The sequence below is a fragment of the Equus caballus genome, chromosome 13, assembly GCF_041296265.1.
Source record: "Equus caballus isolate H_3958 breed thoroughbred chromosome 13, TB-T2T, whole genome shotgun sequence".
In the NCBI taxonomy this organism is placed as follows: Eukaryota; Metazoa; Chordata; class Mammalia; order Perissodactyla; family Equidae; genus Equus; species Equus caballus.
The window spans coordinates 51,424,643-51,672,724 of NC_091696.1; the positions used below are offsets into that span (position 1 = coordinate 51,424,643).

Here is a 248,082-nt window from a genome sequence, read left to right on the forward strand (position 1 = left end):
CGTGCAGGCTAGAATGTCTTCACAGGGACCAGAGAGCCAGGGTCATATAGAGTTACAATACTGCTTCCTTTCCCTATGATGGCTTCCCTCATGATAACTTAAGATCTAGCTGTTACAGGGTTTGTTGTCACGGCCAAAGCTGACTAATGCCCCAGGTAACAGACACGTGTGCCAGGGAGCCTCAGGGAACAGGGGCCTGGGATTCCTGCCTCCCTCAATTGGACAACTGGGTAAAGCTCATTTTATTTTCAGCACTTGCACTAAGGGAATTTTAATGACATAACAGATTAGAACCAAACGTGTGGTTGGTTCTTCTGGTTTTCTGATAAAAGTAATCCATTTCTCTGTGGAAGAGTGGAGAAAAAGTGCTTAGCTTAGTGTGTGGTGTCCGTAAGAATCTGAATCAGTGAGAGAGTAAATGGGGGTGGGGGAGGAGTTAAGAGTTTCCAAAATGCAAAGTTGAATTGCCCCTCAACATGGGCCTCCTGGCCTGGCAGCAGCCACTCAAGGGCGAGCCCGGGCACACAGGCCAGCTGTGGGCTTCACTTGGGTCAGGACAGAAATGCCCCTGCCCTTCAGATCATGCCCCTTCCCCACCCAGCAGGTTCTTTTCTCTGACTCCTGGGCCCGAGGGATCAGATGAGGCCAGATGGAGGAGCCAGCTCCCCGACTTAGCCCTGGAGTCTCAGCCAGGCCAGACCTGCCCCAAGACCCGAGCCAGGGACTCAGGTTCCAGCCTCCAAGCAAGGCTGGGGCTTTTCCCAGAGGGCTGCAGGGAGACCATGGCCAGCAGTGAGTGGGCTGGTGATGGAGGCCCTCTTGTGTGCTGTGCCTCAGCCTACAGAGCACAGAGAGGTCTCCCCAAGTCCCATACCGAGAGAGCAGGGAGACCAGTGGTGCTAGCACAGGCCCCAACTCTGATGCGAGGAGAAGGCCCCATGGTTCCCCTCCTGGCAGAGTGAGGTCTGGGGCATGCCTACAGAGGGAATTATGGCCTTGTAAATGCTCAGTATATCCCCTTGTGGGGAGCCACGGTCCTGAGGGACAAAGGGCCTGTGTTGAGTGTCCTGAGGAGGCTCAGGACCAGCACTGGGCCAGGGTACATGAGGGGGCAGGGCTTCCCCAGGATTGGGGCCTCCCATGCAGGTGCGCATGAGTATATGCATGTTGCAGGGGGTGTGTGTGCAAGTTTCTGTGTGTAGGGATAGCTGTGCAGGTGTCTGTGTCTCAGGGTGCACACGTGTGTGAGCATTTGGTACACATGAGCATTTCCAGCACCCATGTGTGCATGTGCATCCGTTGTCACCATGCGTGTTCATTTTATGAAAATGTTCCTCGTGTGTGCCATGAGGCACATCCCCTAGGTCACAGACGTCTCCAAGTGACACATCATGGACGGCCAGTGCCTGGGGTGTCTTTCCCTAGTGGTGCCAGGCACACAGACTGGATTGCCCACTCTGGCTCTCTGAGGGTCAGTGGGGAGCTTGGACGGGCTCCTGAAAGTGGGACACTAGGCTCTTCCCAGGCCTGAATAAGTTCCTGAACCAAGTTCTGCACAAGGCAGGAGCCCGGAGGCCTGCAGAGCTTCTGTGGGCATCTGACCTACAGCCCTCCCATGGGGTTGACCTGCCCCGCCGAGCTGGGAAGGGCTCTCAGCAAACCTCCCCAACCTCTGAGATCAAGATCTAGTCCAGGTGCTGAGGAGAGAAAGCCAGAGGTGACAGTAAAATGCCTGTCACTGTCCCGTCTTGTTTGTGTAGGCCACAGGGCCAAGACAACAAACACAGCACGTCCGGGAGACTTCCCCAGCATGGCTCAGGGCATTCTCCCAGGAAGAGACTCCATTTCCAGCTCCTTTCTGTGCCCCTGGTGGCCTCTTACTCTTTCCTTCTGGATGGGGGCCCACAGGGCCAGGGAGGGTATAAAGGGCCGGGCAGAGGATGCCCAGGCACAACCAGACTGCCCAGTGACAGGACTGGGCAATAAGACTCTTCTGTCCAGGTAAGATGGGGCTCCCCTCTCTCACATGGGTCTGGGGAGGTCAGGTGGGGTCCCTCTCTGAGAGTTGGGTGGGCTGTCCTCCTCTCTGCAGGAGCCTTGGGACCCTCCGGCCAGAAGCCATGCTGCTGTGGCTGACCCTCGCCCTCCTGTGGAGCACCACCTGCTGGGCAGAGCGTAAGTCCAGCTGGGTCAGCCCCCTCCAGCCCATCCATCTGGTGGCCACCCTCCCCTCTCTGCATCCTGGAGACCCAGGGTCTGGGCCCTGCCCTGGTCAGACTAACTCCAGTCTCAGGACTGTCCCATCTGGTGGAGGGGTTGCATCCAGAGAGGGGCATAGATAGCCTGGATGTCACCATGTGGTTTATTTTCTCTCCCTCACCTGCTTCTTTCATCATCTAGAGATTCATGGGGACGGAGGAGGCCAGAAATTCAGTACATCTCCAGACAATTACGACGACATCACTGGGATTCGCGTGTCTACAGGTGGTTGGGGTGTGATTAAGAGGTAAGAGCTGGTCCATGAGTTCTATGGCTTATCCCACTCATGCCAAGTCTCAGGGTCGTGGGGAGGGGGCTTAGCACCTCTTCTCCCAACACCCCGATGGGTCCTGATGACTCTTTGAGGCCAGTTGGGTCCTTGGAGTCGTGGAGCCAACAGCCATCACCTTTCCCTTTGTCCCTTTTCCTCAGCCGCCTCCTCTCCTGCACACCAGAACTATCAGTCCAGGTTAGGTCAGAGAGGAAAGGAAGTGAGGGTCAGAGTGGACCACTGACTGAACACAAGTCGCCAGAAGTGTGTAGAGGCACAAAGCCCAAGGCTGCTCCCCTAATGTTTGGGTGGTGTCTTTGCTCAAGGCCTGGGGCAGATCTTGGCTCTGCGCTGATGGGGTCCCGGGGACCTGTGAGAGGGAATAGGACAGAGCAGCCAGCACCAAAGGGAACAGAGTGCGTACCGGGTGAGGTGAGGAGGGGAGGCCATGGGAGAGGCACAAAAGTGGGGCAAGGTCACAGTGAAGGCCAGATGGGTGGAGCTAGTGGGACTCCCAAGGTGAGTGTGGGAAGTCATCTGCTTCTCAGAACTGTGACCTGGGCAACCTGACTTGGGCTCAGAAAGCTCAAGCTGGGCCCGAGGACAGCTCCCAGCTCTGAGCGATGACAGAGTCACCTCCTGAGGGTCAGCATGACTGGGCACTGATCCAAGCTCTCCTTTCGGATGATCCTGAGTGTTCCAACGGTTACTTCCACTTGGCAAATGAAGAAACTGAGGCCCAGAGAGGCTGGATAACAAGCCCAAGATCACAGAGCCCGAAGGTGGCAGAGCAGGGGTTTGAGCCCAGCATGTCTGTATCAGCACCCAGATTCATGTGCTCAGTGACTCATGCTGCAGTGACAGCCCTGCTCTCTGGGTTCCATTGAGGGGTGGCTCAGCGACAGAGGTGTGGGGAGTGGTGAGTCACCTGGGTCCTAGCCATTCAAAGCTCCCCCTTTCTCCCAGCATCCAGCTGAGATATGGATCCTCCTGGAGAGAAAGATTTGGTCCCAAAGGTGGGAAGATGGAGGAATTCCTCCTGCAGCCAGGCGAACAAATTCTAATGGTCACCGGCTGGCATACACTTTATCTCCGGAAGCTGGTCATATACACAAACCGTGGGCGCATGGCCTCATTTGGGAAGGAAGAGGGCAAAAAATTCCATGAAGTCTGCAGCTGGGAGTGGAAGGTGCTCACGGGAATCTTTGGGACATATAAGCGCTATGGCATCACGGGCATCGGCTTTCGGTGGGGTTATCCTCGAGTGGATCTGACCACTGTACAAAACAATACCCACTGATACCCAGAGAAGTGAGTGCTCCTGGGTCCCCAGGGATGGGGCACAGGTCACCCTGCTGAGGCCCTCTGGCTGGTGGTGGGCTGATGGCACTGGGGTGTCTAAGTCAGGTCTTGAATAAGAATCCACCAATAAATGAAGTTCTGTGGGAACAGTGCATCCAGGCGTGGTCCTTGGGTCTGGAGTACAACCCAAAGCTTCTGAGCGTGTAGAGGATGAGGCTCCAGGGCTGAGCTCAGAGATCTGAGCCGTGGGTGAGGCAGGAGGTGGGTCTGACACCTCAGGCCTCCAGGATTCCACCAAGGATGCAGGACCTGCCCGTGCAGATCCTGGGCTGATCTCAGTCTTTGAGGATTCCAGGGTCAGGGATGTCCTGCCCCAAACTCCTCACTCCAAGCCCATCCAGCTGGCCTCTGCTGGCCCAGGCTCAGGTCCCATCTCAGGTTCCTTCAAGTATACATGTGACCTGGTATACCCCATCAGCAGTGCTTGCAACCTTGTCATATCAATTACACTTCAGTTGTTCCAGACACCCTGAAATCTACACTCATCACTCCTTCAAAATTGTGAGTATTTTAAGACCCGCCTGTTCACGAGCCGATAACAAGAACACAGGTGTTTGGAGAGCGCGGGCAGGTAGAAACACTTGACCAGCCATCTGAGGCTGCTTTGCAGGGGGCTCCTTTCTCCCTGTGTGGGGCTGAAGCCACGGGTGGGCAGGGGCCTCTCATCCCAGCTTGGCAGCTGCTCTGGGAAGCCCAGGGCCAGGTCTGGTGCATAATTCCTTTCCTGCCCCTGGCCTCCTAAAAGGGAATCTGTTTTAAGTACTAGTGATTCTTGACCCCTTTCTCAGTCACCCACCTTTCTTGGGGCTGGCAGCTGCCAGGGGCGACCCTGCCTCCCAATGCCTCCTGGGGTGGAAACAAGCAGGGTCAGAAATGGGACAACGTTGACTTGAAGAGTGACAGCATGATCCCCACAGCAGTCACTGCCTTGTCAGTGGATCAGATAGGACGAGAGGAGGGGGAGGGGGTAGGAGGGAAGAAGGAGGGGGAGGAGGAGGAGTAGCATGGCTCCAGCTCAGGCGCTCTTGTGCAGACTAACGGCAAAGCAGTCTGTCGCCCAGCGGATCCTTCCTTGTGACACAGTTCTTGGGATTTCCTTCATGGCTTCCACGCAAACCCTGAGGGCATCCTCCCTATGGAGCCCTGCTGGGGACCCTGGAAACAGGCGGTGGTGGAGACGCTGCACCTGTTCTCTGTACCCCGGGACTGTCGATGCAATCCTCGCCTAGTGCACTCCACGGGCCAGAACTGTTACAGGGGCGGGGGAGCGGGGCATAGGGGAGCTGGTGCGCCCGGCCCAGTACCCTCGGTGACAAAGACCACGCGGACTCACGTGTGTGCAGAACCTTTATTCAATACGGTAGGCATTCAGGGTCGCTCTGGCCTTGGCGGTTGGTACCAGCACAGGGTCACCTGATGTCACGAGCGCACCGGGCTGGAGGAGGCCGCCCCCCCCGGCACCCAGGACCCGGTCAGAACCGCGCAGGGTCCGCCCCAGGCGCCACAGGCGACCCTGCTGAGACCTTCTCCGCACGGGTCGTCGGTTGTGCGGTCACCATGACGGGTCCCTGGGTGGACAGCTGCTCCTGGGCAAGTCCCACTTGAAGCCGATGCGCGAGAGGCACAAGAGCCAGTGCTGGCGGTTGGCGAACAAGAGTTGCTGCCCGGCGGCCGGAGTCTGCGCCCTGAACCGCCGGCCCGCGGGGCGCCCGAACCTCGCCTCCCGCCCCCTGCTGGGGGTCCAGCGCAGGGGCTGGATGCAGCCGCGCGCGCTGCCGGCCACCGCGGTGATGCGCTCGCCCGTCCACAGCAGGAATTTCAGGGCGTGGCCGCTGCCGGGGGCTCCGCACTGCAGGCTCCAGTGCGCCCCCACCTCAGCTGGAGGCTGGGAGGGCGGCAGATTCAGCCGGCAGGACCCAGCCTCCCCGACGTCTCTGCTCCATCCTGCCTCCCAGCTCTGCTGGCCCTGGGCTAGGAAGTCCTTCCTCTACCCAGTGTCTGGGCTGGACTGGCAGCCCGCTTAACCCTCGGGAGTGGCCAGGTCTTTCCCTTATGTGTCAACTCTCTGGCCCTGGGGCTGCCCCACTGGGGCTTCTTCTGATTCCTAAGGTGCACTTCTGTCTCCCAGACAGGAGCTTTGTCATCTGTCCTCACAGCCACTCCCTCCGTCCCCAAAGACTCTGGCTCCAGGTGTGGTCAGATTATGGGTCCCCCGGCTGCTTGTGACTCTATCCTGAGTGTTCTAGTGGCCAGGGTGGAGAGCTGTGAGCTGGCTGGGGCAGAAGCTGCAGCCAAGGGTGCTCTGGACAGTGACCTTCTGCTGCACCAGTGGGAAAACATTCTGTAAGACAGTGGGGCAGCTTCCCCACTGTGGCCCTCCTGCTGGGACTTTATCGTCCCCAGGGTCTGCCCAGCTCACACTGTCCCCTTTCTGGGCCCCTCCTCTATATTTTTACAAGATTTTTACACATACCTTTTTACAAAAGATAGCCAAAGACTAACTGATTTTCAAAATAGGTCTAGCTTCAATAAAACTTAGTCTAATCATTTACAGAATACAGCAAGAATAGCAATTGATTATGTAGGCAGTTTTAACTCTGCTTTGCTGCAACTTTTTATCAGGAATCTCAGATTGAACTTTAAAGACCTCTCGAGGCCAGCAAAGCCAAGCCAAGGATTTGTCATTAGACATCACCTGCAATACTTACAGATTTGGGTGAATTTCTCTCTTCTCATGGTCCCCAAAATATTTCAAGTTTCCTTGCACCTGCCAGAGAAGTGACCTCCTTTACTAAGCTGATAAGGTTGGTGGGAACCCTGTAATAAGGTACTAGGCCAATATTTCCAAGCGGCTTTATTTGATAAAGTCCAATCTTTGTCTGTTAAAACCCAGTCATATATGAGCCTATGAATATTTCTCTCAAATATGACATTCCAGTCAAAGCCTTGATAATAGAACCACTATTTGAAATTGTGTCCTGTTCTAAGGAAAACAGATTGTTATTGAACTTATGCAAATAACTATATTGTTACAAAAATCACAATACTCGCTCACTAAGAGTTTCCAAATTCTGGAGGGATCAGGTAGGGAGGAAAAGATGAATGTTCAATTCTGCTCACAAAGGTATAATTTACCAAATTTCTGTAAGACATAGCTTGAGAGAAAAGAGAAAAATATTTCCTTAAATCTGAAAAAAACAAAACATTTCAAAAATCAGCAATCAGGCCATCCTTGTGGCATAGTGCTTAAGTCTAGCATGCTCCTCTTCAGCGGTCCTGGTTCATGGGTTTGGATCTCAAGTGCAAACCTACACCACTCATCAAGCCATGCTGTGGTGGCAACCCACAAACAAAATATAGGAAAGTTGGCAACAGATGTTAGCTCAGAGCGAAACTGCCTCACCAAAAAACAAGGAATATTTCAAATAAAAAGTCATAAGAATTATAATCATCCTCATCAGTTCACTTAGTCTCATGTAATCAACTCTTGATCTTGACCTTCTGTTAGCAGTTTCATGAAGTCATGTTTCTCTGTTAAAGTTCTGTGATTTCTTACCCAGTTAAGTTTTGTACTCTTAAGGTTTATCAGAAAGCTGCGTTCTAGAGCAAGTGCCAGAGTCCTTTCCATGAATTTCTCTGAAGATGAAATGTAATTTGCAAAAGCATCATAGGAAAACAATAACTGTCTGTAAATGACAAAGCACTTCAAAATTGCAATTGACAAAGTAATTTGGTTAATTTTGTGACATACAACACTTTGAAATAATAGCTAGTTTTATGGCTGACAACCAGGACAGATCATAATTTTAGGAATGTTATATAATTTTTAAAATATTTATGTCAATAAAATTTACCCACCTAATACCACCCAAACAGGTTTATCATCAGTTATTTTACAGTGTTTCCCATGTAATTTAACATGCCAAATAAGCCTAACTAGTTTAGTATCTTCTTTATAGTAAGAGAGAGAACAAATTTCTTTGAGTAGTCCCAGGGTCAATTGGAAATTCTCAAAGTTTCCTTTTTTTTAAGTCAAAAGAAAGACTAATTTTGGGGGAAGCTCTTCAAAAATATCAAAAAGTTTTAAAACGCTTCATCAAATAGGAAACAATATTTAGTTATCCATTTAATCAAACTGACAACAGAAAGAATTTTTTAAAAGACCTTAATAGAACTCACAGTCTTTTTGAACATAGGAAATTATTCTAACAAAACATAGTTTTTCTGTCTTTTAGGTAGACTTACTCAAAAATAAAGAAAAACTTGTTATAACCTCTTTATCAAGAGCACACGAAAAGTTCAAGAAATTTATCCTCTAGGAGAGAGAAGACCAAATTCTAGTTTTTCACCAGCTTACTTTTGACGTTAAAACTCATTTACTTAATTGGACTTACTTTTAGTCTTAGCCAACTTGACTGTGCATAGAACTCCTCAGGGTTTTACTTTCACAAACTTTCTGTCACTTACTTTTTTACATTCAGAATTTGTACCAAGTTTTTTTCCCTTTTTATTTCCTAGTACTTTAGGGGAAAGTTATCTTTCTTAATAAACCACACTAAAATATCTCTATTCTTTACACCTTTTTTACTAGAAATGTACATCTTACTTTCCTTGTATACAAACTTTCTACAAATTTATACTTTCTCATTAAAAAAATCCCTCATCAAGTACAAGCCATATTTATCAACAAACCCAAGCCTTTTTTTTAGTTTTAGATAAGAAATCAAAAGCAAACAAATCTATGCTTAATTAGTAACTTCTAATATTTTCTCCTATGTGAAAATGATAAGATACTCAACACATTTTTATCACTTAATTTAATTTAGCAAAACTCTAAAGTTTTAAGTTACCAAAACCCATTTGGAAGCTGTTTTTTCAAGTATATAGACCATAAAATATAATCATTGTACCCCAAAACTCTTACCCATTTTCATCTATCTAAATCATTTGAAGAGAAAGTCAGAGTGATGTGATGAGAGAAAGACATGACCCACCATTGGGGCCTTTGAAGATGTTGGAAGGGCCAAAACCCAAGGAGTGCAGGCGGCCTCTAGAAACTGGACAAGGAGGATAGTGGGTCTTACTCTCAAGCCTCCAGGAGGAAGGCAGCCCTGTGGCACCTCGACTCTAGCTCAGTGAGATGCTCTTCAGTATTCTAGCCTACAACCTGCAAGACAATAACCTCATGTTCGTTTAGGCCACTCCATCTGTGGTCATCGGTACAGCAGCAAGCGATAGCTGGTGCATTACTTAAGCCCACATTCCTGCTAGTCCAGGGTGAAAACCAGGAAAAGGAAGGGGGAGAATAGGAAAAAAGGTCGCACCAATCCACGGGACATGAAAAGAGATTTAAGATGACAGTGGGGCAGGACCAGAGAGCAATCTGTCACCACTGACGCAGTGGGCTTCAGGCTGTGAACTGAAATGGATGTGAACAAGAGAATAAACAAGAAATTGCAAGATGGTAGAAATGAGGGGTAGGAGTCATGTTTTTATTCCCAGCAAGAAAAGAAAGAAGACAATCAGAACTCTAGGGTGATGAGTTAGCACAGGGCAGTAAACTCCAGGTCCAGAATTCAACAGTGTGGCATCCTCTTCTTGCCAGGAACCTGCCAGGCTGTCCCAGCCCTGCCAGGGAGAGTGAGGCCCACCAGATCCAACAGCACCAGGGACCCACATAAGGTTTCAGTTGGGGGAGGATTTGGGGTTCAGGGGGGATCTGAGCACAGGAGGAGCCCCCAGTGGCATCTCCCCACAAGTGCACAGCTCCAAGGATGTAAGAAGAAGAATCTGATGAGAGCCCATGTCTTGGGTGACTACGTCTCAGCCCCAGCTGGCTGGAGGGGCTTCTGTTACAGACATTCAATGTTGTCCTAGGTAGAAAGGGAAGCTCCTTGTGAGGCCAGAATCAGCCCCAGGAGCCAAGGAGCAGGAGGGAGAAGGAAGGCCCTTGGAGGTGGACAGCATGGCCCGCTCATGTCACCAGCCCTGTTTTCCTAGGCCCAGACCTTGGGAACACTGTGTGTCCAGGAGGGGATGAGAGATGCCCAGTGATCCCTTCCTGGGCCTGGCTTGAGGCCTGTAGGGCCAGCAGGGCCCAGCCCAGGAGCACCTGAGTCAACAGCAGAAAGACGAACAGTCCCAGCCCTGTGTCCACGCTGGGAGAGGGTGCCCAGGACACGGTGGGGGGAAGAGAACAGGACAGCTGACCGGGCCCAGCCAGAGCCTGAAAGGACATGGGACCCAAGCTGAGGACCCCCAGGCCCAACATGGGCCCTACTGAGGGGTGAGGGTGGGTGTGAGAAGTGCAATCTGCTCTTCCTGGAGCTGATGACCCATAAGTGAGCAAGACAGACCTGAGTCACCCTCAGGAAGGCCACTCTTATTGGAGGAGAGTCCAGTCAATAAATGAATGAACAAAACCCAAGAAATACTCAGGCCTGGCCTCTTTCCAGGTTCCGGGGCAGGCTGGCTCAAGCCAGGCTGCATGAGGGGGGATGACCTGGGTGGGTGAGTCTTCCGGGCCTCCAGCTGAGCAGGGCTGGGGGCTGATTCCTGGGGTGCCCCCTGGACAAAGTCCAGGATGGCCTCTGAGGGCCTCATCTCCCCCTGACCCTCACTTTCAAGGAGGTCTCACACACCTGGACTACTGCATCCCTCCCAGGCCTCTCTACAGTTTGGGACCATACCTGGCCCTGGAGGAAGTCCTCATGTCACCCCTGGCTGGTACCTGGGGACAGAGCTAGAAAAGGAGAATCGCCATCCTGTGCAAACAGAATGGAGGATGGCGCTGCCCTCAGCCTGGCTGCTTCCTCCATGGGTAGGACACCCTGGACCCTGCCACTGTGCCCCTAACCCCCAGCAGGGGAAGTGGGCTGAGCCAGCCGTCCTTCATTCCCACCCTGCCCTGCCCCTCCCTCCCTCGCACCTGCCCCCCACTCAGTGTGCCCCTGGGAAACCTCAACTGAGAATGGAGGTCCACCCTTCTTCCTCTAGGTAGACCCTCTCTTATCTGAGAAACAGCCCCCTCAGGCCATCAGGAGACCCTGTGGGTGGCCCTTTGTGTATTATTTAGATTCAAACATGTCCCAAACCATGCAGTGGCCAGGGAGAGTGAAATACATAAAGTGCTGAGAACCATACCCGGCATAGAGGAAGCACTGTGCCTGTGCTAGTTACTGTCATCATCTGTCGCCATCATCATCATCACCATCATAATCTGAGCCCAGCCGACAGGAGGGTGAGAGGAAGAGAGGTCGCAGCTCCTGAGGCCCCAGCGTGAGAACTGCGCCGAGAAGACCTTCGTCCCCCTCCTGCTGCAGACGGGTCCTGGGACAGCCCCGCCCTCCTCCTCACCCCGGGTCCCCTTCAGCAGTGGTTCCCAGTGTGTGTTCCGTGGAGTGTTATTTCCAAGGGCTGCTAATGGACTTTGTTTGTGAAAGGATTCTAGGTCGCAGACTTTTGGGAAAGCTAACTTGGTTTCTGTGTGGCAGGGCTCTTCACTGACTCCGAGAGGCTCCAATGCATCAGGAATCTGTACGAGGGCATTTCCTGGGTGACATTCCCCAAACTCACGGGACCCTGGACCCCTTGTTTTGGAGAATTGCACAAGGGACTTGTGACATGCTGCCCCACGGTTTCTAGGGCCACCCTGCATCCTGGCAGTTCTCTTGGGCCCTCCCTCTTGTGGGATCCCCCGAGCTGACATCCTCCATCTTCTCAGGTGGATTTTTCTCCAGTAAAGTCTCTCCTTTCATCACCTGTCCCTGCCATGTGCCCCAATGGACATGAGGAGGCGGTGGTGAGCTGAGACTTCACTGCCCAAGTTGTCCAGGTGTTCACCTAAGGTGAGGAAGTGACGTGGAGTCCTTGATTCCTCATTGGATGTTTGCCAGATAAGGCAAGTACGTGAAAATGCAGGTAACTTAGGGTGCCTGAAACAATGCTTATTTCCAGGCACTTATTTCTATGTCCTGCCAACACCCCTGCCCCACTCCCCGACCAGCTGCCATCACCTCCGTTCTCAGTCTCTGGGCTGAGCAGCCTCTCTGTGTAGAGTCCGTCTTCACTGGGCCTCCAGTTCTCTCCGCCCCCAGGAGGTCTCTGCTTACCGAGCCCTATAGACAGGTGCAAAGCCGCCATCCAGATCACCTGCCCACAAAGGAGGCTTGTTTTTCCTTTTAATGTGAGAGTTGGATCATGGCTGGAGAAGTTACACATGCCCTGTTTGGGCTGCTCATTCTCAGGCTGATCACACCACTGCCCTGGGCTGCTGTCTAAGACAACAAGAGAAATGGTTCCACACTCGCAGAGCCAGACTTCTCTGTAAGGTGAAAATGCCTTTACAATGATTATAAAAGTAATGCATTCTTGTTAGAAAATGAAAGTCAAGAAGAGGAGCCTAAAGAAGAAACTTAGAAATCATCAGAACCCCACTTTTACTGGACATTTGGGTTGTTGACAAATGTCATTAAAAATGATACCGTCATTTAAATACTTATTTACAAACCTTGGCAGACTTTCCTAATAATTTCTTGGGATAAATTTTCTATGAGAGCAGTGCTTTAGTCAAACGGGCTTTTTGTTTTAAGGGTTTTAACCATGAGAAGCTCCCCAGCACACTCCCCCAGAAATTTAAGAACCCATTTCCCATGCTGCTCCTGACACTGAAGACTGAACTCTTATGTCCTTTGAGAATTCAAAGGTTAAAAAATACATAACATTTTTATAAAGATTAATCACTTTGTTTTTGGAAAATTTGTACAATCTTACAAAAAAAAATTGAAGTAATACAGAAAAGAACAGAGAAGAAAAGAGAAAAATGTCCTAAATCCCACCAACTGGAAATAGCTGTGGTTTTGTTTGAATGTCCTTCCAGAAATCCATCTGGAAAGGCATGTTCATGGACAGGAAGCTGGAAGGAAAGATAGGGTGTGGGTCGGGATGGAGGCCTGACACACAAGCCTACTTCTCCTAGGCTCCTGCAAACTCTAGAGATCAATGAGGAGATGTTGACAAAGAGAACAGTTCTCTGAGGGTGCTGCCCCCAGCGATGCGCTGGAGCTTTTCGAAGGAGAGGGGCTGATGGGCTTCAGTTGATCGGGGCAGGGGCCACCATGGGGTGGGAGGTGGGGCTCAGGGGACTTACAGGTGGGATCTGGTCCATCTGGGGTCCAGGAGAGGCTCCCAGGCAAACGTCAGGCTGACACTTGGGTGACTCGCGCAGTGGGTTGAATTGTGGCCCCCAAAAGATACGTCCATTTGGAACCTCAGAAGGTGACTTTCTTGGAAACAAGTCTCTTTGCAGATGTAATTAAGGTAGAGATCTTGAGATTATCCTAGATGGAATGGGACATAAATCCAGTGACAGGTGTCGTTAGAAGAGACAGAAAAAGAGAAGACACAGAGGTACAGGGAGGAGGCCGTGTGCAGATGGAGGCAGAAACAGGAGGGATGTGTCCACAAGCCAAGGAATGCCAAGGATGCTGGCGGCCACCAGAACCTGGAGGAGGCAAGGAAATGTTCTCCTTTAGAGACCTACTGGGGAACATGGCCCTGCCTACAGCTTCATTTCAGATTTCTGGGCTCCAGAGCTGGGGGAGAATACATTTCTGTTGTTTGAAGCCAGGTTTGTGGTCATTTCTTGCAGCAGCCCTGGGAAATGAATATTCTCCCCTCCCAATTTTGGTGAGTTACATAATTGTTTGGATGTGGGTAATTTTTATAACTGTTCTATTCTACTCTGTAACCAGGATTCCCACAGATATTTATTTGTTCCGTATTTAAACAAATTAAATCGGCCACAAAAGCTCTTTATGTTGACTCGTCTCTGAGTCCAATTAATTTGATTATCCATTTTCTTCCTAAAATGGCATACAGTCGCAGTTCTCCCTACGTTTTCCTATGGTTAAGAATGTCTGCTGTGAGCAGCAGCTGCCTAGAAGCGGGAGGGACGAGGTTACCTGGGAGGGAGCAGGAGAGGGCTTTCTAGGGGGAGTATTGTGCTCTGTATCTGGAAAGAAGACTGGGTTCCACAGGCATGAGTGTCTGTCAAACCCTGTGAGGATGCACTTCCAGATTTGAGATTGCATTGTACGCAAAGTGTACTTCCAAATGGAAAAATCTAACTATAAACCCATCTACTCAATGATACACAAGCTACAGAGTCTGAGGGGCAGTATGCTGAAGATGTCTGCACTTTACATTGAAATGCATCAAGAAGTGAGATGGGTTGATGGATGCGTGGTTGGTTAGATGGACAGATACCCAATGACATAGACACAATGCAATATCAAGACTTGGAAAGACGGTGAGTAGATGAGTGTTAGCTGTAAACATCTTTCCCCTTTGCAATAAGTTTGAAAAGTTTTATAGTGAAATGTTAGGAGGAATGTCTGTTGAGTTTGTATTTGAAATATAACTCACCCAGGTGTGTACTCATCTTCTGCCATCTTGGTCCATCTGGACCCTCTGCCTTTGCTGTGGAGCCATGGTCTGGAATGTTCTGAGTGCTCAGCATGGGCACAGTGCAGTTGGCGTTGGCTTGCTGTGGGGACTGAAGTCAGGAGTGGGTCCCCACTCCAGTGTCATCCTCACAGGACTCCTACCCTCTCCAGCCTACATAAGTAGGGCTTGACCATTCCTAGGAAGGAGATGAGCACCTTATTGAAAAGTGGATTGATGTGGGCCCAGCTTTGAAACCATTTAAAGCCTGGCTCTGAAAAGGAGGGTGAGGGCTGTCTGGCCCAGTCCTCAATAATAAGGAACCCTCCTCCCAAAAAGTTTGCTAATAACCTGCACAGAATCTCAATTCTCCCTCACCATAACCTCACCCAGTGGGGTCTGTTGGGGATACATTTACAGGGGAAGAACCTGAGGCTCAGAGCAGTAAGTGATGTGCATTGAAGGACAGGGTCAGAATCTGTGTGACGGATCAGACCCTCAGGTCAATAATAACGTAGGGGGCAGGCAGAGTGCTGAGCCATGACATTTATTACTTCATCCAGCAGAGGATGGTCCCAAGCAAGGAAGTGGGAGCTTGCCAGCAGAAGCAGTGTGGAGTTTCCCCCAGTCACAGGCAGTTCCCCAGGCCCCAGGAGCGGAGGTCAGGGTGGTGAGAGGACCTGAGGTGCCACATAGGAACCAGCCCCAGGGGTGGCTCTGGAGGGTGCTTTCTAGTGTAATGGACAGAATGTCTGCAACCCCCCAACACTCATACACTGAAGCCCTAACCCCCAGTGTGATGGGATTTGGAGGTGGAGCCTTTGGGGGTGATTAGATTTAGATGACATCATAGAATGAGCCCTCGTAGTGTGATTAGTGCCCTTCTAAGAAGAGAAGGAGACCAGAGCTCTCTGCCATGTGAGAGCACTGTGAGAAGTCACCATCTGTGACTAGGAAGAGAGCCCTCACCAAAACCACCTCTGTTGGCACCTTGATCTTGGACTTCCCAGCCACTGGAATTGTGAGAAATAAATCTCTGTTGTGTAAGCCCCTAGTCTGTGGCATCATTACCGAACACAAACACAGGTTTGTTTACCCACTGCACAGTAGGGCCAATAAAGAAAAAAACTGAAACACTATACTTGTGGCAAAGAGAGATTTACTATTTTTGAAAGGCAGCCAGCTGAGGAGATAGGATTTAGAACTCATTTTCACCATCTCGAAAGGAAAAAGGAGTTTTTATCTGGGGTTTTAGGTAGGGGAGGGAGAGCATGTGGCCATGCTCATTGGCCCCTTCCCACCAGCCTGTGTTTGGCCTTGAAGACTGAGTTTCTTTTCCCTTGACTGCCTGGACTTCTCTGGTTGGTTTTCACCTTCAGCTTGCATTTGGCCTTGTGAGGCTGAATCTTGATGTCTGGACCTTGACTTCCTGGGAAAGACAGCTCACTCATATACTAAGGAGGGACAGAAAGACCTGGTTAGTTTTAAGCAACAGTTGATTATGGTGAATATGCACAGCTGCAGTTATCAAAGCTCATCTCAAAGTTTTTGTTCTCTTCTTCTGGCCCAGGGAAGATTATTATCTTCTTTGTGCTTGGTTTCAATCCCCACTTTCTTATGATAATTCCTCAATCTTGGGAAATGGGGGCAAAGACCATTTGAGCTACTTCCTGCTGTGAAAGGACCATGAGCAAGATCAGAGGAACAAAACAGTTTTACCTTTATTTTAAAATATTTTTGGGTATGAGGTGGGAAGAGAACGATATGCTTTGCGTGACTAATATTTTAGTATTTTGATCAATGACTTTGGAATAACATTTAAGTTTGCATTTTATAATTATATAGGTGACCACACAGATTAGCAAAGTAGACAGCCCAAATTTAGTATCCCTTCCATAACTGACCCCAGTCCGTGGGGAATCTGGGAGAAGAGGTCTGTAAACCAATCAAGGTTCATGCCTGGAATCTCAGGTGAAATCTGATGTAGCCAATTAACCTGTGACTAACAGTCCAACAAGTAAGGTAAGAACCTGGGAGCCATTTATTACTTATCTTTAGGAAACTACCTTTTGAGCAGCAAATTGCAGTCTGTCATGGATTCACTTGACTATTCGGAGAAGTCCATGTCTAGAGCATGAAGTCACCCAGGGTTTGGGTGATCCCACTTGTGATGTACTTCTATGGCATGCTTCATGTTCCCTGTGGTATTCCTTATATGGTCCCATCCAGCAGGGATGAAGTCCAGGGTTTCAATAGAACCCAGTCTATATGACAAAGACGGTGCAGAGAAACATCTGACAACGTTTAGCTCCTTAATTTGAGTTCCTCCCAGGTCTTTTGGATCATCTCTAGAACATAGAAAGGGTCTCCCAAAGTTAGGCCTAATTGTGTAAGCAAGTAGTCAGGTATTTAATCACAAGCATTTCTAAAGAAACAAAAAGAAAAACAGAGTTAATGGTGGGAGCAAGTTATAACCAATTTCTGAGCACAGGGTCAGTCAGTCAAAAAGATCTCTGGAAGTCAGGGTTGATGGATCACCCGCAACTTAAAATGTCTCCAATGATGTTATCAAGGATTCAAGTAAACCTTTTGAGGGGCTTACACAGAAATAGGCATGAAGGTGTTACCGAACCTGAAGTGAGTTCACTCACCCGTTGCACAGCAAGCCAATCTCTGACACCAGGTGTGGTGGAAGAAAGTAGGAATTTTATTTTTGCACAGTGCTGAGCAAGGAGAGAGGGCAGCTAACACTGAAATCCCAAACTCCCTGAAAAGCTAAAAGGAAGGGTTTTCATTTGGGGTTTTAGGTAGGGGAGGGAGAGCATATGGCCTTGCTGGTTGGAGCTTTCCCACCAGCCTGTCTTTGACCTTGAGACTACTTGCAGAGAGGAGGAAGCCTGTGACCTTGCTGGTCAGCAGCTTTCCCACCAGCCTGTATCTCTTTGCGGGGAGGAGATAATCCAGGTGCTGTCTTTGACAGTGTCTGTCTCCATGGAGCATAGTGGATTCTGGAGCCAGGAAGCCAGAGAGTAAGCAGGGAATGAGTGTTTCGGTTTTAACCCCATATATGCTGGGTTTAATGTGGGGAAACTGATATCAGGGTCGGAATCAAAGGTTGTCCAAACATTGGGTATCATGGTGCTGTCTCTTAGGTTTATATCAAGTTGTCCAGCTTCAGTTTGCAGGGCTTCAGAGAAAAGGGTGGTTTTAGTTCTCAATGATTCCCAGTGAAAATGACAGAAAAAATTGAAAACATTAACTTGGAGACCTGTACTACATACTTGAGGAAACTAGAAGAATTCAGGACCCAATCCAGTTCACAAACAGAAAACAAAAACCTTGAAGACAATTAACAGAACCAGAATCCAACATCCACAAATGTGCATTATACTCTCTATTGAAATATACTTTTCTACTCTAAAATCACCCTCATTTTTACCAAAGATAACCAAATGAAGACTATTGGTTTTCAAAATAAGTCTAGTTTCAATAAATGTGGCCCAATTATTTACATAAGTACAGCAAGAATAGCAATTGACATTATAGGCTCTTTTAAATCTGCTCTGTGGAACTTTTCCAAGGAATCTCAGATTGAACTTTAAAGGCCTCTCAAGGCCCAGAAAGCCAAGCCGAGGACTTGTCTTTAGACTCTGCCTGCAATACCTACAAATTTGGATGAATTCCTCTCTTGTGGAGGTCCCCAAAAATTTCCTCAATTTCTCTGCACCTGCCAGAGAAGTGACCTTCCTTATTCACCTGGTAAGATCACAGGGAACCCTGGAAGCAAGGTCCCAAGTGGCTTTATTTGACAGAGTCCAATTTTGGTTCCTCAAAAGCTGTCTGGTCATATCTGAGTTGCATGTTTCTCTCAAATTTGACATTCCAATCAAAGCCTTGGTAATATAACCTGTGTTTCCAATTGTGTCCTGCTATGAGGAGAACAGATTCTTATTGAACTTTTGCAAATAACTATATTGCCATGAACATAATAATACTTACTCATTAAGAGTTTTCAAATTCTGGAGTGATCAGATAGGGAGAAAAAGATAAATGATTCAATTTTGCTTACAAATGGTTAAAGTCATAGTTCCTTAAGAGAAAGAGAAAAAGCTTTCCTTAAACCTAAAAAACCAAAACATTAAAAAATCAACAATCTTTCAAACAAAAAGTCACAAAAATTATAATCATTCTCATCAATTCATTCAGTCCCGTATCAACTCTTGATCTTATGTTAGCAGTTTCACGAGGCCATGAGTTTTTCAGTTGCAGTTCTGTCATTTCTTACCCAAATCAGTTTCATAATGTGAAAGTTTAGCAGAAACTCATATTTTAGAGCAAGAATCAGATTCCTTTCCATGAATCTCTCTGAAGATGAAATATATTTGCAAAAACATCAGAGTAAAACAACAACTGACTGCAAATGACAAAACATTCAAAATTGGCTATTGACAAAGACACTTGGCTATTTATGTAACATAGAACTCTTTGAGATAATATCTAGAATTATAATTGACAACCAGGACAGATAAGAATTTTTGGAATGTTATAAAAACAATTTTAAGAATACTTATATTAGTAACATTTATACAAACAATTTAACTTAGGAAGGCTTATTATAATTTATTTGGTAATTTAACATACCAAACAAGTCTAATTAGTTTAATATCATCCTCTTTATAGAAAGAAAGAAAAAATTCTGAGAGAGAAGTGTCAGGCCTGGTTGGAAATTCTCAAAGGTTCCTTTTTAGGTCAAAAGAAAGATTTTAATTTTGGGAGAAGTTTGTCAAAAATATCAAAAAGTTTTAAAACATTTGGTCAAACAGGAAACAATGTTAATTATCCATTAATCAAGGTGACAACCAAAGATGTCAAAGGCAGAGGGTTCACACAGTCAAAAAAACCTTAATAGAGAGATCTCAGTCTTTTACACATAGGAAATTATTTTAGGAAAACATAGATGTTCTGTCTTTTAGGTAGACTTACTGAAAAATAAAGAAAAAGCTTTTATAACTTCTTTGTCAAAAACAGACCAAAGTTCAAGAAAATTATCTTTTTAAGAGAGAGAAAGCCAAATTCTAATTTTCACTAGCTTACTTTTGATATTGAAACTCATTCAGCCAACTTGCCCATGCACAAAACTCCTCAGGATTTTACTTCCACAAACCTCCTGTCACTTACTTTTTACATCCAGAATTTGTCCCATGCCTTCTTTCTTTCCATCTTTCCTAGTACTTTAGGACAAATTGATCTTTCTTAACAAAACAAACAAAAAAAATCTGTATTCTTTATACCTTCTTAACTGAAAACATACATTTTACTTTCCTTGTACACAGACTTTCTAGGAATATGTGCTTTCTCGTAGAAAATTTCACAGCATGAACACAACATGTTGATCAACAAACTTCAGCATCTTTCAGTTTCTTTGAGATAAGAAAGCAAAAGCAGACAAATCTCTACTTAGTAATCAACTTTTAACATTTTATCTTGTGTGGACATGACCTATATATTCAATAAATTTTAATCAATTAACTTAATTTAGCAAATCTCTGAAGTTTCAAGATAAAAATATTTTAGAAGCTGTTTTTCAAGCGTATATACCATAAAACAACTACACACAAATACCCTTAGTAATTTTTATGTATCTGAATTATTTGTTTCCAGGAATTATGTTTATATTGCTCTCAAAAACTTCATCTGACAATAAGGAGTGAGTCATCATCTTGTTTTATGTACGTACACCATAACACATAATTATCATTTAAAAATTCCTCCAAGAACTTTTATCTTTTTCACGTTTATTCACTCTACTTGTTCCCTACTAATTATATTTAGATTATCTACAAAACCCTCATCAGACAGAATCAGTTATTACTCTAACTTATTATTTTTTCCTGGACAAATTTTATAACAGAGATAATATATTTGCATCATATCTAATGTTAATAACTCCAAAAACATATTTATTTTAATTCAACCAACAAACTTAAACAAGCTCTTCATTTATCAAAGATCGTTTTGTATCACTTTAACTTGAAAGACATCTGGGCTAGTTTCTATTACATTTAGAAATAACTTGTAAAAGTGTTTACTCTAAGCCAATTTAATGGAGCTCCTTGGAAGAAGACAAATATGTACAGAGACAGATAGGCACAGACAGAGATCTTTAAAGTTTTAACTAGGTCTCAGGTACAAAACTCAGAAGAATAGTTGAGTCCAAACTATTTTTTCAGGCAGATGGACCTACTCAGATGGTCAAAAATATTTACTAAAGATTCTTTTTGTTGTTGTTGTAAGGATCCTTTCTACAGCTGTTTCTGAAAGAACTTTGTCTTTTAGAAGTTTCTGTCTATTAAGCAAAGATAGCATCTCATCGTGAGAGGTTTTGAATGCTCTCTTATAAGGGTGACCCCTTAAGGTGGCCTCGTCTAAAACAGAGGTTGCCCAGAACAATCATTATAATTCCCAATTATCACAAAAGTTACTTATTTTCACTTGATTAACTGTAGATCAGGAATTTCGGGGGAGTTGAAGTGGAGAAGCTCCGTGAGAGAGCAGCTTTGGTTTCGTTTCACTGGCAGGGCCACTGACACCCTCCATTCTGGCATGTTTAATTATGTAATTATTTTCTTTTAAAGAGGCAGTAACGTATTCCTGATTTCATTTAGAAACCTCAAAAAATTAAAATAGGCTTCCCATTGGTTGTTTAATTTTATAGCTCCCTTTCTCCAATTGCAAATGCAAATACAACAGTTTGAGTAAACTGAAATTGCCCCATTTTGGCAATTCTCTCTGGAGTGTAAAGAATATTGTGGCCATGTGGTGTAACAAAAGAAAACTATCTTTTTCTTAGGCATGGGCTCATAGGTGAAGTCAGCCCATTAGCCAAGAGGCAGCCCAGAGGGCTTTACTTGAGGACAGATGGAGTTCCCCCTATTTCAGCATTACAAACATGCAGACACTCACAGACAGGATCCCAAACAGAACTGATATTCAGACAGGATCCCACACAGAACAGACAGGTGCACCCAACAGATTCCGGGTAGTCCTACACCATGTCTCTCGTTAGTCAGCACCCAGAATCACACAGGACTGTCCCTCCAGGATTTCCCCTTCAAGACACAGGGAGTTCATGGCAGGCCTGGCTGAGGTGACTTACCCTACTCCAGATTGAGCCCATCAACTCAGCAGAAGCAAAAACAAACAAACAAAGCTAGAGCCTGTTTCATTTCTCCAGCCACTGGGGAAGGATCGAAGGCAGTCAACAATTGGGAGAACTCAGGGGACAGTCCCCGGGAGAGAGATCGTCCTGGCAGCCACTGGGAGAGTCCCAAGATTTCTCCTCGAGTAGACTAGCCACCAGCAGAGGTAGGTACCATCTGGGCTCAAGAAATTTGTAACGGAGCTAAAAGGGGCTCAGTCTTCTCACCTCAATCCCGTGTCAGTCAGTTTCGAACAAGTCAGTGGTTGAGAAAGTCTAGTTGATAGGATTAGCTGGCATAAACAGAAGACGGCGGACTAGCGCCCTGAAGAACCGTCTTAAAATCATACAGAATCTTGAGGCAGTTATATAGGGGAAATGGACAGGGAAGGAGGGGGTTTAGGGATATCAAGAATCAGGTGTGATCAACTTCAAGGCACCATATTATCTCTTTCTTTTATTATTCATGATGGATACCAATGCAGAATTTTTCTTTCTGGAGGTTGTTGTGTTCCTGGGGAAATCAGAGAATAAAGTTATTGCCTTATCACAACTGGGAGATACATGTAAAGAGTCAGAGACCTAGAAGATCATGTATTTTGCAAAATGAGAGGTGCTTAGTCATCTAGGCTACGTGCAGGCTAGAATGCATTCACAGAGACTAGAGAGCCAGGATCATATAGAGTTACAATACTGCTTCCTTTCCCTGTGATGGCTTCCCTCACGATAACTTAAGATCTAGCTGTTACAGGGTTTGTTGTCAGGGCCAAAGCAGAGATAACAGATACGTGTGCCAGGGAGCCTCAGGGAACTGGTTCATGGGCTTCCTGCCTTCCTCAGTCAGGCGCCTGGGTAAAGTTCATTTTATTTTCAACACTTGCACTAAGGGAATTTTAATGACGTAACAGATTAGACAAAACGTGTGGTTGGTTGCTCTAGTTTTCCAACAAAAGTATTGAGTTTCTCTGAGGAAGAGCGGAGAAAAAATTCTTAGCTTAGAGTGTGTCACCAGGAAGAATCCAAATGAAGGAGAAAGTAAATGGGGGCAGGGGAGAAGAGAGTTTCCACAATGCAAAGCCGAATTGTCCCTCAAGGTGGACCTCCTGGCCTGGCTGTAGCCACTCAAGGGTGAGCATGGGCACAAAGGCCAACTGTGGGCTTCACTTGGGTCAGAACAGAAATGCTTCTTTCCTCTTGATCATCCCCTCCCTCACCCAGCAGGATCTTCCTTCTGACTCCTGGACCCAAGGGATCAGATGAGGCCACGCGGAGGAGCCAGCTCTCCCACTTGGCCCCATGGGTCTCAGCCAGGGCAGACCAACCACAGGACCTGATCCAGGCACACAGGTTCCAGCCCCAAACGAGGTTGGGACTCCTCCCAGAGGGTTTCAGGGAAACCCTGGCCAGCAGCAAGTGGGCTGGGGATGGAGGCCTTCTTCTGTGCTGTGCCTCAGCCTGAAGAGTTCAGCAGGGTAGCCCTGAGCCCTACATCTAGAAAGCGGGGATACCAGGGGTGCCAGCCCAGCCAGCCAGCCCAGGGCCCACCTCTTCTGGGAGGACAAGACCCCGTTATTCCCCTCCAGGCAAAGTGAGGTCTGGTGCACACCTGAGGAAGGGATTATGGCCTTGTAAACGCTCAGTACATCCCCTTGTGGGGAACCCTGATACCAAGGGACAAATGGCCTGTGTTCAGTGTCCTGAGCAGGTTCAGGGCCACCACTAGGCCAGAGTGGATGAGGAGGCAGGGCTTCCCCAGGATCGGGGACTCTATGCAGGGGTGCATGAGTGTTTGCGTGTTGCAGGGGAGCTTGTGCAAGCGGCTGTGTGTAGGGATAGCTGGGCATGTGTGTGTGTGTCTGAGGGTGCACACATGTTTGAGCATGTGGTGCACATGTGCATTGCCAGCACATGTCACCACCTCCCTTGTCACCATCCTCATGCACTCTATGACGATGTGCCTCCTGTGTGCCATTGGGCACGTCCCCTCCTCCCCCCGTCCAGGCTGGCAACTGTCTTATCCTCCAACTCCCACCCAGGATGTGCTTCCTGGAGTGCTGGCACGGAGATCCTCCTTCTGGGTGCCAAACCCTGCTAGCCTGGAGCTGCAGAGAAGGCACCTGAATTGGCAGCAGTAGCCACATTCGTGCCCAGAGGCTGGTCTGGGACAGGACCACAACCATCTTTGTGTGGCCAGTCCGCTTCCTCAAGAGCTGTGCTTGTGAGCTCTGGGCCTCTCGGCCTCCTCCCCACAGGAGGGTCCTGGGGCCTCAGGAGTGGAGCTGCCGCCCCTCTGCAGGCCACCAGCTGCTGTGCCTCCCTGGCCCAGCTTCTGCTGCATTTGGGGACCTGAAGGCTGCTGGGGAGGTGAGGGGCATCGGGAGGAAAATGGGGGCCCTCACCTTTGCAACAAGAGGCAGTGGAGTCCTGGGCCCTAAGGAGCCTCTACAGGGAGGCCAGTGCAGGGCCAGGAGGAAGGGCATGGTAGTCAGGACCAAGCACCTCTCTGCTCTGGTCTCCCAGAACGGCCAGTTTCTCATCCCACCCACAAGGCCAGCACCATGGACAGGGCTGCGTCTGTGCCAGGGAAAGGAACAGGCACCCAACAGGGAGCAGCTGGAGGGCCCGAGAGCACACATTTTAGGTTTCCTGGGCCATAGAGTCTGTCACAACTACTCAGCTCTGCCCTTGTAGCATGGGAGCAGCCCCAGAAGACATGGGTGTAGCTGCACCCAGAACACTTATTTATGGGCGATGGCACTGGATTCCATAGAATCCTCCTGTGTCACGAAATGTTATTCTTCCTTGAAGTTTTCCTAACCATTGAAAAATGTAACAAGTGTTCTTAGCCCCTAGGTTGAGCACAAACAGACGGAGGGCACAATTTGGCCTGCGGGCAGTACTTTGCTGGGCCTTGGCCTAGGTACCTGGTGCAGATAATGGAGGTACCAGCTAGAAAGGGCTTCCACCCAACCCCCAGTACTCCCAGCACTGCCATCCTGATTATACCAGTGTCCCCAGTTCCTAGTGAGCCAGCACTTCCGGGGTGAGTCTGCACACACACAGCCTTCCTGTGCACCCCTTTTCTCTTGTAACCAAATGGGGGCATTCTAAACCCTCCAGTCCACATCAGGCCTGTCTCCTTGGGCAACGTATCAGAACAGCAGGTTGTGGCATCCCTTCTTCACGCCTGTGTAGTATTCCACAGTAGTGATGACTGTCATTTATGTAATGGGTCCCCTTTAGAGGGATAATCTGTTCTTTCTAAGCTTCTGCGATTTTAAAGGATGCTGCAAGTAATAGCCTTGCACACCTGCCCATAGGGCACGAAGTCTTAGGTGTCCAGGCCCTTAGATGGAGAAGGATTGCACCTAATTCCCATAACACCCCAGGACTAGGTTCTATCGTTACCCCATATATTGGATGAAACAATCAAAGTGCACAGAGGTGACAGGCTCCCCAGATCTCTTGCCTCATCAGTAGGAAAGACACAATTTGGGCCACAATCTGGCTCCAGTGCCAACAATCACCCCCTATTGTGATGACTGTGACCCTGTGCTTCTTCCCAAACGTCCATGGGACCTGCAGACAGCCTTGGTTGCAGCCCAACAAGGAATCCTGGACATGCCCCACCAGCAGGGCCAGCAGGACCGAGCCTCTGAGAAGCAGCCTGTCACCTCCCAGATAAAGTCTGACCTCGGCCTGGCCCCGGGCGCTCTAGGAAGGACTGGCCTGGAGATCTCCCTCTTCCTATCCTCTGTGCCTCCTGTCTCAGCACTATGGCTGTCCCGTCATCCCACACCCCCGAGCTGGTCATCTCCAGCTATGCCCAGACTCGTCACAGAGGGAAAGTCACTGACATCTCCAAGTGACAGACCACGGAAGGCCAGTACCTGGAGTGTCTTTCCTACCTGGTGCCAGGCACATAGGACTGGATTGCCCAATCTGGTTCTCTGAGGGTCAGTGGGGAACTAGCCTTGGCTCCTCAAAGCCCATGGGACACAAGGCTCTGCCTAGGCCTCAGTGAGGTCCTGACCCCGCTTCTGTATAAAGCAGGAACCCTGGGTCCCACAGAGCTTCCATGGGCATCTGATCTACAGCCCCCTCCCCCCATGGCATTGACCTGTCTGGCCAAGCTGGGAAGGGCTCTCAGCAAACCCCTCCTCCTCTGAGACAAAGATCTAGTCCAGGTGCTGAGGAGAGAGACCCACAGGTGACAGTGAAATGTCTGCCAATGTCCCATCTTGTTTGTGCAGGCCACGGGGCCAAGAAAACAAACACAGCAGGTCCAGGAGCCTCTCCCAGGATGGCTCTGGAGATTCCCCAGGAAGAGTCCTCACCTCCCAGCCCCTTCCTGTCCCTTGGTGCCCCTTGCTCCTTCCTTATGGATGGGGGCCCACAGAGTGTGGGAGGGTATAAAGGGCTGGGTGGAGGGCGCTCAGGCACAACCAGACTGCCCAGCGCCAGGACTGTCCTGTCCAGGTAAGATGGGGCTCCTTCTCCATGGATGGGCCTGGTGAGATCGGGCGGAATCCCTCTCTGAGAGTCAGGTGGGCTGTCCTCCTCTCGGCAGGAGCCTTGGGACCCTCCAGCCAGAAGCCATGCTGCTGTGGCTGACCCTCGCCCTCCTGTGGAGCACCACCTGCTGGGCAGAGCGTAAGTCCGGCTGGGTCAGCCCCCTCCAGCCCATCCCTCTGGTGGCCACCCTCCCCTCTCTGCATCCCAGAGATCCAAGGTCTGGGCCCTGCCCTGGCCACATACTAACTCCAGTCTCAGGACTGTCCCACTTGCCTGGAGGGGCTGCATCCAATTCTGGGCAGAGATAGCCTGCATGTCACCATGTGGTTTATTTTCTCTCCCTGCCTGCTTCTTTCATCATCTAGAGAATTATGAGCTTGGAGAAGACCTGTATTTCAGTAGCACTCCAGACTATGAAAACGACATCACTGGGATTCGGGTGTCTATAGGTGATTCAGATGTGATTAAGAGGTGAGTAGGAGCCGGGCCATGAGCTCTACGGCTGTGCCCCACTCATGACAAATCTCGGGAAGGTGGGGAGGGGGCTTAGCGCATCTTCTCCCAACATCCACACTGGGTCCTGATGACTCTTTGAGGCCTGTTGTGTCCTTGGAGTCATGGAGCCACCAGCCATCACATTTCCCTTTGTCCCTTTTCCTCAGCCGCCTCCTTTCCAGCAAACCATTCATATCAGAACAGGTTAGGGTCAGAGAGGAAAGGAAGTGAGGTTCCGAGTGGACTGCTGGCTGAACACAAGTCGGCAGAAGTGTGTAGAGGCACAAAGCCCAGGGAAGCTCCCCAAATGTTGGGGTGCTGTCCTTGCTCAAGGCCTGGGGCAGGTCTTGGCTCTGCACTGACGGGGTCCCGGGGACCTGGGAGAGGGAATGGGCCAGAGCAGCCAGCACCAAAGGGGACAGAGTGTGGGTGGAGTGAGGTGAGGACAGGTAGGTCACAGGAGAGGCACCAAAGTGGGGCAAGGACACAGAGAAGGCCAGATGGGCAGAGCTAGTGGGACTCCCAAGGTGAGTGTGGGAAGTCACCTGCTTCTCAGGCCTTTGACCTAGGCAGCCTGACTCGGGCTCAGGAAGTCCAAGCTGGGCCCAGGGACAGCTCCCCGCAATGACAGAGACTGGCACCCCCTGAGGGTCACGGAGACTGGGCACTGGGTCCAGCTCTTCTTACGGATGATCCATTAATGTTCCAATAATCACTCCCACTTGGAAGATGAGGAAACTGAGGCCCAGAGAGGCTGGGTAACAAACCCAAGATCACAGAGCCCAAAGGCAGCAGAGCAGGGTTTCGAGACCAGCATGTCTGTGTCAGCACCCAGATTCATGTGCTCAGGGACTCATGCTGCAGTGACAGCCCTGAGCTCTGGTGGCCAGGGAGGGGTGGCTTGGGGTCAGAGGACGCAGGGAGCAGTGAGTCTCCTGGGTCCCAGGTGTCCAAAGCTCCCCCTTTCTCCCAGCATCCAGCTGAGATATGGATCCTCCTGGAGAGGAAGTCATGGCGTCCGAGGTGGGAAGACCCAGGAATTCCTGCTTCGGCCAAGGGAACACATTATAGGTGTCTTTGGTGCTCAGAAGCGTTATCTCCGGCACCTGGTCATATACACCAACCAAGGGCGCTTGGCCGAGTTTGGGCAGGCAGTGGGCAGCAGATTCTCTGCCCTCCCAGGCCAGACTGAGATGGTGCTCGTGGGAATCTTTGGCCTCTATAATCCCCTCGGCATCACGAGCATCGGCTTTCAGTGGGAGGTTCCTCGAGTGGAGTAGGCCACTGCAAAACAAGTACCACCTGATAGCCGGAGAAATGAGTGCTCCTGGGTTCCCAGGGATGGGGCACAGGTCACCCTGCTGAGGCCCTCTGGCACGTGGTGGGCTGACAGCACTGGAGTATCTGAGTGGGGACCCTGAATCAGAATCCACCAATAAACGAAGTTTTTGCAGGAACAGTGCGTCCAGGCATGGTCCTTGGGTCTGGGGTACAACCCAAACCTTCTGAGCCTGTGGAGGGTGAGGCTCTGGGGCTGAGCTCAGTGATCTGAGCTGTGGGATGAGGCAGGAGGTGGGTCTGACACCACAGGCCTCTGTGATTCTGCTGAGGATGCGGGACCTGCCCATGCAGACCCTGGGCCGGTCCAACAAACTTTGAGGATTCCGGGCTCCAAGGATGCCCTGTCCCCATTCCCCACCCCAAGCCCATCCAGCTGGCTTCTGCCGGCCCAGACTCAGGTCCAGGCTTCCTGGAGTGTGCAAGGGGCCCCAGGGAAGCCACTCATTCATTCATTCAGTCAGTCAGTCAGTCCCTCACTCACTCAGCACACAGTTGCCAAGGCCTCACCCACACCAGGCTCTCCTGGGCACTGAGGGTGTAAAGAAGAAGACGCTGGGCGTCCAGCTGAAGGGCACCCCAGGGGACAGAAGCAGAAGCAGACGGAGACTGTTGGTTGTGGCGTCTGCACTGATGGGGACACAGGCAGGGCGTTGTGCAGAGGCACCTGCCCAGAGGTGGGGAGGTGGGGTGTGCCTCAGGGAAGCCTTCCTGGAGGAGGCAACATCTGGCCAAGTCCTAAAGGCTGAGTGAGAAGTGGCCAGGTGGAGACAGGGGAGGAGGGCATCCCAGGGGAGGGGTCAACATGGGCCAAGGCCAGAGCCAGAGATAGCCACGGACTGGGCCACTCCATGTGCGTGAATTTGTTATGGAAGCATTGGGAAACAAATGTAGCCCCAGACCTTGCGCATTCTGTGTACCCCATCCCACACCTGGATGCCCACGGCAGCAGTCACCGAGGCCTGAGTCCCCGACTCCTCCAGGGACCAGGCTCCAAACATTGGACCACAACCCACAGGAGAAACACACCGTACACTGCGACACGAGCACGCACCCGTCCAGAGAACTGCGACAGCCAAACTCTCAGGGATCCTGCCACGTGCAGCCTGTCCCCTGAAACCCTACTCACAGCAGCCCCATGAGGACAGGGCTGCCAGTATCCCCGTTTGCAAAAGGAGGAAACTGAGGCACAGGGAGCACAGTGGCTTGGACTAGGTCACGTAGCAGGAAGTGGCAGAGTTGGTGTTCAGCATGACATGGTCTGGCTGCAAAGTCCGGGCTCGGAACCCCAGATGGAGGCAAAGATTTCCCCACCGATGCTCGCCTTTCTGCCTTTTTCTCCTCTCTGTTTTACTTTTAATTTGAAAGGCTGGTTGAGAGCTATTTATAGTTCTTCACGTGGAGTCTGTGGGAAAATTTCAGGAAGCCATGAACTTGGATGGGGAAAAATTACCTCTTCATTTTCATTGTCTGCTATCAGAAATTTCCTATTTCCCTCAAGTATACATGTGACCTCATACACCCCATCGACAGCACTGCAACCTTGTCACTTCACTACAGTTCTGTTGTCCCAGACATCCTGAAATCTACACTCATCACTCCTTCAAAATTTGGGTGTTCTCAGACCTGCCTGTTCACAAGCTGATAACAAGAACACAGGTGTTTGTAGAGCTCACGCAGGTGGAAACACTTGACCAGCCATCTGAGGCTGCTTTGCAGGGGGCTCCTTTCTCCCCGTGTGGGGCTGAAGCCACGGGTGGGCAGGGGCCTCTCATCCCAGCTTGGCAGCTGCTCTGGGAAGCCCAGGGCCTGGTCTGGTGCATAATTCCTTTCCTGCCCCTGGCCTCCTAAAAGGGAATCTGTTTGCAGCACTAGTGATTCTTGACCCCTTTCTCAGGCGCCTACCTTTCTCGGGGCTGACAGCTGCCAGGGGGGACCTGCCTCCTGGGGTGACAACAAGGAGGATCAGAAAGGGGACAATGTTAACTTGAAGAGTGATAGCACTGATCCCCACAGCAGTCACTGCCTTGTGATGGGATCAGATAGGATGAGAGCAGGAGGGAGAGGAGAGTGAGAAGAGGAGGGGAAGGGGGCGTGGGAAGAGGAGGAGGGGCAGCACGGTGCCAGCTCAGGGGCTGTTGTGCAGACTAACCGGGAAACGCAGTCCGCAGCCCAGTGGATCCTTCCTTGTGACAACGTTCTCGGGATTTCCTTCAGGGCTCCCAGGCAAACCTTCAGCTAATTCTCGCTGTGGAGCCCTGCCAGGGATCCCTTGAAAGAGACAGTGGTGGAAACGCTGCACCTGTTGGCAAGACCTTAGGCCCCCATGACGTAATCGTCGCCTAGTGCACGGCCCGGGGGCCACATCGGCGCAGAGGCGGGGAGGGGGGCGGCGGGCAGGGGAGCTGGGGCCCCAAGGCTCAGTCCCCTCGGTGACAAGGACCACGCGGGTCCACATGTGTGCAGAACCTATATTCAACAAGGTAGGGCATTCAGGGTCACTCTGGCCTGACCGGCTGGTGTCAACCCAAAGTCACCTGGTCTCCGGTCCCGCCGCTGAGCGAGCGCGCCTGGCTGGAGGAGGCCGGGCGCCGGCACCCAGGACCTGCTCAGAACCCCGCAGGGCCCGCCCCGGACGCCGCAGGCGACTCCGACTCCGCTGAGACCTCCTTCCCCGCGTGGGCCTTCGGCTGCGCGGTCACCGCGGCGGGCCCCTGGGTGGACCGCTGCTCCGGGGCAAGTCCCTACTTGAAGCCGATGCCCGAGAGGCACAAGAGCCCGCGCTGGCCATTGGCGGACACGAGCTGCTGCCCTGGGGCGGGAGGCTGCGCGCTGAACCGCCGGCTCGCGGGGCGCCCGAACCTGGCCTCGCGCCCCCTGCTGGGGGTCCAGCGCAGGGGCCGGATGCAGGCCTGTCAATTTTATTTATCTTTTCAAAAAACCAGCTCAGAGTTTCATTGGTATTTTTCTATTGTTTTTTAAGTTTCTGTTTCATTTATTTCTGCTCTGATTATTATTATTTCCTTCCTTCTACTGATTTGAGGCTTTGTTTGTTCTTCTTTTTACAATCCCTTTAGGTGCACTGTTAGATTGTTTAGTTGAGATTTTTCTTGTTTGTTGAAGTAGGCCTGTGTTGCTATGAACTTCCCTCTTAGAACCAGTTTTGCTGTATCCTGTAAATTTTGGCGTGTCGTATTTTCATTTTCATTTGTCTCCAGGTAATTTTTTATTTCTCCTTTGATTTCTTCATTGACCCAATCGTTGTTTAGTAGAATTTTGTTTAATCTCCACCTATTTGTGGCTTTTCCAATTGCCTTCCTGTAGTTGCTTTCTAGTTTATACTATTGTGGTCAGAAAAGATGCTTGGTTTTATTTCAATCTTTGTAAATTTACTGAGACTTGTCCTGTGGCCTAATATGTGATTATGCTGGAGAATGTTCTTTGTGCATTTGAAAAGAATGTGTATTCTGTGGTTTGGGAATGGAATATTCTATATATATCTACTAAGTCCAGTTGTTCTAATGTGTCATTTAATGCTAACGTTTCCTTATTGATCTTCTGTTTGCATGATCTATCCATTGGTGTAAGTGGAGTATTAAAGTTCCCTACTATTATTGTGTGGTTATCTATTTCTCCTTTTATCTCTATTAATAATTGCTTTATATATTTAGGTGCTCCTATGTTGGGTGCATAGATATTTACATTTGTTATATCCTATTATTAGATTGTTCCCTTTATCATTATGTAGTGCCCTTCTTTGTCTCTTGTTACGGTTCTTGTTTTAAAGTCTATTTTGGGGGCCAGCCCCGTGGCCGAGTGGTTAAGTTCGCGTGCTCCGCTGCAGCGGCCCAGGGTTCAGATCCTGGCGCGGACATGACACCACTCGTCAGGCCACGTTGAGGCAGCGTCCCGTATGCCACAACTAGAAGGACCTGCAACTAAGATATACAACTATGTACCAGGGGGGATTTGGGGAGATAAAGCAGAAAAAAAAAATTAAAAAAAATAAGGTCTATTTTGTCTGAGATAAGTATACCTTTCCAGCTTTCTTTTCATCGCCATTTGCATGGAGTATCTTTTTCCATCCCTTCACTTTCAGTTTCTGAGTGTTTTTAGGTCTGAAGAGTGTCTGTTGTACGCAGCAAAATATGGGTCTTGTTGTTTTTATCCAATCAGGCACCTTATGCCTTTTAATTGGAGCATTTAGTCCACTGACATTTAAACTAGCTCGTAATAAGACGGTACTTATTGCTCCTTTGTTACTTTTTTCCGGGTGTTTTAGTGGTTCTTCTCTGTTCCTTTCTTCTTCTCTTGCTCTCTTCCCTTGTGGTTTGATGGCTTTCTTTAGTATTATGTTTGGGTTCCTTTCTCTTAATTTTTTTGTGTTTATTATACATTTCTGGTTTGTGATTACCATGAGGTTCACATATAATGACTTACATATGTAGAAATCTATATTAAGTTGATGGTCACTTTAGTTTGACCTCTTGCTACAAACTCTACTCTTTCACTCTCCTCCTCACACATTTTAAGTTTTTGATATCAAATCTAACCTCTTTTTTGTGCATGTGCATCCATTACCCTCTTATCACGGATATAGACAATTTTAGTACTTTGTCTTTTGACCTTCATATTAGCTTCATAGGTGGTTGATCTGCTACCTTTGTTGTGTATTTGCCTTTACCAGTAACTTTATTGCTTTTTTTAAAATAATTTTCTTATTCCTATTTGTGGTCTTCTCTTTTCCACTTAAATAAATCCCTTTAGCATTTCTTCTAAGGATAGTTTCTTGGTGGTAAACTCTTTTAGTTCTTGCCTGTCTCAGAAACTCTTTCTCTGTCCTTTCATCCTGAATGATAACCTTGCCAGGTAGAGTATTCTTGACTATAGGTTTTTTCCTTTCCACACTTTAAATATATCATGCTACTCCCTTCTGGCCTGTAAGGCTTCTGCTGAGAAGTCAGCTGATAGCATTATGGGGTTTCCTTTGCATGCCACTTGTTGCCTTTCTCTTGCGACTTTTAAGATTCTCTCTTTATCTCTAATTTTTGACATTTTAATTTTAGCGTGTCTTGGTGAGTGCCCCTTTGGGTTCATCTTGTTTGGTGCTCTCTGTGCTTCCTCTGCCTGGATGTCTGTTTCATTCCTTAGATTGGGAAAGTTTTCAGCCATTATTTCTTCAAATAGATTCTCTGCCCCTTTGTCTGTCTCTAGTCCTCCTGGGACACGTGTAACACTGATGTTAGTGCACTTGATGTTGTCCCAGAGGTACCTTAGATTGTCCTTGTTCTTTTTAATTATTTTTTATTTTATCTGTTCAGCTTGGATGATTTCCTCTAGTCTCTCATCCAGCTCGCTGCTCCATTCTTCTGTATCATCTTCTCTACTGTGGAGTCCCTCTAGTGAATTTTTCATTTCCAGTATGGTATTCTTCATTTCTGATTGGTTCTTTTTTACATTTTCCAGTTCTTTGTTGAAGTTCTCACTGAGTTCATCCATTTTTATCCTAAGATCCGTGAACATCCTTATGACTCTCTGTTTCGTTTAGTTCTTTCTCTGGGGTTTTGTCCTGTTATTTTATTTGCAACGTATTCCTTTGTCTCCTCATTTTGCCTCTTTCTCTGTGCTTATATCTATGTATTGTATAGGTCAGCTACGTCTCCCAATCTTGGAGAGATGACCTTATATAAGAGATGCCTTATGAGGCCCGGCAATGTGCTTCCCTCCTGTCTCTAGTTCAAATGTCCCAGGAGCTACCCCGTGCGGGCTGCTTGTGTCCATCTGTTATGGCATGGTTGCTTTTGCTGCAGGTGCCTGGGGAGTCTAGGCTGTCCCCCTTGCCAACTGGCTGTAATGCTCAGCTGTGTGTGGCTGCTATGGTCCTTTCAGTCACTTTATCAGGGTTGGGGAGCTACAGTACAGTTGGCTGAAAGGTCTAATAGCACATATCTGGTGCAGTTTTTCTGTAAAGTGAGTAGACACCAGTGAGACCAAATACTAGGCTCAGGGGCATACAACTGCTGCAGGCCTCCAGCCAGCAAGGCTGTTGTCAGCTCTCTCAGGGCTTCAGCTGAGTGTGGCCAGCCCCAGGCAAGGGAGCACCCAAATGTTTCAGGCTTTGGAAGGTGGGGCCAATCCTCTGTGTGGCTATTTGAGAAGCACAAGTCTGCTGCAGCTGACAAGCCCCACTGCCCACAGGGCTACTCACCCCACCAACACAGCCCTGCCCCGTGCACATGCACAAACCCACTGAAGCAGACGCAACCGCCCTGCTGCCGAGGCCCCACACACTCCACGACCACAGGCCCACTCCTCGTGCACTCCCTACCCTGCAGAGGGCAACCCACTTGCCCAGCTGCAGAGGCTTCCAGGCACCCCATGTAAGCTGGCCCAGAAGTTGCCAGAGGGCTTGCTGGTGGGTGGAGCCAAACCCCAGGGGTTAGCTGGATTAAGTCGGTGCTCTAGTGGGTGGGGCAGGCCTCTGCAATAATGGGCCAGAAGAAGAACTCCAATGTTATCTGCCAGCATCTGTGTCAGCACACCTGTACTGGGTCACAATAAAGGCTACTGCAAATGTCTCAGTCCCTGGAGAGGTCTCACCTCTCACCAAGATGCACCCAGAGCCTATCAGATGAGTCTCTTCTCCCCAATGGACTATGCGTCTTTCTTTCTGGCTCTTTTAGGTGGCTTATCAAAACAGGTGAATTTCTGCATAGGCCCTTTAACAGCCTGCTCTATTTTCCCTTATGTCAATAGCTTTTCTGGGGGGTATTCCCTTTTGTAGTTAATAGCAAGCAAAGCCAGATATTATGACACTTGTCTCAGTTGTGCTGAATCCAAAACCTACTTATTTTGGTAACACTCCCCCACTCAGATCACCCACTCCTTCAGGGAAGGCTTCAAACCTTAGGGTTGCTCCTGGCCAGCCATGAAGCACTGTGGCTAAAAGGTGGCTTTCTACTCTCCAGATAGGAATTTCTGCCCCTTCTATCTGTTAGTGCTGTCCCTTGTTGTATATGTTCTTTATATCCAGATTTCAGTTCTCTGTTATGGGTAATTATTCTTAGAGTAGTTGTAAGTTCATTTTGTCCATGGGAGGAGGGGAGCTCAGAGTCTGCCTACACCACCATCTTACACCGTTCTCTGTTGCTTTTTTTTTTTTTTTTTGGTTTTTATTTTTTTTTTATTTTTTTTATTTTTTATTAATGTTATGATAGATTACAACCTTGTGAGATTTCAGTTGTACATTTTTGTTAGTCATGTTGTGGGTACCCCACTTCCCCCTCCGTACCCTCCCCCCACCCCCCCTTTTCCCTGGTAACCACCGATCAGATCTCCTTCTCAATATACTAATTTCCACCTATGAGTGGAGTCATATAGAGTTCATCTTTCTCTGACTGACTTATTTCGCTTAACATAATGCCCTCGAGGTCCATCCACGTTGTTGTGAATGGGCCAATTTCGTCTTTTTTTATGGCTGAGTAGTATTCCATTGTGTATATATACCACATCTTCTTTATCCAATCATCAGTTTCTGGGCATGTAGGCTGGTTCCACGTCTTGGCTATTGTAAATAATGCTGCGATGAACATAGGGGTGCAGCGGACTCTTGAGATATCTGATATCAGGTTCTTAGGATAGATACCCAGTAATGGGATGGCTGGGTCATAGGGTATTTCTATTTTTAACTTTTTGAGAAATCTCCATACTGTTTTCCATAGTGGCTGTACCAGTTTGCATTCCCACCAACAGTGTATGAGGGTTCCTCTTTCTCCACAACCTCTCCAACATTTGTCGTTCTTGGTTTTGGATGTTTTTGCCAATCTAACGGGGGTAAGGTGATATCTTAGTGTAGTTTTGATTTGCATTTCCCTGATGATTAGCGATGATGAACATCTTTTCATGTGTCTATTGGCCATATTCATATCTTCTTTTGAGAAATGTCTGTTCATGTCCTCTGCCCATTTTTTGATCGGGTTGTTTGTTTTTTTGTTGTTAAGCAGTGTGAGTTCTTTGTATATTATGGAGATTAACCCTTTGTCGGATAAGTGGCTTTTTTCCCAATTAGTGAGCTGTTTTTTTGTTTCAATCCTGTTTTCCCTTGCCTTGAAGAAGCTCTTTAGTCTGATTAAGTCCCATTTGTTTATTCCTTCTGTTGTTTCCCTCAACTGAGGAGTTACAGTGTCCGAAAAGATTCTTTTGAAACTGATGTCAAAGAGTGTACTGCCTATATTCTCTTCCAAAAGACTTATTGTCTCAGGCCTAATCTTTAGGTCTTTGATCCATTTTGAGTTTATTTTGGTGTGTGGTGAAAAAGAATGGTCAATTTTCAATCTTTTGCATGTGGCTGTCCAGTTTTCCCAGCACCATTTGTTGAAGAGACTTTCTTTTCTCCATTGTAGGCCCTCTGCTCCTTTGTCGAAGATTAGCTGTCCATAGATGTGTGGTTTTATCTCTGGGCTTTCAATTCTGTTCCATTGATCTGTGGACCTGTTTTTGTACCAGTACCATGCTGTTTTGATCACTGTAGCTTTGTAGTATGTTTTGAAATCGGGGATTGTGATTCCGCCGGCTTTGTTTTTCTTGCTCAGGATTGCTTTAGCAATTCGCGGTCTTTTGTTCCCCCATATGAATTTTAGGATTGTTTGTTCAATTTCTGTGAAGAATGTTCTTGGGATTCTGATTGGGATAGCATTGAATCTGTATATTGCTTTAGGTAGTATGGACATTTTAACTATGTTTATTCTTCCAATCCATGTGCAAGGAATGTTTTTCCATCTCTTTATGTCATCGCCTATTTCTTTCAAGAAAGTCTTGTAGTTTTCATTGTATAGATCCTTCACTTCCTTGGTTAAGTTTATCCCAAGGTATTTTATTCTTTTCGTTGCGATTGTGAATGGGATAGAGTTCTTGAGTTCTTTTTCTGTTAGTTTATTGTTAGTGTATAGAAGTGCATAAATCAGTAGCATTTCTATACACTAACAATAAACTAACAGAAAAAGAACTCAAGAACTCTATCCCGTTCTCTGTTGCTTTGATGCAGGACTTTTCAATAACTCTAAGAGGCTCAAATGCATCAGGAATCTGTACAAGGAAACTTACTGAGTGACATTCCCTGAAATCACTGGACCCTGGACCCCTTGTTTTTGGAGAATTGCACAAGGGACTTGTGACATGCTGCCCCACGGTTTCTAGGGCCACCCTGGATCCTGACGGTTCTCTTGGTCCCTCCCTCTCGTAGGATCCCCTGAGCTGACATCCTCCATCTTCTCAGGTGGATTCTTCTCCAGTAAAATCTCCTTTCCTTTCAGCACCTGTCCCTGCCATGTGCCCCATCCGACACAAGGAGGCGGTGGTGAGCTGAGACCTCACTGCCCAAGCTGTCCAGGTGTTCATCTAAGGTGAGGAAGTGACCGGAGGCCCTGGTTTCTCATTGGATATTTACCAGATAAAGCAGGTACGTGACAATGCAGGTAACTTAAGATGCAAAGCCACCATCCAGATCGCATGCCTACTAAGGAGACTTGTTTTTCCTTTTAATGTGAAAGCTGGATTGAGGCTGAAGAAGAACTTACAAGCACCCCGTCTGGGCTGCTCATTCGCATCCTGGTCACCTGCTGCCCTGGTCTAAGACAACAGGAGAAATGGTGCCGTACTCACAGAGTCAGACTTCTCTGCAAAGTGAAAATACCTTTATGATGATTATAAAAGTAATGCATTCTCGTTAAAAAAGGAAAGTCAACAAAAGGAGCCTAAAGAAGAAACTTTTAGAAATCACCAGAACCCCACTTTGAGCCAATCTCTAGCACTGGACATTTGGGTTGTTGACAAATGTCATTAAAAATGATACCTTCATGTAAATGCTTATTTATAAACCTTGGCTGACCGTCCTAATCATTTCTCAGGATAAATTTTCTGTGAGAGCAACAAATTAGTCAAACAGGCTCCATATTTGAAGGGTTTTAAACCATGAGAAGGTCCCCAGCAGACTCCTCCAGCAAAGTCAGAGGGACCCATTTCCCACACTGCTCCTGACACTGACAACTCCACTCTTACACCCTTTGAGAACTTATAGGTTAAAAAATACACAATATTTTTATAAAGAATAATCAGTTTGTTTTTGTAAAATTGGTACAATCTTACAAAAAACGTTGAAGGAATACAGAAAAGAGAAGGAATGAGAAAAATGTCCTAAATTCCATAATCTTGGAATAACCATGTTTCATTTGAATGTCTTTCTTGAAATCTGTTTAAAACTCAGGTTCTAGGACAGGAAGCTGGAAGGGCGGATAGGGTGTGGGTCAGGATGGAGGCCTGACACAGGAGTCTGCTTCTCCCAGGCTCCTGCAAACTCTAGAGAACAACGAGGAGACATTGACAAAGAGAACAATTCTCTGAGGGTGCTGACCCCAGCAATGTGCTGGAGCCTCTCAAAGGAGGGAGGCAGGTGGGCTTGAGTTGATCGGGGCAGGGGCCACCATGGGGCAGGAGGTGGGGCTCAAGGCACTTACAGGTGAGATCCGGTGGATCTGGGGTCCAGGAGAGGCTCCCAGGCAAACGTCAGGCTGACACTTGGGTGACTGACTGCAGTGGGTTGAATTGTCGCCCCCAAAACATATGTCCACCCAGAACTTCTGAAGGTGGCATTATTTGGAATACGGGTCTTTGCAGATGTAATTAAGGTAGACATCTTGAGATTATCCCAGATAGAATGGGCTATAAATCCAGTGACAAGTGTCCTTAGAAGAGACAGAAAAAGAGAAGACACACAGATACAGGGAGGAGGCCGTGTGCAGACGGAGGCAGAGACTGGAGACGTGTCCACAAGCCAAGGGACGCCAAGGATGCTGGCGGCCACCAGAACCTGGAGGAAGCAAGGAAAGGTTCTCCTTTAGAGACCTCTTGGGAACATGGCCATGCCTACAGCTTCATTTCAGATTTCTGGGCTTCAGAGCTGGGGGAGAATACCTTTCTGTTGTTTGAAGCCAAGTTTGTGGTCATTTCTTACAGCAGCCCTGGGAAATGCCCTCCCAATTTAGGTGAGTTACATAATTGTTTGGATGTGGTTAATTTTTCTAATTGTTCTATTCTACTCTGTAACCAGGATTCCCACAGACATTTATTTGTTCCATATTTAAGTAAATGAAATCAACCACATAAGCTCTTTACTTTGACTCGTCTCTTGGTCGGATTAATTCAATTATCCATATTCTTCCTAAAATGTCTGACAGTGGCTATGCTCCCTACTTTGTCCTGTGGTTAAGAATGTCTGCTGTGAGCAGTGGCTGCCTGGAGCTGGAGGGTGTGATACCAGCCCTGATATCGGTTTCCCTACATTAAAGCCAGCATATGTGGAGCTAAAACCGAAACACTCATTCCCTGCTTACTCCCTGGCTTCCTGGATCCAGAATCCACTATCCTCCATGGAGACAGACACCATCAAGGACAGCCACCTGGATTCACTATCTCCTCCCCACAAGGAGATACAGGCCGGTGTGAAAGCTGGTGACCAGCAAGGTCACGGGCTCCCTCCTCTCTGCAAGTAGTCTCAAGGCCAAATACAGGCTGATGGAAAAGCTCCAACAAGCAAGGCCATATGCTCCCCCTCCCCTACCTAAAACCCCAAATAAAAACCCTCCTTTTAGCTTTTGGCAGAGTTTTAGATTTCAGCGTTAGCTGCCCTTTCTCCTTGCTCAGCGCTGGGCAATAAGAAAGTCCTACTTTCTACCACTACACCCAGTGTCAAAGATTGGCTAGCTGTGCAACAGATGAGCAAACTCATTTCAGGTTTGATATCAGGTGCAGATTACCGGTGGGGGGAGCAGGAGAGACATTTCTGGGGCAGGGTCATGCTCTGTATCAGGAAAGGAGTCTGGATTACACAGGCATGTGTGTCTGTCAAACCCCATGAGGATGCACTTCCAGATTTGAGAGTGCATTGTATGCAAATTGTTCTTCAAATTGGAAAAGAAACTACGAACCCATCTACTCAGTGATCCACAAGTTGCAGTGTCTGAGGGGCAGTGTGCTGATGCCTGCACCTTACATTGAAATGCATCAAGAAGGGGATAGGTTGCTGGATGGATGGATGGTTAGATGGATAGATACCCAATGACATAGACACAATGCAGCGCCAAGACTTGGAGAGGCAGTGAGTATATGAGTCTTTGCCGTAAACATCTTTCACCTTTGCAATAAGTTTGAAAATTTTTATAGTGAAATGTTGGGAGAAATGTCTGTTGACTTTGAATTTGAAAGATAACTCGCCTGAGTCTGTACTCAGCTTCTGCCATCTTGGTCCATCTGGACCCTGTGCCTTTAGCGTGGAGCCGTGGTCTGGAAAGCTCTGAGCCCTCAGCACAGGTGCAGTGCAGGCGGTTTTGGTTCGCTGTGGGGGCCACAGTCAGGAGTTGGCCTCCAGTCCAGCATCACCCCCAAAGGGCTCCTGTTCTCTGCAGTCCACACAGGTAGGTCTTGACCATTCCTGGGAAGGAGATGAGCATCTTATTGAAAAGCAGTTTGATGTGGTCCCAGCACCAAGAACATTTAGAGCCTGCCGCTGAAAAGGAGGGGGAGGTCCGTCTGGGCCAGTCCTCAATACGGAACCCTCCTCCCAAAAAGATTGCTAATGACCTGCACAGAGTCCCAATCCTCCCTCACCAACCTCATGCAGTGGGGTCTGTTAGGGGTCCATTTACAGGGGAAGAAACCGAGGCTCAGAGCAGTAAGGGATGTGCGTTGAAGGGCAGAGTCAGAATGTCTGTAATGGATCAGACCCTCAGGTCAATAATAACGAGTGTACGGGGGCAGGCAGGGTGCTAGCCGTGACACGCATTACTTCATCCAGCAGGGGATGGTCCCAAGCAAGGAAGTGTGAGCTTGCCAGAAGAAGCAGTGTGGGGTCTGCCCCAAAGACAGGCAGTTCCCTGGGCCCTAGGAGTGGAGATCAGGAGAGGTGGGAGGGGCTGAGGTGCCAGACAGGAACCAGCCCCAGGGGTGGCTCGGGAGGGTGCTGACTAGTGTAACGGACAGACTGCCTGCGTAGCCCCAACATTCGTACACTGAAGCCCTAACCCCAAGTGTGATGGGATTTGGAGGTGGGGCGTTTGGGGGTGACTACTTTTAAAGGAAATCACAGAATGAGCCCTAATCAGGAGATTGGTGTCCTTCTAAGGAAGCTCTCTGCCATGTGAGGACACTGAGAAGATGCCTTCTGTGAGAAGGAAGAGAATCTTCACCAAAATCATATCTATTGGCACCTTGATCTTGGAATTCTTAGCTTCCAGAATTGTGAGAAATAAAACTCACAATGTATAAGCCCCGAGTCTGTGGGGTTTGTTGTCACAGCCAAAGCTGACTAATGCCGCATGTAACAGACACATGTGCCAGGGAACCTCAGGGGACAGGGGCCTGGGATTCCTGCCTCCATCAATCAGGCACCTGCGTATAGTTCATTTTATTTTCAACATCTGCACTAAGGGAATTTCGATGACATAAGAGATTAGACAAAATGTGTGGTTGGTTGTCCCAGTTTTCCAATAAAAGTATTGAGTTTCTCTGGGGAAGAATGTTGAAAAATTGCTTAGCTTAGAGTGTGGCACCAGGAAGAATCTGAATGAGCGACAGAGTAAATGGGGCACAGGACTGGAGAGTTTCTGAAATGCAAAGCCAAATTGTCCCTCAATGTGGGCCTCCCGGCCTGGCTGCAGCCACTCGAGGGCGAGCCCGGGCACACAGGCCTGCTCTGGGCTTCACTTGGGTCAGGAGAGAAATGCCCCTGCCCTTCTGATCATGCCCCTCCCCCACCCAGCAGGATCTTCCCTCTGATTCCTGGGCTAGAGGGATCAGATAACGTCACGCGGAGGAGCCAGCTCCCCCACTTAGCCCTGGAGTCTCAGCCAGGCCAGACCTGCCCCAAGACTCCAGCCAGGGACACAGTTTTCAGCCTCCAAGCCAGGCTGGGGCTTCTCCCAGAGGGCTGCAGGGTCTGCAGCGAGTGGGCTGGGGATGGAGGCCTTCTTGTGTGCTGTGCCTCAACCTGCAGAGCACAGAGAGGTCTCCTGGAGCCCCACACCCAGAGAGCAGGGAGACCAGGGGTGCCAGCCCTGACCCAACCCAGACAAACCAGCCCAGGGCCCACCTCTGCTGGGAAGACAAAGCCACATGGTTCCCCTCCTGGCAGAGTGAGGTCTGGAGCACACGTACAGAGGGGATTATGGCCTTGTAAATTCTCTGTACATCCCTTCTGGGGAGCCCGGATTCCAAGGGACAAAGGGCCTGTGTTGAGTCTCCCGAGCAGGCTCAGGGCCAGCACTGGGCCAGGGTGGATGAGGGGGCGGGGTTCATCCAGGATCGGGGCCTCCTACGCAGGTGTGCATGAGTGTATACGTGTTGTAGGGGGACAGGGGGCTTGTGCAAGCTGCTGTATGTAGGCATGGTTGGGCAGGTGTGTGTGAGAGAGTGCACACATGTGAGAGCATGTGGTACACACGTGTGTTTCCAGCTCATGTGTTGTGCATGTGCATTCGTTATCATCGAGCTTGTGCGCTTCACGAAAATGTGCCTGCTGTGTGTCATCGGGCACGACTCCTCCTCCCACCTGTCCAGGCTGGCAACTGTCTTCTCCAAATCCCACCCAGGACGTGCATCCTGGAGTCCTGGTGCAGAGAGATCTTCCATCTGGGCACCAAACCTTGCCAGCCTGGAGCTGGAGAGAAGGCACCTGAATTGGCAGCAGTAGCCACACTCGTGCCCTGAGGCTGACCTGGGACAGGAACACAGCCCCGTTGGTGCAACCCATCCCCTTCCTCCAAAGCTGTGTTTGTGAGGTCTGGGCCTCTCGGCCTCTTCCCCACAGGAGCATCCTGGGTCCTCGAGAGGGGAGCTGCTGCCCCTCTGCAGCCCTGCCAGCTGCTGGGTCTCCCTGGCCCAGCCTCTGCTGCATTTGGGGACCTGAAGGCTGCTGGGAGGGCTGAGGAGCATCAGGAGGACAGGAGGGGGCCCTCACCTTTGCAACAAGAGTCAGCGGGGGCCTGGGCCCTAAGGAGCCTCTCCAGGGAGGCCAGTGCAGGACCAGGAGGAAGGGCACAGTTGTCAGGACCAAGGACTTCTTTCTGCCGCTCTCCCTGAAAGACCAGTTGTTCAATGGAGCAGCCCCCTCATCCCACCCACAAGGCCAGCACCATGGACAGGGCTGCGTCTGTGCCAGGGAAGGGAACAGGCACCCAACAGAGGGCAGCCGACTTGTGGCTGAAGCGCTAGAGCACACATTTTCGTTTGCCTGGGTCTGTTGCAACTACTCAGCTCTGCCCTTGTAGCGTGAGAGCAGCCCCAGAAGAAATGCGTGTGGCTGCACCCAGAACACTTATTTGTGGGCAATGGCACTGGATTTCATAGAATCCTCCTGTGTCACAAAATGCTATTCTTCCTTGAATTTTTCCTAACCATTGAAAAATGTAACAAGTATTCTCAATTCTGGGGCTGTGCAAAAACAGACAGAGGGCACAATTTGGCCTGCGGGCAGTACTTTGCTGAGCTCTGGCCTAGGTACCTGGTGCAGGTAATGGACGTGCCAGCTAGACAGGGCCTCCAGCCATCCCCAGTCCTCCCAGCACTGCCATCCTAATGAGACCAGTGTTCCCAGTTCCTGGTGAGCCAGCACTTCTGGGGTGAGTCTGCACACATGTGGCCATCCTGTGCACCCCTTTTCTCTTGTAACCAAATGGGGGCATTCTAAACCCTCCAGTCCACACTGGCCCTGTTTCCTTGGGCAACGTATCAGAGCAACAGGTTGTGGCATCCCTTCTTCACACCTGTGTAGTATTCCACTGCAGTGATGACCGTCATTTATGTAATGGGTCCCCTCTAGACGGACACATCTGTTGCTTCTAAGCTTCTGCGATTTCAAAGCATGCTGCAAGTGATAGCCTTGCACACCTGCCCACAGGGCACAAAGTCTTAGGCGTCCAGGCCCTTAGATGGAGAAGGATTGCACTGAATTCCCATAACACCCCAGGACTAGGTTCTACCGTTACCCCATATATTGAATGAAACAAAGTGCACAGAGGTGATGCAGGCTCCCAAGATCACTTGCCTAATCAGTAGGGATGATAGGATTGGGCCCTGATCTGGCTCCAGCACCGACATTCACATGCACCCCCTACTATGACGGTTGTGACTCTGTGGTTCTTCTCAAAGGTCAAGGGAGCCTGCGGACAGCCTTAGCTTCAGCCCGACACAGAAAGCCTGGCCATGCCCCTCCAGCAGGGCCCGCAGGATCGAGCTCCTGAGAAGCAGCCTGTCACCACCCAGATAAAGTCTGACCTCGGCCTGGCCCCGGGCACTCTAGGAAGGACTGGCCTGGAGAATCGCCCTCTCCCCTTCCTCTGTGCCTCCTGTCTCAGCACCATTGCTGTCCAGTCATCCCACAGACCAGAGCTATTCCCAGACCCAGCACTGAGGGAAGGTCACAGACATCTCCAAGTGACAGACCACGGAGGGCCAGCCCCTAGTGTGTCTTTTCCACCTGGTGCCAGGCATGTTGGACTGGATCACCCACTCTGGCTCTCTGAAGGTCAATGGGGAGCTGGCCTGGGCTCCTCAAAGCCTGTGGGACACTACGTTGTGCCCAGACCTCAGTGAGGTCCTGAAACTAGTTCTTCAGGAGGTAGGAGCCCTGAGTCCCACAGAGCTTCCATGAGCGTGTGACCTACAGCTCCCCCATGGGGTTGACCTGTCTGGCCAACCTGGGAAGGTCTCTCAGCAAACCTTCCCTATCTCTGGGGTCAAGATCCAGTCCAGGTGCTGAGGAGAGAGACCCAGAGGTGACAGCAAAATACTTGTCACTGTCTCGTCTTGTTTGTGCAGGCGATGGGGCCAAGACAACAAACACAGCAGGTCCGGGAGCCTCCCCCAGGATGGCCCTGGGGATTCCCCCAGGAAGAGACGTCATTTCCCACCTCCTTCCTGTCCCCTGGTGCCCTTTACTCCTTCCTTCTGGATGGGCGCCCACAGGGCCAGGGAGGGTATAAAGGGCCGGGCAGAGGATGCCTAGGCACGACCAGGCTTCCCAGTGCCAGGACTGGGCAATAAGACTCACCTGTCCAGGTAAGATGGGGCTCCCCTCTATCACATGGGGCTGGCGAGGTCAGGCGGGGTCCCTCTCTGAGAGTCGGGTGGGCTGTCCTCCTCTCTGCAGGAGCCTTGGGACCCTCCAGCCAGAAGCCATGCTGCTGTGGCTGACCCTCGCCCTCCTGTGGAGCACCACCTGCTGGGCAGAGCGTAAGTCCGGCTGGGTCAGCCCCCTCCAGCCCATCCATCTGGTGGCCACCCTCCCCTCTCTGCATCCCAGAGACCCAGGGTCTGGGCCCTGCCCTGGCCACATACTAACTCTTATCTCAGAACTGTCCCATCTGGTGGAGGGGCTGCGTCCAGAGTGAGGCAGAGATAGCCTGCATGTGACCATGTGGTTTATTTTCTCTCCCCACCTGCTTCTTTCATCATCTTGAGATTTATGGGCTCGGAGGAGGCCGGTATTTCAGTACCACTCCAGACTATGACAACGACGTCACTGGGATTCGGGTGTCTGTAGGGCCTGTCTTTGGCCTGATTAAGAGGTGAGTAGGAGCCGTGCCATGAGCTCTAAGGCTGTGTCCCACTCATGCCAAGTCTCAGGAATGTGGGGAGGGGGCTAAGCACCTCTTCTCCCAACATCCTCGCTGGGTCCTGATTACTCTTTGAGGCCAGTTAGGTCCTTGGAGCCATGGAGCCACCAGCCATCACCTTTCCCTTTGTCCCCTTTCCTCAGCTGCCTCCTCTCCCACACAGCAGTCCTTTCAGTCCAGGTTAGGTCAGAGAGGAAAGGAAGTGAGGGTCCAAGTGGACCACTGACTGAACACAAGTCGCCAGAAGTGTGTAGAGGCACAAAGCCAAGGGCCACTACCCTAATGTTTGGGTGGTGTCCTTGTTCAGGACCTAGGGCAGATCTTGGCTCTGCACTGACGGGGTCCCGGGGACCTGTGAGAAGGAGTAGGGCAGAGCAGCCAGCAATAAAGGGGACAGAGTGTGGGTAGAGTGAGGGGAGGGGGGGAGGCCATGGGAGAGGCCCCAAAGTGGGGCAAGGACACAGACAAGGCCAGATGGGCAGAGCTAGTGGGACTCCCAAGGTGAGTGTGGGAAGTCATCTGCTTCTCAGGCCTGTGACCTGGGCAGCCTGACTCAGGCTCAAAAAGTCTAAACTGGGTCCAGGGACAGCTCCCTTCTCTAAAGGATGACAGAGGCAGGCATCTTCTGAGGGTCAGAGTGTTGGACACGGGGCTGAACGCTCCTTTCAAATGATCCTGAGTGTTCCTACAGTCACTCCCATTTGACAGACGAGGAAACTGAGGCCCAGAGAGGCTGGGTAACGAACCCAAGATCACAGAGCCTGAAGGTGGCAGAGCAGGGGTTTGAGACCAGCATGTCTGTGTCAGCACCCAGATTCATGTGCTTAGAGACTCATGCTGCAGTGACGGCCCTGCTCTCCGGTAGCCAGGGAGGGGTGGCTCGAGGAAAGAGGACGTGGGGAGTGGTGAGTCTCCTGGGTCCCAGGCACTCAAAGCTCCCCCTTTCTCCCAGCATCCAGCTGAGATATGGATCCTCCTGGAGTAAAAGCCTTGGCGCCCAAGGTGGGAAGATCCAGGAATTCCTGCTGCAGCCGGGCGAACACATTATAGCCGTCCACGGCTCGTACAGGGGTTACCTCCGGTACCTGGTCGTATACACTGACCAAGGGCGCTCGGCTGCATTTGGGCGAGAAGAGGGCAACAGCTTCTCTGCCTCCCCAGACCAACCGTGGAAGGTGCTCACAGGAATCTTTGGCCACCATAAGCTCCTCGGCATCACGAGCATCGGCTTTCGGTGGGCTAGTATTCAGTCCTTTGGTTGACCATTGCACAAACAAGTGCAAACCCACAGGCTGAGAAATGAGTGCTCCTGGGTCCCCAGGGATGGGGCCCGGCTGAGGCCCTCTGGCTGGTGGCGGGCTGGTGGCACTGAGGTATCCTTTCTCAACCCTGAATAATAATCCACCAATAAATGAATCTTCTGCAAGAACAGTGTGTCCAGGCGTGGTCCTTGGGTCTGGGGTACAACCCAAAGCTTCTGAGTGTGTGGAGGGTGAGGTGCTGGGGCTGAGCTCAGTGACCCAAGCCCAGGATGAGGCAGGAGGTGGGTCTGATACCACAGGCCTCCATGATTCTGCCGAGGATGCGGGACCTGCCCGAGCAGACCCTGGGCCGATCCCACAAACTTTGAGGATTCTGGGCTCCAAGGATGCCCTGTCCCCATTCCCCACCTCAAGTCCATCCAGCTGGCCTCTGCCGGCCCAGGCTCAGGTCCAGGTTTCCCAGATATGCAAGGGGCCTCAGGGAAGCCACTCATTCATTCATTCATTCAGTCAGTCAGTCCCTCACTCACTCAGCACATAGTTGCCAAGGCCTCACCCACACCAGACTCTCCCGGGCACTGAAGGTGTAAAGAAGAAGATGCTGGGTGTCCAGCTGAAGGGCACCCCAGGGGACAGAAGCATAAGCACATGGAGACTGTTAGTTGTAGCATCTGCACTGATAGGGACACAGGCAGGGCCTTGTGCAGAGGCACCTACCCAGAGGTGGGAGGTGGGGTGTGTTTCAGGGAAGCCTTCCTGGAGGAGGCCACGTCTGACTAAGTCCTAAAGGCTGAGTGAGAAGTGGCCAGGCAGAGACAGGGGAGGAGGGCATCCCAGGGGAGGGGTCAACATGGGCCAAGGCCAGAGCCAGGGATAGCCACGGGCTGCGCTGCTCCAACTGCAGCAATTTGTTATAGAAGCATTGGGAAACGTAGCCCCAGACCTTGCACGTTCTGTGTACCCCATCCCACACCTGGAATCCCCCAGGAGCACTGGCCAACGTCTGAGTCCCAGAATTCTCCAGGGACCGGGCTCCAAACATTTTGGATCACAACCTCCTGGAAGAAACACACTGTACACTGCGACACGAGCACGCACCCGTCCAGAGAACTGCGACAGCGAAACACTCAGGGATCCTGCCAAGTGCAGCCTGTCCCCTGAACCCCTGCTCACAGCAGCCCCATGAGGACAGGACTGCCAGTATCCCCATTTTCAAAAAGGGGAAACTGAGGCACAGGGAGCACAGTGGCTTGGCCTAGGTCACATAGAAGAAAGTGGCAGAGTTGGGGTTCAACATGACATGTTCCAGGGGCAATGTCTGGGCTCAGGACCCCAGACAGAGGCAATGATTTCCCCATAGATCCTCATCTTTCTGCCTGAGGTACAGGGTGACATTTTTCTCCTCTCTACTTTTATTTTAATTTGAAAGGCTGGTTGAGAGCCATTCGTGGTTCTTCACCTGGCGCCTGTGGAAAAATTTCAGGAATCCATGAACTTGGATGGGTAAAAGTTACCTCTTCATTTTCATTGTCCGCTATAAGAAATTTCCTATTTCCTGCAATACACCTGTGACCTCCAACATTCCATCAACAGATCCTGCGACCTTGTCGTATCAATTACTGTTCAGTTGTCCCAGACATCCTGAAATCTACACTCATCACTCCTTCACAATTGTGGGTGTTTTCAGACCTGCCTGTTCATGAGCTGATAACAAGAGCACAGGTGTTTGTAGAGCGCATGCAGGTGGAAACACTTGACCAGCCATCTGAGGCTGCTTTGCAGGGGGGCTCCTTTCTCCCTGTGTGGGGCTGAAGCCACGGGTGGGCAGGGGCCTCTCATCCCAGCTTGGCAGCTGCTCTGGGAAGCCCAGGGCCAGGTCTGGTGCATAATTCCTTTCCTGCCCCTGGCCTCCTAAAAGGGAATCTATTTTGAGTACTAGAGATTCTTGACCCCTTTCTCAGGTGCCCACCTCTCTTGGGGCTGGCAGCTGCCAGGGGGGACCTGCCTCTCCATGCCTCCTGGGGTGACAACAAGGAGGATCAGAAAGGGGACAATGTTGACTTGAAGAGTGACAGCTCTGATCCCCACAGCAGTCACTGCCTTGTGACCAGACCAGATAGCATGAGAGCAGGAGCGAGAGGAGAGTGGGAAGAGGACAAGCAGGGCTCAGGAAGGGGGGTGTGGGGAGCACGGCCCCAGCTCAAGGGCTGTTGTGCAGACTAACCACGAAGCACGGTCCGTGACCCAGCGGATCCTTACTTGTAAGTGACACATTTCTCGGCATTTCCTTCATCGCTCCCAAAAACTGAGCGCATCCTCCCTGTGGAGCCCTGCCGGGGACCCCGTAGACAGGCGGTGGTGGGGACGCTGCACCTGTTCTCAGGACCTCGGGTCCTCATGATGCAGTCTTTGTCTAGTACACAGCGGGGCCAGAACCGGCGCGGGGGGAGAGCGGAGTGGGGCAGGGGGAGCAGGGGGCGCGAGGGCCCACTTCCCTCGGTGACAAGGACCACGCGGGCTCACGTGTGTGCAGAACCTTTATTCAACACAGTAGGGCATTCAGGGTCACTGTGGCCTTGCCGGCCGGTACCAGCGCACGACCACCTGGGCTTCGGCCCTGCGGCTGAGCAGGCCCACCTGGCTGCAGGAGGCCGCACCCCGGCGGGACCCAGGACCCGCTCAGACCTGCGCAGGGCCCGCCCCGGGCGCCGCAGACGACCCCACTGAGACTTCCTTCACCGCGCGGGTGGTCGGCTGTGCGGTCACGGCGGCGGACCCCTGGGTGGACGGCTGCTCCGGGACAAGTCCCCACTTGAAGCCGATGCCCGAGAGGCACAAGAGCCCGCGCTGGCTCTTGGCGGACACGAGCTGCTGCCCAGCGGCCGGAGGCTGCGCGCTGAACCGCCTGCCCGCGGGGCGCCGGAACCTCGCCTCGCGCCCCCTGCTGGGGGTCCAGCGCAGGGGCCGGATGCAGGCGCGCGCGCTGCCTACCACCGCGGTGATGCGCTCGCCCGTCCACAGCAGGAACTCCTGCGCGCGGCCGCCGGCCGCCAGGGGCTTCATACCAGGGTCTCCTCTGCGCCCCAAACCTCAGCTGGAGGCTGGGAGGGAGGTGGAGTCAACGGCCGGGCCCCCGCTTCCACGACACCTCCGCTCCATCCCACCTCCCAACTCTATCAAGTCCTCCTGCTGTCTAGCCAGTGTCCAACCCCCGGGAGTGGCCAGTTCCTTCCCTTTTTAACAACTGTCCAGCCCTGCGGCTGCCCCGCTGGGGCTTCTTCCGACTCGTAAGGTGCCCTTCTGTCTCCCAGACAGGGGCTTTGTCACCTGTCCTCAGACCAGCAGTCAGGTCCGCTCCCTCCAAAAAGAGTGGAAGACTCTTTGGGACGCCTCCTTCCCCTTAGTCCCCAGAGAGTCTAGACCCAGGTGTAGTCAGACTCTGGGTCCCCTGGTGCCTCTGACTCTCTCTCTCACACACATCCTAGTGGCCAGGGTGGGCAGCTCTGAGCGGCTGGGACAGAGGCCAAAGCCGAGGTGCTGTGGCCGGTGACTTCCTGCTGCACCCGTGGGAAAAGATTCTTAAGGAGGATGGGCCAGCTTCCCCACTGCGGCCCTCCTCCTGGGGCTGCATCTTCCCCAGCGTCTGCCCAGCTCACATTATCCCTCTGGGCCCCGCCCCCAGTCCACCTGGAGTGAGGGGGAAGCAGCCACATTGAGACCCTGCCCCCTCACCTAAGCCCAGTGGACCAGAGGTGGACCTTGACCCAAGCTGGGCCCTCATTCCCAGAGCCAGAGATGAGCAAGTCAGGCTCTGAGTGGGCCTGGTGTTGTCACAAGTGAGTAGAGAGTCTGAGGCAGCCGTGTCCCCTTAGTGAAGGGGACATCTATGAACCAGAAACAGCGGAAAATAGATGCAGAGCCAGCCTGATGGCCTGCTTCCTGCTCTTACATGCAAGACACACCCCAAGTAGGTGGCCAGATAAAATACAGCACCCCAGTTAAATTTGAATTTCAGAGAAACAGCAAATGATTTTTTAGTGTAGGTATATATCAAACATTGTGTTTTTAAAGTATAACTATGTGCCAAATACTGATTTTTTTTTTAGTATAAGTGTATCCAAAATACTGCACGATGCATACTTACACTAAGACGAATGCGTGTGTATCTGAAATTCAAATGTAACTGCATGCACTGTATTTTTATTCACTGAATTTGGCAACCCTACCCCAAGACACCTTGGGCATTGTGGGAGAAGAACAGGCCCCTGGAGGCAGAAGCTGGTGGGCGAGGTGAGGATGGGGCCTGTCGGGGAGACAGCCCTGGAGGACAGAGCAAAGGAGCAGTGGGGGAGACAGAGCTGCAGGTGACGAACCGGGGGAGACGCTGATGGTCTTCCTAGCCTGAGCGGGTTTCTGCTGCTTACTACCCAGGGGCCCTAAGGCAGCCAGACAAACCCCAGACAGGGGATCCTCCAGACATCCCCATCCTGACACCATGGGGATGCTCCTTGGGGAACTTCAAGCCCTTTTCAGCAGCCTCAGTCAGGACTCGCCTGCCGCGCCCCGCCCCCGCCCCCCACCCCCAGCCTGTGTCGTTCCCTCTCTCTCCAGTATCCTGGCCCTGGGTGGGACATCAGGCCAGGCCAGGGGGCTATGTGTGAGGGCACAGGGGTGAGGTCGGGAGGAAGCAGAGGTGGGAGGCATGGTCTGCTCTAGGGGCTCCGGGGTTTGAAAGCATCCTCGGAGAAGCAGCGCAGAATCAGCACATTCGGGGACCATGTGCGGACTCATCCCAGGGCCCCGGGTCTTACTCACCCCTTGCTGAGGCCCGTTATCCCCACGAAGACCCGATGGCCTGGTTCTCCCCCACTCCTCCCCCTGATGTAGGGGTAGGAGCCGCCGCCTGGGCCCTGCGTCTCTGGAGGACGGTGTGTATCAGGAGAGAGGGAGCAGGAGGGGAGGCAGCAGCACAGCTCCTGGGCCCGAGCCCGCCGCTTCAAACGTCTGGTCCGGCGCTGCAGCGGGCAGGTGTGGAGGCCAGGGCTGCGTGCTGGGCTGGGACGGGAGGGGCCGGGAGGGGCCAAGGGGGCTGAGAGGGGCCAGGAGGGGCTGGGGCTTACCCTGGGCTCTGCAGGCAGGACCTGAGAGGAGCAGGAGGGCCAGCAACAACAGCATGGCTCTGGGGCGGCACCCAGGGACTTGGGCTTATGGGTCAGGAGGGGCGGGACATGGAGAAAACTTGAGAGGAGTCTCTGGGAGGAGAGGTCAGGGGTGAGGGGTCATGCGGCCCCTGAGGCTGGGTGAGGGGAACTGAGGGAACCTTCTTTTCCTGCAGGCTTCAAGGACCAAATGAGAAACAGCATCCAGGGCTATTTCTCGGATGTGCCAAATGCTCAGTTGCTCAGAAGGGGCCCCGCCTGCCTGGATGCTCTGATGTCACCATCCTGAAATTCTTAATCAGTTTGGATCAAGGGGCCCTGCATTTTCATTTTACACTGGGCCCCCAAAGTACACAGTTGGTTCTGGAAGAGACCCTGTCCTGGGGCCCCCACTGGTCCCTGCTCCCCGATTCAGTCTCCAGATGGTCAGCTCACAGCTCCCCTTCCCTCCCGGCCCCCAGCCCCTCCCTTACCTGCTCTGCCTGGTCTGAGCCCCTCAGCTGCCCCTTTATGCCCAGGTGCTGCCCAGGCACCCCCACCACAAGTGGGACCTTGAAGCCTCCACCCTTTTCAAGGGCTCCAGCAAGAACCCAGGAGCCCTTGGTCCAGGGTGATCTGGCAGGGGTGCTGGGTGCTCAGTGTTTGTGTTCCTGTCCACAGCCCGCAGACAAGGGAGCCACACAGGCAAGACCAAGCCCATGGGACATGGTAAGAACCAACGAGGGGATGGGAAGGGACGGTCACAAACCAAGACAAAGGGAAGTCCAAAGCCAGGGACCGATGTTTGCTCTGAGCACCCAAGAGGCACAGGGCCCTGGGCACGTGGGGTGGAGGAAATCAGCCGGCCCTGCCTGAGAGGACCCCCAAGGGTTGGAGACACAGCAGCAACTGCCCCGAGCAGAAGGCCAGATACAGAGAACATGTGGGACAAGCCCCCACCCTTTCCTCATTTGAGGAGGGGTGCCTCACCTCCTTTGGATTCCCTCCTGAAAAAGTCCGCTCCCCCTGCCCCGTCAGGGACTCACAACAACGCCCACTGGTGGAGCGCTCACTCGGGCCAGGCCCCTGACCAGTTCTCTTAACCTCATCCTCACGCCACTGCTTGATTCCCACTAACAGCTGAAGAAGCCCAGACTCAGAGAGGTTCAGCACTTGCCCGAGGCCACTCAGGGAGATGTGGCCAAGGCAGACTCCATCCCAGGGATGAGTCCCGGACCTGCCTTCATCGCCACAGCCCACTGTCCCCACACCACGGAGATGCCAGAGAAGGGACACCCCCGGCCAGGCTCTGGGCACCCTGGGGCTCCTTGGTCTCTCCCTTCTGCCCCTTCCCTGTCCCTAGTTCTCTCAAACGTCCCCCAGCTAATGGCCGTGTGCACAGCTCAGGTCATCCACCGCACCGGCCAAGGGACACCACCCAGGAGGACAGGCCACCCCCACTCGTCCCCTTGGGACCTGCAGGGAGCTAACCTGAGCCCACAGCCCCCTGGCACTCCTAGCTGAGGGGAAGGGGCAGCGAGCCCTGGGAGGTTGTGGGGTGAGGGGCAGCCTCCCCCAAAGCCTGGGAGAGACTCCTTACAGGTGCTGTGATGCAGGGTGGGGGAGGGAGGGGGACCTCCAGAGGAGACGCCGGCCTGCTGAGCCCTCAGCACACAGCTGGGAAAGGGCACCGGGCAGAGGCAGACACAGGGCTGAGGGTGCCCTGGGCCACGCCTGAGCCTGGGAAAGCTCCTGTGTGGGATTTGCTGCCCTTTTGGGTTCCTTCCGTCTGCCTCCCCAAGGAGGCTTCCTGGGAGGAGGGTGGGCTGGGGGAGCAGGTCTCTGGGAGTCCAGGGCTTCCCTGGGGGCCGGGAGGCCCAGGTTTCCTTTATAACCACCGTGTGCCAGTCACCAGGCAACATCAGGGGCAGCCATCTCCTTTGATCCTCCAGCAAACTAAGAGCAGGCAATGTTCGCCCCATTTTACAGATGAGCAAACTGGGACCCAAGGAGGGAAAGTAATGGCTCAGGTCTCACATGTAGGGGAGCAGGGATCCCTGCAGGCGGACCCGCACAAGGCCCAGCTGGAGGCTGGTGCTGCATTCACAAATGACGGAGCTGGAACCCACAGCCACACTGTCACCACCGGCCAGAGGTCAGCATGCTCAGTGAGGGGCTCGCCCAGCATTTCCAGGCCTTGAACCACCAGGAGCTAAAGAGACCCGCTCAAGGGAACCTGCTCATCGGAGGGATTTCTCCACTGACAGAGGTGGCTTTGGTGAGAAAGCCTATTGCTGTCCTTAAGGACAGGCCAGCTCCTCCAGGCCAGGCAGGGTGGAGGCAGGGCTGGACAGTGACCCTGGGGATACTCTCCACTGGGGGACCTGAGTTTTATTGAGGGAGTCACAGATTCTCCCATGGGTGGGATGAACCCCCTTGGCTTAGAGCACTTGTTCTCTACTGGGGTTGATGGTACCCCAGGGCACATTTGGCCGTGTCTAGTGACATTCTGTGTTGTCACAACTGGCCTGTGCTACTGGCATCAGGTAGGTAGAGGGGGACGCTGCCTAACATCCCACAATGCACTGATAGTCCCCCCCACACTCAACAAAGAATTATCTGGCCCCAAACTTCAGTTGGCCAAGGTGAGAACCATGGAAGTTGCTTTGGTCTGCCCTTCCTGAGGGGAGTACCTCTCCCTCTCACCCCATGTGAGTCTGGTGGGGGTACCTGAGCGGGATCCATCTCCCCAGAGCTCTAAGCCTTAAGGCCGAGGGTCTGTGCGCCCCCACCTCCCACCTCCTGCCATGCCTTTGGCCCTGGAGTATTTCTCTGAGCTCCTCTCTCTCTCTCATCCTGGTCCCCATCTCTCTGAGTTTTCCAGCTAAGGAGGGGTTCTCAGATATTTTCCACATCAATTCATATGTTGTACGATGTTGACAAATATTTTTATAATGGTAAAATACACATAATATAAAATTTACCATTTTTACTGCTTTAAAGTGTACAACTCAGTGCCACTGAGTCCATTCACAATGTTGTGCAATGTCACCACCACCCAGCTCCGGAAGCTTTCATTACCCACAGGAAACCCCGTTCCCCGTTCCCATAAAGCAGTCACTCCCGATATTTTATCTCACTTATTTTATGACTGTAAGCGTGTTTTGCATGCAAGTGTTTTCTACTTCATGCTGTCTTATCTGCCCACATGTCCTCTGGTTTCATCTGGTTCTTCTGAAGTTAGGTCCCACAGCTCTCTATGGAGTTTCGATGTTCAACTGTGTTCTCTCTGAGTTTTCCTGTTGTGTTTTCTCAGTCAGCTGTACTGAGGGTAATGGCCATACAATAAAATGCAGCTATGTTAACAGTACCATTTGATGAGTTTTGACAAATGTATGCACCTACATAACTACCATCACACTCAAAATGTAGAAAGTTTGTCACCCCAGAAAAATCCCCCATGTCCACTGGCACTCGGTCCCCTCCCAGCTTGGTTGCAGGTAATCAACTGATCTGCTTTGATCACTAAGCATTAGTTTTGCCTTTTCTAAAATTTCGTATGAATGAAGTCACATGATCTGTGCTCCTTTGTGTCTGGCTTCTTTCATTGGACCTTATGATTCTGAGATTCATCTATATTATCTGTTTTTCAGTAGTTTGTTCCTTTGTATTGCTGCATAGCATTTCCTTTCATTTATACTTCATTTTATCTGCCCATTTACCAGTTGACAAACATTTGGGTTGTTCGTTTGGGACCATGGTGAATAAAGCTTCTATGAATGTTTGTGCGTGAATCTCTGCATAGACCTCTGTTTTCATTCCTCTTGGGTAAATATCCAGGGGTGGAATTGATGACTCATATGGTAGGTGTGTGTTTAAGTTTGTAAGAAACTGCCAAACAGCTTTCCAAGCGGTTGTGCCATTTTGCATTCCCACCAGTGATGTACGAGCATTCCAGTTGCTCCACATCCTTGCCAACACTTGGCCTTGTCAATCTTTGATGTTTGGGACATCCTGTAACTAATGAGGAGCACTTTTTTGTGTGTCCATTGCCCAGTCATATATCTTCTTTTGTGATGTCTCACGCCAAACCTTTGCCCAGCTGTTTGATCTTTTATCTTGAACTCCTTCCTTCTGGCTGTTGTCTCGGTGCCTCGGGTGAAGAGAGGATCTAATGAGTCACGGACAACACAGCAAAAGAAGGCTCCTTCCCACTTCCAGGCTCCACCTCCTCCCGCCTGGGTTCACCCAGGGGCCTCACGGAGCCCACAGGGAAATGCAAGCTGCTGTGGTTAGGGGCAGGGTCATCTCCTGTTAAGCAGAAGACGGATTTTCTCTGAGGTCTTCATTTTCTCATTTGAAGTCAGAAATGTCCCTGCTACCTTGACGTAAAGGTCCTTCGACGAACAGACTAAAAACACTTCAAATGTTCCAAAGTTGGCAAAACAGGAAAAGACAATTTGGCAGCAGGGAGAGAGGGAATGGAAATTGCAATCCACTCTTTTATGAAGTGTAATTTTTAAATATTCTTTTCCTCATTATGAAAGTCATATGTGCCTACTGAAGAAATACATCTAAATTGAAAAGAAGCCCCATGACCCAGACGTGCTCACTGTCAGCATTTCGACGTATCTACTTCCAGTATTTTAACTGCATTTAGACATATAAAGGGGTTTACGTTTGATAAACAGGATATCCAGCCATTGAAGTTGGTTCTAGGGAAGAAAGAATGTCTTTGAGGATAAGAAGAGGTGTTCAGAAAAAAAATTTGCCCAGGGCGACTTGAAACTCGAAAGAAGAGACTAGAGAAACTAGACCTTGGTGTTTCCAGAGGACGCCGTTTGCAGCTAAGGATTGAGAGGGCTGGGGAAGGGGGAAGAGCAGACAGGTTTAGACAATATGAGAACTTCCGTGGTGAAAGGGCCTGGTTCCCAGGCGCCGCTTGTGGAAACTGATTTCTGCTGAAGTGTTCTCTGTGTGTCTGCCAGTAAGTCTCCCGTGACTCTGATCTTTCTGGAATGAGGGGGTGGATGGAAGGATGGAAGGACAGATGAAAGGATGGACAGAAGGACGGATAGAAGAATGGATGGCTGGAAGGAACTCTAGAATTCATCGTGCACCTGTCTGGAGCCAGGCCTGATGCCAGGCGGTTTCACAGTTGTTACCTCATTTAATCCTCACAAACTCCTGTGGAGTGGGTATTAAGCTCCCATTTTTACAGATGAGGAAACCCAGGCGGAGAAAGTTGAAGTAATTCTCCCAGTGAGTTGTGGAGTTTAAACCCAAACCCCACAATCCCTGCGGCACCCCCAGCTCAGGAGTTGGCTCAGTGCCCACCATCATGGGGGGAAGAGATGTCCTTTCCGGGGTGTCCCTGCACCCCTAGTGCCCAGCCACTTCAAAACTCGCACAGCACAGAGGCTGCTGCAGGTTTCTCTCCACTGCTCTGGGCACTCAGCCTGCTCGGGCCCTGTGGAGTCCTTTGCAATGACTCACTGCAAAAGGTCAGAGATAAGGCCCAGGCCTGGGGTCCAGGCTGAGGAAGGGACTGTTTACCCTGCGCTTGGTTCCTGCTCCTCATCCTTAACCAAACATACTGGCCTTTGGGCAGAAGTCAGCTTGTCAGCCTTCCAGAGCATCTCAGTGAATTAGAACCACTTCCTTCTCCAAGTGCTGGCTCAGCTCTGAAGGATGTTTGTGTGTTGGCCAAGAATTGTTTCTTATTACACAACACTGAACTGGGCAACTTCCGGCCCCTAACCTGTCCCTGGGCAGTGTTACCACTCCTAGGGCCTGCCAGCAGCCCACCAGGGTGCACGGACTGGCCAGCCATCTGGGGGGTGCCCTTAAAAGACATTCAGCTGTCTATTTGGGATAGGTCGGGCAGCTAGATGCTGAGAGGAGATGCGCCGTACTCCCTCCACAGCTACCCCACCCCCCGACCTCCCAGACACAGGACCCAGACCTGCCTCCCCCACCTCCCAGGCACAGGGCCCACACCAGGCGCCCCCCATCTCCCAGGCACAGGACCCACACTTGCCGCCCCCACCTCTCAGGCACAGGACCCTCACCCATCTCCCCCACCTCCCCGGCACAGGACCCACACCTGCACCCCAACACATATCTCTGACACCAGGACCCACGTCAACCTCCTACCCCCACCCCTGAGGCACCAAGAGAATCGTCTTTGTCTGTTGCAATCCTCCGAGGCTGGGGGTAGAGCAGAACTGTCAGTCTTCTAAATCCTCTCCAAACACCACCTCTGGAGGCGGCCGGGGAAAGAGAAGACAAAGGGGCCTTGTGTTTGTGTTGCAGTCAAGGATGGGCTGGAAAATCTTTCTTTGGCTTTTTTGTTGGTTCAGGCTCCTTCCTTCTAACTCAGCACTGGGAGAAGTGGGCAGGGGAGGGGGCTCAGGAGGCATCCCCTGGGGTTGGGAGTTGAGTAGTTTGTGTGGTCGACTGCCATGAAATGGGGACGGGCTCTGAGGAACACACACTCACAGCACACACAGACTTATACATACAGACACACACACAGATACACAAGACATACACATGGAGAGACATATACCCACAGACGCACACAGTCTCCTCCCCAGCATAACTAAGAGGCTGCCAGGCTTGTCCGGCCCCCAGAAGGGCACAGGCTGCAGGGCTGACGTCCACTGCTCCCTGCATCCTCTTCCTCTGCCCAGGGCTGACAACTCCGGTCAGTCCTGAGCTCTTGGCTTTGAATCTGGACACGCCTCTTGGCCCTCCTCTGTGGAATGTTCCTGACAGCCACCTCCAGGGAGGGGAGGGTCACGGGTGACACAGGCTCCCAGCCCCGGGGGTGTGGGTCCCCCACCCAAGTGGGTGGTCCTCTCCGGAGCCCTCTGGCACGCAGGAGTAAAAGCAGAACCACTGTGTCTCATGAAGGAAGGCCAAGGGAGTGTGTGACCAGAGGGTAAGAGTTCCCAAATGTGTGCTTCTGAGAAAGTGCTGACCCGGCTCTGACACGCATGGCTTTGTCCCTACTTCTAAGACACAGCCAGAGGGCAACCGCCACCAAGTTGGAGATGGCGCCCAGGGCCCCTGCAGACGGCTCCTGGTCACCAGCAGGGAGGGTGGGGGTGGCGGACACACGCTGGCCAGGGCTGGGCGATCCTAACATCGCTGGTAGGTGGCCATGTGACCACACAAGGAGGCCAGAGATTGAAAGTCCCGGGGCTTCCAGGGTCTGGGGGCCCTCGGGTCGGCTGAGTCCTTATTGGGGTAATTATACAACTTACCGTCCGACTTTTGGGACACTTACGGGAGTATTAATAATAACACCGGGACAAGCATCACTCAAGACTGTCCCAAGGAAGCCAGGACATGCAGTAACCGTAACTGCAAACATGTGTGGAAGAAACGCCAGGTGAAACTCTCCAGGGCAGGGCTTCCTAAACTTTCCCGGCTGAGGGACTATTTCCCAATCTACTCCGGTCAGGTACTGTATTACTCCGCTCAGGCTGCTGAAACAAATGCCACAGACAGGGGGGGCGCTTAAACTACAGAAATTTTTCTTCTCACAGTTCTGGAGGCTGGAAGTCCAAGATCAAGGCTCCAGGTCAGCAGGGTTGGAGTCTCCAAGGCCTCGCTCCTTGGCTTGCAGGTGGCCATCTCCTCCCGCCTCCTTACGTGGTCTTCCCTCTGTGCTCGGCGCGTGTCTGCGCCCCAATTTTCTCTTCTTGTGAGGACGGCAGTCAAACTGGGGCAGGGCCCACCCGTGCAACTTCATTTTACCTTAGTCACCTCTCTAAAGGCCCCACCTCCAAATGCAGTCCCCTTCTGAGGTGCTGGGGGTCAGGAATTCAGCACATGAATTTGGGGAGAGGAGACAATTCCACTCATGACACGTACTTTTATAAAATATAATCAAAATGAGTTAGTAGAAAAACGGGTTGGAGGGACTAAGACATATAATACACACCTACATTTTTCATAGTAATACAAATAGATTCAACAAATATAGAATTACTCTGTCATAGGATTAGTAGCCAGAATAAAGAAGTCTTACTTCTCAATAAGCAGACCAAAATTTTTTTAATGGGCGAAAGATATGAAGAGACACATCACAAAAGAAGATACGTGAATAGCTAATAAACCCATGAGAAGATGCTCATTCGTCATCAGACAAATGCAAATTTAAACCGTAATGAAAATCCCATTCCACCCTCGCTAAGATGGCTAGAATCAAAGAGACAGACGACAGCCAGCGTTGGTGAGAATGTGGAGAAACTGGAACCCTCACACACTGCGGGTGGGGACGTAAGATGGTGCAGCCACTTTGGAAAGGAGTTGCTGGTGTCTTTAAAAATCAAACACACACAGGGGCTGGCCCCGTGGCCGAGTCGTTGGGTTCCCGCGCTCCGCTGCAGGCGGCCCAGTGTTTCGTTGGTTCGAATCCTGGGCGCGGACATGGCACTGCTCATCAGGCCACGCTGAGGCAGCGTCCCACATGCCACAACTAGAAGGACCCACAACGAAGAATACACAACTATGTACCGGGGGGCTTTGGGGAGAAAAAGGAAAAAAATAAAAATCTTTAAAAAAAAAAAAAAATCAAACACACACCTAACTTATGACCCGGCCATTCCACCCCTAGGTGCTGACTCAACAGAAATGAACACATATGTCCACCCAAACAGTGGTACCTGCTTGTCCATAGCAACTTTATTGGTAACAGCCCCAAAGGAGAAACAGCCCGAATGTCCGTCAGCAGGAGAATGGATGAAGGAACGGTGATCTATCCGTAGGACGGAATACTACCCAGCACCAAGAAACACGCCACCACGTGGATGAATCTCACGGACGCCATGTTGAGGTGGAAGAAGACAGGCACAAAAGACCCCACTGGAAGATTCCATGCATGTGAGACTCGAGGAAAGACAGAAGGCAGATCAGTGGTGGCTTGGGGACCAGGAGGTGGGACAGGGGACCGAAGAGAGACTCTGGGGATGACAGAAACACCCTGCATCTCGATCGTGGTGTTGGGGACACGGACTCTGCATTTGTCAAGAGGCACCAACATGTACCCTTAAAATGGGTGTCAGGTACTGCATGTAAATTATACTTCCATAAAGCTGATTTAAAAATCACTTGTGAAATTACTCTAAAAGTTTTCTAAACCTTTATTCTCAATCTGTACTCTGAGCTCATCGCTGACCAGTAACGAACAATTGGCTGTCAGATCCAGTCCTGGATGCTGCTTGAGCAGGGCTGGTCCAGGCTGGAGGAAGATGAACCCAGTCCCAGGGGAGCCTGGGCCCCTTTCCCAGCTCAGGCAGAGCCTGCCTTTGGAGATGGCCTGGGCTGGGGTGCCAGGATTCCCGTGGCAGGTGGCAAGGTAGTTAAGAGCACAGGCTCTGCACTGGCCCATTTTGTTTTGGATCCTGGCTCCCCACTTTGTGGCTCTGTGGCCTTGGGCAAGTCACTTCCCCTCTCTGTTCCTCGCTTGCTTCCCCCTGACGTGGTATACTTGTGGCCTGACTAGAGGGGTTAACGTGGATGAAGGGTCTTCACCCAGAGTGCGCACGTCCCCACAAGGGGCTTAAGTGAAAGCACCAGCTGTTCCACGACTCACGATGCCAGCAGAGTCGTGTTGTGCCCTGGGTCCTTTGAGCACCTCCCAGGATGTCACCTTCAAACCCTCGTTTGAGATTCATTTTTTGTGTGTCACCTCCAAGCCTCCTGAATTGCAAACCTCACCAGAAGGTGATCCTGGACTCCAGCAGTCACGGTTCACAGGGCCCCAAGCAAAGGAAGGCCAGCGCACTAGCAGGGGGGAACCCGGAGGCACTTGAGTGAGACTCAGCCAGCGTTCTCCCAATCCAGTCTGTGTAGATTGCACATGGGTGTAGACAACAGGCCAGTGTGGCCAAGGGCAGCTTCATCCTCAGTTTACCATCCTGACCTGGGTCCACGTATGTTTGATGGGACAGACCAGTGGCCCCCTGAGTCACCTGGAGAGAGGGAGGGAGGACGGGCATGTGAGGACTCCTGGATCCCAGGTGCCCGGGTGCGTCCTCTGCTGGCCACGGGGGCTGGGCAAGGACACTGGTCCCTCCAGAGACCCTGGTGTGTTACAGCAGCCTGAGCAGATTGGGAAATCCAGATGGTAGGAATAAAGGACAAATGACCAGTTATTCCACAAAACATGACAAGAAAAAAGAAGAATGATGGAGGGGGGCTTATAGGATAAAAGGGCCGGGAGACCTGTGACAACCTCCTGGGTGAGTGCACTCACTTTGTAAGGGGCAATTGTGAACGACTTTGCAATGGACCGGAAAGATCCCTGGCCCGCGTGGGTCATCCGGTGTGCCCTTGCACTTTGCTGATGCTGTGTGGGCCCTGTCTTTGAGCTATTCAGGCTCTGCAAATTGTAGATGACTAATGGCATTGCCAGCGATTCTTATTGTTGACGCAAATAATCTATAATCAGTCTATAAATCGCCATTGGGGGGAGTTTATTATCTGAGCCAGCTTTGTGGACGATAGCCCGGGAGAAACTACCTTCACCAAGGAAGGAGGCTCTCTGAAGAGGCAGGGCACACAGAGTGGTTATATACCATCTTGGAACAAAGACTATACATCACATATGACAAGAGCATCTCTTTCACTATGGTCATGAGATGCTTAGCTGGCACAGCAGATCAGTGGTCACAAGGTGAACACAGTAGGTCAGTAATTAATCCTTAGCTTCTGGTAAGAAATGCTTATCCTTAAAGAAATGCTGATATGGGGGCGGCAACATCCCTATCTTTCAGGACATCATTCTTGTCTTTAGGACCTTGTAGATGGGCGATGCATGCTCAACAGGCCACGTCAGGTCTTTCTGGAAAAACAAGGTCAGGCCGAATTAGTTTTAAACCAAATGGCTTCCTCACATGCTCCAAGATATCGTGTTGCTTTTCATTATTCATCCTTATCCACGGAAGTGCAAATGAATGTAGCCTTTGGAACTTAATGGGTTTCCCGCCCTCCTTCCCCCCCCCCACCCCCAGTGGACAAGGCTAGCTTTGCATCTATCAAGGAAATGAATTTCGACATTCCTGATGGCCTATAGATGCATCTACTCTGAATTCCCCTTTGAGCCAGTTGTAACGTCTTACTAGCTCCCTCATTAATTAATGAGTTAAATAAAAACATCGAAACATGTTCATTTTATATTTGTATGTGTCATCATTTTATCTATTAAAAACTGATTCTGTAACAATTTATATCTTGGTTCAAGCAAGCACCCTGTGAACATTAGAGAATGAGCCGGGAGACAGGAACACCAATTACATGTGCTGTTGTCAGTGAATTATTGTCCATTTTGTTTAATGTGATAACGGTATTGCAGGTATTTCTAATGCCCTATCTTTTAAAAAAAACACACTAAAAAGTGAAAATGAAAAAAAAATCGTAATTGGTTTCAAAAATCCAGAGTGGGAATAACCAGCCCCTGGGTCACCCAGTTAGAGGTATAGATTGACGTACATGAAACCGCCAGATGCTCATTTTGTAACTGGAAGTGAGATGTGAGGTCAAATCTGCGAGGATGCCAGCCTCCGCTTGGCTCACACGTGGGGCCGCGTGTCACTGGAGAGCGACGTGTGTGGTTCAGAACCTCGGGAGGAGCCCCTCCGCTGCGCTAACATTAGGATGGCGAGTACTGTCGTCGTGGGAAGAGAGGCGGTGGGGCCTTTGTTTGGGGACCCTCAAAGCCTGAGTGGACCTTCCCGAGACGCCTTGATGCGCACATCTGAGCGATGCGTGGGAAAATTTGCACAGGGCCACGGAGCAAGTCTAAAAGGACCTCTGAGAAATAAAAAATAATATAAAAGGAGCTCTGTGATTACGCCTCTATGGAGGCCCCAGTGAAACGGCCCTACTTCCAGCGTGTGGATTAAAGTCACGTCTCTTGGTTACACCCACGATACTGAGGCCAGGCGACAACCAGCGCCAGCACAGCAAGTGTCGGCAGCATTTCCTGGAGCATGGACCGTCACAGAACAGGAAATTGAAAAGCTGTTCCTCACAGGCAGGGAACCTAAACCAACCAAGGGGGTGAATGCAAAACCCACTAACAGGAGAGCAAAACAAGAAATGGGAGGAAAGCCAAATGGTAGACGAAGTACACAATAGCTGAATTAAACACAAGGGAGAGGCCAGTCGCGAAGTCGAATTTAGCGAGGTTTGATCCTGTTAGAATCCCTCTGATGAACTGGGACCGTCCCAATCGGGTCCGTTAGCAGAAAGCAACCCCGAGGACCCAAGGTGGTTCTCCCTGAGTGGTCGAGGGTCAACTCGAGTGCCTAAGGGTGGACACAGCGTGTGGCCGGGGCTAGAAGCCCCCTTGGATGTGGCCATTCAAGCTCCCTGCTCTGGAAAACAGCGACCAGACCACAGCTATGACGTGAAGCCCCGCATCCTTGGATCCCACCTGCGGACACCAGGGCCGGGCTGGCGGGAGCCCCTGCAGGATGTGGGGCCCGTGTTCCTCAGCATCACCACTGGACCTTGACCCAAGCAACCGAACTGGACTGAAGGAATGATGGGACCTTCCAGTTCTTGTAGGACTGGCCCCTGCGGACTGAGGAAGCCCCGGGATTCTTGGATAATCCCTGGACAGAGTGGGGCGGTCTCAAGAGAGAACAGACTTCTGCTGATGAGAGAGTGTGGTGTTTGAGAGATTAATCAGAAAAACGAAAGAGGTCCACATTGTCCAGCGAACTGATAAAATAGCTCGTATTCACTACCACTGACTTTTGAAACAGTTATTACCACCTGCTCTCTGCCAGGCCCCTTCTCTGGACACCAGCTACACTGAGGTGGACAAGACGAAGGTCTAGCCCCTAATAAACCCAGAATATTTCTCAGGAAAGAGAGTCAAGTAAACAGACAGGAATGACAGAATACAACAATTGCCAGGACAAGGCTTGTCTTCCAGTTGCTTGTGTTTGGGAGGGGACGATAAACAAAGAGCAAGTAAAATACATAGGATGTTGAATAGTAATAAACGTCCTGGAAGGAGAGAAAGCAAGGAAAGAGGCAAGAGGGGAGGGAGGGTACACTGCTCTTGTAAACAAGATGGTCACATGGTGACATTTGAGCAGAGATCTATAGGAAGTGAGGGAGTGGGCCGAGCAGTCATGCGGGGGAAGAGGAAACTGCATATGCAAAGGCCCTGAGGCAGGAGAATGCCTGTGTATGTTCCCAATCCAGCTGGGTAGCCAGTGCCAGGAGCTCAGAGAGCAAGGAGGTGGGAGGTGAGAGGGAGGCCAGAAAGATGGCATCATTTCCTCCAATCAAAATGAGGAGCCATCAAAAGGGTTTCGAATAGAAGAATGCCATGCTGTGACTGAGGTTTTCAGAGAACCACTCTGGCTGCTGTGCTGAGAACAGACTGGTGGGAGCGGCAGCAGAGCGGGGAGACAAGTTAGGAGGCTGTTACAGAAATCCAGGACAAGGCGCAGAGTGGCCTGGGCCAGTGTGGGAAGAAGGGGCCAGATTGGGACATATTTTGAAGCTAGACTAGAACTGACGGGATTTGCTGATGATTTAGAGAATGAGAGAAAGAGAGGTGTCGAGGAGGACTCCACATTTTTGTTTTTGTTTTTCTAAATCGGGCTTCTGGAGGTATAGTCTACACAGGGTAAAATTCACCATTTTAATGGATAGTCCTATAAGTTTTGATAAATGCCTCCAGTCCTGTACCCACCACTACAATCAAGATACGGAGCGAGTTCCATTGGTGCAAGGATCCCCCACGCCCCTCAGTGGTCAGTCCTCCCTGGACCCCAGCCCCCGGCTACCCCTGCTCTGGTGTCTGTCCGTCCAGTTCTGTCTTCCCCACAGCGTCCTCTAAAGGGAGTCCTACAGCACAGGGCCTCTTCGGTCTGGCTTCCTCCCTGTAGCGTCACGCTCCTAAGAGTCATCAAGTCGTAGGGTGCAGTCTGTTCTTCTTTGCTGCGTAGGATTCTACTGAGTGGCTGGACCACGGTGTGTTTATCTGCTCACCAGTTGAAGGGCACTGGAGTTGTTTCCAGTTTGGGCCAATTCTGAATAAAGCTGCTATAAAGATTTGCAGAGGGCTTTTTGGGTGAAGGTGTTTTCTTCTCTGTTGGGTAAATCTTAGGAGTAGGGTTGCTGTGTGTATGCTAAACTTTACAAGAAAGAGCCCGTTCTCCCCCAGAGCTGTACCGCTTTGCGCTCCCACCAGCTGTGGGGCGAGTTCCAGTGGCTCTGCGTCCTCGCGGACACTTGGCCTTGTGGGCGCTCAGTCTTTCAAACTGAGCAGTTGGCAGGAGGGACCCTTGCCTTTTGCTGAGATGGGAAACGCTGCCAGTGGAGCAGGTCTGGGAAGGAATATCAAGATTCATTTTGGGTCATGTTAAGGTCGAGATGTCTATACAGTATTTACATGGGGATGTTGGTTAGTCAACGGGACCTAGTGCTCTGGAGTCACCATCTATGGATGGGGTATAAACCACGAAGCCAGCTGGTATCACCCAGGGAGCGAGCATTAGCGGGTGAAGTTGGGGAGAAGAAGCCCCAGTGCCGATCTTGGGGAACCCATCGTTTAGACGTGGGAGGATGAGGAAGAGCCAGCAAGGCAGGCTTTGCGCTGAGAACGATTATTCCCCCTCAGCACGGGTGGAGACAGCCGCACCCCTGCAAACCGTGATTTGTCCCGTTTGCCTGTGTGTGATTGAGCAGCTGCTGGCAGGAAATCAGACGCACGGGCCCAGTGAGGGGACATTTCCATGAGCAACTTTGTGATACTGTGAGCACAGCCATCTGGGCACAGGTAACGAAGTGTGGCTCAGAGCTGGGAAAGCCCTTCTCTCCACCTCCACGTGGGGCCCGCGCAGCCCAGAAAGTCTGAGGAGCCTGGGGAGATGGTGCCCTTGGCATGGAGACTGGTGAGTTCATGAGGGCTCCATCAGCAGGGGCCATGGCAACACTCCTTCCAGTGCCTTCCTGGGCAGCAACACCGACTAGGAGATTTCGAGCAGGAAAGGTGAGAAAGAAAAGACTTGTTCTTGAATAAGCGTGACACAAAAACCTGGGGATGCTTGAAACTAATAGAGGCACTCTTTGAAAATTTAAAATTCTTGTGGGCAGGTATGAGCTCAAAGCCTTCATAATTTGGATAATTTAAATGTGATTGTACTGATGAGATCCGACATACTGTTTCTACAATAACAAAAAGAATCTTCTGGAAAAAAACCAAAAAGTTTTCTATAAATCTAAAACAGAAGGTTTGAAGCAGGTATGTTAGATGGGAATGCATTTAGCTGCAAGTCAAAGAAGATCTGACCAACAGTGGCTTAGAACCACACAAAAAGTGTAGATGGAAGCAGCTGTCTAGGACTGGGCAGCACCTCAACCATGTCCTCACATCCATGGCTTCTAGATCTTTGTTCACTGTCATTTTAGCACAACTTGTAGCCTCATGGTGATAAAATGACTGCTGAAGTTTAAGCATTATATCTGCATCCAAGACTAGAAGAAAGAGGAAGGTGGGAAAGGGTGATGCCAGCTGAATATGACCCTTTCATCAGGAAAAAACAAAATCTTCCCAAGAAACCACCCATCAGACATCTGCTTCCATCTCATTAGCCAACATTCAGTCCCATAGGTACTTGTGACCATGTGGAAGAATGGAGAAGTGAGCATTTAGCTTTTCCAGTCTCTAAGGTGGGGGAAGCAAGGGAGGGGTGTTGGAATGGGTGTTGCCTTAGCCAACCAAAGGAGTCCGCCACTGCGGGAAGTCATGCAGTTAAAAGCGGGTTTTACACACTTGCTCTGGACGCCAAGTGGAGAAGGGGGAGGTCCCAGGCATGGGAATGAAAGTCTCAGGGGTTAAAGATTTGAGGAAGGAGCAGTGTGGAGGAGCAGTAACCAGACCTCACAGCCTGCAGCTAAGACGGTTCCTGCTATAATGACATCTGTCAGTGTGGCCAGATGATCCCCACCCCTGCCCTTGGGGAGGTGAGGAGAGCTCTGCAAAAGGCTGTTCCACGTGGGAGGTCAAGGTGAGTGGAGACTTCTGCCCGGGAGCCCAGGATGCACTGTTGGCTCCATTCCCACTGGGCCCCATGGGACTTCCCCTTGAGGAACAGCCAGGCAGGCCCAAGGGTCTCTGTCTGCAGCCCCCACAGGCAAGTGGTGTCACTGGAGCCAGAGCAGTGAGCACCACCCGCAGAGTGGTCCAGACCCGGGGCATGTTCCTGGGTACAGCGCCAACCAGGGAGCAAAGGGGCCTCTCTGTGATCCTGGTGTGGGCCCTGCCAGGGCTGGGCTGACTGCATTTCCACTTCCTGGGCCCCCCACTCTGCTCGGGGAGGAGTCATTGGCTGACCTGCCACACTTGGGAGCCAGGTGCCAGCTCCCGACTCCAAGGCCCATCCTGCCTCTCGAGCTCATAGAGGAGAGCGGAAGGGTGCCTTCTGCTTGGGGGCTCCCTGGAGGCTCATCTCCCAACTCAGAGGAAACCCACCCTCACCCGGGAACGTCCTGCCATTTACAGGGCAACTTCTGCACCCCTGCAGATGTTCCTAGGCATCACTTTCCCAGGGGCTTCTGTCAGGAGGCCATTTGAGAGTCCTCTGCTTATTGAAGGGGAGGGAGAAGGTGGGGTGAGAAACAGGCAGGCATGGGGGAAACTGAGGGACAGAGAGTGAGAGGCAGGAAGGAGGAGAAACAACAGGGGGAGGGAGACGAGAGAAGAAACGCAGGCTGGAGCGGCGCTGAAGGCGAGAGAGGGGGGAGAAGTAGAGCGCCAGGTCACCAGGGCCGAGGTCACGGACGGGAGGGGCCGGGCCCTCACCTGTCACCCACTCACTCCCCAGGCTGGTCCCAGGTGAGCAGGAGGCCAGTTTAGTGTTTGTGTTTTAATAAAACCACCCCCGCATCATTTACTGTGATCTGGGAACAACATAAGCGTAATCCAAACAATAGGAACAAACCGTCCAGAACCGTCCTCCGGAAACAGGACACCAACCAACCACCCACGAAACCTGTGCCTCCTTCTCCAAACCCCCTTCACTCGCCATTTCTGGTTGGAGACACTGTAGCAGAGTCATCCTCTCTCTTTTTTAGCATGACTGGATCCAGCTGGTTTCTTGACTCTGTTTTAGAATGAATCTCTTTTGTGTGAACCGCTTAGAAGTTCATACTCACCACACGGACGACCCCACCCTCGATGGGCGTTTGCCCCTGTTGCAGGGAAGCCCAGCAGGGCCAGGACAGGGCTCCAGGTCCGGGAGGGGGCAGTCCCGGGCCCTGGGAGGAGGGACAGTGCTGGTCCAGGAGACCAGAGGCCTGGCTGCAGAGGAGTGGGTGTGGGGAGGGCAGGATGATGTCCTCGCGGCCTGGGACGCCGCTGTCACCCCCATCCTTGTGGGGGCAGGCGAGGTGACTCAGGCCTGTGATGCAGCAGGGCCTAGGGACCTGCTGTCTCACTGTTTTGCTCCTTCCTCCGCAGGGAGGATTCGGAGAACCGACCATGAATCACCTGGTGAGTCAGCTTCTGGAGGTGCCGAAGCGTGGCTGCCTCGGCCCAAATCCAGGAGACACAGCTTTGAGGGGAGCGGGGAGGGGGTACCCCACTCTCATACGGGTGGGTTTCTCCTAGCCAACCCTGTTCTGGAAACGCAACAGGCGCGGCCCTGCAGCCCCCACGCCCTCCCGCCCTCCACGTGGCCCAGCTGGGTCTCGCAGGCCGGCCTCTGGGTCGGCCTCTGGGTCTCCCGCCTCCTCTCCATTTGGCCGGCCTGGTGGGAGGGGAGTACAAAAGAGAAGTGCAAAGGCCGCGGGCTGGGATGTTGAACCCTAGGTGGGCAGGACATCCAGCTGTCCCCATTTTAACCCCAAATGGACCTCTGCTTCCCAATGTCTCCACATCCGAGAAAAAACAAGAACTGGGGAATAAATAATTTATTGAAATTGGAGGAATAAATAAGATATGTGGGCGGGGTTACAAATAACTGTAAAAATTATTAACATGTATTTACCCGAAGGCGCTCCGGGCGCCGGGGGTGGAGCCTCAGCCCGGGGGCGGGGCGGGGCGGGGCGGGGGCGGTCCGGCGCCGGCCCGCGGGCGCCCCCCGGAGGTAGATGGCTTATTTACAACGGAGGAAACGCCACGTGGTCAGGCGGCTGGGGTGTCCCAGGCCGCCCTGTCCCCCTAGATGCCTAACCCAGGCGGCCCTGGACGGCCCTCGGAGCGCGCAGCGCCCTTGGAGCCCGTCCTCGGCGGCCCGCGAGCCCGCTCCCCTGCGAGCGCCCACGGAGTTGCACCCCTTGCACGGTCTTCTGCACCCAGGAGCGGTGGGCAGTCAGGCTGATGTAGACGCCGGGCCGGTTGCGCTCCGCACAGCCCTCGCCCCAACTGATGATGCCTGCCAGCAGCCAGGTGCCGTCGACCTGGCACATCAGGGGGCCCCCGGAGTCTCCCTGCGGAGAGGAGGAGAGGTTAGGGACCCACGTGGGGCAGGGAGTGGGCAGATTCCAAGACCTGCACGGAGCGTGGCAGACGGTTCCCTTCGCGGAAACCCGTTTCTCCATCCTAGAGGCCCCGCACTCGAACTCCACACTGTGCGAGGCCTTCTCCCTCACAGCCCATGAGGCAGGCAGTTTTGTTATTTGTTTTACAGATGGGGAAACTGAGGCTCAGAAAGAAGACTGGCTTGGCCAGGCTGGCCACCGTGGGCAACAGAGTAGGAATTGCAGCCAGGGCCTTAGCCGCCCAGCCACAGTGTTGACCATGACACTGTGTTGCTGCCCTCTACCGTGATGACCCGGCTGGAGCTGCTCTGGGGCCGGGTCTGGAACCCCTCAGGAGAGTGCAAGCTGTCTGCGAGCGGGCTCTGGCACACCTGAGACACTCAGGGTACCTTGGAACAAATGGATGAATGGCTGAGGCTGGGCTCTGAAGGCTTCTAGTGGGCCCATTGGGTCACAGCTGATTCTGGGGGAGGCCTGGCGAGCAGTGACACAGCTCAGTGGGACGGGGTGGGGGGGGAGAAAGTGGGGTGCTCACCAGACAGGCATCTCGCTCCCCCTCCAGGTAGCCAGCGCACAGCATGTCCTCTGTGATGGCTCCCTGCCCAGCTCCCTGCCAGTACAGGCGGCTGCAGATTTCTGAGTCAATGATGGGCACCTTGAGCTTCTGCAGAGTCTGTGGGTGGTGCAGGGGCACTGGGAGAAGGGAGAAGAGAGTCAGGCTTGCGAAGTTCTCCTCCTGGTTGCTTCTACTCCCCTCAGGGGCTTTTCTCAAAGGCTAAGGGATCAACTCTGCCAGGCTGTCCCCAGATGCTTGTGGAAAACCCGGATTCCATAGCTCCACCTCTGGACCGCCTGAATCGGAACACGAACGTGCAGACAGACATTCTGCATCTTTAACAAGATCTCTCATGCCCAGGAAGTGGTTAGAATCGGCGGTCCGGGCTTTTCCTGTCTCAGGCTCTACGCTATGCAGCATGGGGACAGCTACAGGTTCAGTGTTCGGTAAAGGACCTCACAAGGTTGACTGTTATCAGGACTTGAGAAATCCCCCTCGCCCTGCCCTGGGCTGGTCTGTAGACCCTCCCCAGCCCATAATTCCAGCTCTCACAGGAGCCCCTAAAGATGCCCATGGGGAGGCTGGCTGCAACTTCAGAGTCAGTGGGGTCCCTAGACCCCCAAACCGGTGTCATTTCTCTTAGTTCTTCTGGAATCTGGTGGCGTTTTCTCACACTTTGTCCTTTCTTAGTCAGTCTCTCTCTATCATCTATCTCTCTCTCTCTTTCTGATTTTCTTCCTCTTACTTTGTCTAATCTGCTTTGTGTTTCTAGATGATTTCCAAACCTCCACACTTGGCTTGACAGATTTTACGGGCCTGGAGGCTGCGTTTCCTCCTGGGAATTTTGCCTGCAGTTGTGGCATGCCGCCACCAGAGGGCGCCTGTTCCCGCTTTGGAGTCTTAGGGCCGTTTTCATGTTCATCTCTCAGCTTGGCCCCACACCTGCCTCCTTTCAGCCACTCCTACATCACTTAATAGCTTCGTTGATCTGGCTGTTGTTGCCTCAGAACACAGCCCAAGATCCCTTTTAACCAGAAATGACCTAAAATTGTCCACCTAGATTTCTGTGACTTCGCATCTCTGGATTGCAGCCTTTTCTTCTGTCTCTGGCTGGCTGGGCCTCTGGCCTCTAGCCGTGGCGCCCATGGTACCTATCTCTCTAAGTGTCCGCGACCCTCGGTCCCCATCCACCCCCAACCGCCTGGTGGGGAAGAAGCCGCACCTCCGTCTTGGACACTCCCCCAGCCTGCAATCCAGCAGTCTGTGTTCGGAGGGAGATGGACAGAGGAGTCAGGCAGGCAGATGGGCAGGATTCGCTCAGAGAACTGGATGGGGTGTTCGAGGCGCACCAGGGCAATGTCTGCCCGGGAGCCCTCCTTCCAGGAGTACACGGGGTGGGGCTGCACCCAGGCGACACCCACCTCCTGGGATCGCGAGCCCGGGTTCCCCAGCTGCCAGGCCCCCAGCAGCACGGAGAACTGGAGTGGCTTGTTCATATTGCTAGAAGGAAAAGGGAAGAGGGTTGGGTTAGCCAGGAGCCACAGGTGGCCAGAAGGGGTCTGGGAGGGGGTGTCTGGGGGAACAGCATGTATGTGAACGCCCCCGCAAAGCAAAAGAGGCTTCTGGGCAGAAGGAGGGTCTCTCCTGAGGGGCCCCGAGACTGGACCGAGGCCTGGAAGCCAGGGCCATGTGGGAAACCCAGGATGGGGGACAGGAAGCCTGGAGAATCAAGTGGAGGAGCCAGCCGTGCTTACCCTTTGAAGCAGTGGGCGGCAGTGACCACCCAGCGGCTGGTGAGCAGGGAGCCCGCGCAGTGGTGGGTCCCATTCTTCTGGATGCTCACGACCCAGGGCCACTCAGCATCGGCGCTGTCCTCACCGCCCACGACCCTGTTCAGCTGTTGCGGCTTCCCACAGGCCGGGGGGGCTGTTGGAGGAGGGTCCTGTGTTCTATCGTCCCCTGGGGCACCATGGCCTTCACCTTCCAGCTTCCCTTCACCCACCTCCAGACTCCAGACCCACCTCCCGGACTGGGGCCTCTGCTCGCAACCTACCCACCTCCCTGTGGCTCCCTCCCCCCCCGCCCCACACCTGCCCCTTCCTTTGCTATTTCTCCCCAGCAGCCCCCTGCCCCACCTCCACCTCTGCTCTCCTCTCTGGCTGGCCTTGCCCCTCCACTAGGTTCTCAACCCGCCCACTTCTCTTTTCCTTTAGCTTCTCAGGCCTCACATCTCAAGTCTCTGCTCCATTCTCCAGGCCTCTTTTCCTGCCTCTCCAACTCCACCCTCGTACCCCAGCACCCCCTTCTGACCTGCCCCCCACAGACAGACACATGGACACTGCCCTCCACTTCAGGCTTCACCCCCTCCCCTCAAGGCAGCTCCTGCTCACCAGGTGTGTAGGCAGCATCGAGGGTGGCTGCGGACAAGAGAAGGGAAGTGTCAGTCTAGTGGAAAGGAACCCCCAGTGCCCAGTGGAGAGGGGCCCCCAGTGCCCAGAGGCCCTCCCCAGTGGCTCACAGCCCTGACCCCTCAAGGCGTCAGGGCGGGGCATTTCCTGGAGCCGGGGTAGGGCGGACTGAAACCTCAGGCCCTCGCTGGAAGCTGTGCCTTACCCTCCCACCAGCTTCCTGTCCAGCCTGTGCCCGCACCAGATCCGCCTGCCTGGGGGATGAGGGACCAGCTCCTGGGGCGTCTCATACTGAGGGTAAGAGTTGGGGAGCCCACCTACCCTCTCAGGCGCCTGCGTCTGTGGCCCAGACCCCTCACCTCCAGGCCCGAGGCCTGGATGCTGCTGCCCCAGGATTGAAACGTGCAGACCCAAGTGACAGGAGGGAGGGAGATGATGAGGATGATGAAGATGATAAATAACCACCAGAGCCGAAGAGGATTGAGCCTCACTGTGCGCTAGGCCCTGTCCCTCGCGCCCGCTGTGCTGTGCGTCTAATCCTCACAGCTGCAGAGGCAGCCGAGGCACGGAGCCATCAGATAAGAGAGAGAGGGAGAGCGAGGAGAGCAGGAGGAAAGGAGCTGAGCGGGGAAAGGAGACTGGATTCAGGGAGGACCTGGAGGGAAGGCGGCTGGGTCAAGAGGGCGGGCAGAAGTGATCCTGGAGGGGCAGAGACGGAGGCACAGAGGAGGGAGGGGCCGCAGGTCCTCAGGACTCACCTATGGAAGCCAGAAGCAGCAGGGGGGTCAAGATCCTGAGACAGCCCCCACCCAGGGCTGGGGGAGTTCTGGAAATCGCCATGGCGGGTAGGGGTGGGAGCACAGCCGGCCGGGAAGCTGTGCTGGCCACGACAGGAGTGTGCAGACCTGCCTGCAGGTCGCCCCAGGTTTTATCCTGAGAGGCGGAATGCCGTCGGACCAGTCCCCCGAGTGATGGCTCAGTCCCTGCCACCCGGGCTGTAGGTCACGGGGAGGGGGTGGGGCTTCGGGGAGGAAATGAGCCGTTAGGGGGTCTGGGGGCTCTAGCTGAGACCCCTTCCTCGGGTCTGGATCAGTGGACTCAGGCCTTTGGATTTGGGACTCAGGACCCCGGCTATGGGCCCAGGATCCGGCCTCTGGAGAGGCAGGCGAGGCGACCTGGGCCCAGTGGTCTAGGCCATGGCCTTGACATTGACTTGGCGGGGGGGGGGGGAGGCGTGTAGCAGAGAAGGGTCCCCACGGCTTGAAAGAAAGGGGTTCCGAGTGTGGAAGGCAAGGCGCTCAGACCCCAGGGCCTGGGTCTCAGGTGTGGGGTGTTGGGGAGGCCCCAGGGCCTTGGGGAGGTGGGGGCTGCCCTAAGACTCAGTAACGGCTCCTGCCTCCAGGGGCCTCTGGCTACCCTGCCATGACTCAACGGGAAACCTGGGCCAGTCCGGGGCTCCGGGATCCCGTTAACCTACTTCCCGGAAAGCTGTGAATCAGGCCCCCAGTGGCCTCGCCATCCTGGGCTGCCTTCCTGGGGGCCCTGTCACTCAGATGCCCGATGACTCACCTTCACCTGGGCTCTGGGGAAGCCTGGGCAGAGCCAGCCAGGTGCCCAGGGGGCTGTGACTGATGCAGCTGCCCTGGAAGGGCTGGGGTACTCAGTCCTACACCCCACCCCAGCTCCTGGGACTCCCCCCCACAACTCCCCCTAGGGGTCAAAGGGCCACTGGGCTGCACTGGCAGTGATGTGGAACATGAGGTGGTTCCCCTCAGAGCACCCCCTTGCCACGGTCAGGTCCCCCTGACTCAGTGCCCTACCCTCAGGACACCCCCACCCTGCTCAGGAGGAGCCAGTTTCTTTCTCCAAGAAAGACTATGCGTCTTTGTCCCTTCCTTCATTTAATCAGCAGACCTTGTGCTGGGCCCTTCCTACATCTGGGGAGGCAGAAATCACCTCCTTTAATGCTCAGATTCCCTTATTGTTAGCACATTCTGCAGATGGGGAAACTGAGTCCACTTAGGGGGTTTAGTGACTTGCCCAAGATCCCCCAGCTGGTGAGTGGTGGGGCCTGGATTTGAACCCAGAATCTGGACACAAGCGACTGACCGAGACTCAGTGGAGCCCCAAGGAGCTCGGTCCAGTGGACAGATGATTATCACCCAGGGTCCTACTGATGGGGTGCTGGGGCCTTGGGAGCCTGGGGAGGCACCTGACCCTGGCGAGGGGCCAGCAAAGGCTGCCTAGAAAAGGAGGACCTCGAAACGGAAGCCTGGAGAGCAAGCTGGAGTTGACCTTGCAGAGGCATGTGTATGGGGGTCAGCAGAGGGGAGATCCGGCACTGGGCTCAGAGGAGAGAGGGAGTGAGTGCCCCGTGGGGCTGGGGTGCAGACAGACGGGGTGCTGGGAGGGGCTGGGGGCTGCAGCAGGTGGATCCTCACTGTACCCCGCCCCCCCCCCCCCCCCGCCCCCAGGCAGACCGCCACAGCTTCTCCTGAGCTCCACAGCTTGGTCAGCTCCTGTTCTGCTGGGTTGGGGGGATCCCAAGCTGCCCACCTTCTTGGGCTGTGAGGGGTTGGGTGGTGGCAGGGCTCCAAGAGTCTGCAAGAGTCAGTCTCCCTGCACCAAAAAGGACCATTGGTGTGTTTTCCTGGCCCCTGCTTCATAGGGAGGGCAGGAGGCACTCAGGGTTAAACTGCAGGCCAGACCTACCCCATTGCTCCTGCCCCATCACGCAAGGACAGGCCCCTGCCCCACCACCCAGGGACAAGCCAAAGATGGGACACAGGAGCCCTCAGCAGCCCCCAGCTGATGCATTATTCTATCCCAGGATGGGGGTAGGGAAACTGCAGGAAAACAGCGGCCAAGGTGATGGCAGTTTCCACGGGGCCCGCATCAGCAGAAATGCCAGCTACGTTGGGGCAGGGCACGCCCCCTCCTCACCTGCTCACTCTCCTGGGTCTGCCTCTGTGCCCCATGGCTGGCCATGCTTCTCATGCTCCCCCAACCCACTCCCTTCCTGAAACTAAGGTGAATTGGCCTCCCCAGTTCACTCAACAGGCGTTTATTGGGCACCTGCTGTATGCCAGGCCCTGTGCCAGGTGCCAGGACATGATGGTGAATAAGACAGGTCATACTCTCAGGCAGGAAGCATCTCCCTGGGGTGGGAGGCAGATGAGCAAGTAATGTCAGCAAGGTGTTGTGGGGGTGGGCACAGAGGCCATGGGACTGGGGAGGGAACAGGGGAGAGGGGTGTGGGTATGGACCCTAAAGTTGGGTGCTGTGTGCTGCGACCCCTGAGGGGAGGGATGGTTTGAGGAGACTTCTTGTGGATCCTCAGGATTTAGGTTGGTACCTGGTACACACTGGGTCTCGACGGATGCTTGTTGAATGAATAAATGAGCATGGACGAGGTGAGTCTGAGGGATTCCACTGGGGACCAACTGCTCCAACCTCCTGCCTCTCCAGTTTCCTCTCCGTTCCAGCTTTTCCTGCCTTTTGTAAGACTTGGATTGCTGCCCAGGTGACCCAAGGGGTAGGCATGTGCCCCAAGATATTACTGTCCCCAAGATGGTGGCCAGGAAGAGGGCCCCAAGGAGAAGGGCTTGGTAGGAGGCAGAGGAAGTCTGGAAAAGCCAGCAAAGACTTCCTGGCACAAGTCCTGGGCAGGAGTCCCCAAGACCGGCTCCCCAACACCCAGGCAGTGCAGACCCAGGTGTGATTCAATATTCATTCAACTAACTCCTTACTGAGCGCCCGCTGGGCACCCTGACTCAGCAGCTCTTCACCAGGCACGAGATGGATGGGCTGCCCCCCACCGCTGTCCGCTGCTCAGTGTCCCTGCCAGGCCACCCCAGGGCCACTGATGATTTCACGGCGAGGTGTGCCTGATGGCTAGGGCTGCAGAGGCATCGCATGCTTGCAGCTGGAGCTGGCCACGCTCACCACAAAGAAGGGCCTCACCGACCGCATTTCAGAGGTGAGTGCCGGGGTCAGGCCAGACACCTGCACGGGGCAACCACTCATCATCCGACCAAAGTCTCCCAGCACCCACCATGTGCCAGGCGCCACCCTGAGAGCTGAGGATACAGCAGTGGAGGAACCGAGACCCATCCTGGTCCCCAGGAAGGGCAAACGCAGAGGCTCAGGTGGATGGGGCCACCAGATCCCAGTGGCAAAGGAGAGATATGAAGGCTGAGGGGGCTGACTCCGCAGGCTGGGCCTCCCTGTGGAGGTGACATGGAGTGGGCTCTCGAGGACAAGTCGGGGACACTAGGAGAAGAGGTGAGGAGAGCGTTCCAGTGTGAGGGACCAACCGGCTCGGGGCACAGGGACAGGGTGCTCCGGGGCCTCCCCTTACAAAGGGGTCTGCTTAAGGGCAGGGGGAGCGGCTGACGGCTCAGCAGAATGCGCTGCGGGTCCACCTGGATCAGAGGTGCAGGGAGGGGTGAGGAGAGACAGGCGGGAGGCAGCGTTGTGTCCTGGTGAGCCTGGGGCAGGGACTCCCCGGGCCACCATGGAGCTGGAGAGATGTGGATGGCAGGTGCCCGCGAGCGAGGCAGGTAATGCAGTGACAACCGTCCAGGCGTCTGGTCACCCTAGGCAGCGCCTCTGTCCGGACCTGCAGCCGAGGGGTTCGGCTCTCACTGCGAGTGGGGGGAGGTCAGCATGGCATTGTAGGCTCAAGGGCCCCGTGGTTGGAGATTTGGGGAAAGTAGGAGGTAAGAGCCCAGGGTGCTCTGACCTCTAAGGCCTTCAGCATCCCTCTGATCCCGAGAGAGGGACTGAGAGGAACCCAGCAGAGCGCGATGACAGTGTGGGACCTGCTCTCTCCTCTGGGGTATAGATTTTCATGAAGTCCTGGCCCTGGCTCTGAGGCTGCAGGCTGTTTGCTGCGAGGAGAGGCCGGTCCCTCTGAGCTGGGGAATGGGGAAGACAAGTCCTCAGGGAAGCTGGGAGCCTGTGGGAGCCCACTCTGAATCCCAGGGGCCCCCGAGTCCTCTCGGCTCTAGCAGGGTGTTCTGAGACAGGAGCTGCAAACCAGCAGTGGAACCCAGCCCTTCGGCGGGTTTTGTTAGACCTGCAGGGTTGTGTTTGTTTTTTTCAAATTGGGCAAATCCACACATTTTTAAAATCTGAATTTTGACTAATGCTGCTGTGAACATGAGTGTCCAAGGATCTGCCTGAGTCCCTGCACACCCATGCTCACAGCAGCATGATTCACAGTAGCCAAAAACGGAAACAACCCAAGTGTCCCTCACCAGAGGAATAGACGACGTGTGGCCCATCCACACACTGGAATATTATTTGGCCATGAAAAGGAATGAGGTACTGACATAGGTGGCAATATGGAGGAACCCTGAGGACATGAGGTTCAGTGAAATAAGCCAGACTCAAGACAACAAACACTAGGTGATTCCACTCCTATGAGGTCCCTGGAGGAGTCAAACTCACAGAGACAGAAAGTAGACTGGTGGGTGCCAGGGCTGCCGGCGGTGGGTGGGGAGTGAGTGTCGAGTGGGCGGGTGTGGAGTTTGGGAAGATGAAAAAGCTCTGGAGACGGATAGTGGTCATGGTTGTACAACGCTGTGAACGTGCTTAATGCAACTGAATCGGACACTTAACGGTTAAAATGTTAAATCTTATGTATATTTTACTACAACTGAAAAAATGAAAAAAACTGAACATCCACATTTTCGTGAACATCAAAATCTGTGGCAACACCGGGCCCATTGGGCTGCGTGGCCCAGATTGTGGCGCTGCCCCGCCTGCCCACCCCCACTCTGCGACACCTGCTAGGGCACTGGGTCTTGGGGCATCTCCTGCTCGTGCAGCACAGGGCCTGGGACAGCACAGAAGCCCCATCCCCCACTCAGGTGACTCAAGTTAAGCTCCCAGAGCAAGCCGAGCGCTCCAAAGCAGCCAGGTAAAACAGTAGCTTCTTCCTCCAACCTGAGCCTCAGTTTATCCATCTGTGAAGAGGATCAGTCAGCACCCCATGCCTGTCGGGACCACGCGAGCAAGGGCTACTCGGGTGTGAAGAGCTGGCAGCCTTGCACGGCTGAGTGCCCATTGAGCAACGGGCCAGGCTATGCTCGTCTGCAGGCAGGGTTTTCCGAGGTATTATAATGGTTTTCAGGAACCCAGCCTGGCTGGCCCCAGGGACATTGGAGGACACTGCTCACGGCTGGTGTTTAGTCACCTTCCCGCAGGGACGTCCTTCTTCCTGTCTAACCACACTCCTGAACTGTCCTGGGAACCTGGATATCACTGGGGCTCCCTGCCTCTTGGAGACTTGAGTCAAACTTGACTTCAGTCCTGTCCCAGGCCCCGGGTCCCTCTCGGAGCCCTCCCCACAGCTCCCACGCCCCTGGGCCTCACATTTTCCTCTGCCTCTGCCCAGGCTCCTCAAGGCCTTCTCAGTTCAGCCCATCCCAGCTCTGCCCCGTCTCCCTTCCACAAGAAACCCAGCCTCACACGGCACGCATGCCGAGTCCCTTCCCCATCTTCTAGCTGGCCAACCCTGGGCTGGGTGGTCCAGGCACTCCCCACCTAAAATTCTGGGGAATAAAATGTTCTCCATCTTCTAACAGCATTGCCTGTCCTCTGGACATTTCCTTAATGGGAGCTGAGCATCCCCCTCCTTGTCCAGCCTTCCTTCTCTGGTCTTAGGGATCCCTTTTCCCCAGTCCCTTCTTCAACCCCATACTCTCTAAACGCAGAGCGCCCCGCTGTCTAACTCTTCGAAGGCTGGACTTCTAGGGTCCAGGTGTTAGCTAGGTGACTCCACGTCTTCACTTTGGCTAATGTCTTCCTGGAATACAGAGCGTTATTGGTTCTTGTGGTCCACCAAGACCTTCAGGCATTTTTTCACCTGTACTTACACCATACCTTAATAATGGTCTCTCTCTTTCTCTATGGCAGGTCTCTATGTGATCTTCCTGCAGAGTTTCCCTTCCACAGCTTAGAGCACTCTCCTAGGGTTTCTTCACAACCTTCTCCTCCTTCAGAAAAGTTGCCGCACACTGAAATTCCTAATCACATTTTCCCCAGTGACTCCTATTGTTATGGAAAAAGCCCCACCCGCCTGGCTGGGAATCTTCGAAGACAAAGGTGATCAGTCTTCCTACAGAAATGTCACTGGACTGTTCACTCTGGGGGCCAGAACCCCTCACCCTCACTCCCAACTTCCCAGTCTACATGCTCCTTCCTCTGGTGGAAGGAAAACCCTTTCTATTGCCCCCCACCCCACCTCCACAATAATTTTCTCCTCATGTCTGGCTAATTAAATTGATCACAGGTGAGTGTGGAGCCACTTTCTGCCTTGTCTGTTTGTTTCCCTTTAAAATAACATGTTTATTAAAGGGATGTGTTAATGCAGGCTCCTATTGGCTAGCAAGAGCTGTTTAAGTTTTCAGGAATTTTGCAATGGTTGACATCACATGAGCATCTTGAAATCGCCATGCCTGATGGGACAGTTTACATCACGAAATCAGCAAATGCTACAAAATGGGTCTTTTAGCCCCTAGATAGCCCGCTGTGAAATATTGACCCGCACAGCCCTGAGTATCATCCACCACGTGACCAGCATATTCTACAGCCAGACTCTTCAACACCCGAGCACACTCCCTGCCTCCACCTAGGACCAACTAGAACCACACTCCATGGCACTGAGGGATCAGTCTGGAAGGACCGCACTTCCTCCTCGCCAGGAAGCAGAGAGATGAGCTCCAGACCGGGAAGGGCCGAGCCCAGATGGAGCCTGGCAGGAAGGACAGAGGGAAATGGGCAAGCTGGCTGAACTGACTGGCTGGGCACCCATCGCCAGGCTGGGCAGCTCCCAGCACTCTTGGTGACACATCAGTGACTCGAAGACCCAGGAGAGAGGGCAGGACCTCAGGGTTGTGAGGTCAGAGGTCATGGCCAAGGGCTCATGGAGAAGTGACTGACTGCATGGGATTACCCACACTGGGGGGCAGGTGCAGAATGAGGGGCCCCAGTTCAGCTCCTGAGGTGAGCTGGACACAGAGCAGGGATCTGCAGGGCCCCTTGGCCCTGCCTTTGCAGGTTCATCCTGAGCCATGACCTAGTGCCCAGGTGATCTGGGTGGCCGAGTTATGCCAGGGGAGAGGAAGCATGGAGAAACCAGCTCCGGCCTCCCCCACAGGGTGGAGAGCTGCCTTCAACCACGTTCCTCCTCCACCTTCATCCTTCTAGGGAAATGAGTGATGGTGCTAATCACTGCTAATGAATGGCTTCTGGGTAAGTCAGAGTGCAGAGCTTTTCTCCAGCCAGGAGGACAGACAGCTCTGGGGCAAGAGGCACAGGCGTACGGGCAGTCAGGCAGCAGCTGGGACTGGGACGCCCCCCAGTGCTCGGGACCTGGGAGAGAGGCCCAGAGAGCCTGGTGGAGGTCCGAGGCCCCCACTCCCACTCCCACAGCTGTTCCTTCAAGTCCTAGTCTGGGTGCTGGCGACTTGGACTCCCAGCAGGCATCTCAACCTAGGACATCTGGAAGCCAGACACTCACCCGGCCCCTCATCTCAGAAAGCGACCCCAGTTCACCCAGGTGCTCAAGCCGTATGCCTCAGAGTCATCCTCGATTCATCCTTTTCCTCCCCACCCACATCAAATTGAAAAGGAAAAACTACTTCTCGGTACTCCCAGAATACTTCCGACCCCAGTTGAGTGGATTTCCCACACCAGGCCATTCTCCAGTTCTCTGTGGACACTGACTGAGTGTCCTGCAACTTAACTCCATTCCGACACTAACTGGAGTCAGTACTGACCCACAGATTCAAGGGTCAGTCCCACCAGACGGCCCCCACTTCAGATGCCAATGGCAGGTAACGGGTCCTCAGGTTACCCACAAACTTCTGTCCAACTTGGCTATAAATCAGGAGCTCCCAAGACCCCCTCCTCAGGTTTGATAATTCGCTAGAAGGACTCACAGAACTCAGGGAGATACGTTTTACCAGTTTATTACATAATAAAAGATACAGATGAACAGCCGATGAAGACGGACCTAGGGCAAAGCCCAGCGGGTCCTGAGTGCATGAGCTCCTGTCCCACGGAGCCGGAGCACCACCCTCCCAGCACGTGGATGTGCGCACCAGCCCGGGAGCTCTCTGAACCCGGTACCTTAGGGATTTTTATGGAGGCTTCATCTCGTAGGCATGATGGATTATTAACTCAATCTCTAGCACACGCACCCACCCCCAGAGGATGTGAGACAGGGCTGAAAGCTCCAAGCTTGGTCTGTCAGGTGACCAGCCCCCATCCAGGAGCCATCCAGATCCCACCAAGAGTCACCTCATTAGAAAGAAAGATGCTCCTATCACCCAGGAAATTCCAAGGGATTTAGGACCTCGGGGTCAGGAACTGGGGGCAGAGACCAATATATATATTACACATATTTGAAGTGTAACTGCCTGACGTTCAGCTTTGGATTGCCGAGGCATCCATTTCAAAGACATCCGTCTCAAATAAATAGATTGCCAGCCGTGTGACACAGCTACTAGCTAACAATTAGATAAGGAGCCAGGCTGCCCCACCCAGGGAGGTCCCCTTTCAGAAACCCCTGGGCAACCTAGATAGCTGACTGCTTGAGGGACCCCACTTGTCCCTTCCTGCGCCCTAATGCCCTCTCTTAGGTTTTGAATTCGCCAATAGAGCGAACCTGCAAAACCGCAGCCTCTCCCTCCTTGGACCATAATATGGGCAGAGCTCCCTGGTCCACACTCTCCCCTCTCCCCTACAACTTTGCTGTGTGGCCTCCAGGACCCGTGAGAAATAAATCTGGGTTTTTTTTCCCCAAAGTTTCCTGATGGTTGTTGCTGAGGTGCACCTTGCAATCACAATAAGAACCCCAAGGGCCTGTCCAGCCACAACACATCTGCGGGGGCCCTCACAAGCAGTACGGGTGAGGGGGTTGTGGGAGGAGTGCCTCAGACATTGCTAGCCAATAGCATTACTATCAACAGGCAAGACTGATGCAATATTATTGCTTATTACGTCACACCAATCCATCGGCGGGTCACAGTGTTTCCATCCTAGAACAAGTGGGAAAATCCAGGCTCCTCTCCCCAGCCACACATGTCCACCAGTGTCCCCTGGACACTGCAACAGCCCCGGGACGGGTCCGCTGCTCCCCCTCCAGGCTCTTCTCCCACAGCACCCAGAGATGTTTAACAAAACATAAATCAGATTGGGGCACTTCCCAGTTTAAAACCCTACAGGTGCCCACTGCACTTAGAAGGAGATCCAAACTCCTCGTCCCCCCTCTAGGCTCTGCATCCTCTGTGCCCTGCTGACCCCTCTCCCTTCACATGCCCACTCCTCCCAGCTCATTCCTGCCCGGCCACGCGGGGCCTTCGTCTCCTCCAAGCATGGCTCCACCTACGGCCCTTGGCACGTGCTGTACCATCTAGCTGGAAGGTCTTAATCTTCACGGCTGGCACCTTCTCTTAGCTCTTAAAGCGACAGCCTCTCTCTTACTCTTACTCAGCCCTGTAGGGAAAAGTGTGGAGGGTTTGAAATGGGCAAACGCGATTACTGGATATCTTTCTGCCGGAATGCTGGAGCCTCCGGGGACTATCTGATCCTCCAGGAGCATATGCCTCTGTGGTCTCTGATGAGGCTGTTACAACCCTGTAGAGACAGAAGTTAGTTGGCAGGAAGCTGAGAGTAATACAAATACTCCGTTCTTAGAAAAGTGAGGCCCTTCCCACCGATGAGCTGATTGTCACGCCCCGAGTATCAAACGCTTCCCCAGTTTGCATCAGCCGGCAAACTCACTTCAGCATTCCTTATTTAACCATACATGTCGGGTACTTTGACTCTTCTTCCGAATAAGTTGTAATATCCTACTGGTTCCCTCCTTAAATGATAAATAAACTCTTTGAGATGATTCTAGGCAAGTCACAATTTTACCCTTTTGTGAAAATCATCCTTTAGCAGCAGCCTGTATATTTCTCTCACTAAAGTTATGTGTGTATTTATACAGTGGCTTAGTCAACTGTATGTTCCATGAGAATAGGGACCTTTTTTGTTAGGAAAAATTGTGGGAGGCTTTGAAATGGACAGAGACTAACTAGGTGTCCTTTCATCGGGACCCCGGGCACGGTCTAGCAGCCCCTTTCGAGTGTCTGACTCTATGGGGGTCTTTGTGCCTGTTTGCAACTACGCTATTTACATTTTCCCCTCCATCTCTCCGAAAAGATTATTCCAAACATAATGTTTTCTTGCTCTATAGGACACTGAGCAGTTTTACACCATCTGCAAATTGCTTCTGCATCCCAGATTTCCTGCGTACGCGTCTTTTCTTCACATTCCCTTTAAACCAGGTTTAGCATCTTACTGGGATCTTTTGACAGAGTTTATATTTATTTGAAAGTCATGCTTTTACTTTTCTGAAAATTACACTTTTTACAGCTTACTATTTACATCCTGAGTGCTTGGCATGGAATTGCCCCCTCCATTTTGTTCAATCGATTAATTAATTAAATGGAACAGTTTACAAATTATTTAATTAGTAAAACAGGCTACAGCTTCTATTTTTTCCCTTTTTATATTATTGGAATGATACTACTACGTTATTTTAATCTGCTTTTTCTTTTTTAAGATTTTATTTTTCCTTTTTCTCCCCAAATCCCCCCAGTACATAGGTGCATATCTTAGTTGTGGGTCCTTCTGGTTGTGGCATGTGGGACGCCGCCTCAGCATGGCCTAATGAGTGGTGCCATGTCTGCGCCCAGGATCCAAACCAGCGAAACCCTGGGCTGCTGAAGCAGAACGCACGAACTTAACCACTCGGCCACAGGGCCGGCCCCTAACCTGCCTTTTAAAGTAATAAATTTTGGTATCTTCCCATGTCAGTAACCCATTCATTCATAACATGATTATTAAGGTTTATATGATGCGGTCTTGTGTAATCTACCCGAGGCTATGCCCTCTGATACTGGACATTCATGCTTCTTACTGTTGTACATAATGCTTCAATAAACAACTTTGGGCAGAAATCTTTGAAAAACATCTCGGATTATTTCCCCAAGTTATGGGGAATTGCTACATCAAACGTTAGACACTATGTGCAGCCTTTGGTCCATGTTGTCAAACTGCTCTCTTTTCTAAATGACTTTCGAAAGCTGCATAGCGATTTATGTTTCTTCCCTTTCTTTATCACAGAAAAACAAAATGCAAACATGTTCCCTCATATCCTGGCAGGGTTTGAAGATTCAGCCTTTTTTGCCCTTGAGGAAAGGAGAACTCGTTTTCCAGTTGCTAATGACTTGGTCTCAAGGCTTAATTTGCCATCAAGGTCTGTTGAGAAAGAGGAAAGCACCGGTCTGGTCTGAAGAGAGAGGAGACGGGAAATGCCTCAACTAGGAACAGAAAGGGGGAAGGGTTTCCCCACGTCTAAAAGATGGGAGGACCTGAAAAACCAGCAAAGTTCGGTGGGAGGGCGCTGCTCAAAGGTTCAGGAGCCCCAGGGAGCTGAGGCTTCACTGGCAGACCCCAGCTTTCACCAGGAGACCCCAGCCTACAGATGCCAGGGCCTGGGGGTCCCCAGAGAGGGTCACCTGATCAGAACCTGCCCCTCACCCACGCCGGCCCTGCACAGGGCTGTACTGCCAATGTCCACTTGTCCCACACCTGGTTCCCCCATGGTCCCCTAAGCAAGGCAGGTTTTCAGCCAGGATGCTCTGATAGGGCCAAATTGAATGGCAACTACAGGCTGGTAAATAGCCACTGCCCCTCGCCCCGGATTGCCCCTTAATGCCCAGATGCTCCAGCTCTCCCAAAAATCTAGCAAGTGAAGAGTTAATGCCTGTTGAGACAAGCGGCCTCCCAGCTCTCCAGCAAGCCTGTTCTGATTGTTTCATGCCTGTAAAGAACCAGTGGTTAAATATTTGTAATATTGCCCCTGCACCTGTCCCAGGGGCGAGGGTAGGGAGCAGGGCAGGAATTGACTGGAACAGATCCCAGGCTCCCTGAGCTGGGAGAGCAGTTAATATCGTCTTCATTTCTCCTGCTCTCTCCCAGCCTGGTCAGCCCTCTGAGTCCTTCCCAACTCGCTTCCCATGGGCCCACAGTCTCTCGGAATTTGTTGTCCTATATCCACAATTTGCAGAGCAGCCTATGCTGGTTAGGGCTGACGCTGCTCTAGAATCATCTGGACCTCACTTCCAACAATTGCTGGCTGCCATACTCAACATATGACCTCACTTCATCCTCCTATTTTGCCCAAAGCATCGTCTTCCCCATCGTACCTATGAAGAAATGAGCTCAGCGAGGGGAGGAGCTCACCCCAATTCACCCAGCTGGGAAGGAGGAAGGTCTGGGAAGGAGGAAGGCCAAGAGTCAAATGCCCAGGGCCATTTTAAGATCTTGATAAGCCTGGAGCACTCTTAGCTTTGAAGGCCCCAACACCCGGCATCAAACAAATGAACATGCACCCCCCCCCCCCCAAAACAGAGTAAACGCAGCCGAGTCGGAGCTGTATGCTTTGACTTCAGTTGGCTGATGGACACAGTTATGTTTGGGAGACGTTTAGTCAACATCTATTCATTTCAGTTTGGCAGCTCCCTTTCCTGTTAGAGGGTAAGAATTATTTTTCAGGACGCAGACCTTTTTGTAAGCCTTACCGAGCCGCAATGCTGAAAGACTTCAAGAGGCTGAAATCTCAAGGCACGCCCAGCTCCTCCCCCTCCCCCTGCAACAGGATCCCCATTCTACTCACAAGAAACCCACAGACAGGATTCCTCTGGGTGCAAATAATATAGGACTGTGACTCACACTGGCTGAGGAAAAATCACGTGACTGTATTATTGTGACTTTACTATTCCAGGAAACACCTCCCCCGGCAGACAAACGGGGCAAATAACCTTACTCCCTGCCTTCAGAAAACTCCACTTAAAACCGCACAACTTTCCAACAGGTAGCACCAAACGAGTGTTGAAGCTCCAAGATCTGAAGCCCTCACCTCACTGTGACCACAACCCTAAACTACTGTGCCTAGTGAGCCCGAACCACAGCACACCCCGTTTCACTGAGTTTCGCAGATATGCGTTTTTTACCAGACCCTCTGCCAGCCAAAAGATCACAACTCACTGAAGGCTCAGGCGATGGTTAGCATTTTTTAGCAATAAAGTATTTTTAAATTAAGGTATATAAACTGTTTTTTAGACATAATGCTACTGCACACTTAGACTACAGTATAGTGTACATATAACTCTTACGCACTGAGAAACCAAAGCATTGTGTGACTCGCTTTAGTGCGATATTCGCTTTATTGCAGTGGTCTGGAACCGAACCCGCAATATCCCCAAGGTAGGCCTGTATACAACATAATCCTTACCCAATCCTAATTAAATCCCGCATCAAACAACCCACCTTAAATCAGACCCCCAAAACCTCAATACCCCAACGTTGTCCTCCCATCTCCACTCGACTAGGAACTCTTTCAAGAGAGTGCTCTCCTCGAACAAGGGGCGCGACAAACTCAGTTTTGTCTTGGCGACAGGTTGTTTTGATGGCATCTTCAGGGAGCCAGCACTCGACACGGGGATGAGGACCCACCCGGCGGGCAGAGCAAGCAGGCTGGATGCGGCGCTGGAGAAGATCTCCGGGGTGGCGGGGGGCGGGGGGGGGCTACACTCCCTGCCAACAAGAGATTCAGAGGTCAGGGAGGCGACAGCAGCGCCTGCCGCCGCAGCCAAGGCCCGGCAGGGTGAAAGACCTCGCCCAAGGCCACGCCACGGCGGGGAGAAGCCGGGAGGAGAGGGCAGGCTGCCCAGCCGGCGGCGCCTCGGCCTCTCCCCGCACCCGCGGCCCGCTGGCCTCCTTCCCTGACCCCCGGGCTGCCGCCTCAGGGTGACTCAGAAGGCGGCGCTTGTCCCTCGTCCCTCCGCACCAACGCAGGCGGCCCGAGGATCGGGGAAAACACAAGCTAACTGCCCACTGAGTAATTAGCTCCAGCCGATTAACGCCCAGACTCGCTCCGGATCCCCGACCAGCGGAAGTGTGGTCACTGCGCGAGGGATGCCGGGAAGGCGGCGGGGAAGACAACTTCCGGCCGCAGAGGCTGCCGGGTAAGGACTCTGGGCTGGGGTCGCGTGCGGAGCTGCGGGCTGAGCTCCGGGGGCGTGACCTGGGTGCGGGGCTCCCCTGAGGGGCGGCCCTTCGGGCCCCCAGTCCCCTGCCACTGCCGCCTGGGCCGGAACACGCCCGAAATCGAAGGAAAAGTGTCTGCGTGGTCCAGGAGCAGAAGAGGGGCTGCCCTTGGGGGCGGGGAAGAGGGCAGAGCCCAGGGGCCTCCGCCTTCACTAGGGCCGCGTATTGGCCCGTGTCTGTCGCCTCCCGGTGGCCGTGTGTGAGACTAGAGCCCCGTACCTCTTCTTGGCCTTGAGTTTCCCAGCACATGGCTTGAGTCAGACACTGATGAAAGAAACTGAGAAGACAAAGGGAAAGATATCCCGTGTTCATGGATTGGAAGAATTAATATTGTTAAAATGTCCTCGCTACTCAAAGTGATCTACAGATTCAGTGCAGTCTCTATCAAAATTCCAATGGCATTTTTCACGGAAATAGAAAAAAACAATCCTAAAATTCATATGAAACCAAAAAAGACTTCAAATAGTCAAAGCAATCTTGAGAAAGAAGAACAAAGCTGAAGGCATCACATGTCCTGATTTCAAACTATGTAACACAGCTATGGTAATCAAAACAGTATGGTACTGGCATAAAAACAGACATCTAGACCAATGGAACAGAATAGAGAGCCTAGAGATAAACCCACGCATATAAAGTCACCGAATCTTTGACAAGGGGGCCAAGAATACACAGTGGAGAAAGGAGAGTTTCTTTAATAAATGGTGCTGGGAAGACTGGATGTCCACATGCAAAAGAATTAAATCGGACCCTTATCTTACACGATACACAAAAATTAAAAAATAAAAATAGATTAAAGACTTAAATGTAAGACCTGAAATCGTAAAACTCCTGGAAGAAAACATAGGAGAAAAGCTCCTTGTCATTGGTCTTGGCAGTGATTTTTTTGGATTTGACACCAAAAACACAGACAACAAAAGCGAAAATAAGCAAATGGGACTACATCAAACTGAAAAGCTTCTGCACAGCAAAGGAAACCATCAACAAAATGAAAAGGCAACCTATGGAATGGGAGAAAATATTTGCAAACCATGTATAAAATAATATCCAAAATATACGAGGAACTCACAAAACTGAATAGCAAAAAATAAATAAATAATAAAAATAACAAGTTAAAAGTGGGCAAATAACCTGAATAGATGTTTTTTCAAAGAAGATGTACAACAGCCAACAGGTATAAGAAAAGGTATTCAACATCACTAATCGTCAGGGAAATGCGAATCAAAACCACAATGAGGTATCACCTCACATCTGTTAGGATTGCTGTTATCCAGAAGACAAGAGCTAACAGGTGTTGGTGAGGGTGTGGAGAAAAGTGAAGCTTTGGACAGTGTTAGGGGCAGTGTAAATTGGTACGGACGTTAAGGTTCCCCTCAAAATTAAGAATAGTACAACCATCTGATCCAGCAATGCCACTTCTGGGTATACATCCAAAGGAAGTGAAACCAGGACTGCAGAGACATTTGCGCTCCCATGTTCGTTGCAGCGTTATTCACAATAGTCAAGATATGGAAACAACCTAAGTGTCTATCAATGGACAAATGGGTAAAGGAAATGTGGTATAGATGTATGATGGAATAGTCAGCCATTGAATAAGGAAATCCTGTCATTTGGGACAGCAACATGGATGAACCTGGAGGACGTGTATGCTGAGTGACATAAGCCAGACACAGAAAGTCAAAGACTGCATGATCTCACTCATATGTGGAATCTAAAAAAGCCAAACTCACAGAAGCAGAGAGTAGAGTGGTGGTTGCCAAGGGCTGGGGGTGGGGGAAATGGGGAGATGTTGGTCAAAGGGTACGAACTTCTGGTTATAAGATCAATAAATTCTAGGGATCTAATGTACAGCATGGTGACTATAGTTAATGATGCTGGATTGTATACTTGAAGTTTGCTAAGAGGTTAGATCTTCAGTGTTCTTGCCACAGGCACAAAAAATAGTAACTACAGGAGGTAATGGATGTGTTAATTAGCTCGACTGTGGTAATCATTTCACAATATATAAGTATATCAAATAATTACGTTGTACGTCTTCAATATATACAATTATACCCCAATAAAGCTAGATGAATACATAAGTAAGCAAATAAATTAAATATTTATGAGAGAAAGAGAGAAGGGAAAAGCAAACTACATGGTCCAGCAAAAGTTAATCTATTTTGCACATTTGGGAAGTAAATTAATTAGCAGAGAGGTAAGGTCTGGTCATTCTGTCCCTGAGTAGGTCTCCTAGAGGTATCAAAGATGACAATTTCAATGGTTTATGGATCTGAGAAAATCTTGAGAATTGTGTGGTAGAGTGTCAGTCACAGGTCACCTCTGTGTGCTGTCTGTCCTTGTCCTCCCATCCGGTACCTTCTTGCTTCACCTAGGTGTGCACCATTTCCCTCATTAGAAGTTTTCAACAACTCCCCTCAAAACAAGCTCCTAGGGGCCAGGCCGGTGGCACAGCAGTTAAGTGCACACGTTCTGCTTTGGCCCGGGGTTCACCAGTTCAGATCCTGGGTGCGGACATGGCACCGCTTGGCAAGCTATGCTGTGGCAGGCGTCCCACATATAAAGTAGAGGAAGATGGGCATGGGTGTTAGCTCGGGGCCAGTCTTCGTCAGCAAGAAGAGGAGGATTGGCAGCAGATGTTAGCTCAGCGCTAATCTTCCTCAAAAAAAAATTTTTTTCCATAAAAATACGAGATCCTAAAGGACCACGTTTGACCATGAGGCCTTGGTCTTTTTTGGACACAATGTGATTAGTTGGATGCAGTTCAGAATAACGGTGCTCCGGCAGTATTTAATCACCTGAATATCAAACAGTGGAGAAGGGCAGAGTGGCCTGAGGACAGCCACAAGTACTGTAACAAATAGTGGAAGACAGCCCAGGCCTAACTAGGAGAATAGGTGTCAAGGATCAGCTTGGTCAACCTTAATTTATCAAGTGGCTCTTAAGAATTGATGGACTGTTTTATCGCTTATTTGAGTCAGAGTCACAGATAAATTACAGGCACACGGTTTTACAATAAGGTTTAGCTAGGGCGGAAATTCTTGTACAAACCAGAGCAGTCCAGAGTGTTGGGTGTCTTCTGAGAAGTTAACACATCAGGCTCCTAATAAGATATCAGTTACTGGGAATTTGGTTTGAATACATGGGATGGCCCAATAACACATGTAAAAATTGGAAATTACTAACTTTTCAAACAGTCGCTTAAAGTTAATATTGTACCAATTCACATATAATTTACAGAATTTGCAACGCTATGGGTCCATTTACCTCCTCCTGTACTTTATACTATAGTTGTCATATGTATTATATCTCCATATGTTATAGACCCCACAATATGGTTTTTGCTTTAAACACTTATGTATTTTAAAGAAGTTAAGAGGAAAACAACAAATATTTTATATTTACCTACATATTTCCCATTTCCAGTGCTCCTCATTCCTTTCTGAAAATCTGTGATTTCATCTGGGATCATTTACCTTAAGCCTGAAACCTTCCTTTAGCTTCTCTCATAGTCCAGGCCTACTAGCAATAAATTCTCTTATTTTTCATTTAACTGAAATTTTCATATTTCAAATTTATATCTTCATTGGATATAGAGTTATAGGTTGACAGGTATCATCATCATCATCATCATCATCATCATCATTTCAGCACTCTCAAGATGTTGCATTGTCTTCTGGCCTCTGTTACTCCTGATGAGAAGTCAGCAAACTGTATGAGCTTGAACCAAAAGGGACAGTTCTTTAGATTCCCGACTTTCCAAACACAAGAAACAGGTTGGCAGAGAAAGTTATTCAGCTACAGACATGGACCATTTCTTATGGAAGAGGACAGATGATTCAGAAGCCAGAGCCAAAAGCCCAGAGGGTGGAGCTAAGAGTCATGAAGAATCACTCCCAGGGACTCTAGACAACACACCCTCCCTGCTCCAAGAGCAGGAGGAATTAGCACCATGTGCCCAGCTGGATTTCAGAAATGCTACAGACCAGTTACTGCTGTGTGTGGGGTTACCTGTTGTGGTGATTTTTTTTTTTATTCTTCTCCCCAAAGCCCCCCAGTACATGGTTGTATATTGTAGTTGTGCGTGCCTCTGGCTGTGCTATGTGGGATGCCACCTCAGCATGGCCTGACGAGCAGTGCCATGTCTGCACCCAGGATCCGAACCAGCAAAACCCTGGACCGCCAAAGCAGAGCACACGAACTTAACCACACAGCCACCGGGCCGGCCCCTGTTGTGGTAATTTTAGCCCTTCCTCACTGTGGTATGTTGGGTGGGCAGGGTGAACTCTTAGGTTCACAATTCTTCAGATTGAGAGGAACCACACCTAAGAAGCCTCATCTGCACCTGAATCTGATTGCCTTTGTTGTTGTTCATTTCTTTTGTACCTGCTCACGCTTTCCAATTTTCTCCACAAGGTCAATCCCATTAGAGAATATATCAGTCCCTTTTTTTGTCTTCTTCTCTGCTGCATCCCGCCTTGAGATGTCCATTTTCCTTCTCTCTGAGATGTGCCTTTAGCTATCATCCTTGGAATTCCATTTGCCTTTCTCCTGGCTTGATTCCCTATGCCCAGTGTCTCACGTTTTCTTCTTTCTGGGTTTACATCTTGTTTTGGTGGAGCACATCCTTCATAGTTTCATCTGATTGAAAAGATAACGCAGTGACAGAGGGCATGATGATGACAATGTCAGCAGTCCTGTCTCTTGTGTCACAATGTACCAATGAGGACTGCTTGCCCTCTCTGCTTGGGGCACAGCTGTCATTCTGGAATCCCCCTTTGGTAGCATCCTGGAGATTCCATTCACTACTCTCCTTTGTTGGATCTCTGTTTTCTTCAGCCCACATTTCCTCCCTTCTTGGTTTACTCCTTCTTTAGTTGGAGAACACCTTTCCTCCAGTGGCTTCCCAGGAAGGGTGCGTAGGGGGTGAATTTTTTGAGACCTCCCGTGTCTGAAAGCGTCTTTATTTTATTCTCACACTTGACTGAGAGTGTGGTGGTTAGCACTTCTCAGTGACCAGCATCTTTCCCTCTTCCTCCTTTCTGCTAACAAACTGTCCTGGGACAACACACTGGCCATGTGACCAGCCTGGATCAATCATAGAGCCAGTTAATGTCTTTCCCTGGGATTGTTCATATTGAATGGGGTAGAGGAGGAGCTCCCGTCCTCTTAGCCGGCTAAGAGACTCCAGCTGGCTGCCATTTTCCCAGCTGGGGGAGTCACTTGGGGACGGAGAATGCAGTCACCATCAGAGAAAGGCAGAGCCTCCTGGGGGTAAGAAGTGAGCACTGCCCTGGGTCTTGCAGCTCTTCCTTCAACTGGAGCATCACAGGAAAGTCCCACCAACCAGGACCAAGGATCCCACGAACAGGCGTGTGTTCCATCAGTTTAAGCTGCTTCCTGTCACCTGCTTTTGAAAGAAATCTACATGACTGCAGAACTGCCCCGAGCCAGTGCCTGCTGAACACTGCCAACTTTTCTTTCGGATGTTGCTGCTGCTGTTTTGAAATTTAAAATTTTTTTTGTAGTTATTATACTTTCTACAAATCTTTATATCTGTCCTTTTTTATTTCCCCTTATAACATGAGCATTTTCCTTATTTACCCAATCTCCATTTAAATGTCATTTTTATGAATTCTATTCAGAGGATGTTTTATTTACCATCTCCCAATTAGTTTTTGTTTGTTTACTTGTTTGGGGGTTTTTGCAAATAGAAAACACCTTAATGCTTTCTGTGTAGTTAGGGTTTTTCTCTTAGAACAGACTTTCAGCGTTGAAGTCATTGAGTCAAAGGGAATAATAATAATTTTTTTAAATTTTTTTTATTTTTCCTTTTTCTCCCAAAAGCCCCCCAGTACATAGTTGTATATTTTTAGTTGTGGGTCCTTCTAGTTGTGGCATGTGGGTCGCCGCCTCAGCATGGCTTGATGATCAGTGCCATGTCTGTGCCCAGGATCTGAACCAACGAAACCCTGGGCCTCTGGAGCACACGAACTTAACCACTCGGCCACAGGGCCAGTCACTGGGAATAATTATTTTAAAAAGCTGAAGCTGAAGACTGTCAAAGTGATAGACAAAAGGGCTGTGCCCTCACTGACCCATTTCCCCCAGCCCTGACTAACAGCATTCCTCCAACGTGCAAACTCCATGCAGGAGAAGGGCATCTCCTTGCGGTGGCTTTGATTTGCATTGATTTAATTACCTAGGCTGAACATTTCTTGGTTAAGTCTATTAGCCAAGTTGGCTTCCTCTCTGGCAACTGGTCTGTTCGTGTCTCCATTCCTTTCATCTTTAGGGTTTCAGTGTTTTTCTGATCAATTTCTTGAGCACTGTAGACAATAATGGTGTTGAGACTTTGCGACATTTCCTGCAAATATTTTTCCTATTGTTTGCCTTTGTATTTTGTAACCAATGTTGCTTGTGTTCTTTAGCTAATGGACCACCTCTCTTTTTTTGCGATGTCTACTCTGACTTCTAACATTAGAAAGCACTCCCCCTTCCAGAGGTGATAAATGTCCACTTCTATTTTTTTTTAGGAGCGATTGATAAAACGTATTAAAGTCTTTGACTCTGTCTGCATTCCAGTCTTCCTCTTCCGGTTGGCAGATGGTGTGAGGAAGGGACCTGGCTTCCTGCTTGCACAGCACAGTCCAACTCCGGCTCAGCCGGGGGGCCACAGGCTCCAGGCCCGAGAGCATCAGGGTGAAGCCTGGGCTGCTGTTTCTCGGGTCACCCAAGTGAGCCATGTCCCTGGGTCCTCCGGAGCCCCCAACTTTCTCAGGCCCACTCATTTTCTGATGCATCTTGACTTCTGTTGCTTGCTAGATGTTAAGGCGGAACTGCCCTTGGAAGAATTGGCTTTAAAAAAAAAAAAAAAAAAGGCAGAGAAAAGTGAGAAAGACACATGAGAGGAAGCAGTGGGCCCCAAAGAGTCTGAAAGGCCTCTGGGATCCGGAAATTGATCATCAGGAGGCTGGAGAAGCTGATCACACAGACGTTTTGAAACACTTTCCACAGTTTATGATTAGACATTTTTTCCCTTAAATTACTTCTGGCCATCTCCTCTCACACTGTAGGTTGAGGTCTGTTTTCTTCACCTCCATATTCCCCGTAACTGGAATAGTGTTGGGCACCAAGCGTGCTCAAAAATACTTGTAGACCGAATCAATGAATCAAGGAATGAGTCTGGAATCCCGCTTCCCATACTCTGCCCTCCCTCCCGTCAGCCCCCCCGCCTCCCGCCAGGTAGCCCAGCACGCCCTACCCGGAATCTCCAACGCGGGTGGGGGTGCGGAGGAGGGACAGGGAAGGCAGAGGAGGCGGGAGAAGGCGGGCCAGCACCTGGTGGCAGTCTCGAATTGAGGGTGACGCCCCTCCCCCTGGCAGGGCTGCTGGAGAAGCGAAGTGAGAACCTGGGGTGGGGGGCAGAAGGTCGAGAGGTAGTCCTGGGGCGGGTTTGGGGGACGATGGGAAGAAGGGAGAGCGAGGCGGGGAGAGACCCTCGCCCCGCCCGGCGCTGCTGCCGGCGGCCACTAGAGGGCAGGGCAGCGCTGACCCGGAGGGCCCGCCAAGGCCGGGGGCGGAGCGGGGGGCTGCCCCACACCCGGCCCCGGCCCAGCGCCCCCGGCCCCCACCGCCTCCCAGGGCGCACCGCAGCACACCCAGTCCACGCGCGCACCCACTGCGCAGGCGGGGAAATTGAGGCAGGGCTCTGCCTGCCATCCAGCGCCCTCCACCCCCAGCCTGGTGGGGAGCCCCCAGGGGGCCCCCCACTGCGACTCCGCAGCCCTGGCAGGGCGTGGCCGCCCGAACCCCAATTCCGGCTCTGACGTCAGCCCCGTGTTCCAAATAACTTCCTCCCGGAGCTGCTTTCGCCGGGGCCGCACATCCCGGAGGCCGGCCGGTCGCGCCCAGGTCAGGGACGTCCCGGGACTGTCATACCGGCCCGGCCTTCCCAGAAGCAGCTTCCGCCCCGCCCGCCCTGGGCCGCGGGTTCCGGGAAGCCCCCCGCCAGCGGCCCGGGGAAGGGGGTGCAGCCGTGGGGAGGGGACCGGGGTTGGGGCTATCCTGGGGCGGGTTCTGGGACCTACGCGCTTGCGTGGGGGCTGCTGGGGCTTGGTGTTCTGGGGGGAGGGCCCGTGAGGGGCGCTGGGGTCAGCTGGGGACACCCCCATCAACGTCCCGACTCTGCCCCCTGCTCTTTGTTCCATAAGCACCGGTGGCCTGGACCACCCCATCAGTGTAAGCCCCACCCTGGACTCTTGTGTTCACTGCGGCCGGGTCACAGTAGGTGCCCAATAAATACGAATGAATGAAATGAATGAATGAAACAAGGAGGGTCTCAAGGGCCGCTGCAGTCAGCTTATGTGAGGCCTGTGGTGAGTTGGGGGGTGTCTGTGGTCAGTCATGGTGGAGGCAGAACCCCAGGACGCAAGCACCCTAATGAGGCAGGCGCACCCTGGCACCAAGACCCTAAGGAGTTTGAGGGAGGGGTCTGGCTCCTCCAGGTTCGGGGGTTCAAGGCCAGGTCATAGAGCAGTCGGGGTTCTGGGGCGCCTCCTTCCTGTGAGAGGAGCTGGGCGGGCCCGGCTGACAGGTCGGGCGGCATAGCCGAGGCGACACTCACCTCCAGCATAAAACCCCACTTCATGGAGCCCCGCACCTCACACCACGGCTCTTGGAGCTCCCGCCACCACTGTCCCCTGCCCAGTCCCCAGCCAGGCTGAGACCATGAGGCGGCCGCTGGCCGTGGCCCTGCTCCTGCTGCTGCTGTGGATTGGTGAGTCCTGGACATTGCAGGAAGCCGGTCCCCTGCCTCCTGGGAGGGGCCCCCTCTGCCCTGGCTGGAGCTCTAGCCAAGCCCCCCGTTCCTGGTCAGGCCCGGCTGCAGCACAGGCCTCCCCTCTTCACCAGAGTGGTGGGGCCTCCTGGGAGGATGGGAAGGTTCCAGATGTCCCACCTGGGGGAGTGAAGTGAGGAAGGCAGGATAGGGGTGTGGGCGCAGGCCCGAAAGGACCCCTGAGGCACTGACCCAGGCAGAGGCTCCGTCTGCCTCCCACCCTGCCTCGGACACCATGGGCCAAACTCTGGGCTATGTGCTTCTGTTTTCTCTCCTCTCGGCCTCTGCATGCATGCAGGATCTGAACTCAGAGCCATTGGGCTCCAAATCCCTGGACCACCATGAGCTGGGCCTAAGGAGGGGTAGCCGAGCTGCCGCCTGAGCCCGGGAGCCCTGGGAGGCTGGTGAGGGTTCGGCGGGGGCCAGGGGAGCCAGGCTCCTGCTGCCACCACAGAGGGAGGGTACAGGGAGGAGCAGGCCCTGCATCCCTGTGCCCTCTCCCAATCCCGGGTCAGATTCAGCAGGTGCCAACCAGGAGGCCCCACCTGCCAGGCCCCTTCCCATGGGGCAGGCTGCTCTCTGCCAGGGAACCCTCCCGCATTCCTGGGCCAGCCAGGCCAGCTCAGCAGCCACCTCACTTCCCTGTCCTCAGGTCACCTCCCAGGGCCGGGCCAGGTCACCCAGGCTTTGACTCGGTCGGGGCTCCAGGCTTGCTACGAGGGGAGGAGGGCGCCAGAGTGGCACCTCAGTGGGGAGGCCCCAGCCTCCCAGGGCCTCCCCCTCTTGGCCTCCTGGCACAAGGATAATAGTGTTCTTTGAGGAAGCCCATCTCTGCCAGGGGGTGTAACACCATGATTGCTCCCGCTGGGTTGAGTAATCAAGGCCATTGCCAAAGTGGGAACAGCAGCCTGCCTTTGGCTCACAAACAGCTGTGACCAGGGGCCTGGGCTCCTTCAGCACCATCCTCACCCTCACCTCTGGCCATTCCCTCCTAGAACCTTAGGCCTTTCCCCGCCCCAACCTGCTACAGGAGCATGGAGACCCTGGGCCCAGATGAGGGGCCTGACACCCAGCCCCTGACAGGACGCCCACCCTGCAGAGCCCCGGTTTCCCCATTGACCCATCCTGGTCAGCCCTCTCCCCACAGCCACTCTATACATCCCTCTATACATGCCCTGGGCTCAGGGCTCCTGGATGTGGGCTCTGCCTTCACGGAGCTCCTGGGCCCACAGGTGAGATGAGCAACAATTCTGCCTCTAGAGTGAGGTGGGCAGAGCTCTGTGAGGCTCGGCAGGAGGACCAAGAGCTCAGGAGAGAAAGCCAGGCTTCCTAGATGGACAGTGCACGCCAGGAGGGCTGCCTGGAGGAGGCAGCATTTTGGTTAGGCCTTGATCTGGATTAGGACCTGTAGGATTTGGACTTGTAGAGACCGAGAAGAAAGAGCCTCAAGGCAGAGGGGTGTTGTGAGTGAACACTCCAAGGCGGGAAGGCTCAGCCTGAATGAGAAGCAGAGTTGCACTAGACTGGGGTGAGGAAGCCTGCAAAGCCTCAGGGCATCCGCCCGCCTGCAGGTGTGTGCACTTGACCCTGAGAGCCCACGATGGATCCTTCTCCACATATGGGAAGGGGGCTGGCTGTAGGGAGAACCAGGAACAGGCACTGGAAAATTCCCAGAGGGAGGGAACGAGCCTGAAAGCACGTTAGTGCTGCCGAGGGCAGACGGGGTTAGTCAGGGCATCCTTGTGCAAGCAGAATTGGCCAGGCCTTAGAAAGAGCAGGGGTCAGTTGTCACCAATCTAATTAAATTATATTATACTACAAGGAGGGGGCTGGAGGGAATTTGCATTTTAAACAAATTCCCAGGAGACATTTTCATTTTAGACACCTTGTTAACACATCCATTCATGGAATGTCGGAATGTCCCGGGCAGACTTCCTGTTCCCAGTGCTGGCCTGGGCTGGCACCACCCTTGCCCCTACACTTCTGCTTGGCACCCCAACTTCGGAGAATAGCCAGTCCTGCCCCCAGGGTCCTTCTCAGCCTCCAGGGTCTACCGCCTCCTCTTGTCCCATCACAGCTGCTCCCACCCACCTTCACTGCTTTGTCATCCAACGCCCCCCTCAGCACTGGGGAGTCTGCCCTTCAGACTGAGAGTCTGGCAGGAAGAATGGGGATCCCATAAAAATGCTCAGGGTCGGGGTCGGCCCCGTGGCCGAGTGGTTAAGTTCACGCGCTCCACTTCGGCGGCCCAGGCTTTCGCCGGTTCGGATCCTGGGCGCAGACATGGCACCGCTCATTAGGCCATGTTGAGGCAGTGACTCACATGCCACAACTAGAAGGACCCACAACTAAAATATACAACTATGTCCTGGGGGGATTTGGGGAGAAAAAGCAGAAAAAAAAAAAAAAGAAGAAGATTGGCAACAGTTGTTAGCTCAGGTGCCAATCTTTAAAAAAAACAAAACCCAGGGTCCTTGGGCCCCCCCACAGAGATTGCGGCTCAGCCGGGCACTTCCTACCCTCTGTGGCCCCTCACCTCCACAGGACTGCTTACTTCTTCTGATCAGAGGGAAGACGGGGTCAGTAGCAGCTGCCCCAGCCTCCGGGCCCTGGAAGGGGTTGGGGTGTAGGGGAAATGCCAAGGGCTGCAGTGGGGAGAGGCTGTCCTGAGCCCCCACCCCAGCTCTGATCAGATCTGCTCCCAGTAAACTAGATACACTGGGGGCAGGGAGGGCACCTGCAACTGGCACATATTTCCAGAGTGTTGCTGGCACAGCTGGGGACTGTCAACCTGGCTGGGGTCTCAGGGTTCCTGTAAAGGCTGAGTAACAGGCCCTGTGCCTGCATTGAGACGTGGTGGGTAATGGATCCCGGGGAGATGGGCCCCCAGAACGGCCCTACCCCGACCCCTCTGCCTGTCCCCTCTCCTGGGGGGGGACACCGTGGCCCAGCTGGGGATCTGGGGCTCCACCTGAAGAGCATGCTGGCATGCCTGAGCGCTCAGGAATCTGAAATCTTGGGAAGACCGACTCATGGTGAGCCCCGGCTGCCTTCTCTCTACTCCCCTGAGACCAGAGAGACCTGTGGGGCTGGGCTGCAGCCTCAGGATTGAAGTGAGGTTTGGGGAAGAACCGAAGGAGACTTGTTCACTGTGGAACAGACTGTGAGAAGGCCCCAGACCTGTGAAATGCAGAGGCCTGTTCCGGGGGTAAAGGCAGACCCCACAGCCCCAGGGCTTTCAGACAAGGACAGTGTGGGGTGTGGAGGGAGAGACTCCTGTGGGGACCAGAAGGAGCCATCCTGCCCCAAGTGGGAGAGTCAAGCCAAGAAGGGGCCCCTCCCTGCATCTCCTGATGGGCAGTTTGTCTGCTCTTAGAGAGAAGCTCTGGACCACAGGCCTGGGCCTGTAAAGATCTCAGGGAACCGGGCCTGTGGGGAACCTAAGGCCCCTGGCCTCTCCTGCCAGGTCCCTCTGTGAACTCAGGAGGCTGTGAGGTCCCTCTGAGTCCTCAGGAGGCTGGGTGTGGAGGGGAGGACAGTGTGGGGGGGGAGCAGTGGGGAGGACAGGGGGAAGACAGTGCTGGGGAGGCAGACAAGGACCCGGCAGGAGAGGCCAGACAAAGTTCGGCTTCAACAAAGTTGCCTGATCACCCCTTTCTTCTCCCTTCCAGGGACTCAGGGGGCCGAGTCATTAAGCGGTAAGCATCCACTGCCCTTGGCTGGGGCGGGCTTGTCTGAGAGCTGTGAGACTGGCCAGGGACCCCCAACATACACCTGAGACGAGACCCAGAATGAACAGGCAGAGCATGGGGATCCCGGTGCGGAAAAGCTGTGGAGCCCAGACAGGAGTGGAGGAGGAGGGTCTGACACATGGTGCAGACGGAGCACTGAGCTATGAAGCACAGAGAATGAGGCAGGAAAAAGCGACAGGAAAGAAGCTAAGGATAGACTCTGAAGACCATTCTGCTGTAACAGTGACAGACCCCCTCAGAGTCACCCACCCCATGTGGGACTCTCTCAATACCCATTGTCCTGGGAGCCCGTTTGTCAGGCCCTGGTAAAACTTACATGTGTTATCTCAGCCCTCCCTGTGACCCAGGAGGTAGGTCTGATGTCACCATTCACAGGTGAGAGGCCTGAGGTCCAGGGGGGCATGGAAGGGGGAGGGTCCCACAGCTGGGAAAGGTCTGCCTGTGTTAGATGCCCTGGCCTCCGACTTGCCCAAAGTCCCTGAGCAGGGGAGGGGCAGGGAGGTCCCGGAATTAAGCAGAAAGTGGAAGCTGGAGTATGGTGTTGGGAGCAGGGAATCAGAGCCGGTGCAGCTGGCCCCCAGTAAGCGCCAGCTGTCATGTCCCTCTAGTCTGCGGGCGCCCGAGGATGAGGATGCTGAACCGGATGGTGGGCGGGCAGGACGCCTCGGAAGGCGAGTGGCCCTGGCAAGTCAGCATCCAGCGCAACGGAAGCCATTTCTGCGGGGGCAGCCTCATCACGGAGCGCTGGGTCCTCACCGCGGCGCACTGCTTCTCCAAGTGAGTCCGCCGAACCCCACGCCTCCCCCACCCCGATCCCTCCCCACCGGGGCCGCGGGGACCGAGGACAGAGCCGGGCGCCGGGCTCCAGCACCACGGACAGCGCCCCACCTGCTCGCGAGGAAGCCCGGCCCGCAGGGACCGGCTTCCCCGCCAGAACGCCCTTTAGGTCCAACCTCGGGGCTAACCTCCGGCTGCAATCCCCGCTTCCAGTCCTTGCTCCCCGCAGCCCAGCCGCGAGGGGTCCACTCCCCCTCTGCTGGTCCCTCCCAGCTTTGCCACGCCTGGGGCCCTGTCCTTGCAAATGCTGGCAGGCTCTTCCAACGCCCTGGCCCTCTTCCCTGTCCCCGCCCCCTTCTCCCTCCCTCCCCCCTCTCTCCCCCTCTGCCCGCCCCAGTCCAGGACACTCCCTTTCCAGCTGGGATCTGGTTACAAATGAGCCCCAGGACTGGAGCAGAATGTCCCTTCCTCCTCCTCCCTGTCTAACGTCACCCGTGCCATCCCTGAGCAAAGTGCCACCCAATGTATGCTACCGTACTATCGGCCCCAGACCTGCAGGGTCCCCAAGCATCTCAGCTCTTGCCGCACCACAGCTCTGCAACTCTTAAAACCTCACATCTTAAACTGAGAAATGTGGGCTCAGAGGGAGTAGCCGCTTGCCCAAGGCTCACGGGCAGGGCTGGGCCCAATCCCCACTTGGCTGGTCCCCAGCTGCACCCCTGTGGGTGGTCATCTCCTTCGACCCTCAGAGCAAGCCTTTCAGGTCGGGACCATCACTGTCCCCATTTTACAGACGAGGAAGCTGCGTTAGGGAACTTGCTAGGTGACTTGCCCAAGCTCACCTGACTGGCCAGCGGTAGAGCTGGGAATTGAAGTCAGGAATGAAAGCTGCTTCAGCTGCCACCCCCTTAAGCCCCTCATCCTGCTGTATGTCCTTCTGGAGGTGACGTTTTTGAAGATAATGTGCAGAGACATCAGGCACTGTGGAGGGCCAGGAGGGAGGTCTCTGACAGCTCCTCCCTAGTTCCCTTCCCTTAACTTCCACCAACTCCCCTTTTTAAGCCCTAGAGCGGCTGCCTCATACCAGCTCTCTGCTCTTTCCCACCAGCACGTCCGAAACAGCCCTGTACCAGGTCCTGCTGGGGGCGCGGCAGCTGGTGAAGCCAGGGCCGCACGCTGTGTACGCCCAGGTGAAGCGGGTGGAGAGCAACCCCCTGTACCAGGGCATGGCCTCCAGTGCTGATGTGGCCCTGGTGGAGCTGAAGGCTCCCGTGACCTTCACCGATTATATCCTCCCCGTGTGCGTACCTGACCCCTCGGTTGCCTTTCAGACGGGCATGAACTGCTGGGTCACCGGCTGGGGCAGCCCCAGTGAGCAAGGTAATGGGGCAGGGCCAGGAGAGAATGGGGGACATGCCTAGAGAAGGTCTCAGGCAGCTTGGGGGCCACTCTGAACCAACAATCTTTTTCTGTTGATATTGGTACACATGATCTCTATTCAAGTGGGGGAAGTGGGTATGGGAAAGGGTCAGTAGACTCAGAAGGAGGAGCCATGGGGAAGTGGAGAGAGGGGGACAGAAAGAACCCAACCTGGTATGTGGAAGGAGGGAAGAGGGAATTCTGTTCCACGAAGCCCCAAGCCAGAAGAGAAGGTCTAAACCCAAGCAAGAAATAGGGAGCAATAGAGCTGTGGTTCTCAAGAACCCAGGGCCAGAACCCCTCGGTGGGACTGTCTGCTGAGCTGCAGCCTGTTTCACGGCTCCCTAGACCGCCTGCCCAACCCACGGATCCTGCAGAAACTCGCCGTGCCCATCATTGACACGCCCAAGTGCAACCTGCTCTACAGCAAAGATGCTGAGTCCAACTTCCAGCCGAAAACCATCAAGGACGACATGCTGTGTGCTGGCTTTGCTGAGGGCAAGAAGGACGCCTGCAAGGTAGGGGCTGGGGTGGGCTGTGTGCAGGCTGAGCCCTGATCCCAAGGCCCAGGTCAAGGTGGGAGCCATCCCAGCTGGATGAGACCCCGGCAGGCGGTCCAGACCAGAGCTGTGCGTTCAGTCAGCTGGGAAAATTCCAGGACCTCAATCAGGGGAGTTAGTGAGTTGGTCTGCAGTGGGGCCCAAGAAACTGCATTTTCAACGCCCCCCCTCCACCCACCCCAGAGGTGAATCAAGGCAGGGAGTCTGGGGATGCTAGAGAAATGGGTACCCCAGACCAGAAAAGGAAGGACCAGCCATGGGTGTGTGCGTGTGCGTGTGTCCTGGGCAGGGACATTCCTAGGGAGGGGAGCTGTGGAGAGGGACAGAGGGAGGAGGACAGGTGTGTACGTGTGCCTGTGTCCCTGCAGAGGAGGCTCTTGGGCCCCTGTGGGCTCTGACAGTGCCTCTGCTTCCCCCACAGGGCGACTCTGGGGGCCCCCTGGTGTGCCTCGTGGGCCAGTCGTGGCTGCAGGCTGGGGTGATCAGCTGGGGCGAGGGCTGCGCCCGCCGGAACCGCCCAGGCGTCTACATCCGGCTCACCTCCCACCACAGCTGGATCCATCGGATCATCCCGGAACTGCAGTTCCAGCAGGCTAGGTTGGGCAGTCAGAGGCGGGGCCCCCGGCTCCAGCAGCCCCTGGGTCGGAACTTTGCGCCCTGCCTGGCAGCCCACGCTGTCTTCCTGGTCCTCACGGCCCTGCTCACCTTCCTCTGAGCCCCGGGTCCACGGTGTACATTTTGTAAATAGCTCTCCAATTCTCCCTTCTCTCAAATGCCCAGATATTTTTATTTATGTTCATTCTCCAATAAAAACCCAACCTCAGTGCTGGCTGCCTGGGTGCAGACCCTCGGGGGAAGGAGGAGTAGAGAGGTGCCAGTTCGGGGGTGCTGAGGAGCTGTGAGTTGGGGCCAATGCCAGGGTGGGGGAGGGTGGCTCCCCAGCAGGAAGGGAGCCATGGCAGGCACACTGGGGACTGGACGTCACTGGAGTCCAGGGTCTCTAGTGTCCCCTGTGACACCGGCAGAAAGAATGGGTCCTGGCAGAGCACCTTGGAGGAGGGCTTTGCGGGGTGTGGGGATCACAGCCCCCACTGCATACGTCTGCATCACCCTGAGACGTCTTCAAATAACGTCAACAGGGTGACGCACCTACGGGGAGAAGGCAGCAGCTCCTCCTAGGGCCCCTCCAGGAGTTCCCTGTTCCCCTGCTCCCCCTTGACCCCTGTTCCTTTTTCTCCATCCCCTCCCTCAGCCTCGACCTCCCCACTGGTGAGTCTAAAGCTGCAGGGGGTGGGGAGGGGCTGGAGTTGGGGCCCACGTCCCCTGGGAGCCATTGACAAGTTGCTGCTCCCCTCTGAGCCCATTTCTCTCCTGTAACCCAGGACAGCACCGCCCACCTGCCTCTCAGGGGTAATCGGGTGAAGGCGCCAGAGGGCGCGACAGAGAGAGGCAGCAATGTGGGTCCTGCCCCTGGGCTCCCGTGCCTGCTAGCCTCCCTCCTAGGCCCCATACCCCCCTCACAACTGCCTGGGGACAGCTCTGCTGGGTCCCTGTAGACCCAACACCCTGGGAGGCCTCAAACCTCAGGGGTGCAGGGCCCAGTATGGCCCCCATCAAGTCCACACACTGTGTGGGCAGCCAGCCCACAGAGGAGGCAAGGCCCAGGCCACTTGGGGCCATGGATTCAGCAGAAGAGGCCCCCCGAGACAGCTGAGGCTCCAGTGGCTCCCTGGGCCAGCACCCCTTCCTTCCTCCTTCCATAGGGTTCAGAGTTCGGGCCATACTTGCTGGCATCTTTAAGGGTTTGTGCAAGGATCCCCAAGAATTCAGAGGAGCTAGAATCCTGCATGGAGAGCCTCACATTTGGCTTTGCTCACAGCGCCCCCACCCCAGGCCTGCTGGCTCGTCGTCCTTGGCCCAACTCTGCAGCCCCACCCTCTCTTCCTTCGTCCTGTCATCAGCAGCCCCACACAATCTCGCCTGGACCTGCCCCTCCTTCCCAGTCTGCCCTGTTCCGGCTGTTGTCACTAGGAATCCAGCACAAACATGTCTCTGGAGCTCAGCCCCTCACCCCCCTCACTCTGGCTCTGCCCGGGCCTGCCCGGCATGGCAGTGATGGCACAGCCACCCAGGGAGACAGCCTCAGGTTCTCAGCCCCTTCTGCAAGCTGATTCCTGAAAGGTACCTGGGCTTGCCTGCCGCACTCAGCACCCACACACTGGATGAGACTCCTAGGAGGGCACGGTTGACTGCTGCCTTCCACACCATATACGCACACCCATGCCAGCACAAAAATCCATACACCCATGCAAACACAGTCACTAGTTCACCACATATGTACATTTGTGTAGACACGTGCACAGCCACCCATGCACACAGAAACACACACACAAACGCAAGCACATGCACACCCCAGCTTGCCACGTACAAGCATGTCCTGGCCCGGCGCCAGTGCCGGTGCCAGTGCCGGGAAGAAAGCAGGCCTGGATGTTCAGGGAATAAATCAGTAACCACTTAGCAGACACCTGCTGTGGACCGGCCCTGGGGACAGAGCAGGGAACAGAAAATGAATTCTCCTTCGTGCTCCCCCTTGCCCTGGGGCATCCCTGCCCAGAGGCAGGAAGGACGACTGGAAGGGCAGTGCCTGGCAGAGGCTCCTGGCAGCCCCACCTCCCTGCTGGCCCTCCAGCACTGGGACCAGGCTGTGGGGTCCTGAGGGCAGCAGAGGGACGTGTTCTGGGTCACCCTGCCAGGAGCAGGGGCTGTCTGGGTCCTGCAGCCTTGGAGAGAGGCCTGGAAAACTCACCACCCTGTTCTAGGAGGTGTAAAAAGCCCCAGGCCCCACAGTGGTGGTGGGGTTACATACAGAAGGCTAGGTGGTCTCCAGAGGGAGGCCCCTCTGCTGCCTCTAGTGAGAGGCCAGGATGAAGCCTGACTCCCCAGAGACAGGGCAAAGACCAGGCTCCCCTCAGAGGAGGACTCGCCATCCCATCTCTGCCACCTCTTGCCTGCTGTCCCGGCTTGCTGGGTGCCCTGGGTCCCCCATCATCCTGCTTCTGCTACAGGGCAGGGCCTGGGGCTGATGGGGAGGAGGGGCACAGACACTGGGACAGCCTAGTCGCCCCCTGCTGTAGCCTCTGTGCTGCTGCAGGCTGCCCCATGTGAGGTGGCGGCCAACACTACTCTAGGGCACAGGGCCCCCACCCAGACCCTTGGTAGACGCTCCTATGAGCTAGGAAGGGAGAACCCTCTCGCAGAGATTACTGGTTTCAAAGGGAAAGCAGGGTTATTTCACACCTCGCACAGTAAGTCTAGTGTGAGATTAGGAGAAAAATGACCCCAGCTGTCACGGGTCCCCTCTCCCACCCTGGGTGGAGGAGCAGTACCTCAGAGTCTGCCGGGTGGGTGGGTGGTGCCAGGGCCCTGCCAGCTGAGGAAGAACCCTGCAGAGGACGGGCCAGCCCAGCCTAGGAGACTGTCCGCTGCCCCACTGGGCAGCAGGGAGCGGGCCCAGCCCAGGGTAGGGCCCCATGATGGAAGGCCCACCTTGCAGCAACCACAGTGCTTATAAGAGAAGAAAGAGGAGGAGGGGGGGCACACACCCCTTCTGGGGGCTGCAACCGAGCCCACAAATCCACATACATGCACGCACGCACACGCGTGCTGTGCGCATGAAAATTTTGTTCAGCCGATGGGAGCCCCTTCTGGCCTCAAAGACCAGGGGTCAGCCATGGCCATGAGGTCACAGGACTGGTTCTGTGCCCTGAGGGTAAAGTGGCCCTGGCCTGATGCTGCCACCCAGAGCTCAGGCCTCAGAAGGCAGGGAAGGCAGGAGGCATGGAGGGGGGAAGGAAAGAGGGGGTGCAAATCAGAGGCCCAAAGCCAGAGACCCCCACCCCCTCGGGGCTGCGCATCAGTGTCCAAGGAGGTGCTGGAGTGGCAGTGCTTCTGCTCCTGGACACCAGCCACCCAAGCTCCAGGTGCGTGGGCCTCAGTGCCCCACAGGCCGGAGGACACAGGCTGTGAGGCAGATGGTGGCACTGCAGGGGTGGCCCTTTACTGCCTCATCAGGCTCAGTGACCGACGTGCAGTGGGGCACCAGCCAGCTGCTGCCACCAACTTTGGGGAGGATGGAAGATGCCAGAAGGACCTGTTGAGTGGATACCAGTAAAGGCAGGGGAGGGGAAGCGACAAGGAAAGGCAGTGCCTGGCCCTGTGCAGTGGCCTGGAAGGTTCTGGGCATGGGCTCTGCAGGAGGCCCAGTGGCTGGAGAGCCACACAGTTGGCCCTGAGGCTGCCCCGAGCTGTGCTGTTACCCTCCCACACCCATCCACGGCAGGCAGGCTGGAGCGCAAGGTCCAAAGGGCAGGGCTCCCTCCCTGGCCAGTGGACCCAGTGTAAGGGCCCTTGGCCTCAGGACCCAGACCAGACAGCTGTCTCCTTTCCAGTCCTCTGCTCAGACGGGAGTCAAGCTCAAGGCTTTGACGGGGACACTGAGACACTCTGGGGCCTCTCCCAAGTGCCTGCTGGCAGAGGGGCCTGGAGGCAGGTCCAGGTTCACTGTTGGCATCAGGGAGCTGCAAGATGTCAAGTTTAGTCTGGTCAGGAAGAAAACTCCTCTGAGTAGAATCTGGAGTCCTTTCCTGTGGGCAAGCAGCACGGCCCGCCCTGCCCACCCCTCTTAGCCCTGACCCTGGGGCCCCTGGCTGGGCCAGCCACACACCTAGAAACAGGATGGACACTCGGAGAAGATTGGGAGTTTGGGCAGCCGAGACTCCAGCATCTTTGGGTCTAAGACATGCTCCCAACTCCAGGGATCCAGAGCTCTCCGGGAACAGAGAGTGGAAAATCCCCTATGGTGGCTGGGGTGGCCCAAGGGGCCTGAGAAGAGTGGCCACCAGGGGGAGCCCGAGCGGCTGTGTTGGGGCAGGGGCAGCGCCCAAGGATGTGGAGAAATGTCTCCGAAGCTGGTACTTCCGTCCAGGATAGAGACAAGAGGACACGCTACATTCAAGGAGGCATCAGCACTTTTTAGAGTCGCTCAAGGATGATCTTGTTCCCGGGGATGGGGTCGGGAGGGAGCAGGCCAGCCTGGCTGAGCTGGGAGACGAGCATGTGCTGCTCTAATCCACCTGCTCCCCCTGCAGAGCGGACAGACAGGTGGACAGGCCAGCTCCCCTCAGCCTTGGTGGCACCCAGGGTGGCCGCAGCCTGGGGTCACCATCGTGCAGGGTCACCACAGCCCAGGGCAGCGCCTCTTCCATGCGTTTGAAGATACTAACATTTGTTCTGCTCATTCATAAATACACAACTTTATTTGCTATTTTCAGGGAAACTTAGGCATTAAACTGTAAGCTGATAAAATACGGATACCTAAAAAAGTACAAAAGTATAAATATCCCCTCAGAATAAATTTTAGTGAATTAAGTCTTAATATCTTTAAATTAAAAAAACCACAAGCCTATCTATTATGTCAAGGTCACAAATCAAACGACTCTAAGGGGCCGACAGCACCCCACAGGGACACCCGAGGCCAGCAAGGGGCACCCTCCACCCAGGGAGTACGGGTCACAGGGGCTAAGTGTGCCCGATGGAGAGGTTGCGAGAAACGGATGAAGCCAAACATTTACCAACATACAACAGATCTTACAAAAAGGAGGAGGTAAGTCCTGGGCGCTGGAGAACTTGGTTAATCAGGGTGTTGGCAAAGAAGAGGGCACAGGTGGGAAGCCTCTGGAAGCATCTGTGACTAGCCGTGTCAGAGCTTCTGCCCGACGTGTGGGCATCCCCGGTGGTCAGGAGGCAGTGAGCTGCTCATATGAGCCAGGCCCCAGATCCTGACAGTGCCCACGGCCAGCTGAGAAAGGTCTGTCCTCAGAGCACGGGGACAGTAGGTTGGAAGGACTCCTAGTGGCTGCAATGGCATGTCAGTCGGGCAGAGCCTGTGCAGGTGGCATGTGAAGTCTCAGACATCCCAGCAATATGAGAGAGAACTGCATAGTTATACAAAGAAACGAGGGGGCCGGCAGGAGAGATTTGTGATGCCCTGTAAACATGCGGTTTTCAGTGTGACTGGAGTCTAAGCTCCAGAAGCCAGGTGGACAGGCCTCCTGCCCCGACCGCCATCCCAGGCGAGACAAAGGCACTGAGGGCACCAGCTCCCCCACGAGCCCGTGGGTGGGGCAGATGAGGCAAAGCTTCTACCTCCTTTTAAACACTTAACATATCAATCCAAAATGCAGCCACACTTCTAGGCATTTCTAAAAAGTAAAAACATTGGGTAGCCTATCCACACTGGGAAAGAAGGGGTGCAAGGTCTCTCGCCTGGAAAATACATCTGGAGGAGCCTTGACTGTTCCCGGCGGGGAAGCCTGGCTCCGAAGGAGGCCCAGCCTCGGGGCAGAGGCCCGGGCAGTAGTGAACACATGGAGGCCACTCACTGAGGCTTCGAGAAACTGCCGATCGATCACGCCCAGGAGGCGAGGCAGACTCCCCGAACCAAGGACCAGGGCCTGGTGCGCACGTGAGTGCCAGCGGCACCCAGAGCCCAGGGCCTCAGCACTGCAGCCACTTCCCACCAGTGAGGCCCAGGCTCCATTACAGACTGTTTCTGTAGCACCAAGAACGCTGTCCTTGAAATGGTCTTCGGTGATTAAAGGAGTGCTTGGGAGCGTCCTGCCTCAGGCCCATGTGGCACTTGGAAAAACCGAGCGGAGGCCCCAAGGGGACGCCCACCCGGCCAGCATGTTTCCTTCGAGCGGGGACACCCAGCCTCAGACAGCTGGTCCCGTCTCTCACCACCCACCTCAGAGGCAAAAAAGGATCCACAACCAGATCTCTAGAGAAATTGTCAAAAGCAGGCTTCTTCTCACGGTCAAGCTTCCTCGACATGGCGGTTCATTGCATCCTGGGAAAAGGTAAAATGGTTCTTCCTTCAGCTATCAACACTGTGTTCCTCACATCCTGGAACCCCGTTCTTGCAAAATCTGAAAACGTCAAACACAGAAAATGAGGACTAGAGCCTTGGACGGCGAGGCGGCCTGCAGCCAGGCAGGAACTGCATGGCCCTGAAGCCAGTGCCCGGCTCCAGGGAGCAGAGCCCACAGACCAAGTGTGGGCCCTCAGATGGCATGGCTCAGGGGCCTGAGGAAGCCAGAACTGTGGGCCAGGGTCCGAGAAAGGCTGAGGCCCAGAGACCCTCGCTGTGGGGGACTGGCTCTCGCACCTCCAGGCCTCACAAGAGGGGCCGGTCCCACCAACTCTCCATCCCAGCCTGATGTCCGACAGACACCTCTTCCTCCATCTCCCACCACAGTAGGAGGCCTGTCCTCCACCTGGCACCTCCCTGGGCTTCCTCTGGGACACCCGAGACACGCGGGCATGGCCCAAGGCGGGATGGCTCCTTCTCAAAGCCCCAGGGACCCCTGGCTGCATCTCCCCTTGATGGCCACCACGCACCCCTTGCAAGGGCACCAGAGCCCACCTGACAGTTTCTCTCTCCAGCCTCTCTCGGTCCTGGGCCACAGACATGTGTGTACAACCAGGGGCCCCCATGGGCCCAGCAGCCCCCACAACAACCTGCCCGTCTTCCATGCCTCATTGCAAACTACGTCCCCTCCACCCTGCACCCAGCCACAAAACCCAGAACTCTGGGCCCCTGGGACTGCCCTGTCACCCCCACATCCACACCTACCTGTCGGCCCTGCATGCTGCCCGGCTGGGCTCATGTCTTGCTGCACAAGTACACTGGCTTTCCTGTGACTGGACCACACAACTTGTGGGTGCCAGCCCCTCTTTGCTGCAGCCAGATGAGACTCTGGAATGTGTACCTCCCACTGGGGGACCCACCAGCCCTGTAGAGCCTGCTGGCCCTCAGCCGCCATGCCTGTCCCTTTCCCTCCCAGTCATTCTTGGTATCTCAGGGCTGGAGCAGCCCCTGGCCTCCCTCACCATTAGAACCATCTCTGCATCCCATCCCTGCATCCCATCCACCCCCAAACTGGGCTGGGGGCTCCATAAGGCTTGGAGCCACCTCTGGACAGGCCTGCATTCTGACAAATGCCTGCGAAGTCAAACCCCACGTGGAAGAGGTAGAGGATGGAACCATCTGTGGCCCTAGGTGGGGGCTTCAGAGCTGGCAAATCTCGCTGTTCTGATACGTCGAGTATGGCTGCCAAGTACCAGGGATCCAGGACAGAAATGCCACCAGTCCCAGCCTGGCCAAGGCCAGGGCTGTAAGGTGACCCTCCCCACAATCACATGGCAGCATATGGGCTAGCCTCCCAGGGGCATGTCCTGCTTGAATTTCAGAGCTGGGACAGATACAGCTCTGAGGACACTGTTTTTGAGCCCTGGACCCGTGTGCAACACAGGGATGTGCCCTGGGAGGAGCCAGCTCTGCTCATGCAGTACCCAGGCCATGAGAATTCTCTGGCAGAGAGAGGGTCAGCACCTCCTGGCAAGGCCTTGCTAGGGCAGGTGAAGTGCTCAGGCTCCAGTGAGCACCATGTGGGCTCCCGATCCGGCTCAGTGGCAACGTGGCCCCAGGCAGAGGGCAGCCAGTCACTCAGGTTCACCAGGGCTTATTCCAAATGACTCAAGAGACGGCATGGACTTGCTCCAGTCTGTCCCCTGATGCCCCGCACACTTCTGCTGGTCCCCAGGCTCATGCCCCTGCGTCTCTGAGCACTCTGGGAGCAGCTCAGACAGCACGCTTTCCTGCTCTGCTGCTGTGCCCACCGCCTGGGCCCGTGTCCAGTCCCTGCAAGGCACATCTTCCACTGTGCTGGGGGGCAGCACCCTAGACTAAATGCCCCACCTCAGGCAGGACGAGGGCAAGCCTCTAAGTCTAGTAGGACTTGCCAGCTCTCTGGGAAAGGGCCCAGGAGGCCCCTGTCAGAGGGATATGTCTGAGGAGGTGACTTGGGGTGACAGCGCATCCTGGCTTAGCCCTTGCAAGTCTCTCCTGCCCCCAAGGCGCGGATTCCACCTCCAGGGAGGTCTGCGGCCCTGCTATCTTTGCTGTTTGCAGGGGAAGCTGGGGCATGCGGGGGTCCGTGAAGCACAGAGCTGCCCCTCACTCTGTGAGAGCCCAGCGGAGCTGAGGGAGCACCTGAGTTCACAGGACTAAGCAGTGGAAAGGACAAGGCCAAACAACCGGAATGTAGCCCAGGAGCAAGGTGACAACACAGGAGGGGCTGCCCTGCCAGATCCCCAACTATCTCCCACCGAGGACAGAAGACCCCTCCTAGGATCTGTGACAGTTACGGCCCCATCTGCCCTGGACAGAGCTCTCACCCAGGCCACCTCCCACAGGGGAGGCCTGAGCCAACCGCAGGCACCAGGCAGGCAGAGCACTGTGAGCAGCACCCCTACAGGCGGACCCGGGCGAGTCGATGCTGCTCCACCCTGCGATGGAGAGAGCGGTAGGGGGCCAGGGCTGCCCCATGATCAGCCCACACACGTGCCCCCCACAGCCCAGACCCCTGAGTTAGGGCCACCAAAGCAGTTCCTGCTGGCAGATGCAAAATCAGTAACTGCAGGGTGGGGGTGGGGGGTGGAAAGAAGCCCTCCTCCCTCCCGGGGGTGGGCCAAGTGGCAGCACCCAGATGGGTTCCTGTCACCGGTCACCACTAGGCCAAGGTTGAGAGCCTGCTGCCTGCTGCCCACGAGATGGGCGAGCCCCTAAGTTGCAGCCGCGCCGAGTTGAGGTGGGCCACCAGCACAAACCGTATGCCTGACCTCCGAGATCTTGAGTGAGAAAGTGAAATAGCTCACTGATTTTTTAGATTGAAATGACAACATTTTGCTTATTGGGGTTATCCGTATTGGCATAAATTTCACATTTCTTTTTACTTTCTTAACATAGCTACTGAAAAGTCTGGAACGACAGATGGAGCTCGTGTTGCACGTCCCCTGGACAACGCTGTTCAGACCTCGGTGCAGCAAACTTCTTCTTGAAAGGCCAGATAGTAAATATTTTAGGATTTGTGGGTCAAGAGGCAAAACTGAGGATGCTATGTACTTACATAATCACCAAAAAAAGAAGAAGAAAGCCACACTACAAATGTAAGAAAGCCACACTACACATGTAAGAGCCATTCTTACTGTTTGACCCCTGGTTTAGACCTCTCATTGCCCGATGGTCAGCCTTCCAGTGCTCGGCTGGCCACATGCCTTTCCCAGGCTCCTCCCAGGGCAGAGGCTGAGGGGCCCCAACCTGTAGGGCTCGGTCCATGACAGGGAGGCCATGGCAGGAGCCAGGGGATCCCCTGGATGTGCCTGGCTCACTCGCCTGCAATTTGCCTTCTCTAGGCCTCAATATCCAACTATCTATGTGCGAGATAAGGGAGCAGACCAGGCGGTCCCCACTAACGGAGAGTGCAGTCAGGCTCTGGAATCGGCTGGGCCTGCGAGTCTGGGACAGTGAGAAGAGGCCAGGACGAGGGAGGGACTGGAGGAGCAGCTGGGAGCCCAGAGGACATTCATGGAGTCTCCCACCGCAGGGCAAACAGAAGGAGGGTCCACACAGATTCCTCTCCACCAGCATCCCTCGCCTGAGGCTGGGGGGAGCAAGGGGGCTGCGGGCACAGTGTCGGGATCAGGGTCTACCCTCTGCGGCACAGGCCGACTCCATGGCCCTGAGCCCGTGGCCTGGTGACATGATGGGAAGGCTGCAGGCTAGGGGCTGGGGGCTGCCCAGGCCCCAAAAGGTGTAGACCCATGTCTTCACCTGCTGACATCCACCGTGAAGAGGCTCTTCAGAGACCTGACACACAGGCTCTCAAGCAACCCAGCCAAGGTCCCAATCCCACCCCCAAGGGCATCCTAAAGGGGACAGACAGCCGGCCCCTTCCCCAGACAGGCCAGCTTCACCGCAGATCTACAGTCAGCATCTAGTGTGGAAGGTTCTCTGTCAACTACAGGCAGGGCACAGACACCACGGAGGAGGGGCTGGGGTCACGGAGACTACGTGCGTGGTCAAATTCAAGGGCAGCAGAGCTCACCATGACATTTACATTTAATCTGAGTCATTTTCATCGTGACCCGTCTCCTCGTCGTCACTCTGGCTCGGTGCGCAGCATGCGGCAGGGGAGGAGAAGAAGAGAGGGCACCGTCAGTGCAGGACAAGATGGGAGGCAGCGGAGGGAGGCCCACCCAGAGAAGCTGCAGCGAGCACGGGCATTTTGGGCCACAAGCTCCCGTGGCGCTGTGATGAAGAAGCACAGACCAGCTACGTCTGGGGGGCCCTGAGCCCCAAAATCGCATGCCCAGGTCACACCATGGAGGAAAACTCGGGGCTCGGGCGTCTCCCTGCACCCTACTGTCCCAAAGTTCCAGAGTTTTTCTTCCCTCTATGTAGGGAAGAACTGAACCTTGCCCAAACAGAGGGCTGGCTTTTGCCCTCTGCTCCTGAGAGATTGTGACCTCCAGGCCACACCGGACAGTCTGACAATGTGATGGGGGTGGGGTCAGTTGGCCAGGGGGCCTGGAGACTGTGATCAGGCACATGGGCGATCAATCATCGATCAATCGATGGATCAATCATGTCTACGTGACTGAGCCCAGTAAAATCTCTGGACACGGAGGCTGGGGGAGCATCCCTGGTGGGCAGTGCTCCGTGCACGTTGCCACACATCCTGACTCCAGAGGGAGAGCAAAGGAGCTCCAGGTCTGGCATGTCTCCTGGCCTCTGCTCCATGCACTGTGTCTGGCAGATCTGAATCCTCCCTCTGACTCTTCCGTAATAAACCATAAGCGTCACAGCAGTCAGGGAGTTCTGCGAACCCTTCCAGCAAATGATGAATCAGAGGGTGGTTAGGGAAGCCCCTGAACTTGTCCGCCACTTCCACCCTGAGATGGGAGCCTGTCCCCTTAGTGCTAGGAGATAACATGTGCCACGGGGCACCCAGTGAGCAGGTCCACAGGCAGTGACACTTGCTGCCCTCAGGACATGGGACACTGCTCCAAACAGGCTGCCCACGGGTGCCCTCAAATCACTGTCCCAAATTCAGCTCCAATGGTTTTCCATGGCTTTCTGGAGAACTGGATCCGCCTCCCAGGGAGCTCCTGCCACTGCCCCCATTTAGAAGCCACCCTGGCGGCCACATTTCAGAAGCAGATATTTTTGGAGAGAGAAATAGGGCCACGTTTCAACAGCAAAGAGATTTGGGGTCACGCCTGGAGCTCCCTCACAGCACAAAGGCATCCTTTCTGCAGCTGAAAAGCCACCTGAGGGAAACGAGCTCAGGCAGCTGCCCTGATGAGCTTGGCTATAAAAACTTTTCAAGTTCAGAAATAAAAGCTTCTAAAAATAAACAACTTACAAAAGAGCCCTGACCCCGACAGAGAGAGATGTGCCTCCTCAGAAGCTGCAGGCTCTCGGGAAGCGGGGTCGTCTTCCAGCCCAGACTCCACAGGAAGTGTGTCCCCGGGCCTCCTTCCTCCCCGGGTGCCCGTCTGTCCCCGAGCACCACAGGATCTGTGCCGACCCCACGCTGTTCCGCCCCGTGCAGCGGGATAGCCTGGACCCCACATATGCAGCTGTGGGCACCGCAGGAGGCCAGAGCAGAGACTCAAGCACTCTGGACAACCACCCCGTCATGAAGACAGCGGGCTTCTTCACGCTGTGGTGAAAAAGCTGCCTTGAGCCCCGGTGGACGATAGCCACGGCGGGAGGACAGTGGGCACAGTGGCTTCTCTGTCTGTTCCCAAGCCCACACCTCTAAGGGAGACCCTGAAAGGATGACAGGGGTGGTCCTGGGCAGGCGGCAGCCAGTCAGAGACCACCCAGGCCAAGAGTCTGAGGAAGCTCAGGGAGCCCCCGGTTTAATGCCATCAGTTACAACCCTTCTGGCTCTGGCCTTTTCCTGCATTACTCAAAACATCCTTTGGCAGGCAATGCCTTGACTCTTCACCAAAGCTGCCTGTGGGCCCAGGACTCACAGGCTGGATGCCACAAAGTCCCACTCCCACCTTCCCAGCTCTGCTAGGGTCTTGCAGACTCCCCAGGTCCCCCCCGAGCTGGCTGCGGGGCTGTCTGGGTCACCACCTGGCTCGAAGGTCTGGAAGGCCTGCCAGGTGGAGCTAGCTCAGGCCAATGCTGGATTCTGCAAGGACAGACACACCTGGAGTCACCAACCACAGGAGTGGGCCCAAAGGAGCTGCCGCTAGAATCTGTCACCTCTGGGCAAGGCCAGCTGCTACTCTCCACCACAGGGCTAACCCAAAAGCAAATGACATGGCCATTCCCCGTTTTCAGCCTGGCTGCACTTACCCTCCTTAGAGACAGAAGAGTCAGACGCCCAGAAGGGAGCCAGAGCCAGTTCACAAAGGGACTGGCCGGTGCCGGCCGAGGCAACACTCCATGGAGTCTAAAATCACAAGATCTACAGGATCCTCTCCTTTTACAAACCACACATGACTCCTAAGACCAGGACGGATGAGGCCGAGGCAGACGCCATCCAGGGGGCTCTGCCCTCCAGCTTCAAGGTCCTGAGTCCCCAAGAAAACAACCCACAGCGACACCAGTTAAAAGCGTAGTCCCTGCCAGCAGGTCTAGGAGACAACACTTCCAGGAGGACCCTGCCTGTTAGAAGAGGTGTCGGCAGAGGGCATGGACTGTAGAAGCCATGGGGGCTCGCTCCATGGCGGAGCCTCTATGTTCTAAGACCTCTCGCTCCATTCCCCACGTCCTGTGTCCGGTAGCTACGCATCCTGAGTCCCAGGACTTTGCTTCTGATGTATCAAGCAAGAATTACGTGACGACGAACAAGAAGCCTGCAGGGCCGGGAGCGCAGTGAGAACCACAAGAAACGATAAAGCTCTAAGGAGGAAAATCCCAACCCCACAAAGGGCCAGTGTGCCTTCACAAGCCCCCTCCACTGCCAGGAGGCTGAAGCGTCCGGGGCTGCTGCCTCCCAGGCCCGGCACCCCCCGCCCGCTGTGGTCACCCACCTTGGCTTTCTCACTGGGCTCACTGGTCGTGCCGTACGGAGAGTTGTGCAGCTCCTTGGAAACCACACAGAGGAACTCAGCCTGGTCTTCACTCCCATAGTTGTAGGAAGAGCCAATGCTGACCAGCTGGGAGGAGAGAAGGCCAGTGTGATGTGGGCCGAGCTGGGGACCAGCCTGCCCGCAAGGACGGAAACTGCAGCCTGCGAAAACCCACAGCTGAGATAGCCAACACTTGGGAAATCGAGGGACAGTTTCAGCCACAACATTTTTAGTGAACTTATGGAAAAATAAAGTCCTGAAATATCCATCCTCGGGCACATCCGCAGACACACCCCACACACGGGCACACCACGTGCAGGACAGGTCTCTGCTGGGACAATCAGTTCTTTTCAGAGTTTCTGGCTGGGCCCACAGGAGATACTGACTGACTGTGGGCAGAGGGGAGCACAGCGCCAGAGTGGGGTGCACAGCGGGACACGGCAGTGGCGGCTTGCTCAGAGCTGGTCCTCTCAGAGCAGGCAGCAGAATCGCGGTGTTTGGCACTCAAGCTGCTCCCTTCACACAGGCCCAGAGCATAGCATGTGTGAGCATACACTCAAGTGAGGATGAGCTCCCAGACATCCTGCTTATTGTTGCTGCAGCCACCAGGCCTTCCCAGGAGAAGCCAAGACTGACCCTCCCACTCACTGGGGTTACTAAGCGAAAAGGGCATACGTACGCCCTGATGGTGGGAGGGAAGGCAGGCAGAGGAGGGCTGTGCCAGTTCCAAAGGGCTAGAGGGAGGGGTCAAGGGTTGAGCTGCCCGAATCTCAAAGACAGACCCTGGGAAGCTGTGGCTTTTGCATGTGTCAGTCTCAGTCTTTGTGGGTCCACTATAACTGGTGGACATACCCACAGATTGTGCATCCTGTGGGGCCCCAAGTCACCACCATGGTCACAAGGGGGCTGAGGTCTGACCTGTCTGCTCCAACCTATCCCAGAGTCACCAAGGACTTTCGTGCTTTTAAATGCAAAATCAGTCTAAAGAAAACCACAAAAATTGTAGTAAGGCTATCAGTGGCGTAACTATTGAGCCAACAAAGGCCAGGAAGGCCCCTGGCTCTCCCCATGCAGGAATGTGCGCACATTCCTGTGTAGGAGAGGCTGGGGCAGGAGTGCCCAGTGCCCGGAAACGGTGCTCTCATGAGGCACACGAGCCTCTTCTGACCTCGCTCGGAACCTTGTTCTGGCCTTGGCTCTGATGACTGGGCAGCCCTGGGTTGGGTCCCACTACCTCCCAGGGCAGTTCTAGGTCCTGCTCTAGGAAGCAGAGAACTCCTCATTAAACAGACATGACTCTGGTGCTGGGGTCTTGCTGGCATGAACTGGGAGGATGTCCTCGAAGGATAAGCTGGGCAGAGCAGGTAAGACTTGGGGAGAAGAGAGAACTCACTCTTTGCAATGGATTTGGGGTCTACCCAGAGGAGCTAAGGACAAAGCCCCTAGCTGGTCATGGGAGGAAGACACCCGTGCACGAGGCAGGAGATTATCTCTCCTTCCCAGCAGGAGAGCACCGAGGTGCATAACTCCACTCAAGGTGGCCTCATCCATGGGTCCTGACCCAGCGACCGCAGCTCTCATCTCCCCAGCCCTTCTCTGAGCTGCCCACCGAGGACAAAAGGAGGGGCGATGGGAGATTTCTGCTCCTGCATGGAACTCTGGCATAGTTTTGATGGGATCAGAGCACAAGGAACAGGCAAATGTAGACCACAGGACCCTGCCTGGCCTCCCCATGTGAGGGCAGGATGGAACACACTGTAGGAACCAGCCAACCTCACTGCTGCCCCACCAGCCCAGGGGGCTGGTCCCAGGTGTAGGGTGGGATGCAAATGCTGACAGCACTGGTCTTTAATGACATTTTAAGGGAACTTCAAACACCCTACAACGCAATCCATTATTTCAAAAGACTCAAAGAAAAGGGGCAGCCTTAACAGGGAGGGATGCTGAGAAGACCCCGTAATGTCCCACTCTCTCTGAGCAGGACCACTCACTATGGACAGAACCTGCCCCAGATGGAAGCTGGCAACAGAGGAAACTCCCAGAAGCCAGAGAGGGCCCAGCGAGCAGGGCAATTGCTACCTGGGGCTGGAGCCCGGGCAGGGTCACAAGATTAAACCTCAGAGTGTCTAGGAAAGAGGACCAGTGACAAGAAGCTCATGGGAAAAAGTACCACCCACTCAGAACATCTTCCACCTGTTCCAAGGCCCAAGGGTAAGGGACTGCAGTACCACAGGACAAGAGCCTGGGTGCACAGGGAAACACCAGAGCTCCACAGAGGGAGGGAGAGCAAGAGGAGAGGGGCCTTCACTCAGATAGTCTCACGTCAGTCCCAGCCTGACATACACCAGCAAAAGCAGCGCTGAGGAAGGTAGAGGGGCAGTCAGGCTAGAATCGGGAGAATCTTTCCTGGCGAGGGCAGGAAAGGGTGCTGGAGGTGGCGGAGCAGCCGCACCAGGAGGCCATCCATGCCAACTGCAGCACAAGGAGCCCGAGCCACCATCTGCTCAGCCAGCAGGGGAGGGGCTGGGTGGACACCGCGAGGGACAGGGAGGTGGGGCCAGGGCAGGATGTACTCAGGGTGTCAACCCACACACACAGAGACATCAGATGGAAGCACAGAGCACAGTCCCCCCAGAGGAATGGGCTGGAGCAAGAAGAAAAACTGCAGAGAGAGGACTGGGAAGGAAGCAGGGGGGAGGGGGCCCCTGGGGGCTCTAAGAACAACTCCACCCTCCCACCCACACACCGGAGACCAATCCAATTAGGATGGGGCACAGGCTGCTGCTGTGAGGGGTCCCGAGGACAACAGCCACAGTGAACCACATTTCCAGGAATCACAGGCCGCCCGATGCCCCATTACTGGCCCCAGGGGTCAGCAGCCCTGAGGACCAGGCAGGGCCTTTGTAATGAAAAGTTCCACTGCACCAGAGGCTTGTGTCAACCCAGCCCAGAGGTGGGGGAGCTTCACCTGCTCAAACTTCCAGCCATCAGACATGGTGGACACCATCTGTGTGAGTTCCTCTTCCTGACACTGAAGCACACGGTACACGTGCTTCACCGGCACCTGTGAGAACAACGGCCACAGGTGAGACAGGCCCCACACACGCCCTGCTGCTCCTGTGCCCCAGCCCAGCACCCTGTCCCACGTGCAGCTGACGTTTCCTTCCACCTCTCGGGCTCAGGTTGTGCTGCCCACAGCAACCCCAAACACATCCACCAAAGCAAAACAAACAGGTCGGAACAGCTGCCGTTTTCCACTTTCTCATCTGTCTCCCAAAATATTTCCATTTCTAAATCCCAAAATAAAATGAGTCATGTTCCTGAAACCCCAAGAGCACCTGTGGCCAGACATGAATGCGTGAGGATGTTCGTCTCTGTTCCACGGGGGAAGCATACAAAGCACCTGGATTAACCAGCCTCGGCCTTGCTCCTAGAAAAGCTTTTAGACATGCACACTAGCTCCGACAGTTGATGTATCTTTGCCGACCCACCCACCGCCCCTGTGCTGAGCCCTGTTCCAGGCAGTCTCTGGTGCTGGAGCCCTGCAGAGCACAGCCAGATAGCGGCTCCCCGCCCCCACCGCCCCCAGGAGCAGCCACTCCAGCAGGAGGCGGTGGCCACAACACACAACACATGAGTAACGGAGAACGAGACGAAGATATTCGCAGGGGAAGGAGCCTCTGGAGCTCCAGGCCAGTGACACTTGGAAAACAGGGTCACAGCTAAAGTATAGTGGCCGTTGTCACATACACAAGTGCTTTCGTCTGAGAGACTATGAATGATGTGGCTCCCCAGCCTCAGCCCGCTATCCTCACGTCAGCCCTGTGAGGAGGGTCTCTTCTACCTGCCCCATGCAGAGGGGAGACTGAGGCAGAGAGGGTCAGTGCCGGCCCAGGTCACACGGTGCAGAAGTGAGGCTGCTGGACGGAGGGGAAGAAGAGGCCAACTGGCTGGAGAAAACCAGGGAGCTTGTGGACACATCTCCTGATCCTCCCCAGTCTCCTCCCAACTGTCCTGGTGCCTGAGTGGCTCCCGCAGGAAGGAAAGGGCTGGGGGCTGCGTGGGCCAGTGGTCCTGGCCTCCCACACTATCACCGGGACATGCCCTTCCTCTAGCTTGTCCCCTGACCAGAGAGTGGCAAGGCCATCAGCAAGCCTCTTCACAAAGGCCAAGAGCTCCAGCCCAGGGTCTGCCGGGCACCCAGTGGGACAGTGGGGGAGGAGGCGCTGACCGAGACCCTCAAATAATAGTGGCAGCTCTGAGGGAACATCTACTTCCCAGCATCCTCTTGGAGGAGCTGAACTCACTGGGCAAGAACTTGCACTCAGCTAGCAAGTACAGAGCTGGCACAGTGACAAAAACTCATGCCTTAGACCCTCTGGCGCCTCCCTTTATGGAAAGTGCCAGATGCAGCCCACTTCAAACAAAGTGGCCTAATGGGCAGCAGAGTGGCCGTGCCTACTCCATCACCACTGACCATGGCCAAGTGCAAATGGGCCCCGTGGTGGCAATCTGTACGCTGGAAGGAAGAGCACCGATCACGCCCCTCTTTCCTCCTCACACCCCCACAGCCCTGCAGGACCCCACCTCCAAGCTCACTGCCCACTCCCCTCCCTGCTCTCCCTCCAGCCACACTGGCCCTCTGCACTTGCTGTGCCCAGCCTGCAATGCCCCCCAGGGTATCCACACACTCGCTCCCCATCAGAGGCCTCCCTGCTCTCCCTCCACCCCCTCACCCCACTGGACTTCCTTTCCTCCTCAGGTCCCTTCCCACCGGAGTGGGGCTCCCTAGGGATAGGCCAAGCAGAGCTGAGTGATGTGCCCTGTGTGACCCTGGTGCCAGCTGGCAGCACCACAGGAGGTGACAAGAGGGCGGGCCATCGGGTACTAGGACAATTAAAGAGGAAGACGGTAGTCAAGATGGGGACAGCCCCAATCCCAAGGCCTCACACAGAGCTGCCACGGTCAGCAGGGAGGGAGGGGGTGAGCTACGCCTGCACACCAGGCCTTGGAAGCTTCTGGTACATCAGTCACTGGTCTCACCTGTGAGGTTCTGCTGTCTCGTTCTCTAATTTTGTCCTTTACAAGTTTTATTAGTGAGGTGATATTGTAAAATTCTGCTTCTTCCAACACTCCTGGAACAGAGAAAAATAACTAATTTTCACCAGATGAGACCAAACCAAAGAAGAAACGTTTCACCCCTGCCTCACTCTAAACCCGAGGGCTATGCCTGGCCCGAGCCCGGCCCAGTGGAAGCTCCTCAGGCCCCATCCTAACATCGCAAACAGACTTCACACAGATGCGCTGGCTCTTAGGAGGGCTCCCAGGATTAGGGGCAGAGGGCACATTTACAGAACACACTCCTGGCACACATCACTCAGGTGACCGCTGGGTGCAGAGTTCAAGCACAGAACAGCTGGTTCAAGTGCAGCTCCACGCTGGGCATGCCAGTATGTAACTCAGGCATCTTCCCTCCACAGCCTCTGGCCATCTGCCCAGGGCTGGCCGACTCTCCTGCTGCTGCAGTGAGCAGGGCCAGGCGGCCTCATGCAGGTCTCTGAGTCACTCGGCACCTCAGTTTCCCTATTTAATCAGAAGACTGGTTCAGTGTCTTTCGTGGCTGGTTGAGAGGGTGGCTCCTAGCTCCAGGATGCTTGTCAATTTAGAAATTCCCTTCTATCCAAAGACTGCCATTTATAATGTACTATATTTAAGGACTCTAAACCTCCAAGAAATTCTAAAGAACAAATTGGAAGGGCTCTGCATCATGGATTGCTTGTGAGTATTCCAGAAGGTTCAGAGTGTGCCTCCCGTTGCCACCTCTCGTCGTTCTGGTCAGAGCCCACCCCACACACCATCAGCACCAGGAGCTCAGAGCCCTGGACTGGCCATCAGACCCGCTCAGGCTGCCTCCTAACAAGGTCCCCGGGACACTTGGGCAGAGGGTGGGGACGGGCATGGGTGGCAGCCTCCCAGGCAGACGTCTTTCTTCAGGGCCACCCAAAGGGAGGCTGCACCTGGAATGTCACTTCCCAGGATGACACTCAGTCACATCCTGTCAACCCCTCCTCAGATGTGTGGGTGGGGACTGAGGAGCATTGTGAATAAGCACCAGAAGCTCTGGGACACGCACTTGGGTCCGAAGGCGCACTTTCTTCTACCTGGATGTTCCATGCTGTACTCTGAGGGGCAGGACCAGGAGTGGAGTCCAAGTGGGTGTTTCTCCTGGAAGCGCTGCGTCGGGGGCAGGCAGCAAGGCAGGGGAGTGAGGCCAGGCTGCAGGGGCTCGGGCTGTGTCAAGTATCCCTTTCTAAGAAAACCACATCGGGAACAGGCTATGAAATGAAGTTCAGCCTAGAGTCGTACAGCTGCACACCCAAAATACAAAGGAGCTTCCCCAGATGACCCAAGTATGCACAGGAAAGAAGGTTCCTGTGAAGGGGACACAGACACTGGGGTCCAGAGGCTAGAAAAGAAGAGCTGAAGGATGAGCACAGTCCATTCAGGCGGTCGTCACAGGAACCCGATTGAAGCCAGAGGTGCCAAGTCCACCAGGAGCGAATGCATCTTGAGCCTCTCAGGACCTGTCGGATACTTCGAGCCAAGCCAATACCAGAACATGCAGCCACACCAGCCTCTGGCTGACGGCCCAGGGCTGTGCCTGGTGTCCCTGCTCGCTGTGACCAGTGTCAGAACGAAGCACGGTGTTTGAAAACACAGACAGAAGTTGGAGTGATGGCACAGTGGTGCCCTGGAAGGAGAGCAGACCCAGGCTGACCAAGGCTCTGAGGGACACTTGGCAGACTCGCACGGTGGGTATGTCCGTACCACAGGGGCCCTCAGACTGCCCAGCCAAAGCAACTGAGAATGGGTGGTCTCCCAAGGAAGGAGCCCCCGCCCTCACAGCACCACTGACTAGACACTTGAAGGAGGGTGCCCATGGAGCGGCCCACAGCCGGCGGGCCCCCAGGCCAGGGAATGTGCTTGAAGTCCTCAGGCCCTTCCGCTATCGCGGTCCTGACCTGCTCCGAGTCTGCTTCCTGGAGGAGGAGGCGGCGTCTGCTGCCTCGTGGGACATGTTTGTGAGGAGGCTGGGGAGCAAGTGAGAGACTTGGCACCCAGGACTTCTGCTGCCAGCCTCTGGACCCCAGCCTGGCCGGCGCCCAGCCTGCAGGGCCTGCTCCTTGCAGGGCACCTGGGGCCCTGCCCCCAACTCACCTTCCTCCGCGAGGTCTTTGTTAATGACCAGCTTTCCATGTCTCAGGTAGTTCAGCACAGGCCCAAAGTAGGTGGGGTCTCTGTCGATTAAATAGGCACCTGTTTCATCCTACAAAGAACCAAACAGCAGTGTGAGTCCTGGACGAGGAAACAGGGCTCCACAGCTAAGCCAGAGCAAGGCCGCATGCAAAGGGCTCTACAGGCATGTGGGCCATGCCTGTAACCACAACCGGATCCACTGACAACACAGCAGGGAGCCCCGAGCGAGGCTCCATGCCCCTGCCACCTGCAGCCTCTACCCTGACCTGCCACCATCTCAGGTCTAAGCCCAGGGTCAGCTGTTTCTCTCATGGTGAGCTCCCTTTATCTACTGAGGCAACTGGATCTGTAGGGACGTCTTTCCTCCAGCTCCAAAATGTCTGAGAAGTTCACCCTTTTCTCATTTTAGAAACCATCCCATGAGAGTGACCTAACACAGATTCTTCTGCATGGAATACTTCCTAAGGCTGGCTAATGCTGACGGTTTGACCTCTGAAGGACCCAAGACATGGGCCTCTGCAGCCAGGGCCTGCCCTTTGTTACTTCAGTGCTCGCTCCTCCCTGGGCAGATGCGCAGGACTGGGGGATGAGGGATGACCACCCAGGTCAGAGGCACGTGGAATGGAGCCTCATTTTCCACTGCAAGGTGCCCCCAGAGCTTCCCAGTGGTTGCTGACCACCAAGGAAGCCTCACCCTGTGGGCGGCAGTTCCCAGAGACCCAAAAGTTTACAAACAGACCATCGGAAGTGCTCCCCCGGACCTGGGTTGGCCCCGGTTCCTACCACAGGGATCGGGGGCCTTTCTGAGGGTTAGGGACCCTCACCACCCACTGGCAAATCTTCACAGTTGGCTCAAACCATAGCCGTCTCAATGGCCATCGCAGCCACGGCCAGGGAAGGTAGACACGCCCACCCAGGCACTGGGGTGGAGGCAGTCTCCACACAACGACACCACTACAGTGGAGCCCTGTAGAGGTCTGCACAGAGTTATGGGTGTCGGGGCTGTGACAGTGAAGGATGAAAGCCTCAGAGATCTAGCTGGCAGCACCTGTGTCCTGGGATCCCCCGGAGGCAGCTGATCCAACTGCTGTCAGGACACTGCGTCCGTGTCGGCCACATATCTGATATGGGTCTGCTGAATACGACCCACCCAGGTCTCCCTCCAGTGGGGCTGGTCCCTGGACCAATGGCGCCAGGGAGGGCAGCAGGTGCCGAGGCTGTCTGCTCTAAAAGAAGGTGACTCCGTAGGTCATCTGGAGAGTTGACATGCCTCCCCGTCCAGAAGGAGGGCCTTGGCAGGCACGGCTGTGGCAAACACGGGAGCAGCTGGCCGGCTGAGGCCCCAAGAGGACAGTGTTAGGCATCTTTGCAGGGGGAGGCGGTGCGGTAGACACACCTGACCCTCTCCAATGTGGCATGCCCATGGGACACAGGGAGGCAGGAGGCGCCTTGGCCACGCAGCCATTGGCCATGTTAGAACTCTATTATTCATTCATGAGCATCAAATTCTGGAATTTGTATGGTAAAACCTGGTGGTTTCAAGGGCTTCTCTCCTAAGTCCACCACCAAAAAGCTATAAAAATCTGCTTCTCTTAGATCAAAGCAATTAGGGCTCTGGATGTGAGGGCCCTGGGACTGGGAGCCTCATTGGTCACAGGGCAGGCCCCGGGCATTGAGCCCAGCCTCCTGCACTGACAGGCCACCGCCAGCTCCCTCCTCGGGCTTCCTGTCTCCCAGAGCAGCATCCCAACCACACATTGCCCCCCACCTCACCCTCGTGTCCCACCCCACCCATCTACGGCAGCACTGGTCAGACACCATCCCACGGGCACTGCCTCCAGCCTGGCTCCCCAGCCTTTCCTCCTGACCCTACTGTTCTCCAAGCAAGGCCAAACGACCTTGCAGAACAGCTTCCAGAAGAATGATGCTTTGGCAGTCTGCCTGCTGGTGAAAAGGGCCACCATACCAAGGGGCCGAGGTCTGGAAAGAAAAGGATGGAGCTGCCACAACAAAAAATCAAGGGGCTCCCCACTGCCCACATATGAACAGAGCCAAACACATGACATTTGCACATCACCAAGCTCAGAATTATTCATCGGCTCCCTGCTATCTTGACAGACAGCTGGCAGAAGGTCAAGAAGGAAAGATAAGATGAGGACAGGCTCATCTCCACCCTCAGGACACCCCAGAGAGTTCCCTCATCACACTGGGCAGAGGCCTCAGTTGGGTCAGACTACACCTCCGTGGGCTCAAGGCCACACCTCTGACAAGCTGACAACTCAGCACTGGAAGCCGGTGGAGGAGGAAAAACAAGTTTATTGAGTGCCAACAGTATACTGAGCAGCACAATACACAAAGGTGACCCAGGCCTCCAAAGCCTGGAGGATACGAGGGACTGGGACAGAAAAGGAGGGAAGGGCAGGTGAGCTGACGAAAACGGCAGCGGCCAGCACGCTGGGGACCAGGGGAAGGGGCAGCCACCCAGGCGCAGAGGGAACGCAGACAGGGAGCCTGGACAGGACACTGGAGAGCTGCACTGGAGCTGGACCCTGAAACATCCCTTGGCTGATGTGCTGAAGGAACGTCACCCTGGGTCTGGGCTCTCGGCTCAGAGTACACTGCACACAGGGCACTCCAGACACCGCCTGTGGGCTTCCCAAGGCCGGTTCAAGGCCCCTTCTTGGGGTACCTGAAGAGAGACCCTGCCAGCAGCGAAGACCTCGAACCCCAGGGGTGGGGCATCACTCTCCATCCCCATCCAGGAGAGACTGGAGACCCAGTGCCGAGGCTGGCAAGGGCACAAAACATCAGCTCAGGAGCAGCGGGCCACTGCTAGCCTTCCCATCACACTTGGCAGCCTCTGGTTCCCACTCATACCCAGTGCTCCAAGGCAAGCAGCCTGTTTGCCCAATTATCCAGCCGTCAAAGGGAGAGGCAGGCCTGTCCCTACACGGGGGTCCCCACAGTCATCCAATTAAGGAGCAGCTTTAAAGCAGCAGCCTCTCAGAGACCTCTAGAATAATGAGGCCAAGAGTTCAAGGCATTTGCTGCTAACCTGGCTGGGAGGCAAGGCGAGGGAAGAGCAAAGAGAACCCTGCTCACATCTCAAGGTGCGGAACCTCAGGCTCAGCATCCACCAACACAGGCTCCCACTGCAGTGTGTGGGCCCTGGTGCTGACCCTGAGGCCAAGTGAGGCGGTGGCCCACAGAGAAGCAGGCAGCACAACGACACAACAGCCAGCAGATAGCTGGCGCCTCAGAAATGGGAGTACAGAGCTGCAACGACAGGGGGAGCACGGAAGCCAAGCCATCTAGGCCCAGGCTCACACTCAGCTACTCAGAGGCCATCCTCTGCCTGTGACGAGCCAGCCTGTGCAGCCGATGAGCAGCGCTGAAGGAAGCTGGGGAGCGGCCTGCTCCACCGAGGCACAGCAGGGCTCTCTGGCCTGGTTTCCTCTTGCGGATTCGTTTTGACGGGATGGTTTCAGCAGGAAGCAAGGCCGAGAGACTCTGGGGTTAGGACAGGCCAGGCAGCAGTGCAGGGGGGTGGTACTCTCAGCACTGGGCTCCTCAGCAGGGAGACGTCAACTTCTACAAGTGCTGGGGGCCCTACACCAAAACCCCCAAATTCCACTGGGTTTTATCTTGGGCTACAGCCCAGACGACCACAGACTGACTCCCGTTTAGATGCACACAGGCAAGAGCTCTGTAAAAACCATGTCTCCGAGCACCTGCGCGTGAGCAGCGGGCTCCAGAGGCGTGGAGCATCGGTGAGGCTTGGCAGTGGGCAGGCACCCTCAGACATCGCTGCTGGACAAGCTGACCAGAGGGCGGCTGACACTAGTGCAGGGGCCTCAACATGTCACGTGCTTGTGTTGGTAATGGCCCTAGGGCCGACATCCTAAGGCAGAGATAAAGAAAAATATAGAACACAGAAAACACACAAAAAAACCCCAAATGCGGAAGTCTTATGCTCACTTATGCAAAAGCAGAGAGGACCATCTCAGTGGTATCTACACTAGCAAGTGGGGGAACGAGCGAGGCACAGCTGCTGGCACGCTGCGCTCACCTCCTCCCTCAGTCCATCAGGCTGCAAGAGCAGGAGGGAGAGCCTTGGGATGGAGATTCAGTGCGCCGGCTTCTAAAAGGCAGCAGGGACCAGACAAGACATTCACCCCGGCGGGATGGCAACACACGCGGGTCTCTCTTCCTCCTCCCTCCCTCTGTCCTTTGCTCAATTTATATAATAAGTGTGTGCTCCACTTACAGAGTGCTGAGGTTTGAGGCTTTTTATTTTTGTAAAAGAGCCAGAATTAAGACTGCTTTCTCAACAAATCTAGTGACCTCCCCCAACTTCTCAATGAATTAGTGTTTGACCTACTTGTGAAGTGCTGGCTTTAAAAATATACACCTATCCTAAGGGCATAAAAAAGGGAAAGGCTGGACTAGGCTCTTGAATGTTTAATGGACATGCAGGTCCACACACTACAGAGGTGGTGGAACAGGTGGAGTATGTGTGGGGAGGGACGGCTTGCTGACGCCCAGGTTGGCTGAATCCCACTCCAACTGGGCCCAACGTCTGAGGCCAGAGCTGCTGGTTTCCAGGGGCAGTTTGAACCCTGCATCCCTGAGCCTGAGCTGCGGGGCCATCAATCCTGGGCGGGTGGCCACAGAGCTGATGCCCTGACCACAGCCAGGAGCAGCATGCCCACAGCCATTTCTCTGAGAGGAGCCAGTGGGCAAAGGCAGGGCCCAGCCCACATCACATGCTCTCCCAGGAGATCCCTGACCTGCAGTCCCGAAAAGGAGGGAAGCAGAGAACACAATCCTGATTTGAAACCACCAAGCAAGCTCCACCCCATTGACTTCTTTCAGAGCCGCCCAGCATCCTCGGCCCACGCTGCTGGTACGGAAGCAATGCTCTGAGAGGTAATGCAGCAGTAAACAGCCCGAGACCAGGGCTCCCTGCCCACGCTGTGCACATAAGTAAAACCCTGCCCTCACACCAAAGAGGAATCAAATCTGCTGTCCAGAGAGCCTCGTGGGTAAAGTGGGGGCCACGTGTCCCTAAGTGCCGGCCACTCCCCAATACAACCACGTGGTCTTGAAAACAGCAACCAGGAACAAGGGTCGAGAATGTGAGGCTCTCATGCAAGATTCTACATGGAAAATAATCCTGTGGACCCATCTTGCTCGGGCTCCGTGAGGTCTCCACAGAGCGTCTGCGCTTGGCTCCTATAAACCACCCTCCCAATTTCCGCAAACAACTAGGAAGTGGGACATGACCACGTTGCAAGAGAAAAGGGACAGCCACTGGACACACGAAATCAAGAGCGTTGAGTGTCCTGAGCTAAACGGGAGATATATCCTCTCTGATTTCCCTATTGAAACCTAAATGCAAAAAGCACAGAATTTTCTGTGTACAAACATTTTGCTATCAACCTAATTAGAAATACTTAGCTTTCAGGGGCTGGCCCCGTGGCTGAGTGGTTAAGTTTGCGCGCTCCGCTGCAGGCGGCCCAGTGTTTCGTTGGTTCGAATCCTGGGCGCGGACATGGCACTGCTCATCAAACCACGCTGAGGCAGCGTCCCACATGCCACAACTAGAAGGACCCACAACGAAGAATATACAACTATGTACTGGGGGGCTTTGGGGAGAAAAAGGAAAGAAATAAAATCTATACTTAGCTTTCAAGCTGAAATTATCCATTTTAAGTGCCCATTTCAAATTTGCACATAAAACCTTCATCTCTGCCCTCTTTTCTGTTTTGTTTTCCAGTTTGTCAGATCCCTGACACAGAAGAGGCCCTAGACATTGCCAATTACAGAAGAGGAAACGGAGGCCCAGACACCAGAGGCTTGTCCGAGATGCCTGGGCGCGCAGAACAGCTGGGACCCCACATGGCAACTGCGCTACCTGTGCCCAGGAGCGCCCACCAGTTCTGATTTCGTTTTCCCGGCAAGAGATGCCCTGTGTACACCCAGAGAGCTGACATACCCCCGGCACGCACGGGGAGAAAAGGAGAGGCCACGGGGAGCACGTGTCAGTGCTCCAGGTCACTCCGACCCTTGGCGCTGCTCCTGGCTACCTCCCTTGGAAACAAACCCCCTCAGATCCTGACCAGCACCCGGCTTGTGGGGCCCTGACCCCCAGGCTGAATCCTCAGCCCCAGACAGATGCTATTCAATGCAGTGTAGAAATGGAATACAGAATGACACACATGACTCAAACGGGCTCACCAGGAAGCAAACAGGAGTGGACTTGTGAAAGGACCCCCACAGGTGAGGCACCTGGGACTTCTCTTGGAACAAACGTGCTTCAGGGGCTGACCCAGTGGTGTAGTGGTTAAGTTCCTGCACTCCGCTTCGGCAGCCTGGGGTTCGCCAGTTCGGATCCTGGGCGTGGACCTAGCACCACTCATCAAGCCATGCTGTGGCAGCACCCCATACAGAGGAACTAGAAGGACTTATAACTAGGATATACAACTATGTGCTGGGGCTTTGGGGGAAGAAAACAACAACCTGCTTCAAATTCCCCTACGGTGGGCCCACCAAGCTCCGTGAATAAGCAGAGACGGTTCACAGGGACCCGTTCAGCTTGGCAGGACTGGGGCCCACTTAGAGCAGATGCTGCATGCACTGTGCACAGACTGAAGCAGGCACCAAGGTCACCCTGGGGCAAAGGGACAAGGTGGGCAGGATGCCATGGGTGGACCTGTGGCCCAAGAGCCACCTGTCCAGGTCACAGCTGCTATGAACATTTATGTCACGAGGCAAGAGGCCATCCATCTGCCCACAAGTCTCAGGTGCTTCCCTCCCCAGAGACATTCCATCTGTGGAGAGCCTGCACAGGAATCCCTACAGATGTCCCAGGCCTTATCCTGGTGGCGTGAGTGTTGTGCTGAACACAAAGCTGCTGGCATGAGCAAAAGAACTAGAGACGGAAGCAGACGGAAACATGATGGCCTGGGGCAGAAGTGCCCTAGGAACAATCCAGGGTCCTTGGTTGCAAACCCCCACGGTGGTTCTGCCAGCCTGGGGGTAAGGCCTCCTCAAGACTGGAGTCTCCAGTCCCCCGGGCGCCAGCCGCACAGTGCTGGCAGGTGGGACACTGCAGCCAGAATGTCCCACCAGGGGTTTACGCCTAGCCCAGTACTCCTATGAGGCACTGAGCCCTCTCCGCCAGCTGTCCCCACAGCCACCGCCCTGCTGGCTCCCAGGTGGCCTCTGCTCTCTTCCCACACTCAGCCCCACTGGCAGGTCCAGTGCGGAGTTCACTGCTCCCTCTCGCTGGGGCCGAAGGGCAGGCCTGCAGCTCCTCTGCTCCCTCAGCCCCTGCCCTCCTCACCAAGGACAGTCTGACGCCCAGTGCTGCCTGCCTCCAAAAACTAACCTGTCAGCAGTGAGGGGCTGGCCCAGCTCATCACCTCCAGAACCATCTCCACCCAAGCCTGACTTGCAAAACCAGGCTGAGGCCCTGGAAGCCCAACTGCTGAGGAAACCAGAACCCACCAGAACACAGATGAAGGATAGGGAGTCTTGGCGCACACCGCCACTCGCACGCTGCCGGGACACCTGAGCCAGCCCGAGCACACAGGGGCTGGTGTTTGGACTCCGCAGCGCTGTCCTCCAGGCTCCAGGGCATCACATTTCGTGCAAGGAAACTTGTGTGCTGCCCAGGAAGCCAAGCCCTGAACTGGGAGCCAGCCTTCAGGGGCCTGTCCTAAGATCAGTCAGGAGCTCTGGGGGGAGTGTGAAGAGGCAGCTGGAGAAGCAAGGGAGACCAGGGGGCCCAGCTCCCTCACACAGAGCCACTCACCAGCACCGTGAGGTATGCGGGGACTGAATGAGCATATGCAAGAGACAAACAGTAACAAAAACATGTTCTGAGGGGAGAAAGGAGCATTCTTGTACATTCTTTCCAAAAACACAGTGCAAAAGTGAAATAAAGACTATGAAGAGCCATCTCTATTTACTGCAATGACTGAGCACCAGGCACTGGGTGGGGGAGGTGTGACATTGATCATCTTCCTTAATTCTTACAACTCCTCTGTGACTAAGGCTCAAAGAGGTACATTAACTTACCCCAAGTCACACAGCAGGTTAAAGTGTGGGCGGAGTCAAAGTCAGGCCTGAGTCCAAAGTCTCAGACCTCGGCCACGGAAAATGCTCTCTCCCAGCCAATACCCACATCACACCAACTCCAGACAGAAATGTTCCAAGTGCTCTGCAGTCTGGGCAGAGCACCTGCCCAATTAAGGCCTGATGAGAGCACCAGTGCTCGAGGTGGCCTGCTGCCACCCTGGCCACGCAGACTCCTCCCTCGGTGCCAAACAGCATCAGCTCCTTTAAAGAACTCCGACTGCTGATCTGGAGCACCCTTGGAAAAGAGCCATGAGCACCCCCCAGGCGGAAACAGCCACAGACAACCCGGATGCAAGTGGGCATCTCTGTGTGCCCATAAAACTTTATTTGCAAAATCGGGCAGGTAGAACACAGTTTTTTGACTGCTGCTCTAAACCAAGACCAGTCACTGCCCTGCTGGACAAGGGCAACCAAAGGCTGCATGTGTGGTCAGTCGGCAGGAGGAAACACCCTGCAGCTGACAGCCATTTCCTCCCGGGCACCCTCAGATAGCTGACAGGGGACATCTGTGCCCTGGGCTTGTGTCTGAGGCCCTGCAACAAGCTCTTCTCACCAAAGGCAAGTCCATTCTCAGGACTTCCCGGCACTGACTCGTGGGCTGGCTCAGACCCGAGGGGCCTTCAAACCAGGTACCTGGTGAAGAGTTGACCGCAGCATTCACTGAGCGCCAGCACCTGCTGCACTTGGGGGGAGGGTGCCCCCAGCACAAGAGGGGACCATTCGCTCAGGTCCTGAACAAACGACACTGTGTGGTCAGGGCTAAGAACATACTCAGAGCCACATCCTCAACGTGGTGTGAAATGAGACGACTAGAGTCCCGGGACACCACTCAGCCTCTGGCGGGCCAACACAGTGCTCTCACGGGCATGGGACAGTCGCAGGCATCCAGCACGTTAGCTTCTCACCTCCAACTTAGCCCCCCGGGACATAAGCTGCCGTTCCCACTCTAAGTAATCCCCACTTCTCTTGCCAAGGAGCTTAAAAGATCATGCTTCCACCCACAGCCCCATCACTTCACCCTGTCTGTAAAATTCCTTCCACTATCTTTCCAATCCTGAAACGCTTGCCAATGCCACGTACACTCGGAGTGAGCACAGGTGAAGAAGTGCAAGAGACATGTCATTAGAAGCACCCTGAAAGCCCCACCCCTCAAAGACCCCTCTGATGCCCCCACATCTGCAACCCTGACGCCAGGACAAGGGCCCTGTCAAGGGACAAAAGCTGAGCAACCTGCAGTTCCCTCCAGGCCTGGCTCGGCTGCAGAGACTGAACCAGGCAAATCCTACTCAGTCTGAGTGGTTTCCAACCACCAAGTGGTAGCAACTTCCTGTTTCCCTTTAACTCCTAAAGCACCTCTGCACCAAAGCAGGGGCTGATTCAGCTCTAAACCAACTCTAACCTGTTCTCAGCAATGCCTATGAGCCAGGTACCATGGAACACAGACACATAACCAAATGAATCACACACCAAGTATTTACAAAGCACTTCCGGGAAAGAGCATTATACCTGGCCTGCCCCTAAAGCAACATGGGAGAGAAAAACGACCCAGGACAGCCGATGAGCAGATGCTGACATGAATAACGCAGACACAGCCCGCTGGAGGAGACCCCAGGAGGAAGTGAGAATTCACACTTGGGCTGTCTATAAAGAGAACTTCATGGCAGGAGCGCAGAGTCAGAACTTCAGACAAGAGGGTATGGGTTTGGGAGTTCGAAGCCTGGTGGGAGTAGGTCCCAGGTTCAGTCCTGAGACGGGGAACGTGAGGACTTAGGGAAAGGGGAACAAGTGGCAGCCCAGCTCCCCACCCTCCCTAACAACCAGTCTGTTGACTTCCTTAAAAGCACTCCTCCAGAAAGCATCCTGTAACTCCACCTCTCCCACACGGCTTCACTGATGGAGCTCCTAACCAGACACCCTGCATTTAAGAGCAAGCTCCAGGCACTCTCCCAGTGAACTCCAAACCCATCAGGGTCCTGGTCTTCTGTTTCTTGGAAGTCCTCCTCCTTAAATTTCCCCACCCAACCCCAGGCACCACCTTCTGCAAGACCAGATGCTCAATAAACACTAGTCAAATGCCCAGCAGGAAATCTTCCACCAGGCTGGGCTTTTGGTCAGCCCTAGGAATATCTGCCAGGTATGCTTTCATTAATCTTAACTATGAGGTCACTGCTTGGAGATTTTTATATGTGAATCAACATCCTGTTTCTCTTCTACTGCGTAATTACTAGCGTCCCACTCCTCTGAACACCCCTTCCCCTCCATCCTCATCCTCAGACTCTTCACTCAGGGTTTCGTTATCTAGGAGTGAATCTCCGGGACATTCTTTTATCAGAAATAAGGAGGGAGGGGCCGGCCTGGTGGCACAGAGGTTAAGTGCGCAGGTTCCACTTCTCAGCAGCCCGCGGTTCGCCAGTTTGGCTCCTGGGTGCGGACATGGCACCATGTGGCAAAAAGCCATGCTGTGGTAGGCGTCCCACGTATAAAGTAGAGGAAGAGGGGCATGGATGTTAGCTCAGGGCCAGTCTTTCTCAGCAAAAAGAGGAGGCTTGGCAGTAGTTAGCTCAGGGCTAATCTTCCTCAAAAAAAAAAAAGAACAAATGAGGGAAAAAAATGAGAAGACCGAGCATCTTACACATTTTCTCATTTGAAGTAAACACTACTAACACGACTAACGCAAATGAGCATCACTCTTTCTGGCAAAATCACATTCTCTGTGACTAAAACTAACCCTTATTTACTATCAACTATTTTATGAGACAGAAACCATATCTGCTGCATTACCTTCAGGTTCTAAATGTCGGTTTTACAATCTGGAAATCAAATGTATTGAAGTGGATGCTGATGAAAAAGGCAGCTACAACGTAGATATATTCAGATAGATTAATCACTCTCTCCTAAAGGACTCCTATTACAGTAAAGCATAATTTTTTTGGTAGTCCTGAGACAGTAAAATAAAGAGATGAATCAACTTAACTGTGCAAGACATAGTTGATCAGCTCGGAATCAATTGTCTCACTGCTGAATAGACACACATTGCCTGAAAACAACCCAACGGACAAGAACAAGTTAAAATCAGACTCAATATACAAAAGAAGAACACTTGAGTAGAAATAAAACTGAATAACCATTAGGACTCTGTTTAAAAAGAAAAACAAAACAGTGAAACATAGACCCACGTTGGAAAAGGAAAATCAGAGCTGACAAAAGCCTATTTCTATCCTGGAGAGGACTGTCATTTTCTGAGAGGTCAATTCTCTAACAGTGGAAAGCTTGCTCAAATGAGCAATGGAAATGGCTGAGGGCTGGGGGCGGGGGGCGGGGGGGACCGGAGCACCAGCATCTCAAACTGTGATTTCTACCCACGATGGGTGGTTTTGTGGTAACTCAAAAGTTCTCATTTCCTGATCATAAGGCCAGTGCCACACTTAGGATGGTCTCCATCAGGGTTCTCAAACTTGAAGAGAGATGAGGATCTTTCTGGGAAGCCTTACACGTGGCAAATGGTGGGCTGGCAAGGCAAAAGGCCAAGTGCAATTATGTAGGCTCAACTGAAAGACCCAGGGAAGGTAAAACAAGGCTTGTGAACTGCCTCGGACAAATACAGGCAATAACACTTCTTCCAACAGAGCCTTTCCTGAGTTTCAATCCCATTTAGCTCCCAAGATGATACTCCTCAGTGATGCAAGTCTTGTAAAGTAAAGGTAACGACCAAAATAGTCTCTATTCCCATCCGTACAACAGTGTGAGCTTTAAACTTGACGAAAGACAAGGGGCAAACTAACCTAGAAATTCCTATCCTTTTGCCAGGGCAGTAGGAAAACTAGGCAAATCAGAAAGGGGATTGAAAAAGATTTCCTACATGGCCCTTCCTTGACACCGCTAAGCCACCCCTTAATATGAGCAACATTCCCTTTGAACAATCATTCTACGGACGGCACCCTCTGAGAGCGCGGAGTGGGTGCGTGTTGTGGCTGAAAACGACGGAGTGCCAACTGTCTAAACGCAAGTCACTGGCAAAGGCAGGTCACCCGTGAAACCCCCCACATCAACGGTAACTCAACCGTCCGGAAAGCGAAAAGACGAGAAGAGTGCCAGGGTTCTCCGACTCTGGAGCCAATGGGGCACCGGCGGGGAGAGAAGGTGTGCAACACCAGAGGCCAAAGAACCTAGGGAGGAGAAGAAAGTAGACCCACAGCAAAGTCCGGGCTCGGGGAAACCTCCTCCGCCGAAGAGCAAAGAGAGAGAGAAAGAGAAGCCTCGAGGTGGGGTGGCCGGGTATCCTCGAGGGCGGCGGGCGCCAGGGCGCCATCCCCTCCTTCCCGGCCCGGGCAGGGAGTCGGGGGCTCGGGTCGAGCTGTGGCAGGGAGCGCCGCGCTCGGAGCCCGGGCAGGGCGGTCTCCTGGCGCGGACAGAGGTTGCGGCTGGCCCGCACGGCCCTCACCTTGTCCGAGTCCAGGTCGGGGTCGGCCTGGCACAAACGGTACAGGAAGGATTTCGGGTCCCGGCACAGCGTCTGCCGGGTGGTGAGGAAGTAGGTGCCCCCGACGTTGAGCCGGACCCACTTGGACACGCTGCCGGGCCGCTGGGCCAGGGCGCCGAGCCCCGCGCTGCAGCGGCGGCATAGGCCGCCCCCCAGCCCCGCCCCGAGGCCGCCCGGGGCCGGCGGCACCAGCTCGCAGTGGTTCTCCGCCATGATCCCAGCAAGCCCCGCCACAGCGCCCCTCCACCGGAAGCGTCCGGCCTTTAATACAGTCCTTCGCGCTCTGTCCCGCCCACGGGCGGGCGTCACGCGAGAGGCGGAAGTTCCGGTCCGGAAAAGCGGCCGGCCATGCCCCCTTCCGGTCGGGACCCGGCGCGGCGTGGTCTGGGAGTGCCGACGCGGGCGGACAGCGCGGCGCCCGGCGACAGGCTCGAAAGGAGCTCGCCGGCCTCCGCCCTGCGCGTGCGGTGCGCGGACGCCGGGTTCCCGGCCCTGAATCCAAGTCTCGACCATGCCCGACCCGCGCCCCCGGCGAAAGGAAGAGCGACTAGCGAGTGTCTACACTCTACATGCTTTTTTTATTATAAGACTACCGAGCATACGTGGAAAATTCATCATCCGGTAACTACATCTAAAGCACAAATATTTGAAAAAAAGAGAATAAACAGATTCATTAAATTATATGATTAAATCATTGACCAAATAGAAAATTTATATAATAAAGCCAGAAAAAAAGTTGTAAAATATAGTTTACAATAATTATTCACATTCAAGGCTGTACATCAATACATACAACAACGTGGCCCCGAACATGAATTCAATCCAAATAATTCATATATTAGATTTTAAATAACACAGACTGAACTAGAGGCCAACAATAGCCAGCAAATAACCTTATATAAGAATAAAAATACAAAAGTGTATATTCTAATATCATTGCATTATTTGTTTTCATAAGTTTTTTAAATTTTTGCTTTGCCTGTACATCACAGTTACAGCTACAGACCAGGTAGAGAATATTACACATGTTCTAACTGACTGCCACCAACCTGAAAGACAGCTAACATACTATTTATTGACTCATCCTATTTTGTTGTTAAGGAACAGCTACAGCAGCTCTAAATACTGCAAGGATTTAATTTGCCAACGTCCAATCAAACTTATGATCACGATAGAGACTTTTCACCAGCAAAATGGCCCCTATTCTTCAGCCAGACGGGTTAGACCAGGGTGGATTACACAGCTAAAAAAAGGTTTGCCTTTTGTAAAAAGTTCTCTGTACACAAAGTTTGGTGTTTCCTCATACTGAAGAAATGAGTTACGGGGAAAATTCAGGTCATTCAGTTGTCCACCACAGCTGTCTGAGCTACAGACAAAACTGCCCTTTGCTGGAACAGCTTCCTCCCCAGACCAGTTTTCCACAGGCAGCCTGTGCCCCTCAGAGGCTCTGGGATTGCCTCCTGCCCTGATTTAAGGTACTTGCCATGTAGGCTGCCTAAAAGCCAAGGGCCACATCCACTTGAGTCGCCATCAGTTCATGTTAGGTTTGGATATGAAAAGAAGCAATGTGGAAAAACAGGTATATGGCAAACTCTCCAAGAATAGTACCTTCACCACACCCTCCCAGCGGCTGCAGCCTCTGCGTCTGGGCAGTGAGCACCCCGCAGTCTGTAGACCTGCCAGGGAGAGGGGCTCGGGTATCAGAGGAAGGCAGGAGACCTAATTCTGCACAATTCAGCCATATCTCTGGCAGAGTCAAGTGGCACTGAGCATGGCACGAAGGAAAATCTCTCATGCATGTTTCCCCTCAGAATCAATGGACCCCAAACTAAAGTGGAGAAATTAAGAATGAAACCAAATTTGGATGGTCTGGACTGGAAGACAACTAGGCAACCTGCAACCCTGTGGGCGAGAAGAGGGGAGAAGCCCTTAAACCCACAGCAGCCAGGGCACACTCCGCAGTGAGAAACCTGGCCACAGGACAGGCAGACTGTATGAAAAAGCCTGGCCACAGGACAGTCACATTCTAGTGAAAAAGCCTGGCTATTGGCTCTACCAAACCGCTCAGACACTCTGACAGAGTCCCACGACTTGAAGAGCATGGGGACAAATAACATTTCTCTGAAACCCAATTGTCTACGTGGTTTCTTTTTCAAGTACAGCCTTTGATCTTTTACTGATTCCAAATAGCCCAATGTACTTTCTGAGTCTATGAACTTAACTACAAATCATCCAAAAAGCATGTGGCAAGGTCAGTTCAACACTTTTTATCTCTGCTGACTGTGCAGATGCAAATTCAGTACCATTGTGGACACAAAGTACAAGATTCTGAAAATACTACCAAGCACTTGAAAGCCACAGCAGCAGGGATGGGAAGGTAACTAACATGCAAGCATAACCAGATCCTTTCAATGAAAATAAATTGGCTTTTGGAAAAATCTGTCACAAAGGAACTGCGGTAATGACATCATTTTAGCATTAAAAAAAAAAAAAGACCAGTCTTATTCAAACATTCTTTGGAACACACAGCTTACCGGAAGTAGATTTGTTCAGAATCTGTAGGACACAAATAAGGAAGTTCTGTACTAGAACTCTGAGCATCTAAGCATCAGATCAAGACAGAGGAAGAGAGATTAATACCACCTTTAAAACTAACAAACTCTTTGACCCAAAAATACCACTTCTAGAAACCGGGGGCAGGGGGGATCAGAGTCAAAAATCAAAGATTTATAAGGATATTCATTGCAGCATTATTTAAATAGTGAAAAATCAGAAACCATCTAAATGTTTTACAACAGGGAAATGGTCAGATAAATTATGATAAAATGTATAGCCATTAAACTACAATAATTAAAAACAATGTTTTTGAATCATTGTTCATGACATGGGGAAATGCTTAAGATAAAATGTTAAGTGAAAAAAGCTAGATGCAAAATGGTGTATGTTGTATGTTCCCAATTTAGTTTAAAAAGGAAACCACTGTTTGTGAAGGGGGGCGGGGGGCAGGCTATACACCAAAATGTTCACAGGGGTCTTTTCTGGGTGGTGAGCCTGCAGTTGATTTTTTCACAAAACAAATGTTTTAAGAAAGTACAGAGTCACCTGGAGCCCCCTGTGCTGGCACCCTGCCATGGGGGGGTGTGTTGGGGGGGGGGGCGTCTGTGCCATGGACCATCACCTGCAATTCCTTCAGGCCTGGGCCACAAATACCAAAGAGTAGCCCTAGGGGGCTGGAGTAGGTGTGGTTCCCACCAGCTTCGGCATGACCCCATCTTTCTCAAAGCAAGTCTGTAACAAGCCTCTGGAGAGTCACCGTTCAGAATGGCAGGCATGCTGTGGTGCCAATCACAAGGTGGGGCTCTGTGCTCCACACGGAGCTGCCCACCACCCCGGTCAGGTTCACAGAAAGACGGAAGCCAGCTTCCTCAAGTTCCCAGAGAGCGGCAAGGCACAGTGGGCTATCCGTGCAGGTGGAGACCATAGCCTTCCTGACCATGCTCCCTCCCCTCCATGCCACGACAGGCCACACGGGATGTGATCCTCTCTGCTTGGCGGGGGCTTGGTGTGGCCTTTACACTTGTCCTTGCCCTCTCTCAGGAAGACACATGGCACCTGGATCTATTAAACAGGGCGTTTTCTTTCTCGCCTTGGATAAATCCACATTTATATTTCCATATGTCTATGTACGCCCACATCTTAGAATGTAAGGCACCTGCACGCTGGGACGATGGCTCTAAGGATGAGCTGGATAAAACTAAAGTCGACAGGAGCAAGCACAGGTAAGAAAGAGTATGTATGGGCCTAAAAAAAAAAAAAAAAGAAAAAGGAGGACTCTGAGTGAGCAGAGAAAGGTGACCTACAGAGAAGGGCTCAGCTGTCACTGGCTCAGGCAAGGGCAGTCACTTCAGCTCCGTCAGCTGCTAGCTCAGCCCTGAACCCCTTATTCTCTGGTTTTGCAGGTTAAGATGGAGCTTGTCGGTTAAGCCCAGGAGGTAGTGGCGCTATCCAGAGGGAAGAATGCGATGCAAGATTCATCTCTCCCCGAGCAGCCCCGCTGAGTGCTCTTGTTAAAGCCAAATACGAGCTCTGCTTGTTTCCCTGTGACCAGACACCTAGGAAGACACTGTGCAAGAGTGGCTTCCAAACTGCACACCCAGACACGGATGTTCTGAGGAGGGTGAACTATAAACACGGGGAGTAAGCCTGAAATCGAACTCCTGAAAGAAAGGGACGAGCGAGACTCACTTTGTGAAAAGCAGGTGAGCACAGGTAAGCCTTTTCAAAACCAAGGAGGAGGAAAGAGGGAGCCTGACTTCTGACCACATGCCCAGGGCAACGCTCTGGTCTCTGGGACACCCCCAGGCCAGGCACGCCCCCAATACCTTGGCACCCCCACAGACACACAGACACACACACTCTCCCCCTCGGCCGGCCCCTCGTGTAGCTCTCACAGAGCCAGAGGACAAGGCCTAAGCAGAAAGCACTGGCAAACTTGGCTACCACCTCGGCTCCCATCCAGACCCCTCTCACTGCCAAGCACAATGGGATCCCCCACATCTGAACTTTTTCCCCAGTTTAAGGAGAGCCGCTCTTATCACTAAAGTTTGAGAAAGACACCTTTCCTCTCAACTTGGACCACTGGTCACCCAGGGTGACGGCTGATTCATTCAAGATAGGAGATGGGGAGCAGAGAAGAAGTCAGGAGGAATCTCTTCTTGTGAGCCTTTTGCTGGTGCCTTTGTGAAAGTCTAAAAGAAATGGCAAAGTTGTTCATCCCCAAGGGACAGAGACATGTCTGTGAGCAGCTCGTGGGTGGTGCCTGCTCCTCTCCCACTTGGGACCGAGGACAGCCCTCCAGGGCCAACCTGGGCAGGAGAGGGGTGGCTGAGCCCCACCAGACCGACAGGAGCTCTCTGTCTGGGAAATAGCAGCAGAGAAAAATTAAAGGACTAGTGAATCCTGGACTGTGTGAGGACACAGCAGGGCACTGCCTCTAAAGGGAAAGGAAGCCAGCCTGAAACTGGAGAAGAGAAGGCTGGGGCACGCGGCTCAGTGTGGTGTTCCTGCCCCTCCTGCAAGGTGAGTAACACTTTTTTTCCAGGCAAAGCCCTGGCAACATGAGAAGGCTTCTAGATTTTCACTGTAGAGATGTAAAAATGCTCTGAGTTAGGTTACAAGAACATTCAGTCACAACACGCACAAGGGTATGTGTGACGGCCGGGAGCCTGCACTCCTCCGTGCCACCTGGATGTGACTGAGTACCGTCCAATTTGCTGAAACCAGGGGTCTCTCAGCCCCTAGGTAATCAATCAGTGGGAGGCCTGCACAATTCACCTTTTAAATAAACTCGCAGGAGGGGCCCACCAGGCCCAGTCTGCCCTGTTGCCTGGCCTCACATGGGACCGGGCAGAGCCCTGCCTCCAGCAGCAACTGGGTGCCAACTGGGCCCCCTTCTGACAGTGCTCCTTGTAGACATGCGCTTGGTTTCCAGCCATGGAGGACAACACTGCTCAGCAGGATGATAAATGTGAACACTTTGCTGGCACCCTCCAAATTCAGCAGCGGCTCCGTATTTCACCTTGACAACCTGTTCTGCTTCTCACCTCCTGGAGCCTGCCTGGCAGAAGCAACATGTGGAGTACTTGCAGACACACAGCAAGAACCACAGAAATCCCACAGCCAGAGCTACTCAAGGAGGTAAGCAACAGGCCTACAGGGGCACGGGGATGGGCCATAAACTAGGGACACAAGAAAAGGAGCACAAGGAGAAAAGCCAAGACCCCCCTCAATGTATGGAGCCCGGGGGCCACCCCCAGCAGAGGCACACACATCTCCCTGGTGAGCAGTTCCATGAGAATACAGGGGCAGAATGAGCCCAGAGACACGCCTCATCCCCTCGGCCACAGCAGGCCCAGCAGGTGAGCAGGGTGTGTGGTGGAGAGCTGGTGACTCGACTCTGTCCACTAGTCTACTAGTCCAGGCAGGAATGGGGCAGACGTGCACGGCGCTGCGTCCCCACAGCAAGGGAGCACGGGAAGCCTCCACAGAGCACAGAGAGCAAGCAAAGCGACCCTGAATTCCTTTTCATTATTGGTTTTGTTCTTCGTGTGGTTGGGTATTTTTTTCTTCTTTTCTTTTAAATAAAAAAGCTGCAAGGTTCCGCTGTCTGCGTCCCCCTTGAGATGGCTGGCAGGTGGTCTGGAAGCGTCCCGATGGCGGCGAGCCGCGCTGGGGCACGTGTCCTGGCAGCGAGTGCAGCAGCTCTGGGCGTGTCACTGCACAGCGGCATCTGGGTGGCTCTGGTATCTGTGCCTCCACACCTCCTGGATCTTTTTGCACCATTTGTGAGCATTCCCGCTCGGGTCCATCAGGTAATATGTCCTGTTTGGCTGCAGAGAGAGAAACCGTTTAATGTTCTCAAGGGAGTCCCACCAAGACCAGCACCTCAACTTGTCGGTGAGAAACCATAAAAAGAAACTGCCGTCCTACTGCAGCCACTGCAAATACCTTCTGGAAGCATGTGAGCACGTGGCTTTTTCTCCTCCCACATATGTGCAGAGATTAAATATGCAAAGTGATGACCGACAGATCCCTTCAGGCACCCTTGAACTAAAAAACAAGCACAGGTGTCTCCTGTCCCAACTCAGGACTAAGCTGTGAACTCGGGGCCCCTGGGACATGGGAAAGGGGGAGACAATCACCTGGAGGCCAGCTGCCCCTTAGGCCACAGCACTTTGCTGCTTTGATTGGAGGCACAAAGGCCTCCGACTGCCCTGCAGAGGAGAACCCATAGGGACAAACTCACCGTGTGGACAAAGAAGGTTTTAAAATTCTTGGCCTCTGGTCGGAGTTCTTGTGACCATGGAATTTCACCTTTCAGGACTTTGTTGACAGGATCAACATAATATAAGTGTGGCCCTTCTGTGAGTAGTAACTGTCGTCGTCGTGCAAATAAACCCTGATGCAAAAAAAACAAAGACCCTGCTTGCCAAGGGTCTTGCGTGCTGACAGCACTTCCTGCTGCCTCAGAACCTGGACCGTCAGATTAGCTCAGGCACAGGGACCACCGCCAGCCACCTGTCCACTCACCTCAGACAAAGGTGTGCACACCTCATCCCCCCGTGGACCCAGCCACTCCTCAGGTCAGAGAATGAGGAAGCACTGACTGCCTGGTCTACCTCGCCTTGGGCACTGAATCCTAACACCCCATCTGGGGCATCTCTGCTTTGGCTGTCACATACGGAGGCAGCAGCAGTGCTCGGCAGCAAACCTGAGGCCTGCACACCAGCACAAGTCCCTGCCGCTGAGCAACTCCCACAGGCCTGCCACACAGTCAGGCCCCCCCGCATCTCGTGCCCTCTGCTCCTCCGTCACGGAGGCGCTCACTCGCTGAGCATGCACTGTGGGTGAGGCTGAGCATGGCCAGGAATGGAGACCAGGAGCCTGAGCTTAGAAAGGCCCACATCAACAGACGGAGAACATTTGCAGAGTCCAGTTTTTGACACAATCCACTTAATCCATATAACATAGTAAGTAATTTCCAGAACAATTCTGATGAATAGATGACTTGCTGGGATATCAGACACAGCCTCCGCGACTGGACAGAAACCTTGACATGGGTGAACCCAACCTCATGGAGACATGAGAACATGGCTCCCGAGTCAAAAGTGAGAGGCTGTATTTCTATTTGGCCACGGCCTAACCGTGTGGTTACAATCAGGTTCCCCTGAACGGCTGAAATCTTCCTTAACTATAAAATCTAGAGATGATCTCTAAAAGGGAACAAGATGAAGGATGCTATGTGCAACAAGTTATAGCAGGAGCCCAGGAAGCCCTGATCCTGAGTCAGAACCGGGACGGAGATGCAGACCCGACGCACAGGAGGGAGCAGCAGGAATCTGACTTACCTTTCGCTTATCTACTGGACCCATTTTTAGTATTAAATTATTTTCTACAAACTGATGCCTATAAAAAGAAGAAAACAAGAATGAGACACGCACATGAGAGTCAGTGACAGAAATTCTCCAAACTCCTCCCTTCAGAACAAAGTTCCTGACGGCATTTGTGAACTTTGTTTGAATCAAGCCTCTCCCTTCACAGATCCACACCCACTTCAGTACCACAAGGAAACTCCAAATCTAACTTGGTATGCAAGCACCCACTGCTCTATAGAATTTGCCATCTGTATTTGGACCAGGGTATACAGACACCAGAAATAGCGCCTGCCATCACCTCTCGGTTGGCAGTGTTCACACAACAAAGAAAATGCAGAGGGGAGATGGTGCTGCAGACCTGAGCCCGTAACACACGTCCTTGTTACTTTAAACAAAGCTGGGGCAAGACGCAAAATCTCACCAAAAGGGTGGAGGCTGCTGGGAGTCAACCCCAGGACGCAGACTGCCGCTCCTAAGTTACCTCCCCAAGCTGGGAGCCCCAGTTCAGTGCTCAGAAACAACTGAGCAGCCCAGAATTACAAGTCCCTAAAAGACCCAAGTGGGACTTGGTTTAAGAACATCTTATCTGGCGTTTCTACCATAGTAATAAAGTACTTTTATTCAAATATAGCAGGAATTTGGAAGAGAAAGCTTCAAATACAGGTTTTGGTTTGATACACATTGTTAGCAAGTATACTCCACTTTGCTTACTAGGAGTTTAAAAGAGGCTGTTTTAATGTCTACAGGTTGTCTCTTTTGGTGAAAGCTAACAGTTACTGGCTTATGCTCTGTCTGATCTTACTGAAATTTCTAATCTGAGGTTCTGCTGTAGAAACAGAATGTTTTAGATTTCAAAAAACCATAAGACAGCTGTCTCCTCAAACAGTGATCATTTTACCATGTAATCTTCTGAGCACATCCACATGCTTCCCTGGCTCCTTGCGGGACCTACTGCACATGTAGGACTGGCCAAGCTGGTGGAATCATGTTCCCCTACTCCAGCTCACCTAGCCCCAAGGTCTGCCCAGCCTAACCCAACGAGACCAACGCCCACTCCTAGCCCCGAGTAAACTAATGCAGGCTCATGTGGATTTTGAAACCAACTAAGGAGAATTATAACAAAAAAAGTGCTGTGACCTATATGAGGAAAGGGGCAATACTTTGCTCTCAGAGGTATTTTATATTTTATTTTTTTATTTTTTGGTGAGGAAGATTGGCCCTGAGCTAATATCTGTTGCCAACTTTTCTCTTTTTGCTTGAGAAAGATGGTCCCTGAGATAGCATCTGTGCCAATCTTCCTCTACTCTGTATGTGGGACACCGCCACAGCATGGCCTGATGAGTGGTATGTAGGTCCATTCCTGGAATCTGAACCTGTAAACCCCAGGCTGCCAAAGTGGAGTGCGAGAACTTGACCACTACATGACTGGGCCAGCCTCACTCTCAGAGGTATTTTAAAACCAAACAAACAAACAAAAACAAGACTTGAAACAAAGAGAAAAAAATTAAGGAAATTTTTGAAAAGAAAATATAATGAGGATCTACTGTGGCACAGAAATAGACGGATAAAACAGTGGAGCCAAACACAAAGCTTCTCCTAACAAACAGGCCCTATTAAGTGAGTATTCAATGTGTAGTGATGACTCCCAAGTCAATAAGAAGACAACTTTAATTAAATTACATGGGGGGTATGGTGGGGGCGGGGGGTCCAATTTAAGCCCAGGCTGGTGAAAGATCTCACCACCAACTCTTCAGTTAGCCAGGCTGCTGGGCACCAGGCTGATGGCACTAGATTGCCAGAGCAGCCTGCCAGACAGGCAAGGAAGGAAAGGCCTCATAGTGTCTCTGCAGCTTCAGGTGGATTAACATGAGAGACAGTGTAAAACATTAAATCAAACAAGAGAAGAACTCGAACAAAAAGAGAAGGGGATATTTGCCTGGGTGGGAGGGGTTACTTTCTAAACTGAAAACAAAACAAGTCACTAAATACAGACTAACAGACATGACTACATGAGAACAAACAGAACCTCTAACTACAAAAATAACCAAAATTAACAAGAAAACAGGCCAAAAAAGAGTTTCAGCAAATACAACCCACAAAGAGTCAACATCTGTACTCCACAGAGCATAGACAAAGTGACACAAAAGACTTAAAACCTCAACAGAGGGGCCGGCCCGGTGGTGCAGTGGTTAAATGCACATGTTCCACTTTGGTGGCCCAGGGATCGCCAGTTCAGATCCCGGGTGTGGACATGGCACTGCTTGGCATACCATGCTGTGGTAGGCGTCCCACATACAAAGTAGAGGAAGATGGGTACAGATGTTAACTCAGGGCCAGCCTTCCTCAGCAAAAAGAGGAGGATTGGCAGCAGATGTTAGCTCAGGGCTAATCTTCCTAAAAAAAAACAAAAAACAAAAAAAAACAACAGAAAACTGAGCAACGGATACAAACTGGAAATTCCCCAAAGAGGAATTAAGTGACCCAAAAAATCCTCAATGGCCCTACATGAAGAAATGAAACTGAACCCCACTTTTCCCATGGTCTCCTGGCACACAGGCAGGACTCCAAGGGTGTGGACAGAGATGGTCAGAAGCTCCATTATTAGCATAACCACCACAGTCCATTCATTCAGTTAATTAACCAATTAGCTTACAACAGGCTACTAGATATTTATCTACTTTGAAAACTTTAAGTACTTACAGGTATTATTTTGACGTTTTACTTCAAAAAGTCAATTCCCACTCCCCTGAAGAAAACACCCCTCCCCCCAGCAAAGGCACCTTTTTCTCTTGGGCAGGTGGTAGATGCCAGATGCTGTCTGCAGATTAAGAGCCAAAACCAGACCTAAGTCAGACACACCTACCTCTGAGCACGTAGATGGGACTTTATCACAGCCTCACTTTCACAAAAAGCATTCTGGCTCACCCCATACAGGTGACATTTATCATCATCTCTCTATGGATGTCAAAATAGGGGCCTCATGACTGGCCTACAATCATTTCACAAGGGGTGAAAGTGTAAAATCCCCCTTTTTCCTGATTCCAAAGCCAGAGTTCTCTCTTCTGCCTAACTCACCCTACCCAGACCTCAAATTATATTCAAGGATGCAAGCCTGAAGCCACCAGCAAGCTTGGACCATTTCAGGGCACAGCAACCTCCAGGAGAACCCAGTGAGGCTGCCAGAGCCCCGATGTAGCACTTCTGACCGCTTTAGAAGGGCTCTCCACACTTGGCTTCTGGGCAAGCAAGGGAGGACCAAGCGGCCATGCTGGTTTGTTCTAAAAGCCAGCTCTCAAACCTTCACGTCTAGGTACCCCTTTACACTCTTAAACTTTAGAGAAGACACCAAAGAGCTTTCTTTATTTGGGTTACATCCATCAATAGTTATGTATGAGAAGTTAAAACAGACATTCTCAAACATTTATTTAATTCATTAAAAAATAAACCTGTTACATACTAATATAAATAACAATTTTATTTAAAAAATAACTTTTTTCCCAAAGAAAATTAACAAGAAACATGACACTGCTATACATTTTCCAAATCTCTTTACTATTTGGTTTCATACAAGAGAGCTGATTCTCATGTCTGCCTCTGCCTTCACTCTACTGTGATGTGTTGACTGGGATGAAGTACACAAAGAAATCAGCCTCAGTCAGATAAGCAGCTGGAAGACGGAGGAATATGTTCATAGCCTTTTCAGATATTTGTGGGCATTCTTCTTCGATACTACACCAAAACCCGACAAGTGTAGTTTCTTAAAGTTAGCTGCCACGTGGAAGCCGAATCCCCAACAATGAATTTTTCATGCTGTATAACATTAGAATCCATCAGTCCACCCTGTGCTTTGAAGAGATCCTCCACCCTGGGATGATTTTACAGCATCATACACTAGTCATCTGGAAAACAGTGGCTTGCTGAATCATGGAGAATTTCCAAACAATGAAAAATTTCATTGTACAATATCAACAAATCGATTCATTAATATCACTACCTATCTCCTCAAAAAAGTCTTTAGAGATGCCAGCCCTCTGGCCGAGTGGTTGAGCTCGTGCAGTCTGCTTCAGCGGCCCAGGGTTTTTGCCAGTTCGGATCCTGGGCATGGACATGGGCCATGTTGAGGCAGCTTCCCACATGCCACAACTAGAAGGACCCACAACTGAAAATACACAACTATGTACCGGGGAGCTTTGGGGAGAAAAAGGAAAAATAAAATCTTTAAAAAATAAAATACTAAACAGTCTTTAGGTATTGGGAAGATGTCAAGCTCACAGTGATAAAGTTTCCCAAAATTCTAATTTTCATTTGAGGTTTTGATTTTATTATTGGTAACAAATACTAGCAGTTGCTTTCCTTGATGTGACACGTTCATTCCATTCCTTTTCCAGAAAAATGTCTGCAAAATAGCCAAGTCCGAATGACCATAGTTTGTCAATCAAACTTTCCAGTGAAAGTGGTATTCTATGAAAAGAGCAGCTGGTTTTGCTCCCAATGCAAACCATCACACAAGTGCTTTTTTTTTCTTTCTTTTTTGTTCTTGAGGAAGATTAGCACTGAGCTAACATCTGCTGCCACTCCTCTTCTTTTTGCTGAGGAAGACTGGCCCTGAGCTAACATCTGTGCCCATCTTCCTCCACTTTATATGTGGGATGCCTACCACAGCATGGCTTGCCAAGCAGTGCCACGTCCGCACCCGGGATCCGATCTGACGAACCCCGGACCCCCAAAGCGGAACGTGCACACTTAGCCACTGTGCCACTAGGCCGGCCCCACACAAGTGCTTTTCTTGAGATAAGTGTCACCCCTGGGTTGGCAGCAGATGTGCTTTACGCATACTTCCCATTTCATTATACAGAATATAAATAAATCAATGATTTTTAATGACTACTCATAAGTGAGACCGGCTTCTTTTCTTTTTTCCCTGTGAGCATGTGGCTGTGAAGAACCCAGGTCTTCTAGCATTACTTGGTGCCACAGCCTGGATTCATGATCTGGCAAAGGCAGTTTTACCCACCACTGTTTCTGGACCCTCAGTGCATGTGTCAACACATCTGTTCCAGAACAAACCATGAGATTCAAAAGAGGAGCTCCACACTGACAGTTTCAGCACCATCTGTGCTTATTGCCAAGCACTCAGGCAAAAGAATATCTTCTTTGGTGGTAAGTTGGGATTGATAACAGATAAATTCAAGCAAAGCAGCAAGTCTAGTCCCATCCGCAGAGACATCCACTCGTAAGGCAAAAGTGCAGCTCAGCAGTAGAGATACCCACCCCACTGCATGCCAGCAGCCACAGCTTTAATCCTGTGAGCTCCTCTATCAGACATATGGAGGCAGAGCTGGGACTTCTCTCGCCGACTTCCATCCAGCAGACACTCAGCAATGTCAACAGCCCAAGGCTTTTTCATCTCCCAGCTCACAAGTGCACTTCTCTGACCTTCACAACATTAACGTCTCTGTAAGACGCTTCAGGGGCTTTTTAATGTTTGGCTTTGAAAGAGCTCATCACGTGTACATTTAAAACATTCAATTCTTTTACCTTTAAAACTGAATGGTTGCTCTCAAAATGCTGCTGCAATTTAAGAGGCACCATAATAGTATGCAAAAACATTCTATCCACAGACACAAAATGGCAAGGTTTGAACATCTAGAAAGTCAACGGAAAGACAGCATTTGTCCTATTTTTGTTTCATATTTACAGTTTCACCCAGTTTCTCGGGAGTAGATCCTCTTTCCATGAGTCAGAGAACTCTCTGATATGTCTGTGTCTTCTTTTTAGCATCTTTAGACTTGGTGGTGCTGCTGTGGATTGAGAAAGCAAGTCTTCTCCCTTTTTAAGTCAATGAGCCATACTTAAATAAGAAAAATATATTATAAATGTTCTTTTATATTAAAATATATCATTAAAATCTAAAATAAGTTTCAGATAAAATTTAGAAAAGCTTTTGAGAAATTTCTTAATATTACTGCAAAACAACCCAACAAAGTGTACTTACTTCTTGTTGTATTTGCATGTAGGTACAAGGAAAGCTTCAGGATTTCCAATCAATAATTTATTGGATGATACGATGTTACAGTAATTATAGCAGGCATAAGTGAAGACAGCTAGTAACAGCCCAGTAGAAATACTGAGAACTTATTAATCCCTAAAAATGCACACCTCTGTATCATAAACCTACGTCTTTGGAAGACTCAAAAAATATAAGACAGCATGAGGTCTGCATCATGGCAGACAGAGCTGTTCCCCTAGGCATACACCTCTAAGATACAACAAAAAAGACATGTGTTAACCAACAGAGGACATCCACACAACACAACAGACGTCTGAGAAATTCACACAGCCATATGTCTGAAGGTGGGGGTGCTGGACGCCCCCAGGGAGGCCGTGGAAGGAGGTAAGCAGATTTCCTCCCCCTCCTCAGTGGCAATGATCTAGGGTGCTGGACCTTGCACAGTGGCTGAAACACAACTCTGAGAGGAGAAGGGGAAAAAGGCAGTCCTCTGAAGAAATGCTTTCACTCTTGAAGTTCCTTTCCAGCCCACGGGAATGCTCCACACTGAGGTAGCTAAGCCACCGTGGGAGCACCGTCACAAGTCGAGCAGCCCAGGCCAGCACACAGTGAGTGTACAGCGGGAGAGTGGGCAGCAAAGAAGGCGCACCCCTCCCCCATCCCATCTGGCACACCAGCTCAGCTGGTCAACCAGCGCAGGGGATCCCCACCAGAGCACCAGTGCCTGTGTGTTTGAAGCAGCAGTGGCCAGACGCAGAGAGCTCTATTGGCACCACTTTCAACAGACAGGCACAAATGCCAGGGATCATAGTGGGCTCAGAAAACACATCTCCTGCTCCCCACCCCAGTGGTGGTAAGTGGAATCTATGACCAGATAATACCACTATGTGACAGCAAAACTCCACCCCATCAAACAGCATGAACAAACATATTAACACTCCAGACCAGAAGGAAAATGACAAGTATCCAGAAACCAATCCTGAAGTGACAGAATGAACAATCTAAATGACAGAGAATTCAAACGAGTTACCATAAAAAAACTCAACAAGATCAATGAACTCAGGAATAAAATTAATGAGCAGAGGGAATTCTTCACAAAAGAGGTTGAAACTATTTAAAAAAAAAAACAATCGAGCTGGCTCCATGGCATAGTGGTTAAGTTCACGTGCTCCACTTTGGTGGACCAGGGTTCATCGGTTCAGATAGTGGGTGTTGACCTACACCACTCGCCAAGCCACGCTGAAGCAGCATGCCACATACAAAACAGAGGAAGATGAGCAGAGATGTTAGCTCGGGGCCAATCTTCCTCACCAGAAACAAAACAAAACAAACAATCAGAAATGTTGGAGATGAAGAACACAATGAATGGAATAAAAAAAAAATCTGGAATCCTTAAAGAACAGACCTGATATTATGGAGGAGAGAATTAGCAATCTAGAGGACAGAAATATAGAAACCCTTCAGGTGGAGGAGGAGAAAGGATTAAGACTAAAAAGAAATGAAGAAATTCTCTGAGACACATCCAATGCAATTAGGAAATGCAACATAAGGATTATAGGTATCCCAAAGTGAGAAGGGAGGGAGAAAGGAGCAGGGAGCTTCTTCAAAGAAGTAATAGCTGAGAACTTCCCAAACCTGGCAAAGTACCTGGAATTACACGTAAATGAAGCTAATAGAACTCCTAACTACATCAATGCAAAAAGACCTTGTCCAAGGCCTATATTAGTAAAACTGGCAAAAGTCAATAACAAAGAAAAAACCATTAAGGGCAGCAAGGCAGAAGAAAATAAACTACAAAGGAAGCCCATCAGGCTTTCAGCAGCTTTCTCAGCAGAAACCTTACAGGCTAGGAGAGAGTGGAATGATATATTCAAAATACTGAAAGACAAAAACTTTCAGTCCAGGATACTCTATCCAGTGAAACTATCCTTCAGATACTATGAGAAATAAACACTTTCAGAGATAAACAAAAGCTGATGGAGTTCACCGCCACAAGACCCCCTCCAAGAAATAATCAAGAAGGCCATCATACCTGAAAAAGAAAAAGAAAGGGTTTACAAAGCCTTGAGCAAGGAGATAAATAGACAGACAAAACCAGGAAATTGCAGCTGTCTATCAGAACAGATTAGCAAACACTTAATTATAACATTAAAGATAAAGGGAAGGAAAGCATCAAAAACAACCATAATCACTTCATTTTAATCACAAACACACAGCACAAAACAGAGTAAGTTGTCACAACAATAACTTAGATGGGGAAGAAGAAAGGGATGAAACCTGCTTAAGACTAAGGAGATAAGAGGCTCTCAGAAAATGGACTATCATCTACGAGATATTTTATACACGCCTCATGGTAACCACTAAACAAAAATCAGAACAGAGACACAAATGACAAATAAATAGAAAACTGAGATAGAGAATCACCAAAGTGAATTAGCAGTCAGAAGTACACAGGGCGAGAAACAAGGGAAATACAGAATCAAAAACAATAGATAAAATGGCAGCATTAAGCCCTCATATGTCAATAATTACTCTAAATGTAAATCGACTGAATTCTCCAATCAAAGGCAGAGTGGCTTGATGGATTAAAAAACAAGACCCAACAATATGCTGCCTCCAGGAAATACATCTCAGCTCTAAAGACAGACTCAGAGTGAAGGTATGGAAGACAATACTCCAAGCTAATGACAAGCAAAAGAAAGCAGGTGTTGCCATACTTATATCAGACAAAGTAGACTTCAAGACAAAAAAGGCAATGAGAGACAACAAGGGGCAATATATAATGATAAAGGGGACACTCCACCAAGAGGACGTAACACTTATAAATATATATGCACCTGACACAGGAGCACCAAAATACATAAAGAAACTGTTGACAGACCTAAACGGAGAAATTAACAGCAACACAGTAATAGTAGGTGACCTCAACACCCCACTTACATCAATGGATAGATCATCCAGACAGAAAGACAACAAGGAAATAGTGGCATTAAATGAAAAACTAGACCAGATGGACTTAACAGATATATGTGCAGAACGCTCCATCCAAAAAACAGCAGAATACACATTCTTCTCAAGTGCACACGGAACATTCTCAAAGACACATCATATGTTGGGAAACAAGGCAAGCCTCAATAAATTTAAGAAGACTGAAATCATGTTAAGCATCTTTTCCGACCCTAATGCTATGAAACTAGAAATTAACTACAAGAAAAAAGCTGGGAAACTCACAAACATGTGGAGACTATACAACATGCTACTGAACAACCAACAGATCAATGAAGAAATTAAAGGAAAAATCAAAATAATCTGGAAACAAATGAAAATGAAAATACACCATACCATCTCACATGAGATGTAGGAAAAGCAGTCCTAAGAGGGAAATTCATAGCAATACAGGCCCACTGTAACAAACAAGAAAAATCTCAAATAAGTAATCTTAAACTACACCTAAGAGAACAAGAAAAAGAACAAACAGAGCCCAAAGTCAGCAGAAGGAGGGAAATAATAAAATTTAGAGCAGAAATAAGTGAAATAGAAACCAAAAGAACAATAGAAAGGATCAATGAAACTAAGAGCTGGTTCTTTGAGAAGACAAAGAAAAAAATCCTTAGCCAGATTCACTAAGAAAAAAGGAAAGGTCAAATAAAAAGAAAATTAGAAATGAAAGAGGAGAAATTACAATGAATATCACAGAAATACAAAGAATTATAAGAGAATACTATGAAAAACTATATGCCAACAACTTGGACAATCTAGAAGAAATGGATAAATTCTTAGACTCATACAACCTCCCAAAACTGAATCAAGAAGAAATACAGAATCTGAATAGACCGATCACAAGTAAAGCGATTGAAAGAGTAATCAAAAAACCTCCCCCAAAATAAAAGTCCAGGACCAGATGGCTTCTCAGGAGAATTCTACCAAACATTCAAAGAAGATTCAATATGTATCTTTCTCAAACTATTCCAAAAAACTGAAGAAGATGGAATACTTCCTAACTCATTCTATGAGGCCAACATCACCCTGATCCCAAAGGCAGACAAGACAACACAAAGAAGAAAAATTACAGGCCAATATTGCTGATGAACATAGATGTAAAAATCCTCAACAAAGTATTGGCAAACCGAATACAGCAATACACTAAAAGGATCATGCACCATGATCAAGTGGGATTTATACCAGGGATGCAGGGATGGTTCAACATCCCCAAATCAATCAATGTGATACACCACATTAACAAAATGAGGAATGAAAACCACATGATCATCTCAATAGATGCAGAAAAAGCATTTGACAAGATCCAACATTCATTTATGATAAAAACTCTCAATAAAATGGGTATAGAAGGAAAGTACCTCAACAAAATAAAGGCCGTATATGACAAATCCACAGCTAACATCATACTCAATGGTGAAAAACTGAAAGCCACCCCTCTGAGAAAAGGAACAAGACAAGGGTGCCCACTCTCACTACTCGTATTCAATAGTACTGGAGGTTTTGGCCAGAGTAATTAGGGAAGAGAAAGAAATAAAAAGTATCCAAATTGGCAATGAAGAAGTGAAACTCTCACTGCAGAAGACATGATTCTATATATAGAAAATCCTAAAGAATCCATCAGAAAACTATTAGAAATAATCAACAGGTACAGCAAAATTGCAGGGTACAAAAGTCAACTTAGAAAAATCAGTTGCATTTCTATACTTACAATGAACTAACAGAAAGAGAACTCAAGAATACAATCTCATTTACAATCACAACAAAAAGAATAAAATATCTAGGAATAAATTTAACCAAGGACATGAAAAACCTATACAATGAAAACTGTAAGACATTATTGAAAGAAATTGATGATGAGATAAAGAAATGGAAAGATATTCCATGCACATGGATTGGAAGAACAAACATAGGTAATGAGTCCATATTACCTAAAGCAATCTAGAAATTCAATACAATCCCATTCAGAATCCCAATGACATTCTTCATGGAAATGGTACAAACAATCCTAAAATTAATATGGGGTGACAAAAGACCGTGAATAGCTAAAGGAATCCTGAGAAAAAAGAACAAAGTTGGAGGCATCACAATTCCTGACTTCAAAATATACTACAAGGCTATAGTAATCAAAACAGCATGGTACTGGTACAAAAACAGACACAGATCAATGGAACAGAATTGAAAGCCCAGAAATAACACCACACATCTACGGACAGTTAATCTTCAACAAGCGGCCAAGAACATACAATGGAGAAAGGAAAGTCTCTTCAATAAATGGTGCTGGTAAAACTGGACAGACACATTCAAAAGAATGAAAGTAGACCGTTATCTTTCACCATACACAAAAACTAACTCAAAATGGATCAAAGTCTTGAATGTAAGACCTGAAACCATAAAACTCCTAGAAGAAAATATGAGCAAGTACACTCCTTGACATCAGTCTTAGAAGCATCTTTTCAAACACCATGTCGACTCAGGTAAGAGAAACAAAGGAAAAAATGAACAAATGGGACTACATCAGACTAAAGAGCTTCTCCAAGGCAAAGGAAACCAGAAACAAAACAAAAAGACAACTCACCAACTGGGAGAAAATATTTGCAAATCATATATCTGACAAGTGCTTAATCTCCAAAATATATAAAAGACTCATACAACTCAACAAAAAAACAAACCACCTGATCAAAAAACGCCCAGAGGATATGAACGGATATTTTTCCAAAGAAGATACACAGATGGCCAACAGGCACATGAAAAGATGTTCAACATGGCTAACTGTTAGGGAACTGCAAATCAAAACTACAGTGAGCTATCACCTTACACCTGTTAGAATGGCTATAATTATCACAACAAAAAATAACAAACATTGGAGAGGATGTGGAGAAAAGGGAACCCTCATACACTGCTGGTGGGAATGCAAACTGGTGCAGCCACCATGGAAAACAGTATGGAGGTTTCTCAAAAAATTAAAAATAGGGGCCAGGGGCTGGCCCCGTGGTCAAGTGGTCAAGTTTGCGCAGTCTGCTTCAGCAGCCCAGGGTTTCACCAATTCGGATCCTGAGCGCAGACCTAGCACCACTTATCAAGCCATGCCGAGGCAGCGTCCCACACAGTGGAGCCAAAAGCCTCTACAACTAGAATATATACAACTATGTACTGGGGGGCTTTGGGGAGAAGAAGAAGAAAAAAAAAGATTGGCAACAGATGTTAGCTCAGGTGCCAATCTTTAAAAAATATATATACATACATATAGGGGCCAGCCCGGTGGCATAGTGGTTAAGTTCACATGCTCTGCTTCAGCAACCCAGGGTTCATGGGTTCAGAACCCGGTACAGACCTACACACCACTCATCAAGACATGCTGTGGTGGCATCCCACATACAAAATAGAGGAAGACAGGCACAGATGTTAGCTCAGCAACAATCTTCCTCAAGCAAAAAGAGGAAGAGCACTAGCAGATATTAGCTCAGGGCCAATCTTCTTCACCAAAGAAATAAATAAAATAAAAATAGAAACACTATACAACCCAGCTATCCCACTACTGGGTATTTATCCAAAGAACTTGAAATCAACAATTCAGAGAGACTTATGCACCCCTATGTTCACTGCAGCATTATTCACAATAGCCAAGACACAGAAGCAACCCAAGTGCCCATCTACTGATAGAGTGGATAAAGAAAGAATACTATTCAGCCATAAAAAAAGAGACAAAATTGTCCCATTTGAAACATGGATGAACCTTGAGGGTCTATTATCTTAACAGAAATAAGCCAGACAGAAAAAGAGAAACATCACATGATTTCACTCATATGTGGAAGATACCCATGTAGACAAAGAGAACAGATTGGTGGTTACCAAAGGGGAAGGAGGTTGGAGTGTGAGCATAAGGATTAAAGGGGCACACGTATATGGTGACTGACAAATAATGTACACCTGAAATTTCACAATGTTATAGACTATTATGACCTCAAGAAATTTTTTTAAAAGACAAGAAAACACACATTCCATTAGCCATCAAAGCAATAATGTCATCCTATAGCACATAGCCTTTGAAAAACCCTGCTACACATTCATAGAGAATTAAGAGTGAAAAAAGAAAATATCATCTTAGTATTATTTCAAAATTATCATTATGGTCCATAGGCCATGCACTGAGAACCACTGTTGTAAAGAACAAAGTGCCCAAGGGACCTCCCACTGGCCAAGCAAGAGATGCCCTCAAGCTCTCTACAGTCACCAGCTTGAGAATGGGCCCACATCTGGAAGAAAGGGAAGCAAACCCAGAACAAAGAGCAGGCAGGAGGATGCACGACGTGACTTGCTACTAGGTGCTCTGTTCTGCCTAGACCAGCAGGCTGAATTCAGGGTCTGGGCTGCCCAGGGCCTCTGGCAGAGGTACACAGGTCTTCTGGGGAGTCACCTATGTGCCTGCGCTTCTCCATCGTGCTCTGCTCCCGGCCAAGCATGAGGGGAGAACACAGCAGGCCCATCTGAGGGATCCCGACTGGCATCACATGGGCCCAGGAAGCTCCCACACAACCCAGCGAACGGACCTACTCAGAGCGTGTGGCCCAGCAGTGCCAAACTGTTTTGGCCAGAGCCCCTTCCCTCCTGCTCAGGACATATTAGAACTCCTAGTAATGTTAATTTAGGAAATATAAATTCTCGACAAGTGTAGATGATTTCAGTTGGCCCATATCTAAACTCACTTTTTCTAGAGGCAATAATTTCTAACGGTACAAAATCCTAGCTTCATCCGTGTGCTGCTTTTCCTCTGCGCCCCACCTCCTACTTGCTCTCATTCCTCCACACAATCTCCGCTAAGTCATGTCTTCTCTCTTGCCTAGCCAAGCCCTCAAATCCTGGCCTGCCTTCTCCTCCCACCTCCACATACCTCCTACCCCAACATAACTTCCCGAAAAACACCGCCCCACCCCCAGCCTCAGACTCCTCTGTCCACGTGGGAGGTGACACCATAAAAATTCGTGAAGAAAGCGTCCGGGTGGAGCAGCTCTTCTCAACATGACCGAGACAGAAAACAGAAAATAAAGACAGACAGGTTTGACTTTGTAAGAATTTGCAACTTCCACACAAAAACACACACAAACAACTGAAGAGAAAAACTGAAGAAAAATGTTTGCAAAATATCAGAGAAATATTCTTCATATCTATGGCTCTTAAAAGTCAATTTTAAAAAGATGCAAGAAGAAAAAGACAAAGAACCACAAAAAATGAATACAAACGACCAGTGAACATACAAGATGTTTGCCTCAGTAAGAATACAAAAGCAAATTCACATGGGCCCATTTTTAGAGCATCAAAACACGCAGGCAAAACCCCTGGGAAATGGGGTTCTCAGGCCCCACGGAGACAAAGTATCGCCTTCTTCATTTTTTTAAATTTTTAATGTTTTTTTTTTTTGAGGAAGATCAGCCCTGAGCTAACATCTGCCACTAATCCTCCTCTTTTTGCTGAGGAAGACTGCCCCTGAGCCAACATCCGTGCCTGTCTTCCTCCACTTTATATGTGGGACGCCTACCACAGCACAGTTGCCAAGCGGTGCCATGTCTGCACCTGGGATCCAAACCAGCAAACCCCGGGCCACGGAAGCAAAACGTGTGCACTTAACCACTGCACCACCAGGCCGGCCCCTCACCTTCTTAAATGTGCACCCCTCACTCCACCTGCCACCCCAAGATTCTACCTTAAAGGAAATATTCAGACAAGTGGGAAAAGCTATGTACAAAGGATGATTTACAACACCAAAACTCTGGAACACCCCAAACATCTCCCCACAGGGCAGTGGTTATTTAAATCATGGTGAATCCACGTGGCATGCCCGACTCACTGGGCCCCTGAGGGTCCCAAACCCGCTCCCGCCCTGGGCAGATGCCTCCCAATACCCATTTCCAGTTGGACTCTTTGCAGAGCGTTAAAGGCAGTTGTGGGAGATGTGAGGCAGTACGAAGCCGTTACGGAAAGTGGTGACAAAGACGAGGTGCCTGGCTCTCTCAGTTTCCCACGCCTCGAGTCCCCAGGTCTTCTGCTCTGCATTTCTAAATGAAGCACTGCTTCCGTCTATAAATTCTTACCACGGGTTTCCACTGGCCTGCTTCTCCAATAATAACCTCTTCTCATCTTCAGAAAATTGTAAGTCCAGTTCAAAAGAATTAGTGTCCAGGTCATGGATATACTGCTCAATGTTGCTGCCCGCCCTCTGCGGCAGAGCTGCGTCCGAGGCAGACAAGGAGTGGGAGGACGATGACGATGACACCTGCATGCAGCCAAACTGGCTCAGGAGATTGTCGTACTGCACAGGGAAGAAGGAAAAGTGAGAACACTGCCTTAATTTTCCCTAGAGTCCAAAGATGCAGACACACTCTAACCTGTCTTACACCCAGCAAGCTCACACCCCAAAGGCCCCAAGGCCTCCGTGGGAGATGAGCTGCAGAGCCCAGCCCAGCTCTGTTTTTCCTGGTCAGTGTGGGCAGCCGATTTCGCCTCTACTGGATGGCTGGCCATTGAACCAAGGCAGGGCTGGATCCTTCCTGGTCTGGGTTCCCCTTCTGATGGGAACATGAAAAGATGTTTGCCCCAGAGAAGGGCTAACCTTCAGTCTTCATGTACAGAAGGGGAGACCTGAGACTTGGAGGCTGCTGACCTCTGCGAGTCCCTGTGTTGCCTGGACTAGAGGAGGGGGTCGGGACACCTGCTGGGAAGAGGAAGGACGGGATGTGCATGGCCCCACAGGATCCACCTCCAAGGCGGAGAGGCTCAGTGGCAGGACCCTGGGAGTTCCGGCACCCTCCTCCTTTGGTCTCTGTGCACTCAAACACTCCTAGGGCCACTGACCAAGCCAGAGAGCCCCCAGCAAAGAGCTGGGGAGGAGTGGCCACCCTGGACAGCCTGCTCCCCATGGCTACAGGCCCCACACTTGAGCCCTGTCATGGCTAACAATGAGGGAAAAGCAAAGATGCCCCCAGCAATAGCCAAGACGAGAGTGCAGCACGTCCTTCCAAGTCCCCTGTTCCTCCAGAAAGGCCCGAGCCACCAACCACAGAGGTTGGCCCCCTTCTGCAGACCCTGCACCCACCCTCCTCACTTGCTGCCCCAAGCGGTCTTGTCCCAACTGCTCACACAGCACCAGCAGCAGCCTCAGCCCCGCCTCACTGGTCCTGGGGAGGAATGACCCCAAGACACTCCCAAAGCCATTCCATCTAAGGCCTTGTTCTGGTGCATTCTCCACTTCTTCTCTGAGGACATCCCAGGCCGAGGCCACCTCTACACATCATCTCACAGTTTACAGAAGTTTCCACAAGGCCCCGAGGTGTCTCAACAAGCCTGCAAAGACCGTGAGATGGCTGTTACCATCAACCCATTTCTGAAATGGGGAAACTGAGGCTCAGAACTTGCCCAAGGTCACACTCCAAATTCAGAACCGGTCCTCTGCATCTTTCCAACACAGTGGCTGCCTTGTTCCCATCACAGAGCTGTGGGTTTATAGGCTGTTGGCTTACCACCACAACCACCACTTGCTGGGCGATTCCTGTCCTGTTCCCCAGGGAAAGTTCCAGATGCTCTCTACTCTTCTCCCTTCAGCAGCACCTAGTCCAGACCCTCCGCACAAAACCCAGGCCAAGAAAGGATATGTGATGGGGGGTAACCCTGGGCTGGAGCAGAGATGCTCACCAACACGTCACAAGGAAACTCCCAACTGTGCTGGTCCAAGACTGAACCTTCTCCAAGGAGCCACACCTGCGTGGCTCACTCAGCATCCCACCACCAGCATTACCACCAGCCACTGGCGGGGGATCAGGAACACGGAAGAGAACTAAGCACCTGCTCCCTTCGTTCTCTGAATAAAGACATGTTACAGCTCCGCGCCCTCAGAGGGAAGCCCCCTGCCTGCTGCAAAGGACCCTGGGCTCTCTTGGAGCCTCTCGGGCGAGACTGTCATGCTCCGTGATACACTGTCAACACCTGCAGGAAGGGAGCGCCCCCTGGAGCAGGTTTTCTCTGTATCTGACACCTTTCCAGGTCAAAGTCTTTTTGAAGGCTCACTAACTGTCCAAACGTGAATCTGGTGTACGGAGCTTTGTCTGAGTACTTTCCAAGCCTTTCAAACTACACAGCTTTCAAAGGTGAGGATGAGCCATTTAACAAAAAGCAAGCTGTTAACACATGAAGCCGGTTTTAAGACAGTAACACGCGAGTACCAAGAAGCCAGAGCTCTCAACACAGCAAATGGGATGAAACAGCAGACAGAAGGCCTGCAAAAGACACTCCAGTGTGCACACACACACAACACACGAAGCCGAGCTCCCCGGGCACTGAGATCCCAGACACCCAGGGCCTACGCAGCTCCTTCAGAGCTCAGCCGACCAAGCAAGCTACTTCCCTGGGACACCCCTGCCAAAGATACTGGAGACCCCGACCCACTCTTGCTGGCCATGACTCAGGAGTAACATCAGAGCTGAGGAGGGCACCCAGGGCCAGGGGAGCGAGTCCTGGGGCTGAATCCTCTCAGTCTGCACCAGTGGCAGCTGCAGACAGCCTTGGCCACTGTGGGCGGAAGGAGGTCAGGGGTGAGCACAGATGGCTCTCCACATCTGGCTCCATTCGCGTCTGCGCACAAAGGATATTTCAGGACAAAAAAGGGAGTGTGTTGCTTACCACAGTAGGTAGGAGACACAGGGAGCTCTTGGTCTCCAAGAGGTGATACCAGTAGTGATTCAACTTAGCTTTGGATGACTTTTAGATAAAATCTAGAATTCCCCAGTCAACTGGAGTGGGACTCTACACGATAATTGGTTAGAATAAGCCACAATGACAGAAATCAAACCTGAAGAATGCACTATCAATGATACTAACAACACTAGAAATCATGTTTAAATATGGGAGTCATGGTGGTGGTGAGGAGGGAGCACCAGAATACCCAGAAGTTGATAACTGAAGGTGGCTGATGGTTACCCGCAGCTCACCGTACTCCTCTGTCCCCTTCCATATGTTTCACATCTTCCATAAGGAAACTTTAAAGAACAAAGGATACTAAAGACCCTACATCTGAGGTCCAGCCGGTGACTGCGGCTTCCGAGAAACCCCAGGGTGCTGCACCCCTCAGGCCTGTGCCACAGTCCCCACTTCTACCAGGCATTAAAAGCCAACAGTGACCAGTGTCCACCCTCAATCCCCTATTTCCAGAAAGTTCAAAGCAGCAGCACCCTGGGCTTTTCTCGGAAAAATCAGAAACATTCCAGAACATCTTTAGACACACTATTATAAAGGCACCAGCCAGAAGGAGAAGACAAGCCCACCTGGAGACTTGGCACCCAGGAGCCAAAGGGGACGAGAGGAAGGTGTCGCTCCCACTGGCTCTAGGCTCCTCCCACCCCACATCTGGATCTGGTTTGACCCCTTTGGGTGAAAATTAACTAGAGGAAATGAGAAAAAGGGACTTGCCCACCCCAGAGCCTGGCAATCTGTACTCGGGGCAGACGTGCAGACAGAAGCCTCATTGGCCCATCTAGCTGAGAGACTCAGACTTGGGGCCATTAAGTGTTGTTCAACCACCAACAGATCTATGCTGGCTTCCCCTTTAGCCACTCATCCTACAAACTGGGGTCCCATGGCTTGCGGGCACAAACTCCCTGTGCACAGAGGAATGATTTTCACACAGCCTGACAAGCAGAATTCATTTTTCCCTGGGCTGTTTCCGACAGATGTGAGCCAGCTTACGTTGCCATAGCAGTCTTCATCATCTTCCGACATGGCTGGTAAGTAAGCTGTGAGCTTTGGAGGCGTCTGATGGTGCAGATTCTCCCACGTGATGGACTCAAAGAATGGATGGGCTTTCAGAGGGCCGTATCCTTCCATTTCTTCACAGCCTAATCGCTTTGTGGCATCTAAAACCTTAAAAGTTGAGACAAATCAGTGTCAGGGTTAAAAAGTAATTCTGACAAAAATATTCTTTTTGAGTAGTTCTTTTCAATTCTTAGTATCTCCTGGAAATAGGAAGGGCACCATGGCCTGTCTGCCCAAGCCCACAGGAGGCCAGGGACCACGGAGTCCTCTGGGGCTCCTTCACTTCTCTCAGTCTTTATCCTTTTCCCTCTCACAAGTGACAGTGAATCACAACCTCAAAATTTAATGAAGAACAGCAAGTATTCTTTTAAAATGTACACTTAAAAATCCTAAAACAAAAACAAGAAATGAACTATTGATGTCAGTAACAAAGAGAACGAAGAACTTGTCTGGACAGTAAGCTATCACAGATGGAAGTAAAGCGCCCCCTCCTACCAGCGCTTGATCTCAAAGGGTCTCCTCCAGAGCTCGGATGCTCACGCACCCCCACCCCCAGACCCACAGAGGATCAAGAGCACACCACCACTGAGGTAGAATCAACCCTGCTCCCCCAAGATCAGTTAAGTCAAGGTCCAGAGCCAAAGCACCCCAGGGGCAGGGACACAGCAGTTTCTAGAACATAAATGGACATACCTGTCCTGGTAAAACTGTTTACCTTTGCCATATTACCTGGGTTTATCTTTACACCCTTCATGTAGCTGACTCTAAAGGTGATATTCACAGATGTCACTAAGTAGGACTGACAGCCACCTGCCATTGTAACACACCCAGTTGCTCCATCAGGTAACTTAAAACGCTATGTATGTTGATGAGCAAATGCAAAATGATACAGTAATTTCCTGTCTTATTCAGGTCAAGAATCAGTCATTTGGAAATTAAAAAGAGCTTATAATGAGATGAAACAGAAGATACGAGCCCATCTACAATCACCATCACCCCTGAAACACCCTCTGATTAAACGCAAGTGCCTCCAGGAAAGCCCCTCTGACGGCAGTTCCAGAGGGACTCAGACTGTGGATATCAGATCATCTTACCAGAAGAAAATTCAAAATATTTACCAAAAGCTTTTCCACAAGGTCTCTTGCCTTAGGGAAGAATTTTTCAGGAAAGTCATATTCCAATTTAATGATCTTCTGAAATATAAGATATTCGTTTCTGTAAAATAAGAAAAATCATCATTCCAGACAAGGTCACACAAACCTCCCCAGTACAGAGCTGTACTGTAACTTTCCTGGGACGGTGGCCTCCCTCTCTCCCCACAGAGCCACCATGTTCACTAAAGAATCGTCATGCAAGTTCCTCCCCACCTTTGCCCAGCCCCTGGGACTGCCACCTCGCACTTCTCTTGTCAGGCTGCTGCGATGGGCTGCGGGGAGAGAGGGAGCAGTCTCTTACCCGGCTCGGAATGGTGGCAGTCCTGCCACAAGCTGGTATATTATGCATCCAAGAGCCCAAAGGTCTGAACTTTAACGGAGGGGGGAGACAAAGAAGAATGACATTTGTAAAATTTCAGTGACAAGCACAATTCATTTCTATACCATCTGTTCATACTACCCTATTTCAGCTTCCAATCTACTCTTCCTGTTTAGAATCAGGTCAATGTGAAGATGGGAACCTGCTCCGGGCCCTTTAAGAAGGGCCTCCCTGGGGACCTGGGTCCAGAGGATGCCACGCACAGCAGGCACCACTGGACCAGGCCATGTGGCCACCCTCACAGCTTTGCCGCCTCAAATGGGGGCTACCAACTTCCTCACAGGCCCAATCCAGTCCTGAAGAGGCAGCAGAGTTCACTCCTGACTACAACAGAAAAGCACCTTCTTCCAGTGCTGGGGCTGGGGGTGGTTAGGTGGCCTGAAAGGGCTTGCCCATGTCACTGGCAGGTTGGTAGTACTAAGAATAAACTCAGATTCTCTCATAACTCACTCAGTGTTTGCCCCCAGGACACAGACACAAGTGCACGTATGCCAAGGAGCCAAATCAGACAATCCATAGGATGTGTACAAAGCAAGCTTTCTCTTTCCCTTCTTGGACTCGCTGTGCAAAGCCCTGCCCCTCCTTTATAAACCTTTTAATTATACAGTTTAAAAGAAACACACTGCAGCTCTAAAGGGGCTGCTCTCCTCGCCCTTGATGTCACCCCCGATCTCACCTTGCTTTCGTTCATTCTCTCTCCTCAGTGCCATCTCAGAGCTCAGACTGAGATCTAATTTGCATATTTTATTTTCTCTGGAAGGTTTGAATTCTATTCCCAGCTCAGCCCTACGAAACTATCAAGATGCAACCTCGCCCCACAAAGCCAGCTGCTCCCCTACCAAGCCCTAAATGTATGTAGGGTTCATGGGTTGCTGGATACAATCAGTTTCTGGAAGAGGCCACAGCCTGGCATTCTGGAAGATGAAACTGTAGGGCGTGGGTGGAGACAACAGTCCAACCGCAGCGCCAGGGGCCGTGGGCGAAGGCTCTGTCCTTGCAACCCCATCACCAGCACAGCAGCCCTGGAGCAGACAAGGCACTTGATGTGGGTTTAAAATCCAGCAGATCAGAAATCTGAGTCACAACATAGAGATGGAGTGGAGGACATTTAAAAAATAAAAGTATATGGGGGCTGGCCCCGTGGCCGAGTGGTTAAGTTCGCGCACTCCGCTGCAGGCAGCCCAGTGTTTCGTTGGTTCGAATCCTGGGCGCGGACATGGCACTGCTCATCAAGCCCCGCTGAGGCAGCGTCCCACATGCCACAACTAGAAGGACCCACAACGAAGAATATACAACTATGTACTGGGGGGCTTTGGGGAGAAAAAGGAAAAAATAAAATCTTTAAAAAAAAAAAAAAAAGAAAACAATAAAAGCATAGGGGCCGGCCCGGTGGTGCAGCAGTTAAATTCACACGTTCCGCTTCTCGGCGGCCTGGGGTTCGCCGGTTCGGATCCCAGGTGTAGACATGGCACCGCTTGGCAAAAGCCATGCTGTGGTAGGCGTCCCATGTATAAAGTAGAGGAAGATGGGCATGGATGTTAGCTCAGGGCCAGCCTTCCTCAACAAAAAGAGGAGGATTGGCAGTAGTTAGCTCAGGGCTAATCTTCCTCAAAAATACAAAAATAAAAGTACATTCTACTCTGTATTTCTACACTTGGTTTTCTCCACTGTTTAGTCTAGTTAAAATGGGGAGCTACACAAGCTAACAGAAAAGCACTGGCCATTCAGCGTGGAAGCACCAGAGATGAGGGGCAGCGCTGTGGGCAGGGCTGCCTCTGCTGCTTTCACAGGGTCATCTCCAGGGAGTGGAACTGCCAGGAGACCTGGCTTTTGGGCTAACTTTTTACCTCTGTGAATTATTTGAATGTTTTATCATCAGCAGGCATCTTATCATTTCAATAATACAATAAAAACTAAAGGGGGAAGCCTGTGTAACATTTCTGGAAAGCAGGATGGACCAAAGATTTTTAAAATGCTCGGTTAGATCAAGTCATTCTACTTCTTGAAATCCAAATAGACAACTTGGGGCAGCCCTGGCACTACCCAGCAGACACCCTCTCTCTCCCACCAGACGGGCAGGAGTGCCCTTCCTCCCCACAGCACAGGACACGTGGCACACAGCAAGCATGCCAGATTGTGTCAAATAAATGAAAACCACAGCAATGTCCAACAATCAACAAAGAGTTTGATGAACTACAATAAATTTATATATTGGAAAACCACACAGCTGTTAAAAAGGTCTGCAAATAATTTTAGTGATGTGGGGAAATACTCATTATATAATCGCAAGAAGTAGGATCAAAATTGGTTATTCAGTATGACTCCAGTTGTATAAAAATTATGTAAATACAGAGAAACATACAGTAAAAAATAAGAGGAAAGACAGACCAAATCTACCTGTGACTACGGTGGATTGGAGAGTATGAGTGTTTTTTGTTCTTTTATTCTCCATATTTTCTAAGAATTCTTTACACTGAATAGGTATTACTTTTACAATCAGAAAAAAATTCTTAACTGTTTTTAAATAAACATCACATGACTAAAAAATTTAAAAGCATAAAAAGATATATATTGATGTCTCCCTCACAATCCTGTTCAGATAAACACTATTACCCATTTCTTATATATCCTTAGAGAGTTTTAAAGGCATGGACAAGCGGCTCTGGTAGACATTCTCCTGCTTTCACACAGAAGGTAGCCACTCTGAGTCTTACTTATCTCACTCAGTAGAGCTTGGAGACCCTCCGCCATCAGTGCTGAGGAGCTGCCTCATCCTACAAGCAAACCCCAAGGTGAGGAAGAGCTAGTTCTTGGGCAGCGATGATGTACACTTCGAGAATCTGGCCAACAGCACACACTACCCGAGGAGGGTTCCTCAGCCTCGGCCCTGAGGACAGCTGGAGCCGGTCATGTCTGCCGTGGGGCCGTGTATGCATTGCAGGATGCTGAGCACTGTCCCTGGCCTCCACCCACTGGATGCCAATAGCACTTTCCCCCTACTCCCGCCAAGCTGTGACACCAAAACTGTGTCCAGACATGGCCAATGTTCCCTGGGGGTCAGAATCGCCCCAGTGGGGAAGCCCTGACCTACAATAGTGTCTATCCCACAGTAAGAACTCAAAATCTGTTGATTGAATAAAGGTGAAAAAACAAAACAATGGGGCCGGGCCCGTGGTCCAGTGGTTAAAGTTCCAAGTGCTCCACTTCGGCAGCCCAGGTTCACGGGTTCAGATCCCAGGTGCAGACCTACTCTGCTCATCAGCCATGCTGTGGAGGCATCCCACAGGGACAAAATAGAGGAAGACTGGCACAGATGTTAGCTCAGGACTAATTTTCCTCAAGTTGGGGGCGGGGGTTTGGCAAAAGATGTTAGCTCAGGATGAATCTTCCTCACAAAAAAAAAAACAAAGAGCCCTAAGACTGCAAAGATGCTCAAGTTTACTTTTGCAGAGCATCCCGCCACCCATCATCATGTCCATGCCCTAGCTCTACCCCATGAAAAAGAGATTTCTAAAAGCTATCATGCTCAAAACACAAAGCTGCCATCCCCAGAACCATTCACTCCTCTGCAGCCTCTGGCACAGTCCCTCTATCACTCTTGGAAGGTGGCCCCTTGCAGCCTGCCAGTGCAGGACACTGACCATCTGGCCCTCTGTCAACTCAAGGCAGGGTGCCAGTGGGCCAAGCATCTGACCGGTCCAGGGCAGGAAGAATCCAAGGAAAAGCTTCGACCACAGAACTTGTCACCTTCTAGAACCACTTCCCAAACTCTGAAACCCCAGACTCTACTGCCACCTCTCAGTTCTCCATCTGCCTCATGTGCACCCAAGACAGCTCCCCAGATTCCTCTCTGCTCTTGCCATTGTGCCCCCACCTTCCTCTCCTCCACTGCCCAGCTGCCCTGCCACTGACCCTTCTCCACTCTCCAGACTTCTGTCCCTGCAAACAGAAACCCAGCTGCTGCATCATCTTCATGCATCCCTGCAATTCTAATTTTCACAACTGAGGGGCAGCAAGGCCCTCAACCCTGCAGCTACACCCACACCTGTCCCAGGTCTAAGCACTGGGCAGGTCTAGTTCATGCTGGATGGGCCCCTGCTGGGAAACTGGCCCCATCCCTCCCAGACACACTGCCTTCCAGGAGTCTTCTCACACTGTGCACAGCCTGTTACACTAAACAGCTGACCTGCAGCTGCGCCACTGCCAGGCTTCCCCCTGAGGCAGCACCAAGGATCCCCAGGTTCTGGGACACAGTAGAAAGCCTCAAGAAAATAATACAGACCTATCAGCCACACTTCTACCACTGAATAGCTATTCCTAAAGGAACAAGATCACATCCCAAAGCACAAAGCAAGAACTGCCCCAGAAAGTAGAAGTGTAACAATAAAAGCACACAGGTTATCAGAGGAAGGACGCCTGTTAAAGGCAAACGCTAACTTCTGCCCCAGCAGACTGAACTGTATAAAGGGCACAAAAGTCAAGCTGTTACCTACAAATATCACATGAAAAACAGACTCGCTACTTTAGAGACAAGAGAATTAGGGATCAGATGAAGGCAGGTTACCTTTTACAGGCCGATTTCTCTGTGAGCAGCTCTGGAGAAACATACTGGGCTGTTCCTACAAACGAGTTGGCCCTGGCTGATGAGAAGAGGGAAAAGGGAAAAAGGTCATGCAGAGACACAAAACATTCACAATCGTGGACACTGCACAGTTGACGTTCATCTATCAGGACATCATGGTTTAACGGGTGTAAACTAGAGCTTTTTGTCAGCACAGCACTCGTCACCTGGAATCGGACTGTCCACTCCTGAGACCTGCCTTGTCCAGGGCCCTCCCCTCATACCCCCTTCTAGGCCCTCTCCTCCAAGGGCTGGCTCAAAGGTCACTTGCTCAGTGACGCCTGCCCTGACCACCAGAGCAGCCCCTCCTGACCCCTTCTGCCTCACATCCTCCTGGCACCTCTCACCGACACACTAGAGTCACACTCGCCCAGCATTCTGCCAGCTGGGAGCATCTCAAGAACTGGGGTCTTGTCCATGTTTTTCACTGTTGGACCTGTAGTGCCTAAAACAGCCCTGGACATGCAACAAGCATGCACTGAACATGCGCAGAATGTGGGAAAGGACTGGATCCCTGCAGGCTGCTTGTAGGGCAGGGATACCCTCTCCTTGTAACAGACAGCTCAGGGAGGTTAGGGGCTATAAAGCGAAGAAGACTCTGGTGTCCTGGCCAGGGACCCTCTGCAACATCCTGCCGCCTCTAGCACTGGACTGTGTGATGCAAGGGTCACCAAGTTCAATTACAGAATTGTAGGGTGGGGCAGCAGCAGGACCCTCAGGACCTGCCCATCACTGGAGAGGGAAGGCACCGACACCCGTGTCACCCCAGTGACATCAGAGGTCATGTAGCCCTGATGGATCAGCACGATGGATACAGAGCATGAGCCAGCGTGCTGCCCTGACTCCGCTCCTGAGGCATCTCCCGGGGCAGCCTCCAGCACCATGGACGGCACAGCTGCTCTTGGCCTTTCCTCAAGACCTGAGGATGCAGGATCAGGGATTCTTGTGTGAGAGTCCCACCATCTGAGAGCAAATCACTTCTCTAAAGAGCTTATGAAATGCTGCCTCACCTCCAATGACTCCCTGGTGATGCCCCACATCACTTCCAGCAACCTGCCTCCCAAGACCCTCCACTGCCGGCACCACATAACCAGCACTCTGTGATCCGCTCTGAACAGCCGTCAGCAAGGCTCTGGTCCGCTCAAACAGGCCAGTGGAGGAGACTGCCTTTCCCACCAACAGGTCCCAGCATGACCCCATCTCCCACCCTGCCAACCCCAAGCAGACAGGATACATAGCACTGTGGTTTAACATTATTTTGCTCAGAGCAAACAGGCCCCTTTTACCTGACCTGACCCTTCTGCGGATCAAGCTGTCCTTTTCCTCAACATCTTTAATAATCTGCACTAGAAATTATTAGTCTCTAAGGACAAATTTTCCAAACCAACCTGAAATGTGTACACGGTAAAACATTACACCAATAAATACTGCTGAGAGGCCCTTGGACCTTCAGAACCACTCCTGAAATCCAGCAACACTAAAAGCAGGGACAGACCTCATGAAGGCTCGTGCCCATTGGGCTCACTGACAAGTGTCAGCATTCCTCTAGGCAGGGTTCTCAGCTGGGGACAAGTGGGGCCCCCAGGGGACATCCAGCAATGCCTGGAGACATTTCTAGCTGCCACAAGAGGAGCAGGAAAGGGCTACTGTCACCTAGTGAGTAGAAGCCAGGGATGCAGCTGACTACCCTGCAGGGCACCAGACGGACCTACAGCCGAAAATTCTCCAGCCCCAAATGTCCCCGGGGGCTCAGCTGAGAACCCCGGGTGGCCTCCATACAGCATCACTGGGACAGCGCTCTCCACAGGCACGAGTACCTGAGCTCCAAAGACAGAGACCTAACCACAGCAGGAGCAGCCAGCTCGGTTCTGGAACATTCTGGAGGAGTGGGAGCTGGCAAAGGGAGGCTGAAAGTCCTTCCTGCGTCTTTCCTTCACAAAATCACCCACCCTGCTACATGTATGCTCCAGTGCAGGGGAAGCATGCTTCTCTTCCTGTGCTGACTGAAGGCCCTGCACTGGGCACCTTGGCTTGGGCCTGACTCAGAAATAACCTGACATCAGGGTTATAGCTCCCTGCAGTAAAACACAATAGACCCATGTTTTGTCTGTCTACAAAATTCTTTAGCGTATACAGCTATAAATAATACAACACCTGAATTAAAATGCAAAAGGAACCAAGGGCCCACAGCCATACCAATTCAACCTGCAATGGTCTGCACTGAGACAGGCCCACTGACTACGGTGACATCCCCACCCGCCACTCCTGGGCCACCCCATAGCCAGAGGAGCTCCCCATGGAGGAGACTTCCTCCAAAGGCAGATGCCCAAGAAGAAAACACAGACAGGGTCAAGTGCTGCCTCTTCCTATTTGTCCCCAGACATGGTCTCTGTCCTCCTCTGTGCCCCAAGGCAGGATCCTGTGTACTGCAGCCCAGGAGCCAGCAGGAGCCCCAAGGGGGAGGCAGGAAAGCAGGAGAGAAATGAGGGCTATTCCTCCCATGCACCCCAATGCTGCACCCGTCTTCCACCACAGTGGGCCCCTCCAGGCCACTCCCGGGTCCCTCCCACCTGCCTCCTGGGGACCAAGGGGCTCACAGTCCCGCTGCGGGGATCCAGCCCTGTTGCTTCCTCCGCCCCACTCTCTCTCCCTAACTGGTCCCCTCAGTAAGTGATTTTCCTGTAAAGACCTCGGCCGCTTTTGCATCCTGCCAGGACCCTGACTGATACTGCCAAGAACACTGAGGTGATTCACAAGAGGGAAAAAAATAAACCAAGAGCCAAAATCAAATGAAACTATTTAATGGTGCAATGAATCAAAGAAATGAAATTAAAACAGGATAGGCTATCAAATCAGCAAAGATAAAAAAAGAAGGAAAATACACAGGGTTGCAAGGATTTGAGGAGACACGCTGCTACTGGTGGAAATATGAAATGGTGTAACTTTTGGGGGGGCAATTTTCCAATAAACATTAAAAGCCACAGAGAACAGGCTTGCCCTCTGACCCGGGAAATCCATTTCTGGCACGTGATCCTTAAGGCGGGCCCAGCAGCGGGACAAGGTGGATCCACCGGTGGGCTGGGACCCGCACTTGATACTTCACTGCCTATTCAGTGTTTCCACTCTTCACAGTCATCATGTGCTGCTTCTGTGATTTCTATTTTTTTAAATGCTATTATTACAAGTCCCAGAAAAATACTTTTATATGGAAAAATATATATGCGCATAATTAAAGAATGCAGGCTATCAAACAGTACATAGACGTGTTTGTTCTTTTAAATAGCTACATTATGCACAAAACAAAGTCTAAAGGACATACACCCCCCAGTACTGGGCTGGGCTTTAAACAGTGAATCATGATGTCATTGGGACTGTGTTGTTGTTTTAAGCTTTCTGGCCCTGGGTCTGCTTGTCTCCCATGACACCTGCCGCTTCCTCTTCCCCAGGAGCCTGTGCCCACCTTCTTAAAGGCGGGACTCCAAGTCCCTGGCGAAGTATGAAGACACTGCGTTGGAAAGGAGCTCTCGTTAGTGTAGAGATGAATGACTCCTTTGGAGTGTGGAAAAGAATATGACTGTCCTCGGAATCATTCTAAAGGCATAACCTAAAATATACAGGACTGCAAATGATGAAAGTATCAAAATATTAAAGTAATAAATGTGTGATATATCAATATAAGGTTTTCTTTATAAAGGCACTAAATAAAAAGGTCTGACAACTGGTCTAAAAATACTGTAATTCTGAAGTAGTGAAGAGCATAAACCATAATCAAGAATCTGTGACAACTGTAACAGGACATGAAGACATCTGTGATTTCAGCTGATGACACAGACATTTGTTGCCTGTCTTCATAACTGAAAGCAATGTTCGATTTTACTGAAACGTTATACTGAAAATAAGTAATTTTCTCCTCTCCAGCTTCATTGATGGCTGACTTCTATCTGCGACACCAGAGTAAGAGCCCCAGAGAGAGTATTAGAACACCACAGTGATAAACTAATTACCTCTACCTAGAAGTTCAGAGATTAGCCAAAGGTCAAACTTCTCCAGCTATTGGAAAACTAGGCCCAGAAGCCACTGCTGGCTAGCGCTGCCTCCTCTATGCCACTGACCCACTCAACAGAAGGCCACAAGGTGAGGGTAGAGGAGAAGGTCTTGGGCTGGGTTGTTGTCTCCACCCTTAAAATAGTTCAAAGAAACCGATCAGCATCCTGGACTGTGGACCGCTCTAGGCACCATACATCTGCAAGTCAGACTCTGGGGTGCCAGTGGGGAAGGAGGGACCTGAAGAAGTGTTCCTGAGGTCAGAGGACACCCACATTCTCTTCAAAGACAAAAGTGCAGACTGCTAGTGTTTTACAGCAAACACACTCAACAAAATGTGCTTACCTCTTGGACAGAAAATGAGCAAATTGAATACAGCAACACATAAAAAGGAGTATGTACCATGATCAAGTGGGATTTATCATGGGAATGCAAGGATGGTTCAACACATAAAATCAATCAATATATTGCATCATGTCATTAGAATAAAGGACAAAAACCATATGATCATCTCAATAGATACAGAAAAAGCACCTAGCAAAAATTCAACACTCCTTCACTATAAAAATATGTGACAAACCAGGAATAGGAGGGAACTTCCTCAACCTGATAAAGGCATCTACAAAAAAGCCACAACAAACATCACATTTGATGATGAAAGACTTGCAGCTTTCCCCTTAAGATAAGGAACAAGACAAAGATGCCAGCTCTGGCCACTTCTATTCAACATTGCACTGGAGGTTCTAGCCAAGGCAATTAGGCAAGAAAATGAAATAAAAGGCATCCAGATCAGAAAGGAAGAAGTGAAACTATCTTTAATCACAGATGACAAGATCTTGTATACAGAAAGTGCTAAGGAATCCACGAAAAAACTATTACAACTAATGAACAAGTCCAGCCAGGTTGTAGGACACAAAATCAGCATATGGAAATCAACTGTATTTCTATACACTTGCAAAGAACAATCTGAAAATGAAGTCCAGAAAACAATTTCATTTACAATAACCTCAAAAATAAAATAAAATACTTAGTAATAAATTTAACAAAAGAAGTGCAAGCTTATACGCTGAAAACTACAAAAGATTTTTGGAAGAAATTACAAAATATCTAAAGAAATAAAAAGACATCCCATGCTGAAGGATCAGGAGAATTAATACTGTTAAGACAGTGATACTTCCCAAGCTGACCTAAAGAGTCAACACAATCGCCATCCAGATCCCAGCTGGCTTTCACTTAGCACAATGATTTCAATGTTGTAGCATGTATGTATCAGAACTTTATTCCTTTTTAAAGCTGAGTAATATTCCACTGTATGGATGGACCACATTTTGTTTATCCATTATCAGTTGGACACTTGAGTTGTTTCTACCTTTTGGCTATTATGAATAAAGCTGCTATGAACATTCGTGTATAACTTTTTATGTGAACATGTTTTCAATTTTCTTGGATATATACCTAGAAGTATCGAATTAGTGAGTTATAAGACAACTACGTTTAACCTTTTAAGGAACTGTCACACCAAAGTGATTGCACCATTGGACATTCCTACTTGCAGACTATCAGGGTTTCAATTTCTCCACATCCTTGCTAAAACTTATCATCTGCCTTTTTGTTCATAGACATCCCAGTAGGTATGAAGTGGTATCTCCCTATGATTTTGATTTGCATTTCCCTAATGACTGCTGAGCATCTTTTCATGTGTTTCTCCCATTTGTTTATCTTCTTGGGAGAAACACCTATTCAGACCCTTTGCCTATTTTTTAATGGTCTTGTTTTTTGTTTTAGTTATGAGTTCTCTATATATTCTGAATACAAGTCCCTTATCAGATATATGATTTGAAAATATTTTTTCCTATTCAGTGGGCCGTCTTTTCACTTTCTTAATGGTATCACAGCACAAAAGTTTTAAACTTGATATACTCTGATTTATCTATTTTTTCTTCTGTTGCTTGTGCTTTTGGTATATAATAAGAAGCCACTGCTTAACCCAAGATCATGAAGATTTACTCCTATGCTTTCTTCCAAGAATATTATAATTTTAGCTTCTACATTCAGATGTCTGATCTATCCAAGTTAACACCTAAGTTAACTTTTGTGTATAGTGTGAAGTAGGGGTAATAATGTCTTTGATGCATTGGTCATCATTGGAGGATGATGGTGAACCAATTCATGGTTTTCAAAAGTGGCAAATAAAGGGGAAAAAAAGCAAGCAATTATCCTGTTTTTCCTTCATAATTGATAGCACTAGTTAACCAAATAGTTGCTATGGGGAAGTTTCTGTTTAAAGAAGAATTCCCACTCATCAATGAAAGACTTAGACTATCATCAATCTGCATTCCCTAATGAATAAATGGATCCAGGCCATTGTGGCTATAAAAGGATGGTGACATTACACAGAGAGAGAACTGGATTTATATCCTTCCTAATGAAGAACACATCATCACCAGCCTTTGGTGAGAGAGGATTCAACCTGAATGGGATCAAGCAGCCAGATCGAACTCCCAATCTACAGAAGGTACAGACAGGAGAGAAGCAAGTTACATGACTCCACAGAGACACAATCAGCAAGCTCTGGGAAACCCTATAAGACAAACGACCCGGTTTCTTTAACAGACAGAAGAGATAAAACAAACAAGGAAGGGAAGCTATAGGTTAAAACAAATTAGCTAAGTTCAACATGGGAACTTTATTTGAATCTTGATTCAAGTAAACAACCAAAAAATTATGATGTGGAATTACGATGATTAGAAATTTAACAATGACTAAACATTGACATATTAAGAAATTATTCTCAATTTTTTTGTATAAAAATTGTATGGTATGATAGTTACATTTTTTAAAAGAAGCTTTATATTTTAATGATAAATACTAAAATATTTACAGGGAAAACAAATCGATGACGGTGGGAATCAGGTCACATTTTTTATGGTCTGAATTTTTACAAAAAGCAGGTACTCCGTGTTTAAAAAAAAACAAAAACAACACACTCTATGCATCATAGCTATGACTAAACAAGTACCAATATTGAAAGGATCAGAATAAACCGTTTCTTGATGGGTAAGAGTTGTGTTGATGGTGTTAAGTATAGGGACTTGACTCTATCATGGGGGGGAGGGGGTCCTGCCCGTGCTAGAATGGTGGTAAGACAGAGGCGCTGTGAGAGGGTCTCAAATCAACAGCACACTGGGAGAGGGTCTGGATGACGACCATCTATAAAGGGGCCATGCAAAGGTGCGGCTGGAGTGACAGAGTGATTTAGATTCTGAAGCCTCCCCACTCCATTCCCTCTCCAGCCATCTGCCACCCCTCCCCTCCTATTTGGTGAGTGGAGCCTCCACACCAGAAAGGCCAGCACAACTCAGGACACAGGTTTCCAGACACAAACTCTAAGTCTGAACCTCTGGGGCACCCCAAGCTCCCCAAGCCTCTTGTAAAGAGGGCAACGGCCAGGGACACAGCCACAGACAGGGGCTACTCCACGTGATTAAGCTGCCCTCCCCTGGATCTATCTGTGGGACCCCTGGGCAAGGCTAGAAGTCACAAGTCCTCTGTGCCAGCACAGAAAGTCCTTGTCAATCCCACATGCCTTCAACAGCTGCCCTATTGTCTCCCACCTCGGTCCCTCACAGACACAGGGGCCACTCCAACCCAACACACAGCAGTAAGAGAGAGATACGGGCTCACCCCTTCCAGGATCGACCCACTGGGACAGAAGTCTGTGAGGACAGACAGCCTGTCGCTTGCTAGGAGGAGGGTGAAATATGCTCACTGCACAGCTGAGGAACCTGGCCTTGCTCCCGCCATGACTTTCCTCCTGGAAGCTTTAAGATGTTTTGGGGAAACTATCTCTGCATAAAAGTTAAAAAGAAAGCTAATGCAGGAATAAATTCTGAACAACTTCAAACAGAAAATGAGAGTAAGTCACTAAAATGAATCATTCACATAATTATACATGTTTTTCCCTTTTCCTCTAAGAAGGAAAAAAAAGAAAAAGCCAACTCATCTATATATACAAGCAATCCTCCCCGGCTTACACCGTAAGGACTTTTAGCCGCCTGCTTCCAGAGAGAAATAAAAGCAGATTTATTTCACTATTACACCAATGTATTTAAATTCTTCTATTTTTTTAAGTGGCTACAGGGCAACAGGACTGGCCTGTGCCAAATAGATTCTGAAGGAAATCTACATGAAGGAAAAAAAGACAGAGGAGACCCTGGGGTGGACAGCTCCCAAGGCTGACTGGGGGCCCATGGCAGACGGTGGCCTGTCTCAGCGGGAAGGTGCACATGAGATAACAAGAACATTCGGGGACAAGGCAGTTCCCGTTTGGGTCACCTCTGTCAGGGACAATGCTTATGGTTGTGGGTTATAGCATGTCCATAAAAACGTGGTTCCCAGCCAATAACATGTTACTATGGAATAGGAATGAATCAAATACATCAAGATTTCAGGGCATCTCACAAGTGCCAGGAGTTGTCCCTGGGCTTTGTGCATCTCCAGGTGGGAGGCTGCCCACCCTCAAAGCCTGGCGGGGGATGAGGGGCTACAAAGGGCAAGCGATGGCGCCAGGACTAAGCCTTGTTGAGAAACAAATCAAAAAACTTGACTGAATGTTCTGCTTCAGCCCCAAAAGGGCGGAGCTTTAGGATTCTCAGAGAAGTTCCCAAATCCAAGACGTAGTCTTAGTGACCCTGTGAGTGTTTGCACAGAGGTTAAGGCACTAACTGATGGAATCCTCCCAAGAACCCTCAGTTTGAAAACACGGGGCTGGAAAAACACCCGGAAAGGAAAGATAAGGCACTGTGCAGAAGGGAACCTACAGTGGCCCAGCCATGCGCGGCCAGGCACCTCTCAGCAGTGCAGATTTGAATCCCTGACAGTGCACAACCAGGTGGAGCGGACCCAGGCATTAGGACAGTGGCTGCCCAACGTGGTGTTGCTAAACGGACCGCAGTTCCAGCCCAAGGCAGAGAAGGCGCGTTCAGCTGAGCTTGAGGGCTCTTCTGAAAAGCCAGGCTCCTCCCCACCACTGCACTGTGCTCATAGTTCCCCTTTTCTATCCAAGAGCAGTTGCAGCAAAGTGGATGCTTCTCTCTGAATCTCTTCTGCCAGCAAACCCTGTACTCACACCCAACATATCTGTTTCCTCCAGCGCTTTCACCAAGGTCCTCTCACACGTATCCATAAGCACTGGCAGAGAGGCACGTGTGCTGCACGGTGGTCCCGGCAAGGTCAGGGTAGCTTTGATGGCCACATTTGTCCCAAGATCCAAGGTTCATTTTCAAGGTCACTTATGAACTCGCGCAGTGGCCTTCAGCTTCCCCCAAACCTCACTATAAAGAGCTCTATCATCTCTCTACCCCAAGACTTGCAAACAGTTTTCAGAAATTAAACTGCCATTCTTTATACCCCCAGAGTTTATGATTTCCATCCAATGAATACCTGAAGGGCAGTGAGACCCCACAGAGACGCCCCCTAGCTAGCTAAGACACCCCGGGCACTCTTCTGGCCCAAGTGGACTGTCAGCAACTCCTCCTCAGGTGATAAAACTGTCACAATACACAATTCAACGACAGGAATTACCCTAGGGGAACAGTGATTAGGAGGGTTTGCAATTATGAATGTGCACTTGACCAGCAGGTAAAAACCAGCTCCCACTCATTCTGTGATTCTAAAGAACCTCACTATAATGGGCGTGTCTAGGCAGCTGCACACAGGAGACAGACAAACAGTCAGTGGGCACTAGGATACAGGGACAGTGCTCCCCAGTTACAACCTGCAGCGCCATTCAACAGGAAGAGCTGGGAACTGACTGAAACAACCCCACACCCCTGCATGGGGGACCAGGAACAAATGTAGCACCCCAGCATCTTCAAGGAAGATGACTAGGGAGCAGGGGCCTCGCAGACCTGAGGATCTGTGACAACAATATGCAGAGAGCTCCTGGCAACCTGGCACCCCCACCCCCACTTCAAGGCCAAGCAGACCAACCACAGGCAGCCTAGGAAGCCCCTTCTCTCCATGAACTAGACCAGGCCCACAGTGCCAGGGCCCTCAGTAAGAGGCCCACTAGGGCAGGGCCTCCCATGTGAAAGCTCTGGAATCTATTGTACAATAACAAAGTATTACAACACCTGTCATTAAGGATGAATACAATGCCATCCAACACATTTCTGAGAAGCTGGTTTTGATCTTAGGCCTGAGCCAGGATCTGCTGGAAACAAAGCACTCACACACCTTGTTTACTCTCGGGAGATAATACTTTTGCAGTTCCAAAATCTGTGATCTGGATGTGCATATCTTCATTTAACAAAATGTTTTCTGGTTTCAGGTCCCTGCAAAAAGAGATTTTTTTACATTTCAGATTAAGTATTTAAAACACTAACATCATTACATACTCTAAATTTTGCTGGAAACAAAATGAACTGATTAATACTTAAAATCTTTACAGACTAACGAACAAAAATGCAATTCTGAAGTTCACAATGAACAAGTATCAACTGCATACAATGAGAACACTCAAATCACATCAATTCATAACTGTATTCATCACTCTAATAAATTTTTTGATGGATAATCTATTTTTTTTCCCCTTACTGAGAAAGATTTGCCCTGAGCTAACATTCATGCCAATCCTTCTCTATTTTTTAGTATGTGGGCTGCCAGCACAGCATGGCCACTAACAGAGCGGTGTAGATCCACGCCCAAGAATCAAACCCGGGCCACTGAAGCAGAGTACGCTAAACTTAACCACTAGGCCACTGGGGCTGGCCCATAATCTATCATTTTTAACCCATAAAATAAGAGCTTTTAAACCTACCGTGGTAACCATCTCACAATATATGTAAATCAACCCATCACGCCGTACACCTCACTACTATACAGTGAGGTGTGTCGATTATTTCTCAATAAAACTGGAAAAACTGCTAAAACAGGAAATTGTATACTATGTGTATTTTACCTGCTTCAATTTGACTTCATCAGAAAGTCATGGAAAATGAGACGAGCAATAAGTACACACAAAAGCTACAAATGACTAAATAAAAGCCCCAGTCAAGATGGCTAAGAGCTACTAGTCTGGCAAAAAAAGGCATCTGACCAACTTCCTCTGATATCTAAAGGTCCAGGAGTCTCTCAGCGTCAGGTGACATGGTCCCCACACCTCCACGAAATGAAGCCAAGCTGAGCCCAGGCTGTGAGCAAAGCCCGCCAGGCCGCTCGGTACCTGTGGACGACGCCCCTGCCGTGCAAGTACTCCAGGGCAGACACCATCTCGGCCGTGTAAAATCGGGTACACGTCTCATCGAACGAACCGATTTTGCGAATGTATTTAAGTAGCTCTCCATTTTTGGCATAACTAAGGCCAAAATCTAAATATCGCATAGTTAAGGAAGAGTGCAAAAGTCGTTTTTTCAAACTGACCTTAACAGCCCAATAGGAATGGTTTTTTTGTTTTGTTTTGTTTTGCTTCTGCTTTTTCTCCCCAAATCCCCCAAGAACATAGTTGTATATTTTAGTTGTGGGTCCTTCTGGTTGTGGTATGTGGGACACTGCCTCAACGTGGCTTAATGAGTGGTGCCATGTCCGCACCCAGGATCCGAACCAGCAAAACCCTGGGCTGCCGAAGCGGAGCGTGCAAACTTAACCACTCGGCCACAGGGCTGGCCCCCAATAGGAATGTTTTTAATTAATGAAAACTGAAGGTACCTGTGGCCCAAGACAGCTGCCTCTCTTCGAGTCAGACTCTGCCATGGTCAGACCCACAGCTGCTGGGTCTGGCAGGAATCCCAGGCCCCGGCTCCAGGGCCAGGCCCCAGGGTGGGTTTTTCACCAAGAACACAATGACAGAAGCCTCTCAGCCCGAATGCCCGGTCTAGATCCCTCTGCCCCCAGAAGGCACTCATGGGCTCAGTGAAGGGAAGCTGCTAGAGACAGTGGTCAGGGCCTGCCTCTTCACAGGCTTCAGCAAAGCAGGTGGAGGGGGTCTCCATCATAACACAGCCTCCAAACCTGGACCACAACAGGTACACAACATTTACTGAGTACCAACTGCATTCCACGTGCTGTGCTAAGAGACAATTCATGTAAAAACTTCTCAAATGAACACTCCTTTCCAAGTATAAAGTGACAAGTTTTGTAAGAGAAATGCCATTTTATTAACTTCCCCATTCCATCTATTTACTGGGCACCCATTAGGGAGAGACTTGAGGAACACAGTCATCTTTCTCTCCAAGAGCACTGCAGTGTCACATTTTACTTCTATTTTCTCTTTTCCAAAGAAGCGTAAAGTCTGGAACAATAAATGGGTCCCCTATAACTGCTTCTTCCTGGAAGCACCAAACATCTCCACCTATTAATGGAAATCCACAGGTACTTCATGGCTCCCTGGTAACCAGGGACACAATGACCCGAGTCTCCAGCTGCCCTGAGCAGCGTCTCTGAGGGTGGGAAGGGGTGGCCTATGCTCAGGGTGGGTGTTCCTTCTGGCTTCTGTTTGACAAGGTACTGCCATCTCCTACCAAGGAAGGAGCCTGAAGCTGCAGAGCAGTGAGGACAAGCCAAGGAGGGAAGTGACCCACAATAAAAGCTGCCCAAACCTGCCCCCGCTCCAGCCCCACCGCGGCCACCCAGGCCATTCCAACTAAGACAATGTTCAATGGGAACCTGAAACAAAAAGCCAACCTTCCTTCTAGGGAATGCAAAGGGCCTCGGCCAGGTGCACTCCCACCTCGCCCTGTTCTGCCCCCTCCACAGGGAAGGCTGGTGTCCGTGGCCTCTTTACTAGCGGCTTGCAGACTCCCACCCACCCACCCCCAAGCAGGAGCTCAGCGCTGCTCAGAATCGTCAGTGGCATATATTGTGTTGAGAGAAAGAAAAGGAAACTCTCCCAGAAGAAAAGCCCCAATATGCACCCCATCCTCCCTTTAGCGTAATTACGATTCTGAGTGGGGCAGAAATCCCCAGGTCTCACTCCTGTTGGAGGAGAGTGAGCCCTCACAAGCTTCACGGATTTTGGAATTTGTGTTAAAGATCAAGAGCAAAAAACAGCGTTAGACAAAGACCCAGAGTCCCCTCCACTACGTTACTCTGGCCAATCCCATCTGAAATTAGACAGCAAGCTCACTCACCTACACTGAGCTGCCTGATCCCACCACTCGTGACCTTGGGAGAAGTCAAGTGTGCGCCATCTGTCAGAGCCTTCCAACCAAGACACTGTCCCACAGGCCCTGCAGAAAGACCAGGCCCGGGCCTCCAGAAAATCTGGCAGCCTTCCACAGGCTCAAGGAGGAGCAGAGTCACACGGGTCCCAGAGACCTCGAGGAGCAAGGGGTCAAGGTGGCCTCAGAGGTGACAGAGACACAGAACAGATGTGAAGAGGCCCCTTCAATGTCCTCAGAAGGCCACTGATGCTGCCACATGAGCAGTGACAACAGAGAGGTGGGGACAGGAACGATCCTGTAACACCTACAACAAACCAACAAGGAACCCCTCTCCCAGCCACAAGCCCTTGACTACTAGACCACTTTACTGCTCCCCTTTAAAGTGAAAGCACTGGGAAGAGCCCACTCTGCAGTGTCTGCACTTCCTCACCTCGCTCCCTTGAACCCTCCTCCCCAAGCCCAAACTGCCACATCAACAACTTGCAGAGGGCCCACCCACAGGTCAGGCCCAGACCCCATGTACTTGACTGGGCAGCATCTGGCTGGGCTGCCAGCACCCCCCACGGAAACCATCTGGTCCTGTGGCCCCCGGGTCTCTGTCCTCTCCACTCACTGGCAACACCCTCCAGCCTCCTTGGAGGGTTCCTTCAGCACACAAATCTCTGCTGAGGGGGTGACCCAGGCTCAGGCCTCAGACTCTCCCTGCTCAGCAGCCCCCATGGCCAGGCAGCCTGCTGACACACTCCCAATGTGCTCACCGCCCTGACTCCTCACAGGACTCTGCTGGCAGCCACCCAGCAGTCCACGTGCCCTTGAGCAGCGAGTACCAATGAATGCGTCAAATGCCAACGCAACATCCACCCCCAGCCCAGCCTCTCCCCAGTTTCTTCCAGCTCAAATACAGCAGCACTGTGCATGCAGGCTCTGAGGTCCCTCACCCAGGAGCCACCTTGGCTCCATTTTGCCTCACCCGATTCACTAACAAAAACCTTCACTGCAGCAGCAGACAGAGTCACAGAGAGTGGCTGCCCTGCTTGAGGCTCTCCTGGGTTCCCTGCCACACTCAGAAGAAAATTCAAAACTCTCGTCAGGCCTCCAAGGCTTAAAGAGCTGGCCCCTGCCAGCCTTTTTGCTCCACTCGCACGTAAGTACTTCCGCACTCCTGCCCTCGTTCCGCCCAGGTCTCTGACCAACGCTGCCCCCTCAAACCACTGAGCTAAAGCAGCGGCATGCTCCAGCGCTCCCTCACCTGGCCTTACTGCTCTTAGTCCCTCAAGGTCTTTCACACAGGCATGGACCATCTGTGCATATCTAACTCCTCCCTGGAAATGTGAGCTCTGTGAGGGCAGAGCCTTCACCTTATTGACCAGCATATCCTCAGCACCTGGCATTCAACAAGGACTTCTCAATAAACAGAACAAATTCAGCTGACAGGCGAAGGAGCCAGAAAACGGTGTTAAAGGAGTAACAAGATCCAGCAAAGTTTGAATCCAGAAGAATCTGCATGTAGAGAAGAAAAAGGAGGCGGGAAGGGGAAAGTCCGAGGAGGTAGTGGGGTTCAGGTGGGAGGGGGAAGCCAAGCCCTCAGACACTGGAGCAGCTTTGAGGGTGGTGGGGTGAGGGAAAGGGTTCCAGAGACCTGAAGGCAGGAAGAAAAGAACAAATGCAAAGACTGAGGTTTAAACCTGAACAAGCTCTGAACCAACTTGATGTGACAGCCAGACCTCGCTCAGTTGAAGAGAAGCCAAGAACATCTGCTGGGATCAGGGACAGAGTCACTGGGCACACTGGGGTGGAGGAAGTCCTGGTTTCAAAGAACAAGTGCAGGAAAGGAGCCAGTGAGTAAGGAGAAGCTGGCCCACCTGGCTGTGTGCTGGACATGCCCAGAGACAAGCTAGACGACACAGAGTGTGACCCTCTCTGACTGCTATGCTGCCCTGCCTCCCTGATCCCTAAGCAAAAGTAAAAGAGCAAAAACTCAGTGCCCCAGGGTTAGAGAAGAAGTCAGGGAGTGTGAGATGCCGTCAAATAAAGCAAAGAGTCAGTGGGGTGTAATGTCTGCTGGAGGAGCATCTGGAGAAGTAGTATGCACAGCCATGGAGAGCCAGGGGCACCGGGCAATCAGAGATCCATGGGCAGAGAGCAGACTCTCGGGTAGTACCACTGACAGGGGAGGCAGGGAGGCCGGAGGGCTGCGGGAAGTGCCTGCCACTGGGAGGACAGCGTCTTGGGTACAGGGAGAAAGGGTTTTGGTTCCTGTGGGTCACTCCCTGGACTTCTCACCTGGGACTGAGCCGGGTAAAGATGTCCCTTCCAACAAAACCCCATAGCCCTGGGCCAAAGAAGGCAAAGAGGTGCCAGCCTTCCAGGTGCCCCTAATGCCCAAGGTCATTCTTCTTTTCTCTCACTTCCCTGCTTTGAGCACAGGACTTGACACCTGGTAGATATGCCAACGACACTGGTTAGAGGAATGAGGGAATACCTTTGAACAGATGTCTAGCAACCGTGAGGTTAAAATAATAATCCTTTAGATACAACGCTTATCAATAAAAAAATCCTCAAAAATGTTTGTGCCAATCTCTCTAGAAGTGACTGTCATACTTCAGTGAATGTCAGCAATCCCAGAGGCTCCCAAAGCAAAGTGATGTGAATTCCTTTGTATTCAGAATCTGCCACCCTTTTCCTTTCCAGGGAAGGGGCTACTTGTGAAAACAAACAATGGGGTCATGATTCCAAAACGATACAGGCTCACTGGTGTGATTCAGAAGGCTTGACTGGTCAAAGGATACACAGCTTTTCATCATCCTGAAACGTGAAGTAAAGTTTAACAAAGAAGGGGTGATCCAGGCGCGACATCACGTCTCTCTCTCTGGTTACATACGGGACCTTGTTCTCTTTGATAATGTGACGTTTCTCTAGAATTTTAACTTAAGGTAAGAGAGAAGTGAGTTACTACAATTGGAAACGGTAAGAAAATACTAAAGATACTACTCATAAAGGTAACTGATACAAATTAAAGTTTTTCACAAAACACACCCACTGGCTTCATGGTCTCTAAGACCAACAGCGTCCTATCCCCTGAAATCAGCATAGAAACCTCCAGGGGTCCCTGCGCCCCAGACACAGAGCTCACAGGAGTTAGTACTTACTAGCATATTCTCTTGAGGTTGCCAGTTCTCGGGCCAGGACAACCTAGTTGGGAAGAAAAGGGGGAAAGAGAAGAGAAAAAATACCCAGTGTAATCAGGGCATTGAGTCTCACATCATCCTACAACCAACCACACAGGCTACTCCACCCCCACTGTGCAATAACATTTAAATATTTGAAATTACATTTAAATTTTTTTTTAAAGATTTTATTTTTCCTTTTTTTCTCCCAAAGCCCCCCGGTACATAGTTGTGTATTTTTTTTAGTTGTAGGTCCTTCCAGTTGTGGCATGTGGGACGCCGCCTCAGTGTGGCTTGATGAGCAGTGCCATGTCCACGCCCAGGATTCGAACAGACGAAACACTGGGCCGCCTGCAGCGGAGCGCGCGAACTTAACCTCTTGGCCACGGGGCCAGCCCCCTACATTTAAATATTTTTGGTCCTGTGCTAACAAATATAGCTGAATGTCAATGACCAAGTTAATGTGTTCTAATGGTTAACAGCAAACACATATATCTCTCGACCGTCTTTAGAAGGCTCTTATTAGCTGCCAAGAATCCCCATGGTGCAGTGAAATGTACATTCAGGAACATCTCAGACTAGCATAACCCTCACAACCGTAGTAACAAGCAGCAAATAATACCTCCACAAGCAGCAGCAACTAATAACTCCACAAGCAGGTACTGAGAACTTTAAAGGGCCGGCCCCATGGCCGAGTGGTTAAGTTCACGCACTCTGCTCCGGCGGCCCAGGGTTTCACCGGTTTGAATCCTGGGCTCAGACACAGCACTGCTCATCAAGCCATGGTGAGGGGGCATCCCACATGCCACAACTAGAAGGACCCACAACTAAAAATACACAACTATGTACCTGGGGGGCTTTGGGAGAAAAAAGGAAAAATAAAAATAAGTAAATAAATAAAAAATAACTTTAAGAATACGTCTTCAGTATATGTTCATTCCAAAAAGCCATCCTGAATTTGGGCTTTTTCCAATAATTTTTACCATACTTGATGCCATCTCAGATACCGTGCTATCAAGGGCACAGGAAACTAAATGTCACTGGGCCTGGGAAGAGTGCCTCCCTCACAGGACGCAGTCACACTCCCAGCTCAACCTTCTCTGTTGCATCCCCGAGTCTTGTACTGAAACTCCACTTTGGGGACAGAGCGCCAAAGGGGCATCACACAATGTGGAAAAGACCTTTCTACACAAGCAAACCCAGGGCACACCCTGAGCACCAATTTCCAAATGGCTGATGAACCCAGTTTGGCAGTTGGGGCGGCCCCACCACTGCCAGCTGGTGTAAATGCCTCTCTTAAGACACCTGCAGCGGGACGGCCTTAGGCCCAGAGAGCAGATGAAACCTGCCCAACTCCCGGGAAATCCCTAGACCTGCTGGGAAGACCTAAGGAGGCCACAGGCCGGATTCCTCTGGCCCCTGGTTATGAGTTACATCCCATTACAGAATTCTTCACCAGACTCATCAGAAGTGATCCTGGAAGAGCACAGTGTGAAACAGCCTGCAGTTACTAAGAACAAGGTCAGATTATATGCACTCAAGTGGAAAGATCCTTCTGGAGGAACGTAACTGTGTGCACTGTTCTCAGGCGCTGGGGAGCATGGGGGAGGGACTTCCCTTCTCTGGGTTATGTACTTATGCAATGTTCAATTCTTCACAAGAGCATGTACTAGCTACATAAGCAGAAAAAAGAAAAAGTTGTTAGAAAGTACTAATATTTAATGGAACCCTTTCTGAAGGAGACATTTACGTAATCTTTCTGTTGCGTGAATTGAGAATCTCACATGGAAGTTTCCTTATGGGGGCAGGGCAGGGAGTGTCCCTCTTCCAGAGAACAAGGCATGACACATCCCTCCACGTCACCCAGGGCCGACAGCAGGGCTGATCTGGATGTCTCGATCATCTGCAGGCTGCCGGACAGCAGGAGGCTGACCCTCCCTGCACTTCAGCGCCAGGCTCTGCCAAGCGAAGATTCTGCCCAGCCTGCGAGCTGCCGCTTGTCCACCAGCCCTGCCCGGGAAATCTAATTTTAAGTGGTCTCTATTTCAGGAGGCTGAAAAAGACCTGACGGCACACATCATTTGAGACTCAGGACTGCAGGACTCCAAATGGCACCTGAGAGGAGCCTCCAGCTTTCCCAGGCACCTCCCTGGGACAGGGGTTCAAAAGGCACAGGGATGACAAGAATTACTGCTTTCTTGGGGCCTTTCAACATCACGAGTATGTCACCCAGAATGGATGGTGCCTAGTTTTACCCACTGTGGAAACCCAGGGACAGGGGGAATTTCACAAATAAGTCCTCACTTTCCAGTCCAGATAAATGTCCAATGACGTAAAGCTGAGACAAGCAGAGAACTCTTCTTTTACTGGACTGTAGTAAGTAACTGTGCAAAATACCCAAGGAAGGTTCTTTTCAAAACAGTTTCTTTCTGAAAGGGTGTGTGAGTACCAGACCTACTGGGGACTATCCTCACAGTTGAAGGTTTTTATCACGAGGGCACAAAGCTTTCATAATTTAAACAAAAACTGCCAAAAAAAAAATCTAAAAAAAAAATGTAAGGAGAGCAAAAGTTAACATGAATTAAAATGATGTTGGGAACACGGGTGAGCTCTATATTTCATGTTATTCTTTGTATTTTCAAATATTTCATAAATGTAAAAAGAGAAAAGGAAAACAAATTTCACACAAGGTTTCTTCACAAAGGCCAGGCAAGAAAGACTTATTATTCAGGACACCTGCGGAATGAGGAGGCTGCAGGGCCACCCCGGGCATCCACAGCGCACGCTGGGCCCACCTCAGAGGCCACAGCACAGGGATCTGCCTCTTCACAGAGGCGCAGATTCAGACTGCGCTCCCTGGCTGGGGCAGGTGCTCGGGCCTCCCCGTGAGCCCATGGCAAGCTCCTGGCCCTGCCACAGCCAGGGGGCTTTAACCTCAGCTAAGAGCTGCTTTGAACTTCATTTATTTGCTTTAAGAGGAAAAATACTACAAAACAAGTGAGACTTACGTAGCAAAAAGAGTTGTCCTGTGTGTGATTTGACAGTGCTGTGATATTTCTGTTTATGAAGCTGAGGTCACAAGAATCTAGGGGCTTGGGTATTGGGCTGCAAATCCAGCAAATATCAAGGGTGTACTGTTTTGTATATATTTTTTTTAAGTAACAGAGAAATAATAAAGGTCGTTAAATGTTTCCGAAAACCTCTGAAGAGATACTAATACTGATACTAACTTTCTTTTTTTGAGGAAGACTAGCCCTGAGCTAACATCTGCTGCCAATCCTCCTCTTTTTGCTGAGGAAGACTGGCCCTGAGCTAACATCCTTGCCCATCATCCGTGCTCATCTTCCTCTGCTTTATATGCGGGACACCTGCCACAGCATGGCTCACCAAGCAGTGCCATGTCCACACCCAGGATCAGAACCAGCCAACCCCAGGCCGTGAAGTGGAATGTGCAAACTTAACCGCTGCACCACCAGGCCGGCCCTGATACTAACTTTCAATCCAAGGAACAGAAAAGCTTCCCAGGGCCTTACCAATGGGACACAAGGACATGCAATGTAACTTGTTGATACCTGGTTAGAATAAAAATTAACTGAATTTTTTTTTTTTTTTTTGGTGAGGAAGATTAGCTCTGAGCTAACATCTGTTGCCAATCTTCCTCTTTTTGCTTGAAGAAGATTGTCACTGAGCTAACATCTGTGCCAATCTTCCTCCATTTTACGTGGGATGCTGTCACAGCATGGCCTGACGAGGAGCGCCAAGTCCACACCTGGGATCTGAACCTGCAAACCCTGGGCCACCAAAGCGGAGCACATGAACTTAACCACTACGCCACCGCGCCAGCCCCTAAATTTTTTTTTAAGTAAAAAATAAGATCAAGAGATGCCTTTTAAAGCTTTCATCTACAAAATCATGGCTTAGATATTTTAGCCATGAGACCTGCTTGGTAGTAGCCAGCCCCAAGTCACCCTCACAACAGGAGAGGAACTGCCAAGAATCCTGAGACCTTCCTACAGGGAAGAACACCACCCTGGTATCTGGGTCTCCCAGCTCCAAGCCACCAAGGAAGGTCAGCCTTCCGAGGGAAAACATACTCATTCGACAAAGAGTAGCCTGTACTCACTGTTGAAAAAGAGCCTTCACCAAGAATTTTCCCGAATTTGAAGTCCTCAGGCCGTTTCTTCCGAGGCTGTGGTGGTGGCTGTGCAGCATGTTGCAAGGAGTTGGCACTCGGCCTGGACTCAGCTGCGGTGCTGTCCATGGTGGGGCCCTGCCTGGTACCACCGCCAGGAACGCCAGGGGCCGTGCCGGATTCAGTCTGGGTCCTCACCATTGATGGGGATGGGCAGGAACATAACACCACGCTGGACTGAATAGGAACGGTATCATACTAGTGGACACAGAGAAAAAAGAGGTAAGACTCAAAGCAGATTTTCCCAAATGCATGAACTGAAGTGTTGACATTGTTGAAACACAAACATCAAGTATAGGGCATGCCATCTGACACTCTGCCACGTGGTTCAGGCCACTGCTCTCCTCTCCCAAGTCCCTTCCCTGCTCACATCCCAGCCCGGCCTGTCCTGCATGCCCACCAACCCAACGCAGCACCTATCTGCCCTCACTTTCCTCCCTCAGCACTGCATGAAGTCTCCAACCCACCCCCATGATTGGCCAGTTGGCCTTCCCATCACTGCCCCGCCTAAATGTCATCCACAGCCAATCCGATCCAAACCCTGTGACCAAAGTGTCTCCTATCCCAGACCCCCTCGCCCTGCTCGCACACCCTGATTAAGGCTGGACACACGGAAGGCATTCAATTACGGCACCCCAACTACAGAGAATTCTAATGGAAAGAAGAGTCCAAGAATTGCCAACTACACATAAAAGTTATAGCTGATAAAAAATAAGCTTCTCGAAAAGACTACAGTGGAATAATTGGTTAACAATTTGGAAGATAACTGGTTTAGAGTCAAACTGCTCACTACACACCAAAGTTACCTCTAAGCCAATTAAAGCATTACATGCTGGTTTTTTTTTTTTTAAAGATTTTATTTTTTTTTTCCTTTTTCTCCCCAAAGCCCCCCAGTACATAGTTGTATATTCTTCGTTGTGGGTCCTTCTAGTTGTGGCATGTGGGATGCTGCCTCAGCGTGGCCTGATGAGCAGTGCCATGTCCGCGCCCAGGATTCGAACCAACGAAACACTGGGCCGCCTGCAGCGGAGCGCACGAACTTAACCACTTGGCCACGGGGCCAGCCCCTACATGCTTTTTTTTATTTAAATAAATTCAAAAATTTAACAAATTTTAGAAATTATAAAATGTGATCCCTATTAAAATCCCAGGGGGCTTCTTCAAAGAAACTGACAAGCTGATCCTGAAATTCAAGAGATCCAGAACAGCCAAACCAATCTCAAAAAAGAACAAAGTTGGAGGACTCACACTTCTAGATTTCAAAACTTATACTATAAAGCTACAGTAATCAAGACAGTGTGCCACTGGCATAAGGAGAGACACATAAATGAATGAAAGAGTCCAGAAATAAACCCATACATCTATGGCCAATTGATTTTTGACAAGTGTGCCAAGACTCTTCAATGGGAAGAACAGTCTTTTCAACAAATGGTGCTGGGACTAGATACCCACATGCAAAAGGATGAAGTTGGATGCCTTTCCTACACAATACACAAAATTTAACTTAAATGGATCAAAGATTTACATGTAAGAAAACTATGCAATTCTTAGAAGAAAATATAGGAGTAAATCTTCATCACCTTGGCAATGGTTTCTTAGATACGAAACCAAAAGCCCAAGCAACAAAAAACAGATCAAAGGGACTTAATCAAAACTAAAAACTTTTGTGCTTCAAAAGCACCAGCAAGAAAATGAAAAGACAACCACCAGAGTGGGGGAAAGTATCTGTAAATCCTATCTGATAAGGGACTTTGTATCCAGACTAAAGAACTCTTCCAACTCAAAAAAAAAGAAAAACCCACACACAATTAAAAAACAGGTAACCGAGGGGCTGGCCCCGTGGCCGAGCGGTTAAGTTCGCGCGCTCCGCTGCAGGCGGCCCAGTGTTTCGTTGGTTCGAATCCTGGGCGCGGACATGACACTGCTCATCAAACCACGCTGAGGCAGCGTCCCACATGCCACAACTAGAGGGACCCACAGCAAAGAATATACAACTATGTACCGGGGGGCTTTGGGGAGAAAAAGGAAAAAATAAAATCTTTAAAAAAAAAAAAAAAAAACAAAAAAAAAAAAAACAGGTAACCGAGCTGAATAAATATTTCTCCAAAAAAATATGCAAATGGCCAATAAGCACATTAAAAGATGCTCAATATCATTAGTCGTTACAGAAAAGCAAATCAAACCCACAATGAGATCCCACTTCATATCCACTAGGATGTCTAAATTCAAAAAGACAGATAATAACAAGAGTTGATGGGGATGCAGAGAAACTGGAACCCTCATACACTGCTGCTGGGAATGTAAAATGGTGCAGTCTCTCTGGCAAACAGTCCGACAGTTCCTCAAAAGGAAATGAGTACCATATAACCCAGCAATTCCACTCCTAGGTGTATACCCAGAAGAAACAAAACACTATGTCCACACAAAACTTGTACAAGAGGGGCTGGCCCCGTGGCCGAGCGGTTAAGTTCGCGCACTCTGCTGCAGGCGGCCCAGTGTTTCGTTGGTTCGAATCTTGGGCGTGGACATGACACTGCTCATCAAGCCATGCTGAGGCAGCGTCCCACATGCCACAACTAGATGGACAAACAACGAAGAATGTACAGCTATGTACCGGGGGGCTTTGAGGAGAAAAAGGAAAAAATAAAATCTTTAAAAAAAATTTAAAAAAATAAAAAAATAAAAAAAAAAAACTTGTACAAGAATGTTCAGAGCAGCATTATTCATAATAGCCAAAAGGGGAAAACAACCCAAATGTCCATCAGTGGATAAACGGATAACAAAACATAGTCTAGCCATAAAATGAAATACTATTCAGCCATAAAAAGAAGACACTGGCACATGCTATGACACAGATGAACATGGAAAACATGCTAAGTGAAAGAGGCCAGACGCAAAAGGCCACAGATTTTATGATTCCATTTATGTGAAATGTCCAGAATAAGCAAATCTATAGAGACAGAAAGTAGATTAGTGGTTATCAGGGGCTGGGGGAGGGAGAGAATGGTGAGTGACTGCTAATGGATCTGGGGTTTTTTTGTGGAAAGATGAGGATGTTCTGGAACTGGATGATGGTGACGTTTGTACAACCTTGTGAATATACTAAACACCACTGAACTATTATACGCTTTAAATGGGTAAATTGTAGGGTATATTATATCCCAATAAGCTGTTATTAAAAAAAGTTACATCACACATGACTGCCTTAGTTTCTATATAAGAACTCATTCAAATCTATAAATCGACTTTTAATGAAGAAACAAAGGGTAAGCACCAAAAAAACTCAAGCAACCAAGAGACGAAAATGTGCATAATATTCAAAGACAAGTTAAAGCAACCAGAGATAGCACTGTACATTTTTAATTATGGGGAGAGGCTGGGGATAAATTAATAGAAAGAATGATTAAATATGTTTTCAATACACAGAGACATCCAATGCTGGCAAGGCTATGATAAAGCAAGTATACTCATACAACTGTGGCTAGCACCACGTTGCTTTTAAAATGTTTTTAGGGGGCTGGCCCCGTGGCCAAGTGGTTAAGTTTGCGCACTCCGCTGCAGACGGCCCAGTGTTTCGTTGGTTCGAGTCCTGGGCGCGGACATGGCGCTGCTCATCGAGCCCCGATGGGGCGGCGTTCCACATGCCACAACTAGAAGGACCCACAACTAAAATATACAACTATGTACTAGGGGGCTTTGGGGAGAAAAAGGGAAAAAAAAATCTTTAAAAATGTTTTTGGAAAGCAATTTGGTAACTTGTCAACAAAGCAATGACAGAACCACTGTCAATGAGACACAAAGAAATACTAAAAAGAAGTGGGTAGAAACACAGTTAAAAATTTAGGTGGGCATTAAGAAAGGAATAGACAGTGTCAAAGTTAAATTGGAAATACATAAAAGTTGTACCCACAGCCATAAAAAAAAGTCTCTTCTCCAGCTCTGACCCTGAAGTGTTCTAGCAGTGACATCATTAGCCTACCCACCACCAGACTGTTGTAGAACAACACGAAATGAACTCAGAGCACTCAGATTTGTTTCTAATTGGACTCTCCATTAAAAGAACCCAGGGGAGCACTTGATTCCATGTCTTGGAACAGAAAAAAGACAATATGGTCCACGAACCCCTTGCTATGTCTGAAAAGGAGGAGGCCTTCACAGGTGTCTGTGGTAGCACAAAAGGGCAGGGAAGCCGACCTGTAGGGGCTGTCACTGGCCAAGTTGTAACCCTACAAATACTAAAAAGATATCAACAAGTACAGCTAACCCAAATAAGCTAAAACTGAGAAAATCATGAGTCTGTAACAATACACACAGGTGATAAAAAGTATATCAATATTGTAACATAAAAACAGGTTGAATATAATTGACAATTTTATAATTAAGTTGAATAACTAAAAAATACGAAGCTCTGTTTCTTGTGTTATGTATGTTTGTTCTTAAAGGACAGACAAAAATTTCTTTCTCCATTTCAATAGGGAAGGTGGGCACACAGAAACCAATGGTGTGCAGCAGGTGACAGCTCAGCCACCACAAGAGCTAAGCTAACAGAGACACTCACCTTGAGATACGCAAAATGCATAACAGAGTCAAAAACAAATCTAGACGGAACATCCTGTGACCCAAACAGGATGAGCATGGAGGTGGAGAAGGGAGGCAGCAGATGGCAAGAACAGGCAGGAGCCTGGGCAGTCCCCGCAGTGATGTATAAGCCTCTGCTCCACGTGGCAGGCCAACCCCAAGAAGGGCAAGCAGAAGGTAAATCTGATGAGACTGGTTTACAAGCATGTGTGTTTCTTAGACCTTTCTTTTCTTTCTAGCAAAGTGGTTTCTATGGTTACAGAAAAGGTCTTGAGAGCAGATCCTCAAATGCAAGCACTGCCCCTTAGAAAAAGTGGGTTTGCAATCTGACCTCGGCTAGCCCAATACTGAGCATAGGCACCAACTAGATGGGCAACCCTCAGCACAATCCTCTGCCCATTCCCAGGCTCCACAGTGGGTGCCAGCCAAACCATGACGCACACTGGGAACCAAAAGGTTGTCTTGACACAGGTGGACCTGACCCAACAGACCCCGTGACGCCGAGGAGCACCTGGCCTGGCAATGACGAGGGAGGAAGTGGAGCATCATGCTGGATAAAACCTGCTCACTTCCGCTCAGACATCCATCCACACATGACGATGGTAAGCGCTACAGAAAATGCCCAGGTCACCTGAGCAGGTGTGAGGGGAGACGGGTGTGCCACAAGAACTGAGAATCTGAAGGACAGGAAGTGTGTGTGTTTTGCTGTTACTGGTGTTGTTTGCTGGGGATGGCAGAGAGTGACTGAGACACGATTCAGGCAGAAAACAGGCACCAAGATAGCACTGCATTTTCCCTGAAGAATGTAAGTCACATGTGCCACTCCGTGTCAACACGTTTGGATGCAGAGGACTCCAAGTCTGATGCTGCAGCAGCCCAGCCCTAAAAACCCCTGGTCGGCCCAGATGTACTACCAAAGCTCCTTCCCCAAGTGAGCGCATGTATCCCGTCCATGAGCAGTGAGCGTGAGAACAGGCAACAGGCTCAGTTCCATGGCTGCCCCAATGTGGGGCTTGTCCTGGGAGCTGCCAGGCCCACTCTAAAGCACAGGCCATTAGGAGGTCGCCCATCACCCTGAGCTCCCAGTCTTAAGAAGCTTCGGGTGGGCCCCGACACATATTCTTATCCAAGTGGTTCTCAATGGGGCCTTTCTGCCCCCCAGGGACCCTCGGCAATGTGTGGAGACATTTTTGGTTTCCATAACTGGGGAAGGGAGAAAGTGTTACTAGCATCTAGTGAGTAGGGGCAGGGATGCTGTAAACATCTCACAATGAACAAGACAACCCCCAAAACAGAGACAAATCAGGCCTGAGCATCAACAGTTCCGGGTTGAGGATCGTCCTCCAACTTGGTAGATTCTACCCTCCCATCCCCAGGGAGGACCCCAACAAGTGTTCAGGGACTGCCCTCACAGCACTCAGCACTAGGACAGGCCCTGTGTGCAGCGCAGCCCTGCAGCCACCCCTTAGAGCAGTAGAGAGAAAGAAGTACAAGCACAGGAAGCTGGGATCCGCAGAGAGGTAGGTGTGCCCAGTTTGAAAAACGCATGTTAAAAAATCCTAATGCCGTGTTTGGGAAACAAGAAGAAACTTACTTCCATGATCTAAACAGTATAAAATGTCAGCACTGATGAGGCTTCACAGTAAGACTGCCAACCAGGGGAGTGACTTTACATCGAGAAATATTAGACTGGAAGAGAAGAAAGCACACCACTGAATGTACTCACGGCCCCCCAAGAGCCGAATGGAAGTGCAGGGAAGCGGGGCGAGTGGCTGCAGGAGCTGGAGGAGGCTGAGAGGAGGGAATGGGCACACCTTCAATGGGAGTGAAGTGACACCCAACTCCCTCAGCAGCAAGACCCACATGCAACTCCCAAGAGGGTAAGAACACCAACTCAGCAAAGATGCATGAACCAGAATGTCTCCGCGCAGGCCCCTGCTCACAGACAGGCAGTCAACCAGTTCAACAGCAGCCGCAGGCTGGTGAACCAAGCAAACTGCCGGGGTATAGGCCCTCACTTTCTTTTTCAGTTTCTTCTGGACTCCCGACTCAGCTGGCTAACACACAGGTTTTGGCTGGAACTCTGCTTGACAATGCTGTTTCCAAATGCCAGCCTTTGACATTTCACTTGCTGTAAGATTATACCCAACAATTTCTCTGATTTGAGAATTTTTTTTTCTACTAACGACGCAAACTCTCAACTCAGAGCAGGAATGAAAAACACAGCTAGGAGCCTGCTTTGACTGCCGTGAATAACACTCTATTTCTTCCAGGGTAAAACAAGTCACTGCAGAATAAGAACACATCTAGCCAGAAAACTGGCATGTGAGGAGCACAGTGACCTGCAGCCTCATGGCCTGTCCTGGAACGGCTGTTCCCTCAGGGGAATCACCTCTCTCAGAAGGAGCTCCCCCACCCAGACTTCAGGTAAAGGGCATTAAGACTTAAGACAACCCCATGCGTGGATTCCTAGCATTGTACCCTGTGGGCGGTCTGGGATTGAAATCTGTGGTAGAGAAACAGTGTCTTGTGTATACTTTGCAGAGCCTGTCACAAGATAAAGGTTTGAGCCCAGGTTTTTCCCACCTGTAAACATTAATGCTAATGCTAACTCTGACCTTTACAAGATGCCTGCCAAGTTCACTGAGTCAGAAAGCACAATTCCAATCAGAGGTTCAAAGGCATCAATGAGCCTCTCCTTTAAGAGAGACACACCACCTTAGTATAAATTAACATAAACGAGTCAGTCACCTTACTTTGTTGTTGGCAACTGGCTGAAACCGTCAACAGGCTCTGGACAGGTACAGAATGCTCTGGAGCCTGAATGAGCCGTGCCTGCTTTGGTTTGGTGAGCATTAAAGTAGAAGGCTTGGCCACATTCAGGAGAGAAACAGGGTGCGTGGTCCGGAGATGCAGGAGGGTGGTGAGGTGGTCCTGAGGCCAGGCTGAGAGGGAGCAGGGACAGGATGCCAAGTGTCTACACACACACCAGTCAGCAGCACCTACAGTGCACAACCACCGTCCCCCTCCACCTCAAATTGCCAGGACTCCACGCTTCACCACCAGGAACCTCTCCGGCCCCTTCACCTAGCCCTCTGGTCCAGCCCTGCCCAGTAGGCACAGTGTGTTTGCCCCACCTTATAGCACATCCTGCACCTCCGTGTCCAGAGTTCTGGGAGGGTCAGGGGGAGCTCCGAGACCTTTAACTCACCCAAAGCAGACAACCCGGGCCATGCAGTAACTTCTGTTAAGTATCCCTTACTCTCCAAAGCCATGGTTTTTCTGTTATTTCATAAAAATATATACACTCATTTTGCTCAACACAGTTTCTTAAACGAAGTAAAGTAGCCACATTATTAACCCAATTACTCAACAAACATGGCCAATGTGCTAGCATGGTCCAGAGACACGGCCATAGGCAGCTGCGCTTCCTATCCCTGGGAAGCTACATCCTAATAGGGCGACAGGTCCAATGTCATTTACAGAACTAGCTGGTTAAAGCTGTGAGAGTGGCCATGGTAGAGATGGCCGAGTGCCATCTGCTCTGTCACCCCTACGAATGAGGGTGCAGAGCAGACCCCTGGCTGCTGTGGGGCTCAGAAAGAGTGCTCTCAAGCAGAGCAGCCTCAGGCAGAGGGGTTGGAGGGTTGCAGCACTGTCCAGGGGAGGGTGACGGCGGCTTAGATGGCACTGCGATGGCAGGGAGGGAAATATTCAGGTACAGAAAGTGAAATGTAACAATGGCTAATCACGCATCACACATTTTAAAGTTCCACTTTCCCCTAACGTTTCTGATTCAAAACACAGCAGCCTTCATGACTCATGAGTTAGAAAGAAAAAACAGTCATTCTGAAATCAACATCCAAGTGAAGTGTAGAAAGAACTGGATTTTTGAAATGGCAATAACAGATGATATCACTCACACACACACACACCCCTGCTTTTCTATCACATGCTTTATGTGAAAGAGCAGGCCCTCCACCAGCACCTCCCAGCAGCTTTAATGATTTAAGGCAAATATGGTTCCCTCAAGACCACAGTGCTCTATCCACTCCATCAGCAAATGTTTGCTGAGCACTTAACTCTCTGCCATGCACTGTTCTGGGCACTGGAGATACAACAAAGAACAAAATCAAGCCTGTGCCCCCAAGAAGCCCATATTCTAGTAGGGCAGACAGACCCCCTCCCCGCAAAAAACCAGGTAAAATCTACAGTGTGTCAGATAGTGGTAATCACCATGAGAGAAACACAGTGGGACAGCAAGACAGGAGTGTGTGGACCGGGGTGGTGCAAATCAAAACAGAGACGCCCTTACTGGGAAAGGGACATCTGAGCAAAGACCAGAGGAGGGAGGGAAAGGCCTAAAGACATCTGCACAGAGCCTTCCCAGCAGAGGACTGGCCAGTGCAAAGGCTCCGAAGCACGAGTAACTCTAGACTCACCACCCTCCAGCGTGGCCCATGGTACAGGCCACCTCCAGAAAGAACCCCTGGGTGCCAGGCAGGGAACCAAGTGCCCCTGAAATACCCTTCCTGGGGTCACTTCTGGCACCCTCTGGGCACCTCAAAACACAAGGGTGGGAACCTATGAACGGGGCTGCCCACAAGGGCCCAGGCGCCTCCTGAACTGGAGTCTGATGCCAGCCTAACCACAGCTGTACTGCCCCACATCAGTCCTGGTCTCCGAGATGCTGGTCACCCGACCACTGTTGTTCTGAAATGTCCCAGTAGTCTCTCCTCTGCTCCAGCGTTATGGGCACTACGGCACAAGGACTTGTCACGGGCAGCTTCCCTCCTCCTTCATGGAATTCTGCAATCTCCTTCCTGCCGCGGCCACAGCATGCCAGTCCAACACCTCAGCACAAGACCAGATCTCAGGGCCCCTCCCTGACGGAGAGACACTTAGAGGGTCAACTCAGTGTTCGTGCTTTCTCTTCCTGCAGTCATAACTAGCTGGCATGGGTATGTTTTAATGAATAATTTTATTTCTATACTTAAAGAAAATGATGGTTGCAATATTACCTTGTAAAGCTTTTTTTTTTTTTTTTTGGAGAAATATTAGCCCTGAGCTAACATCTGCCGCCAAGCCTCCTCTTTTTGCTGAGGAAGACTGGCCCTGAGCTAACATTTGTGCCCATCTTCCTCTGCTTTATATGTGGGATGCCTGCTACAGCATGGCTTGCCAAGCGGTGCATAGGTCCGCACTCGGGATCCGAACCAGTGAACCCCGGGCCACCAAAGTGGGACGTGAAAACTTAACCGCTGCGCCACCGGGCTGGTCCCCTTCTAAAGCATTTTTTAAGCAACAGTTGTGAAATGAAAAGTCTTAGAAAAGAGCCCTCTTCCAGTGTGAAAAGTCCAAATGTTTATCTGTACTATAGCTGTTATTCTAAAGGGCTAATTTTTTAAACATTTTGAGGCAGTAATTAAGCTGCATAAAGAGCACTCTGAGACCATCTGCCACAATCTGGAGGACACTTGCTGACCAGCAGCCCTGGGGTGGGGTGGGGTCTTGTCAGGCTCCCAGGCACCTCTTCCAGCCGGCCAGCCCTGGGCCCTGAGGAGGCAGCACAGCCCAGAGAGCCCAGGCGACTGAGGACCTGCAAGTGAGTCATTCCCTCCCGGCACAGCCCAATCAGCTTGCCACCCACTTGGTGACCCAAAATTACGGTAAGTAAATACTTTTGGTTACTCAATAGCTTCTGAAATTTAAATCTCTGGAGAAATTTAAAGCAACAGAACCTTAGGTGTGCCCACCCACCATCCCTGCCCAATCAAATGGAGCTTGTCACAAGAGAAGTTCTCAAGAACATGGCCCTCTGCCCAGTCCCACAGGCTCCGCATCACTGTGAGAGCTATGATCACTGGCCCTTCCTACACACGTGCACACACCCCAAATCCAAGCCCAAGGGAAGGCTGGGAGCTGCGGCCTGCCTCACACTGACAAGTTGCACACCAGTGGCTCCCCACAGCCAAGGCCTACGTGTGTCAATGCTGCTCCTTTCTGGCCAGGAGCCTCCCAGAGGCCATGCCCCAGCCCCTCCCTCCCTCCCCCACTTCTCAGTACTGTACCCTATCAACTCCCTCCTCCCTCAGGACAGGAGCCCTTCTGTGCTTCTCTCTCCTACCTCCTGTGTGACTGTCAGGATAAACTTCTGTAACCGCATCGTTGCTGAGAAACGTGGAAGATGTGCACATCTCTATTGAGAACAAGGAGGGACAGCTGTTCTCAGTTGAACTTGGCCAGGAAAACTGGCACCATCGACATCCAGCACCTTTGGGGTCTCTGGAAAAGTGAGTCTCACCACGTCCCCGCAACTCCACTCAACATAAATCTGGTTCTATACTATGAGTGTGTTGTGGTGAATCAGTAAGTAGGAGAACCACCTGCTGTGTTCACCTCACTTTTTCAGAGCAGGCACACGGGTTTCGGAGAGGACCACAACCGTGCCTTCACAGGAGCATCTCTGACAGGAAGACAAGCCTGAATTTTAAACAAGAGACTTCCCAATGAACTTGTAAAACTATAGCCCATTTGTAAACTGGCCATTCTCTGTAGACTTGAATTTGTTCCATACAATTTGTATATAAGAACTTAAGAGGGGCCGGCCCCGTGGCTGAGTGGTTAAGTTCGCACGCTCTGCTTCGGCAGCCCAGGGTTCCGCTGGTTCGGATCCTGGGTGCAGACATGGTACCGCTCATCAGGCCATGTTGAGGTGGCGTCCCACATGCCACAACTAGAAGGACCCACAACTAAAAAAAAACATACAACTATGTACCAGGGTGCTTTGCGGAGAAAAAGGAAAAATAAAATCTTTAAAAAAAAAAAGAAAAGAGTTTCAACTTTGATTTTTTGAGTATTGAGTTCAGCAGTCTCCCCTTAGAAGTAGAAACTCTCAAGGGAAAATTAACTTGAGATCAAATTATATTTTCGTATCCACCAAAAACATATCAAGGCTCAATTTAATTAAGTAGTACATTACTCAGCCACTAAGAGAGTTTAGGAAAATATCAGTATCAAGATATGAAAAATACCAAAATAGTCAGTATCCAATATTCAAAACTGCTAAATGTAACAAATATTTGATTGACAAACAGATGAAAATTGCAAATGAATTTGGGGCAAAGGAAAACAAATGACCCACAGACTTCTTTTCCACCTTCCATCAAGTCTCACACACCGGACACCGCACCTCTTCCAAAGCTGCAGACGACAGCTTCACTAACCTTAGGAGACTGACTAATTGCCAGGTAGATGGAAGCTTATTTTTAAAATACAGAGCCATATATTTTTAAAGCATACCTCATAGTCCTTAACCAGCTGGTGGCAGGACAGTACTGCACTGGGCAGATGAGGACGTGGAGCGGTGAGATGACTCACTAGGTTTCTGGAGGCCACTGTGAGCATCTGGGGGAGAAGCCACAGCCGGGGACCTCGGGTGGCTTCCCAGGGCTCTTGCGTCTACACAGGGAATGTAGCCAGCTGAAGAGGAGCTTTCTTCTCCAAAATGGTTTGGAGGGTTTGTGTTAGGACGGAGACTCATGGTTTTTCCTCCTCTGTTTTGAAATGTAGTTTAAAACACTTTACAACAAAAAGTGACTTATTCATTCAGCTAACTGCTACTCACTGAGCACCAACCAGGAGCCCCATCCATGCTGAGCCCTGGGGACCAGAAGGAAGACGGAAGATAGTACCTGAGTCAGTGCCCAGCGGAGGAGGAGTTGAATTTGGGGGAAGAGGGTTGACTGATGTCCCTCGGATCCCTCTGGATCTTTATTTATCTGTCTCTATGTCTTTATCTGTTTAGGAAGGATAAAATGCAAATTAGGTAAGAATTTCAAATGAAGGATGAGCTTGGGGAGTTTGAAGTTAGACTCAGAGTTAGTGCGATGGGAGTCTTTCATCTTGTTGACAGGGGGAGTCTGTCACTCTACACCAGGGATAAGGATTCAAAGCTGGGGACCTACACACCCCATATTTGAGCAATTGCAACTAGATTCTTTACATACATCTTGGCTCTTAAGTGTTTCTTTTTTAATTTTTTAATGTAACCTGCTGAGGAAGAATCTAATTCCACGATATCACAAGAATAAACAGATCCACCAGCTTAATCATTAGTTTCTGAACTGTCTAAGCCTTTTACACGTGAACTAGTCAATGGCGCAGACAGACAGACAAATTACAGGTACAAGGAGAGAGGAGCTACTGAGAAACTGTTAGGACTCACACTCTGCCTAATTGGGACCCCAGCTCTGCTCCTCACTAGCCACCTGACCTTGAGCAAACTGCCTCACCTCTCTGTGGCTCAGACTCTTCACCCCATAGTCAGGGATAAGGAGATCCAGAGCTCCCGGGATTGCTGTGTGGATTTAATGAGTTAACACAAAGCGCTCAAGCAGACTCAAAGGGAGCGCACTCACTATATAAGCACTTTCACAATAAAAAACACAGAAGACACATACACAAAGTTTTCCCAACCAAGGATCATCAGATCACAAAGTAAGCCCTTCAAGACCAAAATGAAGCCCGTCCCCTTTCTAAATGCTGTTTGTTTATCTATGAGTAAAACTGGATTAAATATATACTGTATTAAGTGGCCCAATTCTAACTCTGAGGCAGACAAAACAATATAGGAAGGCTGAGCTCCCTAACACACCAGGCGAGGAATCAAAATCAAAATCAGGGCCTTCTATGGTCAACATGTCATCACACAGCTTAGGGCTCCAGCCAGCAAGAGAAAGGATCCCAAACTCAAAAAGCTAAGCTGCCTTTTTAAAGATGGTGTTTGGGGCCGGCCCCGTGGCCAAGTGGTTAAGGTCGCGCACTCCGCTTCAGCGGCCTGGGGTTTCGCCAGTTCCAATTCTGGGTGCAGACATGGCATCGCTCATCAGGCCACGTTAAGGCAGCGTCCCACATGCCCCAACTAGAAGGACCCACAACTAAAATATACAACTATGTACGGGGGGGGGGGGCGGTTTGGGGAGAAAAAGCAAAAAAAAAGATGGTGCTTACGCTATCTAGGTGGAGCACGCTCTAGAGCTGTGAAATGCACAGAGACAGGTACAGCCAACACACCACACAGTGGGAACACCTCCCTCTGGGTCCCTGCATAAACGGAGGTGGAAGGCTGCTACCAAATCCGACCAGTTCATCCCCAAAGGGACACTGCTCTCAGGTCAGCTGTGCTCACTGGCAAGGAACATTCTGGTAAGAAGCCCCTCTCACCCCAAGAAATTCCACAAAGCTAGCCTCAGCACAGAAAAACAGGCAGAGGTAGGGACAGCAACCACTGCTGCCTCCCCTACATCCCAACTTCCACCATGAAGAACTACCATGGTGGAGTAGCAAAATCAGGGACCCAAGTTCTCGGTTTGTGACTTAGCTGAAACCATGGGTAACGATGGGCAGCCACACTCTGAGCCATAATTTACTCTTCTATAAAATGAAGTTGATAATATAGACCCACCCCTTGAGGGCTGCTTTGGCACTCATAAGGCAGACCAGGCATGGCTACTGCCTAAGGTGGCGGGAGGGGGTTCTTGGGCCCTGGCACCTGTCTGTGTGTGCTCATAAGGCCAACCATGCCACATGCTCTGCCCGCATTGGCCTTGGGCTGTGGGCAGATGGGGAGCTGGCCCACCAGAGACAAGCAGTCACCAATGCTCTTGTGCAGCCAGACACACAGCAAAATGCAGCTTGTCCTAACCACACCAAGTGTGGTTCCTCGTAAGCGTGGAACCACACTTATGAACTGAAGCTCCAGGTGGCTGGCTGGCTGGATTTAAACGAAGACGAGAGGAAGACTATCTCTAATGTTCGTTGGAACTGGGTGGAGAAAGGGCAAGAAGGGAGAGAGAAGCATTTGGTGGGTGATCCCCGAGGGTGGCCACTTAATCTGTCCTCCCACTCTCTCCTCCAGCCCCTTGGAACCGCTCACTCAGTCGGAAGCAAGAGAAACAGGCAGAGGAACACAAGGTTGGAGCCGCCAGCGGCCTAAAGTCTAGTCCTCAGGCTTAACTGATCACAGGACTCAGTAAACACTATGTCTCTGAATTTTACTAACGTGCACCTTCAACATTAATTTTGTACATATGTCACCACAAACATACTATGAAACGCTGAAATACAAGATTTCTTTGCATAGACACTGAAGCTCTGCTTACTTCCTGCACTTTGGAACTATCTAAAGGTATACTTTACACACCATTAACTTTATTAACATGAACATCAGGATGCAGCTTACCTCTGGACAGGAGGGGAGAAGATAACCATTGGGAGGGCCACTCAGCAGGCTTCTAAGACCTAGCAACACCCTCTGTTTCCAGCAGGGTGGTGGGCACACACGAGTGTGCTTTATGTTCATTCTTTAAATTCTCCATATACACCCTTTAGAGATACAAGTTTAAATATTGTTGCTTAAAATGAAATTAATGAAATGCCGTTTTTCTCTACTTCTAAAAATAAACATTTATTAAGTGTTTACTGTTTGCCACGGACTCTTCTGAGCATTTCACAAGTACAATCACAGTTGATCCTCGAAACAACTTGGGAGTGAGGACCACTGGCATCCTTTTTTTTACAGAGGGGGACACTAAGGCACAGAGCAGGTCCCTGTGCACAGCCTCATGCCCAGCACTGAAGCCACATTCAAACTGGTGTTCTCAATCCTTTCAGTCAGGAGAGGGTGGGTCTGCTGCTGATACTCCTTGTTAGCCAAGGAACGAGGAAGTGGGCCCTAACCTGGCAAAGCCTTCCTGGGAAGCCTTTAGTAATCACTACCACATTACACCTTAGGTCACACCCTTCTGATCTGGCACATTCCTCTACAAAGAAGCTAGCGGAAAACAGTCAGAAATTCAGACCAAGATTTATATTACAAAAACATTAATTAAGAAATTACGGCCTATGTAAAAATGTCCACCAAGAGGACAACGGCTACTCCCGATTCGCCCACAGAGAGAAGCACTAGGCAGCCACTGCAAGTGGGATATTTAAAGAAATGCTCATGCAAAATGTTAAGTGAAAACAGCAGGAGACAAAACTGTGTCAGGTATACAACAGGGTCCCAATTTGGTTAAAAAAAGACAGAAAGGAAACATGACTTCTGGGTAAAGGAAAGACAGATCTTGGGGTTGGTTCCCTGTAACCATTAACCTTGAGAGCTGCAAAGGACAAAGTGTGACTCGGACAAGGTCAGCAGAACAGCAGGGAGCTCCCAGCAGGGCCTCTGAGGGATCTTTCAATGGGGCAGGGGCAGGGAGCAGGGTGGGGAGGGGCAGGACTAAGTCCTTGATGACCCTGGTAATACCATGCAGAACCTAAGGACATTTTGAACTTCCTTCCAGGTTCATCAGTTCATTAATTCAGAAAGGACTCACAAGGGGCCAGGCCCATGGCCGAGTGGTTAAGTTTGAGTGCTCTGCATCGGAGGCCCAGGGTTTCACCAGGGTTTTGCCAGTTCGGATCCTGGGTGCGGACATGGCACTGCTCATCAAGCCATGCTGAGGCGGTGCCCCACATGCCACAACTAGAAGGACCCACAACTAAAAATATACAACTATGCAGCAGGGGGCTTTGGGGATAAAAAGGAAAAATACAATCTTTAAAAAAAAAAAGAAAGGACTCACAATGTATAATGAGTATTTGCTAATGAAAAGATGAATGAACTAGTAAGGTTTAGATACAGATCCTATGTGTGAGGCAGAAATCATTAACTACCAGTGCAGGCCCAGAGTAGAAATCCTATTTCTGCTTTTCAGCCCATCATCCTGGAACTGTATCAGAAACACAGCAGCACTTCAAAGATAATTAATCCAATCCATATACTTAAGATTCCATTTCACAGCCAAATAAGCTTGGATAAAATCTAGAATGAATATGCATTAAAAGCTTTACTCAATAAAATCTATCATTAGTCAGAAAACAATATCAACAGGCTCTTGCCTTCCATTTTGCTAAAATTGATAATTTAACATATTAAACTTGACAACTAAGAAAAACAGTTTCTAATCTAAAGTCATATTAATTATATACCACCTAAATAAAAATCTTTACTTGGAAATTAAAATCATTCAGCAAACATCTTCCCCCATAATCTAGTTTGGGAATCTGAGTGACACCTAACTTGATCACAAGAAGGTTATCTCCTAAGTAAGTGATGTGGTGAGGCCAGGAGGTGCTGAGCCATTTCCCCTCCCACTCAGAGGAGCCAAATCCTGGGGCCTCTTCTTTCCCACTCTCCAGCTTATGACCCCAGCTCCTTACAGGAAACCTCCTTCAGCCTCCAAGACTAGAAGGTCAAAAGCTAAAATAAAATCTAGAACACACGGTCACTTCCAGTGAAATGAGGTCTTTTCCCTGGGATTCTAGTCCTACCAATCCCTTGCCTCCAGCACCTCCTCGCCCTGTCTAGTCCCCTCTGCTGGGCTGGCGACCCTCAGCACTTCCCACCCTTCTGAAGCCGCAGCAGCCCCATCGCAGCTTTCCCTTTGCTAACACTGACCCACTAGCTCTGCCCTCTCCTCCTCTGATGTCCTGCAACCTCAGTGTGAACTATGCTGCACTTAGTCCTTGCCAGCCCACGAGGCGTGTAGCACCAAGTGAACATCTCCCCAAGCAAGGTACAAGATCCTTGAGAGCAGAAAATGGACCTGTGAGAACTTCCCACAGTTCCTTAAAATGTCCTGGATTTTCTTGACCCTCCATCAGTGTTTCCCACACATGAACATATAGAGCCACAGTGTTCTGCATAATTGTTCTAGTAACCCTAACAGATCATCCTGTAAGGAAAACGCCAAATTACTGTGGTCAAACTTTGTTTTTTAATCCTCAGAAGCTTCTCTCTTCTTGAAATAGGAAAAAAATGAAAACAAAAACCAGCCCCCAAATGCCAAAGGCCATATGAATAAATGTCATGTGGCAGGAACACCCCTCCAGCAGTGTAAATGTAGGTACTTTGCAACAGCAGAAGAGAGACTCAACTTATTTCTAACCAAGAAAGCCTATCCTGACACCTGAAAAGGCACCATAAACAGATGCTCTCTCTTCCTGGGCTCCTTATCTGCAAATTTTGAATAAAGAGCTTCTTATTGGGAACAATAATAGCCAACTGAGACACAGTGAGACTTTGTCCCAACGTTAACAGCTAACTCCCACAGCAGAACTTCACAACATCATCAGCGTGCACAGAAAGATCTATTTTGCTTAGTGTGACATTCATCCACACCTCCATCACTCCCCAATTTAGAGCTCGGCTAGCAGACTGACACATGCTTCCGGACCGTCCTGAGGCCCATTCCCCTGCTGCCAGGAGCCCTCACCATCACCTTCTCCAAGGTGCCTTCCCCTTATACCCACACCCTGGTCTTTCCTTCTACCAATGCCTACTTTCATAACTATCTTGCTTTTGATGTGGTCCCCTGGAAAGGAAGGGGCGGGGCGGGGAATGATCTGTAGATGGGTGGAAAAACAAACCAAACTCATTACTTTTCTGAAATGCCTATCTTCTGAGTTCTGGGCCAGAAGAAACTCTAAACTCTGCTCTTGGTTCAATCTAAAAGCCTCTAAGTAACAGCCCCAGGTTAGTCTGTGCCTCAAGGCAAAGATCTTTAGACAATAAACAATACTGTAGCTTCACCAGAAAGAAAAAAGCCAGAGGAGAAGGTATCAAAGCTGACCACCTACCTTCACAAAAGCCACGTGATGCACATCTATCCTTCACCTGCAAAGAAAGCAGGTGAGAGACTGACAACACAAGGCCTGAGGAGATGGCAGCAAATGCCGATCAAATCACCAACAGCAGCCTCCAAATACTCCAGAGGGACACAGGCCTGCCCCGGATTAGAAACCAGTTCTATCAGGGAGTCAAGGCTCACTCTGCACCTGGGGACATAGCTTTCCCTGCAGAGTGTCCCGGGAGTGTCCACGCCTGTAGAAATTGGCTGGAGTCGGCAGGCGCACCTGGATCCCATCCCAGCTCTGACCCGTACATAGGTCTGAAGCCCTCCAGGTACCAAGTGTCTTCATCTGGAAACCAGAAGGATCCAACCGGGTAAGCATGAAGGTCCCTTCCAAAATAAAAATATTGTGGTCATCCTACGACACACAAACAGCAAGTATCAGAAAGCAGAGCAGGGCCACAAGCCTAATTCCAGTCACTGAGAACTCATCTTGGTTTCTCCTCACCAGTGATAAGTCAAGTGGACATCAGGCACCCTGAGAGGATGCACTAGGGGCACCCCAGCCCCATGGGATTCTTCCGGAGCCCATAACCCCAGTCTCATCACCAAAATAATCAGACAAACCCAAACTGAGGGACAGTCTATGAAACACCTGACCAGTAGTCTTCATAAGCATCAAGTTCATGAAAAACAAGGAAGGACTAAGAAACTGTCTGAGACCAGAGGGGACCAAGGAGACACGACAACTAAATGCAATGTGATACCTGGATGGGATCCTGGAAAAGAAAGAGGACACTGGGCGAAAACTGATGAAATCTCAAAGAGGTTTGCAATTTAGTTAATAACAGTATGCTACCAGTGCTAATTTCTTAGTTTTGACAAATGTGGCATGGTTGTGGAGATGACAACATTAGGGGAAGTGGGGTGATGGGCATTACGGGAACTCTGTATTGTCTTTACAACTTTTTTATACATCTAAAATTATTCCAAAATCAAGTTTATCTTAAAAGTAAGTTTGGTTAGAGGCTATTTTGATAACTTTGAGTAAACTTAAAGGATCTGAAAATAAAAACGACTCAATGTTCAACACTCATTTGAAAAATGTGGGGCTACTGAAGGAAAATAGTATACTTGAAAGGAAAGGAAAAATCTAACATAGAAAAAGTTTAGTATGAACTTCCTAATACCACCTTCTCCAGCTTGTGTTGTCGGAAAGGCCTCAGCGCCTGGAAGCAGAGCAGGTCTCCCTGGGAAAAGTACTAGGCAAGCACAGCCTGCCTGGTCTTCCCAGCACGCAAAACAGAGCTCCCTCCTTGAACTTCCTCCACACTTGGCCACTTCCCTGCTCCCCTGCCCTCTGGGCGACCCCTGCCAGGAAAGCCCCTGCTCCCTGCACCCCGAGTGGAGGTTCTTCTGCACTCCTCTCTGGAGCAGCCCCACAAAGGCTGGCCGCCCATTCCTGGCAGGGGACTGCCCTCCCCTTCCAGCACCATTTGTAATGGGCTTGCCCGTTGACTGTTTCCCTTCAGCCCCTGGAGCAGGGCTGTGAGTGGCAAGGCTCACAGAGAGGTGGGAGCATATGCAGGCTGTCCTCCACCCACTAAGGTGTACAGGCGGTCTTTTTCACCCAAGGACTCCTTCAGGCCATAAGCATGGAGCCCTGTTCTGCTGACGCCTCTTCTCCTCACCTACCACCAACACAGCCACACTCACTTGCACCCAAAAGACACAAAGCTCAGTGCCAGTAGCTTCTGGGCAGGACAGTTTTCTAAGATTAAAAAAAAAAGCATTTAGATTATGAGTTTTGGGGTTTTTTTAGGAATGAGAATAAAATGCATTCACAAATAAAATCTATATTTAGATGTACTTTTTTTAAACTATATATCAGATAATAACCAGTTATGTACATACAATCAGTAGAAGACTATAATTTTGACCAAAGAAAAAAACTCATGAAAGAAAAATGCCAAACTGCAGGAAGAAAAACTGAGTTAACAATGGAAACAGAGGGCAGTAAATGCTGAGCTTCTGAGATTGTGCACTGAGGGAACAGTTTATTCTCTCATCCTCCTGTCCAGCCTAAGTCACAGGCCACTTGGAGAGAAAAATGCAAAATGGCTAAGTGCTTACCCTCAAGGAAGGAAGCCGGTTAATAATGACAAGACCCCGGAAATGGGCAGTCATCAAGCCTCTTGGCTTGCTAAGTGAGTTAGCTTGCTCACTTACCTGCTTCCCCATGGTCAGCTGCTGTGGCTCTCCAGATCAGACCTTCCTAAGAACAATGGCTGAGGAGAGCCAGGGTTCAGGCAATTGTCCCAAAGACTGGGCTGTTCCCATCATTTCCCAAAGAAGAAGTCCATGAGGTACTGCTTGACAGCCAGGGTGGCACACGCTGGGTCTAATGTTCCCATGTGCTCCCGCACTCCTCCTAGGTTGGTGGCTCTCTCACTCACTCCCTGCACACCTGTGCATAGGAGCATAGCAGGAAACTCTGAGACAAGGTGGGCTGCTCAACACTGAGTGCTGGGGTCCCCCAGGACCACCAGCCATACAACTATCCTGGGAGGGTGGCACCTCTAGCACCTGGGGGCACAGCTGTGGTGATGTATGTGGCTGCACCCACCCATGGAGCACATGCCCCTCTTAGGGCAGGACACTCCTATAAATGAGAGCAAAGTTAAGGCCTGGGAAAAGCCATCTCTGATCTTGTCCAAAACAGCAAAGACAGGTGTGCCAAAGGGACCACAGAGCAGGATGGCCATTTCCCCAACAGTCCCTCCATCAGGAGGGAAAAGCAGCTTGGCTTCTGGTCAGAGGGACTGCTAGGGTGATCCTCATCCTCGGTTAGGGATCTTCCCGAAAGCAGTCCTCCTAATAGGAAAACAACTGCCTTGGGAGCAGCTGCCTCTCATGCAGGGTTTACAGTCCTGACACTGGCTCTTCTACAGTTTAGGTACTCAGAGTCTAGCCATGTGAGGACAGTGGTCCGCAGTAGGCCTCGCCCACCCCGGTGGCAGTGCCAACACGGAGCGCCTCAGCTCAGAATACTGCATGCTTGACACTAACATTTTGCTTATTCAGATTTAACCCAATATTTGATGGCCAAAACTTCCCAGGGAGGGCTATAGTATAAAAAGGAACCAATAGCGTTGAAATATAACCTTTCAAGGGTCAAGTAGATGTTATAATACACACACAGAAAAAAGAGCTACCCCCTTTTAAATTATATTTCCTTAGACAACGAAGAAGTGGAACACAAGTCCACGTTTTTAACCATCTTCCTAGGTTGGAGTTTAGTTTTGGGCATTAAATAGACAATGAACAGTTTATGAGGAGACCCTCCAACCCTCAAACATATACAGCTCTGAATGCAGGATTCAGACATGTTTTTGTTAATAAATAGCAAAAAATGGTAAGACAGTGTGTGACAAATAACGCCACAGAAAACCCAGGTACGAGAACCATGAGGAGAAAGTGTGAAAAAGAATAACAGAAACCATCTAGAAACTCAAGGTTTAGAAAGATGCCATAACAAGGTGCAGAACCTGTTTTAGAGAAACAGAACGCTGAATATATAACAAAACCAAGTGCAGACCAAAGGAGGGGGTGAAGGAGCTGACCGGTCAGAAAAGGCTTCACAGTCACGGGGGGGTCCACTGAGGGGAATTTCTTCAGGCAAAGAGGAAGGGCCTAAAGAGGAGAACCTGGCAGCTGAGAGCATCCTGGATACTGTCCTGGGCTGTGCAGGCTGGAAAGAGAGGCCACAGAGCAGGGGCATCTGAGGAGGGGCTCTCACTGCAGAGGAGCAAAGTGACAGGCCAGGAGAGGTAGAGAGAAGTCACAGGAGCACTGGAACCTGGGGACACCCCAGCAAGTCCTCACTTCCTCCTTCACCAGGAAAGGGGGAACTAGGAAGAAAGTGTGTCAACGTTTTCAGCCCCGCCAGGCAAGAGAGCGCGATGAAAGTGCAGTGTGGCCATGCCCCTCCAGATGTAACTGCATCCTTCATTGCAGGAGAGCATCCATGGCCATGCTACAACCAAGCACATGCAGTGCACTTCAGATTGGGTTCAAGAGCAAGGTCTGCGAGATACAACCTTCTCCGCACAGGTGGGGCAGAGTTCCAAAGTCTACTGCAATCTCCCAGAAACAGGGAGGGAGAATGGAAAGTTAACTCCAAGCCCCTTTCCCACAGCACTTCATGAGAAGTTCAGTGAGGCGTCAAGCCTGCCCACAAATCTTATCAGCCTCCTCTGACAGCACCCAATATACGGCTGTCACTTTGAGATACAACTCCTGCTGCGGTAAAATTAATTCCCAAAGAGAAAAACAGGTTGACGAATGAGACTTTAACAACGAATTCACTGTAAACAGCTTTTACCCAGATGAATTCTGATTGAAATATTGCACACGCACAGCCGCCTGCACGCAGCCTCTCATCAGCCCTCTCCAACCTGGGCAGACCTGCAACTAGCTCCACAAACACAGAAGACACGGACCACCAGAATGAACTTCCTCGGCATCCAGACATACCTTCAAACCACACCTTTAAATATTTCGATTCCCTGCAGGCTGCAAGCTGATTTAAAGCACAGTGGCTGGTATAGAGGGCAGGCGATCCTGTCTGTGGGAGGGAGGAGGTCACTGGGCCATCAGGAACCGTGTGCCCACCTTCATCAGGTCCTTTGGCAACGCTCCAGATGAAAACCACCTGTTTGTTTTCTGTGGGCCGTGCACCCAGTTATGGGCTGCTAATGTCTGATCTGTCCATCTTTTTCACACACACAGTTTGCAGTGCTGTCAGTTCCAGCTTCTGTGGGCCTATGTGTAATCCAACTATTTAAACAGAAACCCGAATCAGTTGGTCTGATAAGGGATTTGAAGCCCACAAATGAAAATCCTTTATAATGAACTACCCCTGTTAACACATTCAAAATGACTTAGAATTTCTTGGAGTAAAAATTTCAGCTTAAATCAGGAAAACTTCCAGACTAAGAGAATGGAAACAGACATTGTATAACTACATAAAAGCAACCAGCGTCAAGCAGTGAAAGACCCCCAAGAAACATCAGCAACGCAACAGACCTTTCTCCTCTAAGACAGTATCATCAGAACACATTCCCCATCACTCTTGAGAAAATGCACTCTGCCTATTGATTCAGCTAGAGACTGGATACACAACTGGTTCTCAATATTCAAATAATTTTTTTAAAAGTCTGGTATCACACTGAAGAAGTAAAGAATGTGATCCAGTTACAGAAGAATGCACGACCGAAAAGACCTGAACGATACATGTCCAAAACTTACAGTTTCCACACCAGCATTTCCTCCCTGGTGATCTGCCCTTTGAACCTGCCTTCAAAACAACTGCGCTCCGCACCCCTCTGGCCAGCTGTCATCACAAGGGCAGGCACAGGGCATGCACACATCGGTCGAGTCCTCCCACCTGCTGAGGGAGTCATTTCTGCATGAAGTGCTCCTCGGCAGCAGCTCCTTGCTCTACTCGCGGAAATGAAGTATCACGTGGAATTCCATCAAAGTCCATTTCCACAAGATACTCCTTAGGAAGGGGCAAAGTGTAGTCCTGTGAGGGCTCTCCACACACCATCAGCTCAGAAGGGACTGACCTTGCTCACCCCCTCCCATTTCTGCAACAGTTCCCAGTTTATCACACGTTTGCCCTACGTGCACCCAAACCCTGTAACAGGTGGCTCAGGGGATGAGAGCACAGATTGAAAAGGGGGACACACCTAGGAGCCACCTTTTCCCCCTTCCCAGAACCATGCTAAAGGCAGCTTTGAAGAGGCTGAGACCTGCTTTGAAGAGCTGCCCTTGGCCTCTTTTCAGGTCCCACATCTCTGTAGGCTGCTGCTGTGATCCTTCTTATGAAACGCATGTCAGAGGACTACAACCAACCTACACTTCCACTCCTTATTAGTACGGGGACCTCATCTTGTCAGCTCTGGACTCAGCTCAGTAACTCCTGTAGGGGCGTCACCGGGACATACATACACCACACGTTGCACGAGGCCACACAAAGAGGAGTTACCCAAAAGGGAGTGTGAAAATCAGAACCCACTTCTTTCCATGTTCTCTGCTTTCTCCATCACCTTCCCACACAGACGCAGCCATCCTTGCAAAAGACAGAGCCGTCCTAGAGTGTGCAGGGAGCCACTCTGTCTAGTCGCCAATTTTACCTTTAACAAAAGCATTGTACAGTTCTTTTTTCGAAAGGGAGGATTTCAAGCCTCATCCATTCAGAATATCAACCCTCAAATAAGGATGAACCAGAGCCTCTTTCCAAACAGCTGCTTTCTGACAGCATGAGGCTCAAACAGGCTTCAGGGGTCACAGAGTTCAGCCATCTGCCCAAAGAAAAAAATAAGTGTGCCGTCCTTCCATGTGAAGATGTCCCTCCTACATCCAGCACGGCACAGTCAGGACATTCAGGTGCAACCCTCAGGAAGGGGTCCTGGGCAGTGGCACCAAGGACTTCCTTAGGTCCAGTACTGCACTGAGCTGCCCAGCAGACTCCCCTCCAGGGCACTCCTCTGAGTGGGGCTGGGTGGCACCGGGGCCTCTGCCATCACTCAGACATGCGTCCAAACTGCACTCTATTTACCAGGCAAGTACTTAACCCCTCTGCACCTGTTTCCAAATGGGAACGACACCTATCTGGCAATACTATCACCAGAAGTCAAGCAACACCGTGTGAGCTACCTAGCAAAGTGCCTGCCTTAAGGTAAGAGCTCAATAAATGGTATTCACAGCCCCTGGCCCCTCTTAGTATCAAACTGGGCTAGGCCCTTTTCAGATTTCACAACTCGTACTGCTCCCCCTGTTGGCTGTACACACTTAAAGAAACAGGAAAGTTAATAATTGGGATGGGGCTTCTCATACAGTGCTACCTTAAACAATCCAGATGCAAACTCACTTGAACCACGCAAATCTATCTGTCCTCAGGTGAAAATTCCCACATTGGGGGCATCTCTGCCATTACTGATGGGAAATATGGCATATTCTCACATATTTACACGTGGGAGAATCTAGCTGATGAAGTCACAAAACCTAGTTCCTCTCAGTTCCTCACGGAGAGGTCTATCCTTTATTCTGTAATTCACTTTTTCTCACTGGATTCCAGCGTTTTTTCACTAAAAAGGTGCTTTATGCAAAGAAAACTCCCAGACATCAACTGTCCATCACGTGGAACCACCAAAACTAAAAGGAAATGTGCTCTTTTCCTCTTCCCACGGACATTGTCAAAGTACACACCTTGCGTGGCAACATCACTGTATGAAAGTTCATTTTACAAACTTCCATGACTACTGTCAGCCACAGCCTCCACTGAGGTTCGCCAAGCAGCCTAATTTGTGTTTTTGTGTTAGCCCAGCCACCCCAGGGTACAGTCACACATGTCGCAACAGTCAAAGACATCCCTTTCGCCTTTGACCATTTTTCTCAACTGAACAGGTCCTCCTTCTCTTAGACTTTGGATTATCCCCCATCGCTACAAAGCAGAGTTCTTAACCTGAAGTCCACGGACGAGCAGCAGAAAGTTCAAGAGCCTCCTGAAATAATTACAAAATTCGGTGTAACTGTGCGTTTTTCTCAGGATAAGATTCATACCTTCCGTGAGATTCTCAAAGGGGCTTATAACCCCCCAAAAAGATTACGGAAAATAAATAATCAAGTAAATTTCTCGGCTCTTCCTTCATTTAAAGGATTTGCCTTTTGAAGCAAATTGTGCAAGTGTGTTGACATTCTTCCATCACCCACTTTACACTCGCATACAAGGTGGACGTCCTTAAACCATCTTCCCAAGACGCCAGAACTTGGAAGGAAAACATCAAAACACTACGGATACTTTTAGCAACAGAGAGAAAACATATAAACACTAGCGATACTCTTAGCTAGACGTTTCACCCAACAAGCGCTTCTTCCTTCCCCCTAAAACCCCTCCTCGCTGTCCCGCTCACCTGCCCCTCGGTGGCCAGTTTGAGCCCGGCCTCCCAGGGGCGTCGCACCACACCGACGCCTGTGTCCAAGCGGAGCCTCCAGGCAGGAGAAGCACCCCAATGCCGCCGCGCCGGGAAGGGAGCACATCGACTCCATCGCAGCCGCGAACTCGGAGGCCCGGAGCATCAGGTGCTCAGGCGAGAACTCACAGCTCCCGCTCTGCTGCGGCGGAGGCACGCGGACCCGTTCCCGGCAAAGGCCCCGGCGGTTCCTCCACGGACAGAACCGAAGGGAACCCGGAGGCTCGTCTCCAGGCCGCGCCGAAAACAAACTTTCCGAGCACTTCCACCGCGACGGCCGGTGACACCTCCCCGGCTCCCCCGCCCTCTGCGCGTCTGTCAGCGCCCCCGCCGGGCCGGCGCCGCCGCACCGGGGCCCGGGCTCCCCGCGGCGGCCAAGCGGCGCCGCCACGGCGCCCGCGCTCCCCGGCCCGGCCGCCTGGCCGCAGGTGAGGCGCCGCCCGGCCCTGGGGACCCCGGGCCGCCCAGCCTCGCCGGGCCCCGGCGGCCGCCGCGCTCGACGGGGTGACGGGCCTGCGCACCCCGGCGGCCGCCGCGCACTCACCAGCTGGCTGGTGGTCCTGGCCATGGGCCCCGCGACGGCGCGGGCGCCTCCCCCGCAGCGCTACGCGGCTCGTCGCCTCCTCAGCGTCCTCCTCCCCGCGGCGGAGCCCCAGCAATGGCCGCCCTCATCCTGCGCCCGCCCCGCCGCCCACCGCCCCCCGCCCCCGGCGCCGCCCCGCCCCCGCGCGACGCCAGGCGGGACTTCCGCCGCGCCGCAGCCGCCGCCCGTGCCCATTGGCCGCCCCTGCCGTCGCTCCGCCGCGGCCCGGGGAGGCCCCGCCGGCGCCTCCGAGCCGCATTTCCGGGTTGGGGCCCAGCGGGCGGGAGCGGCCTGGCCCCGCCTACGGGGGGGTACCCCGCGCGAGCCAATCCCGGGGCGGCGGGCGGGGCCGGGCGGGGGAGGGGCGAGCTGTCATCCCGGCTCCCGCGCCGGGAAACTGAGGCTCGCAGATGCCGAGGCCAGGGCCTGCCAAGGTCATGCGGGAGGCAGCGGCGGGGCCGGGCTCCAACCGGTGGCTCGGACTCGGGAGCCGGGCTCTGCGTAAACACGAGAGATGCAACTTTACGAGTTGCAAAACTAAGACGTGTGCACGGAAGAAAATTTAGGGTATAAAGTCCTAATTATAAGGCAGAAAACAGTCCCATCTCATCACTGCTAATAGTCCCGGGGACACCTTTAGAACTCCCTTCTTTGCTCATAATTTGTTTTTTTGATAACGATAACGATAAAGATGACTTGATGATGATAATGATTATGACGTTGAATTTTTTGGTATTTTAGTTGATGATGGTGATGCTATTGTTGGTTTTTTAAATCGTCTTTAAAATATACATAAAATTTACCACCTTAACCGTTTTAGGGTACAGTTCAATGGCATTAAGTACATTCACGTTGTTGTGCTATGATGATGTTGTTTTAAACAAAATTAGGACCATCTTTGTACCTAAAGGTTTGCATATTTTAAAATAACGTTTTTTCTATTTCCAAAAGAAGTTATTTTAAACAATAACAATTTAGACAATGTAAAGAAGTAGCCATAAGATAAATGAATCCATAATCCCACTGCCAGAATTAATCATCGAGTAGCAGCGAGGCCACTAACATTTCCTCAGCGCTTACTCGTAGCAAGGAATTGTCATGCCCAATCTCATTCTAAACCAGCATCCCTGCTATTGTTGCCCTACTTTTCAGATGAGAAAGCTGAGGTGTGGCACAGTTCTGTAACATGTCCTAGGTCTTGCAGTGCCAGAACCAAGATCTCGATATCCACATGGCAGAGGCTGTGCTTTGACCATTAGACTACACAGCCTCTGTTTGACTGTCCAGCCTTCCAGTCCTCTGTACATTTACTTACCTTAAAAAACAACAGGGGGGCCAGCCCGGTTAAGTGTGCATGTTCTGCTTCAGCGGCCTGGGGTTCACCAGTTTGGATCCTGGGTGCAGACATGGCACTGCTTGGCATGCCATGCTGTGGTAGGCATCCCACATATAAAGTAGAGGAAGATGGGCATGGATGTTAGCTCAGGGCCAGTCTTCCTCAGTGAAAAAGAGGAGGATTGGCAGCAGTTAGCTCAGGGCTAATCTTCCTCAAAAAAAAAAAAAAAAAAAAACAGGGGCCAGCCCCGTGGCCTAGTGGTTAAGTTCGCGCACTCCACTTCTCTGGCCCAGGGTTTCGCTGGCTCGGATCCTGGGCACAGACATGGCATCACTCATCAAGCCATGCTGAGGTGGTGTCCCACATGCCAAAAACAGAGACACTCACAACTAGAATCTACAACTATGTACTGGGGGGCTTTGGGGAGAAAAACTTAAAAAAAAGAAGATTGGCAACAGTTGTTAGCTCAGGTGCCAATCTTAATAAAAAGGCCAGTGTAACCCATACTCCCTAGATAGACTCACGCTGTTCTGACATTCCCTTTTTTCACTTAACAATGTATGGTCCTGTATGCCTTACAGCTCTCCTGACATCTGACTGCCATCTTCCTCAGGTGAGAGGGGTGCAGAGGACTCCCCCGGAGGAAGCCTATAGTTTACAGATTCACGTATTGTTCAAGCTCCCTCCTAAACGACACTGCAGTAGTTCCCGGACTTTTTCCTCATGAACAAGGCCCTGCATTTAAATCCATGCACACTCTTACTTATTTCCTTAGGATAAATTCTTAGCAGATGGAATTGCTGGGTCAGAGTGTATGTATCCCTCTCAGAACTTCGGATACATGCTGCAAATTGCCAACTGCGTACCCTCTCCAGACACTCTCCCCTCGGGAGACACAAAGACAACATCAAGATAGATACCAGCTCTGGCCACCATAGCAAGCCACATCCAACATTCAGGAACATTGGGAACAGTATCCTACATCAATAAGCCCTACTACACATTAAGAGCAGTGGATCTGATTTCACACCACAGGAGCCCCATGAACAGTAGGTACCATGACCATTTCTTTTTTATTTTATTTATTTATTTATTTATTTATTTTTGGTGAGGAAGATTGTCCCTGAGCTAACATTTGTGCCAGTCTTCCTCTATTTTCGTATGTGGGCCACCGCCACAGCATGGCTTGATGAGTGGTGTGTAGGTCCATACCTGGTATCCATACACACAAAACTGGGGCTGCCGAAGTGGAGTGCATGAACTTAACCACTACACCACCAAGCCGGCCCCATCCGTTTCCATTTTTCACATGAGGAAGCCAAGGCTTCAGGGACTTGCCTACTCTCAGTCATAGAGTTACTAGGTCACAGAGCACAGGACTCAAAACCAGCCCCGACCAACACTGATGCCCTGCTCTTGACCACTGCACTCAACTGTCTGCTAACAAACCTTATTTTATATTTATTTCAGTCTTCAAAAAGCAATAAGAACTTGTCTTCAGAGAATGCTAGCCACTTTATATGATTTACTTAGTTAATTGTCATCACAACCTTATAAGAACCCCAATATTTATTACCATTTTACATGTGAAGAAGTTTGCCAGACTGTACAGTACATGCAAGGGTAAATATATACATAGCTATAGAGTCTAAAAATATATATCTCACAAGCACCCTTTCTCAGAAAGTTACTGAAGGATGTGCTCTACCACATGAGGGATGCGAGTAAGGAGAGATGAGGCGGGAGCTGCTGTTTTTCATTATAAGCCTTTTTAGAACTATTTGGCCTCTTAAACACTTATGCAAATAAAAATTAATAAAACGGGTATATCTTCTTCCTGGAAATGCTAGGAAGCTCTCACTCATTACTGTAAAGCTATGCAAGGATGTTTGTGACAGCACAGCTTCAATATGAAACAAAAAGCGAAAAAAGAGAAAAAAACCCCAAAATACTTATCAAGAAGAGAATGGCAAAATAAATTATGGTACATTCATCCTGGAGAATTCCATGCAGCTCCTGACAAAAACAGGGCAAAGCCCTAACAAGCAGCGAGAGCAAAGAAGCAAGTTGCAGAATATGAACTGGGTGGGGGGTGGGGGGGGTGTCTTTACTTTTTCTTTTTTTGTGCTGAGGAAGATTCGCCCTGAGCTAACATCTGTGCCAATCTTCCTCTATTTTGTATGTGGGTCACTGCCACAGCGTGGCTGGCAAGAGATCTGAACCTGTGAACCTCGGCTGCCAAAGCGGAGTGTGCTGAACTTAACCACTAGGCCACAGGGCTGGCCCCTTTAAGTTTTTAATTTTAATTAGAGTCTATTACACCAAAGCATAGCCATGTCGTTCTTGAGTAATTTAGAGAGAAACAGGGAGGGGGGAAAAACTTGAGGAGAAGCTACACGGTGAGCTTTAGGGCCCCTGGAGCAGGAGGTGGAGCAGAAAGCACCCCAGCCAGCCTCCAGGGAAGGGGTGGGGGGGGCTGGCTGCAGCCCTGAAGAAGGCAGAGCAGGCAGCAGGGGCAGGGCTGGGAGGGGCAGCTATAGGAGGAACAAACAACAATTCTCAGTTCTCGCAGGGCATCACTGGCAGCCAGTCTGCAAAGCCTAAGCCAGGCCAGGCAACGCCGCTCCTCTCACCTGGCAAGAGGCAGGACACCCCCTTCATGGGTTGGGTCTGGCTGCCCATCTCAGGACAATGAACAGGAGGGGAGATGGACTCACCTGGCCCAGGGTAGTTCATTGGCACCCCAGCTGGAGGAAGGAGGGGGACGGTCCCCCGCTCCCATCTGTACCTTCCCTGCCTGAACCTGTCCCTGGTGGAAAAGTGAGCTCGAGCCAACAGTGCAACAGCTTGGCCTGACACTGTGAGGTCATGTTCCGCCCAGGGAGGGGCAGGAGGATGACCTTAACCATCCTGGGAGGGGGCTGGAGGGCTGCCTTATATACACAGCCCAGGAGTGTGAAGCACTCACTGAAAACCAGGCCATGCTTGCACTAGGCCTGTTCTACTTCATGTATTTTTCACTCACTTCTATCACCCTCATGGCACAGGGGAGGAAACTGGGGTTCAGAGGCTGTGGAACTTACCTCACATCACACAGCTAGAGTATCAGTCATCTAGAGCCGTGTAACAAATTATCCCAAAACTTAGAGCCATAAAACAACAAGTATTTATTATCTCATGGTTCCTGTGGGTGAGGAGTCCAGGAGCCGCTTGGCTGGGTGGCTCTGGCTCATGGTTCCCTCATAAGGTTGCAGCTGGGATGTCAAGTCATGTAAGGCTGGAGTGCACCCGGAGGATCCCTTCCAAGGTGGCCCATTCACCCAGGTGTTGGTGGAGGCCTCAGTTCCTCACCATGGGGGCCTCTCCACAGGGCTGTCTGAGTGTCTTCATGCCACAGCAGCTGGCTTTCCCCAGAGTGACTGGAGAGAAGGAGAGCACACCCAAGATGGAAGCCACAGTGACTTTTATAACCTAATCTCAGAAGTGATATAGCATCACTTCTGTCCCATCCTATTGGTCACACAGAACAACCTGGTACCATGTGGGAGGAATGGACAAGGGTGTGAATCCCAGAAGGTAGGATCACTGGGGGTCATCTTCAAGGCTGGCCACCATGGCTAGTCAAGGGCAAAGCCAGGATTCTAATCCTGCTGGGATGCAGAGAGAGACGGGGAGAGACAAGGGAAGAGAGGTGGGCCAGGCCCGCATCCATGGAGGTTTTGGGAGCCAGGGAAGGGCTGTACCAGGCAAAGGGGAGGCAGGGAGACCAGTCAGGGAGAGACAAGAGGGCTCACAAAAGATAATGGTGTAGTCTCCTGCTTCTGCCTGCTAAGTCCCTGGTCACTATGCCTGAGATTCCCAAGATGCACTTGCTGGTAGCTGCAGATGGGTGGATGAAAGATGCCAAAGTAAGCCAATGGGAAAGCCACCTGGGAAAATGTCCTCCCATATAAATCTGCTACGTGAGAAAAAAAGTAGACCAGGAGCCAGGCAACAGAAAGTTGCAGGAGATCTCAGGCAAGTAACTTCCCTCCCTAAACCTTGACTTCCCCAGCTTAAAATGGACTGACTCCAAAAATTGGTTAACATCGCAAAGACTGAAAACATCCAGTGTTGGTAAGCATGTAGGGAAATGAGCACCTGAGTGCAGTGACAACAGCAATGTAGGATCTCCTTTAGACCCGGCCAATGGGAGCCCTGAACTGGGCCCTTCTCTCTAGAAGGTATGGTAGGCAGAATAACGGCCTCTCCAAAGATGTGCACGTTCTAATCACCCAACCTGTGGATATGTCATCTTATATGGAAAGGGGGAATTAAGGTTGCTGATTAGCTGACCTTAAAATAGGGAGATTATCCAGGATCATCCAGGGAGGCCCAATATAATCACAAGGGTCCTTAGGAGATGGGAGAGAGAGAAAGAGCCAGGGTCAGGGGCCGGCTCTGTGGCTGAGTGATTAAGTTCTCACACTCCGCTTTGGCAGCCTGGGGTTCACTGGTTTGGATCCCAGGCACAGACCTAAACACCACTCATCAAGCCATGCTGTGGCAGCATTCCACATAGAACTAGAATGACCTATAACTGGGATATACAACTACGTATGCGGCTTTGGGGAAGACCAAAAAAAGAGGAAGATTCACAACAGATGTTAGCTCAGGGCCAATTTTCCTCACCAAAAAGCACACGTTAAGAAAAATAAAAAAGAGCCAGGGTCAGAGAGACACAACATGAGAAAGGCTTGACTGGCCGTTGCTGGCTTTGCCAATGGAAAGGGGTCATGAGCCAAGGAATGCATCTGGAAGCTGGAAAAGGTGAGAAAACAGATTCTCTCCTACAGCCTCTAGGGAGAATCAAAGCTCTGCCACCACCTTGATTTTAGCCCATTTAGACAAATTTCTGACTCTGACCTCCAGAACCGTAAGGTGACAAATTTGTGTTCTTTTAAACCACTCAGTCTGTGGTAACTTGTTAGAGCAGCAGTAGGACACTAATACAGAAGCCCCTTCTCAGATCCTGCTGTGGCCACACGAGGGAAGAGGAACCCACAGGATGCCATCCGCCTTCTAGATACCCTGAGCAGGTGGCCAGCCCAGTGACGCAGCGGTTGAATTCGCACATTCCACTTTGGCAGCCCAGTTTGCCGGTTCGGATCCCAGGTGTGGACGTGGTACCATGTGGCAAGCCATGCTGTGGTAGGCCTCCCACATAGAAAGTGGAAGAAGATGGGCACAGATGCTAGCTCAGGGCCAGTCTTCCCCAGCAAAAAGAGGAGGATTGGCGGCAGATGTTAGCTCAGAAGTAATCTTCCTCAAAAAAAAAAAAAAAAAAAAGCAGCAGCCAGAGGCCCAGCCTGTGACCTACTGTGACCTTGTGGTTAAGTTGTGCACGCTTGCTTCCGCAGCCACGGTTAGGTTCTAGGAGCCGACCAACACGGCTCTGCAGCGGCCATGCTGTGGTGCGGCTGACATTACAAAAAGGAGGAATATTGGCAACAGATGTTAGTTTAGGGCGAACCTTCCTCAGGGGAAGAAGAAAAAAAAGCAAAGGGCAAAGCACAATCAAAAGTGCAATCCCAGTTCATAAAAGAAACCAAGCCCCCAAAGTGGAAAGAGGTTCAGGATCAGGTTGGAAGGAATCATACCGAGCTGTTAACTGGGTCGGGGGGAGTGCGAGGCACGCGCGGCTCAGAGAGGGCTGCGGCTTCGGGGCCGAGCTGGGTGCCCCCAGAGCTGCCCGAAGACTGAGAGCGAGGAAGGATGCTGAGGAGGTGGCCCAGGAGCGGAGACGCCCTTCCTCCACCCTCCTCGTGCCACCCCCGTGCTGTGTCCACCCGGGCTCCCGACCCCGGACCCAGGACAAGCTCCGAGGCAGAGAAGCTCCGAGGTGGGGCGAGGCCCGGTGAGACGGTGGAAAGGGGCCGGCGGGGAGCCCTGCCCCTCAACTCCCCGACGCCAACGAGAGCGGGGCGGGAAAGAAGGGGCGCAGAAGGGCGCGAGGAGGACTGGGGCGTACGGGGACCCGCGGGGGCTCGACGGGACGGTATAGGGAAGGACGTGCTGTAGGCGGAAGGTGCGCAGGGAAGCGGGACGCAGTGGGACGGGGAGGAGAGCAGAAAGGGCGGCTTGGGGTGCAGTGCGGTCCGCAGAGCGCGGCGGCGCGTTGGCCCTCCGGGTCCCCGGCGCCCGCTCTGGTCGCGCCGTCTGGAGCTCTCGGCTGCGGGTTCGCCCCTTAACTGGGTCCGAGGGCGACCCGTTTCCCCATTGCTTGGCCCCAGCGCTTCCCTTCTCATGGCGATCCTGATTGGCCGCCGGCAGAGCCCGCCCCTCAGGAAGGAGCCTCTTCCACAGCAAGCGAGTCCCCGCGCGCCGCACCCATCCCGGTCCTGCAGACCCGCGTAGCCCCGGCGCCTGGGCCGCAGGCTAGGGTCGCGACAGGAGCGGGTTGGACCGGCCTCACTGTGAACGCCCCGCCCCCTCGGGCGTGGGCGCAGCCTCACTCTCCGCTTGATTGATACCGTCTGTCCCCCACTCCCAAGGCGGCTTGTCCGGCCTGGACCACCCAGATCCTCCGCACGAATCAACGCCAGGCCCCGAGCGCATCGCTCGCCGCGGTGTTTCCGGTGCGCCCGGAGCCCTCAGCTTCGCAAGGGGTCCCCTCATCGGCGGGGCTCGAACCCGGATGCCCTCAGCGCAGTCCAACAGCGTCAGGTGGAAGCCTCCGCAGATCCCAGGCCCGACCGCCAGGTGGCCCTCGCCCCCATGCGGGGAGTCGTATCGCGGCGGCCGCCCAGGCCTAGCCCGTCGTCCCTGCGGAAGCTCTCACCAGCACAGGGCCCTCGTCCTCCCACTCACGCACAACACAGAACAAGCCACGGAGATGCTGGGAGCACGCCAGGCCACCTTCCCAGGGATCCCACTCCAGCTCCTCCCTCCAGTGAAAGTCACCCCCACCCACCAGTGACTCAGGCACACACCTGGCCTCACCTCCCCCACCCCACCCAGTCCGCACCTGCACTAGGGCAAGCCTGTCCCCCACTTAACTCGACTGCCACCCCACAACCAGCCCCTCAGGGTCTTCTTGCTATCCTTGGCAACCCCCCGCCCCCCGCAGCAACCGGAAGGATCACTTAAAACGTCAGCGCATCTTTGTTTAAAAGCCTGCAGCCTCAGACTCATGGAAACAAGGTGAACTGTGGGCGCCAGGGCTGGGGGAGGGGATGGGAGCGTGTTTATTCGGTGCAGGGTTTCCATTGGGGTGAGGAAAAAGTTCCGCAGAAGACAGCGGTGATGGTTGCACAGCAATGTGAGTGTGCTTAACGCTACTGAGCTGTAAGCTTAAAAATGCTTAAAATGGTAGATGTTATATGCATTTTACCACAACTTTAAAAATAAAACCCTCCAGCAGCTGCCCCCACACCTCAAATAAAACCCAAACTTCCACGCAGCTGCAGGGCCCTGCTCACCACGCGTGACCCCTCTCCAGCCCCCTGGGTCCCCTCTCTCCAGCCAGGGTGGCCATCTGTGTCTCCCACACTAAGCCTGTACCACTGCACCTTTCTGGGGCAGCACACTCTGCCTGAAGTGCTGTCCCCGCTGGTGCTGGCTCCTACTATCTCTGGCGTCAACCTTGCTGACCACCATCTCGACTGGCCCCTCCCTGGTCCTCCCAGAGAGGCAGCACGATGATGGGTGGAAGTGAGGCCCCAGAAATGGCTGGGCCAGGCCAAACCCTGGCCTTGGTGCTCACCAACTCTGGGACTCGGTGCCCGTTTCCTCATCTGAGAAATGGGGGTGACAAATAAGAAATCCCTTTGGATTTTTGGTAGCAGAACAGAGCAAGGTTCCGAGAGCACTTAGGTGGCCTGGCACCAGCTGAACAGCACCTCAGCCCCCTCCCCACCAGGGAGGGGCAGGCAGATAGCAGGGGCCCTGGGCCACATCCCTCATGCTGGCACAGTGCTGGAGCTGCTCAGTCACCACCGGGCACACCGCATCCCGGCACCCCAAGGGCATGTGCCCCTACCCCAGGCCCCCACTCAGCCCTGCCTCATCGGTTGTTCTCCCCAGGTTGTTCACCCTCAAACACAACAGGAACCTGTGACCATCTTTGTTACTTTGGGCTTGGAGACACTTCCTCTAGTGGACTCCGCAGCAGACGCAGGAAGAGTGGTGGCCAAACTACAGTCAATGGTGTCCTGGGACACAGTCTGTGCCCTCCTGCTCTGAGGACTGCACCCGTAGGAAGGAGGAAGGGCTGCACCAAGGCCAGCCGTCTGAGCCCCACATAGTGGCTGTCTTCAGAGCCAGCAGCGCCCCCTGAAGCCCACTCGCCTCGAAGCTGGCTTACCCAGGGAGCCCAACAGCCCAGGCTCCCCTGCCCCATTCCATCCATTTCAACCAGCACGTCTGCCTGTGGGTCTGCAGGCCTCAGACACACTTGTCTTACTGAAGGGCCCTGTCACCTCCACTGGAGCCCCACAAGGCCCCACAAGGCTAGGCTAAGCTGGAATCCAGCCACTCTCAACCCTAAGCAATGAAGAGCCCCCCAGGAGACCCACGAGCATGACAGCGGAAACAGCAAGAAGCCCTGCTTTGAAGCAAAACTCGGAGACCAGGCAAGCCCCTGTGGGGCGCACGTTTATCCAAGCCAGCCAGCCAGCCACCTCGCAGGCCCAGGCCGTCCACCTGAGGCAGGGCTCCCACTCGCTTCCTGGAGACCAGCTCCTCGATGGCCCAGCCCTGACAGTGTCCGGCTGGGGCTGGGCGTCCTCCCCAGTTGTGGTCCTCAGTCACTGCCTGGCCTCCTCCGCCTGCCATACCAGCTCGCCTGAGATGTAGGTAGCCCGGACGTGGAGGGAATCATCAAGCACCACGAAGTCTGGGTCAGAGATGGGCCGTGAGAGGCGGAAGGGGTGGGGCCACTGCCCCCCCACCAGGCTGGTGGGGAAACTGAGGCCCAGGACACAATTCATGCAGGACGCCCTGACCCTTCACATACTGACTGAGGCCCTGGAACCAAAATTCCTGGCAGCAGGGGATGAGGGACAAAGCTCCCAGCAGCCCCTTACCTGGCATTGTCTCAGAAGCCAGAGAGCGTGGCCTGCTGGGAAAAGGGGCCCAGGCTGCGGCTGGTGGCCGGGCAAGGCAGTCTGGGCACAGGGAACATCCCACCCACTCACCCTGGCCCCCTGAGAACTCCCAAGTCTTCAGGTTGCCCAGGGCCACCCCACATCAGGGCCTGACCTGCATCGGCCCCGAAATCCAGGGTCCCCTTGCGCTTCTCCAGCCCCAGCAGCTGGGCGGGGTGCAGGGACGCAGCCTCCAGGGCTGACTCCACACTGCAGCCTGCTCGGGGGACAGAGCTGGGTGACGACCACCAACCCCCAGCAAGCTCTGCCAGCAGCCCCTCCCCACGATGGCCCCAAAGCTCCAAGTCCCAGGGACGGGGGCTGGGGGCATCCTAGGACTCTGCAGCACGTTGGCGAGACCCCGCCCTCCCCCTAGTCTGAGAACACTGCCAGGTGCTGTCTTCCTAGCCACTCACCCATCCCAGCCCCACAGAGATGCTCTCCCCACTGACAAAATGCTCTGGACCCAAATGCCCGCAGCCCTCCCTCCTCCTGGGTCCCAGGGAGAGCAGCCCCACAAGGAAGCAGCAGCCTGGGCATCCAAGAGGCCACCTGGGGCTTGATGCTCTGCCCCGCCCCCTGCAAAGGTCAAACGACCAAACCCAATTCTCTCTGCCCCCACATCACCCCTTAGGCCACAACTGTCACCTGCCCCCTGGCCAGCCTCCCTGCTGCTCTACAGAGCATTTTGGACCTTGGTAGCTCCCAGCATGACGCCCCAGCCCTGGGGTGCTGGCAAGAGCCTCACAGGGCCCGGCCAACAACAACCTCTGCCAGGCCACCCCCTCCCATCCCCCAGAACATGCCGACCCCTTGAGAAGCCTCCACACAGCCTGACCCCAGAGGCCTGACAACCACCTTGCTCCCCAAGCTCCACACCTGTAAGATCCTGGGATCCCACAGGCCCTAGGCCAAGGCCCTCCCTGTCTGGGTGCTGTGGCTTTACCGCCTCTCACCCTGGATCCAGCCATCAGCTTGCTCACCGCCCTCTCCCTGTGCCTGTAAGCTCCCTGCAGGCGGGGCCTTGGCCGCATTCCTGGGCACCTCACCAGACAAGAGAGGTGGGCGCAGGGCCCTCATTGGCCCCACGCTCCCCTCCAGCCTCTCTCAGATGCAGCCTCCACCCCAGCACACGTACTCGCACACACACGCACACACCCACCCTCCTCACTGACCTGTGGCCTGCAGGAAATGCCGGACGCAGACGTCCATTGGGGCTATGCTGCCACTCAGTGTCTGGGTGCCTTGAGAGCAGAGAGGGCAAGTTTGGGGGGGCCGGGGGCCACCAGGCATGCTGGGTGGCGTGGGGGGCGGCCAGCAGGCTGGCAGGGGACGACGCCCAGGTTCTTGCATCCCAGCACGGAGGGGCTGAGAAGTGTTCTCATGTGGGTAGTCAGCAGCAACGGGGGTCACTCACCTGCTACGTAGGCCGTCAGCCCATCCACCTCCACCTCCTGCTGCCCCAGTGTGTGACGGCCATTGCCCAAGCCCAGGGCAGGAACAGCATCGGTGACCAGCACCAGCCCTGAGAGGGTAAGGGGCCTCAGGACTTGGTCCACCTGATCTGACCACTTGCCCCCGCCCTGCCCAGCCGCTCACCCTGGGGATGGGCCCGGTGGGCGATGCGCAGGGCAGCAGGGTTGGTGTGCATGCCATCGGCGATCATCCCGTAGAAAATGTGGCGGCCTGGGGGCAGCCGGTCACTGGTCAGGAGCCCCACGATGCCCGGATCACGGTGGTGGAACTGGGCAGGGGCAGGCAGGAGGGGCGGCTGAGCAGCAGGAGGAGCCCCATGTCCACCCAACAGCCCACCCAGGAGCCAGGGCAGCACTCACAGGCAGCATGGCGTTGAAGAGGTGGGTGATGAAGCTGGCCCCACTCTGCACCGCTTCCTCCGCAGCCCGCAGATCGGCCACCGAGTGCCCTGCATGGGGGACCCAGACTCAGACTCTGCACCCAGCCCGGGACCCCCAGGTGGGCCCAGCCCCGGAGGCAGGCCCCTTACCTAGGGACACACAGATGCCACGGGCTGTCAGCGCCTGGATCACCTCATGGCTGCGACCCAGCTCAGGGGCCAGTGTCACAATGCAGACGTTGTCCAGGGAACCATAGGTGTCCAGCACGTCCTGGAAGGCGTTGGCCTCAAAGGAGCGCAGGTGGGCCTCGGGGTGAGCACCCCGCTTCTCCCGGCTGATGAACGGGCCCTCCAGGTGCACTCCTGGGAGGAGGGGAGCAGATGGCTCCAGCAGGCCCCTACCCTGCAGCCCTGCCCTCCCTCCCCACTTGGGCACCTGGAGGGGGAGGGACTGCCAACAGATCCCCAAGGAGCCTCCCAGGGTGGGGGCAGGGAGAGGGGTCAGCCACTCACCGAGGACCCCTGCCCCATGGGGACCACCACTCTTCACAGGGATCTGAGGAAGGACCTGGGGGGAACCAGCTGTTAAAGCCCTGCCCCCACAGCCCAGCTGAAGTCAGAGGTCAGAGCTCAGCCCAGCCCCCACTGGCCTTCCCTCAGGTGTTAGAAGATGGTAGAAGGCCCCTACCATGGTCAGGGAAAACTCAGTACTCAGAAACAGCAGGACATAGACTTAGGAGCACTGAGAAATGACAGGTCCCTGGGGACGTGAGACTGGCCTCCACAAGGACCAGGAGGCGAGCAGAGAGTTCCCAGGCAGGGGGCAGGCACAGAGCACGGAGGGTGACTCCAACCGCCCTGGCCCTCAAGGGGGCCCCAGTCCAGGCAGCAGCTAGGACACAGAAGAGGGTGCACGAGAAGGGCCTGGACCCAGACAAGGCACTGGCCCGGCCTCCCTGAGCTGGAGGAGGAGGAAGCAGGCCCGAGGCAGGACGAGGGCATGTACTCCAAGCAGAGCAACGGGCAGAAGCAGGGGCTGGGCAGCCAGAGAGCTCAGTGTGATGGGGCCGGGGGCTTGAGCACTGAAGGCATGGCCATGCTGTGCCAGGAGCTGGACGTAATCAGGAAGGCCACTTGTGTGCGACAGGGGCTCACCTCACGTTATATGCCTCAGAAGTGGACAAGCAGACAGGTGTCCCAGCCCACCCCCTTCAGGATGTGGAACAGGGAGCAGGACACGGCAGAGTCCCTGGGGTGAGCCTGCTGGACCAGCGTGTCCCCATCCCAAACAAGATACAGGGAGTTTTAAGAGGCTTAAAACCAGTGTGACAGAGAGGATGGGGGAAGGGCAAGCTGAGTTGGGAGCCCAGCACGCAGATGCTGGCAGATATGGGCAGGCAGGCGTGGTGGGGACAGTGAGAAAACAGGCACCACACGGCCCCCCACTGGCTCAGGCCTCAGCAGCACCTGGTGCCTTGGGTGGGGGGGACCAACAACAGGAGCGGCGTTAAAGAATAGCCGGGTTCTCAAGTGTGCCCACCAAGCACCTGGGGAAGTAAACCAGAGGGTCTCTAGGAGAGAGGCAGGTCGAGGCACAGCAGAAAATGGGGCAATTCAGTGGAAGTTTATGTTCTTAACGCTCTCAGCATGTCACCAGAAAGGCCCAAGACAAAGGACTCAGGGACCTCGACCTAAGGGAGCCTCCAGCTGCCCCCAGGCTCGGTGTTCCCAGTGGCCTGCTGGTCCCTGTCCTCCCACAGAGCCGACAAGCAGGGCTCGCCAGCAGGCTGGACAGGCCTCTGAGAGGAGACAAGGAGAGCGCCACAAACAACAGGACAGAGCCGGCAGGGACGTAGAGAGCCAGGAGAGGCGCACGCGCAAGAAGCCTCACACCCATGAAACAAGGATGGAGTGTAGGAAAAAGGAACATCTGGGAGGGAAAGCAAGCTCTTGCAAATGAAAAATACGCAAGTACTGAAGTGAAAAACTCAAGAAAAGAACTGGAAGGTAAAAACCAGGGAAATGTCCAGAAAGCAGCGCCAAACAGAAAGAGAGAAGAGAAAAGAATTACAGAAGCCATCCAGGAGGCCCAACAGTGGAATAACAACTCCCAGAAAGAGATGACAGAGAAATGAAGGAGAACATCAAGAAATCATTCAAGAAAAGCAAACAACCAAAACTGAAATTCCAGATGGACAGGGCCTGCTGACGGCCAGCACAACAGATGAACTCTCCCAGGACCCCACACATCACCCTAAGACTTCAGAACCCAGGGGCAAAGCTTCCAGAGGGAAGAAAGAGGTCACACACAAAGGATCAGGGGTCAGACGGTGTCCAGCTTCTCATCAGCAACCCTGGAGGTTAAAAGACAATACAGCAATACCTTTAAAATTCTGGAAGAAAATGACTTCTAACCTAAAATTGAAACCCAGCCAAGCCACGAATTAAGAGAAAAGACATTTTCAGACCTTCAAGATCTCAAAAACTTTCTCTCCCATGACCCCTTTCTCCGGAAGCTACCGGAAGATGTGCTCCACCAAAATGAAGGCATAGGAGCAGGCCGCGTGGCTGAGGGCTTAAGTTCGTGCGCTCCGCTTCGGCGGCCCAGGTTTTTGCCGGTTTGGATCCTGGGCATGGACATGGCACCGCTCATCAGGTCATGCTGAGACGGCGTCCCACACAGCACAACCAGACAACCTACAACTAGAATACACAACTATGTACTAGGGGGCTTTGGCGAGGAGAAATTAAAAAAAAAAAAAGATTGGCAACAGATGTTAGCTCCAGTGCCAATCTCTAAAAAAAGAAACAACAAAAAAAACGAAGGTGTACACCAGCAAAAACGACGACACAGGATTCTGGACAGAGAGACTCAGCAAGACGAGGCCAGGCGACCCCCCAGTGAGGGGAGATCCCAGGACAGCTCGACCCCAGGAGCGCCAGTAGCCAACACTGGAAGAGCAAGTCCCAGAGGCTTCCGCAGGAAGACAAACTGATGGATGGCTCGCTGCGTCTAACTATCCCAAAAGAAGAGCAGGACAACTTGCAGAAAGCATGGCGTTGAGTCAGTAGATAGAAACGCCACGCAAACAATGAATAGAAGCTCCCGGGGAAACACAGTTGACAGGCAGGGAAACGTAACTGAGCTGTGGGTCCTGAGGACTGTTTTCACCAAAACCACAGGTAACTGGGGACCACGGGGATGATGGGGCCGTTAGGGCCCGAGAACGTGCAAGGGGCTCAAAGAGAACGAATCCTTATCTTTCCTGGGGAGAAGCCAATACGCACATAAATTGCCCTAAACCGAAAAGACAAGTAGGAACAGTAGCATATTTTTGAGCGATTTGAGGGCAACCTCCAAGAGTCACCTAAGCTGAAAGTGACTGCCTCCAGGCGGGAACCAGTGGCAGCAAAGAGCTGCTGTTTTTCCTAACAGGCCAGGTGACGTATAAGAGTTCATAAAGATTCAAAAAAGAAATAAGATAAGATAATGGCTGAGTTTTTCCAGAACAGAGTTTTAAAAGGGAAAGCTAGAGAGAACTAAGTGGACAGAACAGAACAAACAGCAGTCTGGAGGCGAAGAGAACGAGACATGTTCAAGGCAGGAAAGGTCAAAGTGTAGAGGGCATGTGGCGCCAGAGGCAATGGCCTGGCTGTCACCCTGAGGTGCCTCATCTTGGCTCAGCAGACAATGGACCTGATGCACAGAACAACGCAATCAGATCTTCCTCCTGGCAGGGTAGCAAATGGCGAGGCTGGAGGAGAAGACCTCAGAAAAAGAGCAGGTGGTCTCAATGGACCAGAACACGATGAAAAAGGACCTCAGTAACTTCCAACAAAGTAGCAATCCAGTTCTGCCCGGTATGATGGAGCTCTGGACGAAGGTGGGGTGGATGGTGGGGGAGATACACAAGTGAACAGTCCTGTGGTTTCTAAGAGAATATCAGTATTAAATTTCTCATATTCAAAGTGCTCCACGATTTCCACCGTAAATCAGCTTACTCTCTGCCTCCCCTCATCCGGTAAGCATTTCTGGAGGATGACTGGTGCCAGGAAGAAAACCTAAGATAGAATTCCTACTGGCTGCGACTCTTTGCCCTGAGGAAGACCTTGCAGTCTGCATCACGCTGGCCAAACATGCAGTGTGTGAGGGCAGGGGCAGACAGCCCAGCTTCAAGGAGGCACGCAGGGCAGCTGGTGCAGCAGAGGGAGCAAAGGCCTGTGGGCAGAAGGCTCGGGAGCAGCAGAGGACACTGCCTGGAACGGCTGCAATGTGCTGGGGGGAGAGCAGAGCTCCATGGCAGGGAGGGAGGGAGTGCTCAGGAGAGTGGTGTTTATCCTGCCGATAAAGGGGGCTTGGGGTGGGGGACTGTGAGTGACGTGCTGAGCCCTGTGCCTTAAGAATGTCACTCTGGCACGACCCAGAACCAGGAGAGCACTGGGAAGCTAGGGTGACAGTCACTAGGCCTCAGTGGTGGGGAGCAGGAAGCAAGAGCACAAAGGATGGGGGCCAAGAGGGTGGGCATGTCCAGAACCAGGGGCCAGTTTGCAGCAGGAAGATGAGCTTAGTTTTCAGTATCTGACTCTGTGATCGAAGAGCTGGGAGAAATTTCCAGAAAGATACCCATACCTGACATTTACTAAGTGCTTAATATGTACCAAGCACAGTGCTGAGTACCCACCTATCCTAAGAAAAGGATACCATTATTCTTCTCACTTTAGGTCTGAGGAAACCGAGGTTCAGAAAGAAGTAAGGAGGGCCTAAGTCTCCCAGTTGATGAGTGAAGTCAGGAGGCCGGGACCAAACCCAGAACCCACAGCTCGCGGCCTCCCACAGCGCCCAGCTGTGACTCTGCGTCCACACACCCAGGAGGGAACCCCACAGTGGTCAATGCAATCCCTGATCCTGGAATAGATCCTGTACTGCAGGAAAACTAGAAAAGTGGAACAAAAATAGTAGGTTAAGAGATAGATAACTACTAATTTTCTAAAGTCAGTAACTCAATTGCATTCACTTAAGAGAATATCCTTGCTTTTAAGAAAAAGTTAAGCATTCAGAAGTAAAGAGGCTTGATGAATGCAACCTACTCTCAAATAACTCAGAAAAAAAGAACATACAAACAGAAAGAATAATAAAACGTGGCAAAGAGCAAAACTAAAGAACCTGAATGAAAAATACAATTTTTTTAAAGGAAAAATGTACCACAGATGACTGAATCCCAAGACTTGCAAATGAGGAAAGTGGAAGGATGCGGGGGTGTAGACAAGAGCAGCAGGAAGGCCTGGGGTAGACAACGGAGCTACTTTCTGGAAGGTGCTTTCACCAGTCACAGCACAGACAGGTTAGGGGGGATGGGCCTGAAAAACAACTATGGATGTGGCAATGAGAAAGTCCCCAGCAGCCCTGGTCAAGGAGGCAGCTTCTGGAGCCCGGAGGCAGAGGCGGCCAGAGTGCAGGGTGGGGAGGGTGGGGGGGTAGCACAGGTGCTGAGGCAGCAAATGTGGAGGCCTGTGGGGACAGCTGCAAAGGCAGTCCCACTGCGATGGCAGAGTGTTTAGAGAGACCAGGCAGAGGGGACACCTGAGTGAGAAAGCCCAGGGGTGACGCCCCAGGCCCCGGCAGAGAGAGGCCAGAGGAGGAAACGAGATGCAGGCGCCAAGGTTGTCTATGGTGGAAAGAAGAGGAGAGGAGATTTGAAAATTCAGGGGCTGGCTGCTTCTGGAGCCCTCTTCGGAGGCAGAGAGCCTGACCTCACCTTGTGATAAACCTCGGGTGGTGAGGTGACCAAGGTGGGGCAGAACGAGGTGACTCCGTGAGATAGGATCCTCTGGGCCACCAAGGCGACCCCCGAACCCACGTCCTCCGCGGCCTGAGAAAAGTCAACGCCAAATCCACCTGCAGCCACAGAAAAGAAGGGGTCGCAGCGTGCTCAGAGGTCCTCCCCTGGGTTCCCACCCCCTGGGCCCTACACCACACCGTTGATCTGCACGTCGATGAAGCCGGGCGCCAGGATACAGCCCCCGCAGTCCCGCTGCTCGTCGGCCACGCGCCGCTCCTCAAAAAACAGCTTCTCCGGGTCCAGAATGCGGCCCTCGCGCACCCACAGGTCCTCCCTGCGGACAGCGCGGGGCGGGGACTCGGACCGCCTGCCCAGCCTCCGCTCCCCGCCCCGCGCCCGCGCCCGCGCCCGCCGGAGCAGTGCCCGGCCCCCGCCCCGCCGACCCCGCGCCCCCGGAGCAGCGCCCAGCCCCCGCCCCGCCAGCCCCGCGCCCCTCGAGGCCAGCCGCGCCCGGGTAGCAGCGCCCGGCCCCCGCGCCCCGCGAGCAGCAGCCGGCCCCGTGCCCCGCGCCCCCGGAGCAGCGCCCAGCGCCCGCCCCGCCGGCGCTGCGCTCACCTGAGCAGCGCCCTGCCCCGCAGGATGCGGCAGTTGGTGAACTGGAGCACCGGGGCCCGCGCCGCGCCCTGCCCGCCGCGCATCGTGAGCCGCCCGAACCCAGCAGAGCGGGCGGCGCCGGAAGCCCCGCGGCCGAACCGGGGGCCCCAGCGTGGCCGCGCTCACGTGACCCTCAGCTGACTGAGGCGCGCGCCACGTGACCCGCGCGCCCACGTGACCGGCGCGCCCCGCAGTCCGCAGTGACGCGGCGGCCAGGCTCGCGTTCCCCGCCCCGAACCCGCGCCCACAGCAGCAGTGCACACAGGCGTCCAGTCACATCCGAGAACTTTATTGGACACGGCTCGGCGCCAGGCCCCGGCAGGCCCAGCACGCGGCCCCGCGGCGCTGGCAGCCAGGGCTGGAGGAGGGTGGGTCCATCCGAGAAGTCTCAGAGCAAACGGTAACCCACAAGGCAACACTCTACCTAAGATTACTATATAGCCGGGAGACGGAGGGCTGCTCCACAGACGCATGAACAGGTCAAATCTTTATAAATAAACATCCAGTGAAGAGAAAATGACAACTCTAATTCATCCTTATACACAGAGCACTCTAGGGCAGGGGGTGGGGGCGGCCAGGGGCCTGCATCCTCACTGGTCGGGAGCCTGGATGGGTAATGAGTGGGCCCAGATGTCCACGGCACGGGGCGGGTGGGGGCAAGGCCAGGGGCAACGGACAATGGGCACTAGGACACTGCGCATTTACAAGACCAGCTACTGGGGGGACAGCTGCCCCGTGCAAGTGTGTCAGGCTGTTCGTTCTGGAATGAGGAGGGGGTGGTCTTTACATCATATTCTGTGGCTGGTGGGCTTGGAAAGGCTACTTTGTGGAGAGAATGAGGGCGACGATGAGACCATAGAGGCCAAGGACCTCAGCGAAGATGAGGATGAGGATCATGCCCACAAATAGCCGAGGCTGCTGGGCAGTACCCCGCACGCCGGCGTCCCCAACAATGCCGATGGCAAAGCCTGCTGCCAGCCCGCTCAGGCCCACACTCAGGCCCGCGCCCAGTTGGAGGAAGCTCCTGGGGAAGAGAAGACACAGGATCTATGTTAGCTGCTAGCTGGGCAGGCATGGGTCACAGGCCATGCTCCCTCCCCAGCCCTCCCAGCCCTGTAGAGTGGCCTGACCCTTGGGAGGGAGGGCAGGGCATGGGGAGAGGGACCCAGCACTGACCTGTAGAGACTGATGTCATCATTCAGGGAGTTGGCGATGAGGACTGCCACCACCAGACCGTAGATAGCGATGATGCCAGCCATGACCACTGGGATGATGGACTTCATGATCAGCTCTGGCCGCATGACGGACATGGCCGCGATGCCTGTGCCACTCTTGGCTGTCCCATAGGCGGCACCCAGGGCTGTAGGGGGTCGAGGGGAGAGGTGAACCCAGAGCACCTGAGGCCGGGACCCTGGTGGTGGCTGTGGCCCAGTTGAGGGCCACCCCAAGTTAGCACAGGCAAACAGGAGGTGAAGGTGGCACCCAGCCAGGGGCAGGAGGCAGCCACATAACTGTTTCTTTCCTCTACCAGAGGTCCTTATGGCTGTCTGGCCCATCTGGCCTCCTGCTCTGCTGTGAAACCCTGACCTATGCTCACCAGCAGTCCCCAAGTCAGCCACACAGACCCTATGCTCTCAGGGAACCTCAGCGCAGCTGCCTGCAACCTACGAGGAGGAGCTGCGCCAGGTCCTGCGGCCCAGTTACACAGGGAAACAGGCAGCCAGGCCCCTGAGGCCTTGCTGGAGATTCTGAGCATCTTTTGTCCCACCTGGAGTCCCAGGCACTCAGGTCAAAAAGGCCTGAAAAAGCAAAGGGAGACTCCATGTCAGCAGCCCAGAGAGCAGGCCAGACTCAGCTCGCCTGCCCAGGGGCTAGCCCCAGAGACAACTTGCTAGAAAGCCGCCACCGTTGCAGGGTCAGGGGAAGCTGGCCTGGCAAGTCCTGTCCTCTCAGGCCAGAGCTCCCAACTCCCCACCACTCCCAGCCCTGGGACACACTGCTGGGAGCACTGGCATCTGTGTCAAAAGGCTGAGCACACCCTCAGCCACACAGCAGGCCTGGACCCTTGAGTTTAGAGAGGAGAAAGGGTGAGCCAGGGAGAGGAGAGGGCACAGGGAAGACAATGGGGCTGGGGAGCCATCACCCAGCCCAACCACATGGCCTCGGCAGACCTCCCAGAAGCACCCCTGCATGCAGTGGCCTTGAGCTCACAGAAGTCTGGCTTCTCCCAGAGGCCTCCAGTAACGGGGGTGGGGGGTGGACTCTAGGGTGGCCTGGTCTCCTCTGATGCTGTCCCTCCTCCTTCTTCCTAGGGTATGCTGCCTTCATGAAAGCTCTCCTCTCCTGGCCTCTGTCCTTGAAGTCTAGAGTAACTTTTGCCCAGAACAGAGAGCCACAGGGGGCCCAGGTGGCTCTTCTGATTCCAGACACCTGCCCTCCAGGGTCCCACTGCAGTGCTTGAGCAGAAGACAGCATGAGTCAGAGGTAGAAGGGACCAGGACAAATCCCAGCCATTCCTCTTCACATTTTATTCACCTATTTGGACCACAGAAGATGCCTCCTCGGTACTCAGTGCCCAGCAGGATGAGGTCAGAGGCGCTCAGGGCTCTAAGCCTGGCGAGGAGACAGACACAGCACCGCCAAGCACAGCAACATGTTTCAGGAGAGTGGAGTGAGGGATTCTGGAGAAGGGCTTTGCAGAGGTGACATCTGAGCGGAGGAGTGATGGTGAGCAGAAAAAGGATTCCAGACAACATGAAGAGAGGTACCAACCAGGATGGCACCAGATTGGGAGTGACTGCAGGAAGGAAGGAAGCAGGGGTTGGGGCAGAGGGTGCACACCGCGTCCTCCACACAGTCAGGGGGTCACCCCAACACTGCCACGCCTAGACACTCAGAGCCATCAGCCCGGGGCTTGGGGGTGGTCTTTGTGAGGCCTTCCCAGGAACTCTCCTGGTTGCAGTGTATATTTTGGGCTCCTACTGCAGGCCCAGCACGTCAGGTTGTCTCTCATATGTGCAAGAGGCCAATACCATGGCTGTTTACTCAAGGGGCAGAGCACAGGCTGACACAGGGCACTGGGTGGAAAACCGACCACAGGGAACTCAGCATCCCAGGTAGCAGGACCTTGCCAGAGGTAGGAAGTGAGCTGGGCCTTTCTCTGCAGAGGACAGCAGGAAGGTCATATGGCTGGGGGCAGGGAGGCAGCAAGAGGAACAAAGGGAAGAAACAGAGACAGCCATGAAGAGGGACAAGCAGACTGGCCCCAGCAGCAGCAGGTGTCCGGGAAGGCCTTGGATGCCAGCTCTGGAGGCGAAGCCCGATGGGCTCCAGACTGGGTGAGGGACAAAAAGAGTGGGATCAGGAGGCAGTTCTGGGCACACAGGACCAAACACAGGGTGTCCATGAGCAGAGAGGAAGTCACAGAAAACACCGAAAAGGAACAGCCGACAGCCTCGAGGAAGACACGATGAAGAAAGAATCGACAGGACTTTTGTCATAAATTAAGAAAAAGGGGAAGCTGGAATGGGAGAGGAAGATTGAGGAGGCCCGAGAGTGGACCTCGTTCCTTTGTAAGAAGACCAATCAGCCAAGCACTAGACAGGCCAGGGGGGGTTCTAGGCCAGGAGCTGGGGACAGAGCTTGGAGTCGGCCCGGCAGCAAGACCTAAGGCCGGAGAACTGAGGGGCCTGTTCAGGTAGGCACAAGGAGTAGATGAAGACAAGCCCTGGGGAAAGTCAAGGTTAGAGAGAGAAACGAAGTCAGAAGTTGACCCAACTGGCCAAGTGAGAAGTTGGCCACTGCAGGACCACATGAAGCCCTGTGAGGGGAAGGGAGCAGGAGTGGGCAGCCCCAATCCTCAGGAGCCCGTGGCAAGCAAAACTCCTAAATCAAGGATATTCTGTTCTCAGTAACTTCCCGAGACCTGCTAGTCAGGCTCAGTCCAAAAGTACCAAGTAAGTTCTAGAAGGAGAAAAAGAAAAGCATCTGGTGACCAGAGGGAGGCCGGGCACTGGGTACAGAAAAAGAGCTGGGAAGCAAACTCAGGGCTTCAGGAGCAAGCAGTGACAGCCAGAATTCAAGTTTCACGATGGCCCCCAGTGCCTGGCACATAGGAGCAGCTCAGCCAAGACCTGTCGAATGAATGAATGATAGCCAGAGGTAGTAACCCACAGGTGGCTGGGCAAAGCAGAATCCCTGGACGCAGAAAGCAGAGAAGGCTGGGGGAAGGGGCAGGGCAGCCTGTTGGCAGGTGCTGGAGAGGCAGCCCCTGAAGATGTGGAAAGAGCAGGCGTTGCCTGGGACAGAAGGGGAAGTCCAGACCACTTCTCCCACCACAAATGACCCCTTCCTCGCACATGATGGGAAGGGCAGGGCTCACTCAGAAGCTCGTGACTGGCAGGCAGGTCTGGGCAGAGGGAGGCCCCCAGGAGAGCAGAGCCCCCTAGCCCCCACGCCACAGGTGTTTACAGTCAGCAGGGACTGTTTGGAGTCCAAACCCTCCACAGACCTGCACAGGCAGCTTCCCCAGTCCACCAGGTAGGGTGTGGCAGGGCGGGGTCATCAAAGCCAAAAACCAGACCTACGCAAAGAGACCTAGACCAGGCCAGACCAGATCAGATCAGTCCACCGGGGCTGCAGCTGGGCCAGGACTCACCTCCCTGGGCCCCACATTCCTAGGCCTAGCCCAAGGGCCTTTCTCCCAGGGAGACCAATTTTCACCAAATTTGACACCCCAGGACTGTCAAGACCCAAGTTCAAAACCAGGGTGCCCTCCAGAGCCCAGGAAGGACCCTTCTCCATGCCTAGGGCAGATCCTCCCAACTCCAGGCCTCAGGGAAGGGGAGGAAGGTCATTCATTCATTCGTTCGTTGGTTCGGACCTGAATCTCCTCAACACTGACACTCCATGCTGCCCTCTCACCCACCCCGAAACAGACCTTCTCGGCAGGCGTCCACACACACCGCGCTGACGCAGGCCTGCCTCCCCGACACCCGTCCCACGGCCTCGGCCTGTCTGACCCTCCTCCCCCAATTCCACACACTCCCACCCCGGGATCCCGGCCGGCTCAGCCCAGCTTTCCCCAACCAACCCGCACACGGACAGGGCTCTTGGGGAACAGCGACGAGCCCTAGCCAGAAGCACCTGCCTCTGCGCACAGACCCACCTGCCCTGCCGCGGAGGGGGGCGGGCCGCCACAGGGCGAGGGCCGCGGACCTGGGGGGAGCGCCAGGGTCCGACCCCCGCCCCCGTCGCCCAAGGACCGGCCGGGCCCGCGTCGGGGGAGCTCGCTGAGGTGTGATGTCACCTGCCCGCAGGACTGGGGGGGCGGGTGCGGAGCAGGCGCAGGACCGCGCGCCCCCACCCCAGCCTCCCTCCCGCCTCTCCCGGGCTAAGATGGCAGCGGCGCCGCCGCCCCACCCCCGCACCGACACGGCCGGCCGGCAGGGCTGCCCGCCCGGGACCCAGGGAACGCGCACCCCGGGCCAGCCCGCACGCCCTGCGCTCCGGACACCTGCAGGCCCCCCGCCGCCCTCGGGGCCCCGACCCCGCTCCCGCAGTCACCTGAGGCCCGGGACCCCCAACAGCTGGGCATTACGTCAGCGTGACCTCACACACCGAACCCCGGCGGGCTGCAGGTAGGAGCCCGCGTGCCCCGGCGCCCCCGCTCCCCGGGTCCCTCCTGCCGGGCGCTCACCGCTGAAGACCATGGCGGCCGAGGCGCCCATGACCGCAAAAAAGGAGGCGTACTCGGGGCCGCTCTTGGCCTCGGACATGTCTGCGGGTGGGGTGGGGATGAACTCAGCGAGCCGAGGTAGGGACGAGGGCTAGCGGGCGCGGCAGGCGGGCGGGCGCGAGGGACCGAGCAGTCAGGCGGCTGCGAAGGCGACCCGGCCCGTCAGCCGCTGCGCTCTAAATACCAGCTCCGCAGAACAAAATGGCGGCCGCGGCCGCGTCACATGACCCGGGCCACGCCCCTTAAGGCCGTACCACTTCACGCCGGTGGGGGGCGCCATGGCCCCGGAACGCCCTAGCGGCCAGCCGACCGCCCCCGCGCTGTGCCGCCGCCCCGCCGGCCCGGACCCCGGCGCTGTGCCCCACCCGGGCCTCCGCGGGGACGTTGTCGGATGCCTCCGGCCTCTTGAACCCCGCGGCATTGGGCCCGTCCGACCCCCGGGCAGGGGCGGGGCGGTGGCGCGCCATATTAGCATATGGGGCGGGACCTCGAGGTGCCCCGCCTCCTCTGCGGCTGCGCGGCGTTTGCGGGTGTTAAGTTCCAAGCGTTGCTTTTCTTCGCGTTCGCGGCGTGGAAGCTGGCCCGGGGTTTTCGCAGCCTTGCCCCCAGGGACCTAGGACCACGGTGTCCCTGGGACGTCTTTACAACTCCTGGGGCCATCTGAGCGTCCGAGCAGATGGAGCCTAAATCTCGTGTCCCGACCTCCTCTCCAGCCCCCAGAAAAGCCCCCACACCACCTGTGAAGTGCTGGCCTCTGCCCGCAGCCCTCCTGTGTCTCCGGGTCGCCCCACCCGCAGCCTGTCCCCAGTCTGCTCCACACCCAGACCCACCAGCCCCCGACCCAGCAATTGGTGATTTCTCCTCTGGCTTCCAAGGAAAAGAAGCCCCTTCTCCCACATCTATCCCCTCCCTTGCATCAGGGACCCAGATTTCAGCTGAGGGGGTTGTCTCTGCCCCTCAAGATGTAGGTATGACTGGTTTTGCTTTGAAGCCCTGTCAGTGTTGCGACCTGTGGAGGCTTCCCCGGCTTTCTGCACCTTCTGGGACCCCTGTCCTCCTGCCTCTCCCCACGCGAAGCCCGCACATGCAGAGCCACCTTTATTTCTGGAGCAGTCGTGAGCAGTGCCCTCTCAGCCGGGCAGGCAGCCTGGCCTGGCCTGTGACTGGCACTACCCTGCTGATCCCTTTTGACCGTCCCAGCACCCCAACCAGCTGCCTTATCTCTTCCCGCCGGTTCTGGTTCCCTTTGCCCTTTTGTCCCCTCCATTTCAGGCACCCTGGGTGGCTGCCACCTAGTCCTGGGTCTCCCTTGAGCCCCAAGCCCTGGTCCCAGCATTAAAGCACTCTCCTTGAGCAGCCTGGGTAGCAGCTGTCCTCAACTTTCTCTACGTGAGTGGTGGGGTCACCTCCCCTGGCCTGGCCCTCTTGCTGGACTCAGCCTCCCCTTCCACAACAGGAACCTCCATCATGCCCTCTTCCCCTTGGCAAGGTCAGTTCTGCCACCCTCTGAACCTGCAAACCACAGAAGTGCCCAGGTCTGCCCCATTTCAAAAGAGGATGTCATTCAGCTAGAGCCCCTCCCTACCTCCCTCTGACTTCTGGAAAGAGGAATCTTCACTCCGTGTCTCCACCTCCTCCCCAGCTCCTCGCCCTTGCCAAGGTCACTGGTGACCGCCATTTCTGTAAGCCGGGGGACATTTGTCAGGCTGTCTGAATGAGCCTCTCTGCTGCGGCGGCCCACTGTCCACTTCTCCACACCCTTTCCTCTCTCTCCAGCCCACCTCCTACGGCCCTGACACCCTCATTCCTTCCTGGAGTCACAAGAAGTTGCAAGGACAGGCCCAGGCGCTGCAGCCTCAGCTTCACTGCAGGTCCCGGGTGTTCCCAGGGCTCCCCCCGCCCCACCCCATCCTACCCCTGGGCGATCACATCCTTGCCATAGCTTTATCCTACACCTTACGCCATCCTGACCCTCACCTGTCCCTTTCCAGCCCTGATGGTCCTCGGAGCCAGTGGAATGTGCAAGTTCCTGGCCCAGGCCCAGCCCCCACAACTCCAGGCACTTAGGGGCGAGGCCAGGGGAGCCTAGGCCAGGGAGCTGGAGCTGGCCGGGGGGCAAAGGAGGCTGCATACAGGGGAGAATTCCGACCAAGGAAAGAAGGGCAGAACAGTCCACCTGAGGAAACAGTACAGCCAAAAGCACAGCCGTGGGCCAAACACATATAACCCCGGTATGACGGGGCAGTCCGGGAGACGGTTCCTGCTGTAGGCTGGGAAGCCAGTCAGCTTTCATTACTGTTCTCTCATTTTCTGTCCAAGTTCTGGTGTGAGAGGTCACACTGGGTCCCCAGTGGGGCTGCTGACACCTCAAACCAGCATGTCTCAAACTGAGCTCACCAAGCCCCATCACCACCAACTTCCACTCGATTATTTCCATTTCGGGCAAAACACACAACTCTCCACCCGGCTGCTCGCACAGCAGCCTTCGAGTCACGCCACCGCTCACCCTCCGTTACTCACCGAGCCCTGAGATGGCAACTTCTCAGCTCCGCCCCCAACCTTGGGCAGGCCTCATTTCTGGCCTGGGTCTTCTCACAGCCTCTAACCTGGTCTGCCTATCCAGGCCTCCTCCCTGCTCCCTCTACCTGTTCTTCACTCTAAAGCCACGGGATCTTTCTAACTGGCACATGTGACCCAGACACTCTCCTCCTGGAATCCTTCAAAGACCCCCTAAGCATTTTTTGGGGTATTATCTAATCCTCACAATGGCCCTTTGAAGAAGTTAGCACCATTACACTCATTTTGGGCACGAGGAAACAGGCCTAGGAAGGTTATGTGCCTTGCCCAGGGTCAGCCACCCAGCAAGTGGGGGAGTGAAACTCAGATCCCAGGGGCTGGGCCGGCCCGGGCGGCTCCCTGCAGCCCCTGCCTCCCACACAAGGGCTCATAGAGAGTCCAGTGTTGGGCCGGGAGAGACCAAGGCTACCTTCCCCTTGGCCTCCCAGCACCAGGCAGGGCCCTGGGGTAGGATGGGCCCGGGGCTGTGGAAGGAGATGGCCAGGACACACACCTCTGCCTTCTCCCTCACAGCTACATCCCCCTGGTGTAAAATCATACCGTCACAAGCCCCTGGCCTGTCATTGTGCAGGTGGGGACTTCCAGGAATAGGAGGGGCTTTGGGAAACTCAAGTCAGAGACCCTGATAGGGCGAGGTCGAGAGGCATGGGGTGGACTGCTGACCCCCTGAGGGTTTCTTTTTTTTAAGATTGGCACCTGGGGGGCCGGCCACATGGCCGAGTGGTTAAGTTTGCGCGCTCCACTTCGGCGGCCCAGGGTCTCACCGGTTCGGATCCTGGGTGCAGACATGGCACCGCTCATCAAGCCACGCTTGATGAGAAAAAGGAAAAATAAAAATCTTAAAAAAAAAAAAAGATTTAAGGTTGGCACCTGAGCTAACAACTGTGGCCAATCTTCTTTTTTTTTTTATTCTTCTCCCCGAAGCCACCCAGTACGTAGTTGTATATTCCAGTTGTAAGTGCCTCTGGTTGTGCTATGTGGGACGCCACCTCAGTGTGGCTTGATGAGCGGTGCCATGTCCGCACCCAGGATCCGAACTGGCGAAACCCCCGGCTGCCAAATCGGAGCTCGGGAACCCAACCACTTTGCCACAGGGCTGGTCCCCCTCCCCCCACAAGGGCTTTGATGGGGACAAAAGGGCCCACTGTCCCTACTGAAAGATGGTGGGAGAGAGAAGTCCAATGGTACTTTAGGGACCTGAGGTAAGGGAGGAGGAGGAGGAGGGAGTTAGAGACCAGGAATAAAATTCCAAATATCCTCAAATGATTGGAAAGATGAACTTATCCCAAGGAAGCCATTTCAAGGAAAAAAGAGGAGAGCCTGGCAGCCTGACGTGGCAGCTTTATCAAGAACATCAGGCAACTGCAGACAATCAAGCGTCTCGGGCAGGGCGCCTGCTCCCTGTGGACAGTCCCATTCTTCTGAGTCACCACGAAGACACACCAGAGGGGGCGTAACCCTGAGAGATGGTACCTGCTCTCCTGACCTGGTGATAAGAGCTATGTGTAGCCCAGGCAAGGCTGGAGGACATGGAACAAAAAACATAGTTGTGCTATTTGGGAGAGAATAAGTAAAGGTCATTTTTTTTGTGTAATTAAAAAAAATTAAAGTTTATAAAATACTTTTTTTTTAAGTAAAAAATGTCCTATAGATAAATACAGCATAGGTAAATACGTGCAGGACCTGACACCCACCACCATCACTGGGAGAGGCTTCTCAGGCACAGCTGGGAGCAGCCAGCTGTGGGAGGGGGGCTGCAAATCCCTGAGAGGCTCCAGCCAGATGTCAGGTCCCTACAGGAGCATGATGACAGAGGCAGCCGACTGGGGTGCTCCCAGAGCAGGGTAGTCCCCCACTTCTGGCTGACCCCAACCTTTGAGAGTTGATGTGAAAGGGCCTGTTCTTGGAGAACCCCATGGGCAGCTGGCAAGAGCCCAGGGGCTGGCCCTGACCACCAGGGGGTGCTGTGCAACTCTCTCATTGGGCCAGTGGGAAGGGGGAATCCTGCTGGTTTCCAGTAACCTAGGGCCTGGCACAAGAAGCAGGCTCTCAGAAAGGCTGCTGCTGAATCCTCAGCCCTGGGTGCCCACAAGGGGCACCGTCTGCCCTGGACCCCCTGTCTGGTCTGGGCTCAGCACCCTGAAGGCCAGCATGACCTCCTCACTCTGCCAGTCAGGGTTTACAATCTCCGGGCCCTGTCTGCCTTCCACCCTAAGCCATGTGTCTGGTATTTATTGAGCATCTACTGTGTGCAGGCACCGACCTAGGCTCTAGGATACAGCATTGAGGAAGAAAGTACGTACCCTCTAGAAGCTTGCAGCCCCCCAACGTGGTACAAAGGAGGGAGGGGCCGGGGCGGCTCCGGTGGTCCCCAGGGGAGAGCTGTCTGCAGGAGGTCTTGAAAGATGAAGATAGTTTTGAGCAGAGAAGAGACACAATCCAGTTTGTACTTAAATCACAGACCATCCAAACCACAGAACGTCAGGCAGCTGTTGATGAGACAGAAGCAGATGGACACGCTCCAGTGTGGATGACGCTGAGATGAGGTCAGTGACAAGCAGCAGGGTGGGGAAGAGTGCACAGGCGCGTTTCCTGAATGCGCGTGCAGACACTTCTCCCAGTGTCCGGGCACCTGATGGGGAAGGAGACTTCCCATTGTGGATATTCCTCTGCTATGCTGAGTCTCTAGGAGGTGCACACTTTACCTCTTCAAAAACTGGAAGAGAGGGAGGAATGGGGAGCAAGTGCTTCATGGGCATGGGGTCGCCTTCTGGGGATGAAAATACTGTGGGACTAGATAGAGGTGGTGGTTGCATGACACTGTGAATGCACTAAATGCCACTGAGCTGTCCACTTTAAA

General features: G+C 51.9%; 6 protein-coding genes and 3 long non-coding RNA genes across 18 annotated transcripts; 4 read left to right on the forward strand and 5 right to left on the reverse strand.

Annotated features, from left to right (window-relative positions):
• Positions 1-34,442: 34,442 nt before the first annotated feature.
• LOC100630656 (uncharacterized) lies at positions 34,443-37,736 on the forward strand. The gene is made up of 3 exons (XR_002799461.2): positions 34,443-34,581; positions 37,193-37,338; positions 37,430-37,736. It is a non-coding gene; the product is annotated as an uncharacterized lncRNA (long non-coding RNA).
• A 7,508-nt stretch (positions 37,737-45,244) lies between these two features.
• Positions 45,245-46,973, forward strand: LOC106781571 (uncharacterized). Its single transcript, XR_001378229.2, has 2 exons — positions 45,245-45,496; positions 46,497-46,973. It is a non-coding gene; the product is annotated as an uncharacterized lncRNA (long non-coding RNA).
• Positions 46,974-69,881: 22,908 nt separating this feature from the next.
• On the reverse strand, positions 69,882-74,355 carry LOC100068549 (brain-specific serine protease 4). The gene is made up of 6 exons (XM_001498374.6): positions 74,189-74,355; positions 73,413-73,439; positions 72,777-72,948; positions 72,245-72,522; positions 71,002-71,159; positions 69,882-70,415 (listed from the first exon to the last, which is right to left on the reverse strand). The coding sequence occupies exons 1-6, from the start codon at positions 74,268-74,270 to the stop codon at positions 70,155-70,157; spliced, it is 978 nt and encodes a 325-aa protein (XP_001498424.2). The 5' UTR covers positions 74,271-74,355; the 3' UTR covers positions 69,882-70,154.
• Positions 73,601-80,741, forward strand: LOC102150376 (uncharacterized). Its single transcript, XR_288238.4, has 3 exons — positions 73,601-73,727; positions 77,222-77,409; positions 80,355-80,741. It is a non-coding gene; the product is annotated as an uncharacterized lncRNA (long non-coding RNA).
• A 16,215-nt stretch (positions 80,742-96,956) lies between these two features.
• PRSS27 (serine protease 27) lies at positions 96,957-104,771 on the forward strand. The gene is made up of 6 exons (XM_005599107.4): positions 96,957-97,380; positions 101,112-101,138; positions 101,801-101,969; positions 103,078-103,349; positions 103,737-103,906; positions 104,370-104,771. Exons 1-6 carry the CDS (start codon positions 97,332-97,334, stop codon positions 104,661-104,663), a joined length of 981 nt encoding a protein of 326 aa, XP_005599164.2. The 5' UTR covers positions 96,957-97,331; the 3' UTR covers positions 104,664-104,771.
• A 4,473-nt stretch (positions 104,772-109,244) lies between these two features.
• On the reverse strand, positions 109,245-138,114 carry KCTD5 (potassium channel tetramerization domain containing 5). 3 transcript variants are annotated; one of them, XM_014730138.3, is made up of 7 exons: positions 137,787-138,088; positions 125,162-125,270; positions 122,987-123,078; positions 120,912-121,007; positions 117,905-118,030; positions 114,955-115,013; positions 109,245-110,934 (listed from the first exon to the last, which is right to left on the reverse strand). In XM_014730138.3, exons 1-6 carry the CDS (start codon positions 138,036-138,038, stop codon positions 114,969-114,971), a joined length of 720 nt encoding a protein of 239 aa, XP_014585624.2. In that variant the 5' UTR covers positions 138,039-138,088; the 3' UTR covers positions 109,245-110,934; positions 114,955-114,968. The 3 variants fall into 3 exon arrangements, with proteins under 3 accessions (XP_014585624.2, XP_023472302.1, XP_023472303.1); XM_023616534.2 differs by having other exon boundaries at positions 114,967-115,013; positions 137,787-138,087; XM_023616535.2 differs by lacking the exon at positions 114,955-115,013 and having other exon boundaries at positions 137,787-138,114.
• Positions 138,115-138,384: 270 nt separating this feature from the next.
• PDPK1 (3-phosphoinositide dependent protein kinase 1) lies at positions 138,385-222,333 on the reverse strand. Of its 6 annotated transcripts, none has more exons than XM_070231150.1 (16): positions 222,212-222,316; positions 203,555-203,659; positions 203,163-203,321; positions 191,214-191,480; positions 187,073-187,115; positions 186,713-186,850; positions 181,988-182,132; positions 181,000-181,097; positions 170,662-170,737; positions 166,020-166,088; positions 165,683-165,779; positions 164,499-164,672; positions 160,856-161,073; positions 145,733-145,790; positions 144,631-144,783; positions 138,385-144,214 (listed from the first exon to the last, which is right to left on the reverse strand). In XM_070231150.1, the coding sequence occupies exons 3-16, from the start codon at positions 203,265-203,267 to the stop codon at positions 144,098-144,100; spliced, it is 1,758 nt and encodes a 585-aa protein (XP_070087251.1). In that variant the 5' UTR covers positions 203,268-203,321; positions 203,555-203,659; positions 222,212-222,316; the 3' UTR covers positions 138,385-144,097. The 6 variants fall into 6 exon arrangements, with proteins under 6 accessions (XP_070087251.1, XP_023472294.2, XP_070087250.1 ...); XM_023616526.2 differs by lacking the exon at positions 222,212-222,316 and adding an exon at positions 218,120-218,287 and having other exon boundaries at positions 203,163-203,416; XM_070231149.1 differs by lacking the exon at positions 222,212-222,316 and adding an exon at positions 218,120-218,268.
• A 304-nt stretch (positions 222,334-222,637) lies between these two features.
• Positions 222,638-237,079, reverse strand: AMDHD2 (amidohydrolase domain containing 2). Of its 3 annotated transcripts, XM_023616531.2 has the most exons (11): positions 236,870-237,079; positions 236,452-236,588; positions 236,231-236,370; positions 230,988-231,042; positions 230,625-230,837; positions 230,455-230,543; positions 230,219-230,363; positions 230,037-230,144; positions 229,795-229,863; positions 228,735-228,836; positions 226,698-228,369 (listed from the first exon to the last, which is right to left on the reverse strand). In XM_023616531.2, exons 1-11 carry the CDS (start codon positions 236,950-236,952, stop codon positions 228,281-228,283), a joined length of 1,230 nt encoding a protein of 409 aa, XP_023472299.1. In that variant the 5' UTR covers positions 236,953-237,079; the 3' UTR covers positions 226,698-228,280. The 3 variants fall into 3 exon arrangements, with proteins under 3 accessions (XP_023472301.1, XP_023472299.1, XP_023472300.1); XM_023616533.2 differs by lacking the exons at positions 226,698-228,369; positions 228,735-228,836 and adding an exon at positions 222,638-222,913 and having other exon boundaries at positions 236,870-237,058; XM_023616532.2 differs by lacking the exon at positions 228,735-228,836 and having other exon boundaries at positions 236,870-237,058.
• Positions 237,080-237,176: 97 nt separating this feature from the next.
• ATP6V0C (ATPase H+ transporting V0 subunit c) lies at positions 237,177-243,073 on the reverse strand. Its single transcript, XM_001915196.3, has 3 exons — positions 242,607-243,073; positions 238,085-238,268; positions 237,177-237,932 (listed from the first exon to the last, which is right to left on the reverse strand). The coding sequence occupies exons 1-3, from the start codon at positions 242,683-242,685 to the stop codon at positions 237,728-237,730; spliced, it is 468 nt and encodes a 155-aa protein (XP_001915231.1). The 5' UTR covers positions 242,686-243,073; the 3' UTR covers positions 237,177-237,727.
• Between the last annotated feature and the right edge of the window lie 5,009 nt (positions 243,074-248,082).

Excerpts from the sequence above, each read along its gene's own strand:
- LOC100068549 (XM_001498374.6), bottom strand. The coding sequence starts at position 74,270 with ATGGCGATTTCCAGAACTCCCCCAGCCCTGGGTGGGGGCTGTCTCAGG. Across the intron at positions 73,440-74,188 it reads GCTGCTTCTGGCTTCCATAG|CCACCCTCGATGCTGCCTAC; the intron begins GTGAGTCCTGAG and ends TCTTGTCCGCAG. Across the intron at positions 72,949-73,412 it reads CGATGCTGCCTACACACCTG|CCCCCCCGGCCTGTGGGAAG; the intron begins GTGAGCAGGAGC and ends CTCCTCCAACAG.
- AMDHD2 (XM_023616531.2), bottom strand. The coding sequence starts at position 236,952 with ATGCGCGGCGGGCAGGGCGCGGCGCGGGCCCCGGTGCTCCAGTTCACC. Across the intron at positions 231,043-236,230 it reads CACCCGAGGTTTATCACAAG|GTCCTTCCTCAGATCCCTGT; the intron begins GTGAGGTCAGGC and ends GGTTCCCCCCAG. Across the intron at positions 230,145-230,218 it reads CCACCGGGCCCATCCCCAGG|GGCTGGTGCTGGTCACCGAT; the intron begins GTGAGCGGCTGG and ends TTACCCTCTCAG.
- PDPK1 (XM_070231150.1), bottom strand. The coding sequence starts at position 203,267 with ATGCTCACAGTGGCCTCCAGAAACCTAGTGAGTCATCTCACCGCTCCA. Across the intron at positions 187,116-191,213 it reads GTGAAGGCTCTTTTTCAACA|GTTGTCCTGGCCCGAGAACT; the intron begins GTGAGTACAGGC and ends CTTCCCAACTAG. Across the intron at positions 182,133-186,712 it reads TCAGGATGATGAAAAGCTGT|ATTTTGGCCTTAGTTATGCC; the intron begins GTATCCTTTGAC and ends TGCGATATTTAG.
- KCTD5 (XM_014730138.3), bottom strand. The coding sequence starts at position 138,038 with ATGGCGGAGAACCACTGCGAGCTGGTGCCGCCGGCCCCGGGCGGCCTC. Across the intron at positions 121,008-122,986 it reads GAGACAGCAGAACCTCACAG|GTGCCGGTGAAGCACGTGTA; the intron begins GTGAGACCAGTG and ends TTGTTCTCACAG. Across the intron at positions 115,014-117,904 it reads AGCCCAGTGAGAAAGCCAAG|AGTGACGACGAGGAGACGGG; the intron begins GTGGGTGACCAC and ends GCACCGAGCCAG.
- ATP6V0C (XM_001915196.3), bottom strand. The coding sequence starts at position 242,685 with ATGTCCGAGGCCAAGAGCGGCCCCGAGTACGCCTCCTTTTTTGCGGTC. Across the intron at positions 238,269-242,606 it reads GGCCGCCATGGTCTTCAGCG|CCCTGGGTGCCGCCTATGGG; the intron begins GTGAGCGCCCGG and ends GACCCCCTACAG. Across the intron at positions 237,933-238,084 it reads GATGACATCAGTCTCTACAG|GAGCTTCCTCCAACTGGGCG; the intron begins GTCAGTGCTGGG and ends TCTCTTCCCCAG.
- PRSS27 (XM_005599107.4), top strand. The coding sequence starts at position 97,332 with ATGAGGCGGCCGCTGGCCGTGGCCCTGCTCCTGCTGCTGCTGTGGATT. Across the intron at positions 101,970-103,077 it reads GCGGCGCACTGCTTCTCCAA|CACGTCCGAAACAGCCCTGT; the intron begins GTGAGTCCGCCG and ends CTTTCCCACCAG. Across the intron at positions 103,350-103,736 it reads GGGCAGCCCCAGTGAGCAAG|ACCGCCTGCCCAACCCACGG; the intron begins GTAATGGGGCAG and ends ACGGCTCCCTAG.